This window comes from Callionymus lyra, chromosome 1 (genome assembly GCF_982586985.1).
Source record: "Callionymus lyra chromosome 1, fCalLyr1.hap1.1, whole genome shotgun sequence".
Classification (NCBI taxonomy): domain Eukaryota; kingdom Metazoa; phylum Chordata; class Actinopteri; order Syngnathiformes; family Callionymidae; genus Callionymus; species Callionymus lyra.
Window position 1 is genome coordinate 37,064,329 of NC_141818.1, and position 286,726 is coordinate 37,351,054.

The window sequence follows — 286,726 nt, forward strand, 5'->3', positions numbered from 1 at the left end:
TTAATGCCATTTATTCGTTCACAAAAGGCTTGAAAAGATTGATCCATAAATTCAATGATCGTCACATATGTAGGATTTATAATGACATTTACATTTTTCACTTAAATGAAGTCAATTGATGATTGTTTGAATGTAACGTTCTACCCGGTGACAAGACTGTTGTTTACTATTATTGTCTATTTTTTGCAGAAATTAGTATTGTTTCAGTGCCGTAAAAACACCCAACTTCTGTTGTGTTTATCAAGAATTATTGAATGTCCAACGCATTATACATCTGTCGAATGCCAGTAACCATGTGTCTTTTCTCTCAATAGTCCCTGGATGAAGACTGTACATTGGAAAATGAAGAGCAAGGAGTAGTCGAGGAGGAGGATGACATCGATCAGCTTAATGATGACACCTTTGGAGCAGGAGCCGTCTGTAAATATTGTTTTTTTTTGGTGGTTTGATGTGATTTTCAGTTTTCTAAATCAGACATAACTACAGGGAACTGTTTGAATATCATGTATAGGCACAATTCTGTATAGCAAATAATTTCTCTAATTAAGTTGAGATGTATAAGTTGACATTTTATACGTTTTATTTAAATACAATGGTACACTGTTGAGTTTGTTTTCATAACAAATGTCCAGTCTTATCATGATCATTTTCATTCTTGATCTTTTTTTACTTTTTTAATCATCTCTTTAACTTCTTCTAAATATCACCTTCACTGATTCTCTTTTGCGGGGCCAAATAAGAGATAGAGTCGTAGTTGAATGTCTGAAGCTATACTTGGGACCACGTCACATATATAACCGTACTCTTTGACTTTAAATCCTCCAGTAAAACATCTTGGGAGGCTTTTCAGTCTTGGTTGGGTTTACTGTCGATGGATGATGATTTATAACTTTATTTATATCCCACACACACACCTATTCCTACAACACACACACACAAATGTGTTACTTTCACTTTCTATTAACTAAACTCAAATATAATTTCAGCGTCTTCCAACAGCAGTGTGAATACATGCTCATGTGATAACGTTAATACCTCCACCACTACTGCACTTTACTTTTTAATTTTTTCATAATTAATAGTGTGTGTTAAAAAGTGTTTAGTCTTGTATTCTCTGGCCCAGAGTCGGGGTCGGACATTCTGAAAACCTCCCTCACGTGGTAATGCAAATGGTTAAACAAACAAATATAAATGGATGTATAATGGACATGTTGTTCCTCTGCTCCCCTTGTTTCCCCATTTCCCTGACCTTCACAGAGAGGTCAGTGGTCTACATAATCTTTTTAAAGCAATGTTGTCGAGTGGATTAAAAGTCTATAAAATTATGCAGTAAGATCACGTGGACACACACACACACAATATAACTCATTCACATATTCATATGCACAATGTGTTGTTATTTAAGATATACTAGACATGCGATTGTGGAGCAGAAATGCCGTGACTTACAGTAAATGGTTGTGGGGGGAGAGCGTGTCTCAGGAGATTTCCCCGGTGAATTTGCATGAAAGGGGCGGAGTTATAAGATATATAACTTGAGAAATGTGCTCTCCTACTCAGACTTAATCTTCATTTCGCTGCCGGAACATCTGAACCATCTCAACGTGACAATATGGAGCAGCTGTGGCGCCAACAGATGTGCGAGTCGTTGGGTGAGTGTGAATTGCTGCTTCACTGGAAATTATTTGAAAGGTTGGCAAGGTGTTTGGGTTTAACGGAGGAAGAGTAAGTTTATAAATCATAAAACAAAATATGCAGGTGGCGGATTATCATTCTTATTTTTTGGCATTTAGACTGTTGGATTTCAACTCAAACATATTTCACATGATTTCTACTTTAAGTTGGCTCGATATTGACAGATTCGATCGTTGCGCTCTAATACCTCTTTATACGAGTTATTAAAAATAACAAAGCCCGATGTATTTTGATCTCTGTTACACTAGCTATGTACTACACACTCATTTTTTAAGAAAACATGTGTTGATCGCACCTAAACAGCAAAAAAAATAGCGTGAAAGAGCCTCTGCAGGCGCGATATCAAATGAGGGACCGTCTACAAATTACTTACACTGACAAAAATGTAGTGTTGAAAAATATTGTCTGGTTTTCACGAGCAGACTTTCTTTCAATTTCAAATCTGATGGTCAGCAAATTCATGTCACTTATGTAGTACCTTCATATCAAGTTACTACACTTATTAGTTTTTTAATTTCTTCTTGAAATTATAAATATGACCATTTTTGTGCAATATTTTAAATACATTTTGTAATAGCTTTGTAATTACAACTCTGATGGTCACCAAATTCATGTCGCTTATGGAGTACCTTCATGTCAAGTTACTAGACTCATTAATCTTTCAAATTTTCCTCTAAATTCTTTTAAATCACTATTTACACGCAATATTTCACATAGATTTTGTAATAGCTTTGTAATTACAACTCTGATGGTCACCAAATTCATGTCACTTATGTAGTACCTTCATATGAAGTTACTACACTCATTAGTTTTTTTAATTTCTTCTTGAATTTTTCAAAATCACCATTCCTGTGCAACATTTCACATACATTTTGTTAGCGATTTTTAAAGATTCAAGAAGAAATTCGAAAAAATGATGAGTGTAGTAACTTGATATGAAGGTACTCCATAAGTGACATGAATTTGGTGACCATCACAATTGTAATTACAAATCTATTAAAAAAAGTATGTGAAATATTGCACAGAAAAGGTGATTTTGACCATTTTAAGAAGAAATTCGAAAAAATAATGAGTGTAGTAACTTGATATGAAGGTACTACACAAGTGACATGAATTTGGTGACCATCAGAGTTGTAATTACAAATCTATTACAAAATGTATGTGAAATATTGCACAAAAATAGTGATTTTGAAAATTTCAAGAAGAAATTTCGAAAACTAATGAGTGTAGTAACTTGATATGAAGGTACTTCATAAGTGACAGGAATTTGGTGACCATCACAATTGTAATTACAAAGCTATTACAAAATGTATGTGAAATATTGCACAAAAATAGCGATTTTGAAAATTTTGAGAAAAAATAAAATAAAACTAATGAGTGTAGTAACTTGATATGAAGGTACTCCATAAGTGACATGCATTTGGTTACCATCAGAGTTGTAATTACAAAGCTATTACAAAATGTATGTGATTAAAGCACAAAAAAGGTGATTTTGAAAATTGTAAGAAAAAATTAAAAAAAACTAATGAGTGTAGTAACTTGACACAACGGTACTCTATAAGTGACATGAATTTGGTGACCATCACAATTGTAATTACAAAGCTATTAAAAAATGTATGTGAAATATTGCACAAAAATTGTCATATTTATAATTTCAAGAAGACATTAAAAAAACTAATGGGTGTAGTAACTTGACATGGAGGTACTACATAAGTGACATGAATTTGGTAACCATCACAATTGTAATTACAAAGCTATTACAAAATGTATGTAAAATATTGCACAAAAATAGTGATTTTGAAAATTTCAAGAAGAAATTAAAAAAAACAATGAGTGTAGTAACTTGATAAGTGACATGAATTTGGTGACCATCAGAGTTGTAATTACAAAGCTATTACAAAATCTATGTGAAATATTGCACAAAAATTGTGATTTTGAAAAGAAATGTAAAAAAACTAATGAGTGTGGTAACATATATATGGAGACCCTTCTTTGGTCACATGATCATGGTGACCATAAAACTAAAATTAAGGATTTATAAAGACGGGAATTAAATGAAGTCAACCCTTTTTCGGTGTTCGTCCATTGGAGGACGGTCCCTTATAAATCCGTGTATTTTCTCAGGACAATATGACGAGATATTAAGGTTCAAACGCGCTTGTAGTCAATACAGCAGCACCTTAGCGTTCCCAAGTTATTAACGCGCAAAGATCGAATCTGCCAATATCGAGCCAACTTTACTTAAGTATGATTTCTTCTGTTACAGGAATTACAGATGCAGCATGCCTGCAAGAAGACGGCAAGGATGGTAAGTAAAGTAACATGTTTAATAGGGAAATCTCATTTTTATATGCGTAGGTTTGTGTTCAAATCATCTAAAAAGGAGACATTACAAATTATAATTTAAGTTAATAATAGCAGAATTCTGTTTAATTATTATTATTATTATTGTTTCCAGATCAGGATTCAAAATATGTGTAAGGTATAATGCATCGAGTCAAGATACAATAATTAACCAATAGCAAAAAGAAGCAAATAATTCAGGAACAAACGTCATAATAAAAAACAAATCTATTGCCTGTTTAGAAAGATTAATCGACTGGTAGGTTTTATAGGATTTGTGCTTGAATCTCATTTTGGTGAAGACACACACACACACATTTGTTATTAACACACATCTTTTTCTGACAGTTTTCATACTTAATATACAAACAGGACTGTATGACTTTAACTTCCTAGTTTGCTGTCAGCTTCAGCCGTGGAGATTTTAAAGGTGGACTGACTGTTCTTGTTGGTTCCACAGAGTCTTTTAAGACCAACGAAAATGTGACAAGGATCGTGCTGGTGGGGAAGACCGGCGGCGGGAAGAGCGCAACTGGCAACACCATCTTGGGAGGAGTCCACTTCAAGTCCAAGTTCAGCCCGGAGTCTTTGACTGTCAACTGCTCCAAGGCAGAAGCTTTGGTGGGCGAACAAATGGTGGCTGTTATCGACACCCCGGGGCTCTTCGACACCAGGTTCGGTGTTGACAAGACCAGCAAGGACATCCGTCAGTGTATTAGCTTTGCCTCTCCTGGACCTCACATCTTCCTGGTGGTCATCAGGCTGGGAAGGTTCACCGATGAAGAGGCTCAGTCAGTGCAGTGGATTCAAGAAACGTTTGGTCCAGCAGCCGACAAGTATAGCATGGTGCTGTTCACTCATGGTGACCAGCTCGATAAAAGCATCAAAGACTTCTTGAAGGAAAGCAAACAGCTTCAGGATCTAGTGTCCAGATGCAATGGTCAGTACCAGGTGTTCAACAACAAGTCAACAGATAACTCCCAGGTCACCGAGCTGCTCCAGAAGATCCGTACAATTGTCGCTAGAAACGGTGGGCACCACTACACCAACAAGATGTTCCAGGAAGCAGAGAAAGCTATTGAAAGGGAAAAGCAGAGGATCCTGGCAGAGAATGAAGAGAAGATCCGCGAAGAGAGAGAGAAGATCAGGAGAGAGATCGAATCCGAGTTTAATAAAAAGCTTGAAGAAATCAAGCATAATATGAAGATGATGGCAAACGAGATGAAAGAGACGACGCAGATGTTAAAAAAGGAGCTGGCCAAACAGAGAGAGATGAACCAGAATTACTTAGACGAGTATAAGAAGATGCTAAAGAAGCAGATGAACGCCGATTTGAACAAGAAGCTACAGGAGAGCAATTCGCAGGCTGAGGAGAAAGCCAGAGCTGAAGCTGAGAAATCCAACGTCTTCACCAAAATTTGGGGGTATATAAAAAAAACGTTTCCCCTTTTGTGGTAAGGTCCAAACAAAAATAAATATTCTTACAATGTAACATTAATTAATCTATTATAATATATATATATATATATATATATATATATATATATATATATATATATATATATATATATATATATATATATATATATATATATATATATATATATACTAAATGTCCTTCTGACGTTTGTAAGTTTTCATGGCAGAAAATGTACCTGATTGTCCTAAACAGAGTTCCGAGGTCTTGATAATGTTGATAGGAAGTCGATGTTTCCTGTCAACAGAACAATCTCCAAATCTCTGGTTGAGATCCTCACATGAATATACTTTATAGCCTCACAGATCTTATGTTGCTACCCTCGATAGAGAAGCTGAAATGTATTTGTTGTATCATCTTAGTTTCAAAATAAATGGTTTTGAAAAAAAAACTTGTTTCTGCCTCTGGTGTGTCATCTCCGATGTGTATAAATCAATCAATTAATTGTTGCAAAGAGTAAAGAAAATATTTTGTACAAAGTTAGATCCATTCTTTAGGGACCGTATGGAAAAGTACTGGTTTTGCACTGGTACTGGTCAAACCTAAAGAAACACAGAGGGAGAGGAAGATCGTTCCAAGGCTTAGGAGCAACAGCCTGGAAGGATTTCTCTCCTCTGGTCCTGAACCGTGTTCAGGAACCATCAGTAGATTCTGATCCACAGACCTCAGAGCCCGAGCTGGGGTGTAAGGCTGGATCAGTTCAGTGATGTAAGGAGGAGTCTGACCATGAATAGATCTGAAAGTAAGAGCCAGAATTTTAAAGTTGATCCTGAAAGAAACTTGAAGCCCGTGAAGCGACCCAAAACAGAACCTTGACTCCGCACAAAAAAAAAAATGACTTGATTATTTACATCTTTGAAATTGTTGATTTGAAATCCTTAATAATCGACCTGAGGAAGAAAATACCAAAAATAAAATATAAAAACAACACAAATGGTTGTCTGGTATACTGCGTCACTCGCGCGCGGACTCGATGCGTTTCTTTTCTCCTGAAAAGCTCAAGATAGATGTTTCGATTTCAGGTGAGAAGTCGGCGCGGAAAAACGACTCGTCGGGGTTTCTGTGATGGATTCGAACCTTTCCGAATCATAGCTGAAGATTCCCTCACGACTCTTGTCCAAATAACCGCCATTTGTTTATGTAACTGCTCATTTCTTGGTGTACGGAGGCCTTAAGAAGCAGCGCTCTTGCCTGCTACGAGAAGCCGGTCTTGCCCACATGCATTGTGCGCTTTTCCCGTTCTGTACCGCGTGATGAATATTTTGTTAGATTAAAATTATTATATACTATACGTATACGCCATACTTAAAATAATGCTAAAACATGTTCAAAATATAAAGTATAAATTACTCTCTTGATCTAAGAGCGGGTACGTGAATACACATTCACAATCAACATTCCACTCCAGACTGATTCACACTGGTTCGAGGCAAGCTTGTATCAGAATTAGAGATACGACACCGGTAATTTAAAACATCTGTTTATCTGCAAATCACACCTTAAATCATAAATCAAAGAACGAAGCAAGACACACCCGGGAAAGGGGGGCTTAAAGACGGAAGAGCAGAAAACCCCCGCCCAAGAACATTTGAATGATTAGATTAGACAAATTAGGAAATTAGGAAGTTCTCTCTGCGGGTGATAGGTACACAAGGAACTTAAAAGGGCCATTTGGCCGGAAAGAGACGACCTCCCGGACGGGAAATTTGTCTTAAATATAGCAATGTTTCTACAGCTCGGGACCTTTTCTCCTGTACAGTAGAAGACTGGGACAAAGTGTGACCGGTCGATCGTAATTAAAAGCTTGTATTTTGTTTGACTTGGAGTGGCGAATAAACGACCCGTTACACACTCTGGATTGTTCATCTTTCTCCACGAAGCGAAGTATAAGACCCCGGACGGAAGTGACGTCGTGTTGGAGCGACGGAACTTACTCCTTGTTTTGATCGTTTGAATTTTTTTAAACGTTTGTTCTATTGAAAAACATCTTGGGTTGCTTTCTTTGGAAGAACAAATGGATAGGATCAAATCTCCGCTTTGGCATGGAGGCTAACATTGTGTTGGTTGGTTAACACTGAATGGCTGCGGAGGACAAGGTTTATTGTAACAGCAAAATACTAGCTTGAAAAAACAAAAGCAATGTGTTTATTTACACTCTAGGTGCAGACTCGTCTTGTTAAACGGAGACAGGTGTGCTTGGATAATGTTGTTTTCTTCTAGTCTGGCTCGTTGGTCAACAATCACATCAATCCAATACGAAAGAACACGGATGTGGGATGCATAGTTGCCTTTTAATGCCATTTATTCGTTCACAAAAGGCTTGAAAAGATTGATCCATAAATTCAATGATCGTCACATATGTAGGATTTATAATGACATTTACATTTTTCACTTAAATGAAGTCAATTGATGATTGTTTGAATGTAACGTTCTACCCGGTGACAAGACTGTTGTTTACTATTATTGTCTATTTTTTGCAGAAATTAGTATTGTTTCAGTGCCGTAAAAACACCCAACTTCTGTTGTGTTTATCAAGAATTATTGAATGTCCAACGCATTATACATCTGTCGAATGCCAGTAACCATGTGTCTTTTCTCTCAATAGTCCCTGGATGAAGACTGTACATTGGAAAATGAAGAGCAAGGAGTAGTCGAGGAGGAGGATGACATCGATCAGCTTAATGATGACACCTTTGGAGCAGGAGCCGTCTGTAAATATTGTTTTTTTTTGGTGGTTTGATGTGATTTTCAGTTTTCTAAATCAGACATAACTACAGGGAACTGTTTGAATATCATGTATAGGCACAATTCTGTATAGCAAATAATTTCTCTAATTAAGTTGAGATGTATAAGTTGACATTTTATACGTTTTATTTAAATACAATGGTACACTGTTGAGTTTGTTTTCATAACAAATGTCCAGTCTTATCATGATCATTTTCATTCTTGATCTTTTTTTACTTTTTTAATCATCTCTTTAACTTCTTCTAAATATCACCTTCACTGATTCTCTTTTGCGGGGCCAAATAAGAGATAGAGTCGTTGAATGTCTGAAGCTATACTTGGGACCACGTCACATATATAACCGTACTCTTTGACTTTAAATCCTCCAGTAAAACATCTTGGGAGGCTTTTCAGTCTTGGTTGGGTTTACTGTCGATGGATGATGATTTATAACTTTATTTATATCCCACACACACACACCTATTCCTACAACACACACACACAAATGTGTTACTTTCACTTTCTATTAACTAAACTCAAATATAATTTCAGCGTCTTCCAACAGTAGTGTGAATACATGCTCATGTGAAAACGTTAATACCTCCACCACTACTGCACTTTACTTTTTTATTTTTTCATAATTAATAGTGTGTGTTAAAAAAAATAATTGTTTAGTCTTGTATTCTCTGGCCCAGAGTCGGGGTCGGACATTCTGAAAACCTCCCTCACGTGGTAATGCAAATGGTTAAACAAACAAATATAAATGGATGTATAATGGACATGTTGTTCCTCTGCTCCCCTTGTTTCCCCATTTCCCTGACCTTCACAGAGAGGTCAGTGGTCTACATAATCTTTTTAAAGCAATGTTGTCGAGTGGATTAAAAGTCTATAAAATTATGCAGTAAGATCACGTGGACACACACACACACACAATATAACTCATTCACATATTCATATGCACAATGTGTTGTTATTTAAGATATACTAGACATGCGATTGTGGAGCAGAAATGCCGTGACTTACAGTAAATGGTTGTGGGGGGAGAGCGTGTCTCAGGAGATTTCCCCGGTGAATTTGCATGAAAGGGGCGGAGTTATAAGATATATAACTTGAGAAATGTGCTCTCCTACTCAGACTTAATCTTCATTTCGCTGCCGGAACATCTGAACCATCTCAACGTGACAATATGGAGCAGATGAGCCGCAAACAGATGTGCGAGTCGTTGGGTGAGTGTGAATTGCTGCTTCACTGGAAATTATTTGAAAGGTTGGCAAGGTGTTTGGGTTTAACGGAGGAAGAGTAAGTTTATAAATCATAAAACAAAATATGCAGGTGGCGGATTATCATTCTTATTTTTTGGCATTTAGACTGTTGGATTTCAACTCACACATATTTCACATGATTTCTACTTTAAGTTGGCTCGATATTGACAGATTCGATCTTTGCGCTCTAATACCTCTTTATACGAGTTATTAAAAATAACAAAACCCGATGTATGTTGATCTCTGTTACACTAGCTATGTACTACACACTCATTTTTTAAGAAAACATGTGTTGATCGCACCTAAACAGCAAAAAATAGCGTGAAAGAGCCTCTGCAGGCGCCATATCAAATGAGGGACCGTCTACAAATTACTTACACTGACAAAAATGTAGTGTTGAAAAATATTGTCTGGTTTTAACGAGCAGACTTTCTTTCAATTTCAACTCTGATGGTCCCCAAATTCATGTCACTTATGTAGTACCTTCATATCAAGTTACTACAGTCATTAGTTTTTCAAATTTATTCTTGAAATTTTCAAAATCACCTTTTTTGTGCAATATTTCACATACATTTTGTAATAGCTTTGTAATTACAATTGTGATGGTCACCAAATTCATGTCACTTATGGAGTACCTTCATATCAAGTTACTACACTCATTCGTTTTTTTTAATTATTCTTGAAATTTTCGAAATCACTATTTTTGTGCAATATTTCACATATATTTTGTAATAGCTTTGTAATTAAAATTGTGATGGTCACCAAATTCAAGTCACTTATGTAGTACCTTCATGTCAAGTTCCTACACCCATTAGTTTTTTTAATTTCTTCTTGAAATTATAAATATTTAAATATTTTTGTGCAATATTTTAAATACATTTTGTAATAGCTTTGTAATTACAACTCTGATGGTCACCAAATTCATGTCGCTTATGGACTACCGTCATGTCAAGTTACTAGACTCATTAATTTTTCAAATTTCCCTCTAAATTCTTTTAAATCACTATTTACACGCAATATTTCACATAGATTTTGTAATAGCTTTGTAATTACAACTCTGATGGTCACCAAATTCATGTCACTTATGTAGTACCTTCATATGAAGTTACTACACTCATTCGTTTTTAAAATTTCTTCTTGGGATTTAAAATATGACCATTTCTGTGCAATATTTCACATACATTTTTTAATAGCTTTGTAATTACAACTCTGATGGTCACCAAATTCATGTCACTTATGGAGTATCTTCATATCAAGTTACTACACTCATTAGTTTTTTAATTTTCCTCTAAATTCTTTTAAATCACTCTTTTCATGCAATATTTCACATACATTTTGTAATAGCATTGTAATTACAACTCTGATGGTCAAAAAATGAATGTCACTTATGAAGTACCTTCATATCAAGTTACTACACTCATTAGTTTTTTTAATTTCTTCTTGAAATTTTCAAAATCACCATTTCTGTGCAACAGTTCAAATACATTTTGTTAGCGATTTTTAAAAATTCAAGAAGAAGTTAAAAAAACTAATGAGTGTAGTAACTTGATATGAAGGTACTCCATAAGTGACATGAATTTGGTGACCATCAGAGTTGTAATTACTAAGCTATTACAAAATGTACGTGAAATATTGCACAAAAATAGCAATTTTGAAAATTTCAAGAAGAAGTTAAAAAAACTAATGAGTGTAGTAACTTGATATGAAGGTACTCCATAAGTGACATGAATTTGGTGACCATCAGAGTTGTTATTACAAATCTTATTACAAAATGTATGTGAAATATTGCACAAAAATAGTGATTTTGAAAATTTCAAGAATACATTTGAAAAACTAATGAGTGTAGTAACTTGATATGAAGCTACTACATAAGTGACATGAATTTGGTGACCATCACAATTGTAATTACAAAGCTATTACAAAATGTATGTGAAATATTGTACAAAGATAACGATTTTGAAAATTTCAAGAAGAAATTCGGAAAACTAACGAGTGTAGTAACTTGATATGAAGGTACTTCATAAGTGACATGAATTTGGTGACCATCACAATTGTAATTACAAAGCTATTACAAAATGTATGTGAAATATTGCACAAAAATAGCGATTTTGAAAATTTTAAGAAAAAATAAAATAAAACTAATGAGTGTAGTAACTTGACACAACGGTACTCCATAAGTGACATGCATTTGGTTACCATCAGAGTTGTAATTACAAAGCTATTACAAAATGTATGTGAAATATTGCACAAAAAAGGTGATTTTGAAAATTTTAAGAAAAAATAAAAAAAAACTAATGAGTGTAGTAACTTGACACAACGGTACTCTATAAGTGACATGAATTTGGTGACCATCACAATTGTAATTACAAAGCTATTAAAAAATGTATGTGAAATATTGCACAAAAATTGTCATATTTATAATTTCAAGAAGACATTAAAAAAACTAATGAGTGTAGTAACTTGACATGAAGGTACTCCATAAGTGACATGAATTTGGTGACCATCACAATTGTAATTACAAAGCTATTACAAAATGTATGTAAAATATTGCACAAAAATAGTGATTTTGAAAATTTCAAGAAGAAATTAAAAAAAACAATGAGTGTAGTAACTTGAAAAGTGACATGAATTTGGTGACCATCAGAGTTGTAATTACAAAGCTATTACACAATCTATGTGAAATATTGCACAAAAATAGTGATTTTGAAAAGAAATGTAAAAAAACTAATGAGTGTGGTAACATATATATGGAGGCCCTTCTTTGGTCACATGATCATGGTGACCATAAAAACTAAAATTAAGGATTTATAAAGACGGGAATTAAATGAAGTCAACCCTTTCTCGGTGTTCGTCCATTGGAGGACGGTCCCTTATACGCCGCCTCACTTGCCGCCTGCATAGAAATCCGTGTATTTTCTCAGGACAATATGACGAGATATTAAGGTTCAAACGCGCTTGTAGTCAATACAGCAGCACCTTAGCGTTCCCGAGTTATTAACGCGCAAAGATCGAATCTGCCAATATCGAGCCAACTTTACTTAAGTATGATTTCTTCGGTTACAGGAATTACAGAGGAGCAGCTGAGATCCCTGCAAGAAGACGGCAAGGATGGTAAGTAAAGTAACATGTTTAATAGGGAAATCTCATTTTTATATGCGTAGGTTTGTGTTCAAATCATCTAAAAAGGAGACATTACAAATTATAATTTAAGTTAATAATAGCAGAATTCTGTTTAATTATTATTACTATTATTGTTTCCAGATCAGGATTCAAAATATGTGTAAGGTATAATGCATCGAGTCAAGATACAATAATTAACCAATAGCAAACAGAAGCAAATAATTCAGGAACAAACGTCATAATAAAAAACAAATCTATTGCCTGTTTAGAAAGATTAATCGACTGGTAGGTTTTATAGGATTTGTGCTTGAATCTCATTTTGGTGAAGACACACACACACACATTTGTTATTAACACACATCTTTTTCTGACAGTTTTCATACTTAATATACAAACAGGACTGTATGACTTTAACTTCCTAGTTTGCTGTCAGCTTCAGCCGTGGAGATTTTATTGGTGGACTGACTGTTCTTGTTGGTTCCACAGAGTCTTTTAAGACCAACGAAAATGTGACAAGGATCGTGCTGGTGGGGAAGACCGGCAGCGGGAAGAGCGCAACTGGCAACACCATCTTGGGAGGAGTCCACTTCAAGTCCAAGTTCAGCCCGGAGTCTTTGACTGTCAACTGCTCCAAGGCAGAAGCTATGGTGGGCGAACAAATGGTGGCTGTTATCGACACCCCGGGGTTCTTCGACACCAGTTACAGTGTTGACAAGACCAGCATGGACATCCGTCAGTGTATTAGCTTTGCCTCTCCTGGACCTCACATCTTCCTGGTGGTCATCAGGCTGGGAAGGTTCACCGATGAAGAGGCTCAGTCAGTGCAGTGTATTCAAGAAACGTTTGGTCCAGCAGCCGACAAGTATAGCATGGTGCTGTTCACTCATGGTGACCTGCTCGATAAAAGCATCGAAGACTTCTTGAAGGAAAGCAAACCGCTTCAGGATCTAGTGTCCAGATGCAATGGTCAGTACCAGGTGTTCAACAACCAATCAAAAGATAACTCCCAGGTCATCGAGCTGCTCCAGAAGATCCGTACAATTGTCGATAGAAACGGTGGGCACCACTACACCAACGAGATGTTCCAGGAAGCAGAGAAAGCTATTGAAAGGGAAAAGCAGAGGATCCTAGCAGAGAATGAAGAGAAGATCCGCGAAGAGAGAGAGCAGATCAAGAGAGAGAGCGAATCTGTGTTTGATAAAAAGCTTGAAGAAATCTCTGCCAAGATGGAAGCAAATCAGGAGCGTGAGAGGAAGAGGATGGAAAAAGAGAATGTCATGGAAAAGGAGATGGAAAAGGAGCTGAACAGAAGGAGAGAGATGGAACTGAAGGAGATGGACGAGTATAAGAAGATGCTAAAGGAGGAGATGAACGCGAAGATAGAGAAGATCAAGAAGGAGACTGAGGAGAAAGCCAGAGCTGAAGCTGAGAAATCCAACTGGTTCACCCAAATGTTGGGGTTTTTAAAAAAATACGTTTTTCTCTTAAAGTGAAACCTGGTTTCAACTACCTGGATTAATTAAGGTCCAAAACTTTGTACTGTATCTCTCAATAATCTTCCTTATTGTTGCACAGTTATCTGAACAGCATTTACTGTTTCAATAAATATCCTTACAATGTAACATTTGTTAATCTTACAAGTTATAATAAATATCCTCCTTCTGACGTTTGTAAGTTTTTCATGGCAGAAAATGTACCCGATTGTCCTAAACAGAGTTCCGAGGTCTTGATAATGTGAATAGGAAGAACAATCTCCAAATCTCTTGTTGAGATCCTCACATGAATATACTTTATAGCCTCCCAGATCTTATGTTGCTACCCTCGATAGAGAAGCTGAAATGTATTTGTTGTATCATCTTAATTGCAAAATAAAGGTTTTAAAAAAAAAAATTGTTTCTGCCTCTGGTGTGTCATCTCAGATGTGTATAAACCAATAAATCAATTGTTGCAAAGAGTAAAAAAAATATTTTGGACAAAGTTAGATCCATTCTTTAATGACCGTTTGAAAAGTACTGGTTTTGAACTAGTACTGGTCAAACCTAAAGAAACACAGAGGGAGAGGAAGATCGTTCCAAAGCTTAGGAGCAACAGCCTGGAAGGATTTCTCTCCTCTGGTCCTGAACCGTGTTCAGGAACCAATAGTAGATTCTGATCCACAGACCTCAGAGCCCGAGCTGGGGTGTAAGGCTGGATCAGATCACTGATGTAAGGAGGAGCCTGACCATGAATAGATCGGAAAGTAAGAACCAGAATTTTAAAGTTGAACCTGAAAGAAACTTGCAGCCAGTGAAGAGACCCAAAACAGAATCTTGACTCCGCACTAAAAAAAAAAGACTTGATTATTTACATCTTTGAAATTGTCAATTTGGAATCATTAATAATTAATCAACCTGAGGAAGAAAATACCAAAAATAAAATATAAAAACAACACAAAATGTTAAACACTGGACAGATCAGGATGGGTTTAAATTACAAGTGCCAAAAGCACAAACCGTATCACAAAATGACACAAAACATGTATTTAAACAATCTGCTAAACTCTGGAATATTATTTGTAATATTATTTGATGAAACACATTGATAAATTAAAAGATAAAAGTCGAATATTTACACATTAAAAAAAAAATCTGCATAGTAACTATTAAGTAAGAAAGTAAGTAATTTTTATTTGTATAGCGCTTTTCTAGACCAGGGTCACAAAGCGCTTAAACAATCAAAACAATATTCAATAAAGTATATACTTTAAAGGGCAAGATAAAATAAAATGTGTTATTAAGAAGATACAATCACTTAAATATAAAATAAACTCACTATTCAATAATGGATTAAGTTTTCTTCTTTTGTATCTTTCCTTCGTATTTTTAATCAGCCACATTGCATTGCTTTCTTCGGAAGAACGAACCGATAGGATCAAATCGCTGCTTTAGCATGGAGGCTAACATTGTGTTGGTTGGTTAACACTGAATGCCTGCGGAGGACAAGGTTTATTGTAACAGCAAAAATACTAGCTTGAAAAAACAAAACAAATGTGTTTATTTACACTCTAGGTGCAGACTCGTCTTGTTAAATGGAGACAGGTGTGCTTGGATAATGTTGTTTTCTTCTAGTCTGGCTCGTTGGTAAACAATCGCATCAATCCAATACGAAAGACCACGGATATGGGATGCATAGTTGCCTTTTAATGCCATTTATTCGTTCACAAAAGGCTTACAAAGATCGATCCATAAATTCAATGATCGTCACATATGTAGGATTTATAATAACATTTACATTTTTCACTTAAATTAAGTCAATTGATGATTGTTTTAATGTAACGTTCTACCCTGTGACAAGACTGTTGTTTACTATTATTGTCTATTTTTTGCAGATATGAGTATTGTTTCAGTGCCGTAAAAACACCCAACTTCTGTTGTGTTTATCAAGAATTATTGAATGTCCAACGCATTATACATCTGTCGAATGCCAGTAACCATGTGTCTTTTCTCTCAATAGTCCCTGGATGAAGACTGTACATTGGAAAATGAAGAGCAAGGAGTAGTCGAGGAGGAGGATGACATCGATCAGCTTAATGATGACACCTTTGGAGCAGGAGCCATCGGTAAAAATTGTTTTCTATTTGTTCAGGCTTTTCCTTGATTTTCTTGAACTCCTGTTGTGTTATCAGTTTTATCTTGATCTTTAAAATATATACTTTATTGAATATTGTTTTGATTGTTTAAGCGCTTTGTGACCCTGGTCTGGAAAAGCGCTATATAAATAAAAATTACTTACTTAATTACTTACTTACATACTGATGTTGACACAGATCCTGTGGAGGGGATTCGCTTCTAAAGAATATATATCCAGTGAATATTGTTCATTTCAACCTTGACCAATCACATTCATCTGGAACAAAAGCCAACAACAGACTCAAGCCCCTCAAAACCCTCAAAGTTTATTTACGTTTTACTGTTCAAGTTTCAAGGACTACAAAATGAAGCACTTAAAGTGACTCCCATTTTTCATAAGCAACCACTGTGTCCAGTCAATCACATAACTTCACTGAACAATAGCCCTGAAATACTTGGAAGCAGCTACAACCAAACCCTCCATACAGAAGACAATCAATGGAAGCATATCTCACAACCAATTTATTATATGAGCACAGACACTGAAATATAATTTATATAAATAATAATAATAATAATAAATAATAAATAATCATTTTAGTTTTTATATCTCTCAACATTTATCAATAATTGTCGATGGATGATGATTTATAACTTTATTTATATCCCACACACACACACACCTATTCCTACAACACACACACACAAATGTGTTACTTTCACTTTCTATTATCTAAACTCAAATATAATTTCAGCGTCTTCCAACAGCAGTGTGAATACATGCTCATGTGATAACATAAATACCTCCACCACTACTGCACTTTACTTTTTAATTTTTTCATAAATAATAGTGTGTGTTAAAAAGCGTTTAGTCTTGTATTCTCTGGCCCAGAGTCGGGGTCGGACATTCTGAAAACCTCCCTCACGTGGTAATGCAAATGGTTAAACAAACAAATATAAATGGATGTATAATGGACATGTTGTTCCTCTGCTCCCCTTGTTTCCCCATTTCCCTGACCTTCACAGAGAGGTCAGTGGATTAAAAGTCTACAAGATGATGCAGTAAGATCAGGTGGACACACACACACACACACACACACACACATACACACACACACACACACACACACACAATATAACTCATTCACATATTCATATGCACAATGCAACCTTATTCAAGATATACTAGACACAGACCCGGCTGCAGAAAAACATTTAAGGGGGGGCATTACATTTTATCAGGGGGGCAAACGTTTCAACCTAAACACGTATTGGCTTCAGGCTGAACAATGGCTCTGGGTCGACTCGCACAGTACAGAGAAATAATTCTCCCATTACTAAAAAGTGACTTAAAAAAAACTAACAACTAACAACAAAGTTTAGTGCTGTGTCCATGTATTAAACTAAAGACTTTAAACACCTCAGCTTCACTTCTACTAAAAACAACCTGAACACTGGATTGAAAACCAAATACGTTTTTGTCTCATTGAACAAAATCATGGTAGGTGTGATGTGTGATCTGTTTGATACTTGATGAAGCCCAGTTGCTGAAAAATATGTTTTTTAAAGGTCACCAAATGACCAACATGACAATACAGGCTCATTCTACAGGAGGTACAATAAAAACAATACTGAACTTTCACCGAGCCCAAGTCCAAGGCAGGAGTCTTGGTGAGTTCAAGTAAAGCTTGAGCTGCAGCTACTCTCTTAGTTTGAATGTTCACTCCAGGGTTCAGGTTGACTTCAGTGTGTTTTCAGTAGACATAGATGGTCTTCCTGCTCGCTCTCCTTGTTACTTTTTCTTGTCAGGGTATTATGGATGTTCATACTGAAAACCAACGAGATGTTTTCTATATCACAGACTAAGCTACACACACAGGCAAATGAAAAAAAACAGAAATATGTCATGTTCACTGAACAGATAATTTACAAACACATTTTTCATATTGTATAAAACTGAAACATTCTATTGAATGACTGAACAATCTACCTTAATATCCTCGTGTCCATTTAGTTCATATTCAACGTCTGCTGTCTCTCTGGTCTGTTTATCTGGATTGTTGTCGCGGGGGCAGCAGCTTCAGCAGAGGTCCATACTTTCTTCTCCCCAGTTACATCGTCCAGCTCTATCTGGAGGACCCTCCTGTGTTTCCAGCCCAGTGGAGGAACATGGTTCAGTGTGTCCTGGGTCCTCCCTGGGTTCTATCAGTGGAACATGCTCTGAACATCTCACCAGGAAGGTGGATTTCTTTTAATCTGATGCCAATCCATCTCAGCAACTTCATCTAAGACAAGAAATCAGAGAGAAGTCAGTTTGGATAAAAAAAAGTTTCCTCAAATTCTTTAAGATTCTCACTGACGCTCGATGAAGTTTGATTTTCTTCCATCATGATGACATCAGTCCTTGCCTAATAAGAGTCAAATGTTATTAAAACAGATTCAGACTAGGATCTGATTCATTATGAATTAAACATATTTAAACGTTTGTTTTTTTTAATTAGTAGAAATACCGAAAAAGAAAAATCAATTCTTAAATACCTTCTTTATTCTTCTGTTGTGTTTTTTGTCTGGTTAAGAAGAAACATAATTAAAATAAACCCAAGATGTTCATAAATCAATGTAAAAATGTGATTTCATGGACGTTTACCTCTTTGTCTTTTTATTAAACAAACTACAGGACATGTGATCAGTAGAACGATCACAATCGCAACAATAATTCCAGCCATTTTTCCTGGTGTCAAACCTTCTCGACATACAGCGTCAGAAGAAATGGTTCCTTCTCGTAGATATGTTGAACATCTACAAAGACAAGTGGAGACAGTTTAGAAGAAAACATCTGGAGCAAACATTTGTGAAGCTTCACTCACTGTTTGTGATCCTGACATGACGTGAACGTTCCATTTGAAAATGTTCCTTCACTGCAGGTTCCACACTCAGTGTCTGTGGAGGACGTTCCTGTGAAGAACATTGTGTGTGTCTTATAGTTTCTGCACTCTTGCATTTCACATGTTGGATGTGAAACTCACCTGCTCTGATGATGAACTGTCCTGGTTCACATGTGGAGTGTCGCTGTGCTGCCACACATGTGTCCAATGAGCCGTCCACACAGAAAAAAACCTCCAGAGGTTCACACTTGGTGTTTGCTGTGAAGGTACAGGATCTGATCTCTCTCAGTCCTGTTAGTCAATAACTAATTCTACATCACATCTACGTACTGAACAACTCATCATTCTAGTGAAGAACAAACTTTACCTTCAGTACAGACGAGACACTTGAAACAATGTTTCTCTCCGTTATATTTGTCCATGTAAGTTCCATCATCACCGGAAATACAGGACGTACCTTGAAATTCTGTGCAATCAACTCTTATTTTGTCACCTGTTAGACAAATAAATAAATCACTAGTTTAAGTGACCGTTTAAGACTTGATCTCACTATTGTCTGAGAACTGATAATAAAGTCTCGACCACTTCTTACTTAAAATTAAAATAACAATGTCAACATTCAGTGCATGTTTAAAATAAAAGTCAGAAAATAGGTCAAAATTACAACAAGTCATAAATCAACATTTATAGAGTCGCAGACTGGATCTTACCTGGAATACACTTTGGACAACATTCTTCTCCTTCGTCTGATCTCAACACATATTCAGTGTAGTGACAGGTCAGTGTGTTTACCTCCGTTATAGTAGAAAACAACTGTATAAACAAAACAACATAAAATAATCTTCATCACTGATCAGAGAAATAATGCTCAGTTGTTCATGCAAATATTTAACACTGACAAAAGAGCGACTAATATTTAAATAAAAATAAATGGTTTAATATTGGTAGGTTTTATTTGTCCGTCTTTAAATCGTATTATTCTGTTGACATTCTTTACATTATACTTCACAGTTTTAACAAGATAAAGGACTGATTCCTGGTTTTACCATCAACAAAATACCTTCATATTAAGAATATGTTATAGAATCACACACACAGTAACTATTCTGGTTGAAGATCACACTCAATTATTTACTACAAATAATCTCACAGTGAAAATTGTATCATAAAGAAAAATAAACAAAAAAAACTCACCAGTAATAGAAGAATTGACATAAATCCGATCGTCATGTTTTCAGACATTTGTCAACAAGGAACATCAGGAGTTAAAAAACCTGGTGACTCTACTTCGCTCCTTTATGCTCAACTCTTGAGTTACTTTCATGTGAGAACACACAACAACGCTAACAGCAATCCGGGATTCAAAATATGTTCGTTTATTATCTCTAAACACACATCCATCAATGTCAAGAGAACAGCGCACTCAAGTGGTCATTAGGTTCCACTACAGTTATTGTTATCGTTTGACATTAATGGTTAAAGTTGCTTATAGAGTCAGTCATTGGTTTTGGTTTTCTACCTAGACACCTGCCTTGGACTTGGGCTCCGTTCAGTGTTTTTATTGTACCTTTTAAAAACAAGGCTCTGGTCATGTGGTGCCCTTAAAAATATATATATTTTTCAGCCACTGGGCTTCATCAAGTATCAAACAGATCACACATCACACCTAACATGATTTTGTTCAATGAGATTAAAACTTATTTGATTGTTCAATCCAGTGTTCAGGTTGACTTCAGTGCTTATGTTTTTAGTAGAAGTGAAGCTGTTGTGCTTTAGTTTAATAAATGGACACAGCACTAAACTTTGTTGTTGGTTGTAAGTTGTTTTTTTTAACTTTGGGATCAACCGTCACTTTTTAGTTATTTAATTATTTCTCTGTACTGTGCGAGTCGACCCAGAGCCATTGTTCAGCCTGTAGCCACGTGTTTAGGTTGAAAAGTTTGCCCCCCTGAAAAAAATGTAATGCCCCCCCTTAAATGTTTTTCTGCGGCCGGGTCTGATTGTGGAGCAGAAATGGCGTGACTTACAGTAAATGGATGTGGGGGGAGAGTGTGTCTAAGGGGATTTCCCCGGTGAATTTGCATGAAAGCTGCAGAGTTATAAGCTATATCACTTGAGAAATGTGCTCTCCTACTAAAACTTAATGTTCATTTCGCTGCCGGAACATCTGAACCCTCTCATCGTGACAATATGGAGCAGCTGTGGCGCCAACAGATGTGCGAGTCGTTGGGTGAGTGTGAATTGATGCTTCCTCTGGAAATGATTTGAAATGTTGGCAAGGTGTTTGGGTTTAACGGAGGAAGAGTGAGTTTATAAATCTTAATACCAAATATGCAGGTGGCTGATTATCATTCTTATTTTTTTTACATTTAGACTGTTGGATTTCAACTCAAACATATTTCACATGATTTCTTCTGTTACAGGAATTACAGATGAGCAGCTGAGATCCCTGCAAGAAGACGACAAGGATGGTAAGTAAAGTAACATGTTTAATAGGGAAATCTCATTTTTATATGCGTAGGATTGTGTTCAAATCCTCTAAAAGAGAGACATTACAAATTATAATTTAAGTTAATAATTGCAGAATTCTGTTTTATTATTATTATTGTTTCCAGATCAGGATTCAAAATATGTGTAAGGTATAATGCATTGAGACAAGATACCATAATTCACCAGTAGCAAACAGAAGCAAATTATTCAGGAATAAACGTTATAATAAAAAACAAATCTATTGCCTGTTAAGAAATATTAATCGACTGGTAGGTTTTAGAGGATTTTTGCTTGAATCTCATTTTGGTGAAGACACACACACACACATTTGTTCTTAACACACGTCTTTTTCTGACAGTTTTCATACTTAATATACAAACATGACTCTATGACTTTAACTTCCTAGTTTGCTGTCAGCTTCAGCCGTGGAGATTTTATTGGTGGACTGACTGTTCTTGTTGGTTCCACAGAGTCTTTTGAGACCAACGAAAATGTGACAAGGATCGTGCTGGTGGGGAAGACCGGCAGCGGGAAGAGCACAACTGGCAACACCATCTTGGGAGGAGTCCACTTCAAGTCCATGTTCAGCCAGGAGTCTTTGACTGTCAACTGCTCCAAGGCCAAAGCTATGGTGGGCGAACAAATCGTGGCTGTTATCGACACCCCAGGCCTCTTCAATACCAGGTACGGTGTTGGCTGGACCAGAAAGGACATTTGTCAGTGCATTAGCTTTGCCTCTCCTGGACCTCACATCTTCCTGGTGGTCATCAAGCTGGGAAGGTTCACCGATGAAGAGTCTCAGTCAGTGCAGTGGATTCAAAAAAATTTTGGTACAGCAGCCGACAAGTATAGCATGGTGCTGTTCACTCATGGTGACCAGATCGAAGGAAGCATCGAAGACTTCTTGAAGCATAGCAAACCGCTTCAGGATCTAGTCTCCAGATGCAATGGTCAGTACCAGGTGTTCAACAACAAGTCAACAGATAACTCCCAGGTCACCGAGCTGCTCCAGAAGATCCGTACAATTGTCGATAGAAACGGTGGGCACCACTACACCAACGAGATGTTCCAGGAAGCAGAGAAAGCTATTGAAAGGGAAAAGCAGAGGATCCTGGCAGAGAAGATCCGCAAAGAGATAGAGAATATAAAGATATAAAATATAATAAGATGCTAAAGGAGGAGATGAACGCGAAGATAGAGAAGATCAAGAAGGAGATTGAGGAGAAAGCCAGAGCTGAAACTGAGAGCTCCAACATCTTCACCAAAATTGCTGATTTTTTGAAAAACCTTTTCTCTTAAAGTGAAACTTGGTTTCAACTACCTGGATAAATTAAGGTGAAAAACTTTGTACTGCATCTCTCAATAATCTTCCTTATTGTTTCACAAACAGTTATCTGTCCAGCATTTACTGTTTCAATAAATATTCTTACAATGTAAGATTTATTAATCTTACAAGTTATAATAAATATCCTCCTTCTGACGTTTGTAAGTTTTTCATGGCAGAAAATGTACCCGATTGTCCTAAACAGAGTTCCGAGGTCTTGATAATGTGAATTGGAAGAACAATCTCCAAATCTCTGGTTGAGATCCTCACATGAATATACTTAATAGCCTCACAGATCTTATGTTGCTACCCTCGATAGAGAAGCTGAAATGTATTTGTTGTATCATCTTAATTGCAAAATAAAGGTTTTTAAAAAAAAACTTGTTTCTGCCTCTGGTGTGTCATCTCAGATGTGTATAAACCAATAAATCAATTGTTGCAAAGAGTAAAAAAAATATTTTGGACAAAGTTAGATCCATTCTTTAATGACCGTTTGAAAAGTACTGGTTTTGCACTGGTACTGGTCAAACCTAAAGAAACACAGAGGGAGAGGAAGATCGTTCCAAAGCTTAGGAGCAACAGCCTGGAAGGATTTCTCTCCTCTGGTCCTGAAGCTGTTCAGGAACCATCAGTAGATTCTGATCCACAGACCTCGGAGCCCGAGCTGGGGTGTAAGGCTGGTTCAGATCACTCATGTAAGGAGGAGCCTGACCATGAATAGATCTGAAAGTAAGAACCAGAATTTTAAAGAATAACCTGAAAGAAACTTGAAGCCAGTGAAGCGACCCAAAACAGAATCTTGACTCCGCACTAAAAAAAAAAGACTTGATTATTTACATCTTTGAAATTGTCAATTTGGAATCATTAATAATTAATCAACCTGAGGAAGAAAATACCAAAAATAAAATATAAAAACAACACAAAATGTTAAACACTGGACAGATCAGGATGGGTTTAAATTACAAGTGCCAAAAGCACAAACCGTATCACAAAATGACACAAAACATGTATTTAAACAATCTGCTAAACTCTGGAATATTATTTGTAATATTATTTGATGAAACACATTGATAAATTAAAAGATAAAAGTCGAATATTTACACATTAAAAAAAAAATCGTATAGTAACTATTAAATAAGAAAGTAAGTATTTTTTATTTGTATAGCGCTTTTCTAGACCAGGGTCACAAAGCGCTTAAACAATCAAAACAATATTCTATAAAGTATATACTTTAAAGGGCAAGATAAAATAAAATGTGTTATTAAGAAGATACAATCACTTAAATATAAAATAAACTCACTATTAAATAATGGATTAAGTTTTCTTCTTTTCTATCCTTCGTATTTTACTCAGCCACATTCCTCGTCCAGTAGGTGGCGGTGATAAAAAATGTAAGCTGATCTTACACCCTCAACCAGAAGAAGAAGAGATTCCCTCCGTTTCCACGTATGTACGTCACTTGTACGTGCTCGTTCGCGTCGGTCTGTAACGCGCGCTCCAGTGGTTGTCTGGTATACTGCGTCACTCGCGCGCGGACTCGATGCGTTTCTTTTCTCCTGAAAAGCTCAAGATAGATGTTTCGATTTCAGGTGAGAAGTCGGCGCGGAAAAACGACTCGTCGGGGTTTCTGTGATGGATTCGAACCTTTCCGAATCATAGCTGAAGATTCAGTCACGACTCTTGTCCAAATAACCGCCATTTGTTTATGTAACTGCTCATTTCTTGGTGTACGGAGGCCTTAAGAAGCAGCGCTCTTGCCTGCTACGAGAAGCCGGTCTTGCCCACATGCATTGTGCGCTTTTCCCGTTCTGTACCGCGTTATGAATATATATTTTTTAAATGTTTGTTCTATTGAAAGACATTTCGGGTTGCTTTCTTCGGAAGAACGAACCGATAGGATCAAATCGCTGCTTTAGCATGGAGGCTAACATTGTGTTGGTTGGTTAACTTGAATGGCTGCGGGAGGACAAGGTTTATTGTAACAGCAAAAATACTAGCTTGAAAAAACAAAACGAATGTGTTTATTTACACTCTAGGTGCAGACTCGTCTTGTTAAATGGAGACAGGTTTGCTTGGATAATGTTGTTTTCTTCTAGTCTGGCTCGTTGGTAAACAATCGCATCAATCCAATACGAAAGACCACGGATATGGGATGCATAGTTGCCTTTTAATGTCATTTATTCGTTCACAAAAGGCTTAAAAAGATTTGATCCATAAATGCAATGATCGTCACATATGTAGGATTTCTAATGACATTTACATTTTTCACTTAAATTAAGTCAATTGATGATTGTTTGAATTGCACGGTGACAAGACTGTTGTTTACTATTATTGTCTATTTTTTGCAGATATGAGTACTCTTTCAGTGCCGTAAAAACGCCCAACATCAACTTCTGTTGTGTTTATCAAGAATTATTGAATGTCCAACGCATTATACATCTGTCGAATCCCAGTAACCATGTGTCTTTTCTCTCAATAGTCCCTGGATGAAGACTGTACATTGGAAAATGAAGAGCAAGGAGTAGTCGAGGAGGAGGATGACATCGATCAGCTTAATGATGACACCTTTGGAGCAGGAGCCATCGGTAAAAATTGTTTTGTTTTTTGGTTGTTTAATGTGATTTTCAGTTTTCTAAATCAGACATAACTACAGGGAACTGTTTGAATATCATGTATAGGCACAATTCTGTATAGCAAATATTTTTTCTATTTTTTCTAATTAGGTTGAGATGTATAAGTTGACATTTTATACGTTTTATTTAAATACAATGGTACACTGTTGAGTTTGTTTTCATAACAAATGTCCAGTCTTCTGTGATCATTTTCATTCTTCATCTTTTTTTATTTTTTTAATCATCTTTTTAACTTCTTCTGCAGATGAGGACTGGCAAGAGGAACACAAACGCCTTGCTGGACTTGAAGAGCATGATTTGTTGGGATCTCTTGGACTGGAGGATATGGGAGGAGACTCTGCAGTTAAAGGTGCTAAAGGGTTTTCAGTCGCCTATGTATCTCAAGGTGCTGGCCAGCCCTCTACCCCGTCCTCAGTCCCTCCTTTGAACTTCTCTTCGTCGGCCTTATCTCGACAAGGTTAGTGTTGTTGTTTGTTTGTTTTTACAGATAATCCACATTATTAGAATGATATTGGAAGTGAAATGTGTCTAAAAAGGCGAGTTTCCATAATTTCACCGTTAAAATTTTAATAATTACGGGGGAAACATTTTAAAATCTTTCTGATATATAGTGAAAACATGTGGTACATTAGTTAGAAATCACAATCAAACTTCAGTATATCTTGTGTGATTAGATTCATTTTAAGCAACCGAATGACCTATTATTGCTTTGTTACAGATGAAGATCGAAGACGGGAAGGCGACTTGGCTGAGTCTTTGGCTAGACTGGTCCTGGAGGCAGATCCAGCGATCGCTGGAGTCGGAGCTGCAGAGAGGCCAGCACTTTCACCCAATTTCAGACATAAAGTCATGACTCAGCCGTCCCTTGTCCCTCAGCATCATCCTTCTCAGCAACTGCTCCAAGCACCATCCTCTTCAAGTGAGTCGTGATGCATCAAATCTTATCTTTCCAAGTTCATTATTATAAGGTCTTCTCACAACAATTCTGATCATGGGCGAGAATGCAACAATCGTTTGTGAATAATATTTTTAGATACAGTATTTTCCATTATAAGGCGCACTTAAAATCCTTTAATTTTCTCAAAAAACGACAGTGCGTTTTATAATCCGGAGCACCATATATATATATGAACATTACCTGGTCGGTGACTTGTTTACAAACACTTTCTTGACTCTGCACCGACTTGGCTGAAACGCCGTGGGCGGGATCACACCTTTGTTGCATCACAGGGTGGGATTTATGACGCACGTCACATCATGACGGACCGCTATGGAGTGATATTACTGCCACCGGTTTGAGTTGGTGTGTCTTGGTTGTTGTACACTCAAAATCTCTCTGCTGACATTCCCTTTAGCACAGCTTTATCTAGTTGATGCATAACGCAACCCCAGTCAAATGTTTGACTGTATCCTTTTATTCTATGCGCCTTATAATCCATTGCGCCCTATTTATGAAAACATTTCTAAAATGGACCATTCATTGAAGGTGTACCTTATAATCCGGTGCGCCTAATAGTGCGAAAAATATGGTATATTGTGAGAGAAAAAATATAATGTATAATAGTGGGAGAAATTTGCCCTCAAAAATTCCAAATACATTTTGGATCACAGTAGGGCTGCACGATTAATCGTTAAAACTACAAACCAAAAGTCGTAACTTGCTAACAGTGTTATGCCTTAGTAGAAGCACCACAATATAACACCACGAACTTATACAACCACCTGAAACGTCACCATAAAGTAAAATATGACGAAGCTGTAGAAGCGAAAAAACAACCATACCCGTCAAACTCCTACAGGCCTAAAGATATAAAAGAGGCCATTACGTATCACCTGGCTATAGATATGGCTCTGATCAACATGGTGCAGAACGTTGTTATGAATTGTGGATAACATTTTGAGAAACGTCTACATCACTCTTCCCCTTTACACATGTTACACATAAATATTGTTCAAAAAGGATTATTGTTAACATTATGCAAAGGTTGTGTAGATAATAAATATAAAAAAATCATTGTTTTTTTTTTTCAATAAATATTTACATCAGGAAAAAAATTGTGAGAATTGGATCTCAATTCTTGGCAAAAGAAATCGTGAGAGAATAGTGATCTCAATTCTCAGCAAAAGACATTGCGATTCCCATTTTGTTCAGATTCGTGCAGCCCTAGATCACGGTCTCAAATTTAACTGGCCGGCTGGGCACCAAACGTCAATCCAGTCATCATCAGACTGTAAGGATAGATGGCTGTTGTAGATATAATATCTTACTAGAATAGTGTTGTCTACCCACAGCATCGATCGACGTATTGAGCCTATTGATATTTTAAGTAAATAAATGAATAAAACAAAAAAATAAATAAATTGAACTACCCTCAAAGGCATTTTCATTGAACCTACCTGCAGCTTTTTTTTCCTTCTCATATTTTTCCTATTACATGGCAGGACTTCCTACTCCTGGACCACCGCCTGCCCCCTCCTCCTCCTCATTGCTCACGTACCAACAGCAGCAGCACTTGCTGCGCCGTGGACCTGCTCCTGTAGCTCAGGTAAGTCGTGGGTGAGGAAGCGTCCAAGTGAGAAAATAATTAAATTCTTTCAAATGTTTTCTCAGAGGAACTCACACAGCATCTGGGAGAGCAGTATGGGCTTCGGACCCGTTAGTCTAACTCCAGGACTAGTTCCTACCATTGAGGTGAGGTATAACTGTTGTAACTATCGCCTTCTTCAAGGAAAGGGGAAAGGTGGGGTCGAATGTCGATTTATAGTTTACACAGACTGGAAGTACTCTGGGTATATATCGCAAGCACTTCCAGTGTAGATAGTAGGGCTGTGTATTGGTGAGAATATGGTGATAAGTATCGTACTCCAGATACATGTGTGACGTTACAATATATTGCGATAAATTGCAATTGTAGGAACACAGTGTTTCATTTAAAGAAACAACACTTTTACTGCCTTTTACAGCAAAGACATGAGGACATACTAATACTACTCATCTAATGTGAAAGTGCTCTTCGGAAAGTGCTTCTCAAAATATTAACAAAAAATGTAAACTTATATTAACAATGAAGTGCATTAACATATCATACTACCTGGATCAACATGCAATATCAAATACAGTATATGTTTAATTTTTCATTTTTTTGCTGCCAATTTTGCCGGTTTTGTTGTTACTTAAGCACAGAGGAAATGACCAATGTTGCAAATTAGTGGCCGGAGATTTAATTGTAGCACACAAATGAATAAACCCCGGGAATATTTGAGGGTTAATTGTAAAATAAAACATCGAATGATTGTCCTTTATACACACACTATTGAAATATAAACCATTAAATAACTTTGAATGAAAATAAAATGTTATTTAGATTACTTACTTCATTTACTATTGTTACTATCGGGGGGTATCTTTCTCACACCCCTTCTGCTCACCAATAATTATAAAAAATAAAATAAAAAATGTGGTCAAGTCTACAGCTGGATGGATCCCAGTAGTAACAGTCTGTCTGTTTTGTGTAAAAATAATGGTTTTACCATTTTCTCACTTCACAGGACAGTCCGTTAATGTCAATAATTAAAGAGGTGGGTCTCCCCAAACGACCCTCACACGGTAGGAGTGACGAGTCCCTCGACCTCTCCGAAAGGGCCCCCCCTCCACGCTCCACCTCCCCAGTGATTGGCTCTCCTCCTGTGAGGGCGATGCCCATCGGGACTCCTCCAAAACAACCAATGAGCCACAACCTGAATCACCAGGTGATAAATCTCCTTCTGTAGAAATTTGAGTTATTATTTTTGATTGTTTGTAAATTTGTCAATTGTTGCACAAACAATTCCTGTTGTGGTGAACAAAGCTGCTGCACTCGACTTCAACATACAATCATTCATTCAGCCTTCTTCTCCTGTCTGTTGCTCACAACTTTACAATATTACATTTAATTTAACATTGCACAAAAACACACCAAATTGACTGAAACATGGATATTGATTTCAAATCAATTGAACTCAATTATTGAACTTTATAGTATTCCTAATTGGAAACCTGGGGGTTTAGAATATACTTGAAAGAAAAGTGCTCCAGATACTTTTAGTTTTTCTTATGATGTCTTGACCCACATATTTGATGGAAATTATTTTCTCAATTATTTGTAATAGTTCTCGCTTCTATTGATTCCACCTGTTCCCTTTATTATGAAATGCATTAAGAACTTAAACGTGGTTTCATCGTGAAGCCGATCTGATTCAATGTGTCTGTAAAGTAACCTTCTTTTCAGCTCTTTGCTGTGTTTTTTATGAATTATTGTTATTCAAGCTCAATGCTGGATGTGTGCGTGTTGTTGTGCTCAATTCTCTGCAGTAAATAACCGCCAATTCCGTCACTTGGTGCAACGGTCACGATCAAATGTCAATTGAAAAGTGAGCCTTCTCACGTTTTAGCTAGTGATGGGCATGTGTAGCTTCATGAAGGGTTGCACTCATTGTCAGAGAAAACTTGATGGTACTCTTGGCTGTAAAAACTTTGGTTTTGAGCAACCGTTTCGATGAAACCTCCCAACATCTTTAAGCTCCATCTACTGGGCTCAGAAAATGAGGACACTGCTTCATGAAGCTTCATCACTATTTACTCTACTTGTGTGTGTGCTCACTTTTTTCCCTCTCCACAGATTCTTCATCCGACTGCTATACATGTGCGGGCTCCAGCCCAGCATAGATATCCTCCTCCTTTCTCTGAACGTCTGTCACCAAACACAGTCCTCAACATGGCTGTAAGTGTTCATCAGCAGAACTAGTTAACGGTTTTGTAGCTATTCCCCCTATTTGAGGCTCATACGGTTCCCGTATTGGTTAAAATATTAAAACTGATCACTTTACACCCAGCAACATCTGATGAGTAAATAAATAGATTGTACGTTATTAATCATTTGGAAATGCAATGTAATTGTTCAAAATATTAATGATTAATGTGTCATTATCCAGTACACGGGTTGCTGAATTTTTCCCCACAAACGGGTTTAATAAAGCATTGTTGTCATAGACCAAAACTAAAAAACGAACCACTAAGTGCGTGAAAAATCCTTCAAAATACGAAATCAGTGAGCACATTGGGCTGGTTCTCCCCGAATGGTATTTATTGACTAGTAATCAAGGTTCTTCATCCTCTTTTATTTTTTGTTTCTAAAGTATATCATCAGAATATTTAATGGTTAAATTTAACTTTCACTATTTTAAAACATTGAAAATTATTTTATTTCAATATTTATTTCAATATTTGTAAATTAAAAGCTGTGACATTTGTGTGTTTTAATAACATTTTTGAATGCACATTTTTTTTAATATGTTATAGTTCCAATACTTTTTTGCTTTTTAAATTCAATATATAAATGATGGTATAGAAGTGCCACTAGACAACGATGACCATGATGAAATGAAACCAGCGCTTATATGCACCAGGATCAATTGAGTTCTCGCCAGTAGGTGGCACTAGGAACCAGCATTTTTACACTTCTTTTAAAAGGCTAAAAATTAAAAAATATTATATTTTGAACGATTTGTGCAACAAAAATAATGTTTCATGATGATATTCAATTTTTCCCTAATATCTAAATGCATATAAATAATTAAAAAAAAAAAACTCAAACCTTAAACATCTTATTGAATTGAATTATTTAAAAAAAAAAACGAACCCCAAATCGTTAAATATAGACATAATTGACTTTTTCTTAATTAAAATTAAATTTAATCATTTAATTTTTATCTTAGCTTGAGATGTTCGGTGCAATTATAACCAAACCCTTCCATGGTGCCAAGTTCAAGTAGGGTGCCTAAAAGTAATCATTTTGCATCGAGTGCTGAACCACTGAGAATTCATCAGGTTAAAGTTGCTGCTTTCCTCTGTAATTATCATGCATGCGCTCCAATCTTTCCATTTTATCTTCTAGAACACACCGTTGTGCCGAGGTCCATTCCCTCCTGGTGTCGGTCCAGTTTTGTCACAACTTCAGCGCGCCCAGCTCCTCAATTCTCAGGTTCTTCAACCATTCCATAAACAAACTCCAGCCACCCTTGTTTGGTTGCAAAGATCTGAACGCGGATGTCCATATTTTTTCAGGTGGCAGGTTTCCCCCGTGGAGTCCCTGTTCCTCAGTTGCTACCAGGCGGTGGGGGCTTTAGACAGTTTTTCCCAGGGCCACACGGGCCACATGGTCATCGGATGGGTCCACCGCTTCCACATGGGCCCCTCAACCCCCCACTCCCTATCCGCCATAACACCACCCATCTTCACCCTCAACACCGGCGTATACTCACGCAGCGCATGCAGAGTAGAGGAGGGTGAGTTTGTTTTCCACAAGTACTGTGTTTGAGTTTCACTAATCGTCAGGGTGGCATAACAACCTTTTTTAAAATGTGAAACTAGGCAAGAACTAAGAATAAATGTATTATTATTATTATTATATATTTTTTTATTTTCTGGTCTTCATTTCTTTATTCAGTTGTTCGATGACAACTGAATTATTCGATGCACCACACCTGTGGTAATCTTTTCTAAAGTTAATATAAGTTACTGTGGCATTTGTAAATAATTAATACATTTTGATGGCCTTACCTCGGTGACTTCTTATTGCCTCATGATGGATCAGTGTTTATGTTGTCGTCATCATTGGAATCTGAATCGAATCAATAGATTATGATTTTGTGTTTAATATTGTTTAAATTAAGGCTGAGGGAAGTCAAAATGACTTCAGTTACACAAGTTTAGTTTAGGTCATTACGATGTTAAACACTTTAAAATAACGTTGATCTCAGATCACATGACGATCACAAAACTCATCTGCATTCAGTAAATCCTGCATGATCAGTCTCTTGTCATTACTGATGTAATTATTGTTTTCACAATTTAAGAATGTCTCCAAAACCTTAACATGTTCTGTTTCAGTGTGATTCTTGAATTTCTATTTCTATTTAATTGTTGTTGTTTGAGGCTCAAAACGAGGTTTGGCTTCAGCATTCCTGCAGACTGGAATTGTAAGAGGAAAATAATGAATTTGATGCAGATGATTGAGACTGTTGGTGTAAACGGTCGATTCATTCAACACTGTAATCCCAACAGGGACCGCAGCAGGCTTGTAGGAGACCGGCGCAGCAGAGACCCGTACTGTAACCTGATGACGCAGAAGGAGAAGGAATGGGTGACCAAGATCCAGATGATGCAGCTTCAAAGCACTGACCCGTATCTGGATGACTACTACTACCAGGTACATTTCCGTTCTTGGTTTGAAACAGACCTTCACTATAACCAAGTCTTGTTGACCTCTTCATGGTTTATCGACTCCCCGTTATTACAAGATGCTTTGAGAGAAATGGACCCTCTGGTACTTTGCACTGGAGTGGAAGACCAGATTAGCCACCTGTGAATAGACCTCAGGGCAGACGCTGGACCTGCTTAAATAAAATTACTTTAGATTACTGTCATTTCCAGTCTATAAAAAGCTGCTTTTGGGGCTAAGCTGTAGACGTATATATTTTTTTGCTTGGTTTCATTTGTAAACATTTGTGAATTGCATTAGAAACACACTTCGCTTCTGCTATAGCAGGTTTGCAATAGCAAGACAGAAGTGAGGAGATAAAGCTCAACATCTGTTAAACAAGAAGAAATCAACAGTAGTTGGATTTCGTTGGAAAATACACAAAATGGGTTCATGTTGCTTAAATTCCAGCACGCTTTATAGTAAATTAAAGTAATGCATTTACAAACCAAAAGCGGTGTGTTATGTCAAGAATACCACAAGTATCACAATACAGGGGCAACGTTACAATATATAAGAATAAAATAGGAACAAGGAGATGTATATATGTAGTATTGTTGAGTACTTGACAGACCACATGACTCTTGATTCATTTGTTGTGTTGTGGAAGCGCCTTGTGATCCTGGTCTGTTAAAGGCGATGTATAAATAAAGCTTACTCACTCACGTACTGATCATTCATCATCATTCACCAGGGATTATCATTGTTACACGTGTGAAGTGCTCGACTCGTTCCTGACTATATTACAGAGTGTCTGGTCGTAATTACTAAGCGACTCCCATGTTTGTCTCGTAGAACTACTTTGAAAAGCTGGAGAAGCGTCCGGAGCGAGAGAGAGACAAGAGGGAGTACGCCACCAAACTTATCACTCCACAGGTGGCGAAGATGGAACACACTTATCGACCAGGTAAGGAGCCCCAGTGTTTCAGCTCAGACTGATCTGACACATCTTGGCGTCTTATGATCAGATGGAATTGGAACTAGTTCACCAGGAGGCAATACGTGAATCTGATGGTCTTCTTTGCTTCATCATTATAGTTTAACTTTTGATATTTACTTATTCAATATTTAAAAGTAAACTTGATCAGATTCATTGATTATTAAAAAGAAAACTTTCTATTTTTTGTATTCTATTCCCCCTCATGTCGACTAAGGGTTGGGATTATTTTCAGAGTAATCTCTTCATTTTAGAGTTGTTGACAAAAATGTTTGTTCATTTTAATGTAGCGACTGGAGCTTAGTTTCTTTTTCGTTATCTTCGTCCAAAAAGACACATAAAAACATCCAAATACCTCCATACTGCTCGTCTGTGACAACTTCAACTTGAAAACATCTTAAAAAGAGTTTGTTCACCCAACAGTTCAGTTTGCTGGCTCTCTTGGGAAACTCACAGTTTCCAGTGTGAACAATCCACGCAAGATGATCGACGCGGTGGTGACCAGTCGCACTGATGATGAGGTCCGTGTTCTTTCTAAGATCTGCCTGATGACAAAGTGCAACATGTTTTGGGACCTGGATATTCATCATCCTTGTGACATTTTGATTTCCAGGAGAAAAGGGAGAAGCAGGTCTGGAATAAACGGCGGCAGATACTCTACACGGTGGAAAAGGTCAGAATTGAACTATGATCGAGTCGTCGATCACTAGAAACGACTAGAAGTAAACCTTTGCTGCTCCTCATTAGATGTACAGTCTTCTGCTGGAGGTTCAAGACTTCGAGAAGCGCTTCGTTCATGCAGCCGAGGAGGACCGCGGGGCACTCCTGGTGCAGCACAAAGCCAACACCATGCAGCTGATCAGTTCCCTGCAGGAGAAGGAGTGGGACGACCGGTAACCACGGTGATTTAGGGCCGGTGTGGTCCGCCAGTTCAGACTGATGCTGATGTGCTTCCGACAGGGTGAACGACGAACAGTGTGTGCTGATCATGTCTGTGAGGAAGGGCAAGCGGCTCATTTCCAGGCTCCTCCCTTTCCTGCCTGCGCCCCAGGCTGCCGCCGTTGTCATGGCGATCGCCCGCAATCTCCCTGCGTTGGTTAAGAAGGACAAACAGGATCAGGTGACCTTAACATTGCTGCCGCAGCGTTTCAGTCCGAGGCGTTACAGCCGAACTTCTCGAGGAATTTTGTTTTCTCTCGTGCGCTCTTGAAAATACCGTGGATGTGTTGGCAGGTGCTGTGCTGGTTGGTGGAGCCTGTGTCTGCAGTGATCCAGTCTCTGTCGAGTGCAGCTCTCACAGACCTCCTGCAGGTGCTTCAGGGCGGTGAGGGTCAGCTCTCCGCAGTACTCCATAACAAAGTATGTACCATCGCGACGAATGAACTCATTTTATGAACTTAAACACTCTTGGAGAATATACATATTTATTCACTCAGTGTTTTTGCTTCGTACTGTTGTAAAACTGAGAGCGAAACAATTGTCTGTTTAGAGACAAATTGCATCTCATAAATAGTAAGTAAGTGAGTCATTTTTATTTATATAGCGCTTTTCTAGACCAGGGTCACAAAGCGCTTAAACAATCAAAGCAATATTCAATAAAGTATATACTTTAAAGGTCAAGATAAAACTGGTGACACAACAAATAGGGCTGTGTATTGGCAAAATCTAGGGATATGCTGCGCATCACGATACCGGGTCGATTGATGCGATATATTGTGATACTGTAGGAACAAGTATGTATTCGTACTATTGTCCAAGTACTTGACTCTAGTGTTGTTGTCAGAATTTACAGACCACGTGACTATTTTCGAAGCCGTTACTGCTTTCATTTGTTTTGAAACCAAAATATGTCCAAACATCAGCTTTAAAAGCTTAAAAGCAGGGCGTAATGAATTCTGCCATCTAGTGGCCGATATTTAACTGCACATAAATGAACATGCAAGTTTTACACTGAATGTTTGCATGTTAATTATTTTGATAACGATAAAGGAGTTTTTTTTTTTTTTATTTATTCACACTTTATTGAAATATTAACCATGGAAGAACCATGATAAAATAAAATGGCATTTATACACAATTTCATTAATTGACTACTAAATGTAACCAAAAAGACGCCTGTCTCCCGTATTTTTCTGTCCAGCTTTCTCTGGCTCCCCTTTTAATTGTGGCAACTTTCTGTGTGTAGTTTGGCGTGACGCTGCTCTATCTCATCCTGAGTGAAGGAGAAAGGATGCAAAGTTCCGACCCGAACTGCCAGCTAATGGACGACAATCGATGGTGAGCGTCTGCTTCACTCCTGCTGGCGTGAACGTCACGTGACTGACTCCGTTCTCCTTCTTGTGTGTGTGCAGGACCGAGCTGGTGTTTTCTGTCACCAGAGAGCTGCTCAGCGTTCCTTCCTCGTCTCTGTCGGACCCCCTCTTCGCCCCTCCCAACCTTCTGTCACTCTTCTCCCGATATGTTGATCGGCAGAGGCTGGAGTTGTTACAGGCCAAATTACAGTGAGTTTCCCTCACGAGGATGATGAACGAACACGCCAGCGAAACGGCGCATCGACATGTGAATAGTAGAAAGAATGTGCTAACTATGAAATCGGATACAACCGTCTAGAGCCTTCAACCGAGTCACGGAATATTTAAATGGCCAGTAGAGTCGGGTTTGGGATTAAAAGTACAAATACTTTAGTAGAAAAACACGACGCTTCATGAAACGTCTTACTCCCAGTACCCACTAGATGGCACCAATTGATGTGTAATTGTCGTGTTTGAGCAACTTTTGTAATGGAACCTGCCATTTTAAATTTTAAAGCCAAAAGCGCCATCTAGCGACTTCTTTAACTCATGACACTGCGTCTTCAGCCCACCAACAAACGGATGGATCGATAGATGGATAGACGAGGAGGGATGAGACTGTTCAGTGCTTTAAAAAGAAGCACAATACTTCAAACTGACAGATAGACAATTGTTCTTTTATTTCTTCTCGTTTTCAGGATCTCTTCTCTGTCCAGATAGAAGTTGCTTCGGATGTCAACACAAGCGCCACCTGCTGGACACTGACCCGAGTGTAGTTGTGCGTTTGTGTGTGAGCGAGTGTGTGTATGTGTGCACGTACATGGGGATTAAAAACATTAAAATCTTCATTTTTAATTGTCTTGGTTACGGTTATGTCTGTGATGAACCATCAAATTAAAAAGTATTTCTATTATATGATGTTTCTTTTTTTAATTTATTTTTTATTCTTCTAGTGATCTGAATATTGGGATTCCAATCTCTACGAGGGGAATTCCAGATTCTACTAGTTAGGATTGGAATTCTACCAGGACAATCTTTTAGGTGAACTATCACTTGGCTAAGCATTGATAATTATGTTTTGTACTGTATATTTACTGCAGTTGTTCAACTTAGTCATGGTGGTTGTTGTCTTTTCTTATGTAGAGCAATATGTGATTCTGGAGGGTTTTATATACAATAATATACATCATAATTTTTATTACATCATTATTACTATCATTTCAACAATGCAGAATAAAAAAAATAATAGGACATCCAAATCGAAACTATTTGATATCAAACTTAACCTAATTTATTATAATGTACACGTTTGTAACTGACTTGCTGAAAAACATTAAATATTTTCTATGTAGGCAGAAAGAAATTATAGTTCACCAAGTTTTTTCAAGTCTTCACAAATTTGAAATTACATTTTTGGACAAACCAAAGGAAATTACGATAATACGATTGTTTTGCTTGTCAAGAGTGAGACAGGTGAGGGGGGGAAAGAGGACTCAAAGTTCTGATGATCGTGAAGAACTAATGTTGTTCTTATATCAGTGAAGAACTAACGTTGTTCTTATATCATTAAATAACTAATGTTGATCTTATATCAGTGAAGAACTAATGTTGTTCTTATATCAGTGAAGAACTAATGTTGTTCTTATATCAGTGAAGAACTAACGTTGATCTTATATCAGTGAAGAACTAATGTTGTTCTTATATCAGTGAAGAACTAATGTTGTTCTTATATCAGCGAAGAACTAATGTTGATCTTATATCAGCGAAGAACTAATGTTGTTCTTATATTAGTGAAGAACTAATGTTGATCTTATATCAGTGAAGAACTAATGTTGATCTTATATCAGTGAAGAACTAATGTTGTTCTTATATCAGCGAAGAACTAATGTTGATCTTATATCAGCGAAGAACTAATGTTGTTCTTATATCAGTGAAGAACTAATGTTGTTCTTATATCAATGAAGAACTAATGTTGTTCTTATATCAGCGAAGAACTAATGTTGTTCTTATATCAGCGAAGAACTAATGTTGATCTTATATCAGCGAAGAACTAATGTTGTTCTTATATCAGCGAAGAACTAATGTTGTTCTTATATCAGCGAAGAACTAATGTTGTTCTTATATCAGTGAAGAACTAATGTTGTTCTTATATCAGCGAAGAACTAATGTTGTTCTTATATCAGTGAAGAACTAATGTTGTTCTTATATCAGCGAAGAACTAATGTTGTTCTTATATCAGTGAAGAACTAATGTTGTTCTTATATCAGCGAAGAACTAATGTTGTTCTTATATCAGTGAAGAACTAATGTTGTTCTTATATCACTGAAGAACTAATGTTGTTCTTATATCAGTGAAGAACTAATGTTGTTCTTATATCACTGAAGAACTAATGTCCGGTGAGCCTTTGATCGGCTGCTTGAAACGTAAGCTCCTGCAATAATTGCCAAAAACAGTCGTTTTAACGACTACTTGTCCGGATATTATGCTCATATCACTTAAGATATGTCTCAAGCATCTCGGATCTATGATCGTGATGCTCTTCTCAACATCAGAGAGTCGATGGAGGACTTCACTCGCGACAGTTACCAACGTCCAGTGAACGTGTTTCCGGCTCCGCTTCTCATCGACTCGGACTCTGTGGAATATCGTTTGATCTCTCGAGTACCGGGCGATTTCCACAAGGGATCGAGTCGGGCTGGAGTACAGGTCAGGATGAGACGTGCAGTTGCGATCGCTCGGAACAACTCTGACGTCATCGAACGTCATCGATGTTTGATCGACATCCCTCTCACTGTGTGTGATGACACATCAGCGCTGCCGTCTGTCCAGACCTCAACGAAAGGTGGTAAGATTTTTTCATTTCCTCTCTTTAATTCGACTTTTACAACCGAGTTGAACTTCAGTGACAGCTGGTACCCACGTGACCGCTGTTCGCTTCAAAAGATCCCGCTCTGCGCGCCTGTCAGTGACGCGGCGTCGTCAGTGACGTCATCGGTGCTGAATGTGGGACTTCTTAATGTTCGCTCCATTACTAATAAATCCTTTATTCTTAATGATCTTTTCACAAGAGTTAATTTGGATTTATTATGTCTTTCTGAGACTTGGCAGAGAGAGGAAGAGTTTATTCATCTGAACGAACTCTGTCCAGTAGGGAGCGCTGTCCTGGGGAAGCCTCGCCTCTCTGGTCGTGGAGGAGGTCTTGCTACTGTTTTTAGGGAGAGTTGTTCTTGCAAAGTGATTCAGACACAGGAATTCACTTCTTTTGAGTCTCAGATGATCTTGGTTGGTTCTACAAGACCTTTCTATTGTGTGTCAATCTACCGTCCGCCTGGTCCTGCGGCGGTGTTCTTGAAAGACTTTAGTGACTTCTTATCTTCCATTATTCAGATGGAATATGTTCTTATTCTTGGAGACTTTAATCTTCATGTTGATGACGTCACATCTTGTTCTGCTAAAGAACTTTTAACTTTAACTGAAGCCTTTAATTTTGAGCAACATGTTTCTGAACCCACTCATCAAAAAGGCCACATTTTAGACTTAGTTTTTACTCTTGGCCTGAACATTTCTAATGTATCTGTACATGATGTCCATCTGAGTGATCATTCTCTTGTCTTGTTCAACCTGGACTTCATCCCTGAACCTAAGCCTTTATAAAGTTAGGTCTCAGAGGCGTGTCATCTCAGCCGATACTGCAGACAGTTTTTCTGCTATGTTTGACCGTCTTTCCTTTGACTGTCCAGATGTGGACAGTTTGATTCACTGTTACACTGATCATTGTGTTGAAATACTGGATCAAGTGGCACCTGTTAAATCGAACTTGAAAATTCAGGAAAACGGTGCCCTTGGACAAATGAAGATCTCCTGAGTCTGAAGAGACTTTGTCGAAAGACTGAGCGTCTCTGGAAGTCTACTAAACTTGAGGTGCACAGACTTCACCTCAGGGATCTGTTGACTTCTTACAATGAGATGGTAGAAACTGCTAGATCTGATTACATCAGAAAACTGGTAGCAGCAAATAGGAAAAACCCCAAAGTTTTGTTTGACACGATAAATTCTCTCGTGTCTCCTGCTCCTCAAATCACGCCGGTCTTCTGTGAAGCTGACAGCAATGCATTGTTGAGATTTTTCATTGACAAAATTAAATTGATCAAAGAGAAAATCTCTCCCCCTTTGTTGGGAACCCCTACTGTCTCTGAGCCCATCTCCTCCTCTTGGTCATCCTTCACTGCTGTATCTTTGGGTGATATTTCAGCACTAGTGAACAAGATGAAACCCTCCTCTTGCTCAGATGACGTCCTTCCTTGTAGGCTTTTTATCAAAGTATTTGATGTAATTGGCCCCTGGGTTACCAATATGGTGAACCTCTCCCTTTCCACAGGGGTTTTTCCCAATGCATTTAAACATGCCATTGTGGAGCCTCTGCTCAAAAAACCAGGCTTAGACCCAACTGACCTCAGTAATTTCAGGCCTATTTCTAAGCTCCCTTTCTTGTCCAAGATCTTGGAGAAGGTGGTGTCCGTGCATCTGTCTTTGTTCCTGGATCAGAGCGACATCCATGAGAAGTTTCAGTCTGGCTTCCGTAAACATCACTCTACGGAGACAGCTTTATTGAAAGTGTCCAGTGACATCATGATGTCGGCTGACTCTGGTAAATTCACTGTTCTGGTTCTCCTGGATCTGTCGTCAGCCTTTGACACAGTTGATCACCAGATCCTGCTGAGAAGACTAAGGGATGAAGTGGGACTGTCTGGGTCTGTGTTAGAATGGTTCTCATCTTACCTTTCTGGGCGCAGTTTTAGTGTATCTGCCAATCAAATGAGGTCTGAATCGGCAGATCTGTTGTGTGGAGTCCCTCAAGGTTCTGTTCTGGGTCCTTTATTGTTTTTGCTGTACTTGATTCCCCTTGGTAAAATCATTCAGAGATTTCCAGATGTTTCTTATCACATTTTTGCTGATGACATCCAGCTCTACTGCTCTTTTGACCCAACTGAGCCCCAAAGGCTGAACAGCTTAGTCAATTGTTTGCTAGAAATCAAACAATGGCTGAGTGAAAACACTTTACAGCTTAATGTGGACAAAACTGAAACTCTGGTGATTGCTCCTGATGATAAGATTCCAGGGTTGAGTCAGTACTTGGGTGACTTAGGTCAGTCTGTTAAACTGAGCCTGAGAAACCTGGGTGTTGTATTTGATAAAGACATGTCTCTTGTTCAACACTGCAGAAAACTGACCAGAAACTGTTTCCTTCAACTGAGAAAAATCTCTAAACTTAGGAAAATGTTGTCACAACATGATCTGGAGCTTGTAATCCATGCGTTTGTTTCTTCTCGTCTGGACTATTGTAACAGTTTGTTTTCATGTCTTAACAAGAAGGATCTGTCTCGTCTGCAGTTGATTCAGAACTCTGCAGCGAGAATTCTGACCCGCTCTAGTAGAAGAACTCACATTTCTCCGATCCTTAAAACTCTTCACTGGCTTCCAGTTTCTTTCAGGATCAACTTTAAAATTCTGGTTCTTACTTTCAGATCTATTCATGGTCAGGCTCCTCCTTACATCACTGATCTGATCCAGCCTTACACCCCAGCTCGGTCTCTGAGGTCTGTGGATCAGAATCTATTTATGGTTCCACGCACACGGCTCAGGACCAGAGGAGAGAAATCTTTTCAGGCTGTTGCTCCTAAGCTTTGGAACAATCTTCCTCTCTCTTTGCGCTTGATGGAGTCTACTGACTCCTTTAAGAAACATCTTAAGACGTTTCTATTTGTTCAGGCTTTTCCTTGAATTTCTCGAACTCCTGTGTTGTTCTCGGTGTTGTCTTGATCTTTAAAGTATGTACTGTTTTGAGTATTGTTTTGATTGTTAAAGCGCTTTGTGACCCTGGTCTCGAAAAGCGCTATATAAATAAATATTACTTACTTACTTACTTACTTATATCAGCGAAGAACTAATGTTGATCTTATATCAGCGAAGAACTAATGTTGTTCTTATATCAGTGAAGAACTAATGTTGTTCTTATATCAATGAAGAACTAATGTTGTTCTTATATCAGTGAAGAACTAATGTTGTTCTTATATCAGTGAAGAACTAATGTTGTTCTTATATCAGCGAAGAACTAATGTTGATCTTATATCAGCGAAGAACTAATGTTGATCTTATATCAGCGAAGAACTAATGTTGATCTTATATCAGTGAAGAACTAATGTTGTTCTTATATCAGTGAAGAACTAGTGTTGTTCTTATATCAATGAAGAACTAATGTTGTTCTTATATCAGCGAAGAACTAATGTTGATCTTATATCAGCGAAGAACTAATGTTGTTCTTATATCAGTGAAGAACTAATGTTGTTCTTATATCAGCGAAGAACTAATGTTGATCTTATATCAGTGAAGAACTAATGTTGTTCTTATATCAGCGAAGAACTAATGTTGTTCTTATATCAGCGAAGAACTAATGTTGATCTTATATCAGCGAAGAACTAATGTTGTTCTTATATCAGTGAAGAACTAATGTTGTTCTTATATCAATGAAGAACTAATGTTGTTCTTATATCAGCGAAGAACTAATGTTGTTCTTATATCAGCGAAGAACTAATGTTGATCTTATATCAGCGAAGAACTAATGTTGTTCTTATATCAGTGAAGAACTAATGTTGTTCTTATATCAGCGAAGAACTAATGTTGTTCTTATATCAGCGAAGAACTAATGTTGTTCTTATATCAGCGAAGAACTAATGTTGATCTTATATCAGCGAAGAACTAATGTTGTTCTTATATCAGCGAAGAACTAATGTTGATCTTATATCAGCGAAGAACTAATGTTGTTCTTATATCAGTGAAGAACTAATGTTGTTCTTATATCAATGAAGAACTAATGTTGTTCTTATATCAGCGAAGAACTAATGTTGTTCTTATATCAGCGAAGAACTAATGTTGATCTTATATCAGCGAAGAACTAATGTTGTTCTTATATCAGTGAAGAACTAATGTTGTTCTTATATCAGCGAAGAACTAATGTTGTTCTTATATCAGCGAAGAACTAATGTTGTTCTTATATCAGCGAAGAACTAATGTTGATCTTATATCAGCGAAGAACTTATGTTGTTCTTATATCAGTGAAGAACTAATGTTGTTCTTATATCAGCGAAGAACTAATGTTGTTCTTATATCAGTGAAGAACTAATGTTGTTCTTATATCAGTGAAGAACTAATGTTGTTCTTATATCAGCGAAGAACTAATGTTGATCTTATATCAGCGAAGAACTAATGTTGATCTTATATCAGTGAAGAACTAATGTTGTTCTTATATCAGCGAAGAACTAATGTTGTTCTTATATCAGTGAAGAACTAATGTTGATCTTATATCAGCGAATAACTAATGTTGTTCTTATATCAGTGAAGAACTAATGTTGTTCTTATATCAGTGAAGAACTAATGTTGTTCTTATATCAGCGAAGAACTAATGTTGTTCTTATATCAGTGAAGAACTAATGTTGTTCTTATATCAGTGAAGAACTAATGTTGTTCTTATATCAGCGAAGAACTAATGTTGTTCTTATATCAGTGAAGAACTAATGTTGTTCTTTTATCAGTGAAGAACTAATGTTGATCTTATATCAGCGAAGAACTAATGTTGTTCTTATATCAGTGAAGAACTAATGTTGTTCTTATATCAGTGAAGAACTAATGTTGTTCTTATATCAGTGAAGAACTAATGTTGTTCTTATATCAGTGAAGAACTAATGTTGTTCTTATATCAGTGAAGAACTAATGTTGATCTTATATCAGTGAAGAACTAATGTTGTTCTTATATCAGCGAAGAACTAATGTTGTTCTTATATCAGCGAAGAACTAATGTTGATCTTATATCAGCGAAGAACTAATGTTGTTCTTATATCAGTGAAGAACTAATGTTGATCTTATATCAGTGAAGAACTAATGTTGTTCTTATATCAGTGAAGAACTAATGTTGATCTTATATCAGTGAAGAACTAATGTTGTTCTTATATCAGTGAAGAACTAATGTTGATCTTATATCAGTGAAGAACTAATGTTGTTCTTATATCAGCGAAGAACTAATGTTGATCTTATATCAGCGAAGAACTAATGTTGTTCTTATATCAGTGAAGAACTAATGTTGTTCTTATATCAGCGAAGAACTAATGTTGTTCTTATATCAGCGAAGAACTAATGTTGTTCTTATATCAGCGAAGAACTAATGTTGATCTTATATCAGTGAAGAACTAATGTTGTTCTTATATCAATGAAGAACTAATGTTGTTCTTATATCAGCGAAGAACTAATGTTGATCTTATATCAGTGAAGAACTAATGTTGTTCTTATATCAATGAAGAACTAATGTTGTTCTTATATCAGCGAAGAACTAATGTTGATCTTATATCAGCGAAGAACTAATGTTGTTCTTATATCAGTGAAGAACTAATGTTGATCTTATATCAGTGAAGAACTAATGTTGTTCTTATATCAGTGAAGAACTAATGTTGTTCTTATATCAGCGAAGAACTAATGTTGTTCTTATATCAGCGAAGAACTAATGTTGTTCTTATATCAGCGAAGAACTAATGTTGATCTTATATCAGTGAAGAACTAATGTTGTTCTTATATCAGCGAAGAACTAATGTTGTTCTTATATCAGCGAAGAACTAATGTTGTTCTTATATCAATGAAGAACTAATGTTGTTCTTATATCAGCGAAGAACTAATGTTGTTCTTATATCAGCGAAGAACTAATGTTGATCTTATATCAGTGAAGAACTAATGTTGTTCTTATATCAGTGAAGAACTAATGTTGTTCTTATATCAGCGAAGAACTAATGTTGATCTTATATCAGCGAAGAACTAATGTTGATCTTATATCAGTGAAGAACTAATGTTGTTCTTATATCAGTGAAGAACTAATGTTGTTCTTATATCAATGAAGAACTAATGTTGTTCTTATATCAATGAAGAACTAATGTTGTTCTTATATCAGCGAAGAACTAATGTTGTTCTTACATCAGTGAAGAACTAATGTTGTTCTTATATCAGCGAAGAACTAATGTTGTTCTTATATCAGCGAAGAACTAATGTTGTTCTTATATCAGCGAAGAACTAATGTTGATCTTATATCAGCGAAGAACTAATGTTGTTCTTATATCAATGAAGAACTAATGTTGTTCTTATATCAGCGAAGAACTAATGTTGATCTTATATCAGCGAAGAACTAATGTTGATCTTATATCAGCGAAGAACTAATGTTGTTCTTATATCAGCGAAGAACTAATGTTGATCTTATATCAGCGAAGAACTAATGTTGTTCTTATATAAGCGAAGAACTAATGTTGTTCTTATATCAGCGAAGAACTAATGTTGATCTTATATCAGCGAAGAACTAATGTTGTTCTTATATCAGTGAAGAACTAATGTTGTTCTTATATCAATGAAGAACTAATGTTGTTCTTATATCAGCGAAGAACTAATGTTGTTCTTATATCAGCGAAGAACTAATGTTGATCTTATATCAGCGAAGAACTAATGTTGTTCTTATATCAGTGAAGAACTAATGTTGATCTTATATCAGCGAAGAACTAATGTTGATCTTATATCAGTGAAGAACTAATGTTGTTCTTATATCAGTGAAGAACTAATGTTGTTCTTATATCAATGAAGAACTAATGTTGTTCTTATATCAATGAAGAACTAATGTTGTTCTTATATCAGCAAAGAACTAATGTTGATCTTATATCAGCGAAGAAGTAATGTTGTTCTTATATCAATGAAGAACTAATGTTGTTCTTATATCAGCGAAGAACTAATGTTGATCTTATATCAGCGAAGAACTAATGTTGATCTTATATCAGCGAAGAACTAATGTTGTTCTTATATCAGCGAAGAACTAATGTTGATCTTATATCAGTGAAGAACTAATGTTGTTCTTATATCAATGAAGAACTAATGTTGTTCTTATATCAGCGAAGAACTAATGTTGATCTTATATCAGCGAAGAACTAATGTTGTTCTTATATCAGTGAAGAACTAATGTTGTTCTTATATCAGCGAAGAACTAATGTTGTTCTTATATCAGCGAAGAACTAATATTGATCTTATATCAGCGAAGAACTAATGTTGTTCTTATATCAGTGAAGAACTAATGTTGTTCTTATATCAATGAAGAACTAATGTTGTTCTTATATCAGCGAAGAACTAATGTTGTTCTTATATCAGCGAAGAACTAATGTTGATCTTATATCAGCGAAGAACTAATGTTGTTCTTATATCAGTGAAGAACTAATGTTGTTCTTATATCAGCGAAGAACTAATGTTGTTCTTATATCAGCGAAGAACTAATGTTGTTCTTATATCAGCGAAGAACTAATGTTGATCTTATATCAGCGAAGAACTAATGTTGTTCTTATATCAGTGAAGAACTAATGTTATTCTTATATCAGCGAAGAACTAATGTTGTTCTTATATCAGCGAAGAACTAATGTTGTTCTTATATCAGCGAAGAACTAATGTTGTTCTTATATCAGCGAAGAACTAATGTTGTTCTTATATCAGCGAAGGACTAATGTTGATCTTATATCAGTGAAGAACTAATGTTGATCTTATATCAGCGAAGAACTAATGTTGTTCTTATATCAGCGAAGAACTAATGTTGTTCTTATATCAGCGAAGAACTAATGTTGATCTTATATCAGCGAAGAACTAATGTTGTTCTTATTTCAATGAAGAACTAATGTTGTTCTTATATCAGCGAAGAACTAATGTTGATCTTATATCAGCGAAGAACTAATGTTGATCTTATATCAGCGAAGAACTAATGTTGTTCTTATATCAGCGAAGAACTAATGTTGATCTTATATCAGTGAAGAACTAATGTTGTTCTTATATCAATGAAGAACTAATGTTGATCTTATATCAGCGAAGAACTAATGTTGATCTTATATCAGCGAAGAACTAATGTTGTTCTTATATCAGTGAAGAACTAATGTTGTTCTTATATCAATGAAGAACTAATGTTGTTCTTATATCAGCGAAGAACTAATGTTGTTCTTATATCAGCGAAGAACTAATGTTGATCTTATATCAGCGAAGAACTAATGTTGTTCTTATATCAGTGAAGAACTAATGTTGTTCTTATATCAGCGAAGAACTAATGTTGTTCTTATATCAGCGAAGAACTAATGTTGTTCTTATATCAGCGAAGAACTAATGTTGATCTTATATCAGCGAAGAACTAATGTTGTTCTTATATCAGCGAAGAACTAATGTTGATCTTATATCAGCGAAGAACTAATGTTGTTCTTATATCAGCGAAGAACTAATGTTGATCTTATATCAGCGAAGAACTAATGTTGTTCTTATATCAGTGAAGAACTAATGTTGTTCTTATATCAGCGAAGAACTAATGTTGTTCTTATATCAGCGAAGAACTAATGTTGTTCTTATATCAGCGAAGAACTAATGTTGTTCTTATATCAGTGAAGAACTAATGTTGTTCTTATATCAGTGAAGAACTAATGTTGTTCTTATATCAGTGAAGAACTAATGTTGTTCTTATATCAGCGAAGAATTAATGTTGTACTTATATCAGGGAAGAACTAATGTTGATCTTATATCAGCGAAGAATTAATGTTGTACTTATATCAGGGAAGAACTAATGTTCTTATATCAGCGAAGATACGTCTTACTGTAACAATTTTTATTAAATAAAAAGTAAATGGAAGAAGCCGCTGTTCATGCATCATTGGAAATGATTCAGTCTATTTTCCAAAACATTTAGATGAAATCAACTATTACGTTTTTTTTATAAGAATATACATAAATTGTACTTGATTAACAGTGACATCAATACACTGTACTTAATTGACAATAAAACAATATTTCAACATTAAAAAATACATGAAACTTTGTTCACTTATACTTCAAAACCTACTGAGAATGAAAGTAAAGTCAGATCTTTGTCAACTATTAAGGTATATTTTTTATAATAAAATACATTGTGCACAGCTTTCTAAGCAAAAATAACGTCATAAGTCAGTACTTAAATTATTTAAACAACTGTAATTTAATTATTTTCTAAGTAAAAAAAAAACAAACGGGAAATGATAACAGAGCAGCAGAAAAGCGCAAATGTTTTAAAATAGCTGGAGCGGGAAGTCTGGGATAAGATGAATAAGACGAGATTTCTGATGACGTATAATGAAGTCGACAGAAAGTCCCACGCTTTCATTATTTTGAATGTGCGACACAAATCTTGATAATTAGAAAAATATTTAGTCGAGGAATTCAGAGGCAAACGCTAAGAACCGGATCTTACCCTCATTCAACAGGTGGCTCCGTGGCGCAATGGATAGCGCGTTGGACTTCTAGTCAATCGCTTGAGGAGTGATTCAAAGGTTGTGGGTTCGAGTCCCACCGGAGTCGAGTTTTTATTTCTTTTGGTTTACTATTAGACAACTTTTCTTTACAATTAAAATTGATTCTTTAGTTCTTTTCAACTCAAATGAATACTTATGGTTTTTATTTAGAAGAGGCAAAACAATAAAATCGGGACTTGCACCCGAGTCCAGATGCAGAAAACCATCAGAAATAGAAAGGCTTTATTCATCCCCAGAGGGGAAACACACTTTATTTTTCTAATTATCAAGATTTGTGTCGCACATTCAAAATAATGAAAGCGTGGGACTTTCTGTCGACTTCATTATACGTCATCAGAAATCTCGTCTTATTCATCTTATCCCAGACTTCCCGCTCCAGCTATTTTAAAACATTTGCGCTTTTCTGCTGCTCTGTTATCATTTCCCGTTTGTTTGTTTTTTTTCTTAGAAAATAATTAAATGACTGAGCCTTGATATTAAAACATAATAAATAATAGGTATGTGAACAAAAATATGAATTTCCTTTGTAAAATGATTAATCAAGTTTATGTAGTTACAAACTGACAATTCAAACCGTAAAAACGTTATATTTTTGTTAAAAAATGTATTGAATTACTTTTACAATTTCGTTAATTTGTTTTAAGATTATGTTTAAACTGACTTTTCACTTCCTATCGTCAGCAGAATGACAATAAAACGAACAAAGATTCAGCGAGAGTCAACTTGAACGTCACGACAAACCTGCGCTTCTCCGCTAGAGGGCGTCTGCAGAAAGACATGTGAACGTGAAGTCCTGTGGCGGCAGAAGTTGTGCGCGAGGCGTCCAGGTCACACCATCCTTCCATCCTGACAATGCAGAAGTCTTTTGTGGTTCTCCTACTCCAGCTGGCTCTTTCTGTGGCGGTAAGTTTTTCCAACTCTTAATTGTTTTTAGAAAACCCCAGTTATTTTTTCATTTTTTCTTTTGGGTCATTTTTGGGGTCACAATATCGGTATAACTAAAAGTGCGTTGCTTTCTATACTTTGTCACATGTTTGAAGGCCCCGCTGCCATGTGAGGAGACGGTGGTCAATCTGGAAGCCGAGGTCAGGTCCTTGAAGAATGTGATCAGTGACCAACAGAGGTACATCCTGGAGTTCCACAACAGCCAGTCCCAGCTGCTGCAGAAGCTCCCGAACACCTTCCTGGGCCCCGACAACCATTACAGAGGTGACGCACACAGACACGTGCAAGTGTAAAGAGTATTCCCCCCCGAGGGAAGATAATCTAATCTAAAGAAAGTGTCCTTCGTGCCCTCAGACTGCTCCGAGGTCTTCGGGGACGGGAACGTGGCCAGTGGTCTGTACGCCATCCGACCGGACAAATCTCCGACGGCTCTGAACGTTTACTGCGACATGAACAACGGCGGAGGCTGGACGGTGTTCCAACGCAGGAGGGACGGCACCGAGGACTTCGACAGGTGCGTGTTGAAGGCCCCCCGCCTCGCCTCAGAGACCACCCATACCATTGTGAGCGTCTGTGCAGGGCGTGGGTCGAGTACAAACATGGCTTCGGAGACTTCTTCTCACCCGACGGAGAGTTCTGGCTCGGCAACGACCCGCTCCATCATCTCACGTCTCAAGGTAGCCCAGCGATGGCGTGTGTGTGTCCGAGAGGCTCTAAAGCACACCTGGGCAAAGTGCGGCCCGGGGGCCACATGTGGCCCTTTGACTGTATTCATGCGGCCCTCAAGAGGTCAGAGTAGAACATAGACATTATTTCCAACAGCTTACAATTTAATATTGAGTTTATTATTGTATTAACTCTAAATATATATATATATTTTTTGCTTTTACTTAGAGAAGAAGATTTATTTTCCCATCAGTTTCTTTTACTAGAAAGGTTTATAAAAGAGTTTTGACAAAGCCAGGTTTATTTTATGCTGATATTTCTTTCTTTACTTTTCTTACTTGCTTTGTTTTTTCAAAGTTTTTCTGTCATATTTTAGCTCTTCGCTCCTCTCCTTTGGATTGATGGCCCCTCACAATAATCACAGTATATAATGTGGCCCCGGAGGACATTTAATTGCCCACGCCTGCTCTAAAGTCTCGTGTCCGACAGGAAACTACGACATGCGCATCGAGATGGAGGACTTCGCGGGGAACCAGAGCTTCGCGGAGTACAAGAACTTTCGGGTCGGCGACGAGAAGGTAAACTCTGCCGTGTTTTCGCCGCCCTTGCGTCCTTCTCTCAAAACACCGGCGTTTTATTTAGACTAGCGGCGCCTGTGACGTCGCTCTTGAGTATTTTCCCACGCTTGCTCCTCAAGGACCAGTACCAGATGCATCTGGGGCAGTACAACGGGAACGCGGGCGACGCCATGACTAATATTGCCGGAGACGGGATCAAGTTCAGCACCTACGACCATCTGAACAATGACGGCGCCGACCAGGACCCGCAGTGTATCCGTCACAGCAGCTCAGGATGGTGGTTCAGCAGGTGGGACTCTTTTATTTCCCCCTGTTCGTCATCAGCTTCCTGTCCTCACACCATGTGACCTCCTGACAGGTGCGACTCCGGGAACCTGAACGGCCACTACTACAAGGGGCCGTACCAGGCGATGACCGACGACGGGGTGGTTTGGTACACGTGGCACGGCCTTTGGTACTCCATCAAGTCCGTGGTCATGATGGTACGAGCCGCCGATGTGGGACATCAGCCGGCCGTCGTCTCCGTGTGACCTCAGCCGACCACGACCGGTTTTTTTTCTTTGATAGAATTGAAATTGAAATAAAAACAAATGAAGCTCAAACCTGTGTTTGTATGTATTCTAATAGATTGAGAACACGAGGGGAAGGGTATATAAAGACATATTAACTACATATTTCATCTTCTATCAAAATAGAATCTGACTTTGAAAACAGTTTAAGGAACTGTGGTATCTTGGCTAATGAAGCATCGCGAAGCCTCACTTTCAGAGCCCACAAGATGGCGCCTCATCTTAAGAAAAACCTCCCATAATCCTTAAAACGACAGCGTCATCAACTGAGATTGCAAAATGAGGACGACGCCTCACGAAGCTTCACCGACACATCACTACTATAACAGAGAAGCTTTAACGTTCGCACTTTAATTTGACTTTTGGCAACGGAAAAAAAAAAGTTACAAAAATATTTACAACAAAACTTTAATCCACACATTTGTTTTCAACCTCCATATATGGTTTTTAATGCACTTTTGTTCATCCCTCCAGGTTGAAACGTTGCCGATGAAGCTTCGTGAAGCATCGTTCTTCGAGAACAGTAGATCATTATTCTACTTAGAAAGTTTGGCTCCACAAGAAAAAAAAAAGCTCTGCTCAGCAGTTCTTTTTTTTTTTTTTAACCGGGTTGAGCCCATATCGTCTGTTTGGTTAGCTCGTGTGTTTGGTCTTAACAAGTTCCAGGGTCGATACATTCCACAGGGAAGGAACACCGTCCGCTCGGGAGCAAAAGGCTTAAATATATCCTCCACGTGAAGGTCCGTGACCTCTGACCCGACGGGCCAATGACAGCCGTGAGATGATTTGATTGGCGGTCGTCTCTCCTGCTCCTCTGACGAGAGACGACCCATATAACACTGTAGAACGAATACTCGTGTGGTTTTTGTTTTTGGGACTCCCACGAAAGACCACCTGTCGTGGGGGGGGGCTATCTGGGGGACACCGGCGCTGCGGTGGGGAAGGAGGCAGAGTTCCGGGGCGAGGCGAAAGGTGACGTGGGCGAGAGGCGGCGAGGACTTGCGGGGAACAGGTCGCCGTTGTGCAGTTTCCAAAGTAGCTCTTCGTTCTCCATGGACAGGCGCTTGTTGACCTTTGACTCCTTCTGCAGCGTTTGCTGAAGCTTGACCTGCTCGCTCGACAGCTGCCTGTAGGGGGAGACGGAGAACGTGGTTTTGTGAGAAAACCCGACCGGAACAAGAATCAGAGTTCGATTTTGTCACTTACTTAGACAGAGCTGCGTGTTTGTCCATCCGGGCCTTGTAGTCCTCGTTCTCCTGCTGCACCTTCTTGAAACACTCCTCCAGTTTGACGTTGGTCTCCACCTAAGACGCAAAGAGAGTATTTATTTGTGTTTTCATTGGTCATCCGCTGTGGGAGTCCCACGCACCAGTTTGTCCATCTCCAGCAGCCTCTTCTCCTTCACGTGCAGCTGCTCGTTCTTCAACTCCAGAACCACCTTCAGACTGTCCAGCTCCTGCCGCAGGTACACCGTGTGCGGGTCCTAGTGGAGAACCAGAGTCGTGACATCAGAGCGGCTTCCAGACATAGAGTCGGCTCTAAGTTTGACCACTGACCAGGTTCTTGTCGGAGAGTATCGTCCTCCTCCACTCCTCCTCCTCCTGCAGCCTTTCCAGAAGTGACGTTCTCTCGGCCGACAGCTCTGAGATCTGCTCCTGGTGCGGGTCACAAACCCACTTTATAAACATGCGCACAAAGAGAGAAAACGCACAAGCGTTGTACTCGGACTCACTGAAAAGGAAGCCTCCGTTTCCCGGAGGTTCTTCTGCATGTTCTGCAGCTGGTTCTGGTGAGTGATGTTCAGCTCTGAAGGTAACGAGAAGGTTCATCAGGTCACTCTTGTGTAGGTGTTGGACCAGTGGACTCACCTTGAGTGGACCTCTGGTGCTGCTGTCGGATGTCCTCCATCTTCTGGCTGTGAGCCTCCTCCTGACTGGTCAACTCTGCTCTATAGTGACTCCTCATGTCATCCACCTGCAGAAGATCACATTTCTGAAGATGTTTCTCTTGATGTAACCATCAGAACCATGAAAAGTTACTATAAAATTAAATTATAATACACTTTCGTGAGCAACAAACTGTATTTTTGGACCATAAGACACTCTTAAAATCTATATTTTCCAAAAAACATCGACAGAGTCAAGTCATAATCCGGTTGCCTTTCTGGTTGTAGGGACCACAAACCAGTTTTAGGGGTTACAGATACTCAAAGTTCTGTCAATATGTATCAGTTTCACTTTAATAAACTAAGAAGCCGAACAGGCATAGTATTATTTTACAATCCCAGTATTATTCTGCTATGCTATGAAATATTATTCTGCTAGGCTACATAGTATCACTCTGCTAAGCTGCGTAGTATTACTCAACTAGGCTATGTATTATAACTCTGCCAGGCTATGTATTATTACTCTGCTAGGCTACGTAGTATTACTCTGCTAGGCTACGTAGTATTACTCTGCTAGGCTACATAGTATTACTCTGCTAAGCTACGTAGTATTACTCTACTAGGCTATGTATTATTACTCTGCCAGGCTATGTATTATTACTCTGCTAGGCTACCTAGTATTATTCTGCTAGGCTACGTAGTTCTGTTAGGCTCTGAAATATTACTCCGCTAGGCTACGTAGTATTACTCTGCGTGGCTACGTAGTATTAGTCTGCTAGGTTAAGTAGTATAACTCTGCTCGGCTATGTAGTATTACTCTGCTAGACTACGTAGTATTATTCTGCTAGGCTTAGTAGTATTACTCTGCTAGGCTACATAGTATAACTCTGCTAGACTACATAGTATTACTCTGTTAGGCTACATAGTATAACTCTGCTAGGCTCAGTAGTATTACTCTGCTAGACTACATAGTATTACTCTGTTAGGCTACATAGTATTACTCTGCTAGGCTTCGTAGTAATTCTCTGCTAGGCTCAGTAGTATTACTCTGTTAAGCTACATAGTATAACTCTGCTAGGCTCAGTAGTATTATTCTGCTAGGCTACGTAGTTCCGTTAGGCTCTGTAGTATTATTCCGCTAGGCTCTGATATATTACTCTGCCAGGCTATGTATTATTACTCTGCTAGGCTACGTAGTATTAGTCTGCTAGGTTAAGTAGTATTACTCTGCTAGGCTACATAGTATTACTCTGCTAGGCTACGTAGTATTACTCTGCCAGGCTTCATAGTATTAATCTGTTAGGCTACATAGTATTATTCTGCTAGGCTTCGTAGTATTACTCTGCTAGGCTACATACTATAACTCTGCTAGGCTACATGGTATTGCTCTGTTAGGCAACATAGTAATACTCCGCGAGGCTCTGAGGCTTCATAGTCAGGAGCCTCCCTGGACTAATGGTCAAAAAAGATGGCAAACATAAGTGACATCTGACCTGCTTTTCCACTATAACGCGACACTTGTCTGCCTCCTCCTGATAGGACTCGTGAACCTTGTCCCATTCTGCCTGGTAGAAGTTCCTCAACCTGGAAGACCAAACACATATTACACCTTCATCCAGAGGACAGTGATGAGGGTTGATGATACAGTGTCGTCATTTTCTAAAAATCTCAGATTTCAAGTGATTATTGTAGGAGCCCACTAGATGGCGCTCTTGACTCGCTAAAATTTGAGCGTCTCAATGAAACCTAACATCAACAGATTCGTACATTGAGCTGCAAAACATGCTTCATGAAGCTCCGCCACTGCCATCTAGTGGCCATGAAACTTTTACACCAGGACATACCTGCTCTCCAGCTGCACCAGGTCCTCCTTGTGCTGCTCCTGCAGCTTCCTCAGGGTTTCCTTCAAACTGACCTGGACTTCCTCCTTTTCCTTATGCAGGCGCTCGCAGCACTGGGATGACACCACTGCGGAGGAAACACACAACCGTGAGACAACAATTAGTGTTAAGTATAATAAGTATTACAGTATTATTCACGGTTGCCATTGGACGAAAAGTCATTTTTTACTGGTGACTCGATCTAATTCCAGAGCAGGAATGAAATGATGACGGAGAAGTCTGGAGGCGTCGGCGTCTCAGGAGGTGACGACGAACACATTTACAGTGCAGCGGTTACCATGACGACCGCATTCCTGCTTGATGACTTTCATCAAAGACACGCGACGAAGCCGATTAAACGTACGCCTGGAAGCTGGATTCGTTCCTATCGTCCCATCGTTTTTTGGGTCTCACAAGCTTGTGCTTGCTTTGAGTCAACGTCCCACGACACTCTTGGATTTGAACTTGAGGAATTTTCCACTTAGTGTTGGTTCTCAAGGCTGACGAGTTCAGTTTTTAATTTTTTTTAAGTCCTTTTCATGCTGTGAATTGGTTGAGTTTAAGTCATTTATCACTCATGTGCTGATACACGTTAACTTAAAAAAAAAAAAGCTTAAAAATATAGAAAATACGTGAGTTTAATTCACTATAATCCATATATATAAGTAAGTAATTTATATATAGAGTGCTTTTCCAGACCAGGGTCACAAAGCGCTTAAACAATCAAAATAATACTCAATAAAATATATACTTAAAAGGTCAAGATAACAAAGAGAATAACACAGGATTTCCAGAAAATCAAGGAAAAGCCTGAACAAATAAAAAATGTTTCTTATAATTAAACAATTTCGTGTATTGTTTTCTCACCTACAAACAGCAGAGAAAAATGTTCAACTTTTTAATTAAAATCAATTGATGTAGCAAATCAGACTATACATATATATATACATTCGTTTCTACCAGCAGGAGTGAATAAATATGTGTATTTCTGTCTAAATAAGAGACTATAAAGGAAGTGGTGAGTATCTATAGAAAGGCTGCAAGTTAACACGTAAGAAAAACAAGTTTAAAATCCTTCACAGAAACATATTAATGTACAGGATTTTAAACAATTGGAAATAAAACATCTTCAGTCCCGTTTTGTCTGGAAAACACTAGCGACGCGCTGATGAAGCATCATTTTCAGAGCCCACTAGATGGCGCTCTCAAAGTTTCCCGTCACCAGAAAAAAAACAGGCGAGGGTCACCCCCTCAAGTGTGAGAAACAATTACAAAAACAGAACACAACCTCACACCGCTGTCGCCGAACCACAGTAGCAGCTTTTGTCGAAGCGTGAGCAGCTGCCAGGTGTCGACACAAGGCGGCGACAGCTGAGACATATTCTCCCTCGTATACGTGGTTTTTCCTCCTCTTTCCCGCTTGAAAACGACCCTTGTGAAATTTCTAAAATTTGATCTACTCACGTTTATTTTAATACAATATATATATATATTGTTTTTTAAAGTGGGAACTGTGTTTTAACTGCTGAACAAGCAGGTTAACTAACGGTAGGAAGTGAAAAGTGTGATTCAAAAGGTCAATGTCTGGTTTCAGGGGATGGAGGAATGTTGCCGGAACCTGTTGCCGACTTCTTTAGTCCACGTGTTACTTTTCCACCCCACCTTGGATAAGATGAAGGTGAGAACCAGGGGACAGGTTGTTCCTGTTGGCCATGTGTGTGTGTGTGTGTGTGTGTCATGGGATCTTCACACTTTCCACAGCTTGGTGCGTGAAGTCAAAGTTCAAAAAAAGCAGCAAAAAGAAAAGATTAGTTGCTGGAACACTGAGTGAGGATGTTATCTCTTGTCTTGTCAATGAACCATGTATGGTTTCTTTTAGTGTTTACTGTAAGCTACGACTGAAGTTCAAATACTCAAAACTGACCAATACATATTCAGTTTAATAATAAAAGTGGCTGACAAAATGTTAAAATATATTTGTAACAACATATTTATGACACATGTTTCAGCTTCATTTCTCAATATTGTCCATTAATCACATGTGGTTTTTTGACGAAGCTTCGCCAATTTTCGGCCTTAAAATGACGGGAGGTTTTATTGAAATAGTTGCTTAAAAAAACCCCAAAGATTATGATGACAGGAGCGCCGTCTAGTGGGACGATGCTTCACGAAGCTTCGTCGCTACATGTCTGGAAGTGTGAAGTCGACATTCCTCGTGTTGAAAACGTTCGTGAATCCAGAATCGTTCTTGACAAGAAGCTAGAAAAAAAACAGACGCAGTTTTCTCACCGAGCTCGTCGCGGAGGTTGATCAGCTGCAGACTCAACTCCTTCTTCTGCTTCAGAGCCTCCTCGTGCTGCCGGACAACAAGTACACAATCCTTCCAGTCAGAGCTTGAAGTTACACGTATAATATGCATGTGTGTGTACCTTTGAAAGAAACTATTGTGTTGAGATATTTGTAAAGATGTTTCCACATTAGCCTCAAAACATACACAAATAATTATATATACATTTAAAACAACATTTATTTCTTTAAATACAAATAATATCTTGCATTTTGGTTGTTAAAGGCAACACAGTTGTGTTTTATCAAACACGTTACACAACAATAACAAACTAGCTGTAGTGCTTCTGCTTACCTGGCAGAAGACATTATTGTGTAATTGTCGGTGTCAAAGTACACAACACATTCCAACCTATGATCGGACAAATTAACACTTAACACAACACACTGACAAAACAGAGACAAGAAGGAATCGACCGTCACACAAGCATTTATGCTCGTGCTGCTGCCTGCTCCGTTTCAATCAATCACACACACGCTGTCAATCACACACACACACACACACACACACACACACACACACACACACACACACACACACACACACACACACACACACACACACACACACACACACACACACACACACACACACACACACACACACACACACACACACACACACACACACGCACGCATGCACACACACAAGCTGTCAATCACACAAACACACACGCTGTCAATCACACAAACACACAGTCACAAGCACACTAATACACACACATTCACAGATAGATACTCCGGCACACATACACACAATTCGGTACATACATACACACATACACAATCAAACAGACACAACAAACACACATTCATATACACACTAAAAAAACTTTCAATCACAAACACACTGATACACACACGCTCAGAAATTGACGCTTTGGCACAAACTCACAACTCATACACGCAATCAGACATTCCCATACATACACACTCACACAAGTGTGTACACCCCGCAGGGCACACACAAGAAACAACACACATATTATATACATACGCACAAAAACTACACACACACAAAATAGACAAAAAGCAACTACAAGAACATAAACACACAACTCTCATCCATACACACACACGATAATACACACACAAGTAAATAAAGCTACACACACACACACAAGTATACTGTACATATACACAAAAACTACACACAAATGCAACTACACACTGAGACACACATAAACACTATAAACACACAAACGCAATTCAACACACAGACACACAAGTACACACACACAAATAAACTACACATGGAAATACAGATACACAAGAACACACAGAATAAACTACTCATGCCGCACAGACACACAAGTACAAAAGCACACACACACACAAATAAACTACACATGGAAATACAGATACACAAGAATACACAAAATAAACTACTCATGCCGCACAGACACACAAGTACAAAAGCACACACACACACAAATAAACTACACATGGAAATACAGATACACAAGAATACACAAAATAAACTACTCATGCCGCACAGACACACAAGTACAAAAGCACATACACACACAAATAAACTACACATGGAAATACAGATACACAAGAACACACAAAATAAACTACTCATGCCGCACAGACACACAAGTACAAAAGCACATACACACACAAATAAACTACACATGGAAATACAGATACACAAGAACACACAAAATAAATTACTCATGCCGCACAGACACACAAGTACACAGGCACACACACACACACACAGAGTACACGTGCACCAACTACACACAGCCATAAAGTCCATCTGTTGTGCGGGTCAGTGAAGGCACGACCTCGACACTGAGAAGCAACAAAAACATTTGTTCCACTAAACTTTCTCAAAACCGAGTGTGTGTGTGTGTGTACATCATCAGCTACACAAAAGTATCGGCACAGAGGATCAGCTCACACACCTTACGTTTCTTCTTGTGTAGATAAAGGCTCCTGCGGTGGGTCTTGCTGGCCGAGGAGCCCATGTTGCAGTCGACACACACACACACACACAGACACACACACACTCTAGACTGACCCGCGTTAGAGACGAACCACACACTCCATTGCTGTGAAAACACATGTGGTGTGGATGTGAGAGTGTGTGAGAGTGTGTGTGTGTGAGCTCCTCCCCCTGATACCTGCCCACCTCCCCCACACTCGCCCTCCCTCCCCCCGCCTGCCTGGAAACCAGCTGATGGAGGAATGCGAGAGATTCTTCTCCCAGCATCCTCTCTTTCTATCGAGCGCATCACGAGTGGAAGGAAATATTGACGTTTTGGTTTTTCTGTTTTTTAAATCTTTATTTCCATCAGTTCATGGTTTATATGTCACTCATGTGTGTATAAAAATGTAAAAAAAAATATACGTTATTATTTATTTACAATTAACATTTAAATATTCACGCAGCTTGTTCATTTTTGTGTCGCGATTACATTTCCAGCCGATAGATAAGTAAGTAAGTAATTTATGTTTATATAGCGCTTTTCCAGACCAGGGTCACAAAGCGCTTAAACAATCAAAACAATACTCAATAAAATATATACTTTAAAGGTCAAGATAACACAGAACTGAACAAATAATAATACAAATAAAAGATAAAAATAGATGGCAGCAGTCATAACGTCCTCTGCGTCTTGAACCAATTAAAAGCTGTGAGATCCTGACGATGACTGAGGACGAGAGGATACAGTTGGCTCATGTTTGGAAACAAATGGAAGCAGTAACGACTTCATCAAGAGTGGACAACACTACAGATACAGTCGAGTACTCGACAACACTACAAATACAGTCAAGTACTCGACAACACTACAGATACAGTCAAGTACTCGACAACACTACAGATACAGTCGAGTACTTGACAACACTACAAATACAGTCAAGTACTCGACAACACTACAGATACAGTCAAGTACTCGACTACACTACAGATACAGTCGAGTACTTGACAACACTACAGATACAGTCAAGTACTCGACAACACTACAAATACAGTCAAGTACTCGACAACACTACAAATACAGTCAAGTACTCGACAACACTACAGATACAGTCAAGTACTCGACAACACTACAGATACAGTCAAGTACTCGACAACACTACAAAGACAGTCAAGTACTCGACAACACTACAGATACAGTCAAGTACTCGACAACACTACAGATACAGTCAAGTACTAGACAACACTACAAATATAGTCAAGTACTCGACAACACTACAGATACAGTCAAGTACTCGACAACACTACAGATACAGTGGAGTACTTGACAACACTACAGATACAGTCAAGTACTCGACAACACTACAGATACAGTCGAGTACTCGACAACACTACAGATACAGTCAAGTACTCGACAACACTACAGATACAGTCAAGTACTCGACAACACTACAGATACAGTCGAGTACTCGACAACACTACAGATACAGTCAAGTACTCGACAACACTACAGATACAGTCAAGTACTCGACAACACTACAGATACAGTCGAGTACTCGACAACACTACAGATACAGTCGAGTACTCGACAACACTACAGATACAGTCGAGTACTCGACAACACTACAGATACAGTCGAGTACTCAACAACACTACAGATACAGTCAAGTACTCGACAACACTACAGATACAGTCAAGTACTCGACAACACTACAGATACAGTCAAGTACTCGACAACACTACAGATACAGTCAAGTTCTCGACAACACTACAGAGATATTCTTGTTGCTACGGTATGACGATATATCGTATCGTTGCTCCGGTATCGTATCGGCGGATTCTTGAAAATACACACCCCGAGTCAAGAGTGCCACCTAGAGGTCTGTTAAAAAAAGGTGTGTGTGAAAAGTGTTTGTAAAGATGGATTAGTGATGCAGTTGTGTTGCGTGCATGAAGTAACAATGCAACGGAGTAACGATGAGGGCGTGGAACCCGACACTCCTCGTCTTCTCACTGGTGTAGTCGAACCGCCGCGACACAACCACTAACAACTGCTGCTGATTCTTTAATTATAGCATGTTGTTGTTGTGATCCGCCTCAGGGAGAGGATGGTGAGACCAACGCCGGTGTTTGTCCTTATCTTAAATGTTTAGACAAGTGCCAACATGTCGACGTCATCCCTCGTCTTTGAGGTACCATGAACCCACAAACACACCTCATATAGATTTAGTTATTTAGTAGTTATTGTTTAAGAAGGTGAGTGTGTGGTGAAGCTTCATGAAGCATTGCCCGGATTTTATTAGATCAGTAGATGGCGCTGTTGGCTTTGCATTTTTTCAACAATCAAATTCCCTCGAGCTTTTCGTTTACCGATGTTTTTCTTAAGCATTGAGATATTTTTCATTTTAAAGCTTGAGCTTGTTTTTAAGTGAATATTTAAAATTCAATAATTTGTGTATTAATATAATTAATAAAAACAAGGTTTCATTTTATGATATATATATATATACATTTGAATGTATAATTGAATAAAATATATTATTGAAAATATAATATTTCAATATGAATCAAGTGTTTTTATATATGCAATTTGGTATTGTTACTCTAATAATTCAAAAAAATAATTTTTCATTAAATTTGAATAGTGCCAATATTTTGGTATAAAATTAGAAAAGCGAACAATATTTTCAATATGAAGGAATTTTAAATCAAAGATAAATATACTAAATTCTATATTTATTTGATATATTAAATAGTGCCACCAGAAAATAATAAATTTAAAAGGCTACGAATTAAAACATATATGGATTAAATCTTTTGGAATAAGAATATCAATAAAAAACACCTTGGACTAAAAAAAGAAAAACCCCGAAACATTTCAATAATTAGATTAAAATTTTAACATTTGAAATTTAAAATTCAACCATTTCACATATACTTCAAGCCGTTATTTGAGGCTTTAAATACCTCGGGTCACCTTGACCCACAGACAACACAAGGGATACCAAAAAACACATTTGTTTTCTAGCCCTCAGGTGACCTTGACCCACCGACAACACAAGGGATACCAAAAAACACATTTGTTTTCTAGCCCTCAGGTGACCTTGACCCACCGACAACACAAGGGATACCATAAACACATTTGTTTTCTAGGCCTTGAGTCATCTTGACCCATAGACAACACAAGGGATACCAAAAATATATTTTCTTTCAGCCCTCGGGTCACCTTGACCCGTCGACAGCACAAGGGATACCAAAAACACATTTGTTTTCGAGGCCTTGAGTCATCTTGATCCGTAGACAACACAAGGGATACCAGAAACACATTTGTTTTCCAGCCCTCGGGTCACCTTGACCCATAGATAACACAATGGATACCAAAAACATTTGTTTTCTAGCCCTCGGGTCACCTTGACCCGCCGACAACAAAAGGGATACCAAAAACACATTTGTTTTCTAACCCTCGGGTCACTTTGACCCATGGACAACTCAAGGGATACCAAAAACGCATTTGTTTTCTACTCCTACCTCACGAAAGAGATGCTGCACGACTGTAGCCAGCGCCTCCACTCTCCTGTTGCCCTGGACCAGCAGCCGCTTCAGCTGAACCACCGCCTGGTTCTTCTTCTCTGCCTCCACCGTGGGTTCCGGCGCCAGAGTCCTGTCCGCAGCAGCAGCCTTGCCCGGTTTGGAAACATTCTGCGGGCTCGGCACCGTCTCCGGAGCCGACCGTGATGCGCTTTTCGCCTTCGTCCGGAGGCCCGGAGTCGCGCCGCTAGAGCCGGTGACCGTCGGCGTCACATGAGTCGCAGCCTTGGAGAAGAAGGACATGGTTCAGCAGGTTTGGATCTCCAGGTGACCACGAAGCCGAGCCTACCTGGTCCGACGCCTGATGGTTGTTGTTGTTACTAACCAGAGCGATGTTGTTGTTGTTGCCTGTCGTCGACCTGGCCTTGATGTCCCGCGACTTGTTCTTGTCCACTGGAAGAAAAAGAGGAGGGTTACTCCCCACTGCGTCTACGTTCAGCATGATACCTCCTCCCCGCGTCAAGACCCAGGATCTGGACTCGAGCAGGGTAAGAGACTGATGGGATGGTGTGCGTTTGTTTTTGTGTATGTGGGTCTGGAGTACATTAGAGACTCTACCCTCTAATGCGGCTTCAGCACTTTGTGCTGCACTTATGCTTCCTCAGATTCTGCATCATTAACAGGATGTTTTCTTTTCATTCGCAAAATGATCTTCATTGTTTTCACCTGTTTTTACTCCTATTGTTGACCATTTCTAACTTGTGTTACATGATTCACTATAGGTCGCCATAGCAACATGAACGTTTGTCTACTTTGATTTTTAGTAAACCATACGATCAACCATACAACCTTTTTTTCTGTTTTTCTTAAGCATTACATTTTTTAAAAATATATTTTTATTTTAAATGTTACATTCAGTTGAATTGAATTTTTTTTTTTTCTTCCAATAATTAAGTCTTAAAAATCGACATTTATTATGATTATTTTTTATTATTATTTAATTTATTATTTAATTATCATAAATACTATTACTATTATTATTATTGTCATTTCTATTTATCAAATTGAATTTAAAAATTGAAATAAGTAAATGAAAGAAGTGTTTCTTTACACTCAAGAGTTTGGAATTCTAATTCCAATAATTGAAAAATAAATGTTTTTAATTATTATTGTGTGAATGCTGAAGGAATTCACACCATTAAGATCCTGTTTTTTTCTTTACGTGTTTTTTATTTGACTTCTTATGACCAAAAACTTCCTCACCTACAAATTGGAATAATCGAATAATGGAATATGTTCGTGTCCAGAGAGGAGCAATCTTTTTTCTTTCAGCAGTGACACGTTGCCATGGAAACAAGCATGCAACAAACTCTTCACAAGTGGGTGTCAAACACCAACTGGACTATCTGGTAACCTAGCAACCAACCCCGTGACTCACTCCAGTCTTTAAAAAGATGAGCAGCATTGAGACGTCGAAAAGCATCAGACGTGAAACAACTACCATGAATGTTATGTAGGAATAATCTAAATAATCTCAAGTACTTTTTAAAATATTTGAGCGCTGTGTTTTTTCTCTTCTCTTCATTTAGTAAAAAATAAAGCTTTCATTTAAAAATTTGATTGAAAAATGTATTTTATTGATCCTGACTATCTTCAAATTCATTTTATTTTTCAAATTTATTTTTTTGCAATCATTGGAATTTGAGTTAAAAATAAACCACTGAAAATAAAAGGTACCCTCCAACCAAGTCCCATATGTTCTCGATAGCTATACATTACATCTCCAGTAGGGGGCGATCTAGTCAACCGCTTCATCTGTTGACCCTCTTTTGACACTATTTCTAAATACTTTTTCACTCATTTAAAGTGTAATATAACAAAGAGAGGTTTGAGGGCGATAGACATACTAAATATTTAACAAATGCTTATGTTTTTTTTTTAAATTCATTCTAATGTTTTTTTCCTCCACACTGATCTTTGACCCTCAGGTTAATTCCATTTATCGCACATCAAAAAGAAACAAAGTCTCGACAAGTGGATGTTATAATCAAGACGTGAGCTTGACCTCTTCATTTCTATCTATATTTAATCAATATGTTAAACCTCCAGATGTGAGTCATCACGAAGCAAAACCGAGGAGAAACTCGTGGAAGTTTCCAAAAACCTGAAGTGAAGCTGAGAAGGATCGTGATTTAAAAAAACCACAGGAGCTCATCACAGAACCAACTGGACTGCTCGGAGTGAAATAAAAAAAAAAAATCTAAACTGGCACCAGATGTGTGGAAGAAGATGCACAGAGAACATCTCTGGTGATTATCTCCAGCTGGATCCTGAGTGTTTGGGTCAGTCCACCGCCTCACGGTTCAGGCTAAAGCCGCCTCTAACCTACATGTGAGGGCGGCCGTGGGGAAGTGGGTCTGTGGGCTGCGGACACACGTGGCTCGCTAGACACGTGCGGATCGGATTCATTTCGGCAGAAGCAGCGATGTCGACGTCGACGCAGGGAAACCAGGAGCTTGATCGGAGTCGACGGAGATGTACGGAGAGGATGTGGGACAGTGACGTGTGGAGGCCATTTTGTGTGCAGGGAGATAATCTGAGTTCAAACCTGACGTATGAACGCGACAAAGAAACTAACATGTTGATTTAAGTGTCTTTTAAATAGATCGTGGACCTCTAGTGTATCATCAGTATGTGTCTTTTCATTTAACTATTTACATTAGAAAATTAGCTTAAGCTCCGCCCACTTAAAACTATTCCTAGAGATTACATCTTGTTTACCATAACCACGGCCACTCTGCTGTGATCGAAAACATCGAAGTTTGTCACCACGCGTCATTAATCTCAGAAGTCTCCACCTCCAAGGGACCTCTCGTTCCCTGAGATTTCTGATAGGGGGAGAACTTTATAAAGTAATAACTTTAAAACATGGTCATGATGAGGGACTTCAACATTTGAAACATGGCAGTCAAGAGAGTTGGGTTTCCACGTTAGTTGTTGCTTAATATTACACAGCAGAGAGCGCCATCTAGTGGGCTCTGAAAATAACGACAAGGCATTATGAAGCTTCATCAGTAGTTCAGTACTATTTTTTTTCGAGCGGCATCTGCAGTAACAAACCTCAAGTTGCGATGTTTTACCCAATCATTCGGATTTTCATGAAGGGAAAGCTCACCAAGAGTAAGTAGGAGTAAAATGGAATGTATTCGACATCCATGTACAGCAGTCCTACAAGGTCTGTAGTACTTGATTTGCCAACTGTAGCAAAACGTAGACACGCTGTTCTTGTCTCCAATGTTCCACGACAACCACCACTTCCTCTCTTTTCCCCTTTACCCCCTTAACCTAAAACACTCTTCCACCCTTGAAACCCTCAATAACCAGCGAAAACCATGAACTTAACCACTTTGTGATAAATGAATCTCCTATTCGGTTTATTTTAAAAAATGACGTCGCAGACGAGGGTGGGGAGGCAGCGCGATCAGAGGAGCTGTAAAATATTTTATTGGGATTCTTTTTATGTTTTTAATAGAGGCAGTTGGAGAAAGGTTTGTAGAAAGTGCAAGGATGCAATAAAAGTAAGTAAGTAAGTTACTTTTCCAGACCAGGGTCACAAAGCGCCTAAACAATCAAAACAATATTCAATAAAGTATATACTTTAAAGGTCAAGATAAAACAGATAACACAACAGGAGTTCCAGAAAATCAAGGAAAAGCCTGAACAAATATATATATATACAAAATATATATATATAAGGCCTCAACATGTAGTTGAATAGTGAAACAGTCCCTATTTTGTCGATTTTGTTTATTCCCCGGGGGGGTTTAAAAATGAACATATCCGTCTAATAACCTCCACATTTGATCACAATTCTGCGTAAAGCATCCACCATATTGACTTTCCAATAGCTTAAGACCCTCCTGAAGACTGACCTACTTCTTGCAATGCTACCTGAGAGTCAGCCGTGGAACTTGATTTTTAACATTAGCCAGAGTTCCTGCATCAGCCGAGGAACTTCCTGCATGTTTCCAGCCACCCAATCATCACTCCAGGTGACACCATGTGATCTGAGCAGCGTAATCTTTTCGATTCACAGCGCATTTCTAGTATTTCGGTTGCTACTCGAGTATTTCACACGTTTACTGCCCCTCCAGGTTGGTTGATCTCTCAAGTACTCAACCACCCGTGAAGGAAAGTCTCGTCCCTGCGAGGGAATATCGTGATAAACGGGTCGACGATGGGCGTGGGATGATGGGGAACATGTAGGAAGGGGGGATGGGGAGCAAGACCCGGCGGGAGAAAGACTAGTTTGTGGCGGAAACACAAGCACTGATGGACACCATGGAGTCAACGTTGAATAGCAAACAAGACTCAGACCTGAGCGGAAGATCACTGTGTTTTTCCGGCATCCTGACAAAAGCTGAAGGTTCCGGAAAAGTCCTTTGGCCGTCAGCTTCACGTGGAAGTCGGACAGAGATCGTCTGGGCGACCATAACATTTTAGTCTTTTTTTTGTGTCCAGAGGGGTCCTTTCCAGTGACACCGGTGTCGCTCCTCTGGTCAAGTTTCTTTGGATCTGATCTCCTCCGAGGCTTTGAAGACACAGTCTGATAGAAACATCGACCGACTCAAACCAAAGAGAGCTTCATGTCTAAAGAGAGTTCTGGGGTGAAAATGGCGCCAAAACAAACGCGGTCCAGTAGATCCTCCGACGGCACAAGATGGATGAAGATAAGGAACATGGAGCAAAGATAGCTTGATTCTGAGTCCAGTCGCAGAAATAGTGACACAACAAAGATGGCTGTTTGAACACTCCCTCGCTTTTACTGTGATGTGAAAAGACCGGAGACACACACACACACACACACACACACACACACATGTAGACACACACACAACCAGGGATGCTGCGGCGAAGGAGAGGGGGAGGGGCTGGATTTGAATAATCTCTCCTACTCACACACTTTTCTCTGCCTCGCTCTTCATGCACGACATGAGCTGCTTCATGAGACACTTTTGGAAAGTCCAGAGAAATGGTTGCAAAAAAATTGTAGTGAGGAATGCATTAGGAAATAGTCCCAGGGCCTTTATTTCTTATAGCTTTTTTAAGTTCATGGACTATTTTTGTTTGTACACACCATAGAAGTATATATATTGTATATATATATATATATATATATATATATATATATATAAATATAAATATATATATATAAATATAAATATATATATGTATTACATTAACTCTATTTTATGAATCTGAACTCTTCCATCCAATCATAAGTTATACTGACCACAATACATATTTTGGACTCGTGCGTCTGTATTTCACCACTAGATGGCACACATGCGCAGAGCGCTGTAGCCAAGATAAACTATCATTACTAACAACTTAGATGAACGAGAGCCTCAAAGAGATGATCCACGGTAGCTTATCTCAGAACCGTCTTCTACCGGACAACATGCCTTCCACACATTCTGGATGCTTCATGTTACTCGAACACGACGTGTTCGTCTCTCAGGTGACTCACCTGTGCTGCTCGTGCGACTGAGTCGTGCCGAGCCACTTCTCTGCAGAGGCGAGGTCTTGGGTGTCGCAGTGGGAGGGATCTTGGCAGCTGCAGGATGGACGGATGCTAGCTTGACGTTATGGTTGATGATAGAAGGACTCTTCAGACCTGCACACAACATTGGAAAAGATTTAAGCACTTTCTCCAGTGTCTTGAAACTTAAGGTTCACCAGGTTAAAAGGTTTAGTTCAACTGCATGACTGATAGCCTTGGCTAGTACTAGTATTACTCCTGACTTTGAAGCGTCACGACATTGCCTCTACTGAGCCTCGCAGAGTAACACTACTGAGCCTCGCAGAGCAATATTACTGAGCCTTGCAGAGCAATATTACTGAGCCTCGCAGAGCAATATTACTGAGCCTTGCAGAGTAATACTACTGAGCCCCGCAGAGTAACACTACTGAGCCTCGCAGAGTAATACTACTGAGCCCCGCAGAGTAACACTACTGAGCCTCGCAGAGTAATACTACTGAGCCCCGCAGAGTAATATTACTGAGCCTCGCAGATAAATATTACTGAGCCGCGCAGAGTAATACTACTGAGCCTCGCAGAGTAATATTACTGAGCCTTGCAGAGTAATATTACTGAGCCTCGCAGAGTAATACTACTGAGCCCCGCAGAGTAACACTACTGAGCCCCGCAAAGTAACACTACTGAGCCTCGCAGAGTAATACTACTGAGCCTCGCAGAGTAATACTACTGAGCCTCCCAGAGTAATACTACTGAGCCTTGCAGAGTAATACTACTGAGCCTCGCAGAGTAACGCTACAGAGCCTCGCAGAGTAATACTACTGAGCCCCGCAGAGTAACACTACTGAGCCTCGCAGAGTAATACTACTGAGCCTCGCAGAGTAATATTACTGAGCCTCGCAGAGAAATATTACTGAGCCGCGCAGATTAACGCTACTGAGCCTCCCAGAGTAACACTACAGAGCCTCGCAGAGTAATACTACTGAGCCTCCCAGAGTAATACTACTGAGCCTTGCAGAGTAATACTACTGAGCCTCGCAGAGTAACGCTACAGAGTCTCGCAGAGTAATGCTACTGAGCCCCGCAGAGTAACACTACTGAGCCTCGCAGAGTAATACTACTGAGCCTCGCAGAGTAATATTACTGAGCCTCGCAGAGAAATATTACTGAGCCGCACAGAGTAATACTACTGAGCCTCGCAGAGTAACGCTACAGAGCCTCGCAGAGTAATACTACTGAGCCCCGCAGAGTAACACTACTGAGCCTCGCATAGTAATGCTACTGAGCCTCGCAGAGTAATATTACTGAGCCTCGCAGATAAATATTACTGAGCCGCGCAGAGTAATGCTACTGAGCCTCGCAGAGTAACACTACAGAGCCTTGCAGAGTAATACTACTGAGCCCCGCAGAGTAACACTACTGAGCCCCGCAAAGTAACACTACTGAGCCTCGCAGAGTAATACTACTGAGCCTCGCAGAGTAATATTACTGAGCCTCGCAGAGAAATATTACTGAGCTGCGCAGAGTAATACTACTGAGCCTAGCAGAGTAATACTACTGAGCCTCGCAGAGTAACACTACAGAGACTTGCAAAGTAATACTACTGAGCCCCGCAGATTAACACTACTGAGCCCCGCAAAGTAACACTACTGAGCCTCGCAGAGTAATACTACTGAGCCTCGCAGAGTAATACTACTGAGCCCCGCAGAGTAACACTACTGAGCCTCGCAGAGTAATACTACTGAGCCCCGCAGAGTAATATTACTGAGCCTCGCAGATAAATATTACTGAGCCGCGCAGAGTAATACTACTGAGCCTCGCAGAGTAATATTACTGAGCCTCGCAGAGTAATACTACTGAGCCCCGCAGAGTAACACTACTGAGCCCCGCAAAGTAACACTACTGAGCCTCGCAGAGTAATACTACTGAGCCTCGCAGAGTAATACTACTGAGCCTCCCAGAGTAATACTACTGAGCCTTGCAGAGTAATACTACTGAGCCTCGCAGAGTAACGCTACAGAGCCTCGCAGAGTAATACTACTGAGCCCCGCAGAGTAACACTACTGAGCCTCGCAGAGTAATACTACTGAGCCTCGCAGAGTAATATTACTGAGCCTCGCAGAGAAATATTACTGAGCCGCGCAGAGTAACGCTACTGAGCCTCGCAGAGTAACACTACAGAGCCTCGCAGAGTAATACTACTGAGCCTCCCAGAGTAATACTACTGAGCCTTGCAGAGTAATACTACTGAGCCTCGCAGAGTAACGCTACAGAGCCTCGCAGAGTAATGCTACTGAGCCCCGCAGAGTAACACTACTGAGCCTCGCAGAGTAATACTACTGAGCCTCGCAGAGTAATATTACTGAGCCTCGCAGAGAAATATTACTGAGCCGCACAGAGTAATACTACTGAGCCTCGCAGAGTAACGCTACAGAGCCTCGCAGAGTAATACTACTGAGCCCCGCAGAGTAACACTACTGAGCCTCGCATAGTAATGCTACTGAGCCTCGCAGAGTAATATTACTGAGCCTCGCAGATAAATATTACTGAGCCGCGCAGAGTAATGCTACTGAGCCTCGCAGAGTAACACTACAGAGCCTTGCAGAGTAATACTACTGAGCCCCGCAGAGTAACACTACTGAGCCCCGCAAAGTAACACTACTGAGCCTCGCAGAGTAACACTACTGAGCCTCGCAGAGTAATATTACTGAGCCTCGCAGAGAAATATTACTGAGCTGCGCAGAGTAATACTACTGAGCCTAGCAGAGTAATACTACTGAGCCTCGCAGAGTAACACTACAGAGCCTTGCAGAGTAATACTACTGAGCCCCGCAGATTAACACTACTGAGCCCCGCAAAGTAACACTACTGAGCCTCGCAGAGTAATACTACTGAGCCTCGCAGAGTAATATTACTGAGCCTCGCAGAGAAATATTACTGAGCTGCGCAGAGTAATACTACTGAGCCTAGCAGAGTAATACTACTGAGCCTCGCAGAGTAATATTACTGAGCCTCGCAGAGTAATATTACTGAGCCTCGCAGAGTAATACTACTGAGCCCCGCAGAGTAACACTACTGAGCCCCGCAAAGTAACACTACTGAGCCTCGCAGAGTAATACTACTGAGCCTCCCAGAGTAATACTACTGAGTCTTGCAGAGTAATACTACTGAGCTCGCAGAGTAACGCTACAGAGCCTCGCAGAGTAATACTACTGAGCCTCACAAAGTAACGCTACAGAGCCTCGCAGAGTAATACTACTGAGCCCCGCAGAGTAACACTACTGAGCCTCGCAGACTAATACTACTGAGCCTTGCAGAGTAATATTACTGAGCCTCGCAGAGAAATATTACTGAGCCGCATAGAGTAATACTACTGAGCCTCGCAGAGTAACGCTACAGAGCCTCGCAGAGTAATACTACTGAGCCTCGCAGAGTAACGCTACAGAGCCTCGCAGAGTGATACTACTGAGCCCCGCAGAGTAACACTACTGAGCCTCGCAGAGTAATACTTCTGAGCCTCGCAGAGTAATATTACTGAGCCCCGCAGAGAAATATTACTGAGCCGCACAGAGTACTACTACTGAGCCTTGCAGAGTAACGCTACAGAGCCTCGCAGAGTAATACTACTGAGCCTCACAGAGTAATACTACTGAGCCTCGCAGAGTAATACTACTGACTGTTACGAGTAATACAACAGAGCCTCGTGCAGTAATACTTCCGTCCCTTGTAGAGTAATATCACTGAGCCTTGTGGAGTTTTATTACTGACCCTTGCGGAGTCATACTACTAAGCCTCACGGAGTGATACTACCGAGCATTGCAGGGTAATACTACTGAGCCTCATAGAGTAATACATTGGAGCGCTGTGGATTAATACTATGGAGCTTCAGGTAGTCATTTTACAAGGCCTGTGTGTGGCTTTGTAGTAGACAAAAGTCATACGGAAAACATTTTGACAGATTTATTTTGCTCATTGCTCATCAGTCGTACAACCAACAACCAACAATGCAAAATACTTTATGGCGCACTATTGTTTTGTTTTTTTAATGTGTTGTTTTTAAGAGCGCCTTATAGTCTGGAAAATACGGTAGTGATGGGCTAATGAAGTTTCATGAACCCATTATTATTTGAAGAGCTCAGTTGACAGGTCTGTAGGCTTTTAAACAATTAAACGTTTGATTGAAATAGTCCCTTGAAGCAAAATATTATCTTGTGGGCTTTGAAAATTACCCTTCATGAAGCTTCAAGAGCACGTACACAGACACGCACACATGCACACACACACACACACACACACACACACACACACACACACACACACACACACACACACACACACACACACACACACACACACACACACACACACACACACACACACACACACACACACACACACATCCCCACATCCCCACACACACACACACACACACACACACACACCTGTCGTCATGGTTCTGGCTTGCAGTGATTGTGCTCTTATTCTCATTGCAGGAGGTTTGAGAGACGCATTAGCAGCGACCGTGTCACTGGGGTCACTGGTGGACAAGCCAGCCTTGTGTCCTCCTGCTGGGAAGGTGCTCTTGCTCCCTCGCTCGTTCATCTTTGATCCTGATCCCGGAGCTCCTGAATAAAGAACATGATATGAAGCATAAATACCTATAAACAAATACAAGGAGATCTTCAAAAGCCTTAAAAACAATGAAATCTTAAAACATCAAATATGTTATACCTGCAGAATAAACTTGTGTTTTTGTTTTGGAGGGACATTTTAAAAAAGAAATTTGGTTTGATGGTATTGAGGTACAATTTACTGAGCACACACACTAAAAAAATGTTAGTTTTTTTTGTTTTATAATACATAAAACATGACTAAGCAAACTCCAATATATTCCAAATAGAGTTGAACTTAAGTTTCACTTTTAATGTACACTTAGTATCGTATACTTTAAATGGTATCCGTATGTAAAGAAAAAGTACAACTTTAATACACTTTTTTTCACCATCTTATGCCGTAAGTGGGAAAAAAAAGACAGAACTGTAAAAGCACAAAAACAAACAGATGTTGGAATGAGCTCCTTTTAAACAATTTGGATCTTCTGCTCAAGAATTACAAGTATTTCATATTGCCCTGGACTGTCTAGAAATACCAAACAAAAGAAAAACATTTTCTTGTATCACATTTCATCTCTGAGAGTCTGTGTGCTTGGATTGTTGTTGGAGGAAATGTTTGCTAAACACATGTTTGGTCTCTGCCTGTGACTACAGAGCAAAAGTATCCCCTTCATCTATCTTTGTGGCCGTCACTCACTGACAGCTGCGTTGAACCTGACCAGATGTGGCCCTTGACCTCCACACAGGAAGCTGCTGTGAAAACATTCGGTCCCACTTACAGGTCAGGGTGGGTAGAGTCTGGCATGTTCGTGCACAGTATCAGTGTGAGAGAGGAAGTCTCTGAGTGAAGCTCGAGTCAGATATACAGTGAAAAATAAAAGCAACATTTGTGATGTAACATCATCGTCTTTCACTATGACATTCACTTTAAATTCTCATGTTGGGGTTTATTCCCTCTGCATGATCAAGAATCTAAAACTATTAAGTCACTATTCTTCCTGGTTCATGACCCTTAAGATGACACATTTTTATTTCCCACAATGCAGCTGCGTAAAGTGTCGACCTCACCTTTGCTGGTGGTGATCTCAGGTCCAGCACCAGTGGAAAGTCCCTTGACAGGAAGTTTAGATAAAGGAGCAGGAGGAAGTTGAGAATCACCTCCAAAGGCGGCCCGCTGCTGATTGGCCGAGGCTTTCGGGAGCGTGAGATTGAGAACGGCCATGGTCGCCGGAGAAGGTTTCGGGACGCCTGAAAGAGAGTGAGGAGGACGTCGTTTTTTAAAATGATGTTCGCTCGCATCAGGTGGTGATGCACTGGTGACGCATCACGAAGCATTGACGTCAACGTCAGAATCCACTAGATGGCACTCTTGGCTGTATAATGTGAGGCTTAGAGCAACCATTTCAAACTATAGATGAGAGATAAGAGGTGATGTTAACCGAGGTCAGGTCAATATCTGAGGAAGGATGACACTAAATCTCATTTTCCCTCTAATTTTGGTTCCACAGGGTTAATTCTGAAAGTTATTTACTCTCTCGTATTTTATTTGTGGTTTAAATGATCCGTTCAAACATGTTATCTGCAGAATAAGCTAATTTAATTTAATCCAAGTTAATTTAAGGAATATTTATAAAAACAGTGTATTATGTTTGGTAGTGAAAGGTGGGTATCAACTTTGTTTTCATGTAATAGGAAACAATTTAATCGTGCCAATTATTTTAAAAAAAACACAGCCTTGGCACCAATTCCTGGCCTCCTGATGATACCCTTAATTATAAGAGTTCGACTTTTTTAGACTCTAATAATCTGCACTTCATCGTCGTAGAAGAAGAAGGAGGCTGAAGCACAACCGTCTATTCATCAGAACGAAGAAGTCATTGATGAACATCTCATGTTTCTTGTTCCGCTGCATCAGCAGAGAGCACAGATGAACCTTTGTCCATCAAACTGTGGCCTTTACAATGAATCCATCATTGTACCATCATCACACAAACTCCTTCGCACACGCATGCGCACACGGGCTTCAAGAAGTGACAGGAATGTGGATTCAATGACATTTGACTCGCTGGTCGCGGCAGGCAGGTGTCAGAATACAGATGTAGCAACATGCTACATGCTAATGTACACGGACGTGGAACAGCAGTGATGAAATGGAACAAACTGTGAATGGCATGAAACATGTTTCCTAAAGTGAAAGATTCACCAACTGCACACACACATAAACATGTACACACACAACAACAAATTAACTGCACAAGCACATAAACATGCACACACACAAATAAGCACATAAACACACATACACTTTACATACACACATAAACACAAACATACATATAAACAATAACACACACACTGTAGATACACACATATAAACACCAATAGACATACAAAAACATATAAAAACACAGTGCATAAACCCAAACCTAAGTACACATTGTATATACACACACATAAACATATAAACAGAAACATACACACTGTTCATACATACATTAACACAATCATGCATACAAACAGAAACACGCACACTGTACATACACATTAACACAAACAGATACACACAGCCTGTACATACACAAACATTAACACAAACATACATACAAAAAGATACAAACACACTGTACATACACACAAAGATATAAACAGAAACACACACACACTGGGCATACACACACAAACATATACACAGAAACACACTCTGTACATACACACAATAACACACACATACATATAAACATAAACACACAGTGCATACACACATCAACACAAACATACAAACAATAACACACAGTACATACACACATCAACACAAACATACATACAAACAGAAACACACACACACACACACAGACATACATATAAACAGAAACACATACATTGTAAATACACACACAAACAGAAACACACACACTGTACATACACACACACAAACACATATAAACAGAAACACACACACTGTACATACACACACAAACACATATAAACACAAACACTTTACATACACACACATTAATACACACCAGAAAAAGGCATACTGTACATACACACCAGCAGAAACCCACACATTGTACATAAACACAAACCCAAACACACATAGTTACTGTATAACACATACATGCATGTAAAGTCACAAACACACGACCTGTAAATACACACGTAAAAAAAAACATACATACAAACACATACACACACTCAAAACACACACACTTTATTAAGCCAGAGAGAAGTTGAGCCTCAGAGTCTGTGTTTCATTAGTGTTGCTGAAAATATTGTGTAACAAAACAAGATGACATCAATCCTGTGAGTGTGTGTAAGTGCAGGGTTAGCACCGTGTTGACATGTGGCCGGCATCGTAAACAAGATCATTGTGCGAAGGTGTGCAGACACACACACACACACACACACTCACATTCATGATGACAGTTGTTGTGTTGTCAACACTAACACGGTGTGTAGACTCACCCACACATGGACCGGGCTTCAGCGCAGAAGAACAGGACCCACTCTCCTCCTTCACAGATGTGGACACATCTGGACGCTGGCTCTGCCTGGGCCTCCCCGGCCCCGGAGGTCCCGTCCCGGCACCGGGAGCCGCTTCCTTGTCCGACGCCCGGAGACTTCTCCCGAAGCTCCTGGGGCCGGGGCCCAGCTTGACCTTCTGCAAGAAGAGCTGCCTCTTAGCGACGGAGTTCCAGGCGAGGGGCCCCAGATCGGAGCCTCGCACCGAGACCATGGCGTTAGCCATGACCCTACTCCAAAATAAAACGTGAGCGAGAAGAAGAAGAAGGGACTGAAGGAGGGGAGGAGTGTCTGAGCGACGGAGAAGAAAGAGGAAAACAGAGAAGAAAAAAAAAAAAGGGGGGGAGGGAGCTTTTTTCCACCACAAGTGTGTCTAAAAAAAAGTTGCTTTTGTGTCTTTTTTTGAGTCTTGAGATTCTTTTTTCTCTGCGTCAAACCCCCCTTGACTCTATAAACCCCCGTACACATGGAGCCAGTTTGTGGACGGGTGTCTGACATCTGGATCCCCTCTTCAACTCCACTCAATGTTATTTCAGTCTTTTACCAGAGCAAGGGATACTTTAAACATGCTCCTTCTTCACGGCGTCTTCCTACCAGCTCACACGTCTGAACTTTTTAAAATGAGTTACAAACATGTTTGCACATGGTCGTCGTTCGTGGGGCGACTGCACCTACATTACGTAATGACAGCCGTGATGGAATGCGTGCACGGGCAGCAGGTTTTCGTCTGAACCGACGGCGACGTCAGTGACTGTGTGGATATCAACACCGCTGGAGTGTCTGATATCTGACACCATGAGCGTCAAATCGCACACGTCCTCGTTGAGGATGGACGGGGAAAGTGAGCTGAAAACCTTCTGGTGGGTGCCGGAGCTCGAACCCGACAGGGGGCGACAGGCGTGACCTTTTGGGTGCACGAGCCCTTGGGCCTGGGAGGGGGTGTCGCTACAGTCACAGACGCCCGGAGCCCGAACGGGGAGCCCTGGTAGAGAGTCAGAAACTTTTATCCTCATTGACTCTTGTGGAGTTTTGCACTACTGCCACCTGCTGGTCAATGAAGGCACATTGGGATTTTGAATATCCATACGTTAAGTATATTTATTAAAAAACATTACCTCTAAGTTTAAATCACCATTTGCCAGGTGTGCTTTCTGAGTGATTGAAGGATTAATTTGAAATTTGAGTTTAAAGTGAAATAATAGCCACCGTTCTGCGCCTGCATGTATGTGTGTGTGTGTGTGTGTGTGTGTGTGTGTGTGTGTTTGTGTGTCTGCCTGTTTTTAAAGGCTAACTAATGAAACTTTTATGACTCGATCTCATGTTTCAAATATTAAAGTCTTCCTCTCCAAGATGCAGTAAGTCCCTCATCATGACCACGTTTTGAACTTATTACTTTATTAAGTTCTCCCCCATCTTAAATCTCAGCGAACAAGAGGCTACGAGAGTCCATTATATTGTAATAATGGTCTTCACTCCTCCTCCAGCCAGCTGTATGCTGTGTCCATCACTGCCCGCTTTGTTTACACAATGAGTCCCTTGCAGGTGGAGAGTTCCGGGATTGATGACGCGCAGTGACAAACCCTGATGTTGGACCAATCACAGCAGTGTGGGTGTGGTTAAGGTAAACAAGATTTAAGCTCAAGAAAAAAAGTTTTCAGTGGGCGGGGCTTAAGATGATTTTCTAATGTAAATATTTAAATGAAAAGAGAGTTTTTTACAAACAGACACATAGTTATGAGTACAGTAGAATCCAACATCTATTTAAGACACTTTTAAATCAACAATTTGGTATAAATTAAATGTCAAAATAGCTATAGAATAAGGGGTAGGGATAAAAAATGTTAGCTCCTCTCAGAAACTATAATCCTCCTGAAGTATTTTGTGTCATTATGTTTTCTCATTTCTATGTATACCTGGGCGATGTCGAATATTCCCGCTCGAAACACGACTTACCCGATAAGGACTTCTTTGTTCCTGCTTAGACTCCCCAATGGTTTCGGCATTTTTCAAGTCTTGGTTCATATGCTGCGGTTCCACCTGCACAGTTTGCACAATAGAGTCCCGGGATGATTCCGGGTCACCCGGCGCCGACACTTTCCCGTCACTTGTTCTCTTGGGTTGAGCAATGGTTCTGACCTCTTTGTTCTTCCCTAGCATGGGTTGACTCAGGTGTGGTTTTGTTTGGCCTGCAGTCTTCTTCTCAAGCTTGTTCTGAAACAGAGATGACGAAGAAAAGCATGATTAGATGGAATTAAACCGTGGATCGGGTTGAACTACCTGGCCTGGTTTGGTTGGAGAGTGTGTTGACGTGGTCTTCGTTTTCCCATTCGCGAGGTCAGTCTTGGACCCTTTCGTTGGATCAAACATTCTAGTTCTGTTATGATGGTAGGGTGTGGTTCTGGTGAGAGATCCAGTGAGTTGTTTGGTGCTGGTTTCTCTCGCTGCCTGGCTGGATTCAAAGGGTTTGGTAGACACTGAAGTGGATTTGCTCATCTCCGGGTCTGGGCAGGTAAGACACGGTGAGTTGGATGGTTCACTCTTCCTTTCTGACGTCCCTGTTTGTCCAGCGAGGACGAGCTCAGAGTCCAACAGTTTCATCAGGATCACTCCAGTTCCCGCTACGACATCCGAGCTCACCGACACAAACAGCGCCTCCTCCAGATCGTCGTCCTCGTCGTCCGCCGCGGGAACTTCTGTGGCGTCCGAGTCAGGAGTGGAAGAGCTTGGAAGAGAGTTCGTTTTACTCGGAGAGTCGTCGGCGTCCGTGCGATCGTTACAGTTCCAGCTCTCGGAGCAGAACTGGTTCGCATCCAAGTAGACGGAGTTCTCTTCGGACATCTCTCCCGATAGCGTTTTGACAGCCATCATGTTCTCGTCTTGAACCCACTTTGAAATCATGACCATTTGTTCGTCTTCCCTCATCGCGGTGGTCAGCGTGAACTCCAGGACGTCGTAGTCCTCCTCCGGGCTCTCCTCCTGGCCGATGTGGAGTCGGACCGGACTGTGCAGCGACTCCGGGGACGAGTGAGAGGACGACGAAGAGGAAGAGAACTGGAAAGCATTTCCATTGTGATCCCCCGACCCGTGGAAGAGCAGCTTCATCCTGGAAGATTCCCGGTCACTGGCAGATGGAACGGTGGCGCTCATGTCTGAACTCTGGTCTCACGCTTCCATACCGCTTCGTGCAGGATCTCAACCTCTGGAAAAATAAAAACGGATGTTGACGAAAACTCTAATCCATCATGTAGTACAAAACGACCTCCTGAGGGATCCATAAAGTTTTACCTTACCTTAGATGCCACACGCGGCCCTTTGACTGCATATATGCGGCCCTCGTGATGTCAAAGTATGATCACGTATCAATGGTTCTAATGCATTAACAAATGTAATTTGTATTTATTTTTCACGTAACACTTCACGTCACACCCTCTTTTTTGTGCGTAATTTTTCGAGTATAAATTAATCCCTCAAAACATTTTTTTTAAGTCAATTGAAGTAATGTTTTGAAAAAAACTCATCTATACAAGAATAAAATTGCAGTTTATTTAGCTTAATAAATGAAAAAAGGCCTAATGACGCATGTCCTTTTTTTTTAAGGGATATTTTTGTCTTTCTTTTTCCCCTAACAACATTCACAGAATTTAATGTGGCCCTTGAAGAATGTAATCGCCCACCCCTGATGTAGTAGGAGTCTTAAGTTTTAAACATCCAATGAATCTCTGAAAGGGGAAACTCGTTAAATACATCATCATCATTCTATTGAAATTTGAAAAAAAGAAAAGATGAACAAACCAAATTTATTTGGGTTTTAATGGCATACGCATCTGAAATCCTGGAGCTTTTGACAGTTCCTAGAATCCAACTAAATCTCAGAGCTTATCTTCAGCCTCTAAATACTGGACCACATTAAACTGACAGTGACCCTTTGGATACTTAGGAAGAAAAGTCAAGGTTTTTTATATTTATATATATAAACACGTGTGTGCGTTTATGTGGGTCAGGATGAAGTGAACAGGGAGGAGAAGCTATTAAAGTGGATCCGAAACAGGACAGAGTCTCCAAATAACTTTCCATAACAGTAGTAACTGCACACGGGGAAGGATTAAACCAGTGTTTTCAGTAACATTTGAGTAACTCCGGGCTTAAGAAGGCAGACAAACTCTCTGATTGATTATCTCATGTTGGAATCGACATCATAAAATCCTCACAAAAGCATTCACATTAAAAAATTGACGAAGATATATCAGAAATAATATATAAATAATAAAACATAATAACTTTTACAGAAGACAAAAACATGGATTTATTAAATGTGCCTGTGGCTCGGTCTCCACAAGACCCGTGGTGACCCCCAAATCCAGCTGAGTTTGAACCCCTGCCCTAAAGTTACAGATTTTGTTATTTTATCCCTGGATAAATAAGCGTGTCTCTAATCCTCGTTAAAAGAAAAGTCACATGGTCAACTGTCCTTGAACCGAGAATGGACGGCTCACTGAAGAACTGTCCCAGATTACATCGAAGGTCTCGCATCTTTGATCGAGGCCATGAAAACTGAAGCGACACCGGGACTTCGCCTCTTCCACCCCAGTGACCATGTGTGCCAGCGTCATTCCTAGGATCGTGGGAGAGTAGGTGCGACTATTGTGGACCGGTATCCTGGGACACATTGGGACATGTTTGCAACACAACCTTCATTTGTCACTGCATGCTTTAGACTCAGATACATTCAGTTGAATCGCATGATTCCTCGTCAAGGATGATCCCATATAAGCATATCAACTCTAAGCGGATCGATAGGACTGTTGTAGGTCGGACCCGAGTCATGCCTGAACCCTTTAAACCCTCTTCCCCACTGGCCCGGTGCCGATCTGCACAACGTCGTTCAAAATCAATGGCTTCTATTAATCCACCTCCTTCCTGGAAAAGCCAGCGTTCATTATGGATGGACCCGGTTTCTGTCCAGATTTTCCACACTCTACTTGAATAAATGGATTCAATGTTTACCGCTTTCTCCTTTATAGGGGTCGCAGGGGGGCTATCCCAGCTTCTTCGGGCGAGAGACGGGGGACACCCTGGACAGGACGCCAACACAAAGACATACAACCAGTGACACACTCATACCTTACGGACAATTTCCTACAAGTTCTCAATCAACCTCTGGATTTTTTTTTGGGACTGTGGGAGGAAACCGGAGTGCCCGGAGTAAACCCACGCAACATGGAGGAGAACATACAAACACAGGAAGGTGACAAGTTGTCTCCATCACGGTTATAAGATTGATGGAATGAATTGGAATGTGTGAGTGGCTACTGTTGCTCACCTGGTACCTGGATATGAACGTGAAGACATTGATGCCACACATTTAATCCACTCGTGTGTTTTATTAAAGCTCCAAAAGTTGATTTTCTCAAGGGTTTATTTTTTTTTCCCACCTCGACTTCTCCTGCAAGACTAAAGATAATCTGGTATTAACTCAAAGAGAGGAGCGAGGCCAACACGTCCTACATGAAGCAATGATGGGGTATTTTTCCTCACTGGTCCACCTACTTCAGTGCAGACTTCTGAGAACAAACACACACTTACCTTCTCATGCTGCAGTGCTGGATTCAACTGAGAAGAAAAGAAGGGAAATCATGGAAGTATCTCCACCCTAAGTAGTCCCAGACATCCCCTTGTTCGCCTGACAAACTCGCAGTGCAGCACTGCATGTTCCTGCGTGTGCGTGCGTGTGTGTGTCAGTGTGTGTGTGTGTGTGTGTGTGTGTGTGCGGGGGAACAGCGACTACGCAGTTCGTATCGATGGAGGAGGGGAGAGATACACCTCCCTTTTTGGTTGTGACACACGCGCAGGCGAGAGGAAAGTGTGTCCATGAGGCTGCAGAGTTTCTGGAATGTCTTTTCTCTCGCGTCATACTCCTGCTTACGTCACACGCTCGCGAGCACACGCGCAGGTAACTTTACTGCATTGAACCAGCAACACTTTTTTTTTTAATGTGGGAGGAGCTGAACGAAGAGAGAAAGATCATGTTCATCTCTATCATTTGTCTGGTAACTACTGTATATTCTACTATAAAGTATATCAGTTAGTGTTCAGAATATTAAATGTTGGCTTTTTTTTTTTTGCTCTTTTTTTTAAATGTTGTTTTTATTTTTTTTTAAGAATTTTATAATTTAATTGGATAGTTGAATTTATTTATTTCAATTAACGGTAATAATTGAATTGATTCTAATATTTCAAAATTAATAAACATTTTTATAACATATCTTATAATATTCTATTTATTTCAACAAAAAAAACATTTCGAAATTGTATATATTTTATTTCGCAGCCTTAAAAAATCTATATAAAAAGTTTGTAAAAAAGAAAGCCACCAGACAATACCAAAAGAGTACCGAGCTACTCGATAAAACTCTCAGCCAATCTAACTCGTAAAAAAAAAGATATAAGAGAAAACAGATAAAAATTAAAAGATTATTACATTTTTATGACAAAGGACGTAAAAATTAAGAAAATGCTAATTAAGTATATATTTATTTATTTTTTACTTCACAGAGAAAAATCAACTTGGCTAAGATTTAATTTTATTAATTCATGTTTTGTAAATATTTAAATTAAACAATAACAAAAACGAAATATTGCAACACATGTTCACAAAAGTTGAAAGGGCAAAACAATCTGTTTACACATAGTTAATAATCATCGCTGTATACGCGAAGGAAATCCAAGATGATTTAATTTTTCATACAGATTGTAATAACATTTTAAGTTACCTTATTACATCATACGGCTGGCTTTAATTTCCCCCTAACAACATGTCCCTGTTTTTAAGCAGTTTTATCATCATAAAAATTGAATGCATTTGATTTTTTTTAATGGGGGTCATCAGCCCCCTCTTTGCGGTTTTGCTTGCTTCCTCTTTCCCTTGACCCTCACCAGAAAAATCCGTCACATTTTCCAGCAGTTTTGTCTTCATCCAACCGAATAAACTATAGGTAGGTAGAGGAATAAACCTTACATACAGTATATACACAGAAATGTCCCCATGAAATTAAATATATATATATAAATATATTTGTATCATTTCAAGTCTTCCAATGATCTAATGAAAGAACTATTAAAAAATGATGTCAAGAAATGTCTACATATTTAATATTCATGGGGGGGCCTAAAACGGTCCCTGAAAGGTCTACAGAATAATAACCATTATAGCAACAATAATAATAAAAACTCAACATGGCGTTACACGCAATAAACACTCGGGACTCGGATGACCCTCGCTTCCTCTTGCAGTTTATTTTGAAAGGCTGACAGGAAACAGAAGACCTGATCGCGACTTGACAGGAGATTGCGTTGAGCGGCGATGACCGTCTGGTACCGTTAACTGCTCTCAGACCCACAGCTCCTCTCTGATCCCGTCCTCTCCGGTGCTGGTCGCTATTAACATGAGCAGCACGGCTGGACCGAGCCAGGCAGGACTCGACGACGACGGCTGTTGTGGTTCACCGCTCATGTAACGTTGATCCCCACGATCTCCTCTCATCTCCTCCATCTTGGCCAGTGATGGAGCACATTCGGACGCCCAAGGTAACACTTGACGTTTGATCTCCTTCCTTCCTGTCATGTCTTGATCGTGTTTTGTTTTATTCTATCGTCCTCGAACACGCGCACACGCTCACGCACACGCACACAGCTTCACGTCTTCGTGTTTTGATGACAGCATCCTTCATCTGCCCTCCATCCATCCTCGACTGACTGCATCATGCTAGGCCACTTCCTGCCGCCCCCCCCTGGCTAGCTGGGAACGGATCAGGACTCGTATTAGTTCTGGGCTCATAGTCCTGGAGATCATATAGTTTCCTTGAAGCTGAATCAGGTCCACACAGACGCCATTTCATAGTCACAAGTATATTCTAAAGCAACAAAAAAAATCAATTTAATCATCAATAAAAAATAAACTTAACTAACACTTATACAAATAATTAAATAAAAATGTTTTTAATGTTAAATTTTAACATTAAATGAATTCTGATGGTTGAGCTGGCGCGCTGCGTCGCAGCCTACTCCCATCAGTGTGTGATTGTGTGTGTGAATCGGTGAATTTGTAACTTAGTGTAAAGCGCTTTGAGTTCTGAATAAGCATAAATAAGTAAGAGCCATTTACCATTCAATATTCTGATGCACTTCCTAATAAAGGTCTCATCTTTCGTTTGCAGGTGGACAAGGTGCACCTGCTGGAGCGCTACACCTGTCAGAGGAAGGCCAGCGTCGGGACCCTCTACCTTTCTGCCACTCACACCATCTTTGTCGAAAACAACCCCGAGACACGCAAGGAGACCTGGGTAAGATCATGTGTGTTTTTTTTATCCTCGTGGTTGGCTTCCATATCACATGGCGACCTTGAAAGCTTTATCTATAATCAAATATATAGAGAGGAATAAGGCAGTTTGAGGAACTCATACAAAAAAAAGGGGATGTAGGAACCTCGGTCACGGGACTGATCACACTTAATGTGGTTAATAACTGACACACACAGATGACGGATCCTGTCGGACTAGTATCTGTGATTCATTCGTCCAACTTATGTAATATCTGTTCAGTAAAATCAAATTAAAATAGTGAATAAAGCACGTTTCACCCTCTGACTTTCTGAGTCTAAAAATTTGAAGCTCTGGAATCAAATATCAATAAATTCTTTATTTAAAAGTAGTTTGAACATCATGGATTATCATTAATCACACTTGTTTGCTATTCACATGTATTGTTTATATGCATTGTTGCCAAACTGGAAGTCATAAGCAATGTAGAATTTCAAAATAAAAGCGTCTATAACTTCGTCTTTCAATACAAAGTTCATAACCTGTGTTTTCGTTGTGTTTACGCTTTTAGCATCAATTAATGTAAGATGCTTCTTTGTCATTTAAGTAAGTAAATAAAATAAATTTGTATCCTTCAACTGAGAAAAATCTCTAAACTTGAAAACTTGAAACTTGAAAAAATGATGTCACAACACGATCTGGAGCTTGTAATACATGCGTTTGTGTCTTCTCGTTTAGACTATTGTAATAGTTTATTTTGTTGTCTAAACAAGAAGGATCTGTCTCGCCTGCAGTTCATTCAAAACTCTGCAGTGAGAATTCTGACCCGCTCTAGTAGAAGAACTCACATTTCACAGATCCTTAAAACTCTTCACTGGCTGCCAGTTTAAAAGGTTTCAGTTTTACAATTCTAAAAATGCCGTGTATTATGGTTGTAAATAACAGAGACCACAGATCGCATACAATCTGTTCAAGGGCCACAAGTGCCTGTCCTGACTGTGATGAAGTCACTGTGGTTTTCCAGGTGTTGCACAGTATGGTCTGCGCGGTGGAGAGGCCACCGAGCAGTCCTGCAGGGAGCCAGCTGGTTGTCCACTGTAAAGACTTCCGGGTGTTCCAGCTTTACTTCCAGTCGGAGCGAGACTGTTTCGATGTCCACGCGTCGTTGAGCCGGTTGTCTCGACCAGGTATTGTAGTCCAACAAGCAAATTGTACAAAAATGTAGCTCATAAAAAGAAAAAATCTAATTTTAAATCAATCCAAATTTCCCTGATGTACAATATATCCACATAAAGTGCTTGTTTTAATGATGAAACAAGTAACGGTTTGCGTTCCCTCGCAGAGAAGTACAGCGAGCTCTACTGCCTGTCCTTCAATCCAAACATCAACAAGGAAAAACGAGAGGCGTCGTGGAAGTTCGTCGACCTGATGGAGGATTACAAGAGGTTGGGCGTTCCAAACAACTTGTGGGTGCCGACCACAGCCAACGTTGAATACAGGGTGAGATTTCTAGTGATAAACTTCCATTATTTTCTGATGACCAGCCATTGAAAAATATAGAGCTTTAATTAGAGAGTTGTTAGTTTGCTGTGGTGGACGTCGATGCCACTATGTTGTTGTTCTATTCACTAATATACTGTGACGTTTTTGTTGTTGTTGTAAACGCTGGTGTTGCTTCTGTGTTGGGGACAATGAAGCTTCATGAAGCTTCATGAAGCATTTCCGTCTTTTTGAGAGTCCACGAAATCTTTAGCCGGATCAGCATTTAGAAGTACAAATTCCAATCTTTGACACAATAATAAAAGTATTTTTTTTATAAAATGCATTCCCCAAATCTAGACGACACAACAGAGACTACACAAAGTGTTGTCTAGAAAAATGTGATCACGATGTAACGTCACGTTTCAGAAGTTTTGCACAAAATTAAATGAATATTGATGATGGCAGAAAGAAATAAAATAGATTAAATAGAAATAGAAATCTGAACGAATAAAGAGGTAATACTACATGGAAATTGGTCATTATGTGCAAACAACACTTGTTACAAGTAAAAAAAAAACTACCTGATTTGAGGACCTTCTTTGCACAGGGTTTTTTTTTTTAAAAGGTATTTTAGACAAATGTTTTAAGCAAAACGTGATTCTCCAATGTGAATTTTCTTTAAGATGGAACTTAAGGGCCACCGTATTTCTGGAATCATGCGGGAAAAAACACATCAATCATGAAAATAATAATAATAACAATAATAATGCTTGATTGTTGCTGCATCTGGTGATGTTGGAAACCACTTGTAATAACACACTTGCCCTCTCAGGTGTGCGACACGTACCCATCAGAGCTGTTCATCCCAAAGTCAGCAACAGCGGCCACCATCATAGGAAGTTCCAGGTTCAGGAGCCGTGGACGTTTTCCTGCTCTGTGCTACTTTCACCAGGACACGCTGGTCAGTGGGAGAAGTTTGCTCACAATTTCCCTGTTGGAGAATCTAAATCTGTCGAGGCCCCTTTCAGGCCGCCGTGTGCAGGTCCAGTCAGCCGTTGTCGGGCTTCAGCGGACGCTCGCTGGAAGACGAGATGATGCTTCAGGCCGTGATGAAGTCCAACCCGGGGAGCGACTACATCTACGTGGTGGACACGAGACCAAAGGTGAGTCCACTTCCACCTTGAAAGACTCTTCAAAACATGTGTGTTTTTGTGTGTGCGAAGCTCAACGCCATGGCCAACCGTGCGGCCGGAAAAGGCTACGAGAACGAAGACCACTATCACAACATAAAGCTGCAGTTCATCGGCATCGAGAACATCCACGTGATGAGGAACAGTCAGCAGAAGCTCGTGGATGGTGCGAAAGCATTTGCCAGCTCGGCTAAAAAAAAACACTCGACTTACACTGGTGTTTGTTGGCAGTAGGGGAAATGCGCTCGCCGTCGGTGACGGACTTCCTGTGGGGCCTGGAGAACTCCGGCTGGCTCAAGCACATCAAAGCCATCGTAGATGCAGGAGTCTTCATCGCCCGGGTGTGTAACCCTCACACACACATCGTGCACGTCTCAATGCGTCAGAGGAAACCGTTCATTGTGTGATCGAACAACAAGTCTGAAGATTCACAAAGCATGCTTCCCGGAGTCCACTAGATGGCGCTCTTTCCTGTTTAATCTTTGGCACTGATGAAGTAGTTCAATGAAACCACCCATCGTTTTAAGGCCAACAGCGCCATCTACTTAGTTTGGACACTTCAAGTCTTTAGTAACAACTAGGTTTTTTTGTCATGGAAAAAAATTGCGCTAATGTATGAACAACAATATGTTCGTAGTATTGTCCGAGTACTTGACTCTGGTGTTGCAGAATTTACTGACTCTTGACGAAGTCGTACCTGCTTTTAATTTTAAAAAACAAATTATGTCCAAACAAGACTGTATCCTCTCATCCTCAGTCATCAAGGGGATTTCATTGTTCCTTTACCTTCAAAGGCGAGAAGTTTAACTGCTTTTAATTTAAAAACCAAATTATGTCCAAACAAGACTGTATCCTCTCATCCTCAGTCATCAAGGGGATTTCATTTGTTCCTTTACCTTCAAAGGCGAGAAGTTTAACTGCTTTTAATTTAAAAACCAAATTATGTCCAAACAAGACTGTATCCTCTCATCCTCAGTCATCAAGGGGATTTCATTTGTTCCTTTACCTTCAAAGGCAAGAAGTTTAACTGCGACAAAAAAAATGAAAAAGAGAGTATTTGCATGTTAATTGTAAATAGAAAATGTTTTTCGGTCCAAAACTCAAGTTTAAGTGTAGAAATAATTCCTGCTTCGTGAAGCTTCATCAAACCCTTCACCACAAGGTCACCTGACGAGGATCCTCTCTGCGTTGCAGGCGGTGGCCGACGAGGGCGTGAGTGTCCTGGTCCACTGTTCGGACGGCTGGGATCGAACAGCCCAGGCCTGCTCCTTGGCCAGCATACTCATGGACCCCTACTACAGAACCATCAAGGGACTCATGGTAACCAACAACACAACACCTCTTCACCTGTTCCCTGGCGATTCTTAACTCCCGATGGCTTTCCTCAGGTGCTGATAGAGAAGGACTGGGTTTCCTTCGGACACAAGTTCTCACACAGGTCTACATCCGTTGTCGTCTGTTACTTTGCTCGTCATTTTTTGTCGATAAAGTTGTGTGTTGAGTTCACTTGTGTCTGCGCAGGTATGGCCACCTGAACACGGACCCCAAAGAAGTGTCTCCCGTCATCGACCAGTTCCTGGAGTGTGTGTGGCAGCTGTCCGAGCAGTTCCCGTGTGCCTTTGAATTCAGCGAGCGCTTCCTCATCGCCGTGCACACGCACGTGTACTCCTGCCAGTACGGGAACTTCTTGGGCAACAGTCAGAAGGAAAGTAGAGACCTGAGGTAGGCCTGTCAGGTTTTCTCGCGCACTTTTCCGGTGTTATCGTATATTTTTGTACCACAAGGTCCACCTTAATCATCAATGAATGGCTCTATTTTAGTACATAAGGCGCACCAGATTATAAAGTACATTTTCTTCTACTGCGTGACTATATTACTCCATGAGGCTTCACTCAGAAGCAATAGTAATACTACACCATGGAGCAATTATCGGTGTGGCAGAGCCTTGTAGATTAATGTGGCAGAGCCTCACAGAGTAATACTACAGAGCCTAGCAGTACTACTGAGCCTCACACAGTAATACTACAGAGCCTAGCAGTACTACTGAGCCCCTCAGAGTAAAACTACGGAGCCTCCTGAGGTAATACTACAGAGCCTAGCGGTACTACTGTTAGTAAGTAAGTAACTATCAGAGTAATAGTACAGAGCCTAGCGGTACTACTAAGCCTAGCAAAGTAATACTACAGAGCCTAGTGGTAATATTGAGCCTCGCGGATTAATACTACAGAGCTTAGCGGTACTACTTAGCCTCGTAAAGGAATACTACAGAGCCTAGTGGTAATACTGAGCCTCCCGAAGTAATACTACGAAGCATCCTGAGGTAATACTACAGAGGCTAGCGGTACTACTGTTCCTCACGGAGTAATACTACAGAGCCTAGCGGTACTACTTAGCCTCGCCGAGTAGTACTACATAGCCTAGCGGTAATACTTAGCCTCGCAAAGTAATACTACAGAGCCTAGCGGTAATACTAAGCCTCGCGGAGTAATACTACAGAGCCTAGCGGTACTACTTAGCCTCGCAAAGTAATACTACGCCTACACCTACTGTCGATTTTTGAGAAAATGTAATTATTTTAATTGGTCCTTATAGTCTGAAAAATAAGGTAGACTTGTCCTGTAATTTGTCAAACGTGTTTTTTCTCTCAGACTTCATGAGCGCAGTCACTCGGTGTGGCCGCAGTTGTGGTCCGAGAGGTCGGACTTCTTCAACCCTCTGTACAAGGCCGAGCTCAGCCAGTGTCAGGGCGTCCTTCGACCCAACACCTCCCCCTTCTGCTTCAAGTAAGTCACTGCGGCCCTCACTGGCAGTCTTTATTTTATTTATAACATGGGTCACACCTTCGCTCCTCAGGATCTGGAAAGGTCTCTACAAACAAATGGACAAGTCTTCGCCTCCTCGTCAGTCGCCGGCTGACTTCCTGTCGGGAGTCGGCGTAGAGACGCAGCCGGCCAATCACGAGGAGATACTGCCAGGTGAGGCGGCGTCTCAGACGTGCGTGGACTACCTTCTCATGTCCGTCTCGTCTTCTCCGCGTATAGAGGACTGCAGCACCGACAGGACGGCCGGGCGTGTTGGAGAAGACACATGTACCACAGAAGAAGAATGACCTCCTGGTGACCGATCAAACCAAAACACTGGCTCCGACGCAAAACCTCTCCACATTATTGATGGGGGGGTAACCATGATAAACTAAAGCCTCTTACTGAGGCTACAGGGGTTTAAGTTGCACTTAAGACATTTTCAAGTGAACAACAGTAACTCAACACGTCATTATTTCAACTTAACCACCTTGACCTTGATTTGTAATGTGAGCACTTTTTCTGTATCATTTTGGTGCAACAATCTATGGAAGTATATTAGTGACATCAGAATATTGAATGGTTGAATTTAACATATCACACATATTAAATATTTTTGTTGTTTTTAAGCATTTCATTATTTAAAAATGATAAATAACTGAATAAAAAAAAAATCAAATTAATTGTTTTTTTTTACGCATATAGTTTGATATAAATACATTTTCTAATTTAATATTAAATTAATGGTCCCACCAGACAATACTACATTTTAAAAGGAGGAGGAGGAAATACAAAATAGAACATATTTGTTTTTGGTAAATTTAGAATACCAAACTACAATTTTTTCATATTAAACATAAATGAAAATTCATAAATTCCATAATAACGTAATTATTGAGTTCAATTATTAATTTTAATTTTTAATCATTAAAAAATGTTTAAATCATACATTCAATATTCTGAAACACTTCCATCACAAACACACAACTAAAAACTATAATCATGATATACTATATTTCTCTTGTTAAACATTTATCATTTTTGACAGGTGGATGGTGCAAGAGTGTTCTTTTGTTGCCTTCGGTCAACGTCTTAAGACAAAATACAGAATTTGGAAAAGGTTAACAAAAATGTAAATGTCTTATGAATCCATTCAGGCCAGTCTTAAGAAAACAATATTTAACATTTTGATGTTACAGCAGGGGGTCAGTGGTCGGTTTTTTTCCACGTGTTTGACGTGCTGGGAGACTTTTTTCAAGTTACCAAGAAGGGATACGACAAACTCACACCAAAACCGCTTTTATTTGGAAATAAATGGCTGTTAAAAGGGAACTTCCGCCAATGCAGTAGACTATCCTGACACTAGAGGGAGCCCAAACTAAATAAATACATTTCAATTAATACATTTTTAATACACAGCCGTTAGTTAAAATGCGTGTCGGGGACTGGAACATCCTGACTTGGAACTGGTTTCTCAGGATGTTCGAGTGGAGGATGATATAGTGATTGTTCTTCACTTGTGGACAAGCATGGATGAACAAATACTTTCAATCTCTGGAATATTGTTGCATCTTCTGTTGGTCCTAAGGTGATGTTTGATGATGAGTAATTATTTGAAACAAAACGGAAACACTTTATAGGTAGACACGTAATAATGGAAGAAAAGGGAAAACTCTGGGTTATTGTTTATTGATTAAAACAATCAAAGATACCATTTTAAACATCTTGTTGCTTCACAGCGAGAATCAAATCATGACCTTTGGACAAATTATTGTATTTATTCTTTTAATTATTTTTTTATTTGAAATCCCCAAACCAGTAATTATTGACATTGTGTACTTTTTTGTAGCATGTAGTGTGTTATTATTTGTACAGTATGCATTAATAAATAATCTTTTCGTATAATGTGTTGAGTTTATTGTTTGAAGGACAGACTTAACACATCATCCAAGTGTTATTGATCTGTAAAGCCAGGATTAAGTTGATGACTCATCATTAAAAAGGTTCAATAAGATACTGAAATAATGATCACATAATGATTATTCCAACTGAATTATAACTCTACATGATTGTATATTATATTGTATATTATTCACATTTCTTCATTCATCCTCCTGCCAACAGTTAAAATCTTGGACCTTCCATCATCTTCAGTTCTGTCACGTGATTGGCCAGTTTTCCAATAGTTCCACTCGTTACACGAGCAGCTTCTTTCCTTCTGCCTCCGTTTTTCCCTTTTCAGCAGCAGCTGTTGATTCAGTGGTTTGTTTCAGAAAAAGAGTTTCTGGCACATTTGTAGGGTTTCTTCTGGACGAGTCACTTCATGGCCTATGGTCCGCGGGTCGCTGTAGATCTCGTAGTCGTTTCCTCCCTTAGTATAGAAACACAATCAGATTCATGGCCATTAGGTCAATATTTAACAGAAGATTGAGGAATTTATTTTAAGAAAATCATGTAAAAATGTGTTTGTATGTTTGTTTATGTTGACATTTTCTGGTATTATTCCAAACAGATTTATGGTTAACACATGAAGCCATGGTTCCACTCACAGGTTTGGTTTTGTCCCCAAAGAAATGGATGGTGGAGAAGTTGTCCTTCTCAAGTAGTCCCAGGCAGTATCTTTTATCCCAGCCGTCCGGGAACACGTCGAAGCTGATCTGGCCTCCTATGGAGCAACGGGGGAGAAGGTGAGAGAGGGAACCTCACCCTGGTCTTCCGCTCTGGACTCACCGATGGAGAAAGACAAGCCTTTCCCTTTGAACTCCTCCTTCAACACGGACACAAACTTCTCCCGGATCTTTTCCGTCTGTTGAAAGAACACGACATACAGAACCGAGTTTCATTTGATCAGCTTCATGACTTCAACAATACGATTGATCCCTCATCCATGTGAACCACATCTTCATCAACGACCCTCTGGAGGTCCTACCTTGTCCAGCTCGAAGAACTCCTTCCTCTCCTCCGCCGTGCAGCTGCGCCCAATCGGAGACACGTTCAGCATTCCGTTGCGGAATTCAATAAAGGTGCCCCTGAAAAACACTTGTGAGTGACAGGACCTAATCTTTCTATTTGTTGTTTTAGACTAACCTTTTTCTTGGTAGCTTGATGGTCGCCATGTAGTTCAGACAAAAGTTGATGAAGTCCTGCAACAGCTCCTCTCCCATGTGGGCCTGGATGGACTACACAGGGAAGTAGATCAGTGCCGTCAGGAAATTGACTGAACATTACATTTCAATTTTTTAAACTTGTTAAAATGTTATTAAATGCTTTGTTCTTATAATTCAATATTTTCTCACCTCTATATTTTTCCATTGTAGCCTTTTGTATTAACATTAACAAAAAGTTTCAGATAGATGTTTAATTATCATTATTGGGATAAGAATTTTAAACTATAATATTTGTTTTATTTTGAAAAGATTCAACAATTCTATTTTAATTATTGAGAAAAACAACCATTCAAACTTTAAAAATACAGACTATAGTATTAAATTATTTAAAATAACTTGAAAAGTTGCATCTAATCAGCCTCCATTTAGTAAAGTAAAGGAATTGCAGACACAAATCAAACAATACAGTGGATGGATTCTCCTGTTAAGACAAAGATGGTCGAGGAGTGATGAAGGAAACGCTTTTTCACCTGAATGGAGAGCAGATGACCGTGCTTGTAGGCCACTAGTCCGTTCTCAGCAAACACATAGTCCACTTTCTGAGTGACTGCACAAAAACAAACACAAAAATGAGCACAACTTTTTATATATATATACATATATATATATATACTTTAGTCATTTATTCATCTCACCATCACTTCCCAGTTGCTCTTTTATCTTGACCAGGTCTGAACCCCCAACCACCCCAACACAAACTTGACCTTTCAACTTCTGCAGGAACTCTGCCATGTCTGCAGTTATGGGCTGGAAACACAACAAGTCAGAGGGAAACTTAGTCTAAATCTGTCATTCAACTATTTTTTTAAACAAGTTAACGCAGAATGACATGGTATTCAAACGGTTGGTCCAGTGTATAAAAAGGCATTTAATAATACCGTTGATGTTAAGAGCACCAGGTTAAAACACGTAAATAAAGCCATGAGTTTATAGTTAGTAAAGAATCGTTTACCTGCCTGGCAGCCGTCAGCGTCCCGTCCACGTCAAACAGACAGAGGGTGCTCGTGTCGACGGGGTCACTCATGTTGGTCCAAACTAAAGATAACCAAAAAGTTAAAATGCAGCTTCTCTCTGTGTCAGAATGAATGGCTCCGTCACTTCCGTACACTGGCCTCCAGGTCGATGACTTGTTTCCTCCACCGTGTTTACATACGTCACCACTCGTCTTCTTCGTGTGCGTTTGAACGGAAGTAAGCCATCGTGTGGCGGAGAGGTGAACTACAGTTCCAGACCGTAGTAGAACGATCCCCTAAATACATGTTGTTGGTTGTGAGTGATATTTATATTTTGAGATTATTATAGACAATGTAAAGGTGTTTTTATTTTTATCTAATCCCTCATCATTAAATTTGCAATCTTTTTTTTTTTTAATTTATTTTCTGAAATGGTGCAACAACAACAAACCTAGAATAATATATTTACTTAAATATATGTATAATGTTCATTTAATGATGAACCTCAATGGACAGAATAACTCTAAACAAACTGTAAAAGCAAACGTTTTCTATAACACGTGTTTGTGTTGTGTTCTCCATTGATGTTTTTTTTAAATAGTTGGTTTTTTTTAAGTGGTTTAAGTTATTTAATAATAAGTTCCTGCGGAACAGATCGGTTGCAAAGGTTTTGCCATTCACTGATACTTTCATTTATTCTATTTAATTTAATTAATATTAATGTATTTCCTTAGTTGTTAAACAGTAGACATGTATACTCTACAAATGATACTTAAATGGGGATTTGAATTGTAGCCGTTTCAGAATAAACTTTTAGTAAATACTTGTTTTTATTTTTATTTTTTATTCGTGCAGGCTTTTACCTTGATTTTCTGGAACTCCCTGTGTTATTCTCAGTATTAGCTTAACCTTTAAAGTAAATACTTTATTGAGTATTGTTTTGATTGTTTGCGCGCTTTGTGACCCTGTTCCTGAAAAGCGTTATATAAATATAAATTATTTACTTACTAAAGTAAGTACTTTGTTATAAAGTAAGTGGCTTGATCGACATATATAAATTAAAAACACATTTGAAAACTATTTAGAGTGTTTTTGTATATTTTTAGAAAAGATTCCAGCTCCTGCTTCGAGCTCGTGATACTGGGGCAGCAACGGCTCTTCCTGTTCGGACCAGTCTGATCCGGAAAAAAAACTCCCCGACGTTCTCCGAAGCAGACAAAGAACATTTCGCGCCGTGGACTTAAACCCCTCGCTCTGGCCAATCAGCGACGCGCAGAGCGCAGACAAGCTTGTTGACTGTGGCATCCGCCCCCTGGCCAATCACAGCGCGGCGTCAGCCTCATGTCCATACTTTTGAACTGACGAGCGTCCTTCTGACCAATCGGCGGACGAATCAGAGCGTTTTTAGTCCCCGTGAGTTAAGTCGGCTTCACAGACGGTGACAAAACACTCGGATCAACCCTCGTACACAACTGTGAACTGCCTGCGCGTTTGAAAAAAAGGAAAGAAGTGAGTACTTTCTACTTGAATACTTTTTTAAAAGTGAGCCGTTTTCACGATATACTACTTTGAAAAGGCTATTGTAATGTAGCTTAACCACGCTACATTTAACCGCATTCTGTCTTTGTTCGTTAAATACGGTGGAAGTTGTATCCGCTTTAAAAAAAAAAAAAAAACGCACACTCATGTAGGTCCGCCATTTCGTAGCGGAAATCGTTAATCTTGTGCGCGAACTTAAGCACGCCATCTCGGTTACGTGATAAGGGCCTCGCCTTGACCTCAACCAGATTTTTTTTTTCTTTTGTAGCGAAACACGTGTTTTTGTTTTCTAAACAAGTCGCTATTATGTGCGTTCGTCGTGTTCTCGTAAAACGCTACTCGACGACCATTACAACGACGTTTTAGAAGTCCGCCTTTGTTAAGTTTGAGCAAATGAGTTTCGGCGGGAAGATACAAAATGGAGTCGCGTCTTTCCTTCTTAGTAGTTCAGAAATCCGATTAGTCCGAACTCCCTCTACTCTCAACGATTTCTCGAGTGTTCAGTGATGGCGGTTAAATTTTGAATATCGTTCTTCTTCGTCGTTTATTCATTCTCTGCTCTATTTCTAAACCTCGTCGTAGTTTTAAAATTGGGTAAATTTATAAACTAACCTCCTGCTCTATCTTCAGATGGCGAAGGATAAGGATCCAAACAAGCCCAGGGGCAAGACCTCCGCCTATGCCTACTTTGTTGCAACGTGCAGGGAGGAGCACAAGAAGAAGCACCCTGGTACTTCTGTGGGCTTTGCAGAGTTCTCAAAGAAGTGCTCTGAAAGATGGAGGGTGAGTTTTTAGAAGCATATTAAAGTTTTGCATTTACTAACTGCTGTAATATCGCCTGCAGACCATGTCCGCCAAGGAGAAGATCAAATTTGACGACATGGCCAAGACTGATAAGGTTCGCTATGACCAGGAGATGAAGGACTATATCCCCCCTAAGGGTATGGGTAAGAGAAAGACAAAGAAGGACCCCAATGCCCCCAAAAGGCCCCCGTAAGTTGCGCATTTAAAATGTGTTACTTTCTCATGCGCATCCCTGAGTGTTAACAAACTCCTCCTTCTGTATAGATCTGCCTTCTTTGTCTTCTGTTCCGATCACCGTCCCAAGATCAAAGAAGAACATCCTGGAATCTCCATTGGCGACATAGCCAAGAAGCTGGGTGAGCTGTGGTCAACGCAGGGTCCGAAAGACAAGGTTCCCTATGAGGCCAGGGCCGCCAAGCTGAAGGAAAAATACGAAAAGGTAAGTAAGAAAGTTGCGGACTTCGAGTTGCATGTTGCAAAACTAACGTTTATTTAATCTATAAAGGATGTTGCTGCATACAAGGCTAAGACTGGCACTGGCAAGAGTGACGCTGGCAAGAAAAGTGGCCCCGGCAGGCCCTCCGCCAAGAAGCCCGTGCCTGAAGATGATGATGATGACGAGGACGACGACGAAGATGAAGACGAGGACGACGATGATGAAGATGACGATTGAGCAGTTAACAATACAACCATTGTTCAGTGAATATTGTTGCGGACACTGGACAGCGGCTCAGCAGTTCTGTTTTAATGAGTTGCGTTGCTCCTTGAGGTACTGCTCATGTTAGTGAGTGGTTCCAGTCTTCACTGTTTTACAATTTTCTTTTTCTTTAGTGCTCTCTTACAGCCATTTTATTGTGCAAGTTTGATGTAGGACGGATTTTCTTTTGTAATAAAATTTTGTATATTGATTGTAGCTGTGTTTTGGAGTTGACTATGCATTCATTTAAGTGACTGCTGGGAAAACTCGGCACACTAAACAAGCCTTGTACCTTTTTGTTTTGCCAAAAATGACTAAATGGTAGATTCTGCTCTGTTTCGCTTACGTTTTTGGTCACCTTGTGCGCGGTTATAACTTAGGTTTCATGCCTTGTTATTGCTTAAATAGACTTTGACCATCGCCTTAAAATTCTCCCACATGAACGTTAACATGAAAGTTAATGATGGGCTCAAGTCAGGAATTGATTGTAAACTTTGCTTAAGGACTATTTAAAAAAAAAAAAAAAAAAAAACGGTTCAACCCTTAACTTACTATTACGGTTGCGCAACCTTTTGCACCGATCACTGAAAACAAGCCTTTTTGTGATGGTAAATGATAATTCGGTAGTTTGTCTCACCCTGATCAATTGCTCCTGTTGTCCCAGGTTTAAAGTGCCTTTTCTAGATGGAATCTTATAGCTCTTTCCAAAGATGCTCAATCGGATTCAGTTCAGGGACTTTATAAAATAGTCACTGGTCATTCCCAAGGTTTTGTGAGTCTAGTTTTAGGTCATTGCCCTCGCTGTCTGACATTCTCCACAAGCGTTGGGGTACAAAGTAGTTTTATCAAGTTCCCCTGGATTTTTTTCTTATGATTTGTCGATGACAGTATCCTTGGTCGTAGCTTGAAGTTGACCTTAAATCAAGTTTTTATTTGTAGTTTTATTGGTAATTCTAATTTTTTATTTTGTCAGACAAGTTATTTCTGTGACCATTGTCAGTTTATATATATATAGAGAAACTTTTGAAAGTTATTTATATTTAATTACTTTATATTGGATATTGTATTTATGAGTTTTTGAATGTCAAAATAAGTTTTCATTTGCACTTTTTATTACAATTTCAATTAATTGTTTCTAGGAAATCAATTATATTTCAACAGTCATTCAGTGTCATAATATCCGTGTTAAAGATAATTATTATTCAACTTCCTTATGTCTGTATATTCTTTGGTATTTTCTATATCAAGACACACAACAATTTCAAGACTGGGTGTAATTCCAAATTAAAAAATTAAAAATTCTGCAATATAGAGATGTTAGTTGGTCACAATCATATGAAGGACAATCTGCAGTTATTTTTTGAAGTAGTGTTTGAGAAGGTGTCTCCAGACTGTTGGCCCGTACTGTTTGTTTAACTCAACACCTCAAATTGTGGCTTGATGAGTAGAATTGTGGAAACAATCGCCAGAGCACATTTTCAATGTTGGAGGAGCAGAGGTTCTAATCCGATCCTCTCCCGGATGACCTTGCTTCTCTAGTTTAAGAAAATGATGTCATAACACGATCTGGAACTTGTAATCCACGGTTTGTGTCTTCTCGTTCAGACTATTGTAGAAGCTGACCCACCTGACACGCTCTAGTAGAAGAACTCACATTTCCCCGATCCTTAAAACGCTTCACTGGCTGCCAGTTTATTTCAGGATCAATTTTTAAATTCTGGTTCTTACTTTCAGAGCTATTCGTGCTCAGACTCCTTCTTACATCACCGATCTGATCCAGCCTTACACCCCAGCTCGGGCTCTGAGGTCTGTGGATCAGAATCTTCTGATGGTTCCTGAACACACTTCAGGACCAGAGGAGAGAAATCCTTCCAGGCTGTTGCTCCTAAGCTTTGGAACGATCTTCCTCTCCCTCTGTGTTGATGGATCTACTGACTCCTTTAAGAAACATCTTAAGACATTCTTATTTTTGCTTTTGCCTGATTTTCTGGGACTCTTGTGTTTCTTATGTGTCTTGGCCTTTTAAATCATGTATTTTAGCTGTTTATTGTTTTTGTCAATTTCAGCGCTTTGTGACCCTGGTCTGGAAAGGTACTTTACAAATAACCTTTACTTATTTACTTACTTACTTCTCATCTCTAAGAAAGTCCCCGACCACCCCATGGAAGAAACTCATTTCCGCCGCAACTCTGAGGTTATGATGAAAAAATACATACTATTCAGTTTCAGTTTCAGTTTATTTTAAAGTTCAGTGACAACTTGTACTGGTATTGTTTCCAAATGTTGTCTTGTTATTTTCTTGTAATATTTGCTATGTCCATTGAACTTAGGCTAGTTCGTAATTGTAAACTTTGAGATCCATTTCTGTCACAAAGTGGAATAATCTTGAAGGTATCCTAAAGTAAAACTCCTATAAATTACATTACACAACGATTTTATAACTCTGCACTGCAGTATGACGAGCCTGTTAACTGATGGCTATTGGAATATTCCTTATAAAACGAAGACATTGTTAGACTTAATTTGATACACAAATTCCCCCCACCCCACAAGACGGTTCCATTAACAACATCTTGTATAAACATCATGTTTACCAAATATTGTGTTAAAATATTAATTTAAAAAAATTCAGAGGAATAATTAAAATAAGAGTTTAGTATCGGGTTGATGACAATAGTCACTTAAAACATCAGAACGACCCATTAAGTGACAATGTGTTGTCAAACCAGGTCACATGGCAATATATTGTAAATAAAATGAAAAGATCCGGCTTGTAAACTAGATTTATTAATACATATAAGTAAGTAAGTAAGTAATTTTTATTTATTTACCGCTTTTCCAGACCAGGGTCACAAAGCGCTTAAACAATCAAACAATCAATAAGGTATATACTTCAAGATAAAACACAACAGGAGTTACAGAAAATCAAGTAAAAACCTGAACAAATAAAAAAAAAGGAAATTGTTATATTTACTTTGTGCCTCAACATTAGTGATGATTAATAAATGAAAAAAAAAGAAGAAAAAAACCCCCCACAAAATTTGTGTTTGTATCAGCAAATAGTGCTACTAGAATTAAATAAAAATGTAACGTAAAATGACTGATCAAGACCATCACGAAAATTGTTGCTTTTAAAATTGTGCAGTGGTCAGTACCTGGCATGATAATTGTTCAGGGCGACAAGAACTACAGATCAACATTGCTAGTGTAACAACGATTAGAAAACATCAGGATTTGGTTTTTTTTTTGGCAAAAAATTGGAACCCCAAAGATGGATTCTGTCAATATCGAGCCAACTTTACCCTTTAGTGGTTTATTGCGATCAATTCTGTTAAAATAATAGATTTTTAAAACATCTGATGATAAACAAAAGCAGGTTCATGTTTATATATATATATATATTTTCTCTATTGAGCAGGTATTTTGATTGTGAAAGTGGGTCTGAAGGGTGTGGGCGGAGCTCCGGGCTGCAGCCAGGGGGGGCTCTGAGAGAGAGAGAGGTCTCCCGGACATACATCTCCCCAAAGCCGGTTCACTGCTACTGTAATATTCGGTCATGACGCGCACTCCAAATGTAACGTCGGATGTCTTGACCGTGATCGCGGATGAACAACTTAATTCCAGTGATTCTTCCACCAGGATAACGTTTCTGCTCCAGTGAAGCCTTTGGACGGTTCATCGAAAACGTAAGAAAAATAAACGTTTATTTTTTATTTTTTTCTTCCAGATGGCAACAGCGGATGCAAATGTGTAGCAAGAGATGTTCTCGCTGGTAAAAAAAACATTTAAATGTTTTTATTCTCTGTGATCCACGCCCGCATGACGGAGCAGGTGTGTCGAGGTGGATCTTCAGTACAAGAGACACACGAACACAACTGCGTGTTAAAATGCCAGATGAACTCCTTCTGCACACCGTGGAACTAGAAGCTCCATCTCGAGCGTTAAGACGCATTTAAACGTTGAACGTCCGAGCTGCGATTCTTCGTCGGTTCTCCTCGAGGAGAAGATTTGCGATTTGAATTTTCTCAACGAGGAGAATCACCGACGATTTGCGTCATTTTAAAAGTACCTTCGCATCACATCCATATAGCAACCTATAAAACAATAACAACAACAAGTATATCTTCCAAGCAAATCATTTTTAAATGGTTCTTTTTGAACCCAGACCCAACCAGCTGTACACAGTCATGTATTACCTGTTGCTTCCAACAAATGAATATCTGCAGAGAATATGTTGGTCTTTTAAATAAATAAAAACTCACGTTATTGTCTTGACATTACATTACATACCATGTCCGTGGCGATTCTCCAAAAATAGATGCTGTCCATGGTGCTGAATATATATATATACAGGTATATGTTTTCATTTTAGTAGGTAAACACAACAATGTTTCCTCTTCTTCTTCCTTCTTCTATAGGACTGGTGTGTAAATGCTGAATTATCAGGGACGCCAGATCTAAACTGTGTTTTGAAACACACTAATGAATAGACAAACAATTTCAATACACCAAACCAATATAAACATAAAACATTAGGTTCTATCTCATATAATTAGAGTAGAAACATTTTGTTCAGTCTCAATACTCTTGGACCGATGTTTGTTGTGTCATTTTTCTTTTAGTATTTACCGCTTTATCTGCGAGAGAAAATATTATCAGACGAATAAATGCATTGGACTTGATACACTCTAAATGTAAAAGATTCCAACAACCACCAAGATACGCAGAGCGATGACAGCTAGTGACTCGCAAATGAAGATTCATGAAGCTTCATGAGGCATCGTTTTAAAAGCCCAGCATATGTCACTCTCTGCTGTATCTGCTGTGAATTTGGCTTCAAGCAAGTATTTGAGTGAAATCTCCCATCATCCCAAGCCAACGGCGCCATCTGCTGAGCTGGGAAAATAATGACACTGCTCCTTGAAGCTTCATCGAGACTTCAGGTCCAGGCAACACACAGCCTTACATTATGAAACAGTTTTATTTGAGAGCCCAGGGTTTCTACACCATTGGAATCCCCTGCTGCTGAAAAAGCTTTTACTTGGTTTATCTTTGTTTTTGCACTTTAAAAGTTGACATCAAACCATACACTTGAGAAGCGCCTGTCAGAGCTGCTGTCTCAGCCAATCACGGAGCAGATTAGCCCAAGCTTGTCTTTAATCATCTTATCTTGGTCTGCCTTCAATCTTTCTTCACTGTATGCTCTGCTATGCTCTCTCTTTTCTTGCCCTGGTTTCGCACAGAAACCAAAACTTGTCCTTGAATATTCTCACAAAGGAGCTAAGGACGCTACTTTGATAAGGGAACCAGTGGTAGAAAATGCATGAATAAATATTGAATGTTAGTGTATTGTTTGAGTGACGAGTGTCAACCAAAGATATTGAATCAACATGCAGACTTGTATTTAATCCTGTAAACAAATAAAACTCATTCAGTAACACTTAGATACTTTCAAGGTTATACTTGTGATACTTGATTTGATCGATATCAGACTGTGAATGAGGATGATAAAGTACAAAATGTTTTTTCCCTTTTCTAACATATACCTCCGAGTCTTACTTTTAAATCGATGTGGTCATAAAAGCCACCCTAAAAAAAAGTTAAGAAAAAGATGGTCGCGGTTCCTTTGCTGAATCCACCATCTTTTTTTTTTTTTTTTAGTACTTTTATACTTCATACTTTATTATTCTTAATATATGCTTTATATATGAAGAGTTTATAAGCTTTAATGATACAGTTTCCTTATTCACAAACTAGATGACGCTCTCTGCTCTATAATCTTTGGCTTTGACGGACTAATTAGAAAAAAAAACTACCACATGTTTAAGTGTTAGAAATTAAAACCACAACTTCAAGAAACCTCATCATCCACTGAAGCTTGGTTTTGAAGCATTGTTCTCAAAGAGCCCACTAGATGGCACTAGATTGGCCGTATACTCTTTCGAGACCTGCCACCTAAAGCCAAAAACATCATCAATGGAGCTCAGAAAATGATGCTACATGAAGATTCATCAGTCCTTCTGCTAGATACAGTCATGGACCTAAGTAATGACATGCCCAGAACTTTTTCAGAATATGCAGCATTTCTCCCAGATATACACAATTTTCTTTAACTGCATTGGGACAACACAAAAAAGCAAAAATAATCGTCATTTTACACAAAACGCCAAAGATAGACTGGACAAAAGCATTGGCACCCTGTTAAAACTGTGGGTAAATGATTTTAATTATAGCATGTGATCTTCATTTAAACCTTTCCTCTAATGTAGGGCCTAGTGTCAGAGAGCTGAGTCTGTTGCAGAGCAGGTAATGGAGGTTCCAGCAGGACAAAAAAACAAACAAACAAACCCCAAAGCACCAAAAAATGGTTGGATCGAAATCCCATAGAGCAGCTATGGAAAGATCTCCTATTTGCTATTGCGAGAAGGCAAAAGAAGAACGGTCCAAATTTCTAGTTGAGAGGTGTAGGAAACCTGTTGATGGTTATAGGAAGTGATTGGTATTTGTTATTTTCTCCAAATGGTGTGAAACTCAATATTGAGATAAGGGGGGACCAATGTTTTTGTCCGACCCAACCTTTGACTTTTGTGTAAAATGATGTAAGATTTGGCTTTTTTTTTTGTTGCTCTTCTGCTTTTTGCCCAATGTACTTAGAGGAAACTGTCTACCAAAACATGCATGTTCTGTTATACTGGGACGAGTTTCGTCCATGACTGTAATAGAAAAATCCTTCTTGACTAATCACTAGAGCAGATTGAATGGAATGAAATCAGCAACAAAGTCGTTATCACGGATACAACAACGTATGATTGTGTGTTCCTAGGAGACGATGGCGAAAGTGAAGCAGGTCGGTTTGTTGGCGGCTGGATGTCAACCATGGAACAAAGACGTGTGCGCTGCAAGTGGAGACCGTTTCGCCTACTGTGCTACTCTGGCCATTTATATCTACCAGGTAAACTCTACTCATATTCTTGTAAGAGCTGCTTGATCCAGTCATCTCTGATGAAATATGTGTTCTTCCTTTGCAGCTTGATCGGCAGTACAATGAGTTCAAGTTGCGCTCCATCATGTCCGAACACAAGAAGACCATCACGGCGATCAGCTGGTGCAGAGACAACCCGGATCTGTTCGCTTCGGCCTCCGCCGACAACCTGCTGATCGTGTGGAACGTCGCAGAGCAGAAGGCGGTCGCCAGGCTGGACAACACGAAAGGTGTGAGGACGACGAGCTGCAGCGTGGTGTGTTGATTCGATGAAAGTGTCTGATTCACACACGAGTCTTTTTTTCCCCAGGAGTCCCTGCATCAATCAGCTGGTGTTGGAACTCAGCTGAAGGGCTAGCATTTGTTTCCCAGCATGGTCCCCTCTATATTTGGGCTTATGGGTGTCCAGAACCCGGAGTCACGGTGCATAAAGAGGCCCACTCTTTCCTCTCAGATATCTGCCTCTTCAGGTGGCATCCTACCAAGAAGGCCAAGCTGGTATTTGGACACACAGATGGAAGTTTATCTATTTTTCAACCAGGTAAGTCAGTCCATCACAAAAGCACCTGAATGAAAGAATCAGATTTTTCCATCGCTAAATACATTTTGTTTCGAGCACCAATGCTAGTAAAAGGTCAACCCAAGTGTCTCTTAAATGGATCTTGGACCTCTATTGTACAGAACTCTCTTTTAATTGAAATATTTACATTAAAATGTGCTTAAGCCCCGCCCACTGAAAACACTCTTTTTTTTCTGGAAAGAAAATCTTAACCACACCCACTCTTCTGTGATTGGTCAGGCATCGAGGTTTGTCACTGCCCATCATCAATTCCGGAAAGGATATTAAGTGTAAAATATATCTTGGTAACACTTTAGAATGAACATCATCATATTGACCCTCATATAGTATTGACTATAGTATCTTCTTCCCTTAATAGCATGATCATTAGTACTTCAGTCTGAACTACAATTGCTGGTTATTTACAGGAAATGAAGAAGTTATTTAAGATAATCTTTGTTTAAAACTAGCTTCTCTCTATTTACCCCTTATAAAAGGTAAGTACCATTACACTTACAGTCTTTTCTTCAAGTAGTAAAAGCAGCCCAATTACCGTACACATTCACGTTCTTATGTTTGAGTGGTTAGGATGCTATTATTACTGGTATAATAATTTTCCCTTTAAAGGAGAACGTATTATGAACAGGGATTTTTTTTTCTCTCTTGGTACTTATATCTAATAAGAGGTAAAAATAGAGGTTAGTTTTCATCAAAGTTAGTCTTTAATCACATCTTTATTTCCTGTTAATAATCAGTATTTAAGATGTTGTTCAGCGTGAACTCCTTCATATCCCGCTGTCAAGGGTGTTAATACACATATGATGTTAATACACACCCATAACCTAGTACTATGAGAGTAAACTTACTCATATGCTATCAGTGCGCTGAATGAAACCCTCTTCTTCACAGGTTGTAAGGGTCAGAAACACGTCCTGCGACCAGAGTCTCTCGAGGGCACAGATGAGGAGGACCCCATCAGTGCTTTGGAGTGGGACCTCCTGTCCACAGACTACCTGCTAGGTTAGGACTTCCTCATCATGGCACTTGTTTTCACTGACAAATAATCCATCTGCTTTTATTTTCTTTCTCCTAGTGGCCAACTTACACAATGGGATCCGGTTGGTCGACAGTGAGGCCCTGGTTTGTATCACAACCTTCTGCTTCCCCTCGGCTGCTGCCTCAGTCCAGTGTCTGGCGTGGGTCCCGTCAGCCCCCGGAATGTTCATCACAGGAGGTAAGATTCCACGATGAGGTGATGATTTTCCACTTTTCAACTTCGTCAGTAATGGTTTAAAGGTTAACGTTTAAACGTTTCCCGCAGACTCGCAATTGGGAGTGTTGAGGATATGGAACGTGTCCCGATCGACTCCTTTGGATAGTTTTAAAGTGAAGAAAACTGGATTCCACGCTCTTCATGTCCTTAACTCGCCGCCTAAAACAAGAGGTTGGATTGAGAAACTGATCAATATCCTCAGTTCAGAATCAACCATCAAGTCAGCCGGTTGTTTGGTTCTGCAGCTTCCAGGTCAAGTTCTCCGACTGGCAGTCAATACACAAGTTCCACCAGCGAAGCGGTTCCTCCCCCCACGTTCTCAGAGAACCGCTCCTTCTCCCTTCCTCCGGGACGTGCCGTGTGCTGCTTCATGGATGGAGGCGTGGGACTCTACGACATGGGCTCCAAGAAGTGGGACTTCCTCCGGGATATGGTATTCCCAGTCATGGATTCTACTCAAATTTACAAATGATTTCACCTTCCCCCCATGGTTTCCAGGGTCACGTTGAGACGATCTTTGACTGCAAGTTCAAGCCTGATGACCCAAACCTGTTGGCCACAGCTAGTTTTGATGGAACCATTAAAATCTGGGACACCAACACACTCACCGCCGTGAACACGTCGCCCGGCAATGAAGGAGTGGTTTATTCCCTGTCGTGGGCTCCAGGTAAATCTAAGTCAGTGTGTAATGGCAGCCATGGTGAAGGGATTTTAAGATTCTGAACTGCGTCTCTTCCAGAGAATAGTGAAGTGTTGATGAAGTTGTCATTAGTTGCAATTACTTTACAGGCTGAGGCGACAACACACAATTTAATACAAAAACACAGTGTAATACAACAACTGTCCAGCAGATGGTGTGACAGTGAAGCTTGAAGCATGAAGCGTCATCGACCCATCACTAGTTTTTGTAAGGTACTAGTTTGTTAACATTTGTCCTGTTTGTGTTTAGGAAACCTCAACTGCATTGCGGGGGCTACTTCCTGTAATGGAGCTTTCATCTGGGACGTCGCGAAAGGAAGGATCATAACTCGCTTCAATGAGGTGTTTAGTTTTATGTGTGAGATTTATTGTTGCAAGAATTGACCACAAAAGTGCGTAGCATCAGATTATTGACATACATAAAACAACCACCTTAATTAAAATACACACAGCAACATGTATGGTACATTAACATATACAAATGATGTGATGCGAGAGTCGAAAGGTTTTAATTTCTACTGAAAAATAGACGTGTGTACTTTCTCCTGCAGCATGGTAAACATGGAATTTTCTGTATATCCTGGAGCCACAAAGACTCCAAAAGAATTGCTACGTGTGGTGGAGATGGCTTCTGGTGAGTCCACATGGGTTTAAGTGAATTTCCTTCTCCTCAACTGCATTTCTTTTTTTTCCCCCAGCATCATCCGCACCATTGACGGTAAAATCCTGCAGAAGTACAGGCATCCAGCAGCAGTTTTCGGTTGCGACTGGAGCCAGAACAACAAGTTTAGACACGTCTTTATAACAATCTTTTTATCGCCTACGCGATGCTCTGATGAAGCTTCATGAAGCATCACTTTACGAGCTCAGTAGATGATGTCATTGGCTTCAAAATAAGAGGGTTTCATTAAAACTGTTGCTAGATTATAAGCGCTAAGAGTGCCATTTAGTAGGTTCTGAAAATGATGTCAACGCTTCATGAAGCTTCACGACTGATCGATGGGTGATACACGTTAGATATTAAGTGTCATTATTTAATGTTGTTGTAATCTGGACAGGAAACCTAAGTTCCCATCTCACCTCACAGAGACATGATTGCAACAGGCTGTGAAGACAAAAACGTCCGCGTGTACTACCTGGCAACAAGCTCCGAGCAGCCCCTGAAGGTCTTCAAGGGTCACCTGGCTAAAGTGTTCCATGTCCGCTGGTCTCCACTCAGAGAGGGAATCCTATGCTCGGGATCCGACGACGGGTGAGATGAGACAAGGATTGATAATAATAATGGAATAAATGATACGATCGTAGCCCACTGTCCTCTTCTTCAGGACTGTGCGGATCTGGGACTACACACAAGACACGTGTATCAACGTGTTGAGCGGTCATACAGGTCCGGTCCGAGGGCTGATGTGGAACACTGAGGTTCCTTACCTTCTTATATCAGGTCTCAAATCTTTATTATCAGGCTCCTACAATAAACCTTGCAACCAAAGTTGTACATGTTTTAAACCGGCTGTGACGCTTGCGTCTCTCAAGGTTCCTGGGATTATACAATCAGAGTTTGGGACACAAGAGATGGTTCGTGTCTGGACAAGGTCTTTGATCATGGAGCTGATGTTTACGGTAAGAAAACAATTTCGTACAACAAATCAGACAATCAAACTGATAGTTATGGGCTGATGAAGCTTCATGAAGCAGTTACCGTCATAGCGGAGCGGTTCCAGTTGACAGAGCCGTTCAGTGAGCGTGTTCAGGAACCATCAGTAGGATCTGATCCACAGACCTCAGAGCCCGAGGTGGGGTGTAAGGCTGGATCAAATCACTGATGGAAGGTCTGACCATGAATAGATCTGAAAGTAAGAACCAGAATTTTAAAATTGATCCTGAAAGAAACTGGCAGCCAGTGAAGAGTTTTAAGGATCGGGGAAATGTGAGTTCTTCTACTAGAGCTGGTCAGCTCCTTCTTATTCAGACACGAAAATAAACTGTTAAAATATTCTAAACGAGAAGACACAAACGCATAATAGGCTGCTGAAGCATCGACCATATTGTCACAGCCCACGAGATTGAACCATTGGCTGTATCATCTTTGGCTTTAAATAACTATTGTTAGAAACCTTTTATGTTCAAGTGTCTGGGGGTGTATTCGTGAGCAGCTCGCTCTTTGTCTTTTAGGTTTAACATGTCACCAGAGTCGACCCTTCACTATGGCAAGCTGCAGCAGAGACAGCACCGTCCGACTGTGGTCTCTGACTCCCCTCATCTCCCCTCTGCTGCTCAACATCCTCACCAACCAGCCCTGGGAGAGAATCCTCGGGAACACCGGTGAGCAATACTGAACTCTGAAACCGCACTTTTCTCTCCCACGGTCATGTTGTTCACCCTGTTCTCTCCTCAGACATCGCCATGGCGCCGGGCTCCCCGACGCTGCTCTGCGGTAAAGTGTCCAGAGATATCAAACAAGAGCTGGACAAACTCAGCTCGGATGTCACAGCCAAGAAGCTGCGCTGGTTCACTGAATGCTTTATGGTAAATGAATATATCTAGTCACAGATACATCATTGTCTTATGTATAAACTAGCTAGGTTTTTGGGGTTCTTTTTAAGACACTAAATCAGTCAAACTATACATATTTAATTTTCATTTTTTATCTGTGTGTAATACTCTCTGGGAAAGCGTTTGATCTGAGTAGAATCTTTTCTGCTGATTTTCCAGCATCCGGGAGGAAGCAGTAACCTGTGCGACCTGGTGTCTGTCATCAACGGTCAGGATGATTCGCTGCTGCCGAGCAGCTACAGCAGAGGAGTGATGCACAAGAAACACCTGCTCAAGTTTAAAACAGTGAGATTTGAACCTCTTTATATTATTTTTTAAGGAGATTACACCATGAGTTTATATCCTCCCACACCTCTGGCAATAAACGGCCTGTTAAATCTAGTTATAATATTTAACATTTTATTGTCATGATGAATCTTTTTAATCTAAAATAACTGTAAACAATGGTCATTCATTACAACTGTATGTAATGGGGCTCCTTCAGAAGTACGTTAGTAAGTAATAGTTATTTGTAAAGCGTCTATCTAGAACATCACAAAGCGTTTGTACAATTAAAAGCAACACATAAATAAAAATGCCAACGGAAAAGCTCCAATGCAGAGTTTTAAGGATCAGGGAAATGTGAGTTCTTCCACTAGAGCGGCTCAGAATTCTTGATGCAGAGTTTTGTATCAACTGCAGGCGAGACAGCTCCTTTTTGTTTAAACACAAAAATTAACTGTTACAATAGTCAAAACGAGGAGACACAAACGCATGGAATCGACAACCCCATGCTAAAGTCAGACGACTAGTTTGACACATGATGTGTTATTATACTATATATAAGTTTCACAACTAAGACGACAGTAATGACCTATTTTCTTGCAGTCTGAGGCGCAGGAGCTCACCATAGTCAAGATGTCTAAATTTGGCGGCGGCATCGGAGCACCGAGTAAAGAGGAGCGACTTCAGGAAGCCGCAGACATACACCTGAGACTGGGACAGATCCAGAGATACTGTGAATTAATGGTGGAGCTCGGACAGGTGAGATTCAAGTTTGCCACTGTAAGTCGTGGTCGTATCATGAACTGATTATAAAATAAACGAAAGGATTTCATGTTCAAGCAACAGGGAGAGAATACAGGCAACAGGGAAAGAATACAAGCAACAGGGAGGGAATACAAGCAACAGGGAGAGAATACTACCAACAGGGAGAGAATACAAGCAACAGGGAGAGAATACTACCAACAGGGGGAGAATACAAGCAACAGGGGTAGAAACCAAGCAACAGGGAAAGATGACAAGCAACAGGGAGAGAATACAAGAAACTGGTAAAGATTATAAGCAACGGGGAGATAATACAAGCAACAGGGAGAGAATACAAGCATAAGGGAGAGAATACAAACAACAGGGAGAGAATAAAAGCAACAGGTAGACATTACAAGCAACAGGGAGAGAATACAAGCAACAGGGAGAGATAACAGGCAACAGGGAGAGAATACAAGCAACAGGGAGATAATACAAGCAACAGGGAGAGAACACAAGCAACAGGGTACAGGCAACAGGGAGATAATACAAGCAACAGGGAGAGAATACAAGCAACAAGGAGAGAATACAATCAACAAGGAGAGAATACAAGCAACAGGGAGAGATTACAATCAACAAGGAGACAATACAAGCAACAGGGAGAGAACACAAGCAACAGGGTACAGGCAACAGGGAGATAATACAAGCAACAGGGAGAGAATACAAGCAACAAGGAGAGAATACAAGCAACAGGGAGAGATTACAATCAACAAGGAGACAATACAAGCAACAGGGAGAGAACACAAGCAACAGGGTACAGGCAACAGGGAGATAATACAAGCAACAGGGAGAGAATACAAGCAACAAGGAGAGAATACAATCAACAAGGAGAGAATACAAGCAACAGGGAGAGAATACAAGCAACAGGGAGAAAATAAAAGCAACAGGGAGAGAATACAAGCAACAGGGAGAGAATAAAAGCAACAGGGAGAGAATACAAGCAACAGGGAGAGAATACAAGCAACAAGGAGAGAATACAATCAACAAGGAGAGAATACAAGCAACAGGGAGAGAATACAAGCAACAGGGAGAGAATAAAAGCAACAGGGAGAGAATACAAAGGTAATGAAAGAACAAGAAACATAGGATCGACGTCCAACTAAGACTCTTATGAAACTGGTGTTGACTGCTGATTGATTCCAACTGGCTCAGTATTAAGAATCCAAATGGTTCTCAACGACAGTACTGCAGCGATAACTCAGTGTTTACCTGTCTTCCAGTGGGAGAAAGCCTTATCCGTGGCCCCTGGAGTTTCCATGAAGTACTGGAAGAAACTCATGCAGAGGTTCGTTGCTTCACAAACACACATGATATGAATCTATTTCCCTCAAATTCTTCCTGTTTCAGGCGAGCCGACCAGTTGATGGCGGAGGACAACGACGACGCTATTCCATACTACATCGCTACTGGAGAGATCGATAAGCTGGTGTCGTTCTTCACAGGCAAAGGACAACTACTGGAGGCCTTACTCATTGCTCAGGTACTGGACTGATGAGACAGACTTGTCAGGAAAACTGTCATCGTGGGAAATGTTAAGGAATTAAGGGTGTCATTGATGAAGCAATGTTCTATGCAGATGTTAAAAACAGTGAGAGGTTTCATTGAAATAGCTGCACAAAGTTTAAGATTATACTTCCTGAAAATTAGGGCAATGCTTGGTCACAAGTTTCTTAGGTTTGACTCAAATCCTCAAACAGTTTGAGGATGATAAAATATAAAACAATAGATCAAATAAATAATTGTTGTTTCTTTATTCCAGGGAGCATGTGAAGGAAACATCCGCTCGCCTTCCAGCTTCCCTGCCAACCACACCTTCAACGACGAAGACAACCGACTACAGTACCAGAGGTAACACGTTCATTCATGTATTCATATTCAGCCGTTTATCAAAGATACCATTTTTCTGAACACGCCTTTGATTCTATGAGGAGTTGACAAGCCTGTGTCTGTCGTCTTCAGTCTTCTTCACCATGTAAGCAGAGAACTGTCGGAGTGGTACTTCCAAGATGGCTGCTCCATCTTGGCAGCGTGCTGTCATCTCGCAGTGGATGATGTTCAGGTTGGTCCACTTTCTCAATGGCGTTTATTTAACTGCATCGGTAAGCATGTTTTATAAATTGTAAATCAAAATATTACTGGTCAAGTGATGTTTTTACACAAACAATTTGAATGAAAATGTCTGCTCCAGTTAGCCATGTCCAGTCTGATCCGAGGGAACGAGTTGGAGCTCGCAACATGCGTTGGTCTCGTCCTCGGAGAACCAGTCAGTGACATCACTGCTTACTGCGTTCAACTCCTGGCCAGGAAATACATGGCTGCGCCTACATGGTAACTTACCTGCCCTTTCACTTTTTACCTCACGGAAAATTAAGAATATATTGTGACTGATCTGGAGGCAATGGAGGTCTTTGTTATTTTTCTTTGATCTATATTCTTTATCTTTAGACTTAGATGGTATCATCATTGCTGTATTTGCTGTGGCTATTGGAAAAAACAATTTCCCGAAAGGAGACCTCCCGAGGGATCAATAAAGTTCTACCTTACCTTACCTTACCTTAATAGTATTTATAAAAAAGTAAAGGTGTAAAAACGTTTTTAAATTCACTTCTACTCACTGTAGTAATGAGCTGATGAAGATTCATAAAGTTTTTATTTTCAGGGCCCAATAGATGGCATTTATGGCCTCATAGTATTTGGCTTCAAGCAACTAATAAGGACTATGATTTATGACGCTTCATCAAATAACACCTACCATTGAAACAATACAGAAATTATATATATTCTTTAAACCACAAGTGACTTTTTAAACAATATAAATGACCCTGTTTATCTGGAGTTAGGGAAGGTAAAGCAAGTGCATTGATCTGTTCATTGATGATATATTTTAGGAATCTTTCTGCTGATCTTCTGGGAATGATTCCTAACAACCATATTTTACTGGCCAAACTGTGTGCATTCTACCCTGGAAGTTCTTCAGAAATCAACCTCTTCCATGAGAAGGTGAGAGATTGAACTCATGTTAATAAACTCATCCATTATCTTTGTTGCTCAGTGTTTTTTTTTGTTGTTGCTTTTTCTCACCCAAGTGCGGCCTCCCTCTGCTCGAGGAGTGTCCGGCTCTGGCAGAAGAAGCTTCGTCCGAAGGTGATATTTTCACAGCGCTTAAATTCTATCTTCTGAGTCCAGAACCGGAACAAGCTCTTCAGACAGGACTAGAGCATGTCAAAGGTACTGATGCTGCACCTGGGCTTCTGTGCATCAATTGAAATAAAATACACATATTGCATTAACTAATGCAGACAATGTTAATTTGTGTCATACTCTTTACTTACTATTTACTTCTTTCCCAGAACAGATGAGGAAACCTGACTGGAAAATCGATGACGTTCTCCCAATCTTGGACCTGATGAGCTACATCAGAACTGACCGTCTGGTCATGGCCAAGATGACAAAGTAAGACGCTCTTTCACTACTTAAAGTCATAGTTCGCCCAAAAATGTAACTTCACTTATTTTTCTCACCCAATTGCCGACTATGGGTTGGGATTTTTTTTTTTCAAGAGTAATCTGTTCCTTTATAGACAAAAATGTTTGTTCATTTTAATGAAGCAACTGGAGCTCAGTCGTCTTCGTTTTCATCCTCGTCCAAAAACACACTTAAAAACATACAAACACCACCATCCTGCATTGAAGGAAATCTACCAGAAATTATGTAAAAAAAAAAGAAAAAAGGATTTTAAGTTCGTTTTTAGGTGATGCTTCTAGGCTAGCCAACAGGCTAGCTGCTAGGCCAACATTCTAAACTGAGAGAGAGTACTTTGGGCCACTGGCTCTACTGTCTTGCTCGCTAAAATACAGACTTTTTAGTAGAATCTTATTTTAATAAATATTTTAATAATTTTAATAAAAGATGGATGTTATAGACGAGCGGTATGGAGATATTTGGATATTTTGAAGTGTTGTTAAGAAGTAGATGAAGACGACCATAACTGAGCTCCAGTCGCTACATGAAAATGAACATACATTTTTGTTTATAACTCTAAAAAGGAACAGATTACTCTAACAATAAATCCCAATCCTAAATCGACATGAAGGTGAGTAGAAAATGAGGGGGATTAGAATTTTGGGTGAACATCATTTTAAGGGTTCTCACTGGGCCTTTTAAAGCATGTATTTTAACTGTGTATTGTGTTTGATTCTTAAGCGATTTGTGACCCTGGTCTGAGAAAGGCGCTTTACAAATAAAAATGGTTTACTTACCTACTGTAATATTAAAAATCTCATCATTTTCAGATCCCACTAGATGGCACTATTATAATATTTGTCTTTGAGCTACTATTTGAATAAAACCACCCATCATTTTAAAGTCAACAGCGCCCTCTACTGAGCTCTGAAAATACTCACTTAATTGTGAAAAATAATGATACTGATTGTGTTTCTGTTTTTAAATGCCAAATGCATAAACTGTAGACAACTAAAATGATTAGCTGAAATGAACAACATGGTAAAAATGCATCTACATTCAAACAAGATGTCGCTTTTTTGTTCTGTGTATTTGTACAGAGCACGGAGCGAGTTACTGATCTTGTGTGGTTACATTGGAGGACTTCTGGCCATCAGACGCCAGTACAGTGGAATCATCCCAGCACTTTATGAATATACTGGGTAAGGTGGACACAAGCAGGCACGATGTTACACATTTTTTTTGCAGTCACCATAGTTTTCAATGTGTATTCTAGTCAGCTGTTGAAGAGAAGAGAAGCAAGTGTTCCTCTGAAGATAGAGCAACTGTCCACGGAACTGAACGCTTGGAGATCCTGCAGCAGCAAGTAAGTGACAGAACATACGCAGAAACTAGTGATGGGTTGATGAGGTTTCTTGGTACTGTATTGTAAAGGTATGAAAGAATATAGTAACACTAATATATTTTAGATTTTTTCATCATGATACTGTATCGATATTGAAAATATATATATATCTTTTTAATTATTAATTACTGTTTACATAGTTTGTGTAGTATATACTTAAATTAAATGGGTGTAAAATTTTGATAAAATAAATGTACGCAAATGTTCAGGGTATTTGTCCGTTCAATAGTTCCAAGGAAAATCTGGCCGCTCGATTACATCCAATAAATGCCGGCAGTGACTGAGGACGAGCGGATACAGTTGACTTAAGTAGATTTTAAAGCTGATTTTTTCAAAACAGAAACTAGTTCCGACGTCGTCAAGAGTCATGTGGTCTGTAATTTCTGCAACACCAGAGTCAAGTCCTCGATAATACTACACATATACACTTGTTCTTACAGTATCACAACACACCATATCTTTGCCCCTGTTTTGGCCTTTAAAATGAGGACACTGTACATAATACCACAACAGATGTATTATGAACCCTCATGAATTCATGCTGAGGTTTTATTTGGTGGTCTCTGAAAATGAGGACAAGGCTTCGTGCAGCTTGATTTTCTTCCGCTGATGGGGATCTAATTTCATTATACTGTGTATAATGACAAATAAAGGCATTCTATTATATTCTATTACGATGGGTCCCGATTATTTGTAGAGTTCGGCAGAGGACACCCTGAACCCTAAATGACGCGTGAAGAGGCAGCAGGAGGCGGCATGTAATGTTATGATATCATCATCTTCAACAAGTCTGTCTCCACAGTCCTCCACCTGAGAGTCAGAGAGAAGAGTTCAACTGCCTGGAGAGAAGAATACAAACAACAACCTCTGGTAAGAACATTGGATCTGATACAGAATCACAGTGTCACTCACGCATAAAAGATTAATGGTCCGAATTTCAAAAAGGCTCTTTAATGATGAGTCAGATTACTGGCTCAAACAATAATGTAGACAGGATGTAACAACAAACATCTGAACAGGAAGAAAAAAAAGCTTTCTTTCAATAAGATTAACTAAATAAAAAGAGTTAATGTTCCAACTCTTTATTTTTCTTCTACTGTGATGTTGCTGCAGTGACAACTGTCCCCACTATAATGATAATTGTAATGTTTTTATTGCAGAAAGTGATGTATTGTCTTTAATAATTAAACAGCATTTTAAAGATTTTAAATTGAGTGTCAGTGTAAATTACGGACTGATTAAACTTTTATAAACTCAGTAGATGGCTTAGAAATGATGGGAGGTTCCATTGAAACAGTTGCCTGAGGCCCACAGTGCCCTCTAGCGGACTAATATCCAACATCCTCTTTGCCTCAGTCATCACTGGTGCCGATTACGTGACTGGGTCCAATTTGCCGAGCCACTCAGAAGTCCAGCTGTCCTGTTTCACTGGACACAGAATCCAGGTGTGTAAGTTGTACCTCTGGTTCACATGAATACTCACTGACGCCTCTGCTCCTCTCCAGGGTCCCGTCTTTCTGCTGGAGGACGGTAAGTCCGCCATCTCGTTGAACGATGCCCTCATGTGGGCCAAGGTCAATCCCTTCTCTCCACTTGGGACCGGAGTCAGAATTAATCCCTTCTAGAACATAGAGCCTGTTAGCGTGACAGGAAGAGGTCCCGAAACATGCAGGTAAAAAAAACAGAGTGATTGTAATAGCATCAAAGATTCTTCTGTTGGTTTCATTCTGTACGACAAGATGTTAGAGTCAAACCTCGGCGTGATTTCTCATCAAACAAACTCTTATTTTATTTCATCACCTTTGATGATGATAGTTCAATAATTAGGAAAATATTCATATTTATTCATCCCGTTATTTAAAGGTCTAACATGTTGATGTAAGTGTGTTTCAAATAGATGTCGGACTCTATTGTATCATCAGTGACTGTTTGTACAAAACTCTCTTTTCATTGAAATATTTACATTAGAAAATGTACTTAAGCCCCGCCCACTGAAAACACATTTTTCTGGATAATAAATCTTGTTTACCATAACCACGCCCAGTCTGCTGTGATTGGTCAAACATCGAGGTTTTGTCACTGCACCTCGCCGATCCAGGAAGTGTCCACCTCCAAGAGACTCGTTGTGGAAAGGAGTGAAGCCATTATTACGTCATAATAGACTTCAGGCTCGTAACCTCTCGTTCGCTGAGATTTCAGACAGGGGAGAACTTTCTGAAGTAATAGGTGAGGGTGGAGATCGCCCAGAATACCAATATAAAGCTTTGATGACGCCGCCCCAATCCAACTGTCGACCCTCAGGATCCCGCAAATGTCTTGACTCCTATCTAAGGTCCCCTGACACAAATTATGTATATAAGAACAGTGTTTTCAAGGATCAAAGACAGAAAATACATTTAATGTTGTACAAAACGATATTTGTTGCATGATTTACGGACGGACCATCAATGGGTGATGTTTATATTACTTGTCTTATTCTATTTCATGGTCGACAAAATCATTTGTTCACTAAAATAATCATTATTTACACAGGAAAATAACATCATTTGAATGTATGTACATCGATCCAGTCGAGGAGTCCTTTTAGATTTGAGGTGCAGCAGCTCTTCACGCTGACATGGGCTCATAGCTGTGGAAATGGATTCCTTTAGAGCATGTTATCTTCATCACAGCGCCGTTCAGTTCCGGGTCCAGAATCATCTGCATCATGCCCTCGGCTATAAAGGACGGCCTGCAGACGGGCAGAGAGTGGTCACATGACAGAACACAAACATCAACGACACAAATAGTGTCAGGAACAAAAACAAGCTATTTTCTCTATTGGCAATGCTTATGAAATGAGTAATCAAGGGCGTTGATGTCCAAATTCCAATGTCCATTATTTCTCAACCAAAGCATGTCAAATACCAAACGTTTTTCAATTGTAAAACAAAAAAAAAACAACTTTTTTTTTAAGTTAATCAAAAGAAAACACACGGTGAAGCTGCTATACGTCAATGCTAACGCCTACATACTGAAATGAGGTTCTCAATGTTGTGCTGAACCTGAAGATACAGACACTGGTTTTCAGTTTGAAAAAGAAAGGATTAAATTTAGTAATGAACTGATAAAGCTTCATGAAACACTTTCCTTATTTTCTGATACCACCAGATGGCGCTTTTGGCTTTAAAAATGATGGGAGGTTTCATTAAAATTGTTTTGATAGCCAACAGTGCCATCTAGTGGGCTCTGAAAATGAGAACAAAACGTCATAAAGCTCTAAATTCTAGATGAATTTGTGTAAATAAAAAGGGGTCACTCACTGTAAAACTCCATACTTGTTCATACTGTGCTTGAATTCTTCCTTGTATTTGACAAACTTGCCCATGATCTCTTCTTGCTGAACCGAATGCAGCAGCGGCGTGTCCACAAACGCCGGGCATAAGGCGTTGATGCGGACGCCGTAGTTACCCAGATCAGACGCATCCTGCAAGAGTGACATGGGTCTGGTAAAATCATCCCGCTCACGGAAAAAATGTAGGCGTCGTCACGAACCGCCATTACTCTGGTGAAGCCGATGACCCCGTGTTTGGTCGCCGTGTAGACGGGTTGATGGGGGGAATGATTGAACACTGCAAAAGAGAGAGAGATGACGACGGCACAAGGGAAATGTGAGGCCAAACGGTTTTCCCACTTAGTTACTGATTTTTCAACATCAGTTACTTTTTCTTTCAGTTTTATTCCCCAATTTTAAATGTGTCTTTTTCAATCACTTTTTGTCTAGTCTATATGAAAAGAAAATAATAAAAATAACTAAATTACGTTTCAAATGAAATAATAATAAAGTAACAATTGAGTTTAAAAGCCATTTTATAATGATCCGACATTTCAACATATTCAATCCTTTTGCTATATTAAGTTGTTTTCCACCCAAAATGTATTTATTCTTTTCTTTTATCTTTTGGTCGGATGGGCTCTGGCGCTGCATACAATGTGTATTTGTTTCTTATTTCGAGGTCGTCTCACAGGGAAGCATGTGTTACCTGCCATTGACGAAACATTGATGATGGTGCCTCCTTCTTTGTCTTTGTCGTGTTCTCTGCTCATGTGGTCCAACGCCAAGTAGGTGCCTTTTATAACCGACGTCTAGAGGCACAGGTCAGCGTTTATTCAAGATTAAAGAGACTATATTGGCAATAAACAGCATTTGAGAATTAAAAGATAACGAATTTTGGCCAATAGTTCCATTATTCAAGATTAAAGAGACTATATTGGCAATAAACAGCATTTGAGAATTAAAAGATAACGAATTTTGGCCAATAGTTCCGACCTTTAGATAGTGAGGATTACAAAGGGACATTCTTATCTGAAGAGGCACTCAGTGTAGACCAATATCAATGTGTACCAAGTGGGGAGTGTTTAAGGAGGGAAGGGTGAGTATGTGGAATTGTTAAAAAGCCGTTGATGTTGTCCTACCAAAAGTCATGCATTAGTCACATGTTACAAGTGGTGTGTCTCACCAGGTTAACTTCGATTGTTTTCTCCCAGTTATTTTCATTGGCGATGCCAGCGTTGTTGATGACGATGTCCAGTCGGCCAAATTGGTCCACAGTGCTTTGAAAGGCATCTAAAGATCAAAGGTCAACAACATGTTCATTCCATGAAGCTTTGTCGCCCTTTATTCAGAGCCAACCAGTTATGGTTTAATATTTGGCTTTGAGCAACTATTTAAATGAAGCCTCCCTTCATTTTTAAATGATTACCCTGCTCTGCACGATACAGTGCCAAAGGACAGCGCTACATTGTACAGTGTTATATAAATCTGTGTGAAGACAGTCAGCACTGGGAGCTTGTGCAATAGTGTTTCCTGTCTATGTAGCATTTTAGCATTTTAGCTTCTGCTACAAACATCTTAAAATATAGATTTTTTTTACAAGCAGAATGGAAGTATTTGGATGTTCTACTTCATGATGCGAGGCCCTCCAGCCGGGCTTCGCTTGTGGTTGATACTGGGGGCAGAGAAGGAGATAAAATTCATTCATTCGTAGAACCATGGTTACGGGCGGCCACCATTCGCGGCCGTCAAATGGACATTCATTTCTGCCTGTAACTCCAAAAAATGATTATTACTTTAATGACCCCAGTATCTGCTCTAGTATCATTTTGTGAACCTTTTCATTTCCAGAATTTTAGTGGCGTGAGGTCGACCTTATCGACCTTGGTCAGTCATTCACTGTGACTGTTTTCACTGCTACAAAATGTCCACGTAATCATCGGATACAGAGAGTTGTTTTTGACGTGCCATAAGTTTCAATCGCAACATAAATATGAAGTACTTTGTACTAGTGATGTACCAATGAATTGGAAATTAAACTTTATTTTTAGAGGTTGGTAGGTGGTGCTGTTGGCTGTAAAATGATGGAAGGTTTCATCTTAATAGTAGGCAAATATTGAAATGCAAATAATGCCATCTAGTGTGTTCTGAATATTAGGAAAATTCCTCATGAAGCTTCATCATCCCAACATGAGTTACCCAAGTCATGAACCATCCCATTAGGATTAAAAATAATAGATTAATACGTGTTTTTCATTTTGCACCAAACTTAGTAGTGTTACCTATCTGAACTCATATGTATTTAAATTCCATAAATCTAGGGTTGGAACACATCCTTCCTAGTGTCAAGGCTTCATAAAGCAGTCTCCTTTAGATGGCGCTATTGGCTTTAAAATTAATCAGATTTCATAATATTATTAATAAGCCACATATCATGCAGCAAATAGACTTTTAATGAGCTCTGAAAATATGGGTGACGCCTCACGAAACTTCGTCAGTGCGTCACAAATTCCAACTCACGTACTTCATGTAGCTTGAATTATACTTATTATAAAATAATATACAAAATCAGTTTATAAACAATAAGTGCCCACCCAAGGGTTTTGTTTGACTTTTCTGGACCAGAACGTAAATACAGCTCGTTGGTGTCAGAAGAGTTTATCAGCAGGCTACAGTACACGGCTCAGCCATTTCCTCCAGCAACTTTGTTTCCTTGTAAATCCGAGCCAGCTTCCCTTTTAAAATTCAAACGAAAATCATGGTGATACACAACACAGTGTGTACAGGGAAAATGAAATCCCTGGAATTAAGTTTCAAACTTCAGGGTTGCATAAACAGCTGCAGCCTGAGGTGGTAAAACCTGAACATCTCTGCGGAGATACACACACACACACCAACAAAGACGCACACCAAACATTCCAGTCGCTTAGCCTACAGGGTTTGACGCTCCGAGTGACACACAAAGAAAGCTTGTTTTGTCAGTCCAACAAACACAAGCACGGAAGCGCACGGCTGAGGTAAGTCAGGTAACGAGAGTCGACCACGTTGACCTCTCTTGTCTCGGGATCCTCGACGTGACCCGACATGTTTGTGGGGAATGGGACAACAACAATACATTCCCGGTGACTGGAATTCATCACCAGCGAGTTTCTTTAAAAAAGAAAAAAAAAAGAAATCTTGGCGTTTCTTTTATGTCGAGGAAGTTCCCATTCCGGGAAAGTGAGAAGACATGAATGACAGCAGATTCCTTCAGAAGTGTTTTGCCTTTCAACAATCCAGGCAGTGATACGATCTGTCTAAAGCCTTAGACAAAACAGTTACCTCGCAGTTTGTCTCCGTTGGACACGTCGCACTGGATGAACGCGCAACTGCCTTCCCCGAACTCGGAGTCGAGCTGAGCCTTGAACTGGACCCCGCTGGCCTCATTCATGTCCAGGACGGTCACCTGAGGAGGAAGCCTGAGTCAGTGGATTCACGGCGAGAGATGAAAAGTTCAATCAGTTCCCTGCTGGTTCCTCCACACGCGTGACGTCGCGGGTTGTCCTCGTCACAATGAATAAACAGCAATAATGGGAGATTTTCTAACTGAACCAGACAGTAATCATTATCTCAATTGGGTTCATGTTTCATCCCATCACACAAAAAACATGCTGACACAGCATAAGCACAATAATGCACTTTTCATCCTAACCTTGGCCCAGCTGGACATTAATATTTGTGTCTGTTTAGGACGAAGACAACCATCTCTTTCTCAGGTCCCACATTCAGTTGTCATGTCAAAAGTGTTGTTTAAGGAAACAGAAAAATGCTGGTCTGACCTTAGCTGAGCTCTTCAGCAACGCTTCAACGGCCGCCCTGCCGATGCCCTGAGCCCCACCGGTCACCAGAGCCACTTTCCCCGTCAGAGACATGGTCGTGTCAATCTCTTCTGCCAGTGGTTTTCACTCCTTCCTCTCTCCAGTATTCCAGACGCCAAAGTTCACACAACTCATTGGCTTTTCTCTGAGTTGTGTTTGTATGTTCTACATTCAATCACTCCCTCCCTTCTGCCCTCCCCTTCTGTCTGCTTATCAGTGTGTGTGTGTGTGTGTGTGTTTTGTATGACTGACAGCAAGACAGGCCGAGAGAGAGCGAGGGAGAGAGAGCGACACTAAGTAAACTGTGAAAGAGAATAATTACAGGTTTGTTGTACCTGCCCTCCTGACTCCGCCCACACACATCTCTTGTTACACCTGCTTGTTTATATTCTTACATGAGTGTGTGTGTGTGTGTGTGTGTGTGCTTGGTTTAAACATTTATTTGAAAATTTGCAACAATTTAAACAAATATAGAAACTTAAAGTAAAACCATCATACAGTTGGAAGTTAATATTTTTTGCCATTCATTTCCTTATGTGGGTCACAGGGGAGGGAGGGGGGGGGGGTGGCTAGAGTCTGTCCCAGCTTCTTCGGGCGACAGGCGGGGGACACCCGACACCCTGGACAGGACTCCAGTCAGTCGCAAGACACACAAAGACATGAAACTCATCGTTACAGAAAATTTCCCCAAGTTCCCAACCAACTTGTATGTTTTTGGACTGTGGGAGGAAACCGGAGTCCCCGGAGTAAACCCACGCAACACTGGGAGAACATACTAACTCCACACCCCCAACCGGGAAGCAAACCTGCAACCCTCTGCTACGCGGCGGTCATGCTAACAACTAGACCGACTCTGGTATAGGTTAATAATTGACTATGTACTTCAGTCCTCATCTCAACTTGAACATCTTCTCTGTTATGTTTCTGCTTCCCCCTAGTGAAGGAAAGGTGGAACTGCAACATCGTAAATGATCAGTTTTCGCCGTTGTCAATTTTACGCATGTATACTTGTTTTGTTAGTTTTCTGGTATTCCAGACTTTTAAAAAAGTCTTTCAGTACTTAATTTTGAAGATATATTTCTCTGATAGACAATCAAATAAATAAGAAGATCAATATGAAATCATACTTAAACCAGACCTGGGAACATAATATCAAATTACATTGAGTTAAATATCGTTTTGTTTTGTTTATATATTATCATTAAAAAAAATAAAATCTGTTCTAACATTTGGCTCTCACAACAGTTATAGAATGTAATGTTCAATGGGTTCAAGTAGAAGAACTCACATTTCTCCGGTCCTTAAAACTCTTCACTGGCTTCCAGTTTCTTTCAGGATCAACTTTAAAATTCTGGTTCTTACTTTCAGATCTATTCATGGTCAGGCTCCTCCTTACATCACTGATCTGATCCAGCCTTACACCCCAGCTCGGGCTCTGAGGTCTGTGGATCAGAATCTACTTATGGTTCCACGCACACGGCTCAGGACCAGAGGAGAGAAATCTTTTCAGGCTGTTGCTCCTAAGCTTTGGAACGATCTTCTCTCTCTTTGCGCTTGATGGATCTACTGACTCCTTTAAGAAACATCTTAAGACGTTTCTATTTGTTCAGGCTTTTCCTTGAATTTCTCGAACTCCTGTGTTGTTCTCAGTATTATCTTAATCTTTAAAGTATGTACTTTTTTGAGTATTGTTTTGATTGTTTAAGCGCTTTGTGACCCTGGTCTCCGAAAGCGCTATATAAATAAATATTACTTACTTACTTACTTAATGTAATTTCCCACAGCGCCCCCTACTGAGCTTGTATGATAAGCAAACTGCGTCATGAAGCCTCATGAGTCCATCACCCAAACATACACATGTGGTCTAACATGACAAACAGTATTCTCTCCTGATCAGGTGAGAAACTAACAAGATGAAGCCTATTCATGGTAAAATAATAACATAAGATAATAGACAGAGATGGATGACTTTTAACAGTTTATAATTTAGATTCAAATCCTGCTCAGGGCTGGGTTACTGGGACGTGGGTAAAGGTGGTGAGGGGGTGCGGGGGGTTAATAAATGGCAGGTTGGCAAATAGTTTATGTAAGAGATCCGACCACAAGCACGTACTAACATAACAAGACAGGCCTCTGCTTGGTGCCATGACGTAAAGATAATACTTGGCTCTCAATTAATGATCACTTGCAGCGACGAGGATTCCAGTTGTCGCTGTCAGACGTGGAACTCCAGGCTATTGATTTGCTGGTTTACAGTAAACACCAACGGGCCGACCAGAACTTCAGAATCGATCCAAAAATGAACTCTTGTGTATGTTATGAATAATATGAACACCCCTTCACACTAACTTACAGGTATTTAGTAGTTACGTGTGAAGCTTCATGATACAGTATCACTGTCTTCTGAGCACACTAGAGGGCACCCTAGGCTGGAAACAAGAAGGTGCAAGGTTTAATTTGAATAGTTGATCAAAAACGAAGAGTATATAGCGCCATCTGGTGGGCTCGGAAATGAGGCTTCATGAAGCTTTATCAGCCCATCGAGTTTTGGGGTATTTTCACTAACAGTCCAAAGTAAACTTCTTTAGTAACCGAACAAAAACTATTTAATGCTAATAACAACAAGCTGTGGGTGTATACTGGCAAGAATCTGGCGATACGATAAGTATCACGATACAGAGGAAACGATACACTATATTGCTAATACTGTATGAACAATAATATATCTGTAGTATGTCCTGAGTACTTACTATTTACTCTTGATGAAGTCCAACATTTGTTTTGGATTTGTTTCAGTTTTAAAAGCTGCTGGAGCCGACTGTATCCTCTCGTCCTCAGTCTTCGCCGGCATCGCGCAGGATTTCATTCTTAATTTTTTAATTTTACACATACGTCATTGAAAAAGAAACCATTAAAGAACTATGATATAAATAAAATGATTAGAAAGCCAGTAAGTTGGATAAACAAATCGATACAGTGCTTTTAAATATTGAAACGTTATCGTGGAAAAGAAAGTGTAGATATTTTCTTACACCACGAGTTGTTGTTTATTATCATTTATAATTCATGTGTTGTGTCAAGTTCTTTATTCATTCTTTGTTAGATCGTAATCACGGGAAATGATATCAAATGTCACCCAGTTTTCATTTAATTTGTGTTTTTAATAAAAAATACATTTACATATTAGTGTCATCTCTGCATTTTATTTGACTATATTCAAATATTAAAGAAAGAAAGAAAGAAAGAAACAGACAGAATAAACTGGATATTTTCATTCATTTACCCTTTCGTCAAAATGTAACCACCGGCAAAAAACATGACCATGAAACAGAAACAACAAACATACAAAAATAAAAACAAATGAAATCTGTAATAAACATGTAAATATGTTTCTTGTACCCCAACAATGTTGGACCTCAAAAACACCTTTTCAAGCAATTAGGAAACACGGAACCACTTTGCAGGACATCATGAATGAAATGATCGGCTGCTTGTTCTCTCTGGCAACGTCTTCAGCAGGAGCTCATGCGTCAACAAACAGGACGAAACATGTCGTCACATCCACAGTGTTGAAACTCACAAGTTCCACCTCATTTAACCAATTAGACTTGATGTTTGAGATGTTGGACGCCCTCGTACGTTCAGATGCTACGATGGGTTGATGAAGCTTCATGAGGCGTCGTTGATCAGCCCGGGGGTTGGCTTTAAAATGATGGGTTCCATTAAAATAGTCTATGATTCGGGCAATGCTTCATGAAGCTTCGTCGACCCATCACTCGCAATTAGACTAAATACATACAAAAAAAAAGTTCCATCACACTCAATAAAAACTTGATAGATGGATGCAAAATAAACCAACTGTGTGCGACTGAGGAGTGACAATGAATAACTTCACATGTGGCATGAATGTTGCCATGTTACCTTCTTCCTAAGATGCAGGATCTTGCTGTTGTTGTTGTTGTTGTTGTTGGCCAAAACGATGTGTTTACAATCGTGACCTCGCTGCGGTGTGTGTGTGTGTGTGTGTGTTTGTGGAACGAGTGTTGTGTGTTGTTGCAGGAGGGGAAGAAGTCATGGGACGAATGTCGAAAATGGCGTTCAAGTGACTCAACTGCACATTTTTTTCGAAGTAAAATTGATCATACCACGATAGCAAAAATACTAGTGACGGGTGGATGAAGCTTCATGAAGCGTCGTCCTCATTAATAGAGCCCACTAGATGGTACTCTTTGCTGTATTTCATTTTTATGCTATGAGACGCCTTTTTCTGATGAATATCCAACAGTGCCGTGTATAGAGTTTGGAAATAAAGAATGGGGCTTCGTGAAGCTTCGTCAAATCATCACGACACATCAGCCCAGAAGGAAAAACCAGCTGCAGTTCGGACGAGTCCGTCGCCGTGACGTCGTCCTCCCTTCACGGAGGCGTCACCTCCAGAACGAATCAGATGTTTTTTATGGATCCGTCATCCAAAAAACCCAGAAAGATTCCGACGACTTCCTGTTTGTCCGTGTGAGTGGTGTCAATAAAAGGTCGTCCGCAACACGTTCAAGGCTTGTGGACGTCTTCGTGTCGCAGGATCTTGTAGAGGACCCAGTAGAATATGTTGAAGAAGAGGAAGGCCAGGGGGAAGCCGGCCCTGGACACCGTGTCGATCTTCTTGGCTCGGTCGATAAACAACTTTCTCATTTCCTCTATGCTTTTGCCGCTCGCCGGTCTGGCCTCTCCGGGGGTGTTGTGGGCCGTGTGGGCCCCCGGGGCGGTCTGGACCGCATTGTTGCCGCTGGCCTTGGAGTCCTTGCTGTTGCTGGGAGTGGAGGTCACCGCCACTGTGCAGGTCAGCCTGGTCTCGTGCACTTCCCCTTCCTGAGGGGAGAAAACGCAGGAGGGTCATCGACACGGAGACGAGTTTAGAAAGATTTTTTTTCACCGAAAAAAACAAACGTTGGTGTAAAAACACACAAGAGAACGACACTCAACCACATGCTGCCGGTGTACGCATGCACGTACACGTGCACGTGCACACAACGTGACGTTACCCTGTGGTTGCCGGAGTAGATGTTGCTCATAGATCCACAGAACGGCTCGGCTGCTCTCAGGCCGATGTCGGCCTGAACACGCTTGAGGGTGTCAGCTAGTTCTTCTGGGTCAACGGCACCTCCATTGTTCTGACAGTTCACAGCATGCACACCAGAACATTATCAACCAAAAGACAACAAGAACACACGGCATTCAAAAGACTGTTCCCCGGGATCAGACCCCGGAGGACGTATACAAGGGCGTCGTGGAAACATGCGTTACGTTGTCAACGTTTGTATCTGGAAGTTGTGTGGTGGGAGCTGGACTGTCTTCTGCTGTCGCTAGGACGTCACGACCTTCACTTGATCACCAGGTTCGTCTTTGACCTTCAACTTATATTTACCGTGTACTTATGTTTCTACTTCGTCTTTTTAAATCTGTTACTGCAGACATCACTGGTTTAGATCAATTGATTCATCCATCCATTTCTTCAATCATGTCTACATCCATCTCTTCAATCATCCAACACTCACTCCGACCATCCATCCCTCCATCCATATCTACATTCATCCATCCAACACTCACTCCAACCATGTATTCATTCATCCATCCATCCCTCCAACCATATCTCAATTCATCCATCCAACACTCACTCCAACCATGTATTCATTCATCCATCCATCCCTCCAACCAACCATATCTCCATTCATCTATCCAACACTCACTCAAACCATGTATTCATTCATCCATCCATCCATCACTCACTCCAACCATGTATTCATTCATCCATCCATCCATCACTCACTCCAACCATGTATTCATTCATCCATCCATCCCTCCAACCATGTCTCCATTCATCCATCCATCCCTCCAACCATATCTCCATTCATCCATCCAACACTCACTCCAACCATGTATTCATTCATCCATCCATCCATCACTCACTCCAACCATGTATTCATTCATCCATCCATCCCTCCAACCATGTCTCCATTCATCCATCCAACACTCACTCCAACCATGTATCAATTCATCCATCCATTCATCCATCCATCCATCCAACACTCACTCCAACCATGTATCCATCCATCCCTTTAACCATTTCTCCATTCATCCATCCATCTCTTCAATCATCCCACACTCCCTCCAACCATCCATCCAACATCTCCATTCATTCATCCATCTCTTCAATCATCCCACACTCACTCAAACCCTCCAACCATATCTACATTCATCCATCCATCCCTTCAACCATATCTCCATTAATTCATCCATCCGTCCCTTCAACCATGACTCCATTTATCCATCCATCTCTTCAATCATCCCACACTCACTCCAAACCTCCAACCATATCTCCATTTATCCAGCCATCCCTCCAACCACATCTACATCCATCCATCCATCCTTCCAGCCATGTCTCTATTCATCTATCCATCCCTCTAATCATACCACCCTCGCTCCCTCATCCATCCCAATTACCACATCTTTATTCATCCATGCATCTCTTCAATATCCCACACTCACTCCAACTCTCCAACCATATCTCCATTCATCCATCCATCCCTTCAACCATGTCTCATTCATCCATCCTTCCCTCGAATCCACCCCTGTAACCACACCTTTATTCATCCATCCATCTCTTCAATCATCCCACCCTCACTCCAGCCCTCCACCTATCCCTACAACCATCTCTCCATCCATCCATCTATCCCTCCAATCATCCCACATTTGCTCCCTCCACCCATATCTCCATGCATTCCACAATTATCCTACCCTCGCTCCCGCCATCCATCCCTCCTACAACCACATCTCAATTTATCCATTCATCTCTCCAAACACCTCTCAATTCATCCATCCATCCATCCATCCATCCGTACAACCATCTTTCCATCAATCCCAACACATCCCTGCCACCAGCACTGCATCTTTACATTCCTTTATTGATTCCTACATCAATCAAAACATCCATTGACCGTCCATCCCTTCCTTCCTCCCATCTTTTCCCCCGTCCCTTCATCCCCACAACCAGCCCTGCATTCATCCATCCAACCCGCATCCATCCATCAATTAATTCATCTGTCCACCCCTTCAGCCATACTTGCTTCCCTCCATCCAAAATATAAAAACACACTTTACTGCTTATTTTTGTATCGTCGTTGTTTGCATTTCTGCTTGTATTGCGATCATTTAAAAGTTATTATTACGTATCATTATCATTGTGATTATTATTACTATTTATTTATTTTATGTTAGTTTTGTTGATCAATAGTCATTATTATTTTATTTATTTGCATTGTATGTTTGACCTTAAAATGTACTTTTTCTCTTTCTTCTGTGGTCTTGCTGCTATATCTATGTAAAATGTACTCACTGTGGCACAAATAAAGGTCGAAGCTTCAGTCAGTACTAAACTCTAAACTGGACCATTAAAACTGCTTCACACATTTGTTCAGTCTCATGGAGAGACCCTTCACAAGCAGGAAAACTAATCAGCAAGGAACATTGTGTATTGTTTTTTGTGCGGTACATACAGATTTATTGCCGTGATTGTTTTCTAAAATGAAAAGCAGGACATAGTTTGAAGTGCGTTGCTGAGCAGATCTAGACCAGATCTAGATCAGAAATTATGGTCATGCAACGGTAACTGGCTCATCCGGGGTGTGGATGTCCGTTCGAACAGGATGATCATACAGAGTGAATTCATGTCGTGCTGAATCATGCATCAAACACAGTGACAGTCGTGAGTCCACATCAGGAATGTTCAAAACACTGTCTGTCTGCAGTGGCGGAGAGGGGCCACAGGAGGGCGGAGAGAGAGAGAGAGAGAGAGTAAGTTGGTCGGACCTGTACCTTCTTGTTGCTCTTATGATGTCGCCTGAATCGCAGCAGCTCTTTGTGTTGCCTTGAAACAAAGTTGACAGCAGCGTATTCCAGCAAGGCGGAGAAGACAAACAGCAGGCAAACTGCCATCCAAATATCTATGGCCTTGACATACGAGACCTGCAAGAGATGTTAAATATGGAAGTATATCAGTGGCATCAGATTAATGGTCGGAGTTAGCATTTTTCATTCAAATATTTTTCATATTGATTATTATTTGATTAAAGTATTTATACATTAAAAAGATAAATGTGTTTTTATTGAATAAAATAATGTGTATATTGAAAAGTAGATTCGTCTTTGAATAATCTAATAAAATAAAAGCTTACATAGAGTTTGATATTCTAATTCCAACAATTCAAAAATAAATGTCAAAACCAAATATTTTTCAACACACAATTCTTATAACATTTATATATATTTTTTATACATTTAATATAATATTTATAAAAAAAATAGTGTCTCAACAATAACCTGAATTATATTCCATTTTAAAAAAGGCTTTGAAAAAAAACCCATTTAAATTAGAGACTTAAGAACGGAAATTGAATTATAAAAAAAAAGAAAAAAACAATACAAATTATTGAATTAACCCTTGTGTTGTCTCAGGGTCAAGGTGACCCGTCGGCCCCGAAAACAATTGTGTTTGTGTTATCCCTTGACCCAGCCCAACAGGTCAAGATAACACAAGAGTTGACATTTTTTCTGTAGTAAATAGTCAAGAAACATCTCTCTGTTAAAAAGTCACTAATAACTATTTGGACTTTAAGCTCACTTACACACAAACAACTTCACAATAACAAATAAATAAGTTATTAAGCCTTTTATTTGTGATAGCTTTAGAAAACAGTATCTGTATTTAATAGCAAGACATTTGAGAAACAAGTTTGAATTTATAATGATTTATTTTCCCAACTGAAAATAATTCTTATATGACACAATAATCTACAATAAAGAAAGCTTTTAAGTATCAATTATTTCCAAAAATAGAGTGATGGGACTTCATACATTAGTTCACGATTAGTGAAGTAAGATCTTGAAAAGTTTAAACTTGGGCTTCATCCAATCCGCTCAAGGTCTGCCAACGGCTCCCGGGTCGGACCACAAACTGGTTTACGCCAAATCAACGTCTGCTCCGATTAAAGGGAACTAGATGCTTGATGCAGGAGAACAACATGACACCTCTGCCTCTGAGCGAGGCAACAAACAAGATCATTACTGAAGAAGCTCCTGTTGATGGCGAGAGTTGTGAGACGTGGTCATGCCAGCGAGGACTTGAGGGTCGCAGCTGCTCCACTGAAGCACGCTCTCATGAAACCATGACTTATTCAGACACGTGTGACGTGCCAGAGTGCAAAGCTCTGTTGAACATAAGAAACCTCCAAACCTTTAAACACATGCATAGATTCGAGCACGTTCGGAGGTGAGCTGGTGCAGCATGTGTGAAGAGAAGCTCCCGTGCTACTCCCTCTTATGTAACAAAGCGCTCCATGTCAGACGCTTCTCATGCATACCAGACACCAGAACAAGACTCAGGGGCTCGTACTGGTCCACACTCTTGCTAATGCATCGTGTGACTTATTAACACGCTTCGAGTCTTCCTCCGTTCAGCCCTTTTACACACCAACCACCAAATCCAAGATCAGATCTATAAAATAAATGTATGCTTTGTGCCGCATGAAACGTTATCCTCTTTACGGTTTCATTTTGAAGAAGCCTCGCTTCACCGTCACTCTATAACAGGGGGTTCAAACTTAAGCAGGGGGTCAATGGAGTATTCTTTTTTTCTTCAGGAAGTCTTTGAGTAATTTGATGTTGAATGTTTAATGGATTTTTATGTGATTTCCCCGTGAATTTTTCGTAATTTTTGTCTAATTTAACGTGTCATTTCACTTGATCAATCTGTTGCATTTTAACTTTATATTCAAAGCATTATGAAAGATGAGATTTTAAGAGATTATCTTTTTTTCCTTAAAGGGACATTCCACCCAAAATACCAAATAAATACCCAAATAAATCTGTAACGTCCATCTTGTACTTAGGAATTCTTCCGGATAAAATCTAAATAAGTCTATATCTTAAGTTTCAAGTCTCTCAACTCCAACTCAAACAAGGAATGAATGAGTCCCTGAGTCTACTTGTGTTCCCAGATGCAACACTAATAGACTAAAGGGACTAATTTTTTCATCGTGCTATTAGAATGTTTAATTATTAGTTTTCCATCCGTCCGTCCGTCCATCCATCCATCCATCCATCCATCCATCCATCCATCCATCCATCCATCCATCCATCCATCCATCCATCCATCCATCCATCCATCCATCCATCCATCCATCCATCCATCCATCCATCCATCCATCCATCCATCCATCCATCCATCCATCCATCCATCCATCCATCCATCCATCCATCCATCCATCCATCCATCCATCCATCCATCCATCCATCCATCCATTGTCTTTTTGGAAGAAGATGAAGACGACGATAACTGAGCTCCAGTCGTTAAATTAAAATGAACAAACATTTTTCTCTATAACTCTAGAAAGAACGGATTACTCTGAAAATAATACAAACCCTTAGTCGACATGAGGGTGAGTAGAAAAAGAAGTGAAGTCACAATGGAGTCCCATGCATTGATGAACATAGCTGAAATTCCAGAGGAGAGAGATAAGAAACCTTCAAACCTTGGGAAGGGAAGTCCTGGATCCAGAACTCTGGGTTGTCATGGTGAGGACCGTGGTGATTCCGAGGGCCACTCTCGCCGGGGCGGCATCCATGTTGATCCAGAAGGAGACCCAGGACAGGATGACAATCAGCAGTGAGGGGATGTACATCTGGATCAGGTAGTAGCCCATCTGACGCTCCAGGTGGAATCGCACCTCGATACAGGTAAATTTACCTGTAAACATGTACAACACGTCAACATGAAAGCTGATCACTCTTCTGTGTACAATTGAGTTCCATCCCTCGTACCTGTGTTGTAGTGCTTGGTGCAGTATCTGAGGTCCGACTCATCTTTCATGATGAACTGTGGCAACGTTAGCCCTTCAGCCACTTGTACTGATCCTTTCTCCTGCCACTCGAATATCAGGTCGTTCATGGTGTAGCCGACTGACAAAACAACAAGTTGAAACTATTGTTAATCGCCAGAATTGGCAAAGAACGATGTTAGCACAAGTAACTTAAAGTTTTTCACCCAAAATACAAAGTTGACATTTTCTTTTCACTCTCTTGTTGACTAATCTTTCTGAGAATTTTGAGAGTAATTGGTTTTTAAGCATTTAATAATTGTTTTGAGTAAATTAATTTAATAATTTCAATAGTTGAATGTGTTTTTATATTGAATTTTTTATTAAATCAACGGAATATTTTCCAAACGAAAGAAAAAATGAACACTGAGTTTGATATTTTGTTTTAATTATTACAAAAATAATTTATAAATATAATATTCTTTTTAATTCATAGCCTTTTAAATTCAATATTTTAATATTTGAAATATTTCAAATTCAACATAAAATGTCAGTATAAAAGTGTGACCGGACCAAAAGAGTGTCGGCCAATCATGGGATGCGTAGACGATCATGTGACAACATAGAGGCACTGGAGCATAAATGTAGGTACAACAGGAAATTATGTCACCTTTGTTTCAATGTTTTTGGATCTCAAAAAGCACGATCAAGGTTGAATTTAAAATACAAAAAATGAAAAATATATTGAATAAATAAATATATTTTTGAATTATAAAAAGTTGTGTGTTTATTCCATTTTATAAATTAAATTATTCAAAAGCAAAAAACTAATTAAATTATTCAATAAAAAATAAAGTCCATCTGCAAATATAAAGATTATTGAATTCAATAATTAAAAAAAACGACCTGGTTTTTGATGAATACATATGCAGTAGTGAAGGTCGTTCACCAACACATTTGTTTTCGGGCCTCTGGGTCACCTTGACCCAGACGTATACAAGATTTAAATATAAAAACATAAACCTTTAAAATGTTAAATTCACTTATTCAATATTCTGATGAACTGATATACTTCTATAGTTAGAGACATAAATGTATGTCCATATGAGGGACACATTTTCTTTGTCTTTCTCGTGCAAAAAGACAAACTTAAAAACATCCAAATCCCTCCATAACTGCTCGTCTATAATGTTCCTCTTGTATTGAAGCCTCGATAAGAGGAATTGTTCAGGAAAAAATTAAATAGGTCGGAGTTTAGGCTTGTTTGGATACACTGTTTTTTTTCTGTGTAGCACGTTAACTTTTGCTACAAACAAACATAAAATATAGACTTAAACTTGTTTTTTTCTGAACAAATCCTCTTGTTGAACATGTCAGACACGAGAACGATGGAGTTAATTGGATGTTTTTAAGTGTTTCTTTTTAGACAGAGAGGACGAGGTAAATAAGCACCGTTCGTGCCCGTCATATAGACATTATTTAATGCATTAACTCGTATTACTCTGAAAATAATCCCAACCTTTTGTCGACATGAGGGTGAGTAAATAATGAGTGAACTATCCCTTTAAGGTCGATGAAGTACATGGTGCATCATCTGGCTGGAAGCGGCAGTTGAAACATGGGCACATAACAGTCATGACTGATGTAGACCAAGGCATTGAAGCAACGCTAAAACATCTCCTCCAGTAAATACCACCACAACACAAGAGAAGAGAGAGAACGTTGTCTATAATTTCATGTTGTTTAAGCCAAATTCTGACACTTCCATCTGAATGTACTTCAACATCTTTTGTCAAACGGTCCGTATATGTTTCATGCCTTGAGTGCAACAGCCAACAGCGCCACCTATGAGGACACTGTGTCATCAGCCCATCACTCCAAGATGCGTCAACTCTAGCCTTTTTGCATCATTAAATACAATTGTTCAATCGATTTGTTTTTCCGAGGCAACTCAAATGCACCATCGCTTCCCGTGTCACTGACGCATCGCACAGAGGTCGTACACAACAACGACGGAGGGAAACGACGAGATGACAATGAGCCGATAGAGACACAATGTCGACCAAGTCATGGCGTTATTTTGTTTCCCAGCATGGAGTCGCATGTAGTGTCTATAGACGCAAGTCTATCAAGTACGACTAGTTACCACAGTAAAAAAACAAAAGAATTGGTGAAAGTATATTTTACAGTAGCTGCTACTTGCTACTTTTATATATCTGAGACATGATTAGATATTCATTCTTTGCAAGACAATCTGTTTACATTTACTTTTCAGTCACGCATGCTGCAGCTATACTGTATTATTGCAGTGCTTTTAAAAAAATGTTCAGTACATTTCGTATAATTACAGAATATATATTTAATTGAATGATTTGTATGAACAAAGTGAATTATGTTGGGTTTTTTTTTACATTATTTATTCATTTTCTCTCTAAGGGAAACGATTAAACGTCCTTCACATTGTTACAGAGAGTACATCAGAGTTTTTAAAGATAAGAAAACTACAGTATCGCATAATCATGTGATTAAAACCAAGGTTTCAGTGTATCACAATATAAGTAAGTTAGTAAGTAATTTATATTTATAGAGCGCTTTTCCAGACCAGGGTCACAAAGCGCTTAAACAATCAAGACAGTAGTCAATAAAATATATACTTTAAAGGTCAAGATAATACTGAGAACAACACAGGAGTTCCAGAAAATGAAGGAAAAGCCTGAACAAATAAAAATTTCGTAACAGTGCCAGTGCCTTGAGATCCTTCTGCAATCAACCGTAGTGGTGACATCTCCAATCTGCTTGTATAAAAACATCAAAAATACATCCCATCATAACACTGAATAATTTAGCAACAAGATGATCCCATATAGAGTTTGTGTTTTATTGTTTATTTCTTGAGTAAACTTCAGCCTAATTTGTGTCTTGACATGTTAAGAAATAAAATGATAGAATAACAATAATAAATTGCAAAATGCTAACAAACACTCGGACAAGTGGACACGTGTGCGAAGGTCGATGGAAGCTGTGACAGCGAGAGATCCGCCTACAAACCAAAATATGAAAGGCTTTATCGAAACAATCCTGACATTTGTATTAATACTACTGAAGGACTCAGCTTACACACAACGAAGTGTAATCCACACGAGACAAACAATATAGAGAATATGTATAAAATGCTTTGGAGATTAGGAGGTTTAAGACGCTTTTACATGTGATGACCAAGATCACTGATCCTGCTGTGCGTGTTTGTGTGTAGCTTTTCAAATTCGCTCCGAGGCAAAAGCTTTATGATGATCTGATAAAGATTCACACTGTGAGTTGATTTATTGATGTTTCTGATCCGTTGCACAATAAATGTAAGTCAAGTTAATCTAAAATACCGAATACACAAGAGAAACAATCTCCAGCAACGAGAAGTGTTCTGATGATGGAAGTGATGTTGGTGTTTGTGTATTTCCTGCTGTACTCACAGCTCTCCAGCTGCATTATGCAGGTCTGTACATCCATAGGAAAGTTCTTGAGATCCATGGGACACGACAGAGTTAATGTGAGTCTAGAAGAAAGCATGGAAGAGAAATGGGTCAAAGACAATTATGCACATACGTCAAGAACATATGCAGGCAACCACTTGTCCTAACTCATCTTACTATGCTAGTCAGAAAGTATTGTATATGTGCGAATATATGAATACATTTTTTAAATGCCTGCACGTTTCTTTTTTCTGCTGGAATGTGAATCATGTGGCCATAATTCCAGTTGTGAACATTTAAAGGAATGTATCTATATATATATATATATAAATAAAATGTATATAAATATACTGTATATATATATATTCATCATTACCTAAAACTCTTCCCACAAAAAGCAGGCAGGAAATACAGTTATCTATTTACATTATATATTTTTTAAAAGATCCGACACTGCAACTAAATTAAAATGAATGACAAAATTCTCAAGTAATTTTTCCTACATGTGTATTACTAGCAACATAACGATTGATAACTATTTTTTTTTTTTTTTAACTGGGCGGTTTTGTTTGGTAAATTTTTGCACTTTGTGATGGATTTGTGTTGATTTGTCATTTCTTCACATCAGGGTCACTACAGCGGTGTCAGTGCTTGTCAGTAGAGGCTTGTTTTCCATCCAACCAAGAGCCTCCAGAACAGCACGCTGCATTAAAACACATCAACTGTGTTACCTTTTGATAAACTCACAGTTCAAAGACTAGAGTCTAGAGGACTCCCCGTCGGGAAATCACGAGTGTGGGCTGTGCGCTTTACCCCGTGACGAAAAAAATGATGAAAGCTCCAAAAGAGTCAAATCCCATGTCGATAATTTGGACTTTTATCTACAATTTAAAGTTTGAATGGTGTTTCTACATGATTGTATGGCAGAGCAGGAGATGTTTGAAAAACTTCACAGATTTGCGACTTTTGTGACCTCGTCCCCTTCATTCCTTATGGGAAATGTATCGCAGTTTTTCGCAACTTGGCGAGCTCAGCCCACTAAAAATGAAGTAAGATTTCCAAGAAAGCTTCTGATTTATTTCTGTCAGTTTAAAGTTTTTGTTTGGGTTTCAATAACCGTTTTTTCAACTCAATTTTCCTTTGAGTTAGTTAAGTTCCGTTAAAATGAACATTTTTTTCTGTTGGTCTTCTTGGGCTTGAGTTGTTAGGTTAAAAACAATGGTCAGTTATGAACAAATATCCATTTCAGACTTGATGAATCAATCCGAACAAAAACACCACTTGCCTTATGGAGTACAAAACATTCCCATTCTTAAATATCCGGAGCAGCTTGTTGTCTGTAGTGACCTCGTGGAAGTGGGCGCCCTTTTCATTTGCAAAGAATAAATCTGGTTTCCAAATAGAGTCCAACATGGAGGGGTCTAAGTCCAGGGAATCGTCTGGGTACTCGGCGTAAGCCAGCCGCGGATCGTTCCATTGCTGTCGAAGGAAGATGTTCACCCGGTAGTCCTGCGAACAAAGTACCACAAGTGTCAAGCAATGTGTGGTGAACGTTCACACTGACGCTGACCTGATCCATTGAAAACCCATTTTGAATGCAGAGTCAATAGATTTTGGTTACCAGCCACAAACATACAGAGGCGAGTTGATCGTTTTATATTGTTCTTAGATGTGAGTGCTTAACTGTTAGGATAGACTCCAGTTGATAATTTGGACTTTTATCTACAATTTAAAGTTTGAATGGTGTTCCTACATGATTGTATGCCAGAGCAGGAGATTTTTGAAAAACTTCACAGGTTTGCGACATTTGTGACCTCGTCCCCTTCATTCCTTATGGGAAATGTATCGCAGTTTTTCGCAACTTGGCAAGCTCAGCCCACTAAAAATGAAGTAAGATTTCCAAGAAAGCTTCTGATTCATTCAGCATTGAAAACCTATTTTGAATGCAGAGTCAATAGATTTTGGTAACCAGCCACAAACATACAGAGGCGAGTTGATCGTTTTATATTGTTCTTAGATGTGAGTGCTTAACTGTTAGGATAGACTCCAGTCCCCTGCCATCCCAATAAGGGAATCTGCGGCATGACTCTGTTTTTGTGACCTCTCTGTGTGGAGTTTTATGTTCTCCATGTGTTGCGTGGGTTTACTCGGGGCACTCCGTTTTCCTCCCACAGTCCAAAAACATGCAACAGTTGATTGAGAACTTGAGGAAATTGTCAACAGGAATGAGTGTGTGTGTGAATGGTTGTGTGTCCTTGTGTGCCCTGTGACAGACTGGCGGCTTTCCAGGGTGTCCCCCGCCTCTCGCACCGACCTCCACAAGGAAATAATCGGAACAGAAGACGAATGAATGCATGATTGAATGATGACTACAAGGTATGTAGTGAGGTGTAAAGGAGAGCTAAGATGGACACCTAAAACTGAAGGGGAATGAGTGTTGCAGAAAGATTTATTCTTTGAAGCCATATGTTACTTTAGGATTAAGGCCTTTCATGCTGATCACCATCTGTCTTTTTATCTGTTCACTCCTCCAAGAGAAGCGAGCCAACGACACAACCTCCTGACATCCCCGACGCATCCAAAATTGTGTCTGCTATGAGAAGCAGGCCTGATCTGCAGACACATCTGTTCTAGGCAAAGATTAATAGATAATGGATGAGCCTCCGGACGTATAAAAATCACATCATGTTAGCAACAAACTGCCTGGCAGAAACGAAAAGCTTTTTGGGGGCATGGAGGCGACATCTACTTGCCTCAAGGTGAATTATTCAGCACCACTGCCAGAAGCCTGACACGATTTAACACACACACATACACTTATATATATAGTCACATACACTTTTAACATAACCAGGCAGGGTGGATCAACAGGAAGCGGAGGATACTTATTGTTAATTTAGTGTTTGCATCTCTCACACACACACAAAGAGCTTACAGCCTGGATGACTTTCATGCCATCAATGTTAAACAGCTTTTGTTGCTGTTGAATTCCCTTGTTTTTTCCCCATCATTTGTGTTTAAGCCCTGATAATCCATACTGTTTGTGCGCGAGCTGCGTGCAGTTATTGAGACTGCACAGGTTGCATGCAATGTAATTTAAACTTTTAAAGAATCTCTTTTTTAACTCTTTGTTTGTACACATTTCATGCAAAAGTCTTTCTTAGGCCGCTAGCCAGATATACCACATTGTCACATTTTTAAAACCGATACTTTTTTGCCTTTTCTTATCTTATTTTAGTCTTAATACTTAATACATAAATATTTAATGCACAGTAATTGATTGAATTAGATGGGACGGACTGGGGTTGTGCTGAGAAATGAATAAACCATTCGATAGGAAATCTGTCCAAGGAGGGGCTGCTGACCATATGCCACCATGACTAGCAATCTTACCTCTGACTCACACAAAGCACGGGTGGTGTGGGAGCAGCAGGTGCACGTGGAAAATTGACAAAATAAATAAATAATTAAAAAAGCAAACTTATAGGATGAGTCATCCCGGACTAAAGGCTGCTGAAAAAGAAAGATTCCTATTTCCTATTTACTTGTGGCACTCATACTGTTTGGGCAGGAAACGAGTTATAAAAGCAAAGTATATCCAGTCAATTTAAAAAAAATGAAACTCTTTATATCATTACCTCCCACAAGGCCAGTTGAACCAAAACTCTACAAGAGACTTGTGACATATTGGTCACCTATTCTCTTCGTGACTCATGAGTGACAGAACGTGACAGAAATAAGTGATGTTTCAGCAACATTTTCATCCGACAAGGCACGATCAGAGTTAAATATAAGGGTCTTTAATAAGCAACTAATGGTGAAAACCCAACCTTTATGACTGACTAAAATGTTTCAAATGTGGAAGTCTTCCTCTCCAATATGCAGTAAGTCCCTCATCATGACCATGTTTTCAAGTTATTACTTTATAAAGTTCTCCCCCGTCTGAAATCTCGGCGGACAAGAGGTTACGAGAGCGGAGTCCATTATAACATAATAACGGCATCACCTTCTCCTCCAGTCAGCTGTTATCACACCCCACTTTATTTATACAACCAGTCGGTTGGAGGTGGAGACTTCCGGTTTCAATAAGGCATGGTGACAAACCTTATAACAGCAGAACGAGAATTCATCTCCAGAAAAATGAAAGGCTACAGTACACAAAGAAGGGTGCTTTCCATTATATTACAAATGCTGAATTAAATACATCAAATAATTGTGTTTGTAACCATGAATAACAATGTTTTCATCTCGTAGGAAACAGGAACTCATACTGGGCGCCTGCCGGCACTATGTTGTTGACCCCTGCCACGGAGAATACTAGGCTACTAATAAAAGTTGTTGCAGGATTTTGAGGATGCGACTGACCCTGGAGGCTGTGTGGCATGTTGTACTGCCTGTCAATGTCAATCATAGTTAACCAAACCAGTCTTGAATCCTTACGCCCAGAAGTCATTGGAGCATACAGGAAAGATGTTGTCAGGTACAGAGCCCAAACAGTTTCACAAGAGTTGAGACCTCAAGCAGATTCACATGCTAGCCTCTCGAGGGACATCAGGAACAGGTACTGATGTTACCCCTGCAGTGACACACCACCGCCAAAAGTTCATGGCTGCACACATGATCACGTCTGTCTCAATCAAAATAAGACTTTTCCGGCAAATAAATCAAATCTCACAAAAAAAGATTTAAATACAAAAACGCTAGAGATTCGGAAGAAGAGATAAAAATGGGCGGCCTGTGTTATCAGTCATTGTAGGAAAGACAAAAAAGAGACCCTATACAAATAGCTCAGATGGTAGAGTGGTTGCCTGCAGTCCAAAAGGTTGCAGGTTCAATCCCAGCTCCAGACAAGCTTGTGTCGTTGTGTCCATGAGCAAGACACCTGATTGCTCCTGATGGTAGACTTGGCGCAGGTGTGCAGCCTACTCCCATCAGTATGTGTGAATGGCTGTCAAATGCACTACCGAATTTCCCCTCGCGGGACTAATAAGGGATTCTAAAAAAAAATAAAAAAATAATGCAACATATTTCTGTCCAAAAGTTCCAAATGATATCATTAAAAGGTCCTTCAAAAATCTGTTATTTTTAAGACGAAACTAGAAAAAGTCTCTTACGTACCATAGTTGTTTCTGCAATAGAGCCAAAGCTGTTGATGAAAATGTTGCAGGACACGTTGACCGGAGGCCCTGTGAAAAAAGAGAAATGGTAATCAGGTTAAAAACTAAAATGATATCTAAATGTCCAACTATTTCATGATTTTATTCATTATGCATTAGATCAGGAATACTAAGGACAATGACAGAGGGTGTAAATCAAAGTAAACAAAAAACAAGACACATGCTTGAACGCTTTACCTTTAAAGTTTGGTCGTATTCTGGCATCGTAACCAGACGTCCTCCCCATCAGCTTGTCCAGAAAATCCGACGGTGACATCGGGACTTGGCGTGCCCTCGCTGCATTCTCCCCCTCTTTACACTGACCTAAACTACAAACAACAACAAGTTTTTTTTGAAGACAATATGAAGTAGACTGAGTGAGTCACAACGAAAGAGAAGAAGGAGAAAAGTCGAGGAGTTAAAAAAAGAAAAACCTGGTACTTGTTTTTGATTAAATCTGGTTTGCAATAACAAAATTGATGAAACGTCAAACTCCAACTCTCTTGACTCACTCCCATGTTTCAAATGTTGAAGTCTTCCTCTCCAAGATGCAGTAAGTCCCTCATCATGACCATGTTTTGAATGTATTACTTCATAAAGTCCCTCCCCGTCTGAAATCTGGGCGAACAATAGGTTACAAGAGTCCATTACGACGTAATAATGATCTTCAATCCCCCAGGTGTAACCCCATCCTGCTTTGTTCATACAGCGAGTCCCTTGAAGGTGGAGACTTCCAGGATTGACGACACGTAGAGACAAACCTCAAAGCTTGACCAATCAGAGTGGGCGTAGCTATGTTAAATTAGATTGTAGGCGTGGCTTAAACAAATTTTTAACATAAATATGAGTTTTTTACAAAGACACACACTGATGAGTACAATACTGTAGAGGTCCAACATCTATTTAACACTTGAATCGACACATCACTCATATATATATCCAAACAATAAAAAACGATGACAAGTAAAGTATCAAGTTGATCCCGTTCCAAAGCTGGTCCTACAACCAGACCACTCATTCATTTCAGATGAGCTGTGGGAGACGAGACGCAACAGAAAGCGACAGACGGAATTTTAATGAAGTGCAGTGGAGTTCAACTGGGAGGCTAATGCTGAAATAGTAGTGATGCAGGGATGTAGCTTCATGAAGTCTCAACCTCATTTTTAGAGCCAACTAGATGATACTCTGGGCTGTAAAATCTTTTCCTCAAGCTACTGTTCAGCATGAATAAGAAAACTATATGCTGTATACTTTGAAAACAAGATTTTATTACCCAGCTTTGAAGAAATATGAAAGAAATGAATGACTTCTAGTAAAAGTTATTGTCAATAATCATAGGAGTGTGTATTGACAAGATTATGGCGCTAAAATACGTATACAGGGGCAACGACACAATACACCTTGATACTTGAATAAAGATATAAATGTAGTATTGTACGAGTACTTGACTTTTGCTGGAATCATCTGTATCCTCTAGACCACAGTCACCGCTAGGACCTTGCAGTAATAAATTGTTCCTTTATTTGCGTAACGACTACTCTCATCCAGAAGCTTAACTGCAACACAAACATGAACAAACACCATGAATATTTGAATGTAAATTGGTAAATAAATACAAAATCAAATGACTTTATTGAACACGCTTCATTTAAATATTACCATAAAAGAACTACGATATAATGAAATATGATTTGAAAGACGAGATGAATGACAAAATAAGATAAAACAAATTGATACTGATGGGAAAGTCCTGAGCTACAGTCTGTGTTTTAAATGTACTTAACCACATATAATATTAGTATAATTATGCTAACTACTGGTGTTTTCATCACTGCTTGCATGAGAAAGAAATTTGACCAACCCTGAAGCTGAGCGTTAATAACTCACTCAAGTACGTATTTGGTAGAAAACTGTATGTTGAGAAACTGCCACAAAGATATAATGGCGAACTAACAGCTCTGTGCTTCATAGAGGACTCAGACCGACATTTAAACTGTTCTACTTTCTCTTGCAAGTGAACATGTACATCTTTAAACCACACTCTGATATCTATTCTTTGTTATAAAGAAGTGTTTAAAGTGTGTGTAGTCAGATTCTTAACCTGACTTCTTAAATATCGCTACAGTATAGTGAAGAAAAATATCGCTATGGGTGTATCGAACTGTTCTTATACACCTTATATATAAATATCCAATCAGCAATAACTACTTGAACGTCATTCTTGGAACATAGAAACTACTACCTCTGAGACTCTTTTTTTTTCGCCGACAGTCATACGCTGTTGGCGCGACACTCACACATTAATGGGTCACGCACACTTTGTGTCTGCTGTCCATGTGACTCTTATCGGGAGCAATGTGTCTGCGAGGAAAAGATGAGTCACCGTTCCACACCAGTCTGTCCTTTTTCTTGATTCGTCCTCGCGGCCGACAGAGAGCGCAGCGGCTTTTTAAAGTTTCAGGTCGAAATCCTTTCTATCTCCGGCGGGTCCACGTCTGAAACTGTACGAGGAGTTACACTAATTGGCCAAAAAAACAGAGCTACTTTCAACCCTCACAATGAAGTATGTGCACTCACACAGTCTGTTTTTCTACGATGCCACAGAGGGAGAAAAGAAGGAGTGAGAGCAGAATAATTCACAAGTATCCAAGTTACAAACGCATCCTCGGGATGCTACACGAGAACACAAGAGGAGAGAGAAGTATTTCCCATCAGGCCGTCTTTACTGCTGTGCTTCATCTTCCTGTTACGTAACCTCGGACTCTGTGCTCTCGCCGCAGCCGGATTCTATTTGCTCATCCACTGATGTGATTTGTTGTAAATTTGTTAATCATGGATGGTTAACCGTGTTTAGTTATTGAAGACATCACTCCCTACTGGAACGACAATGGAGTTAAGGGTAATGTAATTTGTTGATTTAAGGGAGAGTCTTAAAGTGATAATCAAGTCAAACTTTTAGATGTTTTTACACATCTTTTTTTCATGCGTTCACTGGGTGCCAGTCGCTACAATAAAATGAACAAACATTTTTGCCTATATCTCTAAAAATGAATAAATTACTCTGAAAATAATCCCAACTCTTAGTCGAAATGAGGGTGAGTAATACATTTGAGTTTGAATTTTCACTTTAAATTGATCTCTGACCTCTATTGTATCACCAGTATGTGTTTGTTTATACAAAACTCTAGTTTCATTGAAATATTTACATTAGAAAATGGACTTAAGCCCCGCCTACTGAAAACACTTTCTTTTTTTCTGGAGATGAAATCTTGTTTACCCTAACCACGCCCACTCTACTGTGATTGGTCAAGCATCCAGGTTTTTCACTGCACGTCCTCAATTCCGGATGTCTCCACCTCTAAGTGACTCGTTGTATAAACAAAGCGGGCGTCTTTACATCTGGCTGGAGTGAGGAGTGAAGCCATTATTACGTCATGATGGACCCCGCTCTCGTAACCTCTCATTCGCTGAGATTTCTTGACGGGGGAGAACTTTATAAAATAATAAGATCAAAACATGGTCATGATGAGTAACTAAGTGCATCTTGGCGAGGACGATTCAACATTTGAATGTATGTTAGTGGGTCAGAAGAGTTGGAGTTTCAGTTGCCCTTTAAAGACACTGCATATGACCAAGAATGACCTGATGAAACAAATTGTAAAGGCAATACTTTATATACTTATACTATATATGTATGTATGCATATATATATATATATATATATATATTCCAAAAGGCAGCATTTTCTGTCAAGTATTGAATGGTTCAGTGGTAAGAGGGTTAAATAAAACTGGCAAACTTGAGGCCAAGCAGGGTGACTGACAGTAAGCCTGTTATATTTGTCCTTGTATATTCATCCGTGACCCACTAAGAAGATTTACTCTCTGATCTTTTAGCTGCTTTTCCATGATACTGCTTCACAAAAGTTTGGATAAGTGCAGTTTCTAATATGGCCTTACTCCATGGTATACAACATGTTTACACACAGATCTACACGTGCAGACCGCATTTCTACCACATTTTAATTTTTCCAATTCAATTCACTTGCAAGTTTGGATTCTAGAAGCCTGACTCTCTAAAGTTGTCGAGAACTGGATTTCAAAATGTTGTTTACATGACTTAAATTCCCTTCCATGTGGATGCCTCACCACCATACCATAATAAGGACAGAAACCGCTAGCATGATCACTAACACCATCACTTCTGTTAGGAAGAGAAACAGTGATTTACTTAAAAAAAAATTAAAAATGTTGGTCTGTGAATAGAAAGCGAGTGTGTAGAGAATAACTTAACATTCAAAATCATTTGTAAAAGAAGTGATTGACACTGAAATTATTTTTGTTTTTGTTACCAACTAGATACTCCAAGTATCAGAAATATTTAGAATATTAAAAACAAATGTAAGTAAGTAAGTAAGTAAGTAATATTTATTTATATAGCGCTTTTCGAGACCAGGGTCACAAAGCGCTTAAACAATCAAAACAATACTCAAAAAAGTACATACTTTAAAGATCAAGATAATACTGAGAACACAACAGGAGTTCGAGAAATTCAAGGAAAAGCCTGAACAAATAGAAATAGAAATGTATAGTTGTTTTGATAGTACCAAAAAAAGGGTCAGACCTTGAAGGTTTTTACTCCTGTAGTTAGGAGCAAAGAAATTAGGAGGTTAAACTATAAGAGTTTAAATAATATTCAATGAAATGTTGGGAAATTTTCTACGTTATCGTTTTGTTCCGTTCGGAGGAGCTCAGCCATCTGCTCAGGGGAGACAGGTGCGCTTCATTTATCTGCCACAGCAGTTGCTCTTAGGAGTGATTGTTTTCATCACGCACGCATCCACTTTATAATCAGCTTTTTTTTTTTATACAAAACATTTCCAACAGGTCAATCTTTTAGAAGATCTGAACGAACACTGCATTAGTATAGTGTCCTTTAACTCTGTACACGCATGATAGTGACGCTGGTTTCATTTTACAAACTCACGAAATAACATTTTTGGCTGTTTTATCTTTGGATTTTATTTCATATTTCAATAACATTTTCAAGTAAAACAGGCTCCTTCAGAGAAGGGTATGCAAACGTTTCATCATTTCAGTTTTTAAATGTACTATGAATACCTTTCCTAATGAGTATATGTTTTATACTTCAGTTAAAGCAGCATTATGTAAGATTAAAAATGTTTTTTTCTAGTTCCCATTCAAGATCTTGATGGTCACAGCCATATACCACCTTTGACACTGACACACTTTCAACAGTTTAGGGGGTCATTTGGACACACACTGCTTATTGAAGGGTATTGTTAAAATAAAAGTTAAGAGTGATTACGTGAGTCTATTTGTATTAAACAAATCAAAACTGAAAATGTGAAAAAAAAAATGTATAAAGAAGTGAAAAATGTAACGTATTGCTGCTTAAAAATAAATAATAATAAGTATTATTATTATTATAATTATAACGGAGTCTACAGGAATAAAAAAGAAGAAAAAAACTACATTCAAGAAACAATATTTTTGAAAAACAAGTCCCTAAAATGTGTACTTCATGTTTACTTGATTTATTTGTACTACTCCTAAATCAAAGTCAAACTTTTAATTTCATTATTAAACAAGTATTGTTGATTTTCAAATCGCAAAATAAACATCGTCCGTAAACTATTCTCAACTAATGGACTTAACCCGAGTGAGTGTTTCAATGCATGTTTTTTTTATTTTTTTAAAAATAAAAACAAGAATAATCTCGGGATTAAGAAGCGACCGCAGGCGGTGATTTGACAGCACAGATGGGAGACTGCTACAGTAAAAGATAGAAACAATTGAGAGTGATTCTCAAATGAAAAAAATAAATCGGAGTCACACGAGTTACACACAAGGACCTTCAGTAGAGATGTTTATATTAAATACAATTAAACTGTGTTTTCATTTTAAAAGGATTGGAAAGAAAAGTTTGCAGGTTGTTCCGTGTGAGGCTTCATATGGGATGAAAGTTGAACATCTACACATCAACAATTAATACATTATAATTATAATTATATGACTTTATAATAGAGACAAACACTAAAAAAAAAAAGTCTTACCCGAGTAGAAGCACGAGTAGAGCGACAGATAAAGTCGCTTCCAACTGTCTCCTCATGTCTCCTCAGAGAAGCACCAGCAGAGCTCCCGGAGAACCCACAGACGCGAGAACATCAGCAGGAGAGCATGACTTCCACACTCTGGCAGGGGAGGCTGCACTGCTGCGCGGCTTCTCTCCGTCATGAGTCTCTCCAGCTGTTGGACGCTCCGGGCTTTTTGCCCTTGTGAGACCGGGGCCACTCCAGCCACGCCCCCTTTACGGAGGAAGGCGTGAGTGACGAGCGGTTGGACCAATCAGCTGTGACTTTGTCCGGCGAGACGCTTTGGAATTCAATGAAAGAGCAACTCTGTATGATATAATAAATAATAATAAAACTTCATAATTTCTAATCTAATTCAAATAACTCAAAAATAAATAAAAAAGTCAGATTTTTTTTTTTTTAATTTATTGCCTTTTAAATTCAATATTTTTGGTAGAATAATGCCACCAGACAATATTAAAAGAGTAATGAGATGCTTGACGGTGTGCTTCTATCTCACCACGTGATCAAATTTTAATTTTACATTTAAAAAATATGTTTTATTTAATTTTTAAGATAAATTATTAAACAAAAACAAACGACCACCTTTCAATATTGAAATAATTGAATTAATTTTTTTTCAATAATTGTATAGACTTAAGGCACAGAGCTAATCATGGTCAGACTCCTCCTTACATCACTGATCTGATCCAGCCTTACACCCCATCTCGGGCTCTGAGGTCTGTGGATCAGAATCTACTGATGGGTCCTGAGGAGAGAAATCCTTCCTAAGTTTTGGAACGATCTTCCTCTCCCTCTGTGTTTGATGGATCTACTGACTCCTTCAAGAAACATCTGAAGACTTTCTTATTCGTTCAGGCTTTTCCCTGATTTTCTGGGACTCCTGTGTTTTTCTTGGTGTTATCTTGATCTTTTTAGTATATAATTTTTGAGTATTTTTTTATTTATTGTATAAGTGCTTTGTGACCCTGGTCTAGAAAAGCGCTCTATACATATAAATGACTTACTAACTTACTTACTGTGTAGCATGTTAGCCCTTTAGCTTCTGCTACAGACAAGCCCGACCCTTGCGTTATCTTAGGGTCAAGGTGACCCGAAGGCCCGAAAACAAATGTAATTGATTCATTCCTTGTGTTGCTTCTGGGTAAAAGATGAACAACCTGCACCAATGCATATGTATTTTTGGAAGCCAGGGAGGTCACTCACCTTGACCCAGAGACAACACAAGGGATAAAACAGTTACATTTGTTTTCGGGCCTTCAGGTCACCTTGACCAAGAGATAACACAAGGGTTTAATTATAGCATTATTTTCATATTTTAAACAATTTATTCATTACAAAAGAGTTATAATTTTCAAGCAGTATGGAGGTATTTGGGATGTTTTTAATGGTGTCGTTGTGGGCGAGAAGGACAAAGAAAAGAACCATACAGTTCGCTGATATCCTAAGGATGTACATTTTTGCCTGTACCTCCAAAAAAAATCTCGAAACTTAATCGAAAATAAGTTAAATTTCAGTCCACCTTACGATGTCAGTGTACTAGATGCATTAGTGACATCATCAAGTAAGAAGTCCCCAGACAGAAATTATATTTACACATACTATACAGCTGCAAATACACGCTCAATTGTCAGTGAATTTACTCAATCTAAACAGTTCTCTGCAGCTAGCCCCTAGTGGACGCTCGATGAACTGCACCTTTCATCAATTCCACACTGGCTTCACTGCTTTTTTAGCCGTTACGGCATGCAAGACGCATCGCCATATCGTCAGAGTGCATCTACATAAAAATAAAAATATGTCCTTATTGCTACATAATTTCCGTTTCATCTGCGCAATGCTGCTAACAAGCCTCACAAATCCCGGCGGTCATCATTTTACATCTAAAATAACTAGCTTGGCACATTCCCCAAATACAATTGTGCGATTGTCCGTTCATATTTAGGGAACGGACATCCCTCTGAGGAAGAGGTGACCCTCATTTAGACCATTCCCATGCTGGCAGTGAACTGTTGAGCAGATCTAATACTACAGCTCTTCTCCCCCCTTTGGTCCATTCCACACAAACACACATGTAGTCCAGCGTGCAAAACGCACACAGCGATGTTTGTTTTTCAACCGACACAAAAGCCTGCAGAGTTGAACACACTTTCACTACTTGAAGGACATCTCAACATGATACTGACTCACACGTACACCCCCTCATCAGAGAACACATAAACATCGTGTCTCTCCCTCAGAGTCGCTCGTATTAATTTCACGACACAGGAAATAAAAATGGCAGGAAATGAGCACGAATACTAGCACTGGCTCGCCGTTGTGCATCTGCCCGGAGGTTCTCGATCAGATCACGTGATGCATCCCATAAGAGCAGCGGTTAATAACGCTTAGAAAACAACAGCATTTAAGCAAGTATTGTGGAGCGCATGTACAGTTGTTGTGCATTATGCCGCCTCGCTGCATTTTACGAACAGTATACTCATTTTGCTCTCAAGGTTAATGAGACAGAAAAAGACAATCTGCGACTGTCTTACTGTTTAATTAGAAGAAAATCATTTATGGTCGAAAAGACCACGATTGAGGACGGACTTGGACGTCAAATCGAGGTTAGCAAGACGATACTATTGTTGATTTCAGTTGGATTCATTCTGAATTCTTTCCTTTTTTGTTATTTCGCTTCCAGACAAATTTTTAAAAATGACTTACTTTTTCACAACATGGTGTTATTATCATGTAATTATCTGTTTAAGCTGAGAGTCTACCATATATTTCTTCTATATATTTTAAAGGGGGGTGGGGGGGGGCGGGTCAAACTCTGATGCCTATATATTGACATGTGAGTATTTCATTTTTGAATGTATTTGGTTTTATCATATACATGACATGGTAGGAAAAAACAGTTAATGGCCACAAAAAAATATTAAAAATGCATAGATGAATCTAAAATTAATAAATTCCACTGAACCTTCGAAGAAGCTTGGGATAAAAAAAATGTTGTTTTTTTTACTTTATTCAGACTTAAGAAGATCAACTTTCACATGTGTTTATTTAATGGAATAAAGATGCTTTTGAGAATGATTAGAGGAAATGTGTTTGTGTGTCAGGGGTGGATTGTGTGTTTGCTCCACTAAGAACATATGGTCATAGAAGCAGAACGTGAGATCTTCGCTATAATCAATGCACCTACATATGTTTAGCAAGGACGGAGGAATCAGCCGGAGGCATCGCAGAAATCCTGGGAGTGTTAATGACAGTGAAGGAGACGGCGATTGCGTTCATTTCCATCCGTAGTCGAAGTACCCATAGGACATTCTGAAGCTTCCTGGAAGAAAAATAAAGAAACGGGCCAAGACAGCCAGTGATGAAGCATCATGAAGCATTGACCTCATTCTCAAAACATGATAAACCATTAAACCTTTTAACAGAAAAATATGAATCATCTTTACTAATATCAAAAAAACGTTTTAAAAACATTAAAAATTGTATTTATTTCATGCTATAGCATCAATATTAAATGATTTTGTATCTCAAACTAACGAGAATTTAAGAATCGTATAGAATATCAATGGAAGGAGGAAGCTTTTGTCACTGCTTGTGTGTTTCTTCTTGTGTGTAACTGCTTGTGTGTAACTGCCTGTGTGTGTGTGTATCAGGTGGGGCGTGTACTGTGTGAAGGTGAGCACGCCCTAAATGTGTAACTGAGGAGAAACCGAGCTGGTCGGTCCAAAGGTGACACACGACTTAAACCTCATCCATGGATACTCGAGCCACAACTGCGGGAGTTTACCTGCAATCACTCAAAGCCAAGGATGTGAGTCTTGTTTTATTTTGTTTGTGTGTGTGTGTGAGTTTCACAAGTTAAGTCCAGATAACTTCACTTAAAACCAGGATTACTCTCTAACCCGTTGTGCAACGTGAGACGTCACACTGCTGCCTTGTTTTATTTTCACTTTGTTACCACAGACATGAAGAAGAATATTTTTGGGGGTTAAACAAGAACAAGAAAAAAAGACAGAAAACAACTCCAAGTCAACAAGTTGTAACACATCTCATTCCAACGTCACCGACACGCAAACATTCATGCAGGCATGCACATGCCTACACATTGACGCACACACACTCAACACATTTGTGGTATGTTCTACTACACAAAGTTTGTTTGTAATCAAGCTTCGCTAATGATAACTCTGGAAGGAGAACAAAGCTCTGTTCCTTCTCCTTCATTCCTTCTTTCATACCAGTTGAAACTGTCATTGTTGTTGTTTAAATGCTGTGTGTTGTGTTCTTCTTGAATAAGCTCCTTAAACCAAAGCAAACACTGATCATATTGTCTTATTATAAATAAAGATGTCACTTCCTTATTTCTTGAAGCAATGAACTGCTGTCACTCATCAGCTGGTGATTTTCTGGTCTTTTCCTTCAGAAATGGAAACCAGTGTGTCTGTCGTTGCTTCCCAGCAGCAGTGAAGCAGCTCGATTAGAAATCCAGGACATGGGAGGTAGTTTCTAACATCCATCAATCCTTCATCCACTTATCTACGCATTTAATCGCATCCATCCATCCATCCATCCATCTTTTTATCCATTCTTCCAAATAATACGTCCATCCATTCATCCATTCATCCTTATATTTATCCAACTATTTATTCATCCATCCATCCATTTATCATCCATCTATCCATTCATCCTTCTATTTATACATCCATCCATCCATTTATCATCCATTCATCCTTCTATTTATACATCCATCAATCCATTTGTTTATTTACCATCCATCCATCCATCCATCCATCCATCCATCCATCCATCCATCCATCCATCCATCCATCCATCCATCCATCCATCCATCCATCCATCCATCCATCCATCCATCCATCCATCCATCCATCCATCCATCCATCCATCCATCCATCCATCCATCCATCCATCCATCTATTAATCTATCCATCTATCCATCTATCCGTCCTTCTATTTATCCATTCATCCATTTATACACCAATTCATCCATCCATCCTATCTATCCAATTATTATTGTCAATCCATTGATCCTTCGCCAATGCATCTGTCTATCCATCCTTTATTTACTTATCTACCCATTTAATCATCCATTCATCCTTTCATCCATTTATGTTCCATTCATCATACATCATCCATCCATCATCCATCTATCCATCCAGCGATTGATCCATTCATCCTCCCATCCATTTATCATCCATCTGTCATCCATCATCCATTTATCTATCCAATAATCATTATCAATGCATAAATCCTCTATCGAAACTAAACTGTGTATGCCCTTCATCCATCCACAATTCATTCATCCGTCCACCACATAACATCCATCCATTCATTCAAATGTTTCATGACTGCCAAAAATGAGCGACGTGTACTTGTTGCAGGCTGGGGTGCAGGAGCAGAGCATCCCTGGGGTTTGAGAAGACACCATGAGGTCACTTCAGAGAAAAAGCCAAAAGTGATTCCACTGTCTGAAATACTCAACGCTGTGAGACTCCCTCCCAACGCAGAGGCCTGTCCTATGGTTTGATTTATTTATTTTTTCATTCTTCTTGCCGGGAAAACTGCAGGCTGTCTTTCTCTATCATAGAAGCAAAATGATTAATTTAATTTAACCATGGAAATGAAATGGCACTACAAATTGAATTTCATCTTGTCTTTATTCATACATTTCTTCTTGGAACAGCCATCTTAGAAAGATCAGTTGAGGAAGACTTCTTGTTGACGTCATGCTGATTGATACTGATAAGATATTTTCTCTAGGAAAACATGTCTGCCTTCTGTGTGGAGACCAAAGAGAGAACGATAGTGTTTGCTGCTTCCAAAGACAAGTGTGTGCACTGGGTGGACCAGCTGTGCCCACAAACCTGTCAGGTGAGAAAGCTAGAGCGAAGATTTTGTTTCAGGGACTTTGACTCTTGTCTTTTCATCAGAGAGTTGCCGCTAACCGGCTTCAAATGGAAGAGAACCTGATCTATGCCTCTGCTGACGAAGGTACAATTATACTTGTCTAACTTGCTGGCACTTAGTGAACCACTGCAAACATGCAAACTGGGTGAAGTGGTTATGAGGTTTTGTGAAACAGTATTATTAGTATTATCTCTGCCTTACGATCTTTGAAACGCTTATTTGTGAGATCTTACATCATGTTTTTACTGAGAGCGCCACCTGCTGAGATCCGACTGATAGAAGATTGAACGTTCAACTCGTATCAACGGATCAAGGCTTGTGTGTTTTTGTATGAATTGGACGATATTTGGAGTTTGGTTAATACTGGACATTTGATATTGATATCGTTTGAAAAGCAACATATGCTGATATTAAAAGACGATACTAGGATGATCATGAAAACTGAACTTTCAAGGATCTATTTAAAAGTGTCTTAAATAGATCTTGGACCTCTATTGTATCATCAGTATTTGTCTCTACAAAACTCTATTTTAATTAAAATATTTACATTAGAAAATGTGCTTAAGCTTCGCCCACTGAAAACATTGTTTATCTGGAGATTAAATCTTGTTTAACATAACCACACCCACTCTGCTGTGATTGGTCAAGCAACTCCAAGGGACTTATTGTATAAACAAAGCGGGGATTGATTACAGTTGGCTGGAGGAGGAGTGAAGCCATTATAACGTCATAATGGACTCCGCTCTCATAACCTCTTGTTTGCTGAGATTTCAGACGGGGGAGAACTTTATAAAATAATAACAAGGTCATGATGAGAGACTTACTGCATATTGGAGAGAAAGACTTGAACATTTGAAAGTTGTGAGTGAGTCAGGAGAGTTGGGGTTTGCCCTTTATTTGCTATTTAAAACCTCTTAAATTAAATTACTACACATGTCCCCAATAAAAAGTTTTTTATATTATTTACATTTTTAAAACTCACTAGTTGGCACTCTTGGCTAGTTAATATTACTACCGACCTTTTTAAAACCAACAAAACCATCTAACAAAAATAGGGACACTGACTTTAATAACAAATACTACAAATGACACCTTTCGTTCGTTATTGACGCAGCAAGACGAGCTGTTGGACAGTTTCCTGTTGTGGACATTATTTCTGGATAATTAATTTAGTACTAATGTCAAGTGGGGTCAAGACAGCCAGAGACTCACAAAAACCTTTTTTTTATATAAAACCCCATCCATCTCATCACCATGATCCATCACAGGAAAGTACATTTTCCCCCTTTTCTTCTAGATTTGTGGGTGTCGGTGCAGCAAACGGACGCAGCAGTTCATTGTGGGCTGAAGGGATCTTACTGGCTCCAGGTTGGGGAGAAGGCACTGCTGCTCAAAGACCTTCAGAAGAAAGTCATTTGGGAGTGGCCTTACGAATGGCTGAGGAGATATGGAACAGACAAGGTAGAGTTCACACACACACACACACATACACACATCATAACTATGTCTTTGTGTTTTCTACCAGCTCGCATTAACCATTGAAGCAGGGCGACGGTGTGTCAGTGGTCCGGGGTCCTTTAACTTTGAGACTCCAGACGCAGCTAAAGTGTTCTCCCTGATGAAAACCACCATTAAACACAGATCTTCATCGGTCATGTCGCGGCAGCAAAAGAAAGAAGAGGAAACAGGAACATCCTCCATCAGACAAACTCACTCACCATTACCCAGAATCCCAGATAAGAGCGGTCTGACTTTAGTGCAGGAAAACATGCCGGGAACTCAGGTCAAGAAAACTGCTGCCTCACAGCAAAACACGGATCCGGTCGGCCCGTCTTCAGCGCAGCCAGCACCGATCACACTCATGCCGCTGCCCAAGGTGCCCACACAGACCGGCTCGGCTGCGGATCCTCAGCCATCAGATGCGGTTTACGCTGACCCTCTTGAGTGTCTTCAGCCCAAAGCCATCTTGAGCCCTGAGGCTCTTTATGTTGACCCCGCCAGTGTTCTTCCCGTTCAACCTCCCGGTACCAGAATAACTGCCAATTTGCACTCCTCAAAAAATCTCGACGTTGACATCAGTCCTGAGGACTCCGTCTACTCCGAGGTTTTTGACAAGATCAGTCTTCAGAACTCCACAAATATGAACCCGAGCGTCAAAGATGTCCCACATGCCGACGAAGAACCCATTTATACGGAGGTCCACAGTGAGAAGAAGAACCAGCCAGCTGAAAAAGAGAAAAAAACAGACAAATTTTCTCACCTTTATGCTCAAGTGCAGAAACCAAGTCCTAGGTCTGGAGGATCTTCACCGAGCAGCAGTCCGTCTGTGTGCGACACTGCTGCCGCAGACAAATGTGTTTCCGATCAAATTATGGAGGACGTGATATATGAGAACCTTGGAGTGATTTGATGATATGTATCTTTGTATTTATACTTTATTTTCAAGTCTGGATCATATTGGAAAATATACTTTTTGGTTGACTTATATTAATATGATTGCTGCCTTGAGAAACAGTGCCACCTGCTGTTTCATTTTCACATATTTCACGTCTAAAGTATGTGTTATATAGTCAAAATAACTGGATGTTTCTTATGTTCTATGAGCACAGAGTAGACACCATCACAGTTATGGACCCAAATCAAGAAAAAAATGTGAACTTCAAAAATCCATTATTATTTAAAGATGTGTATATATATATTTTTTAAATAAAGGGTTAAAAATGAATGTTCACATTACAAGGGAAACATTTTGACTCTTTTGACAAATGACTCTTACTATCTTAGCAACTAAATTGAAAGCAAACACAATGACTATCAAATTATCTTGAAAATGAGCACGCTAGCTAGTGAAGTAGCTACTTTTCTGCTTTAGTTAGGGAGACAAAATTGACTTTTTTAATCGGATACTTAGCATTCACTTGCAAAAACAACATCATAGACAAGGTAAACTGCAACAGGAAGATCAACAAACGACTAATTTCAACCTCTCCTGACAAACTTACATGTTTCAAATGTTGAAGTCTTCCTCTCCAAGAAGTCCCTCATCATGACCATCTTTTGAACTTATTACTTTTTAAAGTTCTCCCCTGTCTGAAATCTGGACGAACAAGAGGTTACGAGGGCGGAGTCCATTATAATGTAATAATGGGTTCACTCCTCCTCCTGGCAGCTGTAATCACGCCTGCTTTGTTTATACAATGAGTCCTTTGGAGGTGGTGACTTCTGGGATTGATGACGCGTGGTGACACACCTCAAAGCAGAGTGGGTGCGGTTAAGGTGAACAAGATTTTAGCTCCAGGAAAATAAGTGTTTTCAGGGGGCGGGGCTTAACTAATTTTCTTATGTAAATATTTCAATGAAAAGAGAGTTTTGTACAAACAGACACATACTGATGAGTACAATAGAGTCCAAGATCTATTTAAAACAGACTTACATCAACACATTAGTTGATATAAACATATAAATATCTCTACATTTTGTATGACTTTAGTTGAGATTGTGTGTATGTATTGTATATGCCAATATCTATTTTAGTCAACTGATAAGATTAGAGTAATTAACAAAAAAATTGACAATGTTAATTTATCAAACGCTTCATGAGTTCAAGTGGTGATAGACCACTGAAGCTCAGTAGATGGCGCTGTTGACATTAACATGATGGAAGGTTGGGGTTAGGTTCATGAAGCTTCATCTGTGCATCAATATGAAAGTATTGGCAGATTTGTGATCACGTTCTTCAGATTCTGCGTAAAATTCTCTGTTAAACATGCAGAATAAATGTCATTTTCATTGTAGCGCCCCCCAGAGGGGAAAGATGCAGGTGAAGAAGAGAAGCTGATTCAAGAGAATCTAAAAGAACACACACTCAAAAGGCTCTTAGTAACATGTACACAAGTGTATTTCATTTTATTTATATACGCAAGCAAGTAATGTTTTTACAAATAAAAAGCCACTGTCTGCCCAACGGTTGGCACACATATGTACAAAAACGATGGGTGTCAGATTAAAACCTGATATTTAATAGAAAATGTCAAAAACACTGCAGGGTAACAAAAGAGTCCTCCACAAGTCCAAACTGGCTGTCCGGGTCTGAGACCAAATTTGACTTGATTTTTATCCTGGCACATATTTTGCACAAAAAAATCTAATAATCTACAACTGAGTAAAGATCCAAATTATAGGGTGTTTTTTTTTTGGTATTTTTTTTTTAATAGTTGTGTTATAATGTTGCTAGAGTTGTGGAGTTGTGTCATGTTCAGCCTGGTTCAGCAAGTGGACCACTAGTAGGACTCAGCAGACAAAGGGAGGGTTGCTTAAATAAAGAAATTAGCAGCTCAGATCCTCTTCCTGCATCACTTTGTGTCAAATTCCTAGGTTCTCATCAACAGTAAATGTCGGAAAATGAAGCTAAAATGTGTTAGATTATGATGTTTTTTTCTAGATTTTCTTGGGCAGTGACACTTGGAAGAGGGTGTGAGCAGAGAGAAAGGGGGGATCAGAGTGATACACCACGTCTGCAAATGTGTTTTTATTAGGATAAACAATAAATAACACCTTGATCAAATCACTTTAGATCCATGCACTAGTATGCCAAAATGGTTGATGGGATTTCTTACTCGTGACCTCATCAAACGGTTGGTAAACAACTGAGCAAACAAGCCGGTGTAGCAACATCATAAGCAACAGGAACCGCACTACCGCACACAAAAGTGGAGAAGAAAACAGCAGAACAGTGCCAGTGGAAAATATACAAGTTTTTTTTTCTGTCTTTTTAAAGGATGAGCATTGAATGCATAACCATGCCACAAACAACAACGAGTCTTTTTTTTTTTAACTTCTAGCATGACATTTTTCCGTTAATAAGAATTCATCCAATGTTATTGAATCTTTTGATCAATGTTGCGAGATTATACACAGATTCTCCCGCCGCGGGGATCGATGCACTTACACAGCAGAAATAAGAGAAAGAGAGTCACAATTGTCATTAAGTGCACAAAAACATCCATTGTCAGGCAATGAAATGATAGAATACTGTTACTATATAACTAGAACCTTAAATTAACCGCCTGTACAGCCGAGACCTGAGCCAGAGTCTGCGGGAGTCGAACCCATGATGTTTTCCGCTGACTTTTGGAAATACAACACGCCACACCGTACGACACATTTCAAGAGCTGCAGGTGTTTTTTTCTTTTCTTTCGTGCTGCTCTATCGTTGTTTACGTCAGACTCTGGTTAACACTGGTGACACGAGTCGCCGGCTGCTGTCCTCGCCTGTTTCACATACAGTATATGTATATCTTTATACAGAGCTGATATAGGTACAGTGTTCACTGCCCACAAAATAAGAAAACATGTTTTTTTTTCTTTATATTAATGATTTCACATTTAAAAGTTTCATAGATTAAAAGTTGTTAATAAAATAGTGGAATGTTATCGGTGAAAGGAAATATGGCTCAGAGTGACGACGCTGTGTGTGTGTGTATGTGTGCGTTTGTTTATGAATAAATGTGACTATGTGTTGGCAAGTTCTTCAGCATTCTTCGTTAATCCCTGATTTTCTAATTAGCCATCATCCTCATCACCCTCATCTTCATCATCTAAAGACCGTTGGACAGTCCCTTGGCTCTACAGCGACGCAGCAGGCTCAGTTTTGTCGAAAACACCGGCTCGGTTGTGTTTTCTCCGACAGCTTTCGATGACATGGTTTCTTAAAACGTGTTTAAAAATAGAATCTTGTATATTCCTCACAGTATCAAGTTTATTGCAATGCACTGAATGATGAAACGTACCAAAATAGAAAGAGTTTTTCACTTCCACCATCATTTGTAGCAGCCACAGCACCAGCTGAGGAGGAATTAAAACTCCAGATCCAGATTTTTTATATAATCTTCTCCTTCACCCGTACGACACACCTCGTGTCAAAGACCTTTAGTAATACTGTCAACTTGAGTTTATCGCTTAACCGCGGTGCTGTGAGTCGTGACATACTTTTGTCGTCGGTGTCTTCAGACACGGTCGTGAGTCATCGAGGCAGTTTTAATCTAGAGAGGGTGAAGTTCATCTAAACGTCTTGAGCTCATGTGCCAAATGCCAAGTCAGACCCATCGCTCCACAACAAAGACACCGAAAAGCCATGAATATTCTCGCTGCCTTTTTCAAAACCAGCTGCAACTCTGCTTGAAAACACCAGTTTTGGTCACAATAGGAAAATGAGGAAAAAGTGTCAGTGTATGCTTGTGTGTTGTGTGCTTAGCCCACCCCCACCCCCCCGCCCCCCACCTTTTTTTTTTACGAGACACTCCTGATACTAAAGTTACACACCAACGATACTAATAAAAATGTGGCAAATATTTCAAAAAAGTGAGCAAAAGTATTAAAATGCTGATGAGAAAAAGGAATTCTTCAAAAGACTTTGTGGTACAAGTATGTGCAGTATCTGAGGGGATGGAGGATTTCAGAGGCGCCTGGTTCCGACCGGCTGTCGTCGCCGAAAACCCGAGGAAAAAACGTCTTAAATCGTCCGAATGTTCACGATTATCTGTATTTTTCCCGCCGCCCTTACAGCGACGATCCTCACGGGGGGGTGACAGCGAGCGAAACCAGGCGGCACACTGAGGAGGGAGGGAGGAAGGGAAAGGGGTGGAGAGGAGCTAGCATAGCTGCGCGACCGCACCTGTGGACAGGTACGGACGTCCTCTTGGGGGGCCAAAACTCTTCACAGTACCAGCCATCACAAAGTGGTGAAACAACACGACACAGCATGACGCCACCGTACAACACTGCCTGCACAACACTGACCATTCAGCCACATGAATGCGGGTGGACTCAGTGTGAAGTTGTTTGGTTGTGTGTGTGTGTGTGTGTGTGTGGGATGTGTGTGAACTGAACGGGGTGGGCCGAGGAGGGTTGGGTAGCGGAGGCGATACAGCGACAGGAAGTGAAATGAAGACACTGAACCATCTATTTTCTGCCTCTGGTTGTTGTCTCTTGTGTGACTTGCTAACGGAGAGATGTCGGCCTTTTTTTCTTTTAAGTTGTTTCATAAACACGATTAAAAGTCAAAGTAGAATTTTAATGTCTCCGAAAGACTTAATGACACCATCACGCAGGTGTTTTGGTGGTAGGAATGAAAAATCATTTTTTTGTTAGCCTGACACACCTGAGCAAACACTCCTCGGGCAGCGATATCAGTGTCTGTTAGCATCCTCTCTGTCTCTGCTCACCCGTCGTATCTACGGATGTCTGTGAGTATTCCTCGGTTATCCTTGTGCTTATGTTAGGCCATGTGTGTCAGTAAAGTGTGTGTGTAATCATCGTGTGTGTGTCTGACAGGTTGAGTGTGTGTATGTGTGTGTGGCTTCCAGTGAAGAGTGTTTATGTGTAGGCATTGAGGCGTTCTTTTGAGCGTGTGGAGTGGATGTCGTGCAGCTCCTGCTCCTCCTTTGACTTGATGTCTTCGTATTTCTGCATTCGGCTGGCGTCCTTCAGGTAGCCCCAGTTGGCAGCCAGAGCCATCAGAAAGTGCACCTGAAGGTTTGACAGACGTACAAAGGTCAGGCGGAGACACAACACTAGAGTAAACACCGACAATGGCGCTGAAAGAGCAAGAGTTTCACAATGTAATTGTAGGTAATTATCGTCAGGAAACTCTTTCTTTGTCTGTTGCCTGTTGATCCGAGCAGTTCCAGACAAAGGTTTAGAAAGACTCCCTTATGATGTCAAACTAAAGGCAATCTGTCGATCATCCTGCTTTCTAATACACAAGACTTTCTACAGACGGGCATCAGCTCGTTTACGGTTCTGCCTGTTACATTATTAACTTTCCTTAACACTTGGATTGGACACCTGGATCTTTTTTTTGTCAACACTCTGAATTATTTGGTTTTTTCATGAGTTTTATTTTCATTATTGACAATTTTTTTCCTGGTTTGTACAAGGAATAGTTAGCACAACAATTTGACTCATTTTCTAGTCACCCTTATATAGAATAAGGGTTTAAATTATTAGTCAGTGCGCAAGATTTATGCTGATGGTCTGGTATCTTCTGCTAAAATGTAGACTTGTTTATTTAATTTTATTTAAACAAGTCCTAATTTCAAGGCATTGATACAAGATATATGTTACAGGCGAGCAGTATGGAGGTATTAGTATTTTTAAGATAGATCGATAGACTTAAGTCTAAATCTTTTTGAATGAAGACAAAGACAACTAAGCGTCAGTTCATTATAATGAACACACATATTTGTCTATAATTCTAAAAAGAAACAGATCACTCTGAAAATAATCCCAACACTAAGTCAACATGCGTGTGAGTAGAAAATGAATTAGAGCTGAACTATCAATTGAATCTGGCCGCCACTCTCCTCGGATTATCTCGCTTGTTATATTTGGATTTATTAAGTATTCGCTCAAGGGTCTCCTTGGTAATCTTTTATAACAAGATCAAAAGATTGATATCTAAAAATAACCAGTATTATGTTATCATCATTATATTCATAGACAGATAAAAAACAGAAATTGATCAATTTAAATACATTTTCGTCTTACTTTTACTAGTTTACTGTTTATTTTTGAAGTAAAGTAAATAAAGTGCTGTAAGTTAACACATATTTTAAGAAAAGTATTATTCGATTTAACACAACAATCGATGTCTAATTCAGAGTGTGACTGATCATTGTTTTTAGAGTCCTAATGATCGAAAATTTGATTTAAGCAGTTAAAACGTTTTTTAAAAAAATAAAAAGCAACAATTGAGACTTAACTAAATTGAATGTAAAAGTATAATTTGATATAATATAATTTGATATACTATAATTTATTTTTAAAGATTTTTTAATTGGTTTAAATTGATTCTGGGTGTACATTTGTGTTCGATGTGTGGTTGAAGTTGCTTGTCTCTCCACAGGGAGGCGCTATAAAATGCATCTTTATCATGACCCTGTGAGGACAAAAGATCTATGCGTCGTAGGAACATCATCATGAGCTTGAGTCAGACGAAATGGAGTCGAGTGGAGAGACAGTGACTTCCAAAGATATTAAGCAGCCGTTTTAGGGATTATCTCGAGTTTTCAGCCTCTAAAATAAATATTGTTCAACGAGACTTCCCACGCGCCACGGCGGCTCTGGAGGAGACTGAGGAGAAGGACCAGCTCTTCTGTGATCACATGGAAGTAAAACCAACTGATGTGTTAGATGTTTTATAAAATAGATTAAAAAAAATGAATGACATTTAATACATCTAAATGAATCCACAAAAAACCTTAACCCTTGTGATATCTAAGGGACAAGGTGACCCGAAGGCCTGAAAACAAATGTGTTTGAGGTATCCCTTGTGTTGTTTTTTAGGCCTTCGGGTCACCTTGACCCTGAGCTGTCACAAGGGTCAAACACATTTGACAATATTAACAATTATTTTTGTAAATGTGACACGTTTACGTTTATATATATCTTCCTTAATCAAATGTTTCCGTTTTAATGAGCCGAGGTTGTGATTTTGTCACTAATCTCGCTCGGTCACAGCGTTGGAGGCAGTGATGTAATGAAGCTCACCATGGCGATCACAGCTGCTCCGGCTCCTGCTAGAGCGCACACAAACAGATGGAAGGTCAGGTCCAGCTGGAACACACACAAGAAAACATCACATGACCACGATGCTCATCTCATGGTCCGGGAAGAATCGTTGACACACACGGAAAAAAAAAAACACTCACCTCGTTGGATTCACACATCTTGAAGAACTTCTCAGACCCTGTGCACACTTTCTTCTCCTCGGAGAAGGCCACGGCTCCTGGAGGAGTCAAGCATTGAACCATCATCACCTGCGCTCAGAGGCTGCATAACTTCAGGAGGTAACCCACAGGTTGAATTGTTTTTAACTTAAAATTATTTGGTCGAAATGTTGTTTTAAGCATTGAAATATTGACTTATCCAATTCAATAATTTGTACAGTGAAAATTTGCATTTGTTGTTATTGAATGATTAAAAATCATTTCTATAATAAAAGTTGAACTTTTTTTGAATTATTTAATAAACAAATTGAATATTTTCAAGATGATTTTTGTTGGCCCTATTACAATCAACATTTTTGTATTTAGTTTAAAATTCTACAGAATAAATATAGAAAATGTATTTTTGGATTATTGGAACAAGAATATTCAAATCTGAGGTTTAAAAATGTTTTCATTTATTTCGAAAATGCTCGTGAACTATTAAACAAAGTCACTATTATGCCAACATGTTAAATTTAAAAGGCTATCAATTGAAAAATGTTGAATCTTTTGTTATTATTGGAATTCGTTTTTTCCAAACATTTATTTTGGAAATATTCAATTTTTTAAAAATCCAAACAGATTCAACCTCTCAATACAGCTATAATAGAATTATATTATTTAAAAAAAATGTATGCAATGCTTGAAAAAAAAACAACATCATTTCATTTTAAAAATAATCAAAGTTTCAACATTTGCCATGTTAAATTTGACCATTCAATGCTCAAATGATGAAGAGCTACTGCCATATAAAGGAAATTAATTTGAACATTTATATGTTTTAAACACAGCAACAGGAAATTTAAAAGAGCAAAGACAAACTTTATTTGTTGTGTGTTTGTTGCCAAACCTCAATAAACTCGATTCAAGTGGACTATTGGTTGTATGTGGTCAGTATCGAGTCCGACTGAACAGAAACATCGAAGGATGACATAAGCTCACACAGCACGCCTCGGTGCTGGAGTCACCTGACATGCTGCTCTGGGAGATTAATCTCCTCTAAACTCTCATTCACACCAGCACGTGCTCCACCCTCCGAGGTGCACGCCAGATTACTGCTTTTATTAGCAAAAATATACAATTTTACAACGTTATTGCAGCATTAAAAAAGTCAAAAGGAAAAATGTCGTTAATTGTGATTAATTTAATTTCTTTTTCCCCATGCAGTGATGCATCATGAAGCTTCATGACATATTGTTTTCTCTACTCTTTGCTTTGGAAAAACAATTTCAATGATAAATCTCACTATTTTAGGGCCAACAGCGCAATCTACTGAGTTTGTGAATTGAGAACAATGCTTCATGAAGCTGCATCAGCCCATCACTATTAGTAACTGAGGCGATTAAGTAATATCAATTAATTATTCGACAATTGTGTAATTATATCACATCATGATAACATTCTACACTTTTTAACATACACACAAACACACCAACACACAAAGTCCATCTCCTCTAATTCACCTGTATTTGTAATTCTCCAGTAAACTGAAAAATTGATCTAAATGAGGCTTGTTGTAACCCTACCATAGCCCTAGCCCTAATTCTAACTCTAACTCTAACTCTAACTCTAACTCTAACTCTAACCTTAACCCTACCCTAGCTTTAACTCTAACTCTAACCATAACCATAACCATAACCATAACCATAATCCTAACCCTAACCCTAACCCTACCCCTACCCCTACCCCTATCCCTACCCTAATCCTATTCCTATTCCTATTCCTAATCCTAACCGTAACTCTAACCCTAATTCTAACTCTAACCCTTATCCTAACCCTAACCCTAACCCTAACCCTAACTCTAACTCTAACTCTAACCCTAATCCTAATCCTAATCCTAATCCTAATCCTAACCCTAACCCTAACTCTAACTTTAACCCTAACCCCAATCCTATTCCTATTCCTATTCCTAACCCTAACCCTAACCCTAACCCTAACCCTAACTCTAACTCTAACTCTAACCCTAACTCTAACCCTAAACCTAACCGATGTATCGATGTCCAATGTGGTTGCACCTACCGAACTGACGCAGGTCCAGACAGATGTTGGCTCCCTCCACCACACTGGTGTTCTGGCACATGGTCCAGACATTGAAGTAAATGAAGACGGGTAGGCTGGTGAAGGCCGTCACTCCAAGCCAGACAAGGAAGAACAGGTAAGCCAGGAACATCAGCTGCAGAAACACAAAAAAATGTTGGTGCAACTCTCCACTTGTGTCACATGGGACCCCAAAAACATCTTTACAGTCATAACTATTTAGGAAATACAAACTACCCTAGCAAGAAACCTGGTCAAGGTTTGCAAAATGTTAAAACTCGCTCAATTTGTGGGTTACTAGAATTTCTAAAGGATTGTTTCTTGATGAGGTATCCGAGGTAGGAACTGTCCAACCTGGAACCTAAGAATCCCTGGGATGTACGGGTCTGATAAGCTAAGAGGTGTAAAACATGGGAACTGTGATGGGTCCTCATTGTGTGGGAACCTTGAGCAGGGGTCTACAACTCAACTCACAACCAAATTTTAAAAAAAAGGTAAGATAGGGGAGAAATTCGGCTTTGAGGATGGGATGTAAGAGAAGAAACTTTGAAGTTGACCATATCACCTTCCTTTGTAACTTTCTCTGCAGACAGGTTATGATTAAAGGATCTTAATCTGTACAATACAGACGTAGGTGGGCTAGATGAAGTCATCTCCATTCTGAATACAACCTAGCTTTGTGTGTCCAGGTGTAGGCGTTAATAGACACCTTTTCAAATACCCATATTCTTACAGGTTCGCACCCAGCAGTTACCAATAATGACTGTGTTCAGCCAGTCAGGCAAGAATCTTGTGATACGATACATATTACGATACAGGGGAAACAATAAGATGTATCATGATACTAGGAACAAGGATAGGTAGGAACAAGGATATGTTTGTAGTATTGTACGAGTTATTTGTTTGGCAGATTTTTTGCAAATAACGCTGTAAAACACTGGACAATAAAACCTCAATATTTAAGGGTATGGATATTTTCCTGTGAACTTACACTACCATGAGTGACCAGGAGGCGTCGGAAGCTAGACTCTATGTTAGATGCAGCAACGATCGCCAATGGGAAGAATAAATAGTAAAGGGGGATCAGTCTCCGAATGTATTATTGGGTTTTCTGTGTCATGGGTCTTGCCCACATGGGGATCTGAGTCCACTGCCGGCGAATGTGTAGTACAAAGATCAGATTGGTAGCTTGATGCAAACTATCAACCACCATGAACACTGCAGGAAACGTTACTTCTATGATAGTCTTTAAACACTTACAAAAGCAGTCAGGCAGCGTCCGCAGGCGGAGATCTTGAACTCTCCGTAGAGCTCCCGAATGGCACCGGTGGTGAAGAATCCCTCCACCAGCAGCAGCACTCCGAACAAGAAGAATCCAGCGGCCAGACCATAAATGATGTACTTCAGGATGTCAATGCTATGGAGACATATGTATTTACCATCAGTACTGATGATTAATGTCAACAGAAGAATGACTACTTTTTTTTTTACCTCCATCAGATACTTACAAATAATTGTCCTGACCTGACCACACATGATTTTGTGTTTAAATATTTGCTATGTATTTGGATTCCAACTCATAATATCAGTCATGTTTTTTCTGTTCATTCACAGATTATGTTTCATATTTGTCTGTCATCATCGGTGTATGTGTGGTTAGTTAAAGTAACACTTAACGTTTCATACGTAACATAACATGATCCTGAAGAGTCGGTGACATGTTTTTACATAAAGTAAGTAAGAACTTCTGTGGCAACAGATGTTTGCAAATCATCCCAGTTACGCTATCCTGCAACTGGAGGGAGCTAGAAACAATATTTTCAATACTATCTATTTTTTTTCGAATAAAACTACAGTATTGATCCAAAAACTCATCAATTATCTCCTCACTTTATGTTTTTAAAGCACGATCATTAGTGAAGTTTTGGATGCCATTTTGTTGATAATAAATAAAACCTCTCTCTATGACACGGGTGCTCGAGTGTGTGACAGGTCGGCTTGTTCCTGCAGTTCTGAAAACATGTCGCCCGGGTGTCGATGCGTCATCGGTGACGGTACTAGAGTGTTTGTGTCACTCACATGGTGAAAACGTCCAGCGTGTCTTCGGGGGACCTGATGATCTCAAAGTAGTTCTGCATGATGGTGATAGTTCCACTCAGAGCCTCGTGGCCACACCCACAGAACAGAGCCACGCCCATGTACAGGAGGACGGTGGCGATGAGGGAGGCCCAGGGCAGGCTGCCCACACATCTGTCGCAGCACTCCTTGCACCCTGGACAGACGGGGAAACAATTGTTTAGTATTCATGACTGGAGTACGGAGTCATGACGAAAAAAACAACGATATATTCAAACCTCGATGCATGAAACATGTGCATGTTCAGTTTATGCATGTGTGTGTGTTTTAAGATGATGAACAGCAGCGGATAAATCAGTATTTAAAGCAGAACATCAGAACCACAGGGGTCCCTTTAAATGGGATGTTAAGTTTCCTCAGGGGCCCCATTATAAACTGTGGCTGTTGTAAGGGGTTAATGGAGCCAAAAGAAAGAACAAAAGACTAATAGAAGCTTAAATGTACTGGGAAAGCTTAAAATAAAATAAAATAAATATTAAAAACGAATTTATAAAACGAGTTTAAGATCTACTTTAATTGCATATTACGGCATTTTTCCATTCATTTTATTCAAAGAGTCTAAAGAAAAAGAAAACATTTATATATTTAACATGATTTGTAAGCACAAGAAAAACATTCTAATTCAAAAGACAAAGTTTATGCTATTGTGCAGAATTAAATTTGATGATGTACTTTAATTTGAAAAAACCCCAGAAGAATAAAAGAAGGTAAAGAGAAGAAAAATAAATCCTCAAACAAATGTTTAATGAGTTAAATAATCTTTTTTTTTTTTTAGCTATTTTTATTATTTCGAATTTGCATTTATATGATCAATCGATTATTTTGTTTCGGTCGATATGTGACTGCTGGAGGTACCGCCTGTTTTCTGGCCCTGGCTCCCTTCAAACATCCATCTTTTGTCATTGGAACCTCAAGTCGACGAGCCTCCATTTTGGTCTTTGTCAAGTCATATCCGTGGACAACATAATCACTTACACACACACACACACACACACACACACACACACACACACACAGACACCAACACGCACGCGCACACACACAAAATGTTCAGTCGGTCCATGTGTGAGTGCGTGCGTGTGACTCATCGTGCAGCTCAGGTCTAATTGTCCGGCCGTGTTGCTATGCCAACAGGGGTGTGGCAGAGGCCTGCTGACCCACTTTGCCTGTAGCGTTGTCATGGCAACTGCGCAGCTCTGTAAGCGTAACAGGCGAAGCGATGAGCGCGCGCACACACACACACACACACACACTTGGCTTGTGCTCTCCCATTTTGCCTACTGGAGATGATTGAAGTGTTCGACGACACAAAATGAGTCAGCATCAGAGCCGTGGAACCAAAAAAAAAAATGGCTGCTGCAGAAATAAGCTTCTATTTTTTTCCCACTGTATCTTCCTGCTGCTCCATCTTCTGCTAAAAGTCCATTTTGCACATGAAGAATTGAAGCAGCCTCTGAGCTGCGAGCGTCATATAAATGTCTTATGAGCGAGTGTGTGTGAAGGTGCTTCAGTGAGAGCCTCATATTCAGACGTGGGTGTGTGTGTGTGTGTGTGTGCGTGGAGGGGGTGGTCTGTGTTCTGCATCCCCAGTCATGTATAATCCTTGTCATATTTCTGTGTTTGGACGGCACAGGAAAGCCCCAGTGACCTGGTAAAAAGTAGGACAGAGTCCACATGAGGATCTGAGCCCAGCGTGATTTCACAGTTGTATACATAGTTGATTCCATCGTTTTTTCTTTTTTAAATATCAATACGATTATCTTATTCCCTCGTACATTAGTGGCTTCAAAATTCAGCTCCATCATCGACTGTGAGGCTCATTCTAGGACAGTCGGTTTTGTTATTTCGCCTCCTTTTTAGTGATGCTTCATTCATCGGGGGGTTTAAAAAATGGTGTGTTTGCAGCCAGAAGGTTGACCTACATTTGAGCATCTGCACATTCTACACAAACCGACGGCGAACTGACTCGGTGTCTTTTTTTTTTTGGCTCTTAGTGCCGCGTTGTTTGCACCGTTGTGTTGTGACAAGATCACCGCGACGCGATCACGATCTAACTTGGGTTCCATCTCGGAGGTTGTTAAGAGTTCTGTCCACCAGGTGACGCTGCCATAGCGGCCATGACGACATCCCACTTTATCTACTCTTAGAAATAGCAATATTGTTAATAACAAAAATAAATGACAATACGACACGACTTGTTTTTCTTTATATATTGTGACACATTCTACTTATTGTCAATTGACACAGATGGGAGGAGAAAAACAATGTGTTTTTAATCTCTCTTTTGTTGTTTGTTTTGGCCTTAAAGTCGTCTCTACTCATTCATCCGACAACAGTTTACGTTTAATCTCTGGGTCGAATATTCTGCAAACATCGATTGAGAATGAAAAGGCTTGAGCCATTAGAGTCCATCCTCTGGTGCTGGCTTCTCCTCCCTCAGCCCTGCTCAGTTCATTTGTATTGACCACCGCTTCTATTCTTCAAGTTGATGTCTATTAGTGGTCATCATAATGAATTGTGCCTGGGTTCACTTACAGCTGGACCCACTTGTGCTGAACATATACAACTTGTTTTGCGACACAGGGGCCAGAGGAAAGTTCAGGCTTGAATGTGGCGGTTAAAATAACATGAATCTTGAAGCCGTTTTCCAGTCATTCGTCCACATATCTGTCTATTTTTTTGTCACTTATGTGGCAGCGGCAGGAGTTGAAATCAAGTCGAAAGAAAAATCATTTTACAATGTTAGTTCTGAGAATCCCGTGTCTTTCTTGTCACACATTTACAGCCATGAACAGAAGTTGTTTTCTTCTGCACTTTAAAAAAAAAAAAAACACCTTTAAACTAGACTTCAAATGGGTTTGTATTCCTTCTGTATTATTATGAGGCTATAGTGTGATAATGAGTGCATGATGTGAAGCAGAATTTTTCCAAACTTTTAATGTAACTGAGACATTCAGTTGGTGTCGATGAAGCTTCATGAAGCAGTCGCCCTTTTTTTTGCTCGATAGATGGCGCTGTTGTCTTTAAATACGTAGTTCTTTTTTTTTCCCTTTTTAGATGTTTGTACAATGCTTCAAAATCATGCAGCCAAGAGTGACATCTAGTGGGCACTAAATAAAAGTACAACGCTTCATGAAGCTTCATCACTACATACAGTCCAATAAAAACAAACACTAAATGTTTTTACATGTATTAAATAAATATTTGTTTGCTCCTGCTTTGGACACATCTGGAATCATCAATAAATATATATATAGATTAATAAATATTTATGTTTGCCTGGTCAAAGTGAAGAACTACTCAACCTTATGTGAAAATCGTATTTCTACCATAAAAAGAATCCTATTGTTGTGTTTACAAAACGGGCAATAAAAGATTCTGATTCTGAAATACAGGTTTAAGCTTATACCACATAAATGAACAGAAAGGAAATAATCAATCATTTTGTAGAACTCAGCAAATCCTGATGGTTCAAAAGATAAAATCAAGGTAAATAAAATAAAAAAAATGAAAAGGACTCTGCAGGTTCGTTATGGTTACCATTGGCAACACGCCTTTCAGAATGAGAATAGAAGAGGAAATGCTATTTTCGAGTGTCAGCTGTTATTCGGCTGCTCAAACTGCCCTGAAATGCAACATTTAATTTCAGAATTCTACCTCAATGGTCTCATTAAAAGCCACATTTCAATTCCACAGTGAATAAACACACATTCATGTGACACATTACAATCCTTACTCTGACAAATATCACCAAAATGTCGGTCGCACACTGCCAATGGTTTATATGTGCTTCTTTTTCTTGGTAAAATGTTTTCATAATGAGTCAAACACTAAGACACTTTTACTGATGTGTCTACCCTTCGCTTAAAGTTGATAAAAGTTCTCTTTTTTTTTTTAAAGCATCATGACTTGATCTTTTATAACAACCATCTGGTCCCATTGCACAATCATTATAATCATTACTTTTATTAGTGCTGTTGTAGACGGTGGATTGTGTAACTGTCAAATACCCAAACATACATAAAAATGCCATCAATGTAAAAAAAAAAAGTATTTATTCATCCCATCTAAAAGGAATCAGAAAAATAAAAATGAGCAGTGAAAAGCAAAACATTGTAATCGTAATAATAACAAAAAAAAGGAGGGAGTGGGAAGTGAAGGATAAAATGGTGAAAGGTGGGACTGGGTTTAAAAACAAAGGGACCTTGCAACAGAGAGAAGGATCTTGATTTAAATCTTTAAATCACTGAAATTATTGATGGAAATAAGATCTCTGGTGAGAGTGTGATGCTGAGAAAATGGAGGGAAAAGCAGCGGAGAGTGACACAGATAGCAGAAGAAAGGGGGAGAAGCTGAGCGAGCGGGTAAGGGGAGAAGAAGAGGTATTCAGACAAGCGTAAAGGACCAACAATAGAAGCTAACAAAGAAAATCCCACTAGAAGCATCAATCCCTGCTCCGTTATTCCGCCTGTCTTTGATTCTTTTTTGGCCTTTTAAAAAAACATTTTTCCCAACACAGACGCCGTCTAAAAAACCATCGCCTTCCCCCTGCCACTCCCACCTTCTCCCTCCATCTATCTTTTTTATCTTCTCTTGCATCTCTCCTTCCATCGGTCCATCGAACCTCCAAAATCTACACCCTCGGTTTCCCTCTCAGCCCCAAACACTTAATTTTCGACAGAGTATCGACATCCGCTGCATAATCTCCACAAAAACAGGCGATGCCATTTCTAAACCACGGCCTTGTTTTTTTTCCTTCTTATTTATTTATTTATTAATGGTTTGTGCAGCGATGAATGTGTCCCCAGAAAATAAAATAAGGCTTTTTTCAGCAGAAATCGGGTTTTGCTTTTTGCTGCGGGTCATGTATGATGTGTTGTCTGTGCCCACTAGAGGACACAAAGAACGGTCCGAACACTCGGAGGGAGGCATGCACAGATGGACAGCACCGCGGCCGGACGACATGAAGAGCAAAGGGAGTGAATTTACCTTTCTGGCTTTGCGTTTCATCCATGTTTTCCTCCATTGTGGCAGGTTACAGTCCCTTTGTCTTGAAGCAGTTTAAAGCCCCTCGCCCGCTTTCCGCACAGCAAGTGTGTGTGTGTGTGTATGTGGGAGGCAGTGTGTGTGTGTGTATCTGTGTGTGCTTTCTTCCCTCCCTGCAGATGATGGAGGCTTAGGGAAGTCCCTGCTTTACTCTCTCTCCTTACACACAGCTATTCTCGCATCCACACACTCTCATATTTGATTTAAACCATGGAAATGGATGGATGGATGATTGATGGGTGGATAGATGATTGATGGACGGATAGATGGGACAGTGGAATATGGATAGAAGGATGGATTATATATGGCTGGATGGGTGGATGGTTGGTTTGTATGATGGATGGAAGGAAGGAGGAAGGAACTAAGGGTGGAGGAATGGACGGGTTGATAGATGGATGGATGGATAGATGGGACAGTGGAATATGGATAGGAGGATGGATTATATATGGATGGATGGGTGGATGGTTGGTTTGTATGATGGATGAATGGATGGATGGATTGAGAGATGGATGGATTAATTGCTCAATGAAATGATTGATGGATGATAGACAGGATGCATGATCAAAAAGTGGATTTTTTATTGGATGGATGGAAAGGAGTAGGAAAGAAAGGATAGATGGATGTATTAATTTAAGTTTGGAGGAAAGGATAGATGGATGTATTAATTTAAGCGAGGAAGAAAGGATAGATGGATGTATTAATTTAAGTGAGGAAGAAAGGATAGATGGATGTTTTAATTTAAGTGAGGAAGAAAGGATAGATGGATGTATTAATTTAAGTGAAGAAGAAAGGATAGATGGATGTATTAATTTAAGTGAAGAAGAAAGGATAGATGGATGTATTAATTTAAGTGAAGAAGAAAGGATAGATGGATGTATTAATTTAAGCGAAGAAGAAAGGATAGATGGATGTATTCATTTAAGTGAAGAAGAAAGGATAGATGGATGTATTAATTTAAGTGAAGAAGAAAGGATAGATGGATGTATTAATTTAAGTGAGGAAGAAAGGATAGATGGATGTATTCATTTAAGTGAAGAAGAAAGGATAGATGGATGTATTCATTTAAGTGAAGAAGAAAGGAGAGATGGATGTATACATTTAAGTTAAGAAGAAAGGATAAATGGATGTATTAATTTAAGTGAGGAAGAAAGGATAGATGGATGTATTAATTTAAGTGAAGAAGAAAGGATAGATGGATGTATTAATTTAAGTGAAGAAGAAAGGATAAATAGATGTATTAGTTTAAGTGAGGAAGAAAGGATAGATGGATGTATTAATTTAAGTGAAGAAGAAAGGATAGATGGATGTATTAATTTAAGTGAGGAAGAAAGGATAGATGGATGTATTCATTTAAGTGAGGAAGAAAGGATAGATGGATGTATTCATTTAAGTGAGGAAGAAAGGATAGATGGATGTATTCATTTAAGTGAAGAAGAAAGGATAGATGGATGTATTAATTTAAGTGAGGAAGAAAGGATAGATGGATGTATTAATTTAAGTGAAGAAGAAAGGATAGATGGATATTTTACAATATATTACAAGCTCCAGATCATGTTGTGACAACATTTTTCACAACAAAGTTTAGAGATTTTCCTCAGTTGAAGGAAATAGTTTCTGGTCAGTTTTCTGCAGTGTCGAACTAGAGACATGTCTTTATCAAATACAACACCCAGGTTTCTCAGGCTCAGTTTGACAGACTGACCGAAGTCCCCCAAGTACTGACTCAACCCTGGAATGTTATCATCAGGAGCAATCACCAGAGTTTCAGTTTTGTCCACATTTAGCTGCAAAGTGTTTTCACTCAGCCATTGTTTGATTTCTAGCAAACAATTGACTAAGCTGTTCAGCCTCTGGGGCTCAGTTGGATCAAAAGAGCAGTAGAGCTGGATGTCATCAGCAAAAATGTGATAAGAAACATCAGGAAATCTCTGAATGATTTTACCAGGGGGAATCAAGTACAGCAAAAACAATAAAGGACCCAGAACAGAACCTTGAGGGACTCCACACAACAGATCTGCTGATTCAGACCTCATTTGATTGGCAGATACACTAAAACTGCGCCCAGAAAGGTATGATGAGAACCATTCTAACACAGACCCAGACAGTCCCACTTCATCCCTCAGTCTTCTCAGCAGGATCTCGTGATCAACTGTGTCAAAGGCTGAGGACAGATCCAAGAGAACCAGAACAGGGTATTGACCCGAATCAGTCGACATCATGATGTCACTGGACACTTTCAGTGAGGCTGTCTCCGTAGAGTAAGGTAAGGTAAGGTAAATGTTTACAGAAGCCAGACTGAAACTTCTCATGGATGTCGTTCTGATCTTGGAACAAAGACAGCTGTTCCGACACCACCTTCTCCAAGATCTTGGACAAGAAAGGGAGCTTAGAAATAGGCCTGGAATTACTGAGGTCAGTTGGGTCTAAGCCTGGCTTTTTGCTCAGAGGCTCCACAATGGCATGTTTAAATGCATTGGGAAAAACCCCTGTGGAAAGGGAGAGGTTCACCATATTAATCAAATACTTTGATAAAAATCTTACAAGGAAGGACGTCATCTGAACAAGAGGAGGGTTTCATCTTGTTCACTAGTGCCAAAATATCACCCAAAGATAGAGCAGTGAAGGAAGACCAAGAGGAGGAGAGGGGCTCAGAGACAGTAGGGGTTCCATTAATTTAAGTGAAGAAGAAAGGATGGATGGATGTATTAATTAAAGTGAGGAAGAAAGGATAGATGGATGTATTAATTTAAGTGAGGAAGAAAGGATAGATGGATGTATTAATTTGAGTGAGGAAGAAAGAATAGATGGATGTATTAATTTAAGTGAGGAAGAAAGGATAGATGGATGTATTAATTTAAGTGAGGGAGAAAGAATAGATGGATGTATTAATTTAAGTGAGGAAGAAAGGATGGATGGATGTATTAATTTAAGTGAGGAAGAAAGGAAAGATGGATGTATTAATTTATGTGAAGAAGGAAGGATAGATGGATGTATTAATTGAAATAGGGAATGAAGGACAGGATGAATGAATCAAATAATTAATTAATTAATGATGGATCAATATATTGATCAAATATAGCTTTATTTGATGGATGATGGATATATGATAAATGGATCATAGATGTAAAAAAAAGACAAGATGGATTAATCAATGGATTGATGGAATCGATGAAGGAAGGAAGGGTGGAAGGAAGGGTAGATGGAAAGGAGGAAGGAAGGAATGATTGATGGATGCTGGAGGATAGGATCGAAGGATGAATGAATGAATAGAATGATGGATAGATTGATCAAGTGAAGGCTGGATTGATGGAAATATGAATGGATGACAGATGTAAAGACAAACAAGATGGATTGATCAAAAGATGGACTGATGAATGGATGGATGGATTGCGAGGAGGATGAAAATAAGGATGGATGGATGGATGGATGGATGGATTGCGAGGAGGAAGAAAAGAAGGATGGATGGATGGATATATGAAGAATGAATGATAGATCAAAAGACAGACATGATGAATTGATCAACGAACGATTGATCAATCGATGGATGGATGGATGAGTATGAGGAAGGAAGCAAGCATGGATGGAACAATTGAAGGAAGGGTGAATGGATAAGTAATTAATGAATTCATCGATAGATTGATGGATACACTGATCAAAGGATGGCTGGACCAAAACGTCGATGGACGAATAGATGGATTATGGATCGATACATTGATCAATGGATGAAAGACAGACAAAAAGACAGACAGGATGGATGATCAGTAGATGGATGGAAAGGAGGAAGGAAGGAAAGAAAAATACAATATAGATGGATGGATGGAAATATGGAATGAAGGAATGGATGGAAAAGATTGAAGGAAGGATGAATGAATGTATATGTAGATGGATGCATGATGGATGATAGATTGATAGGGAGGAAGGAAGGAAGGAAGGAAGGAAGGAAGGAAGGAAGGAAGGAAGGAAGGAAGGAAGGAAGGAAGGAAGGAAGGAAGGAAGGAAGGAAGGAAGGAAGGAATGAGGGAGGAATGAAGGAAGGAAGGAGGAGAGGAAACAGGAACTTAAGGAGGGAAGGAAGGGAGGAAGGAAGGAAGGAAGGAAGGAAGGAAGGAAGGAAGGAAGGAAGGAAGGAAGGAAGGAAGGAAGGAAGGAAGGAAGGAAGGAGGGAGGGAGGGAGGGAGGGAGAGAGGGAGAGAGGGAGGGGGGAAGGAAGGAAGGATTGACAAATGGATAGATTATGGATGGATGGATGGATTCAAATCTTATGAAAATACATTTGAACTGAACATTTGTTATTGTTGAATTTAAACAGACGACTGTGTAAGTCGTTGGTCTGTGAACTAAAGTGAATTTCTGTCAGAAAACAAACAGTCAACATACATCTTCAACACCTCGACTCTCCTCCCCTGGAAACTTCTAACGATCTTCCACACGATTGTTTCCCTCGTCATGTTTACAACCATCTTGACTTGAATGTAAATAAAATCTTCTTCCTGATCCATTCAAATGCGCTTCAAAAATATGTTTTCAATCGCGCAAGCTGACTTCAAATTTGTCCCTTCCAGGATGCCATAAAAACACGCTACCCGGATGTGAATGCCCGCGCATGCGCTGAGGTGACAGCCCATCTTTCGGTGACGTGTTGCTGTGGATTGTGGCGCTGATTGACAAGCGTCTGCACAGACTGACAGCTCCAGCTTCACACCGTCACCTGGGCCTGTTCTCTGACCGATAGACATGTCTGACGAGTGGCAGGAGATTCGGCGGCTCGCCGCTGACTTCCAGAAAGCTCAGTTTGCTGAAACAGCTCAGAGGTTAGTGTTAGCATCGTGTGTCGCAAACTATGGTCAGCAGCTGCGTGAAGATGTTGTTACAAACACAGAATGTCTTCCACACTTGAGTGAAACCGAGTCAAGTTGTGGCATTTCTACCGTTTTGAGCGTGAAAACCTTAGCAAACTGTTCCTCAAACATATTACATTAAGAACTCTGAAGTTACTGATCTTTAACTCGCTTCTACTTCACGATTTGTTGCACTGTAGAAGTTACAAATAACTGAAACACATTTATAAACTCTGAAACACGTTTACAAACTCTAAAACAAAATTATAATGAACTGAAACACGTTTACAAACTCTAAAACAAAATTATAATGAACTGAAACACGTTTACAAACTCGAAAACAAAATTATAATGAACTGAAACACATTTACAAACCCTGAAACTAAGTTATAATTAATTGAAACACATTTACAAACTCTGAAACAAAATCATAAACCCTGAAACACATTTACAAACTCTGAAACAAACTTATAGTTAACTGAAACACATTTACAAACTCTGAAACTAAATTATAATTAACTGAAACACATTTACAAACTCTGAAACTAAATAATAATTAACTGAAACACATTTACAAACTCAGAAACTAAATTATAGTTAACTGAAACACATTTACAAACTCTGAAACTAAATTATAGTTAACTGAAACACATTTACAAACTCAGAAACTAAATTATAGTTAACTGAAACACATTTACAAACTCTGAAACTAAATTATAATTAACTGAAACACAGTTACAAACTCTGAAACTAAATTATAATTAACTGAAACACATTTACAAACTCTGAAACAAAATTACAAACTCTGAAACACATTTACAAACTCTGAAACTCAATTATAGTTAACTGAAACACATTTACAAACTCTGAAACTAAATTATAGTTAACTGAAACACATTTACAAACTCTGAAACACATTTACAAACTCTGAAACTAAATTATAGTTAACTGAAACACATTTACAAACTGAAACTAAATTATAGTTAACTGAAACACATTTACAAACTCAGAAACTAAATTATAGTTAACTGAAACACATTTACAAACTCTGAAACTAAATTATAGTTAACTGAAACACATTTACAAACTCTGAAACTAAATTATAATTAACTGAAACACAGTTACAAACTCTGAAACTAAATTATAATTAACTGAAACACATTTACAAACTCTGAAACAAAATTACAAACTCTGAAACACATTTACAAACTCTGAAACTCAATTATAGTTAACTGAAACACATTTACAAACTCTGAAACTAAATTATAATTAACTGAAACACATCTACAAACTCAGAAACTAAATTATAGTTAACTGAAACACATTTACAAACTCTGAAACTAAATTATAGTTAACTGAAACACATTTACAAACTCTGAAACTAAATTATAATTAACTGAAACACAGTTACAAACTCTGAAACTAAATTATAATTAACTGAAACACATTTACAAACTCTGAAACAAAATTACAAACTCTGAAACACATTTACAAACTCTGAAACTCAATTATAGTTAACTGAAACACATTTACAAACTCTGAAACTAAATTATAGTTAACTGAAACACATTTACAAACTCTGAAACACATTTACAAACTCTGAAACTAAATTATAGTTAACTGAAACACATTTACAAACTGAAACTAAATTATAGTTAACTGAAACACATTTACAAACTCTGAAACTAAATTATAGTTAACTGAAACACATTTACAAACTCTGAAAATAAATTATAGTTAACTGAAACACATTTACAAACTCTGAAACACATTTACAAACTCTGAAACTAAATTATAGTTAACTGAAACACATTTACAAACTGAAACTAAATTATAGTTAACTGAAACACATTTACAAACTCTGAAACTAAATTATAGTTAACTGAAACACATTTACAAACTCTGAAACTAAATTATAATTAACTGAAACACATTTACAAACTCTGAAACAAAATTACAAACTCTGAAACACATTTACAAACTCTGAAACTAAATTATAGTTAACTGAAACACATTTACAAACTCTGAAACACATTTACAAACTCTGAAACAAAATTACAAACTCTGAAACACATTTACAAACTCTGAAACTCAATTATAGTTAACTGAAACACATTTACAAACTCTGAAACTAAATTATAGTTAACTGAAACACATTTACAAACTCTGAAACACATTTACAAACTCTGAAACTAAATTATAGTTAACTGAAACACATTTACAAACTCTGAAACACATTTACAAACTCTGAAACAAAATTATAATTAACTGAAACACATTTACAAACTCTGAAACACATTTACAAACTCTGAAACTAAATTATAGTTAACTGAAACACATTTACAAACTCTGAAACAAAATTACAAACTCTGAAACACATTTACAAACTCTGAAACAAAATTATAATTAACTGAAACACATTTACAAACTCTGAAACAAATTACAATTTATTGAAACACGTTTACAAACTCTGAAACTAAATTATAATTAACTGAAACACATTTACAAACTCAGAAACTAAATTATAATTAACTGAAACACATTTACAAACTCTGAAACTAAATTACAAACTCTGAAACACATTTACAAACTCTGAAACAAAATTATAATTAACTGAAACACATTTACAAACTCTGAAACAAATTACAATTTATTGAAACACGTTTACAAACTCTGAAACTAAATTATAATTAACTGAAACACATTTACAAACTCAGAAACTAAATTATAATTAACTGAAACACATTTACAAACTCTGAAACTAAATTATAATTAACTGAAACACATTTACAAACTCGGAAACTAAATTATAATTAACTGAAACACATTTACAAACTCTGAAACTAAATTATAATGAACTGAAACACATTTACAAACTGTGAAACAAAATTATAATGAACTGAAACACATTTACAAACTCTCAAACACATGTACAAACTCTGAAACAAAATTATAATTAACTGAAACACATTTACAAATTCTCAAACACATGTACAAACTCTGAAACAAAATTATTATTAACTGAAACACATTTACAAACTCTGAAACAAATTTACAAACTCTGACTTTTTTTTTTACAATCTCTGGAACAAAATTATAATTAAATGAAACACATTTACAAACTCTGAAACCCATTTAAAAACTGTGAAACAAATGTACAAACTGTGAAACAAAATTATAATTAAGTGAAACACATTTACAAACTCTGAAACAAATTTACAATTTCCTGAAACAATTTTAAAAGCTAAAAAAAACAATTACAATTTCATGAAACAAAATTATAATGAATTGAAATGCCTTTACAAACCTTTAACATTTAAAAAAAAATCCTGAATGAGTTCCACAAACGCACACTTTGCTCCAACTTTAACACAATCTTCTCACCTGTTCTCAGGCTGTCTGAGAGGAACTGCATTGAGATCATTTCAATGCTGGTGAACGACAAAAAGTTGAACGTCGTGCACACTTTGGATGGAAAGGAATACATCACCACTGCCCAGATCGAACGAGAGATCCGAGATGAGCTCTACATACATGGAGGTAAATGATAGAAAACATTCCATGGGTTAGTTTTTAACCGTATTACTGTCGTTTAAATCAACATGTATAGATCCTCGCAGCAGCAGCAGAATTCAATAGAAGTATTTTCTATGTTCAATAAATGATGACGGCATTCCTTAAATAAGTATCAAGCCACTTTGAGCCTTTTTTGTTATTAAGTAACAAATGTATTATTTAAAAAAAACCTTCACGAACTTAGATACTGTAGAGTAACAGATTTATTCCTTGAGTAACGACGATCTTATCCTCACAGGGCGGATCAACCTGGCACAGCTCCAGCAGGTCTGTGTTTGCAGAAACCATCATTATCTGTGTTGCATTAATTTTTGTTTATCGTCCTCAATTGTCTTCAGGCCATCAACGTGGACTGGGCCCACGTCGAGAGTCAGGCTGCTGAAATTGTCAAGAGTGATAAAACTCAACTTGTTCTCGGACAACTTATCGATGAGTGAGTGTTTTCTTTTGTTGTTTTAGGATTAATTCAACCGAAAGCTGGAAATGTTTGTCTGGTGTCATTCGTGATTCTTATGTCCGATTCACACAGGATAAGTATTACCTGAGGAACTCTGGGAATTTGTAATAATTGCGGAGAATGTCTGAGTTTTAATCCTGTGCGATTGCGCCATGTCTGTGATTTGTAATGTTATAATTCCGCCGCAAATTACCTTCTGTAATTCACCAAACACAGGGTGATAATACTGATCCCGTGTGAATCCGCATGTCTGTGTTTGTAATTCTGAATGCGGCAGATATACACTGTAACGGCCTTCTAGGCGATCGCCATTGTGTTGGTATTTCCGCTGTTTTATTTTGAAGGGGTTGAAAAGGAAGCAGATCGAGTTTGTTGTTCAACATGACGAAAGTAAAAAAGACGTGCGTGCTGCACGGATACAAACTAAGTTCCAGCACTTTTTATTTTGAATGTAGAAAAATACTTTTAAAATATGTCTTGTGAGCTAGCGGTGTTTACTGGCAAAAATAAGTTAATACGATACGTATCGCAATAAATTGGCAACGATACGATATATTGAGATACTGTAGTAACAAGGATATATGTGTAGTATTGTCGAGTACTTGACTCTGGTGTTTCAGAATTTACAGATCACATGACTCTTGACGAAGTCGTAACTGTTTTCATTTGTTTTGAAACCAAAATATGTCCAAACCATCAGCTTTAAAAAGCTGCTGGAGGCGACGGTATCCTCTCATCCCCAGCCACCACTGGCTTTCATTGTTCCGTCAGTGGCGTAGAAAGTAATGACTACTGCCATCTAGTGACCAGATGTTACATTTTAACACAATTAGCGAATAAGCGCTGTGAATAAATGCATTTTAATTATAAATGGGAAAAAAAAAAATCTTATTTTGCTAAAATATGGAAAAAATCAACCATTAAAAAACTTGGATTTATAACATTAATACTGTATCGTGTTTTGTGTGCAGCACGTATCTCGACCGTCTTGCCGAGGAAGTGAACGACAGACTTCAGGAGGCGGGCTTGATCAGCATCTCTGAACTCTGCAAGGTCCACGACCTGCCCGGAGACTTCCTCACTCTGGTGAGACTCCACATGACTCGGCATGCATGGTGTTCCTACCTCGACGTGACCCAAACCCTGGCGTTTTCTAGGAACTGTCGAAGCGTCTCGGGCGGTTGATCCAAGGAGAGCTCGACCAGTACAACAAAGGGGTGATTTTCACTCTCGCCTTCGTCGCTCGTCACACGGCCAAGATCCAGGGACTCTTCAGTGCCATCACACGGTGAATAAATGGAAAAAATTTTCATTATCTTTCAAGTTTCTTTTTTTCCACATTCGTCTTCTCTCCTTCACCAGGCCGACGCCCGTCAGCGGAATCATCTCAGCGTTTGGATTTCAGGAACATCTTCTGTATTGTGAGGAAATGGTCTTTCTCTTCTTCAATCGTGTGCTTCGTGACCAATAGGTTTTGTGTCCTGCAGCGATGCTGGAGGAGCTGGTGAACACGGGGCGACTGAAGGGATCCGTGGTCGGAGGGCGCCAGGACAAGGCCGTGTACATCCCGGACATCTACTCGAAAACCCAGAGTGCATGGGTCGACTCTTTCCTCTCGCAAAATGGATACTTGGGTAAGAGTTTTGGTCTCTAGTGTCAGGCTTCTCAACAGATATTTGATTTATTCTTATGTTTTTGTGGTTTCACTTTACATTTCAGCCATTTTTGTCAAATTTTATATTATTTTATTTTCCAAAATCTGTGCCATCGTGATCTTTTTTTCTTAACCCTTGTGTTGTCTCAGGGTCAAGGTGACCCGTTAGGCCTGAAAACAATTGTGTTTGTGGTGTCCCTTGTGTTGCCTCTGGGTCAAGATGACCCGTTAGGCCTGAAAACAAATGTGTTTGTGGTATCCCTTGTGTTGCCTCTGGGTCAAGATAAGCAACCATTTATTAGTGGAGAGGGTCTGCTGATTAGGAATTTTCTTTGGTCAATTGTGGAACATCAAACATTAAGCTATAAACATAATACAATAACATTTACAATTTGGCCATTTAAAAAGCCAAAACTCATTCAAATGTAGAATGGAGGGCCGCATAATATCATGTCACAGGCTGCCAATGGCCCGTGGGCTACAAGTTTGAAACCCCTGTTTTATGTGAATGGTTGATTATTAAAAAGAAGGCTTAGATATTTAAAGCAAATAATGATTTCAGGTTGTTAAAAAACAACAATCTGAGCAGATGTCTTTTTTTGCTACACACTAAATCTACAAACTAAATTTTCATGTATTTTTGTATCTTGTTTTTACTATATGGAAGGGCTGAGGCAGGTTTTGGAATCGTCGCCTCATTTTCAGAGTCCACTAGATGGCACTCTTGGCTATATAATCTTTGACTTTGAGTATTTATTTTAATAAAACATCCCATCATTTTAAATCCATCTACTGAGCTCTTAATAAAATATTTAACTTCATGTATTCCTCCTTCATTAAAGTGTGTTTTTTTAAACGTAGCCTTCATTGTTTCCCTGCAGAATACGACTCCTTGTCCCGGCTGGGCATCCCTGACCCGAGCAACTACATCAAGAAACGCTTCAAGTCCAACAAGCTGCTCTTCCTGCGTGCAGCCTGTGTGGGCCAGACCCTCATGGACCAGGTGGAGGCATCGGTGGAGGAGGCGGTGAACTCGTCGACGTGGGCCGACATGCAGGTGCAGATTTTGAGAAGGTCCCCTTTTTTACAGTGTCCTCTCTGATCCTTAAAGACGCAGGCGTTGTTTGATGTTAAAATGACTTCTAAAATAAAATGAAAACATGATGAATAAGATTAGTTCCTCTCTGGGAAACATGAACAAAGTTAATTTTTTTTCATGGCTGAACGTGAATGAGGTATTTTGTGCAGTAAATCTTTCAAATCAGCACAATTGCAGTTAAGTAATGTTTTTGACTTGAATTAAAATGTGTATTTAATGCTTAAAAACATAACATTTTGGTTAAATTGTCCCTAAACCTATGACATTTTTTTTATTCTTCCAATTGTGTTTTATCGTTTATGTCTTGAACTTCAAATTTAAATTATACTCATTTTCTACTCGCCTTCGTGTCGACTAAGTGTTGGGATTATTTTCAGAGTAATCGGTTCCTTTTTAGAGTTGTAGACAAAAATGTTTGTTCATTTTAATGTAGCGACTGGAGCTCAGTTGTCTTCATCTTCGCCCAAAAAGACACTTTTAAAATATCCAAAGCCCCGAAATACTGCTCATCTGTAACGTCCATCTTGTATTAAACAATTAATCCCAACCTTTAGTCGCCATGAGGGTGAGTAGAAAATGAGCTCAGTTAGATTATAACTTTAATCTGTAGAAACCCTTTAATACTCACTGCTGTGTGACCTTCCTAGACTATTCTACCCAGCTGTTTGTCCATGGAGGACATGGAGATGCTGGTCCAACAGGCCATGAGGAACACCAACGTGGAGTCCTCGGCCAGAGTCCTGGGCAGCACCGTGGTCGTGAGCGAGAAGTTCATCAGCAGCAGATGCATGTCTCTGTTTGATGAGCCCATGCAGCAGAAAGCCCAGAAGGTGTTGCTCCTTTGCTTTTCAAACTAACAAGAAAAATTCATCAAATAATCATATTTTTTTTCCTCTGTTAAGGAAGTGAAAAATAATCCGGTGATTCTTATCACTGAGGAAAACCTGAGGCAGGTGTCTTCGGAAAATTCGTCGGTGTCGAACAAGAAGAAAGACACCGAGCGGAGGAAGAGAGCGACAGGTTTGAATGAGATATTTCATAACGTCCGGGTGAAAAAAATGAGCTAATTTTCCAACACAAAATGTAATTAACTGTGTAACAGAAATGTGTGTGTGTATATGTACATAGATAATATTATATTGTTTGTTTCAAATCACATTTCATTTTCTTATAGTTATTCTCTAGTTTAAATTGTGTCAATTTTGCATTAAATGAAATAATTAAATTTGATTTATTTACAATTATGATGCAAATATTCATTGTTTATTTCTGTGTTGAAATTAAACTTCCGGCCGCTAGATGGCAGCAGTCGTTATGAGCTCCAAAGCTTAAGTGACAATGATCCTGCAAGATAACTGAGGACAAGAGGATACAGTCGACTTTTAAAGCTGACGTTTGGGCATATTCTGTTTTAAAAACGAATGAAAGCAGTTACTACTTTGTCAGGAGTCATGTGGTCTGTGAATCCTGTAATACTACAAACGTATCATTGTACCTACTGTATCGCAATATATCTTATTGTTGCTCATGTATCCAGAAACGTATCTTATTGCCATCTATATTCAATACACACCCCTAGTGGCATCACTTGAATTAAGAAACCTTCTGACCAGTTTTTGCTGAAATTCGAGCAGTTAAGTTGGAACATTCTGATCTTGATCCGATTTTCAAAACAGAGGGCAGCGGCAGCGTGAAAGGAGGAGGAGGCGGCAACGCCAGAGAGATCCGCATCCGGAAAACCAAAAAGAAGGGAAGGAGAGACGAGGGCAGCGACGACGAAAGGGAATCTTCACAGCAAAGTACAAAGACTAAAAAAAAAAACTCTCCTCTTTCAATCTTCTGCTATTGAGACTTGACTCCCGTCCACGTGTCCAGATCAAGCTCCCGACTTCATGACCGCCAATGAGATCATCGCCGTGCTGCGCCACGGACTGTCGGACGACTGCGCCGATGAAATCCTCGACGAGCTCGCCGACTATCTCGTGCAGTAATGTCCATCATCTTGACTTTCTGTTTCATCCCTCGACGAGTGCCTGATGCTACTACACTCTGTGCAGGCCGCTGTCCAAAGCCTACCAAGAGGTGGTCCGGACCGTGTTGGTCTCCACCAGCACCTGTGCGTCTGCGACGGACAAGAAGAAGACCATGAAGGAGCTCCAGGAGGAGATCGGGAACCTCTACATCAATATCCGGCTCTTCGAAAAAGCCATTAAGTTCTTCTCGGGTACTGCCGAGTGTTGTGTGCGCTTATCAGTCGGACGACAATTTCAACAAAGCCTTTCCCTGCAGATGACACGCAGACCCTCATCAGCAAACACATCCTCAAAAGCGTGTGCACGGATGTCACCAACATCCTCGTCAACTTCCTGGCTGCCGACATGATGCTGTCGGTGGAGAATCCTGGCTCCATCTCCTCAGATGTAAGTCCTCTTTTTTGCGGCTTTTCTTTCGGCTGCTGGAGCTTCATGAACGTTTTTGCAGGTCAGGTTGAAGATTTTGGGGAAACTCCCGGACGACATCCGAGGACCCCTTTTGAAGCTGCATAACTGCCTCAATGGAAAGGTAAACGGAGGGAAGGCTTTTTAAAAAGGTCCAAATTTCAAACTAAAATATTTTCGTCCACAGACGGTTGAGGACTTTTTGACGAGCCTGGAGGTCGGTGCAGAGGTGTGCGGCTTCATGATGAAGAAGGGAGACAAAAAGAAGGAAAGGTAGAGGAGACTTTTCAGCTTCACTATGTATAGTATCACACACTCTAAGGGTTATCTTTAATCTCACCATAGATGGGCACACTTTTCATAATTATATCAAGTACAGGGAGTGCAGAATTATTAGGCAAATGAGTATTTTGACCACATCATGCTCTTTATGCATGTTGTCTTACTCCAAGTTGTATAGGCTCGAAAGCCTACTCCCAATTACGCATATCAGGTGATGTGCATCTCTGTAATGAGAAGGGGTGTGGTCTAATGACATCAACACCCTATATCAGGTGTGCATAATTATTAGGCAACTTCCTTTCCTTTGGCAAAATGGGTCAGAAGAGGGACTTGACAGGCTCCGAAAAGTCAAAAATAGTGAGATATCTTGCAGAGGGATGCAGCACTCTTAAAATTGCCAAGCTTCTGAAGCGTGATCATCGAACAATCAAGCGTTTCATTCAAAATAGTCAACAGGGTCGCAAAAAGCGTGTGGAAAAACCAAGGCGCAAAATAACTGCCCATGAACTGAGAAAAGTCAAGCATGCAGCTGCCAAGATGCCACTTGCCACCAGTTTTGCCATATTTCAGAGCTGCAACATCACTGGAGTGCCAAAAAGCACAAGGTGTGCAATACTCAGAGACATGGCCAAGGTAAGAAAGGCTGAAAAACGACCACCACTGAACAAGACACACAAGCTGAAACGTCTACTTGTAGACTGGGCCAAGAAATATCTCAAGACTGATTTTTCTAAGGTTTTATGGACTGATGAAATGAGAGTGAGTCTTGATGGGCCAGATCCCGTGGCTGGACCGGTAAAGGGCAGAGAGCTCCAGTCCGACTCAGACGCCAGCAAGGTGGAGGTGGGGTACTGGTATGGGCTGGAATCATCAAAGATGAGCTTGTGGGGCCTTTTCGGGTTGAGGATGGAGTCAAGCTCAACTCCCAGTCCTACTGCCAGTTTCTGGAAGACACCTTCTTCAAGCAGTGGTACAGGAAGAAGTCGGCATCCTTCAAGAAAAACATGATTTTCATGTAGGACAATGCTCCATCATTGCTGGCAAGAAAGGGTCTAAAAGAAGAAAAACTAATGACATGGCCTCCTTGTTCACCTGATCTGAACCCCATAGAGAACCTGTGGTCCCTCATCAAATGTCAGATTTACAAGGAGGGAAAACAGTACACCTCTCTGAACGTGTCTGGGAGGCTGTGGTTGCTGCTGCACGCAATGTTGATCGTGAACAGATCAAAACACTGACAGAATCCATGGATGGCAGGCTTTTGAGTGTCCTTGCAAAGAAAGGTGGCTATATTGGTCACTGATTTGTTTTGTTTTTGAATGTCAGAAATGTATATTTGTGATTGTTGAACTGTTATATTGGTTTCCCTGGTGAAAATAATTATAATGGGTATATATTTGTTTTTTGTTAAGTTGCCTAATAATTATGCACAGTAAAAGTCACCTGCACACACAGATATCTTCCTAAAATAGCTAAAACTAAAAAATCCCTGCTCCAACTTCCAAAAATATTCACCTTTGATATTAATGAGTGTTTTGGGTTAATTAAGAGCATGGTTGTTGTCCTGTATATTAGATTTTAGATTTTTAGATCACAGATAAAAAATAAACAACAAAATAAAGAATACACACTTTTTCTCAAAATGCATAGGTTTTTAAAGGTTTGTATTGAATTGATACCGGGTCAACGATACTATATATTGTGATACTGTAGTAACAAGGATATATTTGTAGTATTGTTGAGTACTTCACTCTGGTGTTGCAGAATTTACATAAGTCGTTTTGCATGATTCTGATATGCCAAAACATCAGCTATAATAGATGGTGGAATGGACTGTATCCTCTTGTCCTCAGTCATTGCCAGGTTCTTTGGATTTCATTGGCTTATTAGCTGACTTTTTTTTAAACAACTGCTACTATCTAGGAAGCTGTTGTGCCGTGAATATTTGCTTGTTAATTATAAAAAAAAATACATCAAATTATTCAATTTTTTAACTATGTTAAACAATAAAATATGAAGCCAAAGAAAATGATGATGATGTATACCTGTTATTGTATTATTTTATTGGAAAAAAATATTGATACAGTGCTGTTGAATCGAATAGCTGTACAGTACCATAGAAAATAATCAATACTATATAACTCTCCTAAAGACTTGTATCTTCAGGCCTGATTATTTTCATACATTTGAAGTAGAGGTCAACGGATGATTTCATCTTTAAAAAAAACAAAAACTAAACGTGTTTTGCGAAAGTAGGTTGGGACTCATGACTGGTGTGTTTTTCAGGCAGGCTCAGTTCCAGCACCGCCAGGCTCTCACAGAACAGATGAAGGAGACGGAGGACCCTGCTCTGGTGCTGCACCTCACCTGCGTGCTGCTGTTCCAGAACTACACCCACTGCATGCTCCACGCTCCGGGCCGCTGCGTGCCGCAGATCATCGGCGCGCTCGCCGAGCACATCCCTCCAGTACGTCACCATAGTTTCTGTGATTATAAACTGGTCGAATCTCTTGCTGACGAGACATTTCTGATTTGATTTATTGTCGCAGGAGAGTCAAGAACTTCTGTCCACCTATCAGAGCCTGGTGGTGAAGCAACTGGTCAGTAAAAAGAAGGAGGAAACCGGAGCGGACGTCAGTCCCGGAGAGGCGGACGAGGAGTCGTCCAGCATGCGGACTCAGCTCCTGTGTCTGATGCCGCAAGTCAAAGACCTGGTTCTGTCTCAGAAGAAGACGTCCAAAAGTGAAGGCTGATGAAGATGTTGAAGATGACACTCACTCTTGATGATTCAGGCGTGTTTGTAAATCATAGAGATGTCAATAAAAGTAGCATTTTTATTCACTACCGGATTCAAAGATGTCTATTTCCACTCTAATATAATTTATAATAAATTCATATTACTAAGTTTATCACAAAAACGTCTTCTTTTTTTTAAATGATTACTTGCATCGCTCTGACCACTAGTCATGTGACTAATATTTTGTCCATGTCCGGTATCTATAGTGACGTCAATAAGCGCACATGCGCAGTGCAACAAAAAAAGGAACGCGTCGGTTATTTACAAAATAAAGTGAAAAGTCTTCATACAGTTTTGTTATGATGCATGCTGCGGACATGCAGGGTTGCTTGCGACGACTGGAGTCTCTTCTTCGGGTGATCAAATATCCCGGACACGTCGACTTTACAGGGTAAACTGATCCGTGATTCAACTTTAAAAAGAGTTTAGTTCAAGAAAGATGCATCTTCTCCTTTGTCCAAACGTAGTTATTCGAGTGATGCAAAAAGTGATGTTTTATACATATACATTGTTCTTCGCTTATTCACTTTAAAGCAATACAAACCCGAAACGGAGGTTGTTTGTCTGAAAATGAGAGATTTTATTTTGCCGGGATTTTAGCGATTTCATCCACAACGTTTGCTTAAGGGACACCGTACTTCCGGGTTCTCTTTTCTTTTTGTGTTGATTTAAACAAACTTCATATTATAAATATAATACTATATTGATCATGTTTAGTACAATTATTCATCTGTGGACAGCGTCAATTCCCCTTGATAAATACGAGTGATTGATAGGAATTATGTTCCATAGTGGGTTTCATAAATAATATGATCAACAGAATCTTGATATTTCAAAATTAATTAATTTATATTGCAAAAATGTTCTTTCTGTTTTATGTTTATTCGATTTATGTTTTCTGAATTAAAAGTGAACCACTTGTGTGTCTAGTAGTTGTAAAGAAAATGGCTGCATTCAATTATATAAATAATATATAATATAATAATAATAATAATATATAAATGTATATATAAAGAACATAACATCGAAATGATGCATATAGTAAGTAAGTAAGTAATTTTTATTTGTATAGCGCTTTTCCAGACCAGGGTCACAAACTGTTAAACAATCAAAACAATATTCAGTATATATTTTAAAGGTCAAGATAAAACTGATAACACAACAGGAGTTCCAGAAAATCAAGGAAAAGCCTGAACAAATAGAAACGTCTTAAGATAAACATGTTTTGTTTTATTTAAAAAAAAGAAAGAAGGCACCATCATATTTCGCTTCGCTATTATTGCCAAACACGAGTGTCTAACATGTGTAAATGGTGTCTTTCATTCTCTAGTCTCACAGCAGGAGACCCTTCAGCTTTCCTTCCTATCCTGAGCTTTACTCTCACCTCCTTCTCGGAACCTTTAACCGCTCAGCTCGTGGGGGCTGGACTGGAGCTGGCCGGCAAGACGGATCTGAGATTCGTTGACACCGTTTACAAGGTGAATATGAGCAAGAATATTCCTGCTCTTTATTTCCAGGAACCTTTTGACCCCACAAGCTCTTGGGGGAACTGACTGAGAACCGAGAGATGGTTGTCATGGAGATACGTTTGCTATCTTGGCTGATGTTCCACTGAAATAATCCTCCATCCATCTACCAATCGCTTGTTGGATGTCAGGTCATGGGGGCAGAAATTGGGGCGAAGACGCCCAGATTTCCAAGTAGTGGTGTCGGACAAATGTCGATACAGGGATATATTAAAATTTAAAAAATACTGAAGTAACAGGGTTTGTTCATTTTTTTTGTGTTGCGGCCGCTACATGTTAGCAGTCATTAAGTCCTCCGAAGCTAATGGTACAATGAAATCTTGTGATGACTGAGGACGAGAGGATACACTTGACTCCAGAAGCTTTTAAAGCTAATGTTTGGACATATTTTGGTTTCAAAACAAGTGAAAGCAGTTACGATTTCATGAAGAGTCATGTGGTCTGTAAATTCTGCAACACCAGAGTCAACTACTCGACAATACTACAAATATATCCTTGTTACTACAGTATTACTATATATCTTAATATATCGTATCGTTGCCCCTGGATTCTGTTATGTTTCACTTTTATTTTTGGCTTCTTGTGCTTTTTTTTCCAGAATAAATAAAAGGTTCTTGTTCTTTATTACTCTTGAAAGAAAAAAAACATGTATATTAAACACGTATTTATTTGTTGTGTGTGTGCTTTATGTTCAGGCTCTGCGAGATGTCTTCCAATACAGGCCCATCCTTAGTAAGCAGCAGTTCCTCCAGTGGGGTTTTGCACGTGGAAAAACTACTATCGTGTGTGACGTCATTAATCTGGTGCAACAGCGACACAACCAGTTTAAGAAGGTGTGTGTGTGTGAATGTGTGCATAAATTAAATGTCTCAGTAAATACATGTTGAATCTTTCTTGTTTTCTAGGGCTCAGGGAGAGGAAGAACAAAGTTACAAGAAGCTTAAATTTTTTAATAGTAATCAAAGATGAGTTGATTTCTTTTTTTTTAACATTTATTTTTCTTATGTTCATGGACATTTAAATGCAACACAATTGCATATGTAAGAAATGTTGTTTTTTGAATCCATAATTATTTTCTAAATAAACTGTGTTTAAATGTGATAATTAATAAAATAAATTATTTATTCTTTTAACAGTGGGATATGTTTGCCCTTTTAATATTGTTTCTTAAAACATTTTTCTTATTTTTTCCTTCTTATGCAAGTGATTTTTCTCCTTAGAGTTTAAAGTTTTTTTTTTTTTTTTAATCTTTTCTTTCATTTGACCCTCACAACAGCCATTTTAGGTGCAATCCCAGCTCCGGATATGATTGTGTCCCTTAAAAAAATAATGCTTTTTAATTTAGATGAAGTCATTGGATTGACTAAGACATGGAAAGTCTTAATCCTTATTATAATTATAACAATAATAATCGATAAAAAAAAAACATAGTTTCAGTCTCATTTGATCATCTTATCCTTTACATCAGTTTTACTTAAACTGTGTTTTAATACACATTTTGTTTTCTACTACAAACAAACATTCTGTAGTCAACCTAAGTACTGAGATTGATAATAACAGTTTTAATTATTTCCCCTTTTTAAAAAAAATAATTTTCTGTTAACAGAAGATTTATTGATTATTAAATCGTTTTCTGTGTATTTAATATTAAAGCTTTCTTTGTCTATGTCTTATAATGTATATAATCATAATATTTGTCTTCTGATGTTTTATTGACGTCGCCAGGTGAGCATTTAATGCGTAACATGGACATAATATGTACGATGTTCACAATCCGTGATGAAGCTTCGTGTTTCTATCATCCACATAAGATGATGAGATGGTTTTATATGACGTCAACGACACCAACAACAGCAGCAGGGTGTGACCGGAAAACATGGCGATATTTTGTTGTGATTCCACCTTTCACAATAAAAGTCGCCAAGAGGATTAGGAAACGCGCCGGATTTAGCGCCACCACTGTCGTGTCTCCAATCGAACGGTCGACACAATCACAGCCGCCACCATCAATCTAATGTTGATGACAAACCAGTTTTTGTCAAAGATGATGTTTCTATTTGAAGCAAAATGTTTAAATTGAACTTGTTTAAAGTTGTGCCTGTCAGACTGTACACGGGGGTTAGAAATCCAACAGAATTTGGCGGGTTTTTGAAGGGTCGCTGTGACGTCACATTAGTATTTCCGTCTTTCTGGCCACACGTTTTCCCTCAAACACAAACACAAACTTCAACAGGAGTCAAGATGGAAAACGGCGACAGGTAAGCAAAAAAGTATTGGAATGTTTTTGTCTTTAACTACAAGTTGTTTTTCCGGCTGTTTTAAAAGGAATTGATACGATCGGAGTATGTTTGATTTACTGTCAAATCAGTTTGACGTCATAATAATAATTGACGAAGTTCAAACAGTGATGGTCGACAAATTGTTACTTCAGCAGTTAAATCAATTATATTTTCAAAAAATGTTTGGTATTATCTTTAACTTATGTAAAATCGAAATAACAAAAATAATTAAGTCGATTAGCATCATAATATTTACACAGAGTTGCATCAAATTAAATCTTCTTAACACACGGATGTGAAAATTGATCTGTAAACATGTGTCTTCATGTTCCATACAAAAATGTTTGTTTCTACACAAATTCAGTTAAATAAAAATAAAGTCAAGACATTTTAGTTTGAAGAATAGAAGTTTTAATTTTAATTTTGCAGAGAGAGAGATGTATTTGAACTTATTTCACGATTATTTCAAATTGCTAAAAACACTGAAGTTGAATAACCAGAAATACATTCTTTAGATTCTTTAGACATAATTTAAGGCGGATCAAGTACTTGCAAGTACAAGTACATGCTTGAATGTTAATGTATGTTTTTGGAGGTTTACCTCTGTAGAGCCAGAGTTGGCAGCAAAGTTTAACATTATTATTATTATCATGCATTGTTTTATTACACTTCCTAAGTATGTAGTCAATATCAAACACTACAGTTTTTATCTTTATAACTTAGTACAATAACATGAACTCCTCATCCCCGTAGTTTACACACGAAAAAGCGAGACGATTACCTTGAATGGCCAGAATACTTCATGGCGGTCGCCTTCCTCTCGGCACAGAGAAGCAAAGATCCAAGTTCTCAGGTATGTTTGACTTCCATGTACGATTTATAAAAAACCTTGTTGAAAGATCTCAGCAGTTCCTCCACATCTGCATGTGTCAACGATTACACATATTACATTAGAACTATTATGAACAATCAATAACCATTTACACAGATAGTTTTCAGAGTAATACTACTGATCCTTGCAGAGTAATACTACTTAGCCTTGCCAAGTAATACTACTGAGCCTCGCAGAGTAAAACTACAAAGACTTGCGGAGTAATACTACTGAGCCTCGCGGAGTAATACTACGAAGACTCACAGAGTAATACTACTGAGCCTCGCGGAGACATACTATGAAGACTTGCAGAGTAATAATATTGGGCCTCGTGGAGTGATACTAGGAAGACCAACATTTTGACGGGTTTTTTTTAGTAACGCATAACATTTGTTTAAGGTCACTTAGTTCAACCCAATACACTGGATTACAAGGCTCACTGTTGATTTTTATAATTACAGTCAGAAATTGTATTTTAAATGAGGTTCTATGATCAGTTATGTTTGACGTAATTCCTTTTTCAAGTAGGTCTGCAAGATTTTTTTTTGTTTCTGTAACATTTATAGAGGATTTTAGGTAATGTGATAAGGAAGTGTTTGAATAAAGAGAAAACCCTCCAGTGACTCTATCTGTGTTACCGGTTACTCACAGGTTAGAAGCTTTGATTACTTGTGTGGATAAACGCAAAGACACATTTCTTTCCCAACTGCCTATGAAGCCCACTAGATGGCGCTCTCAGAGTTTACAAACTCTACCTCTCTTTGGTTTCTTCTCCTGCAGGTCGGCGCCTGCATCGTGAACCAGGAGAATAAGATCGTGGGGATCGGCTACAACGGCATGCCTAACGGCTGCGACGACGACAAGCTGCCGTGGGCGCGGAGAGCCACCGACCGGCTGGATACCAAGTACCCCTACGGTCGGTCTCCTTCGTGAACGTCCATCACTAAACCCAGATTTTAGGTCACACTGCTGCTGCCTCCACAGTGTGTCATGCTGAGCTCAACGCCATCATGAACAAGAACAGTGCTGACGTGAAGGGCTGCACCATGTATGTGGCACTGTTCCCCTGCAACGAGTGTGCCAAACTCATCATCCAGGCTGGTGAGTGACCTCACACCCTGATGGATGGATGGATGGATGGATGGATGGATGGATGGATGGATGGATGGATGGATGGATGGATGGATGGACTAATCATGCTGTTTACCTCATTGTTGTCCCTTTAATTTATGGAGTGTTTGAAGCGCGATAAAAGTGCTTGAATGTTTGTTCCCTTATATATATATATTTATATCAACATTTGTCTAAGCCACTGTTTTTCCAAGTACTGTGCCGTGGCACACTAGTAAGTAAGTAAGTAAGTAATTGTTATTTGTATAGCGCTTTTCCAGACCAGGGTCACAAAGCGCTTAAACAATCAAAACAATATTCAATAAAGTATATACTTTAAAGGTCAAGATAAAACTGAGAACACAACAGGAGTTCCAGAAAATCAAGGAAAATCCTGTACGAATAAATACGCCTTAAGATGTTTCTTAAAGGAGTCAGTGTGCCTTGAGAGATCGTCAGGTGTGCCGTGGGGAAAAATATAAAATTTGACCTAATTATTAAAAAAACATTATTTATCTGCAAATAAAAGACAAGAGAGCTGAGATTGGCTCCTCATTATGTCAATCAAATGGTTATTGGATCGATTGGTTGATGTCCAGTCGTAAAAAGATCTACATAGTACCATTTTTTCAACGTTTTGGGTGGTGGTGTGAGTCATGATTTTTTTTTTTCAATGGAAAAAGTTTACCTTGGCTCGAAAAAGGTTGAAAAACACTGGTCTAGGCAAACGCTTGTATGACCGGAATAAACTCCACACTGCCCTCTGTCGGTGGAGTGGAGCGTGAAACATGCAACGTTAGCGAAGAGGAAAAAAAAACATTAAAGACTTTTACATTTTATTATTGTATTTGATAAGTTTATTTATTATCTGAAAAGTCAATAAATGATCTCCCTTGAGTACAAAATAAATGTGTTTTTCTTGTTACTTTTTTTTGCTTTTATTTAATTTTTATTTAATGTTCTGTCATGACTTGCTTATTTTTTTTATTGATTTATTTACCTTTGAATTTGAAAAAAACCTTGTTTCAAAAGGAAGTCTTGGGGATGATCTCTCTCAATCTACTTCATTAATTTGTTTACGGTTCAAAGAGTTCCCTCTGATAAGTTCCAGTTAAAAAAAACACTTTAATTTGATGACTTAAACCCACTGCAGGTCTGAAGGAGGTGGTCTTCATGTCTGACAAGTACCACGACTGTCCAGAGATGATCGCCTCGCGGAAACTTCTCACCCTGGCCGGGATCAACTACAGGTGAGTTTAACCCTCAAAGTATCTTTCGATTTTTCTTGATTCAGTGCAAATATTTTCTTTTTGTGTAATAATGTAATATGGAAGTTTCAATTTTCAGTGAAAAGAACATCATGTGGTCATTTCTCTTTGGTGTTTGCAGGCAGTTCACTCCGAGGAAAAGTGAGATCGTGATAGATTTCAACTCGATTAACTTGACTGGAGCAACTTAAGACGGATCCATCAACCTGCTGGTAGAAACTCATGTTACATCACACCACATCAAAAGGTTCTTCAGAAACTGCAATATTGACAGATGTCAATCATCTTGGTGTCACTTAAAAAGATACGTTAAGACTGATCAGCAACATATTTGGGTTAAAATGTTAATTTAGACTTTTGCCTTTTATCATTTACTTTGATCAGTGATTCCTGGGATTTTACAGCTTTCTTTAAAACTATAATTTTAATTTTAGAAGGCGTGTCTACGTATGTAGATTGTTTTAAACCGTAAGAGCACAGGTCAATATGTGTGTGTTTTTTTTTTTTTATATGTGCCTTTGATTGTCTGCATCAACTGATGTTTATCTGCTGCTGGTTTCTTTTGTCTTTTTCACGTTGTTGAAAGAGTCGTGGAGATTTATTAAAATGCATTGATGCACACAAGCATGTGTCACTTGTTTGTTAAGCGCGATTTGAACATCAAGTGTATTTTTAAAGAAAGACGCACATATTTACACAAAAGCGCAGTGATTAACTATTCTGTTCTATTGAGTATCACAGTCTTAAAGGGTGGTTGTTGTTGTTTTTTTTTTTAAGAAGGTATTTTTCTCTAAACTAACAATGGCCTATGACTCTGAAAATGTCAAAACGCTGGTTTCAATCAAGATAACTAAAAAAATAAACCTTTAAACCAGTTGGAAAAATGTTTTCAAATGAAAGTCGGTCCGTGAATATAATGCCCATATTCGGTCGGTGGTGCAAAAAAGTTTGAGGACCCCTGACTATTTTCAAGTTTCTCAAATGTAAGAGTTACTCCAATAAAGCACAATAATGAAATTTAAAAAAAAAAGAATTCTTCAAATGCTTCAAAATGGCGACCATGTAACTGACAATGTTAACTTGAAACTGGTATTTCAACACAACTCACGCTTGTGGCTTCAACTACACACACCGCAGTTACTAGGCCACAAATTTCAGTGCTGCTATGTCGTCTACAACACGTGCTTTACATTATCGTAAAAGCACTGAGGGTGATGTACAAATAATCAACGGTTTGCACATGTGTTTTGAAAAATGTTACCATAAAAATGGTTACTTTTATTATGGTCTTAACAAACAAATATGTATTTTTTAAATTCTGTGTAGAAATGAGATTTGGGTTTGTAAATCAAAGGTTACACGCATTCACTGCTTACATCTCGTTTCTTGTCTACGCTTGTCTATTCCTACCACAACACTGCCATCTAGTGGCTGTGGCTGTGTTTGTGAAGCCAAAAGTTTTTTTCTTTTTAATCTGAAAAAGCTTTGTGTATTTTGTCATTTTAAAGTAATTATTCAGTCCGTCCTTTTGGTCTGGAAACTTCCTGCGTGATGACGTCATACAATGAAATCGATTTAGATAAACTTTATTGATTCCTCTGGAGGTCTCCTTCAGGAAATCGTTTTTCCAGCAAACAATAAAAAGAAAATACAACATGACACAATCTAAATCTAAAGATAAGGAACATAGATCAAAGAATAATAACAAGGACAAAGGATACAAAGATGAACATGGAATATCATAATTTTTTCATTTCACTCCTGCCCCCAAACTCAGAATAAAACAGCCTAAAAGCACGAGGAATAAATTAGTAAATAATGAGTCTATTAGTGTTGCATCATGGGAGGATCTTTTTCTCTTATCACTGATTACTGCTGAGTACTGATACTGACTGAAATGCGAACCTCTTTTATTAAAAACGTTTTTCTAAGTGAACAGATCTTCAACCGGGCGATTGAAGGACACCTTCTACCACACAATCAACATTTATATAAACAAAAATACCACAAATATCTTTGTCAATCGGATAAATTTCAGTCACTTCCTGGTCTGACGACACACCTGACTTTTAACGGCCCATGCTGATGTGTGGAAATGTGTTTCACTAAAAGAATGCACTTGTAACTATGAATTGTAATCGTCAGTCGCGAACAACAATTGCCAAATGAATAGCTGTTACCAGTAGAAAATGAAGACTTTTTAAATATTTATTATTATTATTATCACTTTAAAAAGTCTCATGGGACACGGTTCAGTCTGTTTGAGGTGTCGTCACAGGTAGACCGGCCACATTCCATTGGGTCACAAAGTCACGTGTATTTTTGTTGATATAATTGACTTTGTGATGTAAAAGTTCTCCTCAAATCGCTCTGTTTTGTTAAAAAAAGCTATAAAGACATTAGCGTTTGCCGTGGGTGACTGAAATACTTCTTGCAGATTAAAATAAACACAACACCAGAATGTTTCAGCCATAAATGCGTGTAATGACCTATCCACAAATCTGAATTTAATTTTACAAACTCAATTTTCAGTTTTACAAATGTATTTTTTCCTTGCAAATGTATAAAAAAATATATATTTACAAATTCGAACTCATTTCCAAATGCCAAAATATAAGTGACAAATATTAAATATACAATTGTTGATAACAAAACAATTAACTAAGTTTGTCTTATGCGTCTTGGCCTTTGAAAGTATATATTTTAACTGTGTATTGTTTTTGATTGTTATTTCTAGACCAGGGTCACAAAGCGCTTTAACAATTACTTTCTACTTTCTTACTATCTGTGAATAACTTAATTATTATTATTTTTAAGACAAATATAAGCCCATAGATAGATAGATAGATAGGTAGATGAACTTTACCCTCCAAACGTAAAACAACATTAGGAAAAAAAGATGGCCTTTTTGTTTTTTACCTGTATTTGTGTAATTTGTAATAAATGAATCAACATGGAACCTCGTGTCCAAATGAAACGCACACCCGTCGTTTTATTTAGCTTTCGATGTGATTTGAATCGTCAGCCACCAGATGGCGCCATCGCGCTACTGCGCGTCAACCACGTTGGACGGGTGAATTCTATTGGCGCTCGCAGATCACGTGTACTTTACGTAACGTATCACGTAACGCTGTGTTGCTCGGTGGGAAGTCGTCGGACGTCTGACAGTTTGGAGGCAGAAGGTAAAAAAACATAAACACATGACAACAACAAAGACACACGACCTCGTTTAACCAACTATTCTTCGTGTTCGTGTCCAGGCAGGTGACATGACAGCTGGATGGTGGTTTCTGCTCAAGATAGCGATCCTTGCGCGCGGCTCAGCTTTCCAGAGGATTTATTAAACTCAGGTAAGTTACGCCATTATTGTGCGTCGTTGGCGCAGGATGACACTGTTAGCCTCGCAATGGTCACCTTTGAACCGGAAGCGAACTCTGGTCGTATTCTTGTGTTGTTTTCAACATCCATTGTATCCTCAATAAAGAGTCACTATTCTCTGAGCACTAGCGGAGTTAAAAACGAGCTGCTGGTTTTTTTTTAAAAACACGTATTTAAGATAATACATTTAATAAAACTGGAACCATGTTGGGAAGATAGCCAAGCTTTTATTTAGAATCATAAACTTGTATTGCCAGTGTTGTAAACACAAGACAGGAATTTGTTGTTTTGGCATCAGAGAATATAGAAATTAAACAATAGGGATGAAATAAAGACGATTGAATACAATAAAAACATCAAGTACAATACATTTAAATACAACTCTTCACTGGCTTCCAGTTTCTTTCAGGATCAACTTTAGAATTCTGGTTCTTACTTTCAGATCTATTCATGGTCAGACTCCTCCTTACATCACTGATCTGATCCAGCCTTACACCCCAGCTCGGGCTCTGAGGTCTGTGGATCAGAATCTACTGATGGTTCCTCGCACACGGTTTAGGACCAGAGGAGAGAAATCTTTCTTTTTCTCTTTGCGCTTGATGGATCTACTGACTCCTTTAAGAAACATCTTAAGACGTTTGTATTTGTTCAGGCTTTTCCTTGATTTTCTGGAACTCCTGTTGTGTTATCAGTTTTATCTTCATCTTTAAAATATATACTTTATTGAATATTGTTTTGATTGTTTAAGTGCTTTGTGACCCTGGTCTGGAAAAGCACTATACAAGTAAAAATGACTTACTTACTTACATTACTTTACACTGGCATATAAAAAATAATAATTAATTAAAAATATATATAAATAAAAATAAAATAAAATTGAATTTAACACAATATTGTTCATGATCCGGACAGCAGATGGATAGAAAGAGTTAAACCGGGAAGTTCTGGTCCGTATCGATTTCAGTTTCCTGCCGAATGACAGCAGTTGGAACAGGGGGGTGACCCGGGTAAGAGGGGTCAGCTACGATCCTGCTTGCATACCTCGATGTCCTGGTGACGTTTAGTTCCTGCAGCGATGGAAGAAAGCAGCCAATCGCCTTCTCAGCAGAACAAAATCCACTGCAGTCTGTTCTTGTCTGTAGCTGTTGCAGCAGAGTGCCACATGGTGATGGAGGAGGCGACCATGGACTCCACAATAAGTTGAAAATTTGTAGCCTATAAATTAAATTGACTATTATTCTACATTGACACATATTGTTCAGAATAAACAGTATTTATTGTTTGTCTCTTAAAGCAAGTTTATAATTAGCAACACTGGCAATAAAGTTTTCTGATTTCGACAGATTATCATTATCGCTTATCATTTTATTCTCTGATGCACTGAGCCTTTTTTTTCTGTGGGACAAACACAGCATTCATTTCTAATCCACTCTTCAACTCTTATCCAAGATGGTCACTGGTCAGTTGCAATCATGGCCACCTGATCATAACAACCATATACAAAAAAATTGATTGTAAAATATAAAATATTTCACTAAATATCAAGTCTAGCAGCGTGGAGAGGTCGTCCCTCACCTCTTGACCTTATGCAAAGGCTCGTATCATAGCACGCACCCCCAATCGAAGCCCAGAATAAAACAGCCAGTCTTAAGAATGATGTGTAAAGTGTAATCTCAACAACAGCACCATAAAAATACCACAAACAGGCCTGTCGTGTTTTTCTGCCTGTTTTCTCAAACAAGTTGAGACATTGTGTTTTTAAACTTGTATTATTATTAACAATTACAAATGAAAAATATATTCTGTATATTTCTATCGTAAATATCTATTTCTTTATGCTGTAAACACCACTGTACTTAAAATCTCATTTTATTTTCGTCATAGTGAATTTACAGTTTTACTGTAGTGTGTATAAAATATAATAATTGTATTTCTTGTTTACAATTTGAATTTAAATATTCAGGGTGTTTGTCCAAATGGCCACTAGATGTCTGCAGTCATTATGTCCTTTACATCTAAAGGAACAATTGAAATTCAAAGAGATACCAGCAATGACTGAGGATGAGAGGATACAGTGGACTCCGGCAGCTTTTAAAACTGATGTTTGGACATATTTGGTTTCAAAACAAATGAAAGCAGTTACGACTTTATCAAGACATGTGGTCTGTAGGTTATTTAACACGAGAGTCAAATACTAGATTGTACTACTAATATATAGACGATTTTACTACTGTATCCTAATATATCTTATTGATATACATATTGAATCGCCAGATTTTTCCCAATACATAACCCTAATAAGAACTTAATTCTTTATTAACCATTTTAAAACGTAACCCTAATAAACGTAACCCTTTTGCGCTTGATGGAGTCTACTGACTCCTTTAAGAAACACCTTAAGACGTTTCTATTTGTTCAGGCTTTTCCTTGAATTTCTCGAACTCCTGTGTTGTTCTCAGTATTATCTTGATCTTTAAAGTATGTACTTTTTTGAGTATTGTTTTTGATTGTCTAAGCGCTTTGTGACCCTGGTCTGGAAAAGCGCTATATAAATAAATATAACTTACTTACTTACTTACTTACTTACTTACTAACTAATAACAACTTTCTCAAAACAAATCATGAAACTGTTGTTTATCTTATTGCATCTTTCATACGTGTGCGTCTCGGCTAATGATGATCTTTTCTGTTCCCTCACCGCAGATGGGTCAAGCCCTGTGGAGATTACCTCCCAGACAGCAGCAGCAGCTTCAGGATGAGCTGGCAGACTGTTTGACTGAGAGCGGACAACCAAAGCAAGGTTGGCCTTGAATAAAACATCTAGAGTACAGGAATTTATTGCGTTGGGGTTCGGAGCTTATTTAGGTTGGTCGGGATAAGAATTGTTGTTTCTAGGATCCAGGTAAAGAATAACTTGAGTACATCACTATCTCTTATGCTGGAAATTAATCTGTGTGGTTAATTATTTATTTATGTGTAAACTGGTCAGTTCATGTCACTAAATGTGTATTTTTTGTTTCAGGCAGGGATGGATACTCTCACAGAAGAGCTCATCAACACTGTTCTAGCAATGATATCTACCATTTACTGAGGGCACGAGGAGCAGGTAAAAAGACGCACACAGGAAAACGCACACATTTGTAATCGTAATTAATTGTGTACATATACAATTATTATATAGTATGAATGATAATATTTAAAAATCTATGGTTAAAATGCGAATATTTTCAATTTAACTTTCATCCGCTATAGTTATTACGTCCTCTACAATAAAATAATTCGAGATTCCCAGCAATGACTAAGGACGAGAGGATACAGTTGACTTCCACAGCTTTTAAAGCTGATGTTTGAACATTTTTTGGTTTTAAAACATGAAAGCAGTTACGACTTTATCATGAGTCATGTGGTCTGTAACTTCTGCAGCACCAGAGTCAAGTACTCGACAATACTACAAATATATCCTTGTTACTGCAGATTGTTGCCTATAACCACCACTAGTAGCATGTCGCAGTAGCACTTCAGTGATGGTAAATAATCTGTTACGCATGAACAGCACTGGGTAAGTTACTTTAAAATAGAAACTTAGTTACATTACTAGTTACTTCTTGTAAAAGTCACTCAGTAACTTTAAGTTCCTTGTAGTAATATGTTTGTGTTTAAGTTTATATGGGGAGAATAAATAAGTAAAATTGAGAAAAAGGCCTGATTTTGATTCCTATTTAATGAAAAAACACTTGATTTAAAACTGTAAAGACAATAGTTGGTTGTTGAGTTGAGCCACTTGTCTTGGATTAATCACAACTATTTGTCCTGTACTACAGGGAAAGAACAAAATGGCTTCATCGATCTGCAGATGCTTCCACCAGAGTTGGGCATCACGATCCTCTCGTACCTGAACGCGACTGACCTGTGCCTCGCCGGCTGTGTATGGCAGGACCTGGGGAAGGATGAATATCTCTGGCAGGGGTGAGTCGTTACCACGATGGTCGTAGCGATCAAACAGTGGGTGTAACCCCTGCATGTCCGTCCCTGCAGTCTGTGCAAGTCCACGTGGGGTCACTGCTCCATCTACAGGAGGAGGCTCCCGCTGGGGTTCTCTTTCCGAAAACTTTATCTGCAACTAGACGAGGGCAGTTTGACGTTCAACGCTAATCCCGAGGAGGTGAGATGTTTTTAGTCTAGTGACCTCCGAAGAGTCTGGTGGACTGACTTGTTTGTGCAGGGCGTCAATTACTTCATGAGTAAAGGGATACTCGTGGACCATCCGGGCGAACTGGCCAAGTTTATATTTTATACAAGACGTCTCAACTGGAAGATGCTCAGGATCTACCTGGACGAAAGGTACACGTGAAGAAACTCGCAGTTTCATGAAGCCTTATTGACTTCAATGATTTCCTTGACTTGTCTTCAGACGGGACGTTTTGGACGAGTTGGTGAAGCTACACAACTTCAGCAACCAGTTTCTACCCAACGCACTTCGGGATTTCTTCAGACACATCCACGCGCCAGAAGAACGCGGAGAGTATCTGGAGACTCTGATCACTAAATTCAGCAACAGGTTTTGCACCTGCAACCCCGATCTTGTCCGCGAGCTTGGTCTCAGCCCAGGTACTGACGCACAGATTTTAATGTTCAGAATATAGAGAGTCGAGAAAACTTTCGTTTTCTTAAAGTGATGGTTCGACCAAAATTCAAATTCGCTCTTTTTCTACTCGCCCTCATGTCGACTAAGGATTGGGAAATATTTTCAGAGTAATATAATCTGTATCTTGTTAGAGTTTAGTCTAAACTTAAAATATAGACTTATTTAAGTTTTTCAGGAACAATTCCTGATGACAAGGCTTCAATACAAGATGGTTACAGATGAGCAGTACGGATTTTGGATGTTTTTAAGTATCTTTTGATGAAGACGAAGACAACTGAGCTCCAGTCGCTACATTAAAATTAACCAACATTTTTGTCTATAACTCTAAAAAGGAACAGATTACTTTGAAAATAATCACAACCCTTGGTCGACATGAGGGTGAGTAGAAAATGAGTGAAATTAGATTTAAAATAGATTAAACTCTTAAGTGATAACAAGATGAATATCTTCCACATTGAAAGCTTTTTGTCAATAAACGAGAAGAATATCAAAGAATAACTTCCGACATAACGTACATTGTATTGACTTTTGAATTACATACAACAGACACGATCATTTCAGTTATTAGTTTCTTATGCGTTATCGAGGAATTCCTGATACATCACTGATATGTAACTGTCCTGTTACAGACATGTAACTGCCATATTACTGATTTATAACTGATGTGTTACTGACTCAGTACTGCCCCGTTATTGAAGCTTCACAGATGCTTAACTGAGATGTTACTGACATCTTGATTTACAGACATGTTGCTGGTTATTTAATGAAGAATGGCTGGTGTTTTACTGATGCTTTACTGAAGCTAACTTGACTGATATGTTACTTTCAAGTTAATAATGATTTACTGACATGTTGCTGGTTATTTAATGAAGAATGGCTGGTGTTTTACTGATGCTTTACTGAAGCTAACTTGACTGATATGTTACTTTCAAGTTAATGATGATTTACTGACATGTTGCTGGTTATTTAACTGATTTAATACTGAACCATAACTGAAGCTATACAGACATGACGCTCACATGTAACTGACATATAATGTCCATGCATAACGGATTATATAGCGACAATTTACTGATGCTTTACTTGCGTGTTACAGAGAACTCTTAAAACGAGTGGTTATTAGATCAGAGTATTATTTTCCTGATAAATTCTCATGGACTAATACGGAATTAATTTTCACCCGTCTATGGGATTATAATCCCGAACTCCTCTATCATCCACTGACTGAACCCTTCCCCCTGCAGATGCTGTCTATGTGCTGTGCTACAGTCTCATCCTGCTGTCCATCGATCTGTCCAGTCCTCACGTCAAGAACAAGATGTCCAAGAGGGAGTTTATAAGGAACACTCGCCGAGCGGCCCACAACATATCCGACGACTTCGTCGGACACCTGTACGACAACATCTACCTGATCGGACATGTGGCCGCTTAGATCCGTCGCCGCGTGGCGAAGAAGAAAAGTCCCGCGACTCAGAACTCCTGTGACCCCAATATGAAGATTTGAGTGAATCTTCGGAAGGAAAAAAAACTATTCTTGTTGCACTGTCCGTGTGTCTGTAATCTGAATTTGAATATTCGCACAGTAGGTTTGAAAAACTGAATCATAATGTCAGCGAATAGTTTTTACATTGATATATAAAAAAGGTTTTAATGAAGACAAGCACTGATACTGCACTGAAGCCATGTTGTTCTAGTGCGTCTGAATGAGATCGACAGGGGGCGCTCTTTCCCCTTACAATGATCCAGAAGTATGCGCAATATTTATACTTTTTTTTTTTCTTTTTTTTCTTCCACCTTTTCCATAGACACTTGACGCTCTACTGGAAGTAATGTGAGTGTTAGATGACCAGGAAATGTCTGTTTTCATTTGCACTACAAACATGTTCGTGTCACCACTGCTAATAAAATGTTTGTGTCTCTAATATTCTATTTATTTATTTACCAGAAGTCAGCATAGTATTGCTTTTTAAACGCTCCGAAAATGACGGTCTGCAGGTAAGTGCTCTGTGCTTGCTCAGGAAGTGTGTGTTTGATCAAGAGGGCAAAAGAGTGTGTCCTCTCCAGACTCCAGCTTGACCTTTGACCCGACTTGATGTGTTATTGTTAGCCCAAAATGACCCCTAGTTAGACTCGTTTTACGTGAGATCAAAACAGAAATAGAAAGTACGTCGGCGTCTACAACAGATTAAGACGATGACCTTGAAACACGGTTTAACCTTCATTCCTCTTTTTTTTGTGTGTGTGTTTGTCTCCATCCATGTTTCTTCCTCGTAATGACGAACAACTTTTGTGTTGATGTTGATGTCGGTGTTTGTTTGATTTTCGCAGGGAAATGCTGTGGTTTCAGTCCATCAAGCCTCACTTGAGTTTGATGGAAATGATGAATGTTCTTGTGCTCCTGAGCATCTGCACTTTCTCAGCCCTGAACAGCAACACTGACACACACACACCTAAACACACACATCTCAGGTCAGTCTCAGAAAAGACACACAAACATTTTAAACCAAAATGACTGAAAGTATTGGTCGGAAACAAACTAAAAAAAAAGAAGTTCTGAATGGATTTTAATTGAAATTCATGAATGTATGTTTTATTGGAGACAATTACAAAAGGTAAGCTAAGGTAAGGTAAGGTAGAACTTTATTGATCCCTCAGGAGATCTCCTTCGGGAAATTGTTTTTTTCCAATTTTTCATAAAGAATAAATCAAAATAAAATAAGAACAATAACAAAGACAAAAAAAGCGAAAGAACAATATGATACAATCTAAGTCTAAAGATAAATATAAAGAATATAGATCAAAGAAAAAAGACAAAGAATACAAATATTTACATAGAACAGAACATCTTTATACTTTTACTCTGGAATGAATTATTAGGTAATTAAGTTGTTTCTTTTGTCAATACTATTAATGAAAATGAATTATAAAGTACAGCAGTAACCTAATATATTACTAGAATTACCTAAATAAAAGAGGAAACTTTCATTATTGCATGTCAATTAATCTGTTTTTATACAACATATTAAACCAATCTGAGCAGTTATTTTGTGTTACTCTTGGGTGTTTCCAATGACGTGTGTGTGTGTCCGTGTGCGTGTGTGTGTGTGTGTGTGAGACTGTACAAGAACACAAGCAGGATCATTTTTCTTCTCTTATTTTTCCATCCTCATATTCCTCGTGCGCTCAGTCGTGTCAGATGTTGAGCAACACTGTGCGGCAGATGGAGGAATCGTGCAGGCAACCCTCCAGCAGGATTTACGAGAAGAGAAGAAAAACAAGGACATCATTTGTGTTTGATCAAGTTGTCTCTGCTGAGTCCGAGAGACGAGGCTGAATTTACTGCTGGTCGCAGACAGGATGTAGCAGGAAATTGAATGAGGTGATCGTTGAGCGTCATGGAGAAGAAAGAAAATCATCTCGAATGAGGTTGAAATGGAGGAAAAAAAAAGACAATTGGATTCCGTCGTAAATCGAGGAGAAGAGACGTCAGCGAGGTTTTGGATCATGAAAAAAAAAGGAAATGTGTTTCATTTAAGTTCAAACCATATAGTTTAATATTTTTATTCACGTTTTATATTAATTATTTGTGAACCCAGCTTCCGTGTGCGATTGTCTCTTTTTATTATTATTATTATTATTATTATTATTATTTATTTAACAATTTAAAATGTTTGGTTGGATCAACACACACACACACACACACTGAGACGAAGCGCTTTTCTGTTGAACATCATTTACTTTTATTTATGTTTTATGACAAACATGTTGATTAAACATAGTTTATTTTCACTGATAAACACAGTCATCATTATTGTTGTACTATGGAATACACTTTCAAATACTACGACTATAGGAAACAAAATAACGTTTGACTCTGAAACACTTTTGTAACGGACAAAAAAAATGTTTGTTTCCGAGAATTTATATTTATTTTTAATAAATACACGTGAAGAAAGCGCATATAAGAAACAGGCAGGATCATATTTGTGTTCTTTTAATTGAACATGTAATTAATTCAAATACAAAATCTAAATTCAATTTATTTTAACGCATCAAAAACTCGTAATGTTAGCATAAAAACGCTTATTTAAAAATGACACTCCATTTGCAAAACATGAAAATAATGGTCCAAATAAATTAAATTAAATGAATTAGAATGAAACGAAATAGATTAGATAGACTTTATTAATCCATCTGGGGATCTCCTTCGGGAAATGAATCATAACCTTTATCACAATTTAAGCTATTAATATACTGGTATTTTGACAATTATAATGATAATAAGTAGTAGTGAATAGTAAAATAATAATAACCATAATAATAACAACAACAAAAGACAAAATAACAATATCAATAATAATAATAATCGCTTAATTATGCCGGAACCTATGCATGTAAACGATAGTTAACGGATTTTCAACAATATCAACGCAAAATAAATTGTTTTGTTGTTTTGTTTTTTTCTTTATATATATAAAAAAAATGTTTTGCGTTATCACAATTCAAGCGAGAACATCAGCGCCTTTAAGGTTTAAATTCACGATCAGGATCTGATTCTTTTGAGTCCTCCGAGTTTAACAGAGATTAATTTGGTGTTTCAATAATGACTCAAAGTGACACCATCTTGATCTCATCCGCGCCAGAAACACACGCGGGTATAAGAGAGCTCGTGAGCGCGTGCACGAAGATTCTCAGTGGCGTTTAAAATAATATTAGGATTAAACTGAATTACAATAACAATGACTAATAGTTGGACATGTGTTATTAGATATCTGACACACACACACCTAAATATATATATATATATATATATATATATATATATATATATATATATATATATATATATATATATATATATAATTAACGTTATACATAAAATGTGTATTTAATTTAAATTACTCATAGTTCAAAATTATCTGTTTATTGCAAAACGTCCTCAAGCTGGTTTCTGTGTTTCCCAAAAAGCTGTCAATCAAAACGCTCAGACGGGCCAATCATCACAGAGTCGTGTGTCAAGCTTCACGCCCCTCACCAGATCACCAGAGGACTCCGAGGCCTGGAAGAGCCGCAGCATTTAGCTTTCCTCAAACCAAGAACCACGGAACCGGAGATTCAAATGACACGGCTGTTGGTGCCAAACCAGTATTTCCCCCCCGAAAAAAAAACAACAACTGCTAACTCCTGGGATTTCCAAGTGATCCTCAGGGTTTACAGAGCATCAACATTCCTTGATTTGGCTTGTTGTGGATTGAAGGGAGCTCTGTGTTCCATGTGCTGAGGATGAAGATGATGACCGGAGGGTTCTTTTGAAATGGTCGAAACCGAGAAGCTCTCGTACAGGAGACGTGATGGGAGATCATGCCGCGGTCGTTTTGGATTAGCTGGACCTGCTGCCCAGCGTTCTCACAGCGTTCCAGGGTGGTCATGGGAAGTTTAAACATCGAGCATTGGATTTCTTCGGCGAGAGCTAGAATGCAATCCCAGGAATCGGAGCGAAGTACTTTCTTAGGTACATTTAGCTTTAAGCCAGTAAAGATACATTTGGTGCAACTATTTGGACGAGTTCCTCACGAGGAACATCCTTGAACCCAATTACAAATACGAGAACTTGTTGTTAGCCACACTTCAAGGGTCAGTAGAATGGTTGGATACTAATGAGGTGATGAAGCTTCATGAAGCTTCGTCATTATTTTCACTGAGCGTCATTGTTAAAAAGAATATACATTTTTGCCTATAACTCTAAAAAGGAACAGATTATTTTGAAAATAATCCCAACCCTTCGTCGAAATGAGGGTGAGTAGAAAACAAGTGAAGTTTGAAGTTTGGGATGAAACCTCGTATAATTTTAAATCCAACAGCGCCATCTTCAGAGCTTGTAAAATGAATCATGAAGTTTCATTACATCTTCAATGTTGGAGCTAATGTGTGTGTCTCCCATGATACCAACATCAGCTCACCTCATATATGGAACCTTTGATATCTTCTGGAAATGTTGGACAAAATGATTAAATCCTGAACTGTGGACTGACGTGCTGATGAAGCTTCACGAAGCCTCATTTTCTCGGTTCAACCGAGTATATATATATATAATCTTTGGCTGTCCAATGGTGCTTCAAAGACGTGGAAAGAAAGAAGATCTTATAGAATCGTTACACCTTCAAGAAACATCTCAAGACATTTTTATTCGTGAAGGCTTTTCCTTGATTTTCTGCAACTCCTGATGTGTTATCAGTTTTATCATACCCTTTAAATTATATACTTTATTGAATATTGTTTTGATTGTTTAAGCGCTTTGTGACCCTGGTCTGGAAAAGCGCTATACAAACAAAAAATACTTACTTACTTACCTTCATGTCAAGAAAATGATGACAAAGGGAATTTCTCGCTGAATAAGCGAAGTCACAATCACCAACAAGAACACGATTTCCTCAAAACACACCTGCTGTCATCGTGTGTTTTACGCTCGAACTTTGTGTTTCTGCAGAGAATAGTGTAACGCGTGAGGACAGGATCATTTCATCTTCACCAAATTATTTTTTGGTCCGAGGGGCCACTGAGAACACAGACAAGCACGCTCAGCAGATATTAGCCTGTTGCTGCACGTTAAGTGAATCAGGAGTCGTCCAGAACTGGGTCTGGACATTGTCACATGAACATCTGCTCGTCTCTACTTATTGTCCCACCAAGCACACATTGTTTATTATCCAACCTGATTAACAATTATTTAATGAGCTATAAAACATCAGTTTAAAATAGTTTTGAGATTTTTTTTGTTTTATCTTCGCCTACAAATATCACCCTAAACCAGACCTGGGAAAAGTGCGGCCCTTTGACTGTATTTATGTGGCCCTCGTATTGTCAAAGTATGATCATGTATATATGATTCTAGTGCATTAAAAAGTGTATTTTGTATTCATTATTAATTTACATTTTCACATAACACTTATTTAATTTTTCCCTCTTTTATGTGTGTCATTTTTGGAGTATATATTAATCCCTCAAAATATTTGTTTGAAGTTAGTTGAAGAAATGTTTAAAAAAAAACCTCATATATATAAAAATAAAATTGCAGCTTATTTAGCTTGATATATGTCACGGCCTAATGACAATTTTTTTTAGGGATTTTCTCCTCTTTCTTTTTTTCTTGACGGCCCCTAACAACATTCACAGAATTTAATGTGGCCCTTGAAGAATTATAATTGCGCTTTGTGACCCTGGTCTAGAAAGGCGCTATATAAATAGAGATTATTATTATTATTATTGCCCACCCCTGCCCTAAACCTTTCCTGATAGTGTAGCGATGTATTAAAGCAGTTCCATGAAGGCAAATTGTCCACTAGATGGCACTCTTGGCTTATTATCAACTATTTCAATTAAAAAAAACTCCCATAATTTCATAGCGGACTCAGCCATGCTGTAATCACGCCCCACTTTGTTTATACAAGGAGTTCCTTGGAGGTGGAGACTTCTGGGATTGATGACGCGCAGTGACAAACATCGATGTTTGACCAATCAACGCAGAGTGGGTGTGGTTATGGTCAACAAGATTTTTAGCTCGAGAAAAAAAAGAAGGGTTGTCAGTGGGCGGGGCTTAAGCATATTTTAATATATGTTAATATTTCAATGAAAAGAGAGTTTTGTACAAACAGACACTGATGATTCAATAGATGTTTAAGATAAAGCTAAGACACACTTAAATCAACACATTGGTTGTCATTTAAGGCGGTGATCTTGAAGTGAAAATCTGTGAAAACTCTGTTAATGAAGATCGATCGCTTCCCTCTATGGGCTGATGAAGCTTCATGAAGCATTGTCATTATTTGAAGAGCCCAGTAGATGGCGCTGTTGACTTTAAAACTGATTTTATTTCAAAAGTTTCCTGATGCCAAAGATTTCACAGCCAATTCAACTTACTCTGAAAACACGGACAACGCTTCATGATTCTTCGTTACTCTCTAATTTGACTGAGCTTTAAACGTTTACACATCTGAACCAAATTTTACTTAACAATCGTTCTTGGAAAGAGCAAGTAAAGCAAGTGTGTGTACACAGTTGATAGTGGCTGCTATCTCGACTTCTCCCACAGTGAGGTCACTTAACACAGCAGTGCATGATGGGATAACACAGTTTCCTATGTAGGCATTCGGGACGGGTGTTTTGTTTTTCAGGGGTGCCAGTGCTATCAGCGACGCAGCAGGAAGGTTGTGCTCCATAAACACAAGGTTTCGTTGTCACATGACGAAGAGCAGCCGCACACCGGACACTTATTTACTGTATCCGTGAACTACACAACATGTGTCAACTTTGTTTCCCAGCGCAGATCTCTCTCGAGCCGTTCTTATGATAGCCGGACTTTGAATGATAAGCAGCTCAGAAATGCTCTCACACGACGTCATCGTAACACAAGGGCATGTGTTGAAGTTAGTAATGATGAGTCATAGTATTATTTTTGACTTAACATAATTAATATTTCAATATTCAAATAATTAAATGAAACCTCCTTTAACTTAAAAACCAACCGTGCCAACTACTGAGCTTGGATAATATGGACGATGCTTCATGAAGCTTCATCAGAATATCAGGAAGCAATCTTTAAAGCCGCAAAATATATTACATTTCTTTACCATAATGCAAGACCCTGGGATACAGTGTAAGTACCATTTCGACCCACCCTAATACTTCGATCCAGGTACTACATCACCTTCGTGATGATCTCACATGCATAGAACGCAAACGTCTTTTTAAATACTTTTTCATGATTGAACAAAACTTTAACTAGGTGATCAGAAACACTTTAGTCACTTGAACATTTACATTGCATTGTACAATTAAAACTGCCTCACAGCCCGGACACATTCTGTTGTGGTTAAAGTCGCGTTTGTCGTCAGACCAGGAAGTGACAGACGGACGGGTGATTTGGAAAATCTTCCGATCGACAAAGATTGTCTCTTTGTTAACATAAATGTTTTAATGTGTGATAGAAAGTATAATTTTACGTCAGTTCAGGTTCTGTTCACTGAAACAAAAGTTTGCGGCACGTGGCGTCAACAGGTAGGAAGTAGCCAGAGCAAAACCGAAATAATTCTTACAGCGTTGTAGCACTAAACCCCTGATCATTCGCAACAAATTAGTTGTAGAAACTTCCAGAAAAAACACTTGAATGACTGGTTACGATAAGTCCGAAATCTACTCAAATACCAGACATTATCTTCAGTAACTCCGCGAAAGAATCATCAAGCTTCATAAATCCACTAGATGGCGCTCTTGGCGGTATCGTCTTTGACTTAAAACTATTTGAAAGAAACCTCCCAGTATTTTAAAGCCAACGGCGCCACCTACAGATCCCTGAAAATATGGACAAAGCTTCATGAAGCTTCGTCACTACACAAGAAGCCCATTGAAGAATGTATTGAAGTGTCGCCATTAGTTTCTTAAAAAAACCTCTTCGCGAGTATTTTTTTTCCTCTGTTCTTTTTTAGCTTTTCTGAAAAAAACAACTTTTTAAGTATTTGTGCGATTTCAAGTGTAACGGAAGCTGAGCTCCTGACAACAACAGTGGTGATCCATCAGCAAGGTAGCACGGGGGGAATTAAGAGGGGGCATTAAGACGTCTCTCCAGGCAATAACCTCTTGAAATGAGTCCACTGACCTGTTGTCATCCATTATCTAATAAGGTCCATGATAACAGGCTTGTTTAGACTACAGAGAGCAAAAGGGAACGGCCTGTGTACATGTGTGTGTACGTGCACAGGAGTGTTTAACATATGGTTTTTGATGACAACTATTTAAAGGTGTCAGACTGGAGCCACGGCAAATTATCAAAGGCACTCACACACACACACACACACACACATGCGTGCATGCTTGTGTGTGTGTGTGTGTGTGTGTGAGTGTGTGAGAGAGAGAGGAGACAGAGCGAGAGAGACAATTTGGATGTATCGGGTTTCTCAGCCCTAAAATGACCTTGCCTTACTTTCTATAGAAAAAGGGGAGCCCCAGTAACTACTTCGCTGTTTGAGGGTGACACTCGCAGCCACGCCGAGAACATTCCGCGAAGGTTAAACGCTGATGCGTCCTTTAAATAACGCCCTCGACGAGACAAGAGTCAGGGCTTATTTGACCAACCACGTCGCAAAAATGTGCGGATATTATAAATTAGAGTCCCTGAATTGTTGGCAGTGAACCCCCTAATTGCACCTGGCGCCTTTCTTTTGTGGCCTTTGCCCTCTGTATTTCCCTTCATGGGAGTAATAAAATGTTTTTTCTTTTACTTTCTAATAATAATAAGAGCGCTAAAACAAGTGCCTGGTTATTTAGGATCAGGGAGGATCAGCGATGAAGTGTAAATCCACACTTATCCATCAAGAGAAGAAGCTTTAATAAAATGGTTTAAAACAGAAAAAAATGTTCTGCTTTTAACCAAACTCAAGCCACTTTTGGAACGTTGGCACGAGCTGCTTAGATAGTTGGTGATGGTCTGCTAGGACTTTATTGAACAGAATATAAAATAAAGTTACGAAAAAGATGATTTATTTGAAAGCATGAACAATTCTAGTGACACAGACCATAATGAAAGGAAGTCGTGCTTCATGAAGCATTGTTATTATTCTCATTAAACCGTCGGCTTTAAAGTGTTTGGAAGGCGTCATTGAAATAAGCTCCTCAAAGCCATCAATAATACAGCCAAGAGTTCCATCAAAGGGCTCTGAAAATAAGGACCAAGCTTCATGAAACTTCATGAAGCTTCATCAGGGAATCACTAGTCTACACTAGAAGAATTTAAAAGTATAATTTATCACAACTTATTCAAGTTATAATCATAAGAGCAACATTTTATAGAGATTTGTCTTTAATAAAACATGTCTTCAATATGAGAGTTGATGGAAGTGTGTCTTCATCAAGGCTCATCTACGAGTATGTGGGTCAGTGCCAGTGTGTTCACCTGTGCATGTGTGTGGGGGGCTATTTAGATTATCCAGACAGGATATAAAAACTGGGTGGCCTTCTCTTGGCCTGCCGTCTCCTGGACCCAGAAAGAGGCCACCAGTCACCCAATACTCATAAAAAGCAGTTTATTGGTCGTCTACTGCGACTCGGCGTGACTGGACCTTCATGTGTTCTGGTACGTCTGCACACTTCAGCGCACAACTTTCATGAAGGGTTTCTTCAGCTGCAGGTGGGAACGTTGATCCGGTTCTCGCCGAAAGATACCCCCTAAATTCTGCTCTGTCTCTTGGCGACAAGTTGAGATTACTCAGTACAGGTACAATTATCTTACCTGCATTAGTTTCATTCAAGAGGGAAGGTTTTGTTCCTACTGTGCACATGACAATAAACTTGGTTTTTGCTCGGTTTCAGTGAGGGTAGTGAAGGATAAGATAGGGTCAGGATGGATAAATATATATTAATATGAAGAAGAAGTCCTGTCATTCTAAGTAAGGAGATCATTTTATGTACTGTCAAACCATCAAGGCCATAAATAATAAATAAAGATTAAAGAAAAAACTCAACCATGCCTATAAAATATTTATACACCTTTCATTTAATTTAAAATAGAATAATTGTTTTTCAAATTATGATCTAAATATCACTTACATTATTTTAAGGGCCAAGAAATATTGACAAAATGACGAGAAAAAAAAACTATTTTACAAAGAACGCAATAAAGATATAGTTAGACATTTTCAAGCGCCTTTCTAGACCAGGGTCACAAAACGCTTGAACAAACAAAAACAATACTCAGTTAAAATATATACTTTAAAAGATCAAGACACATAAGACAAACACAGGAGTCCCAGAAAATCAAGGAAAAGCCTGAACAAATAAAAATGTCTTAAGATGTTTCTTAAAGGAGTCAGTAGATCAAACACAGAGGGAGAGGAAGATCGTTCCAAAGCTTAGGAGCAACAGCCTGGAAGGATTTCTCTCCTCTGGTCCTGAACCGTGTTCAGGAACCATCGGTAGATTCTGATCCACAGACCTCAGAGCCCGAGCTGGGGTGTAAGGCTGGATCAGATCAGTGATGTAAGGAGGAGCCTGACCATGAATAGATCTGAAAGTAAGAACCAGAATTTTAAAGTTGATCCTGAAAGAAACTGGCAGCCAGTGAAGAGTTTTAAGGATCAGGGAAATGTGAGTTCTTCTACTAGAGCGAGTCAGAATTCTCGCTGCAGAGTTTTGTATTAACTGCAGGTGAGACAGCTACTTCTTGTTTAGCCAGGAACATAATCTGTTACAATAGTCTAAACGAGAAGATACAAACACATGGATTATAAGATCCAGATCATGTTGTGACATTATGACGTTATACAATTATCTTAACTTGTTTGTTTTTTATTGTAATTACTTTGGATAATATTGCATATAGATAATAAAACAACTGTAGACCATTAATAATATAAAAGCAATTGATTGTAAGTTATTAAAAAAGGAAAATAACATTTCACATGCTGTATTTTGATCTATAATAAATAACAATGTTGATTCAAAATATTGTTTGTGTCAAATTGTGTTACTCTGACCAATTAGAGACCACATTAATGAAGTCCAAGGGAAGTGGGCATAGACAGTACTTCAAGATTAAATTGGGTTCTAGAGGCAGTTTTGGAAGCAACAGGAACAATTCCAGAGCAGAATAGATGATGGTTGTTTGAGGCGAGACTTCATGGAAATGTGGGGAGAGGCTGTAACTGGCTCGGATTGAGGTTGTGATGAGATGTGAAGAGGAGGAGGCAGGAAGTGAGGAAAGAAATGAATAGAGATTTCGCTGGATGTTTTGAACTGAAACTGAATATTTTTAATCACAGAAGTTCTTGGTGACGACTTCAGCAGCCAGTAACACACCAGCAATTGTGCGACCTCTAAGTTGTGATGTGCTGATGACGCTTCATGAAGCATTGTCCTCATTTTCACAGACCACTAGATGGCACTATTTGCTGTATATTCTTTGGCTTTGAGTAGCTATTTCAATGAACCCTCCTATACTATAGCAGCGCCAATTACTAAATGACCTTAAACGCCGATGGTAGCAGATTATTTTACAATATTTTCCTTCTCTTCATCCCACTTCCTCTCAGTGAACTCATCCCTTAAGTAATAATACTGTATATATAATCTAATTAGTAGTAAAAGTAGAAAAGAGAGTAACCTCCTCAATATTATAAAGGTTTATATTATTATTATTTTTCAATGCATTCTGTTTGCATGTTTAAACAGATGGAAGACTTTCATGAAGACTCCTTTGCACGTCTTTTTCATTGTTTCTATTCTCATCCTTATCATCATAAATGTCAATATATATAATCCACACCTTTGTGTTGGGGTGGGAATGTGTCCTTTAAATCCTAAAGGGGTAGATAGTCTGAGTAATTCCCAAAATGAATTTTACAATATGTTTTTAGGAGCCCCTACTGGTCTGACAGAAGAATATTATAATATATAAGCTTATATAATAATGCATATATATAAGCATTATTTTATTAATTAAGTACAAAGGCTAACTTCGACGTTGTCCTTTTTTTATTTTGAAAGTATATTCTGACGAGATCACAAGAGAACTGTCATTTGTTGTGATTCGCCTGATGATAAGGTTCCAGGGTTGAGTCAGTACTTGGGTGACTTATGTCAGTCTGTCAAACTGAGCCTGAGAAACCTGGGTGTTGTATTTGATAAAGACATGTCTCTAGTTCAACACTGCAGAAAACTGACCAAAAGCTGTTTCTTTCAGCTGAGAAAAATCTCTAAATTTAGGAAAATAATGTCACAACACCATCTGGAGTTTATAATCCATGTGTTTGTATCTTCTCGTTTGGACTATTGTGACAGTTTATTTTTATGTCTTAACAAGAAGCAGCTGTCTCGCCTGCAGTTAATACAAAACTCTGCAGCGAGAATTCTGACCCGCTCAAGTAGAAGAACTCACATTTCCCCGATCCTTAAAACTCTTCACTGGCTGCCATTTTCGGATCAATTTTAAAATTCTGGTTCTTACTTTCAGATCTATTCATGGTCAGACTCCTCCTTACATCAGTGATCTGATCCAGCCTTACATCCCAGCTCGGGCTCTGAGGTCTGTGGATCAGAATCTACTGATGGTTCCTGAACACGCTTCAGGACCAGAGGAGAGAAATCCTTCCAGACTGCTCTATTTGTGTTTGATGATCTACTGACTCCTTCAAGAAACATCTTAAGACATTTTCATTTGTTCAGGCTTTTCCCTGATTTTCTGGGACTCCTTTGTTTGTCTTATGTGTCTTGGCTTTTTAAAGCATGTATTTTAACTGTGTATTGTTTTTGTTTGTTAAAGCGCTTTGTGACCCTGGTCTAGAAAGGCGCTTCACAAATAAACTTTACTCACTTACTTACGTACTAAAAAAAACAATGCTTTATGATGCTTCAGCAGTTGTGTAGACAACAATACATCAAGTGTTGATAACAAGTTTAACAAGTGATAATCATGATGGCTGAAAATGAGGACTTCATCAATCTATCTCTACCTGATAAATTGCAGCCGAAAGAGAAATGGGCGTCGAAGCCCAAGAGCGGATCCATTAACACTTAGAGATTGTTTTAAACGCTACAAGTCTCTTCACTGGTCCCTGCCTGTTTAGACGCTGAGTCAGCGCAACTCTTGCAAAACAGGAAATCTAGAGCTGCCAATCAACATATTTCTGTCATCACAAGTTCCAGACTTACAGATGCAGAAGATATGAAGCATGTTCCAAACATGTTTAACTGCCACATGAATGAGATTGATGCTCATGGTTTGACACAAAAAAATACAAAATTTTCTTTGTTTCTGAATTCAATGGAGGAATCTGGTAAGGCTATTAGAAAGAACATGGTGATACCATAGGTATTACGATAAGATGATACAATATATTGTGATACTATAGTAACAAGGATGTATTTGTAGTATTGTCCAGTACTTGACTTTGGTGTTGCATATCTACAGACATGACTCTTGAAAAAGTCGTAACTGCTTTCATTTGTTTTGAAACCAAAATAAGTCCAAATATCAGCTTTAAAATTTGCTGGAGTCACTGTATCCTCTCGTCCTCAGTCATCATCGGGATCACAGGGGATTTAATTGTTCCTTTAGCTATGACGAATGAATCTAGTGAATGAAATTTCTCAATTGTAAAAAAATAGAATTAGTTTATTTTACACATACATTATTAAACTGTAAACCATAAAAAAGTACAATTTCAAAGCCCAACAAAATAAATCGATTATCGAATATCATATAGTGGAAAAGAACATGGCGATATATCCCTATATTGATATTTTACAACACCCTGGACTGGGCTGATGAAGCTTCATGAAGCATTGTCATTATTTTCCAAGCTCAGTAGATGGCACTGTAGTCTTTAAAATTGTAGAAAGGTTTCATTGAAATTGTTTCTAAAACGCAAAGATTAAACAACAAATAGTGCCATTTAGAGGGTCTGAAAATCATCCCATTACTAGTAGGGATGTTGGAAAAAATATACCATTATACATTGCAATATTTATTTTCTAGATACCGTACCGATATTCGTAAGCACTGTATCGAGTTTACTTTTATTTATTCATTTTTACCTTTGTTTTTAATGTTTAATGGTTTATTAAAGTGCCGATAAATGGAGGCAGTAATAACGTCCATTGTAGCTAAAGAAAAAAAATGGAATCCTGCGGGATTCCGGTGATGTCTGAGGACGAGAGGATACAGTTGACTCCAGCATCTTTTAAAGCTGATGTTTGGTTTCCAAACAAATGAAAGCAGTTACGACTTTGTCAAGAGTCATGTGGTCTGTAAATTCTGCAACACCAGAGTCAAGTACTCGACAATACTACAAATACATCCTTGTTACTACAGTATAACTATATATTGTATGGTTGCCCCTGTATCAAAAGAAATAAAAACAGAAAATATCTATTATTTACATATGTTGTTGAATACGGATTATTTAAAGTCGCCTTCGGGCTGATTTAAAATCCATAATTGTTCGGTCTGATGATAATATTTGAGTCAAAGGCTTCTTTCAGGTCCGATGAACTCTTCGTACAGATGCTGTCAACATAAGCAGCTACATCCTCAGCCCTGGACTGGTAAGTGTGTCCTGTCGCCAGCGTAGCCTCAGGCCTGTTGTGCTACCTCATTAAGCCCTTTAAGAATTGCCAGACCACCCTCATGCTCGCAAGCATGCTCACTGCTCGCACAAAAGAACTCACACACAGCTGCCTATTATGCATGATAGAAGATGTGATTACTGTCCCGGTCTCTCATGTCCTCCACTGAGAGTCCCTTCTCGCACACTGATGCTCTGTGTGCTTCACGCTCATCATCTTTCTTCGTTAGTGTTCAGCAGATCCACCAGGGCTGCAGACAAAGAGACACACATGTGCTGCTGACCACTGCGGAGGCACCGAGGTGGACCCGGAGACCTTGAGATGTTTCCGTGGGTTTGATCGCGATGCTTCTGTGAAGGTTTTAACGGGAACAACAGCACATAGTTTAGCCGGTGTCAGACGTTGTGTTGCCAAGTTCTAAATGTGTAACCATCACATGGGAACGCTCACACTGGGCCTTGCTCTGGTGTCCTTGGAGGGGGGGACTGGTGCTCCCCCTGCACTGACGGTCCCCACACGAGCCCTGGATCTGGTTAAAGGTGTGGGCGGACCTAGCATAGCACTTCCTCCGCTCCACACCCACCAATGTGTGTTTAAGTGTGTGTGTTTCAGTTTATGTGTTATGGTTTGGGTATGTGTGTATTTGTGCGTGTGTATTTGTGCATGCATGTGTCTGTTTATGTGTGTGTTTCAGTTTATGTGTTACGGTTTGGGTATGTGTGTATTTGTGCATGTGTGTGTTTATGTGTTTGTGTATTTGTGCATGCATGTGTCTGTTTATGTTTATGTTTCAGTTTATGTGTTATGATTTGGGTATGTGTGTATTTGTGCGTGTGTGTGTGTTTATGTGTTTGTGTATTTGTGCATGCATGTGTCTGTCTATGTGTTGGTATTTGTGTGTTTCAGTTTATGTGTTATGGTTATGGGTATGTGTGTATCTGTGCATGTGTGTGTATATGTGTATTTGTGCATCGCATGTGTCTGTCTATGTGTGTGTATTTGTGTGTTTCAGTTTCTGTGTTATGGTTTGGTTATGTGTGTATTTGTGCGTGTGTGTGTTTATGTGTTTGTGTATTTGTGCATGTGTGTGTTTATGTGTTTGTGTATTTGTGCATGCATGTGTCTGTTTATGCATGTGTATTTGTTTGTTTCAGTTTTTGTGTTTTGGTTTGGATATGTGTGTATTTGTGCATGTGTGTGTTTATGTTTTTGTGTATTTGTGCATGCATGTGTCTGTTTATGCGTGTGTATTTGTTTGTTTCAGTTTATGTGTTTTGGTTTGGATATGTGTGTATTTGTGCGTGTGTGTGTTTATGTGTTTGTGTATTTGTGCATGTGTGTGTTTATGTGTTTGTGTATTTGTGCATGCATGTGTCTGTTTATGCATTTGTATTTGTTTGTTTCAGTTTATGTGTTATGGTAATGGGTATGTGTGTATCTGTGCATGTGTGTGTGTATGTGTATTTGTGCATGCTTGTGTCTGTCTATGTGTGTGAATTTGTGTGTTTCAGTTTATGTGTTATGGTTTGGGTATGTGTGTATTTGTGGATGTGTTTGTTTATATGTTTTTGTATTTGTGCATGCATATGTCTGTTTATGTGTGTGTATTTGTGCATGTGTGTGTTTATGTGTTTGTGTATTTGTGCATGCATGTGTCTGTTTGTGTGTGTGTATTTGTGCATGTGTGTGTTTATGTGTTTGTGTATTTGTGCATGCATGTGTCTGTTAATGTGGGTTTTCTTTGAATGTGTGTGTTTATGTGTTTGTGTATGTGTGCATGCATGTGTCTGTTTATGTGTGTGTATTTGTGAATGTGTGTGTGTCTGCATACAGTATGTGTCTGTGTATTTGTGCACATGCGTGTTTCTGTGTGTAAGTTTTTGTGTGTAGGTATGTTGGCATGTGTGTATGTGTGTTTTGTTTATGTGTGTACATGTGTGTATATGTGTGCATAGTGTTTGTGTTTGTGTAGGTGTGGAGTTGTGTTTATGCATGCATGTGTTTGTGTATGTGTTTGTGTATCCAGTTTCTGTAGGTGTGTATTCTTGGTGTTTGAGGATGTATATGTTAGTGTGTGTGTGTGTGTGTGTGTTGGTGTGTATCCTGCATGTTTGAGAGTGTGTGTGTGTGTATGCGTGCATGTGTGTGAGAGTGTGCATGTGTATATGTGCATCTGTGTGTGTGTATACGTGCATGTGTGTGAGAGTTTTTGTGTGTATACGTGCATGTGTGTGAGAGTTTGTGTGTGTATGTGCAGGTGAGAGTGTGTAAGTGTGTGTGTGTTAGTATGTGTGTGAGAGTATGTGTGTATGCGTGCGTGCGTGTGTGCGGTTGTTTATCTGAGTGTGTGTGTGAGAGTGTGTATGTGCATGTGAGAGTGTTTTAGTGAGTGTGCGTGCGTGTGTGAGAGTGTGTATGTGCTTGTGAGTGTGTGTGAGTATGAATGTGTAATTGTAAGTGTGTGTGAGAGAGTGTGTATGTGCGTGTGAGTGTGTGTGAGTGTGACTGTGTAAGTGTGTGTGTGTGAGAGTGTGTATGTGCATGTGGGTGTGTGTGAGTGTGACTGTGTAAGTGTGTGTGTGTGAGAGTGTGTATGTGCGTGTGAGTGTGTGTGAGTGTGACTGTGTAAGTGTGTGTGTGTGAGAGTGTGTATGTGCGTGTGAGTGTGTGTGTGTGAGTGTGACTGTGTAAGTGTGTGTGTGTGAGAGTGTGTATGTGCATGTGAGTGTGTGTGAGTGTGACTGTGTAAGTGTGTGTGTGTGTGAGAGTGTGTATGTGCGTGTGAGTGTGTGTGAGTTTGACTGTGTAAGTGTGTGTGTGTGAGAGTGTGTATGTGCATGTGAGTGTGTGTGAGTGTGACTGTGTAAGTGTGTGTGTGTAAGAGTGTGTATGCCGTTGGTCATGCAGCCAATCAGGCTCAGTGTTTTGAGACAAAAGGATCGATGTATGCTGATTGGCTGAAAGAGTCACATGAGAACAGATTTATTAATGGAGCTCAAAACACTGTTAACACACAAAAGTAAACATTTGCAGAAAGATCAGAGTTTAGTGAAAACACTGGAGAAGATGTGAGTCGAGGTGTTGGATCCAAGTTAACACAAGATTACATAGTATTCGTAGTATTCAGTTTAAAAGTTGTGCCGTCACATGACATGTTATCGACATCAACGACATCTCCAGGTTTTCTTCTCCCAGACGGTCCTGCCTCTCATCTCTCTCCGCCACAGCTTCTTGTGCGATAACTTCATTTCCTCTCCACCCCGGCTTTTGCCTCTTTTCTCTGGACGTTGACAGAAGCACTTTCATATCTCATACATCTCTCCTGCTTTTATTTGTCTCGGAGCCACGCTGGTTCTTCAGGCCCCGGCTGAGATGTTTGAAAATCACTGGACGATGTCAGAGAACATGTTGTTGTGTCTCAGGAGGGTTTTAAATTCACAGGTCGATGATAAATGATTATGATCGGTAAGTAATTCATCTCATTTTTTACATCACTAAGACCTCAACTTATTTATTGATCATTTAAATTGATGGTTTTATCAAATGAGTGATAAATAAGAAAGAAATGTCTTCATAAAGATTTTATTGTTTTTTTTTAACTAGACGACAACATTACATTCTTCTGTGCTAGAGTTCAAAGTGTGGCTGCAGAAGTGAATATTATATTATTTTTGTCATATTAATTAGAAACAACAACATCAGATCCATATAAAGTTCTGTTATTTACCACAAACGTTTTATAGATTTCACTGAAACAAATCAATGGATTTGGTTTCACCGCCGACATTAAAAGAAAAAAACTTAAAAAGGAAATCAACAGTAAAAAAAAAGGATTTAAATGATTGAAAAACAAGCACTAATTAATTGTATTAATTAAAGGTTTTCTATTTTTCTTACAGCTTTGATCACACTGAGATGATAATTATAAATTAAGAAAAAAAAAATATATAAATATATAAGCAACCAATTGAAATTGTTATTTCTAAAGTTTTCTCGTCATTAATTGCGTCACACATTTATAATATATTGTGTCATGTTTCATTTTTTACCAAATTAGACAAAGATTTAACATAGAGTTTCTTCTTTGTGTCTTTAATTATCTTTCAGATTAAGAAGCTTGAAAAACGCTAACTAGCTTCTTCGTAACGTGGCCATAATAACCCGGAACTACCTCTTTTTCTACGGGTGGTCTGTGCTCTACTTGCAGCGATCTACTGTGGCGATTACAATTCAACATAATGATTATAGTGAGTTGTTCTCTACAGTCTGTAACTTCAACTGACATCCACCATCCGAGGGTCTCACTCAGGAAGGTGTTGATTCATTGTTGACGTCGTCTCCTCGTGCGGAAATGTCATAAACTGCCATTTAAGGACAAAAATCACGTAAACAAATGTTACAAATTATTAAGGAGAATTAACATGTTTAAAGGTTGTTTATTTTTTGGCCAAGGATGCCACAATAGCAATTTAAGTTTATTCGTAAAGCAAACTTCTTCTTTTTTTTTTTATTAATATATATATAAATATATTGTATATATGTTGCTCCTAAGCTTTGGAACGATCTTCCTCACTCTCTTTGCGCTTGATGGATCTACTGACTCCTTTAAGAAACATCTTAAGACGTTTCTATTTGTTCAGGCTTTTCCTTGATTTTCTGGAACTCCTGTTGTGTTATCAGTTTTATCTTGATCTTTAAAATATATACTTTATTGAATATTGTTTTGATTGTTTAAGCGCTTTGTGACCCTGGTCTGGAAAAGCGCTATACAAATAAAAATTACTTACTTACTTACTATATGTTTTTTATAAACATTAAGTTTCACATTGTAGTAGTGATGAGCTGATGAAGCTTCATGAAGCATTGGTATTATTTTCCGAGGTCAGTAGATGGCGCTGTTGACTTGGTTTTATTGAAATAGTTGCTTTAGGAACTCAATTAACTCAAAATGTATATATATATATATATATATATATATATATATGTATATAAACTAACTTTATACAGTTGTAAGGTTATAAAGAACATACAAGTTATAAATAATAATAATATATAAGTTATAAATAATTAATTATTTGGAGTGTTTTGAATGCAGATCAATGTGAACTTAAAAAAAAAAAATCTTCTCCATCTGATCCAGTTTGAGGCGCTTTTGTAAAATCATTCCTTTGTTGAAGCATCTCAGCCAATCACAGACATTGAACTGACACAACCGACGCTAATCTAATTGGTATTTGATGGATTAATAAGAATAAATAAAGTGATATTTAAGTGAAGAACGAATGGACACGTCAAGAAGTGTCTTTGAGGGTCTTCAGGTGTTCGTGACTCTCAGGTAAACAGGTTTCAATAAATGTTTTCAAGGCTATAAACAGTTTATAAAGAGATAATTGAACGAGTTAAAGATAGTGGAGGGAAACCTGAATGTGTCACGTGATCATAAATCGAGAAACAGCAAAGAACTAATTTAAATAAGATGATGTAAAAGTGTAAAAATGGATCCAAAAATTAAGAATTAAACCCATGAGTAGGATTTATACCAGTCGTATTCGTCCCTCCCTCTTTCTCTCCCCCTCTCTCTCTCTCTCTCCTCCAGCATCAGCTCTTTGACTCTCTCTCTCTCTCTCTTCATCTGTTGATGTCAGCGGGTGGACAGAAGTCTGGAGTAAAACTCTCTGTTCCTGCGGAGGAAAAAAAAAAAGGGGGTGAAACAAGTACTTTTTTATGTGGATCCCGAGATGGTGCCAGAAGTGACCCTGGTGCCGAGTAGAGGCGGCTCAGGCCCACGATGTGAGAGCGTGAGTTAACGTTTATTCATATCCCGAAAAACGCCAGAATTTTGATTTGAAGTAAAAAAAAAAAAAGTTTGGCAAAAAAAGGGGGCGCCAGGACGCGCGCTCGCGTTGTTAAGGATGAGTTTGGTTTCGGGGTGTCCTCCACACGCCACCATGCACCACCACCACCACGACGCCCACCACTACTCGCTGGGCGAGGGGACCCCGCCGCAGTACTTCACCAGCTGGTTCATAAGTCGAGCAGACGTACCCCCCTCGGACTACAACTTTGCGCCCGGATTCAGCCCGGAGTACCCCGGGAACAACTGCCCCGCGGGCCCGGACTATAACCACCACCACCACCACCACTACGGGCCCAGAGCCTTGCTCCCGGCGGGGGGTCGCGACCCGGACCCCGCGGACCAGCACCAGGCTGGACTCCACCCGCAGACGCACCCGCGGGTCGTGAAGCGCAGACCCACCGCCAACCGCAAGGAGCGGCGCCGGACGCAGAGCATCAACTCGGCCTTCTCCGAGCTGCGGGAGTGCATCCCCAACGTGCCCGCGGACACCAAGCTGTCCAAGATCAAGACGCTGCGCCTGGCCACCAGCTACATCTCCTACCTGATGGACGTGCTGGACAAGGACGGCCAGCACGAGGACACGCACGCGTTCAAGGCCGAGCTGAAGAAGAGCGAGGCCCGCGAGGGGAGGAGGAAGAGGGACACGGTGAGGGACCTTCCAGATGGATTCAAACGTGACCTTGATTTTAAAAAAATACATTAGTAAAAATAGGAACATTTTTCATTTTAAAAATAAAATTTGGTTGTTATTTTCATAAAACACTTGAATACTTCTATTGTTATGGAGGATGAATCAAATATTGACAAAAAACACACACACACACACACACACACATAGAAAGTGTTCAAAAGGGTTTCAAAACAGAAGAGAAATATTACTTTTGAAAAGTTATTCAAATTAGGAACTTCGTGGTTTAATGTGATGATTGTGAAGGTCACTAAGTTTATTTGAAAGTAAGTAAGTAATTTGTATTTATATAGCGCTTTTCCAGACCAGGGTCACAAAGCGCTAAAACAATCAAAACAATATTCAATAAAGTATATACTTTAAAGATTGAGATAAAACTGATAACACAACAGGAGTTCCAGAAAATCAAGGACAAGCCAGAACAAATAAAAACGTCTTAAGATGTTTCTTGAAAGAGTCAGCAAACAATTGTGATTTTAATGAATGAATCACGTCATGAAAAATACATTCGCATGACGTAACGATGTTGTTTTAGTGGCTCTGTAACAAAACTAAATAATACAAAATGTATGTTTCTGTGAAATAAGAGAAACAATTGACTGAAGGCAAATTGTTGATATTTTAAACTGAGTACAAAACGAATACATACATGGATAGAACGATGATTATGAATAAAAAGTGTATTTTCATTTGATACTTCATAATTCACATCAACGAGCGACGAGTGACCTCTCGTCCTCCTAAACCTGTCAAGACCAGCATTGGTTTAGGATTTATAATAATACATATATACACATATACATATACAGTATATACAACAAACAGTACGAGTTTTTGGATCTGGTTGACAAATGTTATTATACATTGTGGATCTCGAAGACGTTTCGCAGCATTTATAAATTGATTTAAGGATTAAAATGGATTCTTTATTAAAGATTAAATAAATTAAATAAACGCAAATCTAAATGATCGATTTTAGTTATTACGTATTTGGCTTTTTGCATTCAGACGAGATCACTTGTCCGCATGTGTAAATGATATATATTTATTTTAACATAGTTCACACACTTCCATGTGTCTGATATCCCTTGTAATGGGAATACTGTTTACCTCCAAACGTGATCAATTATTAAAAGATAAAAAGTAAATTAAAAGCTTAAGTAATAAGTAAGTCATTTATATTTAAAAAGCGCTTTTCACACACCAGGGTCGCTGTCAAGGAAAACTCTAGAATTGTACGAATAGACGAATAATATCATTCAAAAATAAATAAAACAACACAAAATTATGAATTGTCGGATATAACAAATATTCTTTTAAAGCTCGACCTTCGAAGAGAATCTTTCAAAATAAGATGAAATAACTAAGTGGGTGCGTTTAAAAGGCGCGAGACCCTTGAGAAGAATATTCAGGAAAAGTACAAATATTAACACATTTGAACATTCATATTACATAACATAAAACACAATATATTTTGAACAATACAAAATATTAATTTTAATTTAATTAATTTTTTTCTCGTGTATTAACAACTGAGTTTTTATTCATGTGAAATTGTATGACAAACATTTTAACACATTGAAGTTATTCTGTGTTTTTATAGGTGGAAATTCTCACGACAGCTTCGTCATCTTCGTCTTCACCCTTGTCGTCAGGGTCGCTGGGCGATAGGAAAACTAAAGGCAGGACGGGATGGCCTGAGCATGTCTGGGCTCTGGAGCTCAAACAATAGTTTCTTTCAGTGATAATATGTCCTTTGACTGCAAGAAAGACATTAACTTTTAAATAGATCTGGACGTGACTTAACCAACAACAATGGGATGGATATAATTATAATGATATTATAATTCATATGGAACTAGTGATAATACGGTAGTAATAATGAATTTAGTAATGGTATCAAAGAGAAATTAAGAATTTTGTTTCTCACTTTATTCCCAAAATTTTACGATCTAAAAAAAAGGACGTATATCAAAAACAACAACTAGTATTTATAGTAAGTTTATGTGCAATTGACCAGCTTTATTTGCAAAAGGGGCATTCAAGAACTGATGTGGATTAAACTTTAAACGTTGGTGTTTGACAAATTGTTGATTTGTAAATGTTTTGTGTGTTTGTTTTTTTCATTGAAGCGTGTCGCTAAATGTACCACTATGTGGTGTGCAGAGTTGTGTTTATCTATATTAGTGTAGCTCGAAAACCATCTCAGATGCTTGATCGACAACAAGGGATCCTCAAACTACTATTAAGTTCTCACTCGGCTTTGATATGACGTCATGGGTTTCGAGCTCGTGATCTACACCAGCACATGCCAGAGCTTCCCCGAGTCCTACCTGTTGTTCAGGTGTGTGTGTCCGTCACGAGGTTGTGTCGTTCAGTGGATGCCATCTGTAGGGGTCACCTTCATGTCGTTCTCCGTCCACTGTCGTCTTCTAAAGCCTGGATCGACAGTTTAGTGACGGACTTATCAGAATGAATGGAATTGTTTTTCTATTAATTTATTGCGAAAATAAAGTTTTCTGTTGAGCCTTATTCTGTTTTGTTTTTTTTATTTGAAGGGAAATACGCAAATATATGTGGATCCTTTATTTGGGCTTCACTGTATAACTGTTACCACATCAACACACATGACATTATTGGATTAAATAAGACAAAAACTTTCCTCCCAAACTTTTGCTCCACTTCTCCTGAGAAAGTGCTTCAAGCAACACGTGTTTCCTCACTGAACAGATGCCAATCCCGATGACGTCATCAAATAAAGATAACAATGTCGCTACATCACCCTTCCAGTGGTGGCAGGACTTGAGCTGGGATTTGTTCCCTTGAAGAATCTTGACTGTGTTTTGAAGCCCCGGGTCTTGAGGACTCACTGATGGAACTTATTTGATATGTTAAATATGTATGTTAGTGTGGAGGACTTGATGATTATTTATCGAAGTAAATCTGTGCCATCCGACTTTTATTATGAATTTCTAACTCAAATCCAACTCAAAATTTAATTTGAAAAACCATTTAATTTCAAGCACTTTTTGCAGTTCAAGTTTTTCAATGCAATGAATACATTCAGTGGTTTAACTTAATACAATGTTCAATACTAACAATTCATAGTAAAGACAATTAAATGTTGTTCCTATTGGTTTCCCAGATGTTAAATTAAAATTTGACTTTGAATTTGTATATCATTGAATTGATATCACTGCTTCAAAGTTTTAATGTTGCATATTTTTTTTACTTTTTTTTATATACTTCTTGTAGATTCAGTTGCCTATAGACTGATTCATGCTTCTGATTGGCTGGGCTCGAGGGGCGATTTTCCCACTGCCCTACAAGTAGGATTTGCTAAAAACTAAAATGTTTTCTCAAAATATAATGATTTACATAACATAGTTTTGCGACACCCTTCATCTCCAAACTGTAATCATTGATTTGGACAAATAAATAAAAGATCTTGCGGGAAGTGTTTTCAAATGTCGTTTAAGTGATGACAACAAAGTTTTACTGCAACTGACTGTTTGTTTTACACTTTTGCCTCATTTATGATTACGGCTCGAGGACTTGCCTCCTTGTACAATTTATCTCAATACAATGCCAGGTGCTGCCATCTAGTGAGTCTAGCGTGCAACAACAAGGATCAAAATCTTTATTTATTAACTTAAAATACAACAAAAAACATTGGGACAGTATAGAATCAAAATGCAAACATACAAGACCAAAAATACTTACTCCCTGTAACCCTTGAAAATAAATGTGTTTGTTGTATCCCTTGTGTTGTCTCTGGGTCAAGGTGAACGACCTCCACCACTGCATTTGTATTGATGGAAGCCAGGGGGCTTTTGGGTCACTTTGACCCAGAGATAACACAAGGGTTAAATATGTCCATATTATGTTTTTCGGGAAATACTTGAATTAAAATTTGAATTTGAAAGAATACTTTGCTAAAAACAAATAAAAAAAATGATTTAAGAAAACAAATGTCCATCCTGAATGACACCAAATTTTGACTGAAGTCAACGTCTAATTTGATTTAGAAATATTTTGTTTTCTGTCGATATTTATTAAAGATGTATTTAAACATTTGCTGTCACGTGAATTTATTTGATTAATAGAACAATTTATTTGCTGACATTTTAAATGTCAAATTTACTTGAAAATTCAAAGGATTTTCCACAAATAATTAATTTTTAAGACAATATTGCTTTCTCAATTATGTCATCTCATAAGATTACACAAAAATGATTATAACCCTAATGGTTTAATGTGATAATTGATGATTTAAGAGCATGATTGTTTCAAAAATGATTCATCAATACAATCAAGATAACTATTAAGACGTTCCAGGGAACGTTTTTGTTGGCCAACATGTCCGTCTAAGTTTAGAGGAAAACATGACGTCACCTGCGCAGTTGTTTGTTTGTGTCGATGATCGTAATAAAAAACTTTGTGAGTTCCCAGTTTATCGCAGGCTAAATAATAATTTCGTGTTTTAACTGATTTTACACTATACAGCTATATAAATAAAATTATGTTTTTTTTTTAAAATAAAAAACATGGCGAATCAGACCACTGCGCATGCGTTCTCGGATCGCGCAGATTTCCCAGATGGTGTGATGACATCATCTTTGTTTACTTCATTCCTCTAGTATTTAACAAATTACAAATAAATGTTTTGTGGGTAAGATAATATGCGATTACTTAAGTATAACATTAAACTCAAAAACATTCATTTTATTTTTAATTTCTGTTCTTTGAAAAGTTACGAAATTACAAACGAAATAACTCTGTTGCTTCATACAAATAGTTTTATAAAAGTATATATCAAATATCTGAGGCCTTTTGCACAAAAGTAGGATTTAAACATCCAGGATAAGTATGTAAACTGGGGCTGTGTCTCAAATCGCATACTAGCGTACTAAAAGTTAGTATTTTTAGTGCGTTAGTGCGTCTCAATTCTTAGTACGCCCACAAAACTGAGTATGGTTCGATGGACACTAAACACACTAAACAGCCGCCATCTTAGTGACGTTTTAAACGGAAGTTACGTCATATATAAATGCATATATATTCATATACTTACAGGTGCATTTTCCGCAGCAGTAGAAGGATAAACACGTCTTCGCTGCTGATACCAGCGTAAATATTTCTCTATTATTTAGATTCTCATATTTTTTCTTTATTTCTTTTTCCAAAGTTGCAAAACGTGCTGCCAGCAGGTGTCGGCGATAGCGTTCAAACAGCTGCTTGAAACATCGTTAAATAGAAGAAGAAGAAGAAGCTGTCATGTGATCTCCGGTTAGTGTGTAGCTTCAGTGTTTGATTTGAGACAGACTATCTGTGGAGAATTTGCGTACTAGTTAGTACGTACACTAAACTGATGCATACTAACTTCTAGCATACTAAGAGTAGTATGCGATTTGAGACACAGCATTGGATACATCCAACCCATGCTGTGTCTCAAATCGCATACTTGTGTACTCAAAGTTAGTATTTTTAGTGCGCAAGTGCGTCTTAATTCTTAGTATGCGAAATTTAGTGCGCCATGCACACTAAATTGGCGTACTAAAACGCCCACAAAACTGAGTATGGTTCGATGGACACTATCTACCCTAAACAGCTGCCATCTTAGTGACTTTGTAAACGGAAGTTACCTCATATATATATTGGATATTTCGATTCTCATATTTTTTCTTTATTTCTTTTTTCAAACTAGCAAAACGTGCTGCCAGCAGGTGGCGATAGCGTTCAAACAGCTGGTTAAAACCATCGTTAAATAGAAGTAGAAGAAGAAGCTGTCGAGTCATTTCCTGTTAGTGCGTAGCAGGAGTGTTTGATTTGAGACATACTATCTGTTGAGAATTTGCGTACTAGTTAGTATGTACACTATCCTGATGCATACTAACTTCTAGTATAGTAAGAGAAGTATGCGATTTGGACTACTGAAATGTTAGTCTCTTCCACTCCCTAGAGATTTGGCTAATGAAGGCTTTCAGTGCCTGAACCATTGAGTGATAGTCCTGACATGTGAAATAATTGTGGCCTGTGCCGTCCTCCACCATGTGGCTTGCCTGAGGAAGAAGAAGAGCGCCCCCTACAGTGCCATCACTGATAGACAAGGACAACGCTGCCGTCTATATATATATATACAGTATATATATATATATCAATTAATATTGAAATGCTAATTAATAGACTTATGTACAGTATATATTGACATGCTAAGGCTAATGTTGGCATAATTGATCTGACGCTAACTTGACTTTTTTTCTAGCGGATGCTAATGCTAACATTAATTTCCTCAGTAGGTGATGGTGACTGTCAAGGATGAGTAGCTAATATTGAAATGCTAATGATAATTGATGTACTTGATTGTATATACATTGACATACTAAGGCTAATGTTCTACAAGATTGTGTGTTTGCATAATTTATCTGATGCTAACTTGACATTTTTTCCAGCGGGTGCTAATGCTAACATTAATTTCCTCAGCAGGTGATGGTGACTGTCAAGAACGTGTAGCTAATATTGAAATGCTAATGCTAATTAATAGACTTGATTATGTATATATTGACATGCTAATGTTAGCATAATTGATCTGATGCTAACTTGATTTTTTTTCCCAGCGGGTGCTAATGCTAACATTAATTTCCTCAGCAGGTGATGGTGACTGTCAAGGACGTGTAGCTAATATTGAAATGCTAATGCTAATTAATAGACTTGATTATGTATATATTGACATGCTAAGGCTAATGTTAGCATAATTGATCTGATGCTAACTTGACTTTTTTTTTTCTAGCGGGTGCTAATGCTTACATTAATTTCCTCAGCAGGTGATGGTGACTGTGTCAAGGACGAGTAGCTAATATTGAAATGCTAATTGATGAACTTGATTGTATATACATTGACATGCTAAGGCTAATGTTCTACAAGATTGTGTGTTTGCATAATTGATCTGACGCTAACTTGACATTTTTTCCAGCGGGTGCTAATGCTAACATTAATTTCCTCAGGAGGTGATGGTGACTGTCAATGACATGTAGCTAATATTGAAATGATAATTAATAGACTTGATTATGAATATATTGACATGCTAAGGCTAATGTTAGCATAATTCATCTGATGCTAACTTGACTTTTTTTTCCCAGCGGGTGCTAATGCTAACATTAATTTCCTCAGCAGGTGATGGTGACTGCTGTGTCAAGGACGAGTAGCTAATATTGAAATGCTAATTAATAGACTTATGTATATATTGACATGCTAAGGCTAATGTTGGCATAATTAATCTGACGCTAACTTGACTTTTTTTCTAGCGGGTGCTACTGCTTACATTAATTTCCTCAGCAGGTGATGGTGACTGCGGTGTCAAGGACGAGTAGCTAATATTGGAATGCTAATTGATGAACTTGATTGTATATACTTTTACATGCTAAGGCTCATTATCTACAAGATTGTGTGTTTGCATAATTGATCGAACACTAACTACACTTTTTTTTTCCAGCGGATGCTAATGCTAACATTAATTTCCTCAGCAGGTTATGGTGACTGTGTCAAGGACGAGTAGCTAATATTGAAATGCTAATTGAACTTGATTGTATATACATTGACATGCTAAGGCTAATGTTCTACAAGATTGTGTGTTTGCATAATTGATCTCACGCTAACTTGACATTTTTTCCAGCGGGTGCTAATGCTAACATTAATTTCCTCAGCAGGTGATGGTGACTGTCAAGGACGTGTAGCTAATATTGAAATGCTAATGCTAATTAATAGACTTGATTATGTATATATTGACATGCTAAGGCTAATGTTAGCATAATTGATCTGATGCTAACTTGATTTTTTTTTCCCAGCGGGTGCTAATGCTAACATTGATTTCCTCAGCAGGTGATGGTGACTGTCAAGGACGTGTAGCTAATATTGAAATGCTAATGCTAATTAATAGACTTGATTATGTATACATTGACATGCTAAGGCTAATGTTAGCATAATTGATCTGATGCTAACTTGACTTTTTTTTCCAGCGGGTGCTAATGCGTACATTAATTTCCTCAGCAGGTGATGGTGACTGTGTCAAGGACGAGTAGCTAATATTGAAATGCTAATTGATGAACTTGATTGTATATACATTGACATGCTAAGGCTATTGTACTACAAGATCGTGTTTGTATGATGGACCTGCAGATCTGATGCTAACTTGACAGTAATATTTGTATACAATATATTAACTCGGACTCTCTGTAGGTGCTAATTCCAACTCTGTTGGTGATTGACACCCACCTTTGCATAGTATGTAACTTTAAATTCATTTTTAGCATTAGCTTTATAAACTGGCTAACATGTACTTTTTCAGCGGTTGCTGATGCTAACTCTGCCCTCTGTTGGTGATTGACACATACTATGCAAAGGTAGGTAACTTTAACTTCATTTTTAGCATTAGCTTTATAAACTGGCTAACATGTACTTTTTCAGCGGTTGCTGATGCTAACTCTGCCCTCTGTTGGTGATTGACACATACTATGCAAAGGTAGGTAACTTTAACTTCATTTTTAGCATTAGCTTTATAAATTGGCTAACGTGTACTTTTTCAGCAGGTGCTGATGCTAACTTTGACTTTCTCTGGATCAATGCTATGCCAAGGTGAGAAATCCAATTTACAAGCTAATGCTGAAGTTTTTTCTCATTCCAAATATGTTAATAATGGTTGAATATCTTGATGCTAACAGTCCGTCCAACATGTCTCTTCCAGCGAGTCATTGTTAGTTAACTTTGACACTAAACTGAGCGCTGTAGGTCATGTGACCAGGAGTACCTGAGGGTGAATATTAACATATTACAGGTGTTTCGATGGTGGATAAGAAGGTAAACATGGTCAACCAAGGTTTGAACTTCAACACAAGGGTTTGAAATGTTGTTTTACACAAAGGTTTTTTCTTTAAAATACCCAGATGGTTTCAAAGGTTTTCTTTAAATGTTTATACATCTAAAATGGTTTGAAATGTTTTTCAAAGGTTCTCTTTTAAAATACAAATGTCAAACTATTCTGGATGTAAACTTTTTACAATGTTTTCTTTATACTTCAAAAGGGTTTGAAATGTTTTTGCTTTCTTTTTTCCAGCAAAGGTTTGAAAAGGTTCTATTCACAAAGGTTTATTAAAGGTGGTTTGAAATGTTTTCTACACAAAGGTTCTCTTTTGAAATGTAAAAAAAACGACTTTAAGGTTTGACATGTTTTCTTTAAATGTTATCCTTCAAAAGGGTTTGAAATGTTCTTTCTTGAACTTGGTCTAGAAAGGAGGGTTATTTCTAAACCTCTTCATTCTCAATGGTTTACTAACAATGGTTTTCTTTTATACATGGTGTTTTTAACAACAAAGGTACAAATCTTTACACTTGCATCCAGAATGGAACGTTTTAGGTGTTCGAACTTTATCATGTGTTTTGTTTTTTTTAAATCCGTGGTTTGAAGTTGATATTCAAAGGTTGATTTCTATGTACAAGGTGTCTAAACGGTATTTTAATATCAATGGTTTCAAATGTTTGTATATATTGGGTTTACTATATATGAACAAAGGTTTTACTTTTCTCTTTCAAAGGTTTGTTTATGTTTAAGGTTTCAATACTTCTACATAAAGGTTGACAATGTTCTTTAGAAACGGTTCAAACTGTTGAACAAAAGGTTTCAAGTTGATCAACAATGGGTTTTTTTTTAAATGCACAATGTGTTTGAAGGTTGACTATATTAAAAATATTTTGTATACAATGGTTTGACATTTATACATGCATTTGACACTTTTTTTTATAAAGGTTTTCAAGTGTTTACTTGGTCCCCAATGGATTTAAATAGTTTGTACTTGGACATTCAAAGGTTTACTTCTGTGTAACTATAAACGTGTATTTTTCTCTGAAAGTATTTACATGACATGTTAACTGATCTTTGTGCTCTAACAGGCAAAACCAGCAGACGACTCCTGTGACCACAACCGAAGGCCTTCATCGTTCCTGGATTGAAAGGTTATCCTGCCATGAACACTCGACTCGTCATCCTCTGAAGATGCTCTTCTACTTGTTAAAATAAAACTTTTAAACCTTTTTTCTGGCTCATCTTGATTTACCACTTTGGTTTTAGTATAGGATATTTTTTTCCATGAGTGAACACTTAAAGTTCTCAAATCATTGAAGGCTTTTCTTCAACCATCAATGTTGGCCCAGGAAGTTCAAAAGACTGAAGGAGACAATTGTGATGAAACTCTTCACATCTGGTTCCTGATCGTTTACTGACACGTCCTCGCTTCAGGACCAGCTTTTCTTGGAAGTTGTTGCCTCTGAACAACTGGGACGACGAGCCGACCTGTTTTCTGGACACATTGCGTTGTCCACGGCCTCACTTCCACACGGCCATGATGGTGACTCCAAATCAAAAGTAACATCACAAGTACGAGAATTGAATATTCATGCATCAACATTGGAGACCATTGGACAACATTAAGTTTAAGTGAATTTATTTTTACTGTAGAAACACTGTACATAAACCTTCATTGATATTGATGGACGGATAATTGGCATCAACACAGTTTTAAAAACATCCCAAAGTTCAATGACTCTCCTTGCATCTCAACGTGTCCAAATGAAAGGACATAATTCCATCAGAAGAAGAAAAAAAAAGTACATCGAGTGACGCCAGGTGACTCCAGGTCACGAGTTCTGACGTCAACTTTGCCTTCGACCGAAAAAAATGAGCAAAAAACACCGATTTAAGCAACGATAAGCAAACCCCCAACACAAAGTCATGTGTCTATTGCAAGCAAGTCTACCACCTATGACCGAGATGATGATGATGTTTGGCAGAAGAATGGTGGTCCTAGTCCACACACCCATCTGTGCACAAACGTACACATTGGCACACAGGCATGCACACACACACACACACGCACACACACACAGAGCTACCGTACATGTTGCTATGACCCAAGAGATCGAAGGTGAAAGGATGAATGGAATCAACTTAAAGCGGACAACACATCGCCCCCTGCTGGAGAGTGGGGCAGTATGCTAAAACCTCTGTTCTTTTTAAAAACAATTACTTTGAAGCAGATGCAAGTTTATATAGAAAACATTTCAGTCCTTAATTAAATTATTCTTTGTACAAATCGAAAAAGTCTTTTTTGTTTGTGTGTGTGTTTGTGTGTCAGTCTCTCTCAGAGCGAGTCCACAACAATGTTTCTCCTCTCGGTTTGTAACCGTCACTGTTTTACAGCGAGACGTTAGATATAAGGAACTCTGATTTGTTCTGCACGCGGGAGTAAAAGAGGGAGAAAATAAAAAAAAACAAGATTAAAAACTGTATGATGTAAATGAAGAAAAGGGGCAGGTAGATAAATATAACATCCGGGCTCCAGAGCGAAGACGTCCCACGTTGTTACCTCCTCCCGATCTCACTCTGCCGAAGAAACTGGATATTGTTGACGTTGTCCGCGAACTCGGGGTACTGCTCCACCGACAGGACGTAGTAGCCGTCGTACCCCAGCACCTTCCCGCTGCTGAGCAGCTGCCGCTTCTCGCCCTCCGTCCACAGCCGGACGCCCTCCTCGCCGTCCCGCACCCGCTGCTGCTCGCGGGCCCAGGCGTGCGCCAGCACCCTCTGCCGGGCCTGCTCCAGGACCCGGGCCTTCTCCTCGTCCAGCGTGGTGCCGTAGCGCACGTGCAGCGACAGCGCGCCGTGCTGCAGCTCCACGTCGGCGAAGCGCCGCGTCCTGCCGTTCATCACCGTGGTGGACTGGGACACCGTCACGTTGACGCCGTTCTCCAGCGAGCGCGAGCCCGAGGTGAGGCGCAGCGTGCTCAGGTCGTTCTCCGGGAGGCTGGTCTTGATGAAGTGGTGCGTGTCGCGGCCCTCCACCGTGAAGTGGATGTCCTCCAGGTAGAAGGCGTTGTTCAGGACGGCGGCCACCTTGATGCAGTCCTCGTTGGCCACGTTGAGGGCGTTGGTGACGACGCGGCCCTGGACCACCGCCAGCATCACCCCTTTGCCCACCAGGGACTTCATCAGGGCGAACCAGAGCCAGGGTTTGTCGTAGTCCGAGTGCTGGCGACCCAGCTGGATCGCCGGCATCCGCTCGAAGGACAGGAAGGCGCGGGATTGACCGGTGACCTCCTGCTGGACCCCCGAGATGGACTGTGAAGGAGAAGGAATGTGGTTCAACAGGCGGGAAGAAGGTTCAGCGATGAAGATCATACTCACTGGAAGGTCGTCCCAGAGCTGGCTCTTCCTCATCTCCAGAGAGGGTTTGGCCGGGTCGAACTCAGGGATAGGGAATCCTGGGATGGCGTTGTGGAGGTGGAACCCGAACGTGACCAGCCAGATGTTAATGTCTGCAATACATGGAAAGAAGCAAAGCTTCTATTGTTAAACTTTAAACTAAATTTTGATATATCTTCTGGCATTTCCCCCAAAGAACCATCCCACTCCACCTTCACGAAGCTTCATGAAGCAGTAGATTATTCAAAAATTATAGAGCCAAGATTGTATACAAATAACCTTTTCTTACTAACTTATATTGTATCATCATATCATAAAAATATTGAAGGAAAGAGACACAAAAAGTGTGAAAACACAAAAAAGAATTATCATTGAATTATGAATATCATGGACGCTGGTAAAAAATGATGGAAGACTTGTTTAAAAAGGTTGCTCAGAACCAAGAGTGCCCTCTAGTGGGCTCAGTGAATATGACGGCAATGCGTCAGAATCATGTTTATTGACTGTATTGTAAAAAATAATACGAACTAAGGAATACAATATAAATGTACCTATATGTCTATGATTAAAATACATATTTACTAAACGGTCAAGATAGAATAAAAGCATATTATATCGTATCATCAGAAAGGCAATAATTGCAATAAATAAATAGTAGTTTTTTAACATTACTGATACATGATTAATATTAAAGGGAAAACAGACACAACAAGTAAGTGTAAACGAAAAGGGAAATGAAATGATGAAATAAAGAACCTTAAGAGATAATATTACAAGTTTAATTTTAAATTTGGAAAATAATGGAAGATTTGTTTGGAAAACGTTGCTCAAAGCTAAGAGTGCCATCTAGTGGGCTCTCCGAGTATGACAGCAATGCCTCAGAATCATGTTTATCGTCTGTCATTTAAAAACAGGAGTCATGTCGCTATGGCAGCACATGGGTAACTGTTGGTAGCAGGTAAAAATAAAAACAAACAATATTTTTTTTAAAAAGGAGCCGTTGAAATTTTGAGAATATTCAATAAAAATGTAAAGATCTTCAAATGAACTAAGGAAAACAATATTAATGTACTTATAATAAGAAAAATGTTATTTTTTAACATGACTGCTTTGAAAGAAAAAAAATACTATAATATCTCATTTTTAAATGAAATTATAAACATTAGAGCTGCTAATTATACGGATGGGCTTCTAAATGATGGGAGGCTCCATTGAAATAGTTGCTTAAGGCCAATAGTTATACAGGGTAGAGTGCCATCTGGTGGACTATAAAATAGATAATACTTCATAAAGAACATCAGTAGCAAGTAACTGGCACCTAATATTACACAAATGATATGGATTCTGGTCAGAAGATTCAGAATTACAGTACCTGTTACATAATCTTTGACCTGATGTACTTTGCTGACCGGGTTGTTCCCTCGAAACATGTACAGGTTGAACGGTTGAGGATCTTTTCCCACTCGAGTCCATGTGCTGATGTCAGGCGTCGTCCATCTTTTCAACACACACACACACAGTTTTACACACAATCGCACACCGGTCGACAGTACCGCTCACCTTCCAGCAGAGATGTCGTAGTCTCTGTCGCCGAAGTGCAGCAGTCTGGTCAGGTGGTCGTACAGACCGCCGTGGAAACCGATCACCAGCACAAAGTCTGGGTTGGAATCGTAATACACTTCGCCGTATGCAGTGTATTGTATCTACACACAAAAAAAAAACATGGATGACTCGCTGCGTTTGGAGTAACACGTTATTAAATAAACAATAGACTGTAAGAAAATATCCCACTGATGCATTCAGGGACAATGCGATTGCTATGATGCGTTCAATAATGTACGACATTCTCAAACTAAATGAGATACACTATAACGGAAAACTGTCCTGTTAATAAAAACGCAGCTTTTTGTGAATAAAAACATGCAGTTTATGAAAGTGATAAGTAACGTTTAGATTGTGGGTTTGATTTATACATTGTTGTCTGAACTTATTTTTCAAGCTATTTTTTAAGTATCTTAATACAGTGTTTTTTATTCTTGTTAACTAACACAAAGTAACTATTTAAAGGTAACTTGCCCAACACTGGTTGGGAGTAAATACATTACTGTTTGTGCTAAAGATTGCTGAGGCTTCAATACAAGATGGACGTTACAGACGAGTAGTACGGAGGTATTTTTGATGTTTTTAAGCGTCTTTTTGGAAGAAGATGAAGACGAAAAAGAACTGAGCTCCAGTCGCTACATTAAAATGAACAAACATTTTAGTCTATTACTCTTAAAAAAGTCACAGATTAGTCTGAAAATAATCCCATTTGAATTTTGAACTATCACTTGAAGCAACGCTATCAATAAAACTCAATTACAGTGTTAAATTCAACAGCGCCATCTACTGAGCTCAGAAAATAAGCACAGTCATACAGTCAAGTCGCACATGCGCGTCCTCACCTGTTTGAGTAGCAGCCCGTTGTTGTTGAAGACCGCCAGAGGTGTTCCCGTGTTGTCACAGGCGATATAAAACTCCTCTCCACTGCTGATCTCCATCGCGAACGCATGACCCTGAGCACGACCCGCATCGTTACCAAGATTCAAACGTCCACAGAGATTATTTAATTGCCTTTTTCTTTTACCTGCAGGTCGTAGTAGAAGGTGGTGATTTCCGAGCTGGAATGGTTGTAGATGTGCGTGATCCGGGTCGGGTAGTTGAGGTCGGCGTAGAAGAACTGCAGGTGCTGACCCAGGCTGTTCCGAGACGCCACCCGCCGGCTCAGGCCGTCGTAGCGGTACTGGATGGTCCAGCTGGCGGCTTTACTGTAGACCCTGACCAGGAGACCTGAAGGCCGGAGAGGAACGTGGTTTTACCGTCAATAAATAGAACCATTTATTATTATTTTATATTATTATTCAACAACAGTTTACGTCACAAACGAGAATTTAAACTGGGCGGGGCTTATTATCCTAACCAATAAGATTACATTAAAAATATTTGTCATATTTTTGTATTTGCGTTCTAAAAACCCCACAATAAATGTAACCTGCGAAGTAGTGACTATTTAATTTCTTACTAGTTTCAATTAACAACATTTATTAGAACTTGAAAACTCAAGATTGCATTTGAGATGCCATCCCTCTTAGTAATGGTGACCCTAACCCCTCCCATAGGGCTTTGCCGCCCAGCCAACCATTCACAGCTGTTGATCACTTTCGGCTTATCATATCACATAGATGTAGTATTTAAATACAGTATTGCAGCGACCAATCGGTCGTCAATAAATGTGTGAAAAGGCATCATGGGAGTAAGTAAGTAAGTAAGTAAGTAAGTAAATAATTTTTATTTGTATAGCGCTTTTCCAGACCAGGGTCACAAAGCGCTTAAACAATCAAAACAATATTCAATAAAGTATAGTAGACCGTTTTGTTGTCACCATGAGTAAAGTGGGTGCGGTCATTAGTGCCTTCCAATTAATTCCCAAAATAAATTTCAATATACTTAAGGAGGTTATGGAGCTTTTCCCAGCTACCTAGGGTGAAAGGCTCAGGACAGGGAATTTTATTGACCGAGTCTCAAGGGAAAACTACCTTTTGAGTTGTACTCATATATTTCAGCTCCTCTTTGTCGGAGGAAACCGTCTTCGTCCATCCGGTACTGAATGTCTCCGAGGCGACTGATCCGGTCTCGCAGGTCGTAGCGCAGCGGCGTGAGGCGGCCGCTGTTCCCCGGGTTGAGCAGGTGAAGGTTCCCGTTCAGGTCGTAGTTATACCTGGAAAAAGATGAGGACGGGTCAACATAGGATGCGTCGTGGAGGAACCTCTGCCTTCTCACCTCCACATCATCTTCTCGTTCAGGGAGACGGTCTGCAGCTGTCCGTCCACGTCGTACTCGTAGCCGTATTTGGTGGTGTTGGCGAACGGGCCGATCTTGATCTCGCGCTTGGTGACGCGGCCCATGTTGTCGTACTGGATGGTGATCCAGTACATCAGGGAGCGGAAGATCTCGTACTGGATCTCCTTGATGCGGCCGTGCTGGTCGAAGTGTTTGGTGTACGTCATCACGGCTGTCGAGATGATCTGTGGAGAAAAAAAAAAAAATCACTACAGTTGTACATCAGCTAAAACTGAATATTTAATGGTGGAATTTAACATTTTTAATAGTTGAAACTCTTTTATTATTTTTTTTAAACATGTTAACTACTTTTTAAATAATTTAATTCAATAATTTCTACATTATATACATTTGATTCATTAAATGTATTTGAATTTAATTATTTATTTCAATAAACTGTATATTGAATTAAACAATTGGAATATTAACGTAATACATTTCAGCATTAATACATTCAGATGGAAATTCTTATGCCATTACTTCAAAAATAAAAATAAAAAATACCCTTCTTTTCTTCATTAATAACCTTTTACAATGAAAAAAAACAAATGGTAGAGCCACCAGACAATATCAAACGAGTATCCACTACTCAGACGAGTCAGTCACATGCTTGTCTGAAAGTTCAATCGATAGCTTGGTTCTCTTTTAAATCAAATAAATATAAATTAAAATAAATTATAAATAGGTAGGTAAGTCATTATTATTTGTAAAGCACCTTTGAATGATCGTTCAGTTAAGAGCGTTTTTCCAGACCAGGCTCACAAAGCGCTTAAACAACCAAAACAAATCTCAATAAAATATATACTTTCAAGATCGAGATAACACAGAGAACAACACAGCAGCCAGTGAAGAGTTTTAAGGATCGGAGAAATGTGAGTTCTTCTACTAGAGCAGGTCAGAATTCTCGCTGCAGAGTTTTACATTAACTGCAGGCGAGACAGATCCTTATTGTTTAGACACAAAAACAAACTGTTGCAATAGTCCAGACTATAAAGGTTTCAATGGATAGTATTCAAAAAAATGAAATACTAAATCATTCATTAATCTGATGGCACTGATATATACTTCCATAACAATGAGTGTTTATCAGCTGGTTTTATCTTCTCTACATCACAGCAAGAAGATTCATGAAGCAGGAGCAGTACCCTCTTAGCTCAGTAGAGGGTGCTGTGCTGTTGTTTAAATGATGAGAGCCGTCATTGAAACAGTCCAGGGACTAAACACACTTTAAAAACAAACCATCAGTGGTCCTAAAAGTCAGGTTCACCTGATTGATGTCATAGTAGATGACGCCAAACTTCCCGAACTGCTCGACCTTCCCGGAGATGTCGTCGAACTGGTAGAGGTCGATGGGCAGCGGCGTCTCGTTGATCACGGCCTGCATGCTGGTGACCCTGAAGCTGTTGTCGTAGGTGTAGTCGAAGCGCGCGTTCACCATCCCGTCCTCGCTGAAGCGGAAGATCTGCCGGTCCACCAGGGGGCCGATCTGCCGGTAGCGGATGGAGCAGATGAAGCCCTCGCTCTGCAGGTTGACCGTCTTCAGCACGCCGGCCGACTCGTCGTAGGTGAAGCTGACCCGGGTCGAGTCGTACAGGATTTCTGCCAGTTTGTTCTGACGAGAGAAAACACAGTTTAGGATGTGTCAATCATCAAGATAATAGTTGATTCATTAAAATATTTTTTATAATTTAAGATGCTATATTTTACAGTGGTGTACGTATGTACTGCATGTATATTTATCAGAATATTAAATTATTATTGAAATTTTTAATGTTATTTATTTATTTTAAATCAAAATGTGATTATTTATTCAGCACTAAATACTTTTTTGGAAATAATTAAACCACTGATGTTTAAAGCTTCAATAATGTTTTATATTAAACGGTTGAATTAGGTTTTTTTTATTCATGAATATTTATTTTTATACATATTTTTAAAATAGATTAAAATTGTTTTACACATAAGGTTTGCTTTTTTAATTCAAAAATAAATATATAGCATATATAGATTCCATTTTCAATTCATAGACTTTTAAATTCAGTTCAAAAATGTTAATAAAACCACATGCTAAATATTGATTTTAGGAAATATACAGTATATGGGATATATAAGATATATATAGATAAAGATATATATCTATATCTATATATATATTGATTGGAATAAGAATATCAAACAGTACTGAAATGTGTTTGATTCAGTTATAAAAAATAAATAAATAGATTTAAACTTCAAAAAATCAGTTAATTCTTATTATCTAATAGAAACAAATTTGACTCATCAATAAAGAAATGAATTAATTCAATCATTAAAAAAAGATTTCAACAGAAAATGTTTACTTCAAAAATTCCATTTTCTAATGCATTTACATACTGTATATAAACAGTATATATACTTCCCTGACAAGCGTGTACAGTTGTGTTCTTGACAAGTACAAGTTTCAAAAGTTAAATACCTGTCTGCGGTATTTGTACAGTATACAGCGACCAGTTCCCAGATGTGCGACCCTGAGGAGCTGGGAAAAGGCAAAATAAATGGCAGTTATAATAAATGTAGGAATCGTCTGACTTCTTGTGACGAAGCGTGAAACCTACTTGTCCATCTTCGGAATAATCCACCGTCACTGACGCGTTGCTTTCTGGAGGGGTGTAGATGTTCCGGTAGTAACCAATGGAACGCATCGTCTGCATGGTGTGTCGAGCCACGCTGGGCATGGTGACAGCCGAGAGGCGGTTCCCTGAGCCGTAGTCAAATATGTACTGGTGCTGGCTGTGCAGCAGCAACACCGTGGACTGTGAAGAGACACTTGTCAGACAACACACTCATTTGGGTCGATCAAAGTCGCTCGCGCCTGCACGTCTGACACTTTACTTTAGCATCTGCGGACCAGGAAGTTACTTTGAGCTTAGTTCTTTTTGACACTTGAGAAGTTTTTGTTTGCAGTGAAAAGAACAGCCTTGGACATGTTTAGAGCCATTTGGGACTGTTTACCACCAAATAAGAAATAACCTAGAGCCGCAAAAATTAGTTTTACTGTTAAAAACGCCAACTCTCCTGACTCTCATGTTTCAAATATTGAAGTCCCTCATCATGACCAATGTTTTGAACTTATCACTTTATAAAGTTCTCCCCCGTCTGAAATCTGGGCGAACGAGAGGTTACGAGAGCGGAGTCCATCATGTAAATAATAGGCTTCACTCCTTCTCCAGCCAGTTGTAATCACTACCCGCTTTGTTTATACAACAAGTCGCTTGGAGGTGGAGACTTTTGGGATTAATGACACACTGCGACAAACCTCAAAGTTTGACAATCACAGCAGAGTGGACGTGGTTATGGTAAACAAGATTTAATCTCCAGATAAACTAATCATTTTCAGTGGGCGTGGCTTAAGCAGAGTAAATATTTCAATTACAAAACTACACTGATGAGTACAATAGAGGTCCAAGATCCATTTAAAACACACTCAAATACATTTGTTATATATCATTAAACACATTTAATTCTCATATCTATTATACAAACACAGATAAAGTCATTTATTTAGACATTAATGAAGAATGAAAAGCCATTTCTAGATGACAACATGAAACACTAAAAGACACACAACTCTGTACCTTGTCCAGGTGGGTGTAGCTCCAAACCTTCCCATCAGCAAACACTCTGGAGATGACTCGTCCCTGAGTGTCGTACTCCCACTTCTCTGTGGTCGGGCCCCTCTGCAGGCCGGTCACCTGACCCGTGCTGGAGACACCAACGCGTTCAACTGACCCGCCAAGTAACTCCGAGCCCAGAATGATCCCCAGAGATGTAAAAACGTCTGGTGACTCCACATGATTTGCTCACCTGGCGTAGGTCAGGTTCACAGAGAGCAGTTTGCTGCTGGGAACCCACAGGATCGGGTGGCCTTGCATGTCATAAATGATCTTCAGCAGGAACTTTCTGTGATCGTCGTAAACCTTCTCGGTCCGCAGGTTTCTGTCGTAATCCACTGACAAGAGGTTTCTACCATTGACCTGAAAAAACACAATCGAAAATCTTTTTTAGCTGCTCAGATTGTGTCAGGTAAACAACTGACAACATTTATCAACAGTGCGCACTAAGTATTATTTATGAGTGTACTCACTGACCTCAATCCGATTTATTTGTGGAACACCGCCCTCAAAAATAGGTCAACACTGTTTAGTACGACTTTGAAAAACTACTAATTATGAAGTTGCACTGTAGTATTACTCAGCAAGGCCGTGCCACACCATAAGGGTTTGTACTACTTCTCAGCAAGATTGATAGTATTACTCCACGAGGCTTGATAATATTACAATATGAGGCTTCATAGTATTACTCTTTGAGGTTTCAAAGATTTATGCAGAGGCACTCCTAGTATTGCTCTGCGAGTATCCGTAGTATTACTTCGTGAAGCTTTGTCGAACCGCAAGGCTTTGGAGTATTACTCCGCCAGGCTTCATAGTAATACTCCACGTGGCTCCCTAGTAATACTTCACGAAGATCAGAAGTATTACTCCACACGGCTCCGTAGTAATACTCTATGTGGCTATGTAGTATTCGTGCGGATCTGTAGTATTACACCGGGAGGCTCTTTAGTATTACTCGGCATGGCTTCATAGTGTTACTCTACAAGGCTCAGTAGTATTTCTCAGCAGGCAGCAATATTTTTTTTTCAGACATTAAACGTCAGTTCTACTTTATGCGCAGTTTTCCTTTTACAGTTTGTAGCTTTAGGTTACCTCCCAAGGCGACGTATAGGGTCAGAGCACACATGCTTAAAACCATGGTTATAACTGTAACCTGGGCAAGAGCTGTTTATAAGCAAAGAAAACCAGCCCCCAAAAAATGGAAGTGCAACAACATTATTATAGTAATAATACAACATCAACTTAATTTTTTTTTGTTCATTTTGGCTTGCAAATCACATTTCACTTTTTTATTATAGTTTATGGTTTTACTTTATGGTTCATATTTCAATGAAATGTGTGTAGAATAAAACAATAACATTTATTTAATTTGACAGTTATCATGCAATTATTCAAAGCTTTTTTTTTTTCATTTTTGTCTCAGTCATAACATCCTCCACAGCTAAAGCAACATTGAAATCCTACAAGGTCCCGCCATAACTGAGGACGAGAGGATACAGTCGACTCCAGCAGCTTTTAAAGTTGATGTTTGGACATACTCATCAAGAGTCATGTGGTCTGTAGATTCTGCTACACCTGAGACAAATACTCGACAATACTACAAATATATCCTTGTACACACATTATCGGCATATATCGTACCATTGTCCGTATCATGATATGTATCTTATCGCCTGGTTCTTGTCAATACACAGCCCTGGAATGTTGGCTTGTAAGTTTGAAGTAAACACGTCGTTGCGCGATGATGTGCGAATCGATCTTATCAATATTGTAACTTCTCCTCACCCTGAGCTTCCGTCCATAGACGATGACTCTGCCTCTCGTCTGCTCCTTGCGAAACCTCCACTCCACCAGGTTCTGTCCGTTCTCCCCGGGGAGGGTCATGTTTCTCCGGGCAACCGTGGGACTCGCAGCTCCTGAATTTGGATTTGAAAGAAAATCCATTATTAATTTGAAAAAAAAAAAAAGATTTTTTTTTGTTTCCCCCCTAGAGTTCCATTGATGCACACCTGCTAGTATATGTGGTTCTGTCTGGAAGTGTGTGTCCATCCCATTGGCATAGATGACCCTCAGTGAGTGGTCGTTTCCTATCTGGTAGCTGTTCCGAAGCTGGTCTGTAAGGGAGACAAAAAAACGTGATAATCATTACGGAAATACGAAAATATAAGAATAATAATCAGTAGTAAAGAACCAAAGGAAATGTCTGGTGGGTGATTGGACCTTAAAATGGAATAAACAGAGCAGGTCTAGGTGTCACTTCATTTCAAAGCCTATTTGCAACTACTTCCATGATACATCCCATCATTTTAAACCAACCATCAAGTCATTTTGGTTCATAAAAACCCTGATTTGTGAAGCGTCATGTGTCCATTAAGACGGCAGGTAGGATAGAACCCAAGAGCAGAACGACAATTTAGTGAGACATGCTTCGTGTTTGGACCTCATACCTTGAACCAGAGTGTAGTAGGAGTCGATGGATGACAGGTTGGTGGTTATAGAGACGTCCTCGTCCCTCCCCGACGTCTCAATGTCCACGGCAACGCTCCCCGACGACATGTCCCCGTGGAGGTTGGTCACCACGCCCGTGGGGAAGGTCACGTTCGTCAGACGGCCCTCGTTGTCGTAACTACGGAGTCATTCGGGGAAGTGGAAACGTTTTAATGGAGTTTGAAGGTAATGAAATCATCATCCAAGCATACAGAGAGAATATGTGGCAAAAAAATACTATATCTATGTGTTTTACAGGGTAAATATATCCAATAGGTATGTAAGAAAATATTGATATGACACAATTTTTTGGCACATTTAATTTTATCATAGTAATGTAATGGTTTATGTTTGTGTGTATAAAATAAAATAATTTGATTTTTGTTTTACAATTACCATCACAACATGATTGTGTTGTAATTTAACTTTCCGCCGCTAGATGGCAGCAGTGATAACGTCCTCCACAGCTAAAGGAACAAAGAAATCCTCTGAGATCCCGACTGTGACTGAGGACGAGAGGATACAGTGGACTCCAGCAGCTTTTAAAGCTGGTGTTACACTACTAAAATATATCATATTATATATCATATATATATTTGTATAGCGCTTTTCCAGACCAGGGTCACGAAGCGCTTAAACAATCAAAACAATATTCAATAAAGTATATACTTTAAAGATCAAGATAATACTGATAACACAACAGGAGTTCCAGAAAATCAAGGAAAAGCCTGAACAAATAGAAACGTCTTAAGATGTTTCTTGAAGGAGTCAGTAGACTCCATCAAGTGCAAAGAGAGAGGAAGATCGTTCCAAAGCTTAGGAGCAACAGCCTGAAAAGATTTCTCTCCTCTGGTCCTGAACCGTGTTCAGGAACCATCAGTAGATTCTGATCCACAGACCTCAGAGCCGACAATACTACAAATATATCCTTGTTCTTGTCGCAATACATATCGTTGCCCCTCCGATTCTTGACAATACCTTATTTGGGTCACCGTGACTCAACGAGTGGATGAAGTTCAGATATAAAAGCTTACTCATAGAAGGTCGTCCAGCCTATTTTGGTGCTTTTTGTCGCCAGCAGGCCACTGTTGCCATGGAAAGTAAACAGGACCAGCTCCTGCCCCTGAGCGGTGAGAGACTTCAGGCAGCCGTTGGTTCCGATGGTCAACCAGATGACCTGTACCACATACAGAATACGGTGAGAAAAATCTAAACGGCCAAAAAACGACTTGCAAAGAAACTCACTTGATTATCAGGAGCTACGACGCGCACCGGCAGCCTGTTGGTATCTCTGCGGATACGAAGCGTGTTCCCGCTGCTGTCGGTGACCGCGGTGACGTCCTCGTCGTTGCTACGATCGGAGAGCAAAAGTGAATCAGAATCACGAGAAAGTTCCATGCCCTCTGTACATACACACAAATTAACCAACCAACCTGTAGCTAAAATTGTATTTATAGTCACCGGTTACAAGAGAGAGGGTGAATTGGTGTGTGCCGTTAGAGTCGAACACATAAAGCTCTTGAGAAGCCGGAGATGCAACTTCATAGGAGTTGGGGTGTGACGCCAGAGAGCCTGTTGGGACACAAGGAAGTACATTTATTCAGTAGGATTGTGAGCAAACACTTTATTTTAGTTCTACACATGTAGTCGAGGCTTGTAACTGTCGCGTAACCGGTTACACGTTGGACATTTAAGACCCACTTTCCATTGCAGTTGCGCTATATAACCACCTGCGAAAGGCGCTTTAAAATGAACAATTACTTTGTTACTTATTAAAAGGTTCGGTCTCTTTTTAAAATCCTCCTAATACTATAAGATCAAAGCCCTTCCAGTTGTTATCAGACAAAACATATTATTGTTGATCCACTTTTAATTAAATCTTTTTTTTTCAACTCGATAGTAAGTAAGTAATTTTTATTTGTATAGCGCTTTTCTAGACCAGGGTCACACAGTGCTTAAACAATCAAAACAATATTCAATAAAGTATATACTTTAAAGGGCAAGATAAAAATGGTAACACAGTGCGACTAATAATTTGTTGCGTACTATAATAATCTCTATTTATATAGCGCCTTTCTAGACCAGGGTCACAAAGCGCTTTGACAGCCATTCACACATACTGATGGGAGTACTATGTATTCATTCTGGTTGTACTTGCTGACCTCGATCAGATCTAAAGTGGAACACTGCGCTAAAAAAAATATGTCAAAATGTTGGTCAACTAAGAAGCTGCACCACAAGTCTTCGTAGTAATAATACGAAGCCACAATTAATTTTTTTTGTACTTTACCAACATTATAAACCCTGTACAATAAACACTTATGTATGAATGCAATTAATATAGTGGTGATAAATAAACGCACAGGAGGGACGAAAGACATGTAAACTGATCATTATTTTTCTAAATGGTTCTGATTTGTTCTCTGTGTTTGTTAACAACATTCCCAACGGTTGTCACTCATCCCTTCACTAGGAAACCACTCTTGAATGCAGAAAATAATGTTTTCTTTGTGGTTAGCAGAAAATCATTGACACAGCGTGACTGTAGTTCTTGATACTCACCAGTAGGCGGCTGGTTTCGTTGTATTGCTCGTATGCGGATGTTCCCGAGATCGGCCACGTACAGAGTCCCGTCCGGAGACACGACCATCGACGACGGAGAGTTGAGTCGACTGTCTTTAGCGTAACCGTCTCCTGTTTGGTAACAGTCGCAGTTGGCATCGTTCTGCAGGAAATCAATAAAAAGTAAACGTTAAACTTTGATACAATATTACACCAGTTTTTACTAGCAGTGTAATAAAATATATATACACTAAAATAAATTCAAATGTATTTTCTTCAAAATACTTTATCCATATTCAACAGCACTGTATTGTTTTATTATATGAATTAAATATTATAGGAACAACTAAATCCTGTCAGATTCCGGCGACGTCTGAGGACGAGAGGATACAGTTCTCAAGCAGCTCTTAAAGCTACTAAAAGTAAATCCTTGTTCCTACACTATCACACAATTCTGTATCCAGATCCCTGTATCTTCAGATTCTTTCCAATATACACCCCTACTTTCTACCAGATATGTTAAAAACCATGAATTTTCATGAGGAATTATTACCAGTTAGTAGATGGTACTATTAGTTTTAAAACAACTCCTGAACCCTTGTCAAATTTAATTGTTTTATCCTCATTGTTGTCTCCGGGTCAATGTGACCCGAAGGCCCTAGCTTCCAAAAAACACATATGCAGTGGAGGTCGATAACCTTGACCAAGGGTCAACGAAAATGGTTAAAAGTCGGGATGAGTAATTGTTGTGGGATTTATTCAAGTCATATTTTGGTCAAAAGAACCTGTTTTTTATGATTCATATTATTTACGATGATTGACAGCGTCCAATAGAACCAGCGTTCAACACCTGTCAACACCTGTGTTGCAGTACCTTGCAGTCACAGTCGGCTAGAGCTCCGGCCAGATGTGAAATCTCACCATCGGTCGACACCTGGCAACAAGAACGTTAAAAAAACAAGTTATAGTAACTAGAACTTCGTCGACAGGATCCTTCGTTTCCAGTTCACCTGTCGAATACGATGGATTTTCTTCTCGTCAGTTTCTGAGATGTAGAGAACGCCGCTGTAGGACAAGGCGATGGCTGTAGCGCCCTCTAGCATGGTCTGAACGGCTCGCTTACCGAGAGAGTATTCTATTCCAGGTATCTGGCAGTGCATGGGACGTCCTGCCACGATACGTACCTGTTCAGGTGAAAAGACACTCTTTTTATATACATCATTGTTTGAGCGTAGTTAGAAACAAATAATCCAAAATATAAAGCAACAAGCAGTTGTAAAAACAACAGGAAATGATGGAAGCACCTGTCTGTTCTCAGTGATCTGGAGCACCACGTTGTTGTCCAGGACGTACAGGGAGTTGTCGAAGGGATTGACGGCGAGATCTGTCGGCCATTCCAAGCGGACCTGGATACAGAAACATGAGGATGAAGAATGACGTCAGTAGTTTGTCAACTTCCTCCTGAACCATATGATGAACGCGTCACCAGTCACCTGTCGTATGTTCATGGTTGTGTCGCAGGTCAAAGGTCGGGCAGAAGTCAGGTCGTTACTGCCCAACACGGTCGAGATGATTCCATTTCGATCCACTTTCCTGATCATGGTCCCGTCCACGAAGTAGATTAAACCGTTTTTATCGACTGCAATTCCTACAGAAAAAAGTGTGTTGGTCAGTTGGTTCAATAAGCAGTTCTATCAAACATTTCATAATAAATACAGTAGTTCTTTATGAAAGTATATCAGTTTCATCAAAATGTTAATGTTAAGTTAAGTAGTTGATTTGTTATTTTTAAAGCATTCAATTATTATTTTTTGAACATAATCAAATTCTACATATATATATATATATATATATAATTTGAATTACATACAGCTATATTGAATGGTTGATTTTCAAAAATATATATATTTAATTATAAAAATCTATGTTCTCTTTAATTAATGATTTTTTTAAAATAATAATCCAAAGACATTTTTATTAACCCTTGTGTTATTGAATATGCATTGGTGGAGGTCGGTCAATTTGACCCAGAGAAAATATTTTTTAATTTATAGCTAATAAAGTACCAAACTACCTGATCCATCATGATGACACTTAATACCAATATTTTCAAGTTGAATTAAAGAGGCTATGAAATAAAATACTTTTGAATTATTGGAATTACAATAGAAAAGGTTTCATTAAAAAAACATTAATTTTAAAAATATTTAATTGTCTTATTCAATTAAAAAAAAGACAAATTCAACACTTCAATATAGAAATGATTGAATTAAATTAATTTTAACTTTATTATTCAATATTCTGATGATGAAGACGATGCTTCTCGAAGCTTCATCAGCACATTATATGTAGACAATATGTATATATATGTAATTTTTTTGCCAACCTTTACAGATAAATGTATCAAGATAACATAAAACAGTGTATTTATTGGATTTTTCAAGCAATGCATTTTTTCTTTCAATAAATGAATTCAACAATCCGTATGTTGAAATGTTGTTTATACGTTCTGATTCCGATAATTCTAAATAATCAATCTTTTAATTCATAGACTTTTAAACTTGATAAAAATATGCCATGGCAGTAACAGACATTCCAGCCAGTGATGAAGCTTCATGAAACACTGGCATCATTCTCAGAGTCCACTAGATGGCACTCTTGGCTGTATAATCTTGGCTTTGAGCAACCTTTTCAAATAAAACCTCCCATCGTTTTAAAGCAAACAGCGCCATCTACTGAGCCTGAAAATCAGGAGAGCGCTTCATGAAGCTTCATTAGTACCTTTGGGTCCTAGCAGCTGTGCTTCTGTTGCTTTCCTCCCATCTCCACAGCGTCCTTCGTCAAACGGTGGACACTGTTCGCCGGTTCCTGCCACCACGTCCACATTACCTGAAGACAAGTAAATGTTGTGTTGTAGGGAATCATTCAACACACTGTGAAACTCCAACACTTACTGATGAGGTCTTTCGCACCGTTGAGGTCCTTCGGTCTGTAGATCCTCCTGGAGTTGGTGTCGGAAGCGAAGAGCTGGCCCGACACTGGGTCCACGGCCAAGTAGTAGCGATGAGCTGGATTGTTGCTTTGGAGGTAGGAGAGAATATAAATTAAGATTTATATCATTTCACTCAATAATAATGACTCAATTATATGTTAACCAGGAAGTGCAAACATGTTCGGTGAGAAAAAACACAACATTCTGAAGTTGAATTTATGTTTTCAATGGTGATATGAAAAACCAAAATGTTGACAGTAGACAAATAAAGCATGTTAGCCTTTAAGCTGCTGCTACAAAAGCTTACAGTAAAGACATGTTTCATTTTTTTCTGAAAAATTCCTCATGTCATTATGGACATTACAGACCAGCAGTAAGGAGGTATTTGGATGTTTTGGAGTGTTTTTTTTGGATGAAGATGAAACTGAGCTCCAAACGCTGCATTAAAATGAACAAACATTTTTGTGTATAACACTAAAATAAACAGATTACTCTTAAAAAAAATCCCAACCCTTAGTCGACATGACATATACATATCACGATACAGGCTCAACAATACAATACATAGTGATACTGTACTAACCAGGATATATTTGTATTATTGTCGAGTACTTGACTCTGGTGTTGCAGAATTTACAGACCACATGACTCTTAAAGTCGTAACTGCTTTCATTTGGAACCAAAATAAGTCAAAACGTCAGTTTTAAAAGCTGCTGGAGTCGACTGTATCCTCTCGTCCTCAGCTAGTTTATCTATGAAGGACTGCTAGCGGCTGTAATTTAATTGCAACCCAAAAGGTGCAAACATAGTGAATATTTGATGTTCATTGTAAGTAAAAAATAAAGGAATTCATCTTTTACATTTATTTAAATACCAACTATAAAAGAACCAAGATGTTAAATTTAAAAAAATGCAGTTGAATATTGCAATAATATTGCGATATTGAATGAACTGACATTTAGTCCAACAATACAAAAAAGAAAGCATGAACATCCTCCTTTTTTCATGTGAAATTATAAAAACCTCGTAATTGAGTTTTGATGATAACAACACGATGAAGAGGGAAAAAGTCCAGTTGAAGAGTTGATGAAAAAAAAAGAATCGGGGAGAAGGTGAGTGATGTTTGAGGCTTCACTCTTACCTATGTCTGAAATCTTTGTTTCTTAATATGAGCAGAGTTGAAAGGAGAAGAGATAGAAAGTTAGTCACAGTCAGAACAGACGTACTAGAGAACAACGGAAGAGATCGGCTCCCCTGGTGGTGATAACTGGTACCGCAATCAAACATAATACATTTAATATAATTTATGTTTAGAAATATACGATAAACCGCATATGGCATTTATTTCTGCCAAGCTTTACAGATAAATGTATCTCAAGTTCACTTATTCTTTGTAGAACTATGCACGACATAAAACGTTGGATTTATTATTTAGATTTTTAAAGCAAAATTATTTTTTTCAAATAAATAAATAAAATAATTTATAAATTGAAAAAATTGTTTTTATGAATAATTTCACTAATATTTTGTAAATTGAAAGGTTGTTCGAAATTCTATTATTTTTGTATTCTTATCCTATTAAACTCAACATAAGGTGTATATAGTTTTTATGATATTTGTAATTTAATTTATTAAAAGAAAAACGGACGCAACCTTTCAACATAGAAAAAAGTGTTGAATAAGAACAAATTTAACCTTTTGAAATTCGAAATAATTTAATTTAAAAAATAATGAAATGCTTGAAATCCAAATCAAAATATATATATAATTAAACCATTAAATATACTGATGGCACAGATATACTGTACTTCCATAATATCATAACCATATTCAGCCCCACATTAAATCAGGAAAAAACTCACATTAACAGTAAAAGAAAGCAAAAACAAAATGTTTATTTTTTGAGTTCATACCTCTCTCACTGCATCGTTATAAAGAGTATAAAAATCTGCTCCTCTATCTTTGCAGGGGAACTCATGAAAGATTTAGATCTTGGCTCAGCTCACCTCAGCTCCATGACACTGCTGACATTCCCGGACGGAAAGATCCTCCTGATGTAGTTGAAGTCTCCCACGAAGATGCTGCCGTCGGCGCCGCAGGCCAGAGCGAGCGGTGCCAGCAACTTGTTGCCCTCGGCTTGTCCGTTGCAGCTCGGACAGGAAATGCTGCGACGCCGGCCGTTTCCTGCCAAAACATACAAGTCATGGTGTGATAATCGCCGTCGACGAGTGTTGCTATTTCGAGTTACCCATAATGCTGCTGATGACCGGGGGCTGCTGGGAAATAAACACATTCTCCCCATTGCCTTTGTACAGGATTCCTGTGTGATGCAGACATTAAGAGATTAAACAAGGAAAAAAATAGTTTGTCAATTTATTTAAAGTTATGTATTCAAAATATTTGACCTGAGACTTTCAATTGGCTGAAAATTTAAACTTGTTTCAAACAATTAATAGATATAGAAAAAGAAGAATGAACTGATAAATAATTTAAAACGTGGATATAAACGGTAAAGTGTATGATCGTGAGGAAAAAGGATTACAAGGAAGACGCAGCTGATTCAATGCTTTTAATTTGAAAACCGAACGTTAATTTCCTCCTACTGAGGGGCCTTCCGTGATTGGCTAGATTTACGCAACAGCTAAAGCAGATTTTTTTTAATCAAAAAGGTCGTATTAAAAATACTTTTGGGAATAATTGAAGGATTCTTTTACATCAAAAGTTCTTGTTCTTGTTTTATTTTGATTTATTTTTTGTGAAAAATTGCTGTATTTGCTGTGGCTATTGGAAAAAAAACAATTACCCAAAGGAGCCCTTCTGAGGGATCAATAAAGTTCTACCTTACCTTTCCTTACCTTAAAATGTTGAATTGTTTTTATTGAATAATTTAATTCCATAATTTGTCTATTGAAAGGTTGATGTTTTCATGTATATAATTGAGTTAAACTGAATATTTCGCAATTTAATTCAACATTTTATATCTTTTGATATTCAACAATTGCATTTTTTCTTATACTTTTAAAATCAATTAAACCATTTTTTTTATATAGGTGCCACCATTTGTGGCTGAAAGTCATCATTTTTGCATTTTAAAATATTCAATATTGAGATTGAACTGATATACTTAAATAGTTTAGGAAATAAAAGTAACATTCAAGAGGAGCTGAAGATGATTTGTTCAAAATAAAATCATGGCATTAATTGATCCTCACTCGTCATAACAAAGCAGCGAATGGAGCGAATATCGATTTTTCCTTCACCGCAGTCGTCGAGTCAACATTTACCCTTTTGAACGTCCAGGATGTGATGTTTGTCCAGCGACCATCCTCCGATATTGGAGCCGTCCAGCTCGTAGCCTTGTAATCTCGCCGTCCTTTTCTCCCAGAGAATCAAATCCAGACATGACTCATACTCAAACCCCACGGACACTAAAGAACACACAAACACACACACACACACACACACACACACAATGTCGTCCAGTTATTTTCATCTAATCACACGATCAAACAGACTTTTCATAACCAAAGAGCTGCCTTGTAAACACTGCTTCATATGTCCAGCATTGAGAGGATTTGAGGTTGAAGGTGTAAATGAATAGTAAAGACTCACACAAATCGTGCAGGTTATTTAATGTAACACACCCTGATTGTGTATTTGCATTAATATGCCGTTTCCACCATGACTGTCAACTTACCAACCGCCTCAGAAAGCCCGAACACACGCTGACCGTAGGCGTCCGTCTTGTCCCAGATGAACGTGTACGACAGATTGGGTTGAGCGGGGAACCATTTCTGGAACAGCCGACCCACCACGGCCACCATCAGATGGACCTGGACGGAAAATATGACTCAGAGTTATGTATGTGTGTGTGTGTGAGTGAATGAGTCTCCTCACCTTCATGAGGTTGAAGGGGATGGACGACTGCGTCATGGTCACTTTGAGGACTGGTTTGTATCCGGGGGCCCGAGAGCTGAGATAGACCAGCTTCAACTCGCTGCCAGGAATCGAAGTCTGCTCTTGCAACACCTTGAGTGCGAAAAAACGGGAGATAACGGCGTGAGTCGCGTAGCTCCGGTGAAAGTGCGACCCACGGACTTGACGATGGGGATGAAACACAATCATCGCCTTTATTGTCGTCACATCGATGCAGATGCGCCACCTGCTCCGTCTGCATTCACAATCATTGTTGTGGATTCACACTTCATAATACAACACCTTAAGTAGAGCTCTTCTATGTTAGCAGGGTGAACAGGAGGGGGCTCAGCACACAGCCCTAAACAGAGCTGTTGCTGAACAGGATGTTGTGGATCCTCACAACTTTAGCGTTGCACTTCTGGCGCCAAACAAAAGCCTACATTAACTATTTACTTTAATTTTCTTAGGAAACAGTTGATACTAGTGATGCAGAAAAACTTCACCCCAAAAAAGTGGCGTCTAAAAATGGCCCTTAGGTGCGTTTTTATCACTGGAGAACTCCAAAAACCGGAGACAGCGTTCCCGTAAAAACTCCCGTTAATTCTTGTTGTGTCCTTGCGTCGACACACGTAAATGTTCATAAATGAAACGTTAATAAATAACATTAAAGGATAACATAAATCAACACTGATCACTGAAATGATGGAAAGACTCAAAGACTAATTTTTTCTGCACCGGTTCTCACATGGAAATGATGCATTCAATGACAACGATTGCAATGGTGCCTTCAAGGGTGTAGGATATATTGCAACGCAAAACAATCTATAATTGACCAGTATTCACTTGAAAAACTAACAGAAATAAAAAAAAAAAAAAAATGTTTTTCTAATTTATAGGTCAATTACCTTAATAATAATAATTATTAATCAATTTTATTATTGACTAATGTTAAATTACGCATTTATCTTTTTATAACAAAACAATTGTTTCGTGTATCGTTCAGCAGTTTTTTAATGAAAGAACATTTTTTCACAATTCAATATTGTACAGATATTCAGTCGATTATGGGTCCGTAAATCACGAGTGATGTTTAGTCCGACCTCAAAATATTTTGTTTTAAATTTAATTTAATATTGTGCATTGTTGTCATATTGCCATAAATAGAACGGTACCAATAATAAACACAATAGGTCATTTCATTGTTTTCGACACTTCGTCAACCAATCGGAACAATAAGTAAGTAAGTAAGTAATTTTTATTTATATAGCGCTTTTCCAGACCAGGGTCACAAAGCGCTTAAACAATAAAAACAATATTCAATAAAGTATATACTTTAAAGATCAAGATAAAACTGATAACACAACAGGAGTTCCAGAAAATCAAGGAAAAGCCTGTTTAGCCTTGAATAGCAATATCACTTAACTGTAATAATCTTATCATATTTTATTCTGTCACGCGACCGTATTGGTCGCCCCTGATTTAAAGCAACATGTGAAAATCATCAAGTGGTTCAATGACGACTTGAGTTCATACCTGTGTTTCAGGAACGATGGGTCCGTCCTCCGGAGAACTTCTATAAAACGTAGACAAAGGAGACGCGACCATGACGGAGGTGGGTCTGATGAAGCCGCTCAGGTCACAGCTGGGAATGTCGTTCTCCTCCTGTGGAACACGCTTATTATTATTTCCAGAGACCACTGAAATGACCTCTTGGCTTGAAAAACAAACTCACCTTTTTCATCGCCAACGTGTCCATCACGTAGAACTCGTTCCATGGGACCCACACGGTTCTGTACTGGGTGAGGAACGGCGCTCGTTCGAAGCTCAGCGTCAGTGACGCTCCACCGTTGGCCAGCAGATCGAACCTTGAGACAACATCAAGACGATCACATCTTCTGTGGTGTTGAGAATACTCGTTGTTACCGATACACACATCCCGTCTTTGCGAGTCACTGTGAATCCATGTTCGGGGAAGTGGACGAACGACACATTGACTCCAATCAAAGGGGTTCCGTCGGCCGTCAACACCTGACCTCGGATCACGGACACCAGGCTGAAGGGAAAAGAAAAGGACGTCATTTTGTTGTGTACTTCGAGTGCATCACTTTTTGAACAAGCGTATTGAAGGAGGAGATGAGAGGGAAGTTGTAAGTGGATGCAGTATTTCCAGGATGGTAGACACTCTCCTGCGTTTTTACCCCAGTGACTAATGTTATAGGGAAGATAGAAAATGTGCTAGATATAAAACACATTCATCAACAAATATGTCGACCATTAGGATAATGGCGTCTTCACGCTTGTTGTTTATTACAATATATTACAATATTTATTACAATATTCATAAATGCCTTTTATGTAAGTAAGTAAGTAAATTATATTTGTATAGCGCTTTTCCAGACCAGAATCACAAAGCGCTTAAACAATCAAAACAATATTCAATAAAATATATACTTAAAGGTCAAGATAAAACTGAGAACACAACAGGAGTTCCAGAAAATCAAGGAAAAGCCTGAACAAATAAAAATGTCTTAAGATGTTTCTTGAAGGAGTCGGTAGATCCATCAGAGGGAGAGGAAGATCGTTCCAAAGCTTAGGAAGGATTTCTCTCCTCTGGTCCTGAAGGCTGCATCAGATCGGTGATGTATTGTCATCAACCTTTATTCATTTAAAAATGTCACTGTAAGTAACTTGTATTAAAACATGACCAAACTAGTGTATATAAATATATATATATATATATATATATATACACACAATGGGACAAAATAGTCCCATGATGCCGTTCCACACACGGCTCTATTTAACGACGGATTACTGTTCTTAACAATACCATCAGCAATATCTCAACAATTTAAATTCTAAATCCATGTTTCTTTGATAAAAGTGATCTGTGATTGGTTGACTGGGCGGCAAAGCATAACGGGAGCTGTTCAGATCAGAGAGATGGCGCCTCACCATGGTTAAATTGGGTATGTTATACTTGAATCATTTAAATTCACATGATACAGGATAATTGAGTGTCGTGCCACAGAACCTCAAGAAGAACTTACCTTTTCTTAAAAGGATTATCTCCAGCGATGACATGAGTGGATTCTGCTCCGAGTAAGAAGTGGACGCGTTGGTAGAAAGAGCGAGCGGCCTGAAGGACACATGGACGGCGAGAGTTCAGGAGGAGATCATTTCTTTGTGGAAGAAGGTGAGTGGATGTGCTTACTTGCTGGGGGGCTAATGAGGCCGGAGAACCATTTAGTACCTCCCCGGGTTCAGGCGACCCTTGGCAGTATAACTGATCTTGACAAAGGGGCTGCAGACAGCAGTCTGGATCCATGCAGTCCACCAGTCCATCTGAAACCAAACAGAGGCACTTTAGAAATAAGGTAAGGTAAGGTAAGGTAAAACTGTATTGATCCCTCAGTAGGTCTCCTTCGGGAAATTGTTTTTTACCAATAGCCAGCAATTTTTCATAAACAATAAAAAATAATACATAAAAAATAAAATAAGAAGAAGAACATAAAGAGGAAGAACAAGATGACACAATCTAAGTCTAAAGATAAAGACAAAGAACATAGGTCAAAGAAAAACAACAAAGACAAAGGATACAAAGACTAACATAGAACAGAACATCATAATACTTTCACTCCACTTCTGCCCCCAAACTCAGAATTGTACAATTTAATAGCCCGAGGAATGAATGAGTCCCTGAGTCTATTAGTTTTGCACCTGGGCAGGAGCATTCGTGCACTCATTCTGCTTCTCTGCTCACTGATGACAGTGTTCAGAGGATGACTGTCATCATCCATGATGGACAGTAGTTTGTTCAATGATCTCCTCTCAGCAACTGTCACCAGTGAAATAAAAGACTTGTCATCTTAGTGTCATGATGTGCTTCTGTGTTCCAGTCCGCAGTGTCAGATCATGGTAAAGTTGACCTCGCAAGTCTTCTCTTGTGTATCTTTCAGGTGCGTTGAACGTTTTCATGTGTTTTATGCGTCATCCTCCATCATTTTATTGTGCGAGTGTATTTTTTTTAACCTTAAAGCACATTCTGTTCTCGCTTCATTGTTCCCGATCGCTGTATAAGTGAGTCGTCCGCTATTCTATTCTGTTTGATCGGTGCGGCGTTAGACGTAAGAAGATTACAAATGGAGGCGGTGAAGAGCTCAAGTGAGAGGAGGAAGAAACATCAGCGCATGGGGAAGATTGTAAGTTTGTGAGCAGATGAACAGAATGATAGCCGGATAAAACGAGGATGGCTTCTGACCAAATACACACCTCCTTCATTGTCCTTCCCGTCAGTGCAGAGCGTTTCCATGGGGACGTGACAACCGACTCCCCTCCAGCCCGACTGACAGATGCAGTGCCAGCCGCTCGCCTCCAGGGCGCATCGGCCGTTATTGTTGCAGAGACCCGGGCAGCCCTCTGAGCAGAGACCACGAAACAGTCAGAAAGTTGTGACCAAAAGATGTTGGTGCTGGTCCTTAAAGGTTGAAATACCTTCAAATTTAGATCATTTGAATCGATGGTAGCTCGTTTACAAACCCATCTTTGCTTAAGCATCGTCTTGCCTGATTCTTAAAGGTACTAATATTTGATATAAACCAGCAATATTGTCACTTGTTGCAGTCATTACTACTCTATTTGTGCATGCTTCACAGACATCACAGTTTGAGAAAAAGCAAAAATAAATGAAAAAATCTTCCACCAAAGTTCTTGAAACTATAACTGTAAATATTGTCTTAAGGGTAATTTCGCCGTAGTCAGAAACATGCAGTTATAATCTAAACACAAACGTCTCGTGGAGACATGTTTACATGCAAACTTGTTGAGTTAAAAATGTATTGAGAACTGTTTAAAGTGGGTGAAGGAGAGGGAGCTGAGCTAACAGGGAGACAGACGTGACATTAGACGACAGGTAAAGCCATGGATGAGGATAAACCAGTGGACGTGGAGTTGTAGTTTCACTTGACAACGTTGTGGATTCCCGACTTCAATTTGGATAAAAAAAAAAGTATAAAAGGAGATACGACATGACTCTAGAGGGATCAAGCAAAACCAAACTCTCAAGTGAGCAGCGACGTGGTTTGAAAGACACTTCACAGCGACACACAAAAGACCTCCCAGTAGGAACCACACATTTAATCACTTGAATCCAAAACACACTTTGTGTATTTCCTGTTCGAGCAGTTTGAAGAGAACCTAAAAAAAAAAATCATCCGGCACAACTCAAGGCCAAGGACGGCACTGTTACGTCTCATTTTACACAGAGATTGACACTTATTAAAATGTCAGCAAATGTTCTATCTTCCCTATAACATTAGTCACTGGGGTAAAACACCCTTGTCGTGTGAATATAGTTTGTTTAAAAAGCAATTCATGTGTTGACTAAAGTGTGTGTTAAATAGATCTTGGACCTCTATTGTACTCATCAGTATGTGTCTGTTTGTACAAAACTCTTTCATTGAAGTATTTCATTTAGAAAAAGTGCCTAAGCCCCGCCTACCAAAAAAAAAAACGCACTATTGGACCCCCTTAAAGAAAGCTTCACACAAAGAGCGACACACGCCCACACAAATATGCATGCATGTACACAAACAAAGTGAAATGACATATTAAGTGAACCAAATTTAAATTGAACAGTCAATTAAGTAAAAAAAAAAACAACTTGTTATTGAATCTTGTCTCATAAATCTTCGCCTTTAATTACCTTTATATCCTGAGAAAAGGAGAGGGCAAGAGGAAGAAAGGGAGGAAAATTAGGGGGGGAAATGTGAATGGAACAAAAGCAGCACTCTTTTTATATTGTAATGGTTGTTTTTGTAATTGTCGGATAAAACAAGGAAAAAAAGGAAGGAATGAAATGCATTGACCTTGAAACTAACTTTTAGCATAACGTTATTTCGCGATCAGGTTCCGTATATGAGCAGTTGAGCTAAACCTGTGCCCCTGATACGACGTAAAAGTCATATTTGTTTGTTTAAATCAAATCATAGATACCGGATTTTTACATATACTACTTCATATATACATACATGCATGTATCCTCTCGTCCTCAGTCATTAGCCGGATCTCACAAGATTTCATTGACGTAATGACTGCTGCCATCTAACGGCCGGAAAATTAATTGCAATGTTAATGTTAAGTAAGTAAGTAAGTAAGTAATTTTTAGTTGTATAGCGCTTTTCCAGACCAGGGTCACAAAGCGCTTAAGCAATCAAAACAATACTCAATAAAGTATATACTTAAATAGTAACAATATATATATATATATGTATATACAGTATATATATATATATATATATATACAATAAAAAGTTTGATACAGTGCTTTCAAATATCAGCTACGGAATGATATAAAAAATAAATATATCGTAATACTGTATATCCCAGTATCGATATTTTCTAACAGCCTCTAATATGTAACCATCAATGATACAATATTTTTGTCAAGTAGGAGTAAACTTTAAAGTAGTTTGTGTTGAACTAGAAAGTCAAACTGTGGCGACAAGGATAAAATAAAAAACCTGCTCAGATCGTGAACAAGAGTGTTTTGCGGACGAACATAGAAAAGGCAGTTGCATCGACTGAAGCGAATGATAATGAGAGCAGAGACGCTCGTGACGAAGAGGAAGGAGGAAGAGTACGGTACCTTTCACTCTAACATCCGGATTGTGAGCTTTCAGTCAGAAACAAATAGAAGGAGAAACCACATTAAAAAGAAGGCAGGAGACAAATAGGAGATAACACCAGATGATCAGAGTCCTCATCGTCTAATCTCTAAGATGGTGCACGTTAAAACGTTTCTCATGTTTCCATACAGTTCGATTCTGAACCATCAAAAAACGATTCAATGGTGGACTCACCAATGTTGCAGTGTTCTCCCGTCCAGCCCTGGTCACATTCACATTTGCCTTCCTTACACACACCGTTCTTGCTGCACAGAGGGTGACAGGCCTTCTGGTCGCACACCTTCCCCGTCCAGCCCTCCTCGCAGCGGCAGACGCCGCCGTAGCAAACGCCATGGTTGCCGCACTCCACCTCACACACTTCTGAGGAGGGCGAGGAGAAAGAGAAGCGAGTTCAAACAATCCATCAACCATATGTTTAATTATACATGTGTAGTATATCTTGTTTTTGACTTGTTGTACATTGAAATAACGGGACGAGAAGTGTGAGTAATACTCAGAGCCTCGTGAGAGAATATTACAGAGCTCCGCAAAGTAATACTATGAAGCCTCATGAAGTAATACTATGAAGCCTCATGGAGTAATACTATGAAATCTCATGGAGTAATACTATGAAGCTTCATGGAGTTATACTATGAAGCCTCATGGAGTAATACTATGAAGCCTCATGGAGTAATACTATAAAGTCTCATGGAGTAATACTATGAAGCCTCATCCAGTAATACTATGAAATCTCATGGACCAACACTATGAAGCTTCATGGAGTAATACTATGAAAGCTTCATGGAGTAATACTATGAAGCTTCATGGAGTAACACTATGAAGCCTCATGGAGTAACACTATGAAATCTCATGGAGTAATACTATGAAGCTTCATGGAGTAATACTATGAAGCCTCATGGAGTAATACTATGAAGCCTCATGGAGTAATACTATAAAGTCTCATGGAGTAATACTATGAAGCCTCATCGAGTAATACTATGAAATCTCATGGACCAACACTATGAAGCTTCATGGAGTAATACTATGAAAGCTTCATGGAGTAATACTATGAAGCTTCATGGAGTAACACTATGAAGCATCATGGAGTAATACTATGGAGCCTCATGGAGTAATACTATGAAGCCTCATGGAGTAATACTGTGAAGCCTCATGGAGTAGTACCATGAAGCCTCATGGAGTAACACTATGAAGCCTCATGGATTAATACTATGAAGCCTCATGGAGTAATACTATGAAGCTTCATGGAGTAATACTATGAAGCCTCATGGAGTAATACTATGAAGCCACATGAAATAACACTATGAAGCCTAATGACATAATATTCATTGATAAGGCCATAAATGAATATTATGAACCCTTGTGGAGTATTCCTACGGAGCTTCATAAAGTCATATTACGAAGCTTCACGGCTTAATACTCTTAAGTTCCTTGCTTTAAACTTTTAAACTTTTTTTTTCATTTTTGCCACTTCATAATAATTTCAGTACATATTAAGATCATATTTAGAATAAATCATATGTTTTAAATACATCTGTTATGAAATGTTTGTTTTACTGACACATTTAGGATGATTTAATGTTGATCTTTCTTTGTTTCCTTCCATGACAGTTTGTCTCTGCCCTCCTCTCTTTAATCGCCCACCAGGGGTTTAGATTCAGAGGACACAGTTAGGACAATAAAACAAAAAAAATGAACCCACCGAGGGAGCAGTCCGGTCCAGTCCAGTTCTGGTCACAGTTGCAGGAGTTGGTCTCTGCGTTGTGGGTCCCGTGACCCGAACACTGGTCCGGACACATGGCCTTAGCGATCTCACAGCTGCCTCCTCCCCAACCGGGTTTACAATGACACTGTCCTCGGATGCACAGGCCGTGAGCCGAGCAGCTGGGGTCGATGCAGTCCACTGGACACGCAGAAGGAACGAGGCGATCAGCTTTTAATTCATACTTTCTCAACGATGTCACGGCGGCGTTTTGATATCATCTGAGCGGCGCTTTCATGTTACCTTCCTCGCAGTTGTCTCCCTTGTAGCCAGTGTTGCAGATGCACGCGCCCATGATGCAGATGCCGTGTCCTCCACAGTGGATGTCCACGCACTGGTTGGTCGGGACGTCGCACTCGGCACCTTTCCACCCACTGTAGCACTGGCATCGCCCCAGAGAATAGTGACCGTTGCCACCGCACAGCACGGGACAGGCAGCTGCAGGACAGAGAATTTTATGTGAAAAAATATGAAAGTTTAAATTAAGTTTTGTATCTAGAGTTTTACAGGCGCTATTATAGGACTATCTCGTCTTATCTTAGACATTAAAATATAATGTTAGAATAGAAACTAATCACAGACAGACTTAAATAATTAAATATTTCACTTAGATTTACGTCCTCGTGTAAACCGTACGAAACGATTCATCAAGACAACAGTAATTTCTGAATTAATAGTGTCGAATAGCAAATGTGTTCCAGGTAATACTTTAAGCAGCTCGTGTCTTTACAATTTGTCCTCATTTGTCTCGCGAGTTTCGCCCTTAACATCTGTTTACTTGTCACCCAGCAGGGGGCACTGTAGTCCACCCTTTAAGTAACACATCAACCCGAAGTTTCGATCCCGTTTCTTTTTAGAATCAGGACAAGAATCTCAGTGTCTTTTCATATTTATCTCCCTCGTCTTAGATTTTTAAGGAGCGGAACCAAACTATGAATGACATTTTACGATTGAAAAAATCCCTGTATTAATAGATAAATAAATAAATGTGTGGTTAAATATAAAACCTCGAAACCCATTTTTTCTGTCAAAGAACTGAGCTATTCATGTGTGTATATACATTTATTTATACATTGTAACTTTTATTTGTTTGTACATTTAATTATCAAGCGAAATGTCGAAATAAATACAAGCCAAACAATAGAAAAAACGGAAATGAATAGAGAGCACAAAGAAAAAGTACAAATAAATAATAGGTGAAATGTTGAAATAAATGTTTATATACAAAAATATTCGACAAAAGTAATTTATTAATTGAGACATTTTTATATTTATACATTTACTTATAAGCTTAGTCATGTATTTATAATATTGTCATTCCTCAGTGATTTACTGCCCGCAAAACGTTGAATTAAATAAAAGATGATAAGTATAAAAAAAGTGCATGAATAGAAAGCGGTAGTTAATTAATTATTAAGTACCTAAATAATTACATTTACAAATAAATAATAGATAAAACGTATAAATAGACGATAGATACTCAAAAACAAAATTAATTTTAATATTGACATTTTATATTTTTTCACAAATGTATTTATAAACTTATGAATGTATTTATAGTAAATTAACTAAACAGGGACGTCTGAGTACGTCTGGGCCGCACACGTGGTCTCAGACAGTAGGGGGCGCTGTGTGCGGGCGCTCTGACAGCATTAATAAGGTCTTCACCCCGAAATAATGGCTCATGTTCTGCCAAGTGCTGATCGCTGCCGGCTGAACTAGCCACAGCTCAGAATATGTTACCAAGCTTGAGTCACTATTTTATCGACTGACAAAAAGAAGCTTGAGGCAGTTCCGTCTCCGTGATGGACATGCCACCCACAGTACCGTCTCCGCGGCGAGAGATCCAGAGACACTGCAGTGTTAGCGATAACTCAATCATCCATGTATTTAGAATTTCTAACGACGAAATCTACACTCAAAGAAGGTGTTTTGTGCATACGTGCTCACTCACCACGAGAGCAGTCTGGGCCCAGATATCCGGGAAAACACTGGCACACTCCTGATCGACAGTCTCCGTTTCCATGACAATTCTGCGGACACTCCAGGAGCGACTCTTGAGTTGGAGTGGGAGAGAGTTGTGGTTTTCTTTCAACACACTCCAGCCATATATGGTGCTGCCGGATCAGTACTCACCTATGACCAGAGTGTTGTAAGACATTTGCTCGGTGCTGCGGCCATCGTTGTAAAATGCCAAATGCCAGATGCCGATGTCGAGGAATTGGATGAATCCGACCTCTTGAAAGGTCACCGATCGGGAACGACGAACTCCTCCAAGAGTGCCGCCGCCGTTTCCTTCAGTGACACCGAGAACTCTCTTCTCTTTGGAAATGAGGCGACTACCGTCCAGCAGTTCCACGAAGTCGTACTAGAAACAAACATACCCGTGTTACACGTTAGGAATTCTTAAAATAGAAAATATCATTATCATATCAATTATATAACACATTTAATTTTCGACGATAGCATATCGATATTTAACAGCATATCGTTTTTCTATTGGCTTTCAGAAAACATTTTATTTTTTTATATCATAGATCATTAATGGTTTATTTCAATTAGGGCATGTATTCTGCTTGTTTTTTACTATTAAGAAGCATATTTGTACATTTTTGTGTCGCAATTATTCTTCCGGCCGCTAGATGGCAGCAGACATTACATCCTCTGCCTATGAAGAAACAATGAGATCAGGGCAATGACTGAGGACGAGAGGATACTTAGCAGATTTTAAAGCTGATAATTGGACCGATTTTCATTCTGAAAATATTTGTTATAAACAAAAGTAACCGTGTTTGTTTGGAACAAAAAAGGAAAGCAGATACGACTTTGTCAGAGTCAAGTACTTGACAATATATACAAATATATACTTGTTACTACAGTATCACAAAATATCGTTTTGTTTCCCCTGCATCGTCATTCTTATCGTATCGTCAGATTCTTGCCAATATGCATCTTACATTCTCAATTTGATTTTTTTTTTTTTACCAAATTCCACCTAATATTTGATTAAGAATCTTTGAATAAAAAATTGCCAAAGGTTTGTGTACCTGAGTGTGTGAAGGAGCTAATCCCTTTCGCCCGTACACGCCAACAAGTGCATCTTTCTGAAGAGAGATGTTGAATTTCAGGAACTGGGGTTGGTCGATGTACAGCTGGGACCTCCAGAACACGCCTAGGACATGCAACAACACAAAAAAGGCAAATTCATTTTTCGTGGGACCAGACTATAAACGGTTAGCGGCAACAATTACACAACAGTGATGGTGAGACTGAAAATGTGGCTAAATTGCTAGAGAGTTTAGGGAATAATTCCGATTGACGGAAAGGGGAGCTTGATTTTGCCACCACAGCAGCAGTAACTGTTTTAACAACTTTGCCATTTGGAAACATTTTTCCACTTGAAACTTAACTAACGTGAGGTCAATTCTTGTTGGTACAAATGTTATTTTTTATAATACCGTATTGATATTTAACAACACTGTATCGTTTGGTTTAGCTTTCAAATATTTATTTTATTTTTTACTATAGTTTAAATTTCAATTAAGTGCGAATAAAAGACGTTTAATTTTGGCAGCAATCTTTACATCCTTCACAGCTAAAGTATAAAATTGAAGTCCCGTAAGATCGAAGCGAGGACTGAGGACAAGAGGATACAGTTGACTCCAGCAGCTTTTAGAGCTGATGTTTGGACATATTTTCATACTGTATTTTCGAAGCTATCGATGATAACATTGGCTGAGATGATGTTTGTTTTTCAATCAATTGTATAAAAATCGAGTCACTTGCTCCGTCTACGCCAATACACAAATACATTAAACAGCGGGGGGGATAGGAGGAGCTGATGAATATCATCTCATGGCCCCTGATCCAAAGGTTTAATAGCATCGCGCTGGATCTTCATCAATCAGAGCCAGATCGATACCAGAGCCAACGGAAACTGCAAGGATGTGGTACTCTGAGAAACCGGGGCTCGCTCCGTGGACCGAGTTCAACTTATTCTGGAAATTATGTATGAGTCTTGCTGCGAGCAGGTGAAGAAATGTTTGGCAGAGCAGCGAGAGCGAGACAGCGAGATAAAGAGGTAAGTTGGCAGCAGCAAATTGGAGACAGGTGTGTGCAGAGCCGAGCAGTGGCGGGGGAACATTTTTTTAAAAAGCAGGGTCGGGGGAAACCGTGACATCTCCTACTGATTTTTGCCTTTTTTTTTTGTGGTTGATTTTAACGACAAATAATCACACAACATGCTGAGAATAAATGAACACACAGTATATCAGTGCCGTCAGAAGATTGAATGAATTTAAAATTTCAAATAAATGATTTAATTTATTTTGATGTTGTTTTATTAAGCAATTCTTTTTTTTTTTTAAATAATTAAATGACTCTTTTTTTTAATGGGTTTGTTTAATGAACTGATACAGTTATTCATACATTTTAAAGTTGGAATATTTTATATCAAAAATTAAAAAAATACATTTTCTAAATTCAACATTTTTACACCATTACACCCATAATTTAAACTAAAAATTATATATATTTAAAATTATTGGAATTACAATATCCTACTCTTTATTATTCATTCATAAACATGTCAACAACATTTGAAATGTTCAATTCATCAACCATTCAATAAACTTCAATTCTTTTTTTTTTTAAATAATTAAATTACTTTTTTTTTAATGGGTTTGTTCAATGAACTGATACAGTTATTCAGACATTTTAAAGTTGGAATATTTTGGTTTGTTTCAAATTTAAATGTAAACAATTGAATATATTCCAAAAATTAAAAAAATACATTTTTCAAAATTCAACATTTTTGAATTTGTAGCCTTTTTAAAGCCTTTAAACCAATAATTTAAAAATAATACAATTTATAAATGTTTTAATTATTGGAATAGGAATATCAAACTCTTTTTTATTCATTCCATAAACATGTCATCAACATTTGAAATGTTAAATTCATCAACCATTCAATAAACTTCGACATGTTTGTCTGAGCACGAACCTGGTGGGACGCCTTGAACCGCTCGTCTCCCCACGTCCACCTCACCTATGTCTATGGTGTTGTTTTCTATAAGAAACATTTTACCTGTCGAGACAACAAGAAGAACTCGTATTACAGTGTGTTACGCTGAACTTCTGTCAAACAATAACACATTAATAACAAATCACTCACAGATAAAAATCAAATGTTTTTGTTTGTGTTAAGAAAGGACAAGACGTTTCTATTATGGTTAACCTTTTGTTTGGAGTGTAAATAAGGAAGTTACCATTGTCTGAAGATAGCAGGAATGTTGTGTCTCTCCCTCCACCGCCACCGTTCTCAAACGCTCCATACGTGTCGCTGTCCTGTAGCTGCCAGTTGAGTCCGAGCATGTGCATGGCTGTCGGGAGAAAGAGTGTGAGACTCCCAACGACACACATGGACAAAGTACGGCCTTCATGGCCACACGAGTCCTTTTAACTGCTTAAATCCACTCCTAGTGAGAGCAGACATATTTACCAGCTATATCTTTATTTTATTTGACATATATGTATTAATATATATTTTATTTTTTAAACGTTTGTTGTGTCTAAAAAACTTTGGAACGTCATCAAACTGGAAAAAAGTTCCTTCAATTAAATATATATGATACAATTAGAATTAGATGAACTTTATTAATCCCTCTGGAGGTCTCCTGCGGGAAATTGCTTTCCAGCAAACAGCAACACAGAAGATAGAGTCATAAAACAATAAATGCGCCCCTGAATCTATTAGTGTTGCATCATGGGAGGAGCATTTGTGCACTCCATCTGCTTCTCTGCTCACTGATGACAATGTTGAGAGGATGACAGTCATCATCCATGATGGACAGTAGTTTGTTCAGAGATCTCCTCTCAGCAACTGTTACCAGTGAGTCCAGCTTCAACCACATATGAAAATAAATATATATATAAAGTATATACATTTTTAAAAAGTACATATCATTTTTTCACATATGTATAATAAAAAAAAAAGTGAAAATAATTTTAATGAAAAGATTATCTTAATTGAAGTCATCCTATTGGACACGCGTCTTAAATATTCAATCACAAAAAAGGTTGCTTTAATAAATAATATATACATTTAACATGCACAGTTTTTTGGGGGCTTTTAATAAATAAGACACAAATGCTCGACATATAATATGGCCCGACCACAAAAAAAAGATGACTTTATTTAAATGAAGGGTTTATTTTTAGTGGCAAGTGAAAAATCTTTTCCTTTTACTATTTTCATTCTAATTATTAAAAGCTTTTGACCTACCAAGTAAATCTTTGCTTCAAAGGGATGTAATAACATGTTTTTAGGTAATTAAAAATGATTAATTACAGCAAAAAAAGGGCATTACCGAAAAGGAACCAAATTAATTTTGTTACTCGATTTAAAAAAACACCTATAATGTGTTTTGGTTGTAAAATGTTTTTCAGGTTATTTATCTCACTGCATGCCTCCTTTATTGGATTGTTATTAAATAATTATTTCCGTTAAGTGTGTGTTTGTGTGTGTGTGTGTGTGTGTGAATGTGTGCATTTACCTATACAGTAACACAGCATCACTGAGAGAAGCACAGATAATCCAACAGCACTAAGGGCTGTACACCTAAAGAAAAGTCAACAAAAAGTAAATCCAATGCATAACATTCAAACTAAAATAAAAAACAAAACACTTTCTGATTCATTTTCTAGCTCAGAAAAACAAACTCCATTATCAGCTGCAGCAGCTATTTGACTCAATCCCTCTCAATGAACTCATTGAAAGAAAGAATTTGGCGTTTTTACCTCCAGGAGCAATATTTGGTTGACTTCTTGAACTTGAAAGCCGAGCGCGACAGAGTGTTCCGTGGCAGAGGTCTGGTCGGCGGCGAGTACACTGAGCCGGTCGCCATGGTGTAGCCGGGGGTCGCCGTGGAGAAGAGGGGTGTTGTTCCCGTACCAGTTTTAAAAAGAAAGTGTCTGAAAGAAAGAGAGGATTATTATAAGACTCCTCGCCACAAAAAAACACTCCATCATCACAGTGACAAAGATTGATGAGGAAATCAATCAATTTTACACCCGTCAGTAGTTGCTTCTCAAGAGTCGTGGCGGACGAAAAGAAGAGCTTGAGACAGTTACTTGGTGTGAGGTGAAGCCACGATCCGGTTGCCGGGACTTTAAAAGGATTTGCACAGAGGAAGAGACACGGGATTGGAGTGACATCACGTTATCCATCACCCTCGTCTATCTGCTTTACACCGGCGCCGACAACAATGCCGAGCATGTAAGCGAGTGTCAAATGAGTGTTACCACAGTTATCTCGGCGCACATTGTGTCTTCGAGCTGCACTAATGTGCGAGTCTGCGGAACAAAAGCTGCTCCAAGAGTCTCTTCAAGGTGCATTATCAGCACATTTACGGGTTAAGGGGGAAAAGTTCTTCAATACCCGGTTGTCGCTTCGCGAGTGTCTTCGCAAATCTTTCCTGTGTCGTCTTAATTATCTTCCATTGTTTATCATGTCCCGGTGGGATTTTACTTGTGGCCGTTAGAAAACATCCATACGGCGATATATATATATATATCGCAATATTCTTCTTCACAATACTTTTACGATATTTTAAAGTAGAGTATCTATTTTTTTTCGCTATCAAATTAAATTTTTACTTTTGACTATAGTTCTTTTAATTTAATGTTTGAAAAAATAAAAAATACATTTCAGCAGCTAAATGAACAATAAAACCCAGCGAGATCATGCCAAAGACTGAGGACGAGAGGATACAGTTGACTCTGGAAGCTTTTAAAGCTGATGTTTGGACATATTATGGTTTCACAACAAGTGAAAGCAGTTACGACTTCCTTAAGAGTCATGTGGTGTGTAAACTCTGCGACACCAGAGTCAAGTACTCGACAATACTACAAATTTAACACCTAACCTTCGCAAAACGCTTTTTTTTTCTTAAAGTTATTCACTTTGAAATGTACATAAAAAGTTAAAAGAAGAAAAGCATACATATTTTTTCCACTTTGTAAAGATGCTTAATAAACCAAACTTTTTGCCAAATATTTAATTAAACTTCATCAAATATTTTCATTTTAATAATATTATGAAGTTATTTTCACAGAAAGTGTTCACACATTAGAACCTGTATTTATGTTTATTAGCTCATTGTATGGAAAACACCTACTATATTTTTTAAAAGCAAATGATTTATTCTAATTCAATTAAAAAAACAAAGACATAACTTTGACTTAGCTCTGGAGCTAAAGCATTTTAGGAACATGTCCAACAGGTCAGTAGTTCCTGTGGGAGCCCATGTGGGCAAGTGACCCCCCGGTTTATATCGCCTAAATAAGGGGCCCTCAACCTTGAACCAGTTTAAAAAAAAACAACGCTTTTGGTCCCTTAAACACGTCAGTTATTTAATTGTTAATTTTTTAATCTATATCCATTTTTATTTATTTTTTAAATTCTAACTTTAATTTTACTTATTGTATTTATTTAATTGTTGGGCATTTTATAATGTATTACACCACAAAAAATACCTATTTTTTGTTTTGTTTTGTTTTTCATAATACTGGCAATAAACATTTAGTTATTCTGATAAATAGTTTCTCTTCAATCCTGTACTAAAATTGGCTGAAACAAGTGAATTGAAGAGCCACAGATCAAATAAAAACAAAACAACTTTTAGCTAGTAATAAAAAATGCAAGGTAAATTATATAAATTATTATTTTTTTCTTTCTGTGAAGCATGGAACAAAATGTTTCAGGGAAGATTACCGGGCCTCGGGCCTTTTAGGTCGGCGACCGTCGAGGCAATTTGCGAAAGAAAACTAAATTAAAAATGATGAATTAAACTCATTTATTTTCAAATTAAATAATCTAAAATATTGTGGTAATTAACGGTCATAAAATGAATCAAACAAATCACGGGGTCCAAGGCCCGAGTCGTGAACATTATTCAAAGAAGAATTCATGCAATACCAGTGGATCCGTGGAAGTACAAGTGGCCTCTAGGTGGCGCTGCGACTGACAAGAATCACGTGACGTCGTGCTCACCTGGTTTCCAGAGGCACATTGCTGCCCAGCACCCAGCTGTCCTGTAGCGGGACGCTCTCCGGGTGTGTAGTCTGCAGCTCGGCTGGTGGTGGGCCGGCGACGGGGGCCGGGCTTCCAATGGGGGCGCTAAAGTTGCGAGTGGAATTCAACGAGTGGTCGGCGTGTTGCGTGGCGCGGAGGGATTGGTTGAGTGCAGTCACGGAGGGTTGCTGTCGGTGAGGTGGCGGCACCGGGGGCAGCGTGGAGTTGTGGTAATTGGAAGGAGGCTCTGCGAAAAAAAAGACAATAATATTTACTTACAGTAGCAACTTAAAAATTAAACCAGTCAATACAGAAAATACAATTATTTTTGACACGCGCAGAATAACTTTCTACCGCATCGACCTTCTACTGCTGTGGTAAGAGTAATTTTTCGACATTACCAGGAAATTAAAAAGAGATTATTGTCTATATATGTACAAGGAGATATATCGCAATGATTTTCAAATCATATTTTCATCTTTATTAAAGTTATTTTATGGTTTATATTTTTTAATAAAGTGTGATTTTTATTTTATTTACAATTAACATGCAAACATTTACAGCCTATGTTCCGGCCTCTAGATGGCAGCAGCTATTACATCCTCCGCAGCTAAATCGACAATGATATCCAGTGATATCCCGGAGGCGACTGAGGACGAGAGGATACAGTGGACTCCAGCAGCTTTTAAAAAGCTGATGTCTAGACATATTTTGGTTTGAAAACAAATGAAAGCAGTTACAACTTCAAGTCATGTGGTCTGTAAATTCTGCAACACCGGAGTCAAGTACTCGACAATACTACAAATATATCCTTGTTACTACAGTATCAAAATATGTTGCTCCTGTATCAGGATACATAACGTAGCCCCAGATTCTTGCCAATTCACAGCCCGAGCGTGTACGTGCAGAGAATTGGCTACGACGAAACAAAAAATGTATGAAACTGCGGTTACATTATCCAGACGCTCGGGACAGATTTTGAAACACTGTGCCATTCAAAACCCTTATTAGATTGAATATAACGTTTCATTTTGGAACTATTTTACCAATTTTTTTTTTTGTTTAACCAACACAACATGTGCTAGAATCAACATTTCATTCCAAAAGCCTGGGACAACTTTTTGACCCAAATCTTATTTTCATTTTCTTAACAAAGTTTCAACTTTTGGACTGGATACTGGAGAAATAAGTTTGAATGTTTACTTCAGAATGTCAACCATGGCCTCAGAGGTTGGTCCAGCATCAACAAAAAACAAAAAAGAGAAGGAAGAAGGAATAATCATCTTTCAATATAGCCCTACGGAACATAATTCTAGAGAAATAAATAAAATAAATCATCTTCAGCGAGTACAAACAAATGTTACGTCTCCAACCTTCTACCTCTGACCCTCACCTCCACACTGTCCTTCAGTGTCGGCAGCTGCAGCCTTCACAGAGCCTCTATAATCACTGCTCCACATTTTCCTTCCTCATTGAAGCTCGGCCTCCCCCCCTCTTTCTCCCTCGGCGTCTCGCTCTCCCTCCGTCACCGTCTCTTGCCAAGTCTGCTGCGAAGTGCTCTCCTTCGCTCTTGTGCTAACCCCCGTGGAAGTGGAGGACAGAGTTTCAAGTGACCGGGTCATCCTCTTCCTCGCACATCATCTCATCTGCTCTAAATCCATTTTTCGTCCTGGATGTGTACGAGCGTCCACGGCCACGGCCGATGCCGTAGCAGGACATTTTTTTAAAAAACCACAAAATAGAATAAGTTGTTTGAACATTATTACGTGACCAGCGCTTTTATTTAATTTATGTATATCTTTCACGACGGCTTCACAGAAACCATTCTTCATTCATGACACTCGCAGCAGTGTATCTTCACACACACTTCACACAAGACACCGGGAACGACTACAAGGGAGTGGGATTTGAACCAACAACCATCTGGTATGTATCAACTTGTCACTTGATGTCGTTTTTATCTGTGATTTACAGACAAGACAAGATTGTTGAGATGAAAGGAGGATGGAGAAGAACATTCATATTATTGATCACTTTTATTTTTCCCAGAACATAATATATACTTCATGGTTTAAGGGCAACTAATGTAAGTAAGTAAGTAAGTAATTTTTATTTGTATAGCGCTTTTCCAGACCAGGGTCACAAAGCGCTTAAACAATCAAAACAATATTCAATAAAGTATATACTTTATTATTTATTTATATAAACAATGTAAAATTCCAACTCTCCTGCTCCTTTCTCAAAGTCTTCCTCTCCAAGATGCAATAAGTTCCTCATCATGACCATGTTTTGAACGTATTACTCTATAAAGTTCTCCCCCCGTCTGGAATCTCAGCGAACAAGAGGTTACGAGAGCGGAGTCCATTATGGCGTTATATTGAGATTGCTGACACATGGTGACAAACCTTGATGCTCGACCAATCACAGCAGAGTGGGCGTGGTTATGGTAAACGAGATTTCCTCTCCAGAAAAACAAGTGTTTTCAGTGGGCGGGGCTTAAGATCATTTTCTAATGTGAAAATTTCAATGAAAAGAGAGTTTTGTACAAACAAGACACACACTGATGATACAATAGAGTCCAACAACTATTAAAATGTCCCTCATTTTCTACTCACAATTATGTCAAGATAAAGACGAAGACAATTTAGCAATATATAATATTACATACAATATTTAACAAAACCCATTATTTTGAAAAACCAGAAGGACCAGCTAAATCCATTCTAGCAAATTTTTTGTTTTTGACACTTTAAGCTTCTCTCGTCTCTGAAGAATAATATAAAAAATGCCTCGTTTCCATCGTACATCAACAGTGAAAAGCATTTTTAGGTCGACTTGATCGACATTAACTACAGATCGAACCTTCGATCCATCGATACCTTACCCAACCTTGTAAGGCGGGATTGAAAAACATACCCAATAACAGGATCAAATCCATGAAACCCTAGTTGTGTCATATGTAAATTAAAAAAAAATATATGGTTCCCAGTTATGACCCTTGTGGTACTCCACTCCCAGATAAGTTGTGAGCGACAACACAGCAAGTGTTACCTTTCTCTGGTGTATTTCTTAATGCTAGTACGGAGTGAAATCTCTTTTAAAGAAAGAGAATCTCATAGCATAAACAGAAACGAAACACAAAAATATGAAATATCAAGTCATCACCTGGGACTGGTTTCCCTGGTGGTAACCGTTCTTCTTCACTTAAGCCTTTGTCAGCGTGAGAAACAGCTCCAGTGTTGTTTTTTTTTAAACCAGGATAGACTTCGCCGGAGCACCTTTACTCGCCCAAATGTGTTCGACATCTTTTCTACCCACACAGTTTTTCGGATGTTCAGTGGATCGGGCCTAATGTAGCTGTGCGTCATCACTTTAAATATATATATATATATATATATATATATTTATATTTACAGCAGCTGGTTACATTATTGTATCGCAGGTTTTGCTTCCAGTCAACTTATCTCTGTGAGAGGAAACTCCAGCTGGAGAGAGTTTTTTTTAAGTTTTTTAATTACCCCTGCCAAGGTGGTTATGAGCCCATCAGCATCTGTCTGTCTGTTACAAGAGACACCTCAATGTCAAATTTTATATAAGTGAAAGCCTAATATCGTAGAACACCTTCGCTAGCAACAGCAACAGGCAACAGATTTTAATTTACATGTGATAATGCTTTAATTCCTATAATTATTATCGTATGTACATTCATAAAACAATATGATACATATATATATATCAATTTTATTTCATTCAACCTCACTTTTACGGATATGTGAAGTCTTTGTATGATCGTTGATATTCTGTTCCTTTAGGCTAAAATTCACATTTTGTTTTCACACAAATAAATTAAACTTCAAGTCCTTAATTAAAAAGAATCAACACGTTTTTTCTTATCTTTCTACAAGGTGTTGTTTGGGGTTAATTTGCTGGTGCGTTAATGACCGAGATCACACTGAGACATTAATTATTTTGAACTGCGAAATATATAACACTTTTTCACACTTAAAAAAAAAAAAAAATCAGTTGCATAGCATGACAAAATGCTGTCATTCTAGCAGGCATTTACACTTTGTAAAAGTGTTTGAACATAATTATAATTTATAAACATCCTCTCAGATCTCAAGCAGGTGTGTATCTTTCTGTGTACTTTGCGCCACAACACAATCAATCAATGCATTATCTGATAACAATTAAATCCATACATTTATTTGCATCCGAACCTTAAAGAGCTAACCAGGCGACGGATACACGACGGGGTGTATATCGGCGGGAAGCTAGCAATACGATACATATCCCGCTACAAGGGCAATGATCAATTATACTGCGATATATTGTGATACTGTAGGACCAAGTGTAAATTTGTAGTATTGAGTACTTGACTCTGGTGTTACAGACCACATGACCCATTAACGAAGTCGACTGTATCCTCTCGTCCTTAGTCATGGCCAGCAATATTTCATTGCTCCTTTAGCTGTGGAGGACGCAATGACTAGTGCCATCTAGCGACCAGACTTTTTATTACAACACAAAGATGAACAAATGTTGCGTATATTTACATGTGAATTACAATTATGTCTTCATTCAAATATAAAACTTAACTTTGATTATAATTTATAAACACCCTCTCAGATCTCAAGCAGGTGTGTATCTTTCTGTGTACTTTGCGCCACAAAATAATCAATCAATGCATTATCTGATAACAATTAAATCCATACATTTATTTGCATCCGAACCTTAAAGAGCTAACCAGGCGACGGATACACGACGGGTTGTATATCGGCGGGAAGCTAGCAATACGATACATATCCCGCTACAAGGGCAACGATAAATTATACTGCGATATATTGTGATACTGTAGTAACAAGGATAAATTTGTAATATTGAGTACTTGACTCTGGTGTAACAGACCACATGACCCAATGACGAAGTCAACTGTATCCTCTCATCCTCAGTCATGGCCGGCAATATTTCATTGCTTCTTTTGCCTGTGAAGGACGCAATGACTAGCGCCATCTAGCGGCCAGATTTTTTATTGCAACACAAAAATGAACAAATGTTGCGTATATTTACATGTTAATTACAATTATGTCTTCATTCAAATATAAAACTTAACTTTGATTATAATTGATAAACATCCTCTCAGATCTCAAGCAGGTGTGTATCTTTCTGTGTACTTTGCACCACAAAATAATCAATCAATGCATTATCTGCTAACAATTAAATCCATACATTTATTTGCATCCGAACCTTAAAGAGCTAACCAGGCGACGGATACACGACGGGTTGTATATCGGCGGGAAGCTAGCAATACGATACATATCCCGCTACAAGGGCAACGATAAATGATACTGCGATATATTGTGATACTGTAGTAACAAGGATAAATTTGTAGTATTGAGTACTTGACTCTGGTGTTACAGACCACATGACCCATTAACGAAGTCGACTGTATCCTCTCGTCCTTAGTCATGACCGGCAATATTTCATTGCTCCTTTAGCCGTGAAGGACGCAATGACTAGTGCCATCTAGCGGCCAGACTTTTTATTGCAACACAAAGATGAGCAAATGTTGTGTATAATAATATGTGAATTATAATTATGTCTTCAAATATAAAACTTAACTTTGATTAAAATAAAACGTGATTTGAAACAGTTTATTTGGGAGAAAAAAAAAAGGGCTGTTGAATAAAGTTGTGTGTATAAAAAGAAATGCTGCAATATTTAAACATATCCATATCTTCTCACCCCCGTCCTGACGCTGGTGTGAAGGATTCAGTGTAGAGAACCTTCACAGTGCGGGAGACTCGCTCACAGCACCGTTGAAAAAAAAAAAATGAGGCCTCTGATAACGGCGGCTGCAGCCAAAACATCCATCTGTTTTTGATATCGCTTTAAACATGTTCCGCACCGGCATGTTTTCCACAGCAGTGTGTCAGAGGGTTTTCATTTCAAACGGCAGCAATTATCCAAGTTATTCTTGTTCTTACCCTTCCTGTCTGTTCGTTGTTAGTTCCACGACGAGTCGCAGAAACACAGACGTCAATTAAAACAACTATTTCCCCCCAGAATGAAATGAAATCTGATCGTTCCACTCAGGAAAAGATCCAGCTTTCTCTCTGCCAGGAGAACTTTCTGGAGAGTCTTGTGAAAACATCTAAGATTCGAGGCATGAATGTACGGTTTTTGAAGAGAAGGAGAATATCTAGGGATATTTGTTTAAGGCGAGTACAGCAGAGAGACAGAGCCTGTCGAAGTATATTCGTTTTATCAGTTGAATTTAACATTTTAATGTTGAAACTTGTTTTTGAATTTAATCATTTTGGTATTAAAGCGTTTAATTTTTTTTGTTGTAGTAATTTCATTATGTTTTAAAAAAAAATTGTAGACATTATAATTCAAATAATTAATAATAATTAATCAATGTATTTTAATTTTTTTGCCATTTAAATGTATTCCTTTCAATATTTTTTTATATTTGAATTTAAAGGCTTTAAATTGACAAATGTTGAATTTAGAAAAACATTTTCTGAATTATTGGAATAAGAATATCAAACTCTATGTGTAAAAAATGAATGCATTTTGAGAAAATACCTTTTTTTTTTTACATTCAATCAACCTTTTCTTAAACCTATATTTCTATTATTATTAAAAATAAAAATAATTTAAAATAGAAAATATTTAATTCAACTATCTTAAGAAAATAAATGCTTTACAATGTTTCAATATAAAATCCAAGCTTTTAAAATGTTAAATTCAACCTTTAAATTTTCCGAAGGCCCTGATATACATATATACACAATATTATCAGCTAACAATAGATAATCATAGAGACAGTAGGATTGGCCGATGACAGGTGATCCTCAGGGGGTAGAGGGCATGGAAACCCCTCTGTCAGAGCAAAAACATAGAATATAAAACGAAGAACAATCATTGGTGTGTCCTGATAGTCTGGGGGGGGAAGGTTCAGGGCGAGCCTGAAGTCTCCCCCCCGACACCGTTAGGGATTAGGCAGAATAACAGGGAAGGTGGAGGGATGTGTGGAACACAGTGGCAGTTATTGTCGATGAAAACCATGTTTGTCTCAAGCCTCTGTTGTAGGTCGTGGTATTTAACCATCCATCGTCTCTCGAGTTACAAACTCTATATATCAGAGGTCGGGGAGAGGTTTTTTTGTTGAAAGCTTCTCGAGTATCCTCTCGTCCTCAGTCAAGTGCGTAATGACTACTGCCATGAACAAACAAACGCTGTGAATATTTGCATGTTAACTGTAAATAAAGTAAATAATAAAAATCGCCTTTACCTACAACTCAAATGTTTCTTCTTTTATAAAAGAACACGCTTTGGAAATGAAGGGAGGAATCATCATTTAATTCTGTGTCTATTTGCTGAAAGAATAATACCTCATTTTAATTGTACTTTTATTTGGGTATATTCAGGTTATTTGTCAAGGGTTTATTTCCACTTTCGGATAATTGATGCACTTGATTTAATAGTTTATTTATCGGAAGTTAATTTTCTGAGTGAATCTGAATCTGGAGTATTTATCACTTTATTATCACCAATGTATTGAAGTAGATTTATAACAGTTTCAAAATAACTCTTGACACTAACATGTGAATATGTAAGTTATTTATATATTCTTTATTTTAAACACACTTTTAAAAAATATATAAACCGTTGAATAACTATTATATATATATATATTTTTTTATATATATATATATATAATTATTTTTCGATACAGTAAGCACAACCTTTTCTTTTTTATTATTTGATTTTAGTACATTTTCATTTTAGAAATGATTTTCTGTCCATTATTATTTGTCCCACGTTATTTAATGCACCACGGACGGTCCGACGTTATTGAACGCACCGCACTCCTCTGGGGAAAACGTTTCAATGATTGATTTTTTTATTTTAAGTGCTCGTTTAAAACACAATATGTGTTACAATATAATAACAGTAGTTGCTCAAAGCCAAAGATTATACAACCTGGACTTCATCAACTCATTGATAATAATTCAAGTCATTTTTTTCTGATTGTGTGGATTTTGTGTGTGTGTGTGTGTGTGTTTGTGCCAGTGTTTCTCAATGCATTAAACACACCTCTGTGCAGAGACAAACACACATTGGCAGACAGAGTGACAGAGTGACCGCTCGCTCTTAGCCCCTAGGCTAACAGTGACCTCGAAATCATCTACTGTACGCGTGTGAGTTGTGGATGTGCTGACATTACAAGACCTCCTTTCAGCCCCTCAGTCGCAGACCACCTTAACCACGGATCGGAACCGAAACAAATGTTTAACGGCCTTCGTTGAAATTGCTGGTGATTTAACTCGGCATTGTAACGTGTAAGGTTTTTGTTATTGTTGCCTCACAGACTCAAGAATACTGTGCTTGCAATAGGGGTGTGTATGTGGCAAGAATCTGGTGATAAGATACTCATAACGATACAATTTACTGTGGTATATATCATAATACTGTAGGAACAAGAATATATTTGTAGTATTGTCGAGTACTTGACTCTGGTGTTGCAGAATTTACAGACCACATGACCCTTGAAGAAGTCGTAACTGCTTTCATTTGTTTTGAAACCAAAATATTTCCAGTCATCAGATTTAAAAGCTGCCACTGTATCCTCTCGCCCTCAGTCATTGGCAGGATCTCGTGGGATTTCATTGTTCATTTAGCTGCTGAATGTTAACAGTAGAAAAGAATCCAAATATTTGATCTCAAACACACTTACAAAAGGAAAATTTAAATTGAGCTGACAGTATCCTCTCGTCCTCAGCCATTGGTGGGATCTCACATGATTACATTTTTTCTTTAGCTGCGGAGGACGTCATGACTGCTGCCATCTAGCGGGTTTAATTGCAATGAACATGAACCAATTTAGTAAATATTTGTATTCCGTTGTAAATAAAAAAAAAAATCTAATTTGTTTATCTCGAACACACTAACAAAAGTAAAATTTCATTGAGCCGACTATATCCTCTCGTCCTCAGCCATCGCCGGGATCTCACAGGATTTCATTTTTTTGTATAGCTGCGGAGGACGTAATGACTGCTGCCATCTAGCGGCCGGAGGTTTAATTGCAACAAAACTGAACCAACCCTGTAAACATTTGTATTCCAGTGTAAATTTTTAAAAAATGTAGTTTATCTTGAACACACTTACAAAAGTAAAATTTAATTGAGCCGACTGCATCCTCTCGTCCTCAGCTATCGCCAGGATCTCACATGATTTAATAGCTGCGGAGGATGTAATGACTGCTGCCATCTAGCGACCAGAGATTTAATTGCAACAAAACTGAACCAACCCTGTAAACATTTGTATTCCAGTGTAAATTAAAAAAAAAAGTAATTAGTTTATCTTGAACACACTTACAAAAGTAAAATTTAATTGAGCCGACTGTATCCTCTAGTCCTCAGCCATCGCCAGGATCTCACAGGATTTAATAGCTACGGAGGACGTAATCACAGCTGGTTGTTGT

At 38.7% G+C, this 286,726-nt stretch overlaps 20 protein-coding genes, 1 long non-coding RNA gene and 1 other non-coding gene across 27 annotated transcripts in view; 16 read left to right on the forward strand and 6 right to left on the reverse strand.

Moving 5' to 3' along the window:
* The first annotated feature begins 1,548 nt into the window (after positions 1–1,548).
* On the forward strand, positions 1,549–5,586 carry LOC148089357 (GTPase IMAP family member 9-like). The gene is made up of 3 exons (XM_087806117.1): positions 1,549–1,652; positions 3,962–4,003; positions 4,499–5,586. The coding sequence occupies exons 1-3, from the start codon at positions 1,613–1,615 to the stop codon at positions 5,494–5,496; spliced, it is 1,080 nt and encodes a 359-aa protein (XP_087662243.1). The 5' UTR covers positions 1,549–1,612; the 3' UTR covers positions 5,497–5,586.
* A 3,800-nt stretch (positions 5,587–9,386) lies between these two features.
* On the forward strand, positions 9,387–14,470 carry LOC148089358 (GTPase IMAP family member 9-like). The gene is made up of 3 exons (XM_087806082.1): positions 9,387–9,465; positions 12,565–12,612; positions 13,108–14,470. Exons 1-3 carry the CDS (start codon positions 9,426–9,428, stop codon positions 14,112–14,114), a joined length of 1,095 nt encoding a protein of 364 aa, XP_087662208.1. The 5' UTR covers positions 9,387–9,425; the 3' UTR covers positions 14,115–14,470.
* A 1,079-nt stretch (positions 14,471–15,549) lies between these two features.
* Positions 15,550–22,903, forward strand: LOC148089359 (GTPase IMAP family member 7-like). Its single transcript, XM_087785865.1, has 6 exons — positions 15,550–15,570; positions 16,114–16,219; positions 19,154–19,195; positions 21,535–21,585; positions 22,075–22,737; positions 22,788–22,903. The coding sequence occupies exons 1-6, from the start codon at positions 15,550–15,552 to the stop codon at positions 22,901–22,903; spliced, it is 999 nt and encodes a 332-aa protein (XP_087641991.1).
* Positions 22,904–24,417: 1,514 nt separating this feature from the next.
* patl1 (PAT1 homolog 1, processing body mRNA decay factor) lies at positions 24,418–37,000 on the forward strand. Its single transcript, XM_087806070.1, has 20 exons — positions 24,418–24,517; positions 25,408–25,513; positions 25,806–26,018; positions 26,280–26,480; positions 28,004–28,107; positions 28,173–28,253; positions 29,111–29,311; positions 30,220–30,321; positions 31,495–31,581; positions 31,665–31,885; positions 32,664–32,808; positions 33,655–33,766; positions 34,220–34,317; positions 34,410–34,469; positions 34,544–34,689; positions 34,757–34,916; positions 35,030–35,155; positions 35,982–36,073; positions 36,148–36,297; positions 36,786–37,000. The coding sequence occupies exons 1-20, from the start codon at positions 24,503–24,505 to the stop codon at positions 36,805–36,807; spliced, it is 2,442 nt and encodes an 813-aa protein (XP_087662196.1). The 5' UTR covers positions 24,418–24,502; the 3' UTR covers positions 36,808–37,000.
* An 11,421-nt stretch (positions 37,001–48,421) lies between these two features.
* Positions 48,422–48,513, forward strand: trnar-ucu (transfer RNA arginine (anticodon UCU)). The gene is given in 2 exon segments: positions 48,422–48,458; positions 48,478–48,513. It is a non-coding gene; the product is annotated as a tRNA-Arg (tRNA).
* A 778-nt stretch (positions 48,514–49,291) lies between these two features.
* On the forward strand, positions 49,292–51,186 carry LOC148089362 (fibrinogen-like protein 1). Its single transcript, XM_087785964.1, has 7 exons — positions 49,292–49,370; positions 49,508–49,676; positions 49,767–49,926; positions 49,992–50,089; positions 50,568–50,656; positions 50,776–50,945; positions 51,015–51,186. Exons 1-7 carry the CDS (start codon positions 49,320–49,322, stop codon positions 51,184–51,186), a joined length of 909 nt encoding a protein of 302 aa, XP_087642090.1. The 5' UTR covers positions 49,292–49,319.
* Positions 51,187–51,556: 370 nt separating this feature from the next.
* LOC148089363 (uncharacterized) lies at positions 51,557–82,676 on the reverse strand. Of its 3 annotated transcripts, none has more exons than XM_087806147.1 (19): positions 82,052–82,676; positions 78,746–79,667; positions 78,605–78,679; positions 78,422–78,505; positions 76,412–76,607; positions 74,015–74,194; positions 72,776–72,958; positions 68,325–68,471; positions 63,144–63,247; positions 62,795–63,079; positions 57,280–57,346; positions 54,955–55,078; positions 54,604–54,694; positions 53,094–53,199; positions 52,958–53,031; positions 52,782–52,880; positions 52,595–52,708; positions 52,432–52,529; positions 51,557–52,352 (listed from the first exon to the last, which is right to left on the reverse strand). In XM_087806147.1, the coding sequence occupies exons 2-19, from the start codon at positions 79,613–79,615 to the stop codon at positions 52,136–52,138; spliced, it is 3,114 nt and encodes a 1,037-aa protein (XP_087662273.1). In that variant the 5' UTR covers positions 79,616–79,667; positions 82,052–82,676; the 3' UTR covers positions 51,557–52,135. The 3 variants fall into 3 exon arrangements, with proteins under 3 accessions (XP_087662273.1, XP_087662265.1, XP_087662257.1); XM_087806139.1 differs by adding an exon at positions 81,789–81,919 and having other exon boundaries at positions 78,422–78,679; XM_087806131.1 differs by having other exon boundaries at positions 78,422–78,679.
* A 643-nt stretch (positions 82,677–83,319) lies between these two features.
* On the forward strand, positions 83,320–91,812 carry LOC148089364 (phosphatidylinositol-3-phosphate phosphatase MTMR7-like). The gene is made up of 15 exons (XM_087806161.1): positions 83,320–83,460; positions 83,759–84,052; positions 84,682–84,807; positions 85,808–85,970; positions 86,126–86,283; positions 87,098–87,226; positions 87,294–87,428; positions 87,489–87,621; positions 87,687–87,796; positions 88,650–88,775; positions 88,844–88,893; positions 88,977–89,177; positions 90,104–90,238; positions 90,309–90,430; positions 90,497–91,812. The coding sequence occupies exons 2-15, from the start codon at positions 84,029–84,031 to the stop codon at positions 90,562–90,564; spliced, it is 1,680 nt and encodes a 559-aa protein (XP_087662287.1). The 5' UTR covers positions 83,320–83,460; positions 83,759–84,028; the 3' UTR covers positions 90,565–91,812.
* A 117-nt stretch (positions 91,813–91,929) lies between these two features.
* pmm2 (phosphomannomutase 2) lies at positions 91,930–94,521 on the reverse strand. Its single transcript, XM_087806172.1, has 8 exons — positions 94,376–94,521; positions 94,059–94,170; positions 93,894–93,970; positions 93,344–93,435; positions 93,186–93,285; positions 92,987–93,062; positions 92,806–92,921; positions 91,930–92,627 (listed from the first exon to the last, which is right to left on the reverse strand). Exons 1-8 carry the CDS (start codon positions 94,445–94,447, stop codon positions 92,526–92,528), a joined length of 747 nt encoding a protein of 248 aa, XP_087662298.1. The 5' UTR covers positions 94,448–94,521; the 3' UTR covers positions 91,930–92,525.
* A 1,212-nt stretch (positions 94,522–95,733) lies between these two features.
* hmgb2a (high mobility group box 2a) lies at positions 95,734–97,632 on the forward strand. The gene is made up of 5 exons (XM_087806184.1): positions 95,734–95,885; positions 96,546–96,698; positions 96,760–96,908; positions 96,984–97,158; positions 97,225–97,632. The coding sequence occupies exons 2-5, from the start codon at positions 96,546–96,548 to the stop codon at positions 97,390–97,392; spliced, it is 645 nt and encodes a 214-aa protein (XP_087662310.1). The 5' UTR covers positions 95,734–95,885; the 3' UTR covers positions 97,393–97,632.
* A 3,331-nt stretch (positions 97,633–100,963) lies between these two features.
* On the forward strand, positions 100,964–117,422 carry wdr17 (WD repeat domain 17). The gene is made up of 32 exons (XM_087806209.1): positions 100,964–101,102; positions 104,240–104,368; positions 104,445–104,628; positions 104,709–104,939; positions 105,867–105,977; positions 106,051–106,191; positions 106,279–106,401; positions 106,476–106,663; positions 106,729–106,897; positions 107,180–107,271; positions 107,481–107,563; positions 107,628–107,714; positions 108,017–108,181; positions 108,255–108,370; positions 108,463–108,549; positions 109,102–109,251; positions 109,325–109,455; positions 109,642–109,767; positions 110,350–110,505; positions 111,768–111,832; positions 111,895–112,027; positions 112,307–112,395; positions 112,507–112,606; positions 112,736–112,875; positions 113,436–113,547; positions 113,634–113,775; positions 113,898–114,000; positions 115,110–115,211; positions 115,286–115,375; positions 116,217–116,284; positions 116,771–116,859; positions 116,920–117,422. The coding sequence occupies exons 2-32, from the start codon at positions 104,246–104,248 to the stop codon at positions 117,037–117,039; spliced, it is 3,816 nt and encodes a 1,271-aa protein (XP_087662335.1). The 5' UTR covers positions 100,964–101,102; positions 104,240–104,245; the 3' UTR covers positions 117,040–117,422.
* A 369-nt stretch (positions 117,423–117,791) lies between these two features.
* hpgd (15-hydroxyprostaglandin dehydrogenase) lies at positions 117,792–122,757 on the reverse strand. The gene is made up of 7 exons (XM_087806197.1): positions 122,546–122,757; positions 122,049–122,172; positions 119,914–120,020; positions 119,437–119,539; positions 118,949–119,025; positions 118,717–118,880; positions 117,792–118,145 (listed from the first exon to the last, which is right to left on the reverse strand). The coding sequence occupies exons 1-7, from the start codon at positions 122,636–122,638 to the stop codon at positions 118,022–118,024; spliced, it is 792 nt and encodes a 263-aa protein (XP_087662323.1). The 5' UTR covers positions 122,639–122,757; the 3' UTR covers positions 117,792–118,021.
* Positions 122,758–125,827: 3,070 nt separating this feature from the next.
* Positions 125,828–148,226, reverse strand: glra3 (glycine receptor, alpha 3). Its single transcript, XM_087806222.1, has 10 exons — positions 148,152–148,226; positions 142,274–142,404; positions 142,038–142,105; positions 138,205–138,428; positions 136,920–137,002; positions 133,457–133,594; positions 133,168–133,382; positions 130,448–130,603; positions 127,624–127,752; positions 125,828–127,450 (listed from the first exon to the last, which is right to left on the reverse strand). The coding sequence occupies exons 1-10, from the start codon at positions 148,205–148,207 to the stop codon at positions 127,133–127,135; spliced, it is 1,518 nt and encodes a 505-aa protein (XP_087662348.1). The 5' UTR covers positions 148,208–148,226; the 3' UTR covers positions 125,828–127,132.
* A 3,656-nt stretch (positions 148,227–151,882) lies between these two features.
* LOC148089370 (uncharacterized) lies at positions 151,883–159,465 on the forward strand. The gene is made up of 7 exons (XM_087806234.1): positions 151,883–152,001; positions 152,614–152,689; positions 153,590–153,729; positions 153,969–154,079; positions 154,139–154,199; positions 155,413–155,576; positions 155,641–159,465. Exons 1-7 carry the CDS (start codon positions 151,945–151,947, stop codon positions 156,523–156,525), a joined length of 1,494 nt encoding a protein of 497 aa, XP_087662360.1. The 5' UTR covers positions 151,883–151,944; the 3' UTR covers positions 156,526–159,465.
* On the reverse strand, positions 157,992–173,255 carry gpm6ab (glycoprotein M6Ab). Its single transcript, XM_087806248.1, has 7 exons — positions 173,045–173,255; positions 167,999–168,191; positions 167,180–167,336; positions 165,902–166,055; positions 163,826–163,902; positions 163,665–163,730; positions 157,992–161,642 (listed from the first exon to the last, which is right to left on the reverse strand). Exons 1-7 carry the CDS (start codon positions 173,079–173,081, stop codon positions 161,490–161,492), a joined length of 837 nt encoding a protein of 278 aa, XP_087662374.1. The 5' UTR covers positions 173,082–173,255; the 3' UTR covers positions 157,992–161,489.
* A 4,473-nt stretch (positions 173,256–177,728) lies between these two features.
* ufl1 (UFM1-specific ligase 1) lies at positions 177,729–190,287 on the forward strand. Its single transcript, XM_087783644.1, has 19 exons — positions 177,729–177,912; positions 181,334–181,479; positions 181,754–181,782; positions 181,854–181,948; positions 182,944–183,058; positions 183,130–183,260; positions 183,335–183,393; positions 183,460–183,606; positions 184,508–184,683; positions 185,373–185,555; positions 185,628–185,745; positions 186,402–186,524; positions 186,601–186,712; positions 186,783–186,949; positions 187,015–187,145; positions 187,207–187,287; positions 187,351–187,436; positions 189,732–189,912; positions 189,995–190,287. Exons 1-19 carry the CDS (start codon positions 177,836–177,838, stop codon positions 190,196–190,198), a joined length of 2,361 nt encoding a protein of 786 aa, XP_087639770.1. The 5' UTR covers positions 177,729–177,835; the 3' UTR covers positions 190,199–190,287.
* On the forward strand, positions 187,535–188,664 carry LOC148089373 (uncharacterized). Its single transcript, XR_015710504.1, has 3 exons — positions 187,535–188,130; positions 188,254–188,288; positions 188,387–188,664. It is a non-coding gene; the product is annotated as an uncharacterized LOC148089373 (long non-coding RNA).
* A 228-nt stretch (positions 190,288–190,515) lies between the features above and the next one.
* Positions 190,516–192,868, forward strand: cep44 (centrosomal protein 44). The gene is made up of 4 exons (XM_087783655.1): positions 190,516–190,633; positions 191,573–191,720; positions 192,464–192,601; positions 192,674–192,868. The coding sequence occupies exons 1-4, from the start codon at positions 190,542–190,544 to the stop codon at positions 192,710–192,712; spliced, it is 417 nt and encodes a 138-aa protein (XP_087639781.1). The 5' UTR covers positions 190,516–190,541; the 3' UTR covers positions 192,713–192,868.
* Positions 192,869–193,956: 1,088 nt separating this feature from the next.
* dctd (dCMP deaminase) lies at positions 193,957–197,920 on the forward strand. Its single transcript, XM_087806259.1, has 6 exons — positions 193,957–194,026; positions 194,801–194,900; positions 195,699–195,834; positions 195,903–196,019; positions 197,182–197,278; positions 197,418–197,920. The coding sequence occupies exons 1-6, from the start codon at positions 194,010–194,012 to the stop codon at positions 197,485–197,487; spliced, it is 537 nt and encodes a 178-aa protein (XP_087662385.1). The 5' UTR covers positions 193,957–194,009; the 3' UTR covers positions 197,488–197,920.
* A 2,499-nt stretch (positions 197,921–200,419) lies between these two features.
* fbxo8 (F-box protein 8) lies at positions 200,420–207,241 on the forward strand. The gene is made up of 9 exons (XM_087806272.1): positions 200,420–200,478; positions 200,557–200,646; positions 203,378–203,474; positions 203,697–203,780; positions 204,496–204,640; positions 204,710–204,836; positions 204,897–205,015; positions 205,086–205,282; positions 206,564–207,241. The coding sequence occupies exons 3-9, from the start codon at positions 203,378–203,380 to the stop codon at positions 206,749–206,751; spliced, it is 957 nt and encodes a 318-aa protein (XP_087662398.1). The 5' UTR covers positions 200,420–200,478; positions 200,557–200,646; the 3' UTR covers positions 206,752–207,241.
* Positions 207,242–227,172: 19,931 nt separating this feature from the next.
* hand2 (heart and neural crest derivatives expressed 2) lies at positions 227,173–230,485 on the forward strand. The gene is made up of 2 exons (XM_087783668.1): positions 227,173–227,935; positions 229,581–230,485. The coding sequence occupies exons 1-2, from the start codon at positions 227,345–227,347 to the stop codon at positions 229,707–229,709; spliced, it is 720 nt and encodes a 239-aa protein (XP_087639794.1). The 5' UTR covers positions 227,173–227,344; the 3' UTR covers positions 229,710–230,485.
* A 7,968-nt stretch (positions 230,486–238,453) lies between these two features.
* Positions 238,454–286,726, reverse strand: part of tenm3 (teneurin transmembrane protein 3) — a 60,390-nt gene continuing 12,117 nt past the window's right edge. The window contains exons 2-50 of one of the 4 annotated variants that reach the window (XM_087806295.1): positions 277,213–277,480; positions 274,959–275,132; positions 274,715–274,779; positions 273,428–273,541; positions 273,163–273,246; positions 271,208–271,332; positions 270,297–270,528; positions 270,115–270,216; positions 268,404–268,598; positions 268,101–268,301; positions 266,576–266,761; positions 263,988–264,134; positions 262,930–263,060; positions 262,766–262,854; positions 261,649–261,768; positions 261,448–261,580; positions 261,249–261,377; positions 259,695–259,826; positions 259,495–259,630; positions 259,082–259,225; positions 258,046–258,117; positions 257,804–257,981; positions 256,939–256,959; positions 255,760–255,884; positions 255,587–255,694; positions 254,299–254,453; positions 254,110–254,211; positions 253,816–253,989; positions 253,680–253,739; positions 252,806–252,968; positions 251,677–251,815; positions 251,489–251,594; positions 251,278–251,420; positions 250,204–250,382; positions 249,766–249,870; positions 249,542–249,672; positions 247,950–248,119; positions 247,721–247,847; positions 246,701–246,898; positions 246,562–246,621; positions 245,374–245,718; positions 244,047–244,291; positions 243,803–243,984; positions 242,854–243,056; positions 242,672–242,782; positions 241,788–241,930; positions 241,600–241,724; positions 240,210–240,340; positions 238,454–240,143 (exon numbers count right to left, since the gene is read on the reverse strand). In XM_087806295.1, coding sequence (XP_087662421.1) covers positions 239,388–240,143; positions 240,210–240,340; positions 241,600–241,724; positions 241,788–241,930; positions 242,672–242,782; positions 242,854–243,056; positions 243,803–243,984; positions 244,047–244,291; positions 245,374–245,718; positions 246,562–246,621; positions 246,701–246,898; positions 247,721–247,847; positions 247,950–248,119; positions 249,542–249,672; positions 249,766–249,870; positions 250,204–250,382; positions 251,278–251,420; positions 251,489–251,594; positions 251,677–251,815; positions 252,806–252,968; positions 253,680–253,739; positions 253,816–253,989; positions 254,110–254,211; positions 254,299–254,453; positions 255,587–255,694; positions 255,760–255,884; positions 256,939–256,959; positions 257,804–257,981; positions 258,046–258,117; positions 259,082–259,225; positions 259,495–259,630; positions 259,695–259,826; positions 261,249–261,377; positions 261,448–261,580; positions 261,649–261,768; positions 262,766–262,854; positions 262,930–263,060; positions 263,988–264,134; positions 266,576–266,761; positions 268,101–268,301; positions 268,404–268,598; positions 270,115–270,216; positions 270,297–270,528; positions 271,208–271,332; positions 273,163–273,246; positions 273,428–273,541; positions 274,715–274,779; positions 274,959–275,132; positions 277,213–277,480 — 7,664 coding nt within the window. In that variant the 3' untranslated portion in view covers positions 238,454–239,387. Of the gene's footprint in view, positions 240,144–240,209; positions 240,341–241,599; positions 241,725–241,787; positions 241,931–242,671; positions 242,783–242,853; positions 243,057–243,802; positions 243,985–244,046; positions 244,292–245,373; positions 245,719–246,561; positions 246,622–246,700; positions 246,899–247,720; positions 247,848–247,949; positions 248,120–249,541; positions 249,673–249,765; positions 249,871–250,203; positions 250,383–251,277; positions 251,421–251,488; positions 251,595–251,676; positions 251,816–252,805; positions 252,969–253,679; positions 253,740–253,815; positions 253,990–254,109; positions 254,212–254,298; positions 254,454–255,586; positions 255,695–255,759; positions 255,885–256,938; positions 256,960–257,803; positions 257,982–258,045; positions 258,118–259,081; positions 259,226–259,494; positions 259,631–259,694; positions 259,827–261,248; positions 261,378–261,447; positions 261,581–261,648; positions 261,769–262,765; positions 263,061–263,987; positions 264,135–266,575; positions 266,762–268,100; positions 268,302–268,403; positions 268,599–270,114; positions 270,217–270,296; positions 270,529–271,207; positions 271,333–273,162; positions 273,247–273,427; positions 273,542–274,714; positions 274,780–274,958; positions 275,133–277,212; positions 277,481–286,726 lie in introns of all 4 variants that reach the window. The other 3 variants (XM_087806302.1, XM_087806285.1, XM_087806292.1) reach the window with 3 other exon arrangements.

What these genes read in the sequence shown, in the direction of transcription:
- gpm6ab (XM_087806248.1), bottom strand. Translation starts at nt 173,081, where the DNA reads ATGGAGGAAAACATGGATGAAACGCAAAGCCAGAAAG. An exon ending in TCTGGACCTGCGTCAGTTCG is followed by an intron (nt 163,903 to 165,901) that starts GTAGGTGCAACC and finishes TGACTCCTCCAG; the next exon opens with GAGCCGTGGCCTTCTCCGAG. An exon ending in GAGCAGCTGTGATCGCCATG is followed by an intron (nt 161,643 to 163,664) that starts GTGAGCTTCATT and finishes TCAAACCTTCAG; the next exon opens with GTGCACTTTCTGATGGCTCT.
- ufl1 (XM_087783644.1), top strand. Translation starts at nt 177,836, where the DNA reads ATGTCTGACGAGTGGCAGGAGATTCGGCGGCTCGCCGCTGACTTCCAG. An exon ending in TTTGCTGAAACAGCTCAGAG is followed by an intron (nt 177,913 to 181,333) that starts GTTAGTGTTAGC and finishes ACCTGTTCTCAG; the next exon opens with GCTGTCTGAGAGGAACTGCA. An exon ending in AAGGGAATCTTCACAGCAAA is followed by an intron (nt 186,525 to 186,600) that starts GTACAAAGACTA and finishes CCACGTGTCCAG; the next exon opens with ATCAAGCTCCCGACTTCATG.
- dctd (XM_087806259.1), top strand. An exon ending in GCAAAGATCCAAGTTCTCAG is followed by an intron (nt 194,901 to 195,698) that starts GTATGTTTGACT and finishes CTTCTCCTGCAG; the next exon opens with GTCGGCGCCTGCATCGTGAA. An exon ending in CTGGCCGGGATCAACTACAG is followed by an intron (nt 197,279 to 197,417) that starts GTGAGTTTAACC and finishes TGGTGTTTGCAG; the next exon opens with GCAGTTCACTCCGAGGAAAA.
- cep44 (XM_087783655.1), top strand. Translation starts at nt 190,542, where the DNA reads ATGATGCATGCTGCGGACATGCAGGGTTGCTTGCGACGACTGGAGTCT. An exon ending in TCGTTGACACCGTTTACAAG is followed by an intron (nt 191,721 to 192,463) that starts GTGAATATGAGC and finishes CTTTATGTTCAG; the next exon opens with GCTCTGCGAGATGTCTTCCA. An exon ending in GACACAACCAGTTTAAGAAG is followed by an intron (nt 192,602 to 192,673) that starts GTGTGTGTGTGT and finishes CTTGTTTTCTAG; the next exon opens with GGCTCAGGGAGAGGAAGAAC.
- LOC148089364 (XM_087806161.1), top strand. Translation starts at nt 84,029, where the DNA reads ATGGAGCACATTCGGACGCCCAAG. An exon ending in CAGGAGTCTTCATCGCCCGG is followed by an intron (nt 87,797 to 88,649) that starts GTGTGTAACCCT and finishes TCTGCGTTGCAG; the next exon opens with GCGGTGGCCGACGAGGGCGT. An exon ending in TCACGAGGAGATACTGCCAG is followed by an intron (nt 90,431 to 90,496) that starts GTGAGGCGGCGT and finishes CTCCGCGTATAG; the next exon opens with AGGACTGCAGCACCGACAGG.
- pmm2 (XM_087806172.1), bottom strand. Translation starts at nt 94,447, where the DNA reads ATGAGTGACCCCGTCGACACGAGCACCCTCTGTCTGTTTGACGTGGAC. An exon ending in AGTTCTTCGAGCTGGACAAG is followed by an intron (nt 93,063 to 93,185) that starts GTAGGACCTCCA and finishes TTCTTTCAACAG; the next exon opens with ACGGAAAAGATCCGGGAGAA. An exon ending in AGGCTTGTCTTTCTCCATCG is followed by an intron (nt 92,922 to 92,986) that starts GTGAGTCCAGAG and finishes GTTGCTCCATAG; the next exon opens with GAGGCCAGATCAGCTTCGAC.
- patl1 (XM_087806070.1), top strand. An exon ending in TACTCTACACGGTGGAAAAG is followed by an intron (nt 34,470 to 34,543) that starts GTCAGAATTGAA and finishes GCTCCTCATTAG; the next exon opens with ATGTACAGTCTTCTGCTGGA. An exon ending in AGAAGGACAAACAGGATCAG is followed by an intron (nt 34,917 to 35,029) that starts GTGACCTTAACA and finishes ATGTGTTGGCAG; the next exon opens with GTGCTGTGCTGGTTGGTGGA.
- hpgd (XM_087806197.1), bottom strand. Translation starts at nt 122,638, where the DNA reads ATGTCTCTGACGGGGAAAGTGGCTCTGGTGACCGGTGGGGCTCAGGGC. An exon ending in TGCTGAAGAGCTCAGCTAAG is followed by an intron (nt 122,173 to 122,545) that starts GTCAGACCAGCA and finishes CTTCCTCCTCAG; the next exon opens with GTGACCGTCCTGGACATGAA. An exon ending in CAACGGAGACAAACTGCGAG is followed by an intron (nt 120,021 to 122,048) that starts GTAACTGTTTTG and finishes TTTGATCTTTAG; the next exon opens with ATGCCTTTCAAAGCACTGTG.
- hmgb2a (XM_087806184.1), top strand. Translation starts at nt 96,546, where the DNA reads ATGGCGAAGGATAAGGATCCAAACAAGCCCAGGGGCAAGACCTCCGCC. An exon ending in AGTGCTCTGAAAGATGGAGG is followed by an intron (nt 96,699 to 96,759) that starts GTGAGTTTTTAG and finishes TATCGCCTGCAG; the next exon opens with ACCATGTCCGCCAAGGAGAA. An exon ending in AATGCCCCCAAAAGGCCCCC is followed by an intron (nt 96,909 to 96,983) that starts GTAAGTTGCGCA and finishes CCTTCTGTATAG; the next exon opens with ATCTGCCTTCTTTGTCTTCT.
- LOC148089362 (XM_087785964.1), top strand. Translation starts at nt 49,320, where the DNA reads ATGCAGAAGTCTTTTGTGGTTCTCCTACTCCAGCTGGCTCTTTCTGTG. An exon ending in AGCTGGCTCTTTCTGTGGCG is followed by an intron (nt 49,371 to 49,507) that starts GTAAGTTTTTCC and finishes ACATGTTTGAAG; the next exon opens with GCCCCGCTGCCATGTGAGGA. An exon ending in CCATCATCTCACGTCTCAAG is followed by an intron (nt 50,090 to 50,567) that starts GTAGCCCAGCGA and finishes CGTGTCCGACAG; the next exon opens with GAAACTACGACATGCGCATC.
- LOC148089358 (XM_087806082.1), top strand. Translation starts at nt 9,426, where the DNA reads ATGGAGCAGATGAGCCGCAAACAGATGTGCGAGTCGTTGG. An exon ending in ACAGATGTGCGAGTCGTTGG is followed by an intron (nt 9,466 to 12,564) that starts GTGAGTGTGAAT and finishes CTTCGGTTACAG; the next exon opens with GAATTACAGAGGAGCAGCTG. An exon ending in GCAAGAAGACGGCAAGGATG is followed by an intron (nt 12,613 to 13,107) that starts GTAAGTAAAGTA and finishes TTGGTTCCACAG; the next exon opens with AGTCTTTTAAGACCAACGAA.
- LOC148089357 (XM_087806117.1), top strand. Translation starts at nt 1,613, where the DNA reads ATGGAGCAGCTGTGGCGCCAACAGATGTGCGAGTCGTTGG. An exon ending in ACAGATGTGCGAGTCGTTGG is followed by an intron (nt 1,653 to 3,961) that starts GTGAGTGTGAAT and finishes CTTCTGTTACAG; the next exon opens with GAATTACAGATGCAGCATGC. An exon ending in GCAAGAAGACGGCAAGGATG is followed by an intron (nt 4,004 to 4,498) that starts GTAAGTAAAGTA and finishes TTGGTTCCACAG; the next exon opens with AGTCTTTTAAGACCAACGAA.
- fbxo8 (XM_087806272.1), top strand. Translation starts at nt 203,378, where the DNA reads ATGGGTCAAGCCCTGTGGAGATTACCTCCCAGACAGCAGCAGCAGCTT. An exon ending in GAGCGGACAACCAAAGCAAG is followed by an intron (nt 203,475 to 203,696) that starts GTTGGCCTTGAA and finishes TTTTTGTTTCAG; the next exon opens with GCAGGGATGGATACTCTCAC. An exon ending in TCAACGCTAATCCCGAGGAG is followed by an intron (nt 204,837 to 204,896) that starts GTGAGATGTTTT and finishes TTGTTTGTGCAG; the next exon opens with GGCGTCAATTACTTCATGAG.
- LOC148089363 (XM_087806131.1), bottom strand. Translation starts at nt 79,615, where the DNA reads ATGAGCGCCACCGTTCCATCTGCCAGTGACCGGGAATCTTCCAGGATG. An exon ending in CTCCAACCAAACCAGGCCAG is followed by an intron (nt 78,680 to 78,745) that starts GTAGTTCAACCC and finishes TCTCTGTTTCAG; the next exon opens with AACAAGCTTGAGAAGAAGAC. An exon ending in AACAAAGAAGTCCTTATCGG is followed by an intron (nt 76,608 to 78,421) that starts GTAAGTCGTGTT and finishes CTCTTCTTGCAG; the next exon opens with AAGGTCAAGCTGGGCCCCGG.
- hand2 (XM_087783668.1), top strand. Translation starts at nt 227,345, where the DNA reads ATGAGTTTGGTTTCGGGGTGTCCTCCACACGCCACCATGCACCACCAC. An exon ending in GGAGGAGGAAGAGGGACACG is followed by an intron (nt 227,936 to 229,580) that starts GTGAGGGACCTT and finishes GTGTTTTTATAG; the next exon opens with GTGGAAATTCTCACGACAGC.
- LOC148089359 (XM_087785865.1), top strand. Translation starts at nt 15,550, where the DNA reads ATGGAGGCTAACATTGTGTTG. An exon ending in TGGAGGCTAACATTGTGTTG is followed by an intron (nt 15,571 to 16,113) that starts GTTGGTTAACAC and finishes TTCTCTCAATAG; the next exon opens with TCCCTGGATGAAGACTGTAC. An exon ending in GGCAGAGAAGATCCGCAAAG is followed by an intron (nt 22,738 to 22,787) that starts AGATAGAGAATA and finishes TAAAGGAGGAGA; the next exon opens with TGAACGCGAAGATAGAGAAG.
- LOC148089370 (XM_087806234.1), top strand. Translation starts at nt 151,945, where the DNA reads ATGGATACTCGAGCCACAACTGCGGGAGTTTACCTGCAATCACTCAAA. An exon ending in ACGCAGAGGCCTGTCCTATG is followed by an intron (nt 153,730 to 153,968) that starts GTTTGATTTATT and finishes TATTTTCTCTAG; the next exon opens with GAAAACATGTCTGCCTTCTG. An exon ending in GGAGATATGGAACAGACAAG is followed by an intron (nt 155,577 to 155,640) that starts GTAGAGTTCACA and finishes GTTTTCTACCAG; the next exon opens with CTCGCATTAACCATTGAAGC.
- wdr17 (XM_087806209.1), top strand. Translation starts at nt 104,246, where the DNA reads ATGGCGAAAGTGAAGCAGGTCGGTTTGTTGGCGGCTGGATGTCAACCA. An exon ending in TTTATCTATTTTTCAACCAG is followed by an intron (nt 104,940 to 105,866) that starts GTAAGTCAGTCC and finishes TCTTCTTCACAG; the next exon opens with GTTGTAAGGGTCAGAAACAC. An exon ending in AACCGACTACAGTACCAGAG is followed by an intron (nt 112,396 to 112,506) that starts GTAACACGTTCA and finishes TGTCGTCTTCAG; the next exon opens with TCTTCTTCACCATGTAAGCA.
- glra3 (XM_087806222.1), bottom strand. Translation starts at nt 148,207, where the DNA reads ATGAGGAGACAGTTGGAAGCGACTTTATCTGTCGCTCTACTCGTGCTT. An exon ending in CTACTCGTGCTTCTACTCGG is followed by an intron (nt 142,405 to 148,151) that starts GTAAGACTTTTT and finishes TGTTGTTTGTAG; the next exon opens with TTTAGGTCAGTGTAAAGAGG. An exon ending in CATAATGCAGCTGGAGAGCT is followed by an intron (nt 133,595 to 136,919) that starts GTGAGTACAGCA and finishes TTGTTTTGTCAG; the next exon opens with TCGGCTACACCATGAACGAC.